Source organism: Capra hircus, chromosome 17 (genome assembly GCF_001704415.2).
Source record: "Capra hircus breed San Clemente chromosome 17, ASM170441v1, whole genome shotgun sequence".
Taxonomy (NCBI): Eukaryota; Metazoa; Chordata; class Mammalia; order Artiodactyla; family Bovidae; genus Capra; species Capra hircus.
This window is the reverse complement of record NC_030824.1, coordinates 7,586,178-7,869,351: the sequence shown is the minus strand read 5'-3', so window position 1 is coordinate 7,869,351 and position 283,174 is coordinate 7,586,178. Positions and strand designations below refer to the sequence as shown.

The 283,174-nt window shown below is 50.8% G+C and overlaps 6 protein-coding genes and 1 long non-coding RNA gene across 19 annotated transcripts; 4 read left to right on the top strand and 3 right to left on the bottom strand.

Annotated features, from left to right (window-relative positions):
• LOC108637847 lies at positions 395-5,879 on the top strand. Its single transcript, XR_001919365.1, has 2 exons — positions 395-728; positions 4,618-5,879. It is a non-coding gene; the product is annotated as an uncharacterized LOC108637847 (long non-coding RNA).
• Positions 9,756-44,546, bottom strand: ANKRD13A (ankyrin repeat domain 13A). Of its 4 annotated transcripts, XM_013970720.2 has the most exons (15): positions 44,178-44,546; positions 31,989-32,121; positions 29,841-29,965; positions 27,552-27,597; positions 26,300-26,443; positions 25,920-26,109; positions 19,946-20,012; positions 18,497-18,578; positions 17,365-17,426; positions 16,338-16,468; positions 15,530-15,687; positions 14,805-14,918; positions 13,612-13,772; positions 12,532-12,599; positions 9,756-11,813 (listed from the first exon to the last, which is right to left on the bottom strand). In XM_013970720.2, the coding sequence occupies exons 1-15, from the start codon at positions 44,271-44,273 to the stop codon at positions 11,618-11,620; spliced, it is 1,773 nt and encodes a 590-aa protein (XP_013826174.1). In that variant the 5' UTR covers positions 44,274-44,546; the 3' UTR covers positions 9,756-11,617. The 4 variants fall into 4 exon arrangements, with proteins under 4 accessions (XP_013826174.1, XP_017916608.1, XP_017916606.1 ...); XM_018061119.1 differs by lacking the exons at positions 31,989-32,121; positions 44,178-44,546 and adding an exon at positions 31,322-31,466; XM_018061117.1 differs by lacking the exons at positions 31,989-32,121; positions 44,178-44,546 and adding an exon at positions 30,217-30,412.
• On the top strand, positions 48,165-89,559 carry GIT2 (GIT ArfGAP 2). Of its 8 annotated transcripts, none has more exons than XM_018061111.1 (20): positions 48,165-48,379; positions 52,864-52,997; positions 54,577-54,689; positions 55,291-55,396; positions 56,912-56,998; positions 57,115-57,245; positions 58,942-59,036; positions 61,811-61,856; positions 62,990-63,041; positions 66,231-66,303; positions 66,554-66,651; positions 67,676-67,787; positions 70,386-70,528; positions 72,515-72,619; positions 76,331-76,579; positions 78,215-78,304; positions 82,708-82,790; positions 83,396-83,584; positions 85,851-85,914; positions 86,420-89,559. In XM_018061111.1, the coding sequence occupies exons 1-20, from the start codon at positions 48,328-48,330 to the stop codon at positions 86,630-86,632; spliced, it is 2,235 nt and encodes a 744-aa protein (XP_017916600.1). In that variant the 5' UTR covers positions 48,165-48,327; the 3' UTR covers positions 86,633-89,559. The 8 variants fall into 8 exon arrangements, with proteins under 8 accessions (XP_017916600.1, XP_017916598.1, XP_017916603.1 ...); XM_018061109.1 differs by having other exon boundaries at positions 72,515-72,664; XM_018061110.1 differs by having other exon boundaries at positions 48,190-48,379; positions 62,993-63,041; positions 72,515-72,664.
• Positions 93,400-108,052, bottom strand: TCHP (trichoplein keratin filament binding). The gene is made up of 13 exons (XM_018061108.1): positions 107,905-108,052; positions 106,264-106,457; positions 105,205-105,415; positions 104,422-104,478; positions 102,809-102,877; positions 101,992-102,165; positions 101,099-101,211; positions 100,844-100,910; positions 99,457-99,629; positions 97,930-98,011; positions 96,435-96,620; positions 95,764-95,907; positions 93,400-94,746 (listed from the first exon to the last, which is right to left on the bottom strand). Exons 2-13 carry the CDS (start codon positions 106,455-106,457, stop codon positions 94,714-94,716), a joined length of 1,503 nt encoding a protein of 500 aa, XP_017916597.1. The 5' UTR covers positions 107,905-108,052; the 3' UTR covers positions 93,400-94,713.
• Positions 121,351-143,090, top strand: GLTP (glycolipid transfer protein). Of its 2 annotated transcripts, none has more exons than XM_013970784.2 (5): positions 121,351-121,608; positions 135,593-135,651; positions 136,616-136,749; positions 139,542-139,692; positions 141,912-143,090. In XM_013970784.2, the coding sequence occupies exons 1-5, from the start codon at positions 121,506-121,508 to the stop codon at positions 142,092-142,094; spliced, it is 630 nt and encodes a 209-aa protein (XP_013826238.2). In that variant the 5' UTR covers positions 121,351-121,505; the 3' UTR covers positions 142,095-143,090. The 2 variants fall into 2 exon arrangements, with proteins under 2 accessions (XP_013826238.2, XP_017916596.1); XM_018061107.1 differs by lacking the exon at positions 121,351-121,608 and adding an exon at positions 133,086-133,161.
• TRPV4 (transient receptor potential cation channel subfamily V member 4) lies at positions 153,946-192,808 on the top strand. 2 transcript variants are annotated; one of them, XM_018061106.1, is made up of 16 exons: positions 153,946-154,273; positions 170,593-171,010; positions 174,077-174,249; positions 178,952-179,104; positions 179,750-179,890; positions 180,542-180,840; positions 181,656-181,835; positions 183,244-183,402; positions 183,615-183,707; positions 183,951-184,024; positions 185,140-185,305; positions 185,544-185,610; positions 187,413-187,729; positions 189,021-189,148; positions 191,306-191,427; positions 192,135-192,808. In XM_018061106.1, exons 2-16 carry the CDS (start codon positions 170,625-170,627, stop codon positions 192,290-192,292), a joined length of 2,616 nt encoding a protein of 871 aa, XP_017916595.1. In that variant the 5' UTR covers positions 153,946-154,273; positions 170,593-170,624; the 3' UTR covers positions 192,293-192,808. The 2 variants fall into 2 exon arrangements, with proteins under 2 accessions (XP_017916595.1, XP_017916594.1); XM_018061105.1 differs by lacking the exon at positions 153,946-154,273 and adding an exon at positions 154,444-154,567.
• On the bottom strand, positions 204,909-265,317 carry FAM222A (family with sequence similarity 222 member A). Its single transcript, XM_018061104.1, has 3 exons — positions 264,816-265,317; positions 234,045-234,172; positions 204,909-207,506 (listed from the first exon to the last, which is right to left on the bottom strand). The coding sequence occupies exons 2-3, from the start codon at positions 234,124-234,126 to the stop codon at positions 206,182-206,184; spliced, it is 1,407 nt and encodes a 468-aa protein (XP_017916593.1). The 5' UTR covers positions 234,127-234,172; positions 264,816-265,317; the 3' UTR covers positions 204,909-206,181.

Sequence of the window (283,174 nt, the reverse complement as noted above, 5' to 3'; positions counted from 1 at the left end):
TGTAACACTGTGCACTTTTTTAGTCAAAATAACAAAATGTAGGGTAAATGTATAGGTAAACAGGAAGGGGTTATGAGGGGATGAGAGAGGTTAGAGCAGGGAGTATACACAGAGAAGGAGTGGGAAGGTTAGCGTTTCAGAAAACCATGTCCAGGTAAAAACTCCCAGAGAAGGTGGCATTTGTAAAATAGGAATAGTGTCTTTTCTTTTTTAGGCCTGTGGTGAAGATTTAATAAGAAAATACACGGATTCGTAAAACACCTTCCAGAGGTCCAAAACGGACCTAAGAAACCTCCATGCAAGGGGGCGCACCTGGAACTCAAAGGAAGGGGGAACGTTGGGCAGGACGGAACTGTGATGGAGGTGGACATTGCCTTGACGGAAGGGTGATCTCCTGAAAATTGGGCCGGGTGGAAACGTTAGTCCTGGAGGAACGTGGATCCCCGAGGAACCTTACTGAGGGCTGAACTCTGGCCGGGGAGTACAGTTACCCTGGCAATGACGCTCTCCCGGTGCGATAGAAGGTGGTAGGCGGGAGGAGACGGGACGGGGCTTCCGGCGGAAGTGACTAGCCTTCCACCGACTGTCAGGGAAGATGCTGCGTTCAGTGTGGCAGTGGCTTTGCCTCGGACTGTACAGCCTCCTGCTGGGACAGGCGGAGGCCCCGACACCCGTGGAGCCGCCAGAGCGGAGCCGACCGTATGCGGTGCTGCGTGGGCAGAACCTGGGTGAGTGGCCGCAGGCCGGCGGTCTGGTCTGTGCTTTCGCCGCTCCGGGCAGCCGGAGCCTGGCACGCGCGGTGTGGACGGTGTGGGCAGTGTGAGGGCAGCGGGTGCTGGTGCAAGCCCTCTCCGAAGGCCTGGGGCTGAGCGGAAGGTTTGGTCCACTGCGGGCTTGATAGGTGCAGGTTGCATGAATGCCCTGGATAACCCAGGTCACACTCTGGCTCCCCTCCTCTATGACTGTGTGCGCCCGAGCTAGGCAACACCGCGCAGAATATGTCACCCCTCGGCTTTCCTAACAGGACTAGTAGTCATAGTCCATAATGATCACTGACATTTGTTGAGCGTTTCCTATGTACGGTGTACTAGGCACGTTATATACATGATTTTATTTGAGCCTCACAGTAACTTAACGAGAAAGGTACGGTTTACAGATAAGGAAAGTGAAACTCAAAGAGGTGAGGTTATTTGCCCAAGTTTACACGGCCAGCCAGGTGGACAGACTTCTCTGGCCGCCCAGTAGTTAAAACTCTGCTTTTCCACTGCAAAGGGCAGGAGTTCCAAAAATAAATAAAGGAAGTGGTGGAGGCCAGTAGGAGAACCTTAGTTTTCTGGGGCTTGAAACATCCTTTTGGGAGGCTGTCATCGAAATGCACACACACATATATACATATAGAAGTACGTGACTTTGGAAGGGGCCCTGGAGCTCAAAGGCTGGCAAACTTTAAAAAGTCTTTTGTGCTGAACTTCATTGGTAGGTCTGTATATCTACCACGCTGCCATGTGGTACTGTTTCTGGATTACCTTGACTCTCCGTGAGTTCATTGTCGTGTATCGACCACTTTGTACCCAAGTACCTTGTACTTGCTCCATAGTTTCCATACATCATCCTGCTTAATACTTTAGAACAGGATTTCTCATCCTGGTGCTGCTGACATGTTGGACCAGATGATTCTGTTCGAGGGGTAAGGGCAGTGGCGGGGTCGGGGGGTGGTGGACATACTATTGTGAGCACACACTATCTGAGCACTCTGAAATATTTAGCAGCATCCCCAGCCTTTACCAACTAGATGCCAGGAGGACACCCCACTCTCAGCTCAGAGAATCAAAATGTATCCTGACACTTGCCAAATGTCCACTGGAGGCAAAATCCCCATGGTTGAGAATCCGCTGCTGTTGTGTAGAACAGTACTATTCAAGGAGTGGTGGCAGAGCCCTGTGACGTCTGCAGACTCTTTGTTATCTGCAAAGAGATGTCTTAGAGCACTTGAGATTATTTAGAAATTTAAGTGTGACATTGTTGCAACATCCAAGCAACTCAAAACCACTTCTAGCTCTCTAAATGGGAATGCTTTCTAGGTAGTGGGAGCTGCTAGTCAGTCATGCCCAGTAGGGCTAGGTAGTGGCACTGGGACAGACAAGTTACAAAAACTAGTCCTTTACCACAGATTGTGAGAAACACTCCCCTGGACAGTTCTATGCAGTGGGAATTTGTATCTCCATTTTTACAGAAGAGGAAACAGACAGAGATTGTGTAACTTCTGTAAAGTCATGTAGCCTGTAAGTGTAGATGGGAACCCAGACAGTGTAAACCCCAAACCATGTGTTCTTGACTGCTGTGCTGTGTTGCCTGTCTTGGTGATAATAACGGCTTTCATTTATCATGTGCTTATTATCTGTCTGGCACTGTGTTAAGCGCTTTTCATGTAAAATATGAAAAAATGTTTGAGATCTAAAATGCAGTTTGTTTGAGTAAGACACAATTGACAGTAAAAAAAAAAAATCATGATGTGGAGGTGCTTTTAAATTTTCTAGTATTTTGGTTGGTTGACAAACAAACACACAGAAGTATTCCAAATAAGAGTCGGAACTGCCAGGAAGATTGTAGAAAAAACATTCACATTCCGTGGAAAGCTGGACCAGATGTCCTTTGAGAGCCTTCCAAGGCTAAGATTTTAGAATTCTTTCAGAATATGTTGGCCACTTTTAATATTATGTTTAAAACAATAGATTCCATGTGACAGTGTTAACTCAAGCTAAAAAACAAACAAAAAAAGAGCAGTATTAGAATAGTTCCAAAACAGTACAAAAACATTTCACTTGAAATTCGCTGTTTAAATGACATTCATCTTTAGCCCTCAGGAAACTCACTCTTGTGAGATGGGTTTCATTTGCCCCATGTTACAGAGTAGAAATGAGGCTTGAAAAGGGGAAGTGACCATAAGGAAGGCCCTAAGTAGCCTTAAGGGCTTCCCAGGTGGCTCAGTGGTAAAGAATCCACCTGCTAATGCAAGAGAGGTGGATTTGATCCCTGGGTCAGGAAGATCCCCTTGGGATGGAAATGCCAACCCACCCCAGTATTCTTCCCTGGGAAATGCCATGGAAAGATGAACCTGGTGGGCTACAGTCCATGGCGTCACAGAAGAGTCAGACACGACTTGGCGACTAAACAATGCCACCACCAAGTGGTCTTTAAGTTCTCCCAGGTCCTGGGAAATGAAGAGTGGCAGGTTTATCCAGGTCCATAAGGTTAGCTATCCCAACAGATTATTGTGTACCTGACAACTTGGGGTTTAAGCTCTTCTTTTTTCTTTTTTAAAGAATACTTACATTCTCCAATTCTAGTCCCCTGCATTCCTGCTGGGAGGTTTGGTTTTGTTGAGCCTTTTCAAAAACAGGTTGGGGGGGGCGGGCGGCGGGGAAACATTGGTTTAAATGGAATAAGACAACTTTAGGTCCAATTAAAAACAGAGCCTTAGAAACTCATGGAATGCAGAACTTTGAAAATGAGGGCAGGTATTTAGGTAATGAGGGCTATTTTGAGATAGGTTTTGTTCAACAGAGACCCTTAAACTTCCCTCTGGCCTCTTGCAGTTTCCGTTTTGGTCACCTTCTTCATCCTTCCTCCCTCCCTCTCCAGTGAAAGGTGATCTCTCTACATGGCCAGTTTTTAAATAATAGCTCAGTTCAGTGAGTGTGTGAGTGGGGTAGATAAGATACGCTCAAATTACTCATTTAAATAAAACTTTGGTCAAATCTTGTTGGTTTTGTTCAGAGGAACAGTAACCAGTCTGGAGACCAAGCATGATTAGGCCCCAGGTAGAGCCCAGGTTACTTACCAACACATACACGTACATTTACTTGTTAAGGTAACTTCAGTTTGAGCTTCCCCCAAGGTTTCTGGGATACACACACAAAGAGGGCTGCACATCACTTTCGGCAGGTTGCTAGTTAGGTTAAATCCCACCTCCTTATATCTAGTCTTGCACTGCGGGGGCGGGGTGGGGGGGTGGGGGGTGGGGTAACAACAATAGGTTCCATTACTCACCTAAGCAACTTAGAAAATTTTGATGTGAAATTCACTCAGAAACATAATAGATTTATGAAGTTGTTTCATTGCTTCTTTGACCAGAAAGCCCTTGTCAAGACGCCCCAAGAGACTGAAGCACATTATTCTTATTGAATCTCCAATCTTTATGAATGGCTTTAAAAACATAGTTGGGCTCCCTGCTTCTGTTCTTGTCCCCCTATAATGGGGTGGTTCTCCACGCAGCAGCCAGAGGGATCTTTTTTCTAACTAAGTCAGCTCATGTCCCTCTTTGCCCATAAGCCTCTCTTTAAGCTTCCTAGTCGACACGGCCCTGCGTGAGCTGGCTCTTCGCTTTCTCCCCGGCTTCATTCCCCGCCTTTCTTGCTTCGCTCCCTCCTCCCAGCCCAATTTTCAGGGGATCACCATTCCGTCCAGGCAGTGTCCACCTCCATCACAGTCTGTCATGGCTGGTTCCCCCACACCCGGCACGGTGCCTGGTACGGAGTGGCATTGCGCACGTCGCTGTCAGCAGACGACTTGGAGAGCTTGAGCTGCCCTTGGGTGGTAACTGTTTTCCTTTTGCAGTGTTGATGGGAACCATCTTCAGCCTCCTGCTGGTGACCGTGATCCTCATGGCATTCTGTGTCTACAAGCCCATTCGGCGCCGGTGACAGCCGAGCAAGCAAGTCCTTCCACGAGCATCTGGGAACGGAATAAGTTGTGTTGCACGCGGGTCAGTGGAGAAGCTGGAATCAGAACGTTACTGTTTGGAAATGGTCTTTGGTCTGGACAGTTGGTAAATTCTGAACAATTTAGAGAAAACATCTAGCCGTTGTCTTATCCTAATGCTGGAAGGCAAGCACTGGGCCCTGAGTCTGCTGCTCGGTGTCTCTTCCTATATCTGGCTGTGCTTGTTGAGAGTAAGACCTGAAGTTCCGGGGCTCAGCGTAAAGATGGAGTGCTCACGAGAAAGAAAGCATAACTTTGTGAGTGGTGAAAAAACCACCCTGGATAGGAAAGTTTGTTTGAAACTGTTAAGGAAGACTTGACCTGTTGACATTCCCTACTTAAGAATCATTTGGTCACAATGGGATAAGAATAACAAATGTTTTTAATTATCCAGAGGTGGCCTCGATGCCCCATTTGCAAAGCAGTGTCCGCCGTGGGGAATGTAGGCGGTACCCCCCCACCCCACTCCTCACGCTGCATAGAGCTCTGTGCTCAGATGCCTCCACTGAAGTCAGGCTCGCCAGGTAGGCCTGTGACCACCGGCACCCTTGGGCTGGGAGGCTCTGGGGACGACCGGAGGTATAGCAGTTGGCCCATCTCAAACACGTTGACTTCCTTGTCCTGCACTTAAAGTCTTCCCAGCCCGTGGCCTGGAAGTCAGGGCAGCTTTCTGATTCTCAGCAGGCGCTCTTTTCCGCCCTGAGTGGGGAGGGCGCAGGACGCAGCAGATGTGCGTATTCACTGTCAAGGCCAAGGGGCAAGTAGGTGTGTGTTTACACAATTTAATTTCAACTTTGAAAATGCTGCTATTCATTTGCACTGTTGGTGAACTGGAACATCCCCCCCTGGAAATACTTTCATTCTTAACAGTATTTATTTTAAGGGTGCTAGGCTTATCTGTGTTACTAAATTAAAACGCTTATCTTATTTTGTGCTCCATTCTAGCACAGCACTGATTTTTTTTTTTTTAAACAACCTGAACTAAATGTGAAATAACTGAAGTGAGATACTATAACTGACCTAACGATTTTGTGTGTAACCCTGGACTGAGCCACTGACACGTCCACTGTTCTGTGCTTCTGAGCAAAATGCCCATTAAAACTAAAGTAAAATCTTAAGTGATGTTTTATCCTAGTCATTATTTCACAAGCATCTAAAATGCAGGTGTGTGTGTGTGTTGGAATCTGATTTAATCTCTTAAGGAGGCACTGTGAAGTAGAGCTCCAAGCTACTCAGAAAACTGAGCCCTAAGTAATCTCTCAAGCTGGGTCAGGGGCCAGAGGGCCTGGATTCCTGTTCCGGCTCCAGTTACAAACAGGCTTGACTTCTCTTAGAGCCTCAGTTTTCTTATCTATAAAACAGAGATATGCACACTTTATCTTTCTTTATTCTACTGAGGATCAGGTGATGTGAAAACTAACAGACGGAATTGGGATCACCACTGCTGGCCTGTGACTGGAGGGCGGAGTGGTGGGGACTCTGAGCGGCAGGGACAGAGTCATCACAGGAGCCCACATCCCCACGTCATCTGGGATGCCATGTTTTGTTATCTGCCTAAACACTTATTGCCATTTTTAGCATTTTAAAAGGAAACAGTAAAAACTTATCAGACTCATAAACCTTGTGCCCTGCCTTTTGCCCAGTAATCACCAGCCAGGTAAACCAATCATATTTGGTTTTCTGAAACAAACTGGCCATAGTCATTCTATGGAAAACCCAGCCTGCATCTTCATCCCAATGTTACCATCTGTTCAGTATGAGAAAGTAGTAAAGGTGAAAGAAAATATCAATTCTGGAAGCAAGAGAGAAATAAACTGAAAACTTTTATGCCCAGCTGCTGTTTTCAAGTGGAATTATTCTCCTGGCCTTCTGCTTCAGGGGTGCAGGGGGCAGGGGTCAAACCCTAGGTTCCCTAAGCTGAACTGTACTCAGGTTATTTGCCACGCCCCCCCCAGCAAACACATTATACTAACATACACAAAAATGGGTTATTTTAGAAAATACTGATCTTAACATCCTCTAAAGTTGAGACTAAGAAGTTTGCAGGTTGTTGCTTGGATTATAGGGGCTTGGAGTCTTATTAGTTGATTACACATTTTTCCCTTGCAGGATCTCAATCGTAAATCCACACTCATTTCTAGACATCGGTCTCAGTTCAGTTCAGTTGCTCAGTCGTGTCCAACTCTGAGACCCCATGGACTGCAGCATGCCAGGCCTCCCTGTCCATCACAAACTCCCAGAGCTTACTCAAACTCATGTCCACCGAGTTGGTGATGCCATCCAACTATCTCATCTTCTGTCATCCCCTTCTCCAGCCTTCAATCTCTCCCAACATCAGGGTCTTTTCCAAGGAGTCAGTTCTTCGCATCAGGTGGCCAAAGTATTGGAGTTTCAGCTTCAGCATCAGTCCTTCCAATGAATATTCAAGACTGATTTCCTTTAGGATGGACTGGTCTGATCTCCTTGCTGTCCAAGGGACTCCCAAGAGTCTTCTCCAGCACCACGATTCAAAAGCATCAGTTCCTTGGCACTCAGCTTTCTTTATAGTCCAACTCTCACATCCATACATGACTACTAGAAAAACCATAGCTTTGACTAGATGGACCTTTGTTGGTAAAGTAATATCACTGCTTTTTAATATGCTGTCTAGATGGGTCATAACTTTTCTTCCAAGGAGCAAGCATCTTTTAATTTCATGGCTGCAGTCACCATCTGCAGTGATTTTGGAGCCCAAGAAAAGAAAGTCTGTCACTGTTTCCATTGTTTTCCCATCTATTTGCCATGAAGTGATGGGACCAGATGCCATGATCTTAGTTTTCTGAATGTTGAGTTTTAAGCCAACTTTTTCACTCTCCTCTTTCACTTTCATCAAGAGGCTCTTTAGTTCTTTGCTTTCTGCCGTAAGTGTGGTGTCATCTGCATATCTAAGGTTATTGAAATTTCTCCCGGCAATCTTGATTCCTGCTTGTGCTTCATCCAGTCCAACATTTCTCATGAGGTACGCTGCATATAAGTTAAATAAGCAGGGTGACAATGTACAGCCTTGATGTACTCCTTTCCCGATTTGGAACCAGTCTGTTGTTCCATGTCCTGTTCTAACTGTTGCTTCTTGACCTGCATACAGATTTCTCAGGAGGCAGGTAGGATGGTCTGGTATTCCCATCTCTTTAAGAATTTTCCAGTTTGTTGTGATCCACAGTCAAAGGCTTTGATGTAGTCAATAAAGCAGAAGTAGATGTTTTTCTGGAACTCTCTTGCTTTTTCAATGATCCAGCGGATGTTGGCAATTTGATCTCTAGTTCCTCTGCTTTTTCTAAATCCAGTTTGAACATCTGGAAGTTCATGGTTCACTTACTGTTGAAGTCTGGCTTGGAGAATTTTGAGCATTACTTTGCTAGCATGTGAGACGAGTGCATTTGTGCAGTAGTTTGAGCATTCTTTGGCATTGCCTTTCTTTGGAATTGGAATGAAAATTGACCTTTTCCAGTCCTGTGGCCACTGCTAAGTTTTCCAAAATTGCTGGCATATTGTGTACAGCACTTTCACAGCATCATCTTTTAGGATTTGAAATAGTTCAACTGGAATTCCATCACCTCCACTAGCATTGTTAGTAGTGATGCTTCCTAAGGCCCACTTGACTTTGAATTCCAGGATATCTGGCTCTAGGTGAGTGATCACATCATTGTGGTTATCTGGGTCATGAAGATCTTTTTTGTATAGTTCTTCTGTGTATTCTTGCCACCTCTTAATATCTTCTGCTTGTGTTAGGTCCATACCATTTCTGTCCTTTATTGTGCCCATCTTTGCATAAATTGTTCCCTTGGTATCTCTAATTTTCTTGAAGAGATCTCTATAGTCTTTCCCATTCTAGCGTTTTCCTCTATTTCTTTGCATTGATCACTGAGGAAGGCTTTCTTTTCTCTCCTTGTTATTCTTTGGAACTCTGCATTCAGATGGGTATATCTTTTCCTTTTCTCCTTTGCCTTTCGCTTCTCTTCTTTTCACAGCTATCTGTAAGGCCTCCTCAAACAACCATTTTGCCTTTTTGCATTTTCCTTGAGGATGGTCTTGATCACTGCCTCCCGAATAATGTCACAAACCTCTGTCCATAGTTCTTCAGGCACTCTATCAGCTCTAATCCCTTGAATCTATTTGTCACTTCCACTACATAATCATAAGGGATTGGATTTAGGTTATACCTGAATGGCCTAATGGTTTTCCCTACCTTCTTCAATTTAAGTCTGAATTTGGCCATAAGGAGTTCCTGATCTGAGCTGGTAGCTCCTGGTCTTGTTTTTGCTGACTGTATAGAGCTTCTCCATCTTTGGCTGCAAAGACTATAATCAACCTGATTTCGGTATTGACCATCTGGTGATGTCCATGTGTAGAGTCTTCTCTTGTGTTGTTGGAATCTGGTGTTTGCTATGACCAGTGAATTCTCTTGGCAAAACTCTATTAGCCTTTGCCCTGCTTCATTCTGTACTCCAAGGCCAAATTTGCCTGTACTCCAGATATTTCTTGACTTCCTACTTTGGCATTCCAGTCCCATATAATGAAAAGGACATCTTTCTTGGGTGTTAGTTCTAGACAGTCTTGTAGGTTTTCATAGAACTGTCAGTTTCAGCTTCTTCAGTGTTACTGGTCGGGGCATAGACTTGGATTACCGTGCTATTGCATGGTTTGCCTTGGAAATGAACAGAGATCTGGACATGGGTCTAGCTTGGACTTTAAACTCCATCGGTCATGGCACTGGCAGACGGTTTCTTTACCACTAGCACCACCTGGGAAGGCCAACTCCATCATTCAGGGCTCCGCAGCCATTTGAAATTGCCATAGTTCAACTCATCTTCTTTGAGGTCATCTGCGTTTGTGAGGAAACCTTAGTCACACACAACTGAGGACTGGGAGGCGTTTTAATGTTCCAATAACACACGCAACAGAAGAGGTCTAGAAAAACGTGGAGAGAGAGAGAAAAAAGACTCGAAAGCATTCAGTGTATCGTACGAGCACCCTCTAAGGAAGCTGTCTTTATTTGTATTTTGAGAGTGAACACATACATGAAGAATGCTGTGATGGTGACACAAGGCTCAGTCCCTTTTTAACTGACTTCCTAGGGAGAAAGTCAAAGACATGGGGAAGCAGAACAATGGAATGCGAACACAGAAATTACCTCTGTTCACCTCGGTGAGTAAACACATGGCCTAAATGCAGCCATTCCCAAGACGCGTCTTTGCTGGAGGTAAAGGCTAAGTAAACAAAACGCCAGGCTGTGTGTCTAAGACAGATGTGATGCTGCATATACTGGCCTCGTGTGCGGAGAAGGAATTTTGGTCAGACCAAGAAGAGAAAGGCAGATGGTCACATGGAATCAAAAGCCCAGTTCTTTGTGACCGGGCACATTTCGCTGGCAACAGTTAACTGTACACACGGCCGTTTACTGGAACGGGGGCTTTGGTTTCCCTTCCCATCCCCAAAGCGCAACAGGTAGGTAACGGACGCGGAACAGAGGAGCATGTTGTTAACTGGGGGACTTCAGTGCAGCCTGTGGGAATGAATCCATGGGCCGGGCTGGAGTGATGGTGCCCTCGGCCGCATTCCCCAGGGTCCTCTTATGTTGTGCGATGGTTATTTACAGGAGGGTTAGACAAAATAGTTAACTACTAAAGGTATCCCAAAAAGGGCCTGAGAAAATCTGGTTAAAATGTATAACCTTGTATTGCTACGGATGGGAGCAGTCGCTTTTATCTCTTTTAAAAATAATAAAAAGATTCTGTTAAAAAATATATTTATCCAGAAAGATGTTGATTTGAACTCTAAAAAGCAACGTGGATTCACCATTTTCCCTTTTGAGTACAGAGCCACTGAGTTCTGTCTGTAGCTCCTTTGCTCATTTCAAGCCCACCCCTTCCTCTCCGGTGTGCCTAGGGCACGTGGTGGGGTCTTCCCAGGCCTCTGGGTGGAGACCTCTAACCAGAGAAGGCATGGAACACACCCCTGCTTTGGTGATCCTTTGGCCAGCCTGCCCACTTCAAGAACAAACCTCGGACTATCCTAGCTGCTCCTTCAGGGTCAGGATTAGCTGCCTTGGGTTTAGCCTGGAGGATCCTGCTCTCAAAGGAACTGCCTTTATAAATTCAAATCAGACCCCTCCTCGACAAGAAGAGGAGTGAGGTGGTTTGAAACTATCAGTAATTTTTAAGGCTAAGGCAACTTCTGTTGTCATCTGTGTATCTTAATTTGATGCAAATAGTTAACCCTAAATCTAAAATAGATCCTGTACTTATCTCCTCTTCAGCTGGGCTGGGAAGGGTGGAATAAGGTGGCGGTGGCTTAGGAACAGTGAGGGTGCCCTGGATACCTTGTACAAAGGTAAACATTGAAGAGCAGATCGGCACAGGTGGTCCATTTCTTTGGTGAACTGTAAAGAAGTGTCTCCTAGGTCCTCATACACCACGCTCTGCAAAGGCTACTGCTCTCCTCTCTGAAAGCACCCGACTCTGCAAAAACTCATCATCACTCCTTGATAAAAATTAATCTACAAACCTTGGGGGAGGGGCAGTGGGAGGAGGGGCTGGATTTGTATCTAAAGCTGGTAAGTAAAAAACGTGACCTGCAAGCCAACAGAGCTAATGGAAAGTGACGATGCTCTCCTCCCCTGATACCTGGAGCGCAGGGGCGGCGGGACCCCAGCCCCTTCACCGGGGAGCGTGGCGGGTAGGCCCAGAGGAGCCCCGGCACTGCACCTCTGCAGAAAGCAGGGGACAGCTGCCATCTGCTGCACCCGGGTGAGGTGCAGTCCCGCGCAGGCGCAGTCCCTCAGCCGGGAGCGCAGACAGGGGGCGGGAGGCAGGCGGGCCTATTTCTCAGTGAGTGACAGCTGGAGGACTTGCTGCAGCTCCGCCTCCTCCTCGCGCAGCCGCAGCTCCCGCTCCTCCAGCTCTTTGGCGGAGAGCTCCATGGCCAGCTGCAGGTCGCTGTCAAAGCGGCTGGTCTCACTGGAGGTGTCGGAGCCCAGGCCTTCGGAGCTGCTGAGGAGGCTCTCCTGGATGGCCCTGCATTAGAACCACAGAGGGGAAGAAACAGTCACCCCCGCGGGCCAGCAACACCCATGTTTCTCAGCCCGGGACCCAGTGCCCGCAGTGCCATGCGCTTCCTGTCCGCTCAGTATGCATGAGGCCATCAATCTCACCTAACTGGGGCTGCAGGTACTGGTACACACCTGCCCGAGATTACCCAGCCTCTAAGGGCAGGGCTAAGAATTGAGCTTGGGTCTATTTTAAAGCAAATCCCAACTTCTTCAACAGGTATTTATATGTGCCCAGACTATAGGAAGATGCTCCATAAAATGAGTCTTTCCAGTTTAACTCCTCCTCAAATGGATAATCTGGCAACTCCCCAGTGGTCCGGTGGTTAGGACTCAGAGCTTTCATTGCCAAGGGCGTGGCTTTGATCCCCAGTCGGGGGAACTGTATAAACTTCCCACTAAGGGCAACTTAGCCCTTCTGTGATCATATTACATTCTTTGCAGAAGATCAGAACAACTTTAAAGGGTGCCTTTCTGCCCATGACACTGGCAGAGGAACTGGTCAGCGATTCTATCACCAGTTCCTGGAAGCTCAGCCACCGCAAGCTTAGAGCTAATTCAATGAGGAACTGCCACAAAGGACGCAGGAGAGCCAACATTTTACCAAGTCTCTCCCACCAGGCCTGCTGCTGCATGCCCTAGGCACCTGAACCAACCTCGGGTTAATCAAGAGTCATGTCAATCACCTCTCATACTGGGCGTCGTAGGCATGTGCCTGGTTGATCCCTCCATTAGAAGCTGGTCCTGAAAGCTCCTAGGAAAGACAAACAGATGCATGTGAATACCCCTTAGAAGGAATAAAGTGTTACACTGACAACAAAATGAAAGCAGCAAGAACAAGATTAACAATATTTCAAGTCCATTATCATCGGTGCTGGGTGAAAAACTAACAGGGACTGGGATTATTTTAAAGTAACACTGTCCCGCTACCCTGACTGACGGCTACCAGTTTCTCTTACTTGATATCAAACCAATCTATTTAAAACTACTCAACCTTAGGCAAAGTTTAAATGAACAGAGCAAGACCAGAATACGTAACTCATTATTGGTCATCTTTGGCTACTCCTCTTTTCAAAATGTATGGTCAAGGTTGATGTAGCTGTTGGGGGAGAAATAAGCTCACTTAGAATGGGGAAGCACACTGGATTGATGGTGAGGGTGAGGGGAGGGAAGCCGCTCGGCAACATGCCAGCACTGGGGTCTGGCCCTTGGCCCAGCAGCCTCAGAAAACAAAATGGCTCTAAGAATGGGTCCATGGGAGAGGGGGGCTCATGTTACCAAGCTCTGAGACTCCAGAAAAAGCAAGAATGTGAAAAACCTCGGCTGGGAGGACACTGGAGTGTGGGCACCGTTCTCAAAGCTTAGTGGCTCCATGAAGGCAGGAGCTGAGGCTGCTTCACCATGGAACCTCCCAGCACCTGGCACAAGCCTGGGACAAAGCAGGCACTGTGCAAACATCTGCTGGATGAATGATGTAAGGAAACCAGTGGATAGCAGGAGCCCAGGACCACACCAAAGGGCAGAAGCACACCCCACTCTTGTAGGGCAGGAAGCCACCAAGTCTGGCAGGGAACATCCTGTAAATGCTGCGGACGGGGGCTACGCACATGGTCTTATATAAGAAGCTTTCATCAAAGACCAGGGACATAAAATATAATCTAGGTAAATACCACAAATATGCCAAACTTGTCATTTAGAACCAAAGACTGAGGCCAAACGGGAGGGTAAAGCCTTCCCAGCCCTGCCATTGGTTCTGATACATGTACCTGGCTTCGGCTGGACTCCAGTAAGCTCTGCTGGATGGCAAACTGCATTATCTCGTAATCTTCATCCTGCAGGTGCACGTTTCTGCCGTTGTCTTGAACGTGGTAAGACTCGGGGATTTCAAACACAGACTGATCAACCTCGAAGTTTGTGAGAGGGGAAACTGAAACACAGACGGTAACAGTCCAGTGCCTGAGTTAGCAGGATAAATTTCCCCTTCAACTTCTATTAAGATTTTTTAAATTGACTAATATCAAGATTTGCTGCTAGGTGAGAGAGATTTCGAAGAAGAATAACCTCGACAGGGAAAAGTACTAGAATAATGTTTTGTTTTTTTTCCTTTTTGCCTTGACTTTTTTTTTCAGTAATATAATGCATAATCACCAAAAAAAAAAAAAATACACAAGACTGCAAAATTAAAAGTGAAGATCTGTCTCCCTACACCCCATCTCCTATTTCTAAATGCCAGAGGTAACTAGTGTTTACTTGTGTGTCCTCTGAGGAATGTGATATGTGTGTGTGTGTGTGTGTAGATATACACACAATCACACCAATGTCTTTATCTTTTCCTTTATTATTATGAAAAATAGTAAACATAAAAAGAGTATATAACACACCTGTAAACTCAAAAGTGATAATAATAAAAACAAAGGCCTGCATATCCTTCAACTAGCCTAAGACACAGAACATTATTGTACCATAATAAAAAAGAAACAGAAAAACACCCAATTAAGTTTCAATATAAGTGAGTAAACTGGAAAATAAAACTAAGAAACAAATCCATTTATAACAGCATCCAACATCTGAATGGGACTGATGGCAAAGGAGCCTGAGGAAATTAGGGGGGGTTAATGGAAATGTTCTGTATCTTGCCTGTGGTGATGGTTACATGGGTTTGTATACATTTGTCAAAATGCAACAAACTGTCACATTTAAAATGTGAGGATGTGATTACATGTCACACCTCAGTAAAGTTGTTTTTTAAAATAGACTGTCTTGTTAATTCAAGAGGGGTCATATTCATACATTCCTACAAATTTTTTGTTTTACTTAATCGAAACTAAATCTAAAATTTTCTTTCATTCAGGACAGAAATCAACTTCATAAAATACTCTTAATTTCAAACTGAATAATCAGTATAATGATTAAATGTATGAATTTTTTTTAAATCACAAAATCCAACTTTTTTTTTTACCTGAATCAGGCTGGGTCCCTTCCACATGTTGAGATACAGTTTCTTCAGCAGTGCTACAGCCATTAACATTTCCAAATGTAATCCGTGCATTTAAGACATGAAACAAGGGAATTTCTAACAAAATAAAAGGTTTTATAAATAAACTTTATCCAGAAGAATAACAGCCACCACTTACTGAGCACTTACTATGCTGGTACCATGCTAAGTGCTTTCTATAAGTATGACTTCATTTAATCATAACAACCCTTTCCCAATATTCAGATAGGAAGACTGAGATTCAGAGAGGTTAAGCGACTTCTTCTAGATCATAGGAAGTGATCGAGCCAGGATTCAAGTGTCATGAATATACAACTATCCAAAATGTAAATTCTTCACAAGCAATTATGTATTATATGTGGTATCATGCGCACTAATTCAAGCCCTAAAACATTAATGTATCAAAGGATCTTAGTGTCAACTGTCTTCTTCAAATAGTAAGTCTAATTTGAAGTTTCACTTCAGTAAGGTTTCATCTTAAAACAAGGCATGTGTTCCCTTTTTCTGCCTTTTTCATCTGTCAGCATCATCTGTAAACAGCACTGATGGCTGGGGGAAATTCCTAATTTTGATGTGCAAAATGAACTAAGAACCAGGACACTTCTGTAAACCACACTGAACTCGAGGACAAGTCTGCCCTCTCCCATTAAGTCCCTTGTCGGGTGCTCCTCTGCTTGACTGAATGGTACCTATTTTGACGGGAAATCCGGGCGGGAATTCCAGTTTGATGAAGTCTCTCAGCCGGGCAAAATGTGCGCTGGTGCGGGCCATCAGGTCAATGATGGGGACTACCTGCTCTACCAGGGACAGCGGGAACTCCTCACACATCCACAGCGTTGCTTTAAACCTGCCGGATTGGGTGAGATGAGACTGACTGAGGCCAGCTCCCTGAGACGGGGAGACTGCGGGATTCCTCTGCAGTAGCCTAGACAGCTCCCGCTTCCCTATGCCCCAGTCTCCCCAGTTATCTCACATCCCCTGCGTCCGAGCTGGGAAGGGATGGGAGCCACAAAGAACTCGCATCAACCCGAAATCGGGGCAATTGGGGGCAAACGACCTGCGCCACAAGCCTTAATCGATAGCAAGCAGAGAGTATTGGTAGCGGAGGGAAACCATTTCATTCGATCAGTTGAGGCTTGTCGGCAGATAAAAACAAAAAAGGAATTCTTATATCCAATCTATATTCTATTTGGAGAAGGGCTAATAATAAGACAGGAAATTTACTGTCACCTTTCATCAGATAAAGTGATTTTAATTTTTGCGGGGGGGCGGGGCGGTCACTCAGAATGCAGGATCTCAATTCCCCAACCAGGGGAACTTGTGCCCCTGAAGTGGCAGGGCAAGAAGTCTTATTAACCAAAAGACTGCCAGGGAAATCCCAGTAATTTGAAATTATTTTGCAAGGGAGGGGCTGGAAGAAGAACCATGACATGGTAAACAGCGCAAGAAAACAAATAAGAATCTGTGAGTTGAAAATGACCGCTGAGTCGCTCTTACTTTTGCGTCCTAATCGTCAGCTCCTTCGGCCTTCCGATGTCCCTGTCTTTCAGATCGAACCCTTCGTTGAAGTACTCGTCAGGCGTGATGGCTGTGGGGTTGTGGGCCGTGGCGCACTCTGTCGTGAGGTCCTGCCGAGCCAGAACTCAGGGGAGTCAGAAATGCCAATGCTGCTGGCAAGTGGAGGTCTATGGCACCCAGCCTCTGAGGTGGCTGTGTTAACCAGCTACAGAGCAGGAAGTTCTGGTCATTAACTCTTTTTCTTTTTTAATTAAGTTACTGCACAGAACACCTACAAACCTATTACCAAACTACATGGCCAAGCCTAATGGATTTCTCCATTTCAAATCATTTCTCCAATCTCCTGCCTTTTTACCTCCTGATTAGAAAAAGGAAAAAGAAAAGAGATATAGACAGAAATATCTGAAAGCGTATCTTCAGACTGAACCCAGGGTTCAATCCCTGGGTCAGGAAGATCCCCTGGAGCAGGAAATGGCAACCCACTCCAGTATTCTTGCCTGGAAAATCCCATGGATGGAGGAGCTTGGTGGGCTACAGTTCATGGGATCTGAAGATCTGAAGATCAGGGTCCAGCTCTGTCCTTCTCTAGCCTGTGACACTGGAAAGGTCACTTCATATTTCAGACCCTCAGTGACATCCGCGGCAGCAAATTTCACACGGTCATTGGGAGGACTGAGTCAGAAAATGTTTGTTAAGGTGCTCTATTAAAATATAAAGTTCCGAATCCTTTTTTTTTTTCCGGTCCCATTTTTATAGGGAGGTCCTAGTTTAAAACAGATACGAGAGAAAGCACCTGATTTCTGTGATCACTATCTACATCTAAAAATCTTTTATTTTCCAAGACTTACTCATCTTATTCTCTTCCAAAAGAACATCTCCGATTTCAGCTGGGGAGTGCTCTTAAGGTTTTTCAAAAAGTGGCCTGCTTAGGATGCAGGAAATGCCACCAGAAGCACAGAAAAGCCATCTCCTGTTAAACCATGCTGGAAATCACACTCTGACTTACCCCTTGAGCACCAAACTGGTGTTCCACAGTCCCGAGCAGCGATTCCAGTGGGTTCCTGTCAGCTACAGAAGGGGTAAAGTTTATTTGACTTTACTTATGATTACAGAAAGATTCCCGTTTTACCTTCACATTTCTCCATCATGCATTAGGAAATCCAACCTCCTGAATAGGCCAATAAAATCATCTCTAATAACCATCAGCTAACATTCTTTCTGGGGGATCCCCAGATCGCTCAGTGGTAAAGAATTCGCCTGCCAATGCAGGAGACCTGGGTTCCATCCCTGGGTCAAAAAGATCCCCTGGAGGAGGAAATGGCAACCCACTCCAGTATTCTTGCCTGGGAAATACCACAGACAGAGGAGCCTGGGGGGGCAACAGTTCATGGGGTTGCAGAGAGTCAGATACGATTGAGTGACTGAGTATTTCTAAGACACTTTTATTAACGTCTCTAAGCTGGATAAACAGAGTTTTAAGAATTCAATCAGAATTACTACAAAGAGTTTACATTTAGGAATGAGCCAGATCTGATACCAACTGTACCTTGTGTGACTGAGGCCTTAGCGTCCTCATCTGTCAAACCGGACTAAAGGGCATAGTGGCGGAGGAGGGAGTTAACAGTGATTGCACGCTTACCACGTGCTGCAGGCCCTGGTCTCCAACGTGCAACAACTCATCTCAGCCTCGCAATGACTCTTAAGGCAGGTCTGGTAGCTCAGTGGGTAGGTAACCTCACAAGGCCCCACTGGCCTCAGCGAGCTGAGATAAGGTGGCCACATGCTGGCCACGTTTCGGTTCAGGGCCCAGGTCCTGGCTGACTCTCCCACCGTGATGCTTTGCACTAACTCACTTCAGTGATAAATACTCTTCAATATCTTTATCTACTTTTTTGACTTGATTCCAACAACTGTTCTTCATAAAACATCAGCAAGGCCTTGTGAATGGCTTTAATTACAGCTGATGCCAACTACAGGGAAGAGCCGCCAGGAGTGAGTCAGGCGAGGGAGAGATTCATAAGGAGGAAATTCGGATGGCATGACCCCACCACACTGACCCCCGAGTTTAACAGAGCTGATGAAGGTGTGCTCTAGGCTAGAAATGGGGTGGGGGGGGCGGGGAGAAGGGAAGAGATTACCTTTATATCTCTTTTTTTCTTCCTCGGTCAGATGTTCTGTCCGTATTTTGGTAATCACACTCACATTGTTCACTGTGTAAACCTTGAGAGGTGTGTGCAAAAGGAAACAGTGACATGGGGAATCAAAATTCAACAGATAAGCAACAGCAAGAGCAAGAACGCTGAAGCCAAAACAAAACAAAGCCAAAAAATAAAAATAAAAAATCCAGCAAAATAAAAATGAGAAATGGTTAAACATTCCTTAGGACTCTTCAGAGAAAATGCAACAGCTACCGCCTTAGAAGCGTCTCAGGAGTTACTCTGTATCCCTGACATCTTTCATGGCCCCTGAGGGGCTGACAGGGACAGGCTGCTCCTGCCTACTCGCCCTTCGTGTTGCCAAACCCTCTCAAAGAGGGGCCTGCAGTGTAGGCCTCCTAGCTGAACTTCTCCTAAGGGAACTGAACCTGTGTCGTGCCCTTGGACTGATTTTTGGTAATCTTATACCAAGACTGACCTGGACAGCCATCTGCTGGGGCAGAAGGAAAACGGAAGGAACACAAAGTTCTCTACACCAGTAAGATTTAGAGAAAACCAGCAAGCCACTGCTTAAAAGGTATTCCGTTTATTGACCCCAAATTATTTTAACTGCCAGGGTCAATGCTCTTGTTTTCAAGGTTGACTAAGGAATACTGGGATCTGGAAAGTCAAGTGTTATGGTTCACAGAGAATTAACTGAGGATGCCTAACACGGGATTCCCAGTGTTCAAAGATTCAGGAACACTCGGGTACTTCTTAGTGCATCTCGCTGAGTGTGACGTAAGCCTTCCTTGCTCACTCAGAGGTCACCAGAGGACCCTGCCGCTCCTGGCAGTGTGGCTGTGAGCCATCAACCCCCACTGCACTGCAGGCCTAGCAAGAGGCCAGGAGACAGCTTCCCAGTTGACAAAATGCCAGATGACTCGAGCGACTGCCGTCTCCACTCTGACAGCTGTGTTCGAGATTCACTGACGTCATGTGGGTGGGCTGGGAGCCTACTGGTTTACAATGAGCTTGACTAAGAATATTGGGAGACTCCTAAAAGCTATTTTGCAATATATATTTTTTAAACCTACTGAGGTGATTAAAAAAGAAGAAAAACAAAAAAAAGAACAAGCATGTTAAGTCTAGTCCTTTCTTTTCCTTTTGTTTTTAAAGAAAAAAATTGTCACTCCCACCAGGACAACTGATACTGGGGCTCATTTCTCTACAGCAGTTTCTCTTTGGCCTAACTAGAGACCTCCTTGGGATGTGCTGGTTCACCTCCTGCAGGTCAAATAAGATACAAATCCAAGGAAGAGACACGCTAGACAGAACTTTTTTCCCAGAGCACCTCCGCAGCACAGATGCATGACAAAGTCTGAACAGACCCCTCATTTGCATAGAAGCTAAAGAGCCGTATGAAATCTTATTTTAAGAGTGTCCTTTTACCTTTGCTTCGTAACCATTAACAACTTCTGCTTTATCTGTCCTCCATCCCCAGAATCCGGATTTAGTTCTGATAAAAAGTGAACACCACAAATTTCCACATGTACAATATACCATTCAGATTCATCCCTGCAGCCTTTACAGGTTTTCTTCCCCCAGCCTAAGTGAGCGAGGGACACTTGGAAATTAGGGTCCCTCTGTCCACGGAAGGATGTTGCTAAGGACAGATGGCTCAAGCAGCCCCCCGCACCCCCTCCCGCAGTTATTCATCAATCTGCCTCGCCCCCTTGGCAGAGGACGCCTCCCCTCTTGGCTTCGTGACAAAAGCTGCCAGCAGAGGCGACAAAGGCTGTGACACTCGTGGGACAGCTGTCTCGGAGGAGTGAGCACAGATGACAGCGCCCAGGGGCTCGCCACGAGGTTGGGGAGCCTTTACCAGGTCATCCCGACCACGGGCACCACAGAGTCGGCAGCTCCAGCCCTCTGAGCAGCCGTATCTCAGTCTAGGAATTCTCAGATCCGTGAGGCACAGGCATCCTGCTCCTCGGGAAGGAGAAAGCAGGTGGGGCGGGAACTCATGGCTGTGGGGAGCTGCGTGCAGAAGCCGTGAGCACCATTAAAAAGCCTTGGGAGGCAAGCCCTGCATCCGGTTTGGTGAAGCAGTGGCAGGAACCACGTCTCGAGTGGTTTTTTAGCCTAGCCTTTGAGTCCAGCTCCATCGGAGCTGCTTTAAAGCAGTCAGCACTTCGGCAGCAGCTGCAGCCTTGGTTAAGTGCCTGAACCCCTCGTTACTCCACTCAATATATGCCTGGAAAAAAACGCATTTAGGAACCAAAAGTAGCCAAGAGGCTGTGGATTGTTTTCAAGGCAGCTCACCCTGGGAAACACTCCCACGCCCCAGGGAGCCCTGCCCAGACGGCCCCTTTGTCTAGGACATCACATCCCAGCTCCTTGTGACTGCTGCACTTGGGCCTGCCTTCCGCCCCGACCCTGAGGTGACGCGGGGCACACACAGGTGGCAGGGAGGGGGTGACCCGCACCCTGTTTTTCCAAACAGTCTGCTTTTCATCTGATGAAATCTGGTCAAAGAAATTAGTCCAGGCTGGGGAGAAGGAGTTTCAGGTGTGTATTACAGTCCATCACAGAAAGGAGGGGCCAGAGCCTTAGTTTTCCTATTCATTATCTGCCATTAGTGCAACATCAGTCTGCAAAAACAAGACCGGGAGCTGACTGTGGCTCAGATTATGAAACTCCTTAATGTAAAATTCAGACTTACACTGAAGAAAGTAGGGAAAACCACTAGACCATTCAGGTATGACCTAAATCAAATCCCTTACAATTATACAGTAGAAGTGACAAACAGATTCAAGGGATTAGATCTGATAGAATGCCTGAAGAACTATGGATGGAGGTTCTTGATATTGTACAGGAGGCAATGATCAAGACCATCCCTAAGAAAAAGAAATGCAAAAAGGCAAAACGGTTGTCTGAGGAGGCCTTACAAATTCCTGAGAAAAGAAGAGAAGCGAAAGGCAAAGAAGAAAAGGAAAAGATAAACCCACCTGAATGCAGAGTTCCAAAGAATAGCAAGGAGAGAAAAGAAAGCCTTCCTCAGTGATCAATGCAAAGAAATAGAGGAAAACAACAAAATGGGAAAGACTAGAGATCCCTTCAAGAAAATTAGAGATACCAAGGGAACATTTCATCCAAAGATGGGCACAATAAAGGACAGAAATGGTATGGACCTAACAGAAGCAGAAGATATTAAGAAGAGGTGGCAAGAATACAAAGAACTATACAAAAGAGATATTCATGACCCAGATAACCACAATGGTGTGATCACTCACCTAGAGCCAGACATCCTGGAATGTAAAGTCAAGTGGGCCTTAGGAAGCATCATTACAAACAAAGCTAGTGGAGGTGATGGAATTCCAGTTGAGCTATTTCAAATCCTAAAAGATGATGCTGTGAAAGTGTTGCACTCAATATGCCAACAAATCTGGAAAACTCAGCAGTGGCCACAGGACTGGAAAAGGTCAGTTTTCTTCCCAATCCCAAAGAAAGGCAATGCCAAAGAATGCTCAAACTACTGCACAATTGTACTCATCTCACACGTTAGCAAAGAAATGCTCAAAATTCTCCAAGTGAGGCTCCAACAGTATGTGAACTGAGAACTTCCAAATGTTCAAGCTGGATTTGGAAAAGGCAGAGGAATCAGAGATCAAATTGCCAACATCCGTTGGATTACAGAAAAAGCAAGAGAGTTCCAGATAAACATCTACTTCTGCTTTATTGACTAAGCCAAAGCCTCTGACAGTGTGGATCATAACAAACTGTGGAAAATTCTTAAAGAGATGGGAATAGCTGACCACCTGACCTGCCTCCTGAGAAATCTGTATGCAGGTCAAGAAGCAACAGTTAGAACTGGACATGGAACAACAGATTGATTCCAAATCGGGAAAGGAGCACGTCAAGGCTGTATACTGTCAACCTGTTTGTTTAACTAAAATGCAGAGTACATCATGCAAAATGTTGGGCTGGATGAAGCACAAGCTGGAATCAAGATTGCCGGGAGAAATATCAACCTCAGATATGCAGATGACACCACCCTTATGGCAGAAAGTGAAGAGGAACTAAAGAGCCTCTTGATGAAAGTAAAAGAGGAGAGTGAAAAAGCTGGTTTAAAACTCAACATTCAAAAACTAAAATCATGGCATCTGGTCCCATCATTTCATAGCAAATAGATGGGGAACAATGGAAACAGTGATAGACTTTCTTTTCTTGGGCTCCAAAATCACTGCAGATGGTGATTGCAGCCATGAAATTAATAGACACTTGCTCCTTGGAAGAGAAGTTATGACAAACCTAGACAGCATATTAAAAAGCAGAGACATTACTTTGCCAACAAAGGTCTGTCTAGTCAAAACTATGGTTTTCCAGTAGTCATGTATGGATGTGAGTTGAACCATAAAGAAAGCTGAGCTGCTGAAGAATTGATGCTTTTGAACTGTGATGTTGGAGAAGACTCTTGAGAGTCCCTTGGACAGCAAGGAGATCAAACCAGTCAATCCTAAAGGAAATCGATCCTGAATATTCATTAGAAGGACTAATGCTAAAGCTGAAACTCCAATACTTTGGCCATCTGATGTGAAGAACTGACTCAATGGAAAAGACCCTGATGCTGGGAAAGACTGAAGGCAGGAGGAGAAGGGCACAACAGAGGATGAGATGGTTGGATGGCATCACCGACTCAATGGATATGAGTTTGAGTAAGCTCCAGGAGTTGCTGATGGACAGGGAAGCCCAGCACGCTACAGCCCATGGGGTCGCAAAGAGTCGAACATGACTGAGCAACTGAACTGAACTGAGCGCAATGCGACCCACTCAAGGAAAGAGAGGTCTCCTAAAGGGATGACCCTGCAGGCTAGCTGTCTCCAATTCACATTCCAGAAACACATTTAGGGACCACACCTGACCGATCAATAAACCCAAGGCCCCTTTTCGTCAGCGATCAGTGAAAATCCAGATCTTCCTTTGGGGGAACCGATCAATCCTCAGTTCCTGTCTCTCAGTAAGAACTCAATATCCTGGCACAAGAAATCACAGGTTTCTGGCACCTGGTCTTCTGAGGGACCAAAGGATGACCCAGTCTGCTCCACGGCATCCTTTGTGGATGCTGAGAAATCAGAACCACGCTTTCTCCCTGGGAACCACCAGGCTCCTCACTCACCCACCTCTGCACCATCCGCCATCCCGCTGCTCCATCACCTTCCCCATGTCTACTCTCTGATAGCTTAGTTCCTGAACTCAACATCTACATTCTGTTTTAAAATCAGGAATCTGGTTTTAACTTCTTGATCCACTGTATGTTCAGAGGCTCTGAAAATGACAGGAGGAAACCCAGCCTCCTCCTCGGCCATTTTCCCTCTGCCTGTCTCCGCTGAGACCAGCACCCCAAAGGCCGCTGAGCTGGTGCTGGGCTCGAAGGCTGCCTCACAGGTTGGTGGCCAGGGCATGTTCTGTTTGAGGTGGGCGGGCAGGAACCTTTCAGACAAGAGAAAAATTCAGACTGCAAACAGAGGGTCTATACCCACAGGCCAAACTTGAATGCGGGACAAGTACATGTTTGCAAACATCAAGCTCCGAGTGACAGATGAGAAGAAAGAAAGGGAAGAAAAAGACTATCCGAATATATCAGACCCTCATCTGCTACATTTAATCAGCTGAACGCTTGCTCACACCTCACTCGGGTAAGAAGCAGGCAAGCACACTTTTTCTATTTCTACCAGCAAACCTCACTCTCGTGAGGGTGAGGGTCCTTGCTCGAAGCACGAGAAACTCACTGAGCACATATTTTATTCTGAGCCCCACCAAAACAGCAGCTGCTTTCCAGAAAATTCTCTTTCAGCAACTCCCTGTCAGCTGCAAAAGGAGGGTTAGCCTGAACTATCTGAAAACCCCGAGGCCATAGGAATACAAAATGCAACTCAGTACAAATGGAAGGCGCGGTCATTGCCCATCTACTTGCTGGGTAACAGCCAGTAACCATCACCTCTCTGTAAACGACACTTGGGACCAAACAATGACCCTGCAACTCTGCTGCTGAACTAGAGGGAACAGTGGCTCTTCTCATGACATCTGAGATTTCAGCTCAAGATTCGCTCTTTTCCTCCTTTCAGCTGAGGAAACAGAAACCCAGAGACGAAGCCGCTGGCTCAAAGCCGCCCAGGGAGCAGCTCCGCCAGTGGCGCCAGGTTCCTCCAGCCCTCGCTCTCCTGTCTTCCAGAGCAGAGCAGAGCCCGAGGCAGGCGGGCCCTCCTGCCCTGCAGAGGCAGGTGCTCAAGCCTGGAGATGTCTTCCCAAGACCCTTCCAGGTATGATCAGTCCCTAAACCTTGCTGTCCCGGGAAGACAGCGCTGTCACCTGGTGAGACCGGTGCCCAGAGGCTGACGAAAGGGCACTGACCTTGCCTCTGGGGTGTCGCTCCCAAGGCAGCAGATACCTGACGTTTTCTCTTCTGCTACCAAACAAACACCTTAATTCCACAGCTTGGTCTAAATTAGGGGGAAGGGGCACTTAAGTCTTACGTCTGACTACACAGAAGACTCTTGGTTTTAGTAATAAATTTTCTACTGGAAAGAAAGATGAAAAGAAAAAGACACAACAGTTCATACACTCATTAAGAGAGAAGACAGCCTGAGTCCAGGAGAACGCTGTCTGTAGTCGGCTCAGATGAGGCGGCTTTGGTCTACAGGGAGCGGGATGTGGCATCCTAGGCAAACACTCAGGGCTCGTGTAGACTCCCTGGGTTCAGTGTGGTCTATGGGACAAACTCTTAGCCTAACTAATAGCTGTGACAGCCTGTGTCTCCCTCACAAAGCCCTCCCCGCCTCGGCACCGCCCCTGGGGAAGACACCCAGAGTCGGTGTTCTGATCTGGCTTAACCGCGGCAGAGACCTCCCCAGAGGTTGCTCCAGATAAAGTCTGGAATCAAACTGAAACCCTCCAGACTCTTGCTCGAAACCGTTAGGCCTCATGGGGAAGCAGAGGGTGGGCAAGGGGGAGAACCACATTGAACTGTATGCCAAGTGTGAATCTGACTAATAACCTCATTCGATACTGGATCGCTTCTGCCTCAGAAACTCAAACGCTCCATGGTCTGGGACAAGGGAGTTTTGTGGACTGCCAAACACAAAAATCAAATTCAAGTAAAATCTGTTAGAAAAGGGCCCATAACAGAATATGAAGATGTTTCTCCAAGACTTCACCAACATGTGATAAAAATGCCATATGGTGGAGGATGTCAGCTGTGGTTTCCATTTGGTTGGAGCAGAGATCAACTTTAAAGCCCACTAGTGAATTTCTTACACCATAAAAAAAAAATTCTAATCCACCCATAGTTTCCAATTAATATATACATGCTATAAAGATGGCAGTAATGGGATTAGGTATGAAAATGCATAACTTAAATCGCTACCTTTCAAAAGCAATGTTTTTAGTATCAAGGCTGGTGTTAATGACGGGGCTTGTGAGCCGCCTCTCAACCTCCCTGCTTTTAGGTTTCATCAGGTCCAGAGTGAGGCGTTCCATTTCCTGGGAAAGGTCAAAGTGTTCCGTGGTGACCACTTTGTCATCGTGGTTGACTTCCATCAACTCTGCCCAGTTGTCTGTTAATAGAAATAAGGGCATAACTAAGCACAGCGCAAGGAAGAGGCTAAACCAAAGAAGCTTCGTATATTGAACTGCATCATCTTTTTCACACACACACACACACACACACACACGAACACATTTCGATGGTGAAAAATCACCCTGAACTTAGCAACAGCAGTGACGACTACAAGGGAAACCACTCACCTTCTCCTTTAAAGATGAAACTCCGCCTCCCTCTTATCCAGCTCATGTTCTCAAAGCCCAGCAGCGTGATATCCACACGCAGTTTGGCACCGCTTTTCCAAATGCGACAGACGTCATTCGGGCATATTCGGGAAACCAGGGGCACTGGAGAAGAGATGTGTACTACTGAGAAAAGCCTGAGGGCCCAGCAGAACAGTCAGGCCCCGCAAATCAGGACCCTGACTTTACCGAAAGGACAGGAGAGGTGAGATGCCGACGGTCATACAGAACTGGGCCTGGCTCCTGTGCTTATGATACAAGAAGTCATTCTTAAGGAATGAAAGTGGACTTTCAGTTCTAGAGCTGTTTATAAAACTGCAGATCTATGCCTTGCCCAGAGAAAATGCTAAATCAATTTCTCAAGTGTGTTCTCAGTCCCAAATGAACCCCTCTTATTGACCACCATTAGGGCTAGTGTGTGTCCATCTGGCCTCAACCCACTATACTGTCATTCCCACGAGTCACGAGATCAGACGTCTAAAATATGCTGCTTTATCGAAACCTGGGGTCAGGGTTATTATCTTCATTAAAAAGAACTCAGATTTATAGAAGACTTTCAAGTTCTCTTCCTTCATATACTTTTCACTTCGTTTAAATGTTTCATGGCAAATATGACTTCGTGCCTGAAAGGGAAGTCTGGAAGTGAAAATTGCTGAGGCTCTGGGAGTTGGAAGCTGTCATTAACTGATCTACAAGACACAGAAGTAGAACATCTAGGAAAATTACTGTCAGTCAATTTGCCTTACATAAGATTTTGGAGCAATGCATCCATTTTGATAAAAAATGAGCTATTCCAATATCATCTCATCTTCTTCCTTAGAAAAACAAGTTTAAAAGAATCACATTGAACTACATAAGGAAACCAGTAACTGAATTATGATAAATCTACTTACTAAAGACTTTAGCCCCTTTAAAGTGACATTTTAAAAAATTGAATAATATGGATAAATGTCAGCCACAGGTAACAAAAGGAGGAGACAAAATTGTCTGTATATTCTATTGACATGCTTGGGAGAAAAAGTCTCATGTGTGTGGGATAAGATTGGAAGGAACACACCTACAACAGTAAGCACTTGTGCTTAAGTAGGACTGTGGGCGACTGTTACTCTCATCTATGTATTTCCTAGATTAAAAAAAATAAATATATAACTTCCATAAAAGAAAAATAAGCCTTTATTCAAGCTGAATAAATTTCAAGCTCACAGCCACTCACCCCAGCTGGTGAATTCCCATTTCATCTGCACGTAAAAATCCGGAGCCTGAAGGACAAAGGTTTAAAAGAAATCACTCCTGCTATCAGAAACTAACACAACATTGTAAATGTGACCATACTCCAATAAAAATTAATTTAAAAAATAAAACAAATTACCCTTGGTACCATTAGCTAAACACAAACACAGTAAGGGTTGATAGGGTTGTTCAAAAGGGAGAGGGAGAAAGAACAAAGACAATAAGAAGAAACATAAATTGCAAACCCATCAGACTAAATGCCTATTTTTATATTCAGGCTGTTATTTTATCTCACTATAAAATACGTCTAGACAGTTAGTAAAGTTAACTGCAGGCGACAAGGTTGGAGGGAGATAAAAGTCAAATCCGATTTAAGGGTTCAATTGGGTTCCTAGCAGTGAGGGTCACAGGCTGGTCCAAGCAAGGAGAAGGAGCGTGGACCCCACCGGTTCTACAGGGAGCTTGACTGCAAAAGGCTCTGTGTGCTGGGAAGGGTGGAGTGTTTATCAGACCACTCTGAAACCAGGAGGGTATGAGACATCACTGTCCCCAGGAAGTTGAGTTTTCCCTCTAGACTTTTGCCCCCCATTTTCTTCTTAAACTTCTAGAATTTGGCTTTTTGAGGTTTCACACCACCACAGAAAGCCTGCTTAGAATCATTTTCTGACCCACCATGAATTCCCATAGAAGATTCTGGGAGAGCTACTTAAGAAACCCAAAAAGACAAGAGCTAGAAATTCCAGATTCCAAAGATGGGTGAAGTCACTCCAAGGAACAATGGAAAAGAAACTCGGGCATGCCGTGAGGAGACGCCATGGAAAGACAGGCCGTTAGGCATGGCCTCCGGTGCCACAGAGCACCAGGTCATTTGTGGGTCTATAACCTTTAACACAGGGTATAATTCAGGGCAGCTCACTGCTATGGATCAACACAGGTGAAAAAAAAGTCTTTTACATGAAATTTTAAAATGGGGGGGTGACTCTAGGTAAAATAAGTCATTTTCTGCTTTGTCAAATGGACAGATGACGTTTCTAGTTCCTCCTACAGTGAGATAGACAAGAAAACAAATCTATGTGATCTTTGTGCACTCAAACACACATCTATTTTAAAATCAATGGATACAACAACTTATAGTTCACGGTCGGTTTCTGTGCAGTATGTGGAAAATCAATGTCTTAGGCAGGATTTAGCTTAAGTGTTAATATTTTTTTAAGAAGAATGCTCAGATTGTCTCACAGCAAAGTTATTCCTTTTCTCAACAGAGCTGTTAATTTTTCTCAAGAAGTGTGGGAAGCTGATTTATCTAGCAAGTATCTTTGGAAGTACTTGGGGGAGCTCACTTCTGTGCTTAAACTGAGAATAAATGACGTGAAAACTGAACTGCTGGCTGCCTCAGGAATACTGCACATGACTGACCAATAAGACAGCTATTACAAGTGACAAAGGCTATCTGAAGAATGGTAACCATCATCCCAAACAATCCAAGAGGGACTTCCCTGATGGCCTAATGACTAAGACTCCACATTCTCAATGTGGGAGGTTGGGGGTTTGATCCCAGGTCAGGGAACTAGATCCCACATGCCACAACTAAGAGCTTCCATGCTGCAACTGAAATACCTGCAGGCTAGGTTGAAGATCCCACGTGCTGCAACTAAGACCCGGAGAGGTCAAATAAATAAATATTAAAACAAGCAAAGAAAATAAACTTGGGAGCCTAGAAGTAAAATCTTTTAAGAAACTTCTCCAAATGTTACAGAGCCCATACCCTTTTACTCACAAGACAGATAAACTGCCCCAAAGCTAGCAACTCTAAGTTCAGACAATGGATTAGAAGTCACAGAATACTAATGGCTAGAAGTGACAGAGGTGTCAAGGAGAGTTGCACACAGACTTCTGAGCCTCAACAGGCCCTGAAAATCCCCAGACAGTAACGAAATTCATCATAATTTCCCCAAGATGACCTGAGCTCAGGACGCTACTGTTAGGAAAACAGGCAGCTAGACAAATTAATTGCCTGATGTCCATTTGTCTTTAGTTCTAACTTTCAAATAGCACTTAAAAGAGTCGGTCTAGTGACCTGGAAACATACTTTGTGAGAGACATGATACATTTAACAGATTGCAAAAGCAAGAAATCACGCTATTTGGTATTCAATACATTGTTTTCACAATCCTTAAAACTGTTTGGGAAGGCGCACAAGGATGTCAAACTGTCTGTGGCTGCTGTGTCAGCATTCAACTCCACTGATGGTGCTGTCCGTTTTTATGGCTACCTCGAGAATTTTCTGGAGCAGCTCCGGAACTCCCTCGAGGGCCATGGACGTGTTGTGGAAGTCTCGATGCTGAAGGACCGTGTACACCATCTCGGGGTCGCCGGTGCTCACAGCCTCGTGCAAAACTGGAAGGCAAAAAGATGTAATCTGATCACCCTGTATTCTCATACTTACTCACAAATTCCAAAGCCAGCTTGAAAAGTATCTCTCTGGATCGAAGGCCAACAATTTCTTTAAAGTGGGACAGAGGCTCCAGCCCCACCCAATCTTCATGACCACGACTACTTACTTTAACCCCTACCTGACTGAGCAGAGAACAGAGTACTCTCACCCTCTTGAGCAAACCTGCCATTATTCTCTTTCCCCGGTTTCTTACTACTGACTCTGAAATCCGACAGTGTCTTCAGAGCTGGCTTTCACTGTGTGATCACACAGCTGTGGAGATGGGCAGCCAGGTTGTGTGTATTCTTGATCAGTCAACCCCAAATTACTCGGGCCAGTAGTACGAGAGCTTGCAAACAAGTGTTGTTTCGTTGCTACGTTGTGTCTGACTCTTCACAATCCCATGGACTGCAGCACTCCAGGCTCCTCTGTCCTTCACTGTCTCCTGGAGTTTGCTCAAATTCATGTCCATTGAGTCAGTGATGCTATCAACTATCTCATCTTCTGCCACCCTCTTCTCCTTCTGCCCTCAATCTTTCCCAGCATCAGAGTTTTCCCAAATGAGTTGGCTTTTCGATCAGGTGGCCAAAGTATTGGAGCTTCAGCATCAGTCCTTCCAATGAACATTCAGGGTTGATTTCCTTTAGGACTGACTGGTTTGATCTCCTCAAAGTCCAAGGGAGTCTCAAGAGTCTCAAAACAAGTGAAGTGCCAGGATTTCACTGGAAAAGGATACTACTTTCAGCTATAATTTTTTTTTTTGGCCGGTGGCAGGGTGGGGTGCTGAGATATGACCTTTATTTAGCTTATCCACCACATTTTTTATTTTGGTATAGAAAAAATGTTTGTGCCAAACCAAATGTTTGTTACTATAATTTCTACATCACAATTAAAATCCAAACAGTTTTTCAAAAACAGTCAACTCAATCAAAACCCACTACTTCAGAATCAATAGCTTCTTTGAAGCCACAGTAACACTTAAACATGGTTAAGACTCGAATGCAGAAATTTGGCTTGTTGGAAGGCTAATTAACCTTCCCTACTTGCTCTAACAGAATTACACAAAAGGCAAAACTGTCTTATTCCCAGAGATACAGTCCACTGGAATCACCAACACTAGATAGCTGTCGGGGTATTTAGAGTCCTGAGATAATAAGGAATCCAGGCTTCCTTTAGACAGTCTTCTGTTATCCTCTCTTCCCAGAGATTTGTAGCTGTGGACTGACATCACCACTAGCAACTGTAGCCTTGATGAGAGAGTCCAATCCTTCATCTCCACGAATAGCAAGCTGCAAGTGATGAGGCGTAATACATTTTACCTTCAAGTCTTCTGATGCATTTCCTGCCAATTCAAGTACCTCTGCGGTGAGGTACTCCAGGATGGCTGTGCTACACACAGCGGCAGTCACATCCACACTCCATGGCTGGCGGGCCTAGATTTTAGGTATGGATGAATACGGTCCCCCAGGAACTGCAGACTGGCTCTCTGTGAATGAGAAAGTGCCTTTGTGTTGGCTTTTCCAGAGTCCTTCCCAGCCTTACCGTCAGCCGTTTCAAACAAGCAAGGCAGAGAAAGGACTAGTCAGACACCCAGCGAGAGCCTGCCACCTACTCCTTCGTCACATGGTGATTCAAACTGCCTATCATTTCTTTCTGACTGTCTATCAGGATGGCTTTGCTGGAGTTACCGCCACGCTCCTCAGGGGAAACCGGGGCTCGCACTCATGTCTGGTGCACTGAGAACTGCTTTCTGGATGAGGAGTCACCCCCTACCCTGGGCGCCTGGCCCAGGACACAATTGGGACCATTGTGCTGCAGACAAGCCAGCAGCCTCGAGGCTCTCAGCTCCTTCCCCGGCCCCAAGTCCCCAGAGAGACAGAGCTCCAGATAAAGATGACTCTGAGGACAATGAGGACTGAGGCTACCCTGTATTCAGAGAGAGAAAACAAAATGGAAGGCTTTATGTTATTTCGCAAGTACACTTGCCTGTCCAACCGTCACGATTTTCCTTTGTCACATCTGCTTTATGTCGGAGCAGGACTCTGGCAGATTCCAAATGTCCCAAAGAAACAGCAAGATGCAACAAGGTGCGACCTCGAGGATCCAGGGCCTCCACATTCTGTAAAGTAAACACTGGCATTTATGTAACTGGATATATATAACTGGACACAAAAATGTGGAAAGGAGTTTCAGAGGTTAATAATACGTATAGAAATTGAAAATAGTATTTGCACACTCAAGACAGCAGTACATGGGAAAAACAAATGCTTACAAGTGGGCACGAACTGAAATGTGACTCTGGGGGCTATAAATAAAGGTGACAGTTACTGAGTTCCTTTTTCTATAAAGTTAAGAGCCTCATAAACAAACACCAGCTACAGGCCTCCGATCATCAAACACAACCCCAAGCACTACAGCACTCAAATTAAGTCTAAATAAGGCTAAGGGCTTGCATGGAAACAGCCACCCCGTGGTGTGGAACGTGGTGGGGGATTTCTCCAGCACATCTCAGCACTCAAGTCCAGAACAGGAAGTGCAAGGACTTTAATCAAAACTGAAAGTACAGAAGATAATTTGGGTCAGAATAAAAGTACATTCTCTAGGTGGATTCCCACCAAAACACCACTCTCGTTATTGTGTGTTGAGCTCCAAGTGCCCCGACGTGGCAGCATCCGTGGGTCCCACGTACAATGAGCGTGATCCGCCAGGCACGTGTGTGGATGCAGATAAACATCCATTTGGCTTCTACTCTTCATTCCTATTCTGGTCCTCCCTCCAGCACCTGCACTGGGGTTCAGGGCTCCGTCTGAACAGGTCAGTGCTGCCTTCCAGAGAAAGCTCTGAATGTTCTTCCAAGGATACAAGAAACTTCCATGGGGCTGTTGGAAAATAAAAACCTTTAAGGGGACTCCCCTGGTGGTCCAGTGGTTGGGAATCTGCTTGCCAATGTATGGGACACGGGTTCGATCCCTAGTCCAGAAGATCCCACGTGCTGCGGGGCAACTAAGCCTGTGAGCCACAACTACTGAACCCACGGACCACAACTCTGAGCCCTTGCTCCCCAATAAGAGAAGCCACGGAAATAAGAAGCCTGCACATCTCAATGAAGAGTAGCCCCCACTACTAGAAAACAGAGCCTGTGCGCAGCAATGAAGACCCACCACAGCCCCAAATCACGAGACTGCTTGCTTAGAAAATGGGTTTGATGTTGATGTGTAAGGCTAGTTGTGGGGCAGCCCCCAGAGAGATCCAGGACAAGCCACTGTCGGCCACAGGAGAGGAAGGTAAGCAGGACCATGGGTAAACAGCCACCATCCAACAGCGACCCGACCTCCCTGTTTCGCTAACTGTATCACGGCCATTGTGAAGTGAAGACAGACTGGTATCGAAGAAAAACAGAAGTGGCTGAAGACATCTCGCTAAGTGAACATGTCTCCTCCTGGACCAACTCCAGGCCTCAGGGTTCTCTCAGGTGCTGAAATGCCATCACGTCACCTAGAACAGGGCCCACACCACCTCCTGGGATTTCCTGACTTTTCCAGTGGGATGGCCTGTTTATCTCACTAGAGAATTCCAAAGGGCAGGATCTGAATCTTATATTTCTTAGCTTCTGTCACCTTAGTCTCTAATTTGCATTAAATCATTATTTTTTCTTTTAAGTAATGTGACTTAAAACTATTAACTTAGCTGAAGTTTAGCAGGAAAGAAAGACTTAGCAAATTCATTCTTATCTTTCACGTCTGTTATAGATGATGCTTTCTTACTCAACAAGTTTTATCTACTACATGAAAGGTGCTAGGGGTAGCATGCTGCCAGACACAGGAGATGCTTAACAATATTTACCAGGCAAAAGGGGAAACTACTTACTTTAATTCACACCCTAGAACAAAGCCAATATCTAGGACTAAGAAGTAAGGTTCAAGTTTCTGGGCCACTAGATATGATGTATACAATCAAATTCAAATATATTAAGTTAACTTTTTTCTACTTTTGACCACAGGGCAGAGGTGGGGCAACTGTATGTCTGAGTCCCATAGCTGCACACTTTGCATAGATAATTATAACTGTGCAGGGCCTCCTCTGCCCCTCCTTCTCATCTGAAAGGAGATAAGGGAGGAAAAATGATATATTATAATGACAGTGTGATTTAAAACAATGGGTGAATAACGATTAGAGTGGAAACTGGTAAAATGTAAAATGTGCTATGATTAGTTGTGACCGACTCTTTGCTACCCCACAGACTGCAGCCCGCCAGGCTCCTCTGTCCATGGAATTCTCCAGGCAAGAATACTGGAGTGGGTTGCCATGCCCTTTAGGGGGGAAAAAAGATAGAAAATCAACAGAGAAATATCAACAAAACCAAAAGCTGGCTCTTGGAAAATATCAACAAAATTGACAAACTTTTGGCTAGACGGACCAAAAGAAAAAAGAGAGAGAAGATTCAAGGTACCAAAATCAATAATGATATAGGGGATATTACTATCAACTCTACAGAAATAAGAAGTATTATAAATGAATACTGTGAACAACTGTATGCCAACAAATGAGAACTTAGATGAAAGGCACATATTCCTAGGCAGCCACAAGCTAGCAAAACTCACTTAGGAAAAAAAACAGAAAATGTGAAACAGTTTATAACAAGTAAGAAGATTGACTCAGTAATTTTAAAACTTCCCAGGGGAAAAAAACCTCAGACCCAGAATGGCTTCACTGGTGAATTCTACCAAACTTTCAACATATAATTCCAATTCTTTACAAACCCAAAAACAGAAAAGAAAGAAAACCTCCCAACTCATTTTATAAGCCCAGTATTATGCTGATGACAAACAAATCACACAAGAAAGACAACCACAGACTAACATCGCTTATGACTATAGATACAAAAATCCTCAACAATATTTTAGCAAAATAAATTCAATAATATATGAAAAGGGTTATTATACACCATGACCAAGTGAGTTTATCCCACAAATGCAAGGGTGGCTTAACACCCAATAATCAATTAATGTAACACATCATATTGATAGAAAAAAATAAAAAACATATGACCATCTCAATAAATGCATGCTGTGGTCTGAATGTGAAGTGTCCACCCAAAATTCATATGTTGACATCCTAACCTCCAAAGATGATGGCATTAGGAAGTGGGGCCTTTGGGAAGTACTTAGATCATGAGAGTGGAGCCCTCATGAATGGAATAAGCGTCTTTAGAAAACAGGCTCCAGAGCTTATGAAGCCTCTCCGACCAAGTTAGGGCACTGTGAGGAGACACGTGCTGTGGACCAGGAGGAAAGCCCTCACCAGACACTACCCAAACACACGGCCCCATGATCGGGGACTGCCAGGCGCCAAGACTACATAGATTCCTATTGCTCATAAACTGCCCAATTCACGATCGTCTGTTACTGCAGCCCAAATGGACTGAGATGAGGCAGAAAAAGCATTTCACAAAATCCTACACCTCTTCATGATTAAAAAAAACCCCAAACATTCAACAAACCAGGAATGAAGGGCATTTCCCCAAACATCATCCATCTATGAAAAACTCACAGCTAACATCATACTTAACAGTGAAAGAATGGATGCTTTCCCCCAAGATAAGAAGTAAGACAGGGATGTTCTCTTCATCATATCTATTAAACATTGTACTAGAGGTTCTAACCAAGGCTCTAAGGCAAGAAAAAGAAAGAAAAGGCATCTAAAGAAAATGTAAAACTATTTCTACTCATAGACAACATGATCTCACATATAGGAAATTCTAGGAAATCCACTTAAAAATATTAGAACTAATGAGTTCAGCAAGTTGTAGGCTACAACAGCAATGTAGAAAAATCAATTGTATATTGATACATTTGTAACAACTCAAAAGTGAAATTAAAAAACTCCATTTATAATGACATTGAAAAGAATAAAACATTTATAAATAAGTAACAAAAGAAGTATAAACCTTATACTCTGAAAACTATAAAGCATTGTTGAAAGAAATAAAGATCTAAATAAATGGGAAAACATCCCACGTTCTTGGTTCAGAAGACTTAATATTCTAACATGTCAAAACTCCCTAAACGGAGCTATAGAGTCAATGCAATCTCCATCAAAATTCCAGCTTATTTCTTGCAGAAATGAACCAGGTGATACTAAAATTCTTAAAGAAATTCAGGGGACCCAGAATAGCCAAAATCATCTTGAAAAAAAAGAGTAAAATTTGAGAAATCACACTTCCCAATTTCAAAACTTAGTACACAAAGCTATAGCAATCAAGACTGCGATACTGGCAAAAGGGGAAACATATAAATCAGTGGAATACAATTTAGAGTCCAGAAATAAACTTATATACATTTATGGTCAATTGATTTTCAACAAGGGTGCCAAAATAATTCAATGGGGAAAGAATAATCTTTTCCACAAATGATGCTTGAACAACTAGATATCAACATGCAGAATAAGAATGAAGTATTGTAAACACTAAAGGCAAAAATTAGCTCAAAGTTGATCATAAACATGAATGTAAGATAGAAAACAACAAAACTCTTAGCGGAAAACATAGAATTATATTTGTGTGACCTTGTGTTAAGCAAAGTTTTCTAAGATACAACATCAAAAGCGTAAGAGACAAAAGAAAATATAGGTAAATTATACTCCATCTAAACTGAAAACTGTTGTACTTCAAACGGTATAAAGAAACTAAAAAGGCAACCCAAAGACAAGGAGAAAATGTTTGTAAGTCATATTCTTATTAAGGGGATTCATGGGGTCGCAAAGAGTCGGACACGACTGAGCGATTGAACTGAACTGAGTATTTAGAATATGGGAGCTTCCCAGGTGGCACTAGTGGTAAAGAACTCGTCTGCCAGTCAGGAGACACAAAAGACATGCGTTTAATCCCTGGGTCGGGAAGATCCCCTGAAGGAGGGCATGGCAACCTACTCCAGTATTCTTGCCTGGAGAATCCCATGAACAGTGGAGCCTGGCGGGCTAGAGTCCATGAGGTCACAAACAGTCGGACACAAGTGAGGCAACTTAGCATGTGCACATCTGGAATATATGAACTCTAGCCATGAATAAAAAGACACACGATCCAGTTTTAAAATGGGCAAGGGATTTAAAGCCACTTCTTCAAAGAAGATATGCCAATGGCCAACAGCACATGGAAGATGCTCAAATAACTAATTGTTGTGCTGTGCCGCGCTTACTTGCTCAGTCACGTCAGACTCTTTGCAACATGATCTGTAAGCCGCTCTGTCCATGGGGATTCTCCAGGTAAGAATACTGGAGTAGGTTGCCATCCCCTCCAAGGGATCTTTCCGACCCAGGAATCAAACCCAAGTCTCCCACATTGCAGGCGGATTCTTTACCATCTGAGTCACCAGGGAAGCCCAAGAATACTGGAGTGGGTAAACTCGATGGATATGAATCTGAGTGAACTCCGGGAGTTGGTGATGGACAGGGAGGCCTGGCATGCTGCGATTCATGGGGTCGCAAAGAGTCGGACACGACTGAGCGACTGAACTGAACTGAACTGAATCTATCCCTCCTCTAGGGGATTTTCCTGACCCAGGAATGGAAATGGGGTCTCCTGTATTGCAGGCAGATTCTTTACCAGCTGAGCTACCCGGGAAGCTTAGGGAAATGCAAATCTAAGCCACAATGAGATAATACTTCACATCCATTAGGATGGCTACAATCAAAAGGACAATAACAAGTGCTGACAAGGATGTGGAAAAACTAGAACCATTATACATTGCTGATGGGAATGTAAAATGGTGCACTCAAACTGAAAAAACATTTGGCAGTTCCTCAAAAAATTAAACACAGAATTACTATTAATATAAGACCCAGCAAGTCCTCTTATAGGTGTTTACCCAAGAAAAATAAAAACATACAGCCACACAAAAACCTGTACACAGATAAGCAGAGCAGCATTTTTCATAATAGCCCAGATGTCCATCAACTGGCTAAGGAATAAACAAAATATAGTGTACACACACACACACATGGGAATACTATTCAGCCATTAAAAGGAATGAAGTATTAACACCTCCCACGACACGGATGAACACTGAAAACATCATGTTAGGTTAAAGAAGCCACACACAAAAGGCCACGTATTGTATGATTCCATTTATAAGAAATGTCCAGAAGAAGCAAATCTATAGATGTGTCAAACTGCTTAACGTTGCCTGGGGCTGAGGGGTTGGGGGAAATAGGGAGTGACAGCTAGTGGGTGTGGGGTCTCTTTTGGGGGTGATGAAAATGTTCTGGAATGTGGCTGTGGTGACAAGTTGCACAACTCAGGGAATCCACTAAAACCAGTGAATAACACAGTTAATGGGTGAATTGCATAAGGGAACTGAATCTCAATAAAGATGCTTCAAAATCAACCTCTGTGTGTGTTTTATGTAACACATAAATCTAATCTACGATCTACATGCTCTTTTGACTAGTTGCCTAACTCCTCCTGAGCTTCAGTATGCGTGCTTGTAAAACGGGAATAAGAACAAAAAACAAAACCCACCTATCTTACAAAAGTCTTACAAGGGTAAACCTCATGGCAAGCTCTGAGAAGAGTCAGCTCTTAGGATTATACACCTACACTACATTGCTTCACATAAGCTGTCGCTTTCTCCCTAAAAGGGATTTATTGAAATCTCCTTACAGCTAATAGGGGAGCTGACGGTCCTAAACTAATGACATGAGTTGAGTTAGCAAGAGCTCAGAATTTCACTGGAATTCACTGTCAAAGCTGATCATTTAAGTTTTTCCTTTAAGTTTCTCCAATGATAAGCTGCACCAAATTAAAACTGCCCACCCTCTTAACGATCATAGTGCCCCCGCAAAGAAGAAAAGGCGTGAGATTTCTCCATGTCTCCTTATGTGCTAATTTTTAAGCCCACTGACTCTTCTCATCCAGGGATGAGAAGGCTATCTTTGGTAGCCTGCTGTTGTGCAGCTGAGTGCGGGCTTCAGTGTCTGACAGCAGGGTCCACTTCCAGGTCCCTCACTAGCCTCGTGGGACCCACTGTGAGTGGCGCACAGTCAGAACTTTGGAAACTATCACAGGCATCTCCTGGGGGGAAGACCTCGGGTAAGAGGCTGCTAACTGGCCCTCCCTTTGCTTGAGAGAGTCAACCACCCTCATTCCTGTGCGCGCTCAGACAGCCCTGGTCCTCTGTGGCCAGCCGGGACCTGAGCTGGTTCTCCCACCCCAAGTCTGGGGGAGGTATAGATGCGTGCCTGGTTTCGAAGATTCGACTGAGCCCGAGGGCTGAGGAGGAGCACCTGAGAGTAGGCTCCAGGCTCTTTCCCTTGGATCCAAGGCTCTGGCTCAGGGCGGGCCTCCAGCCAACAGGCACTGGCTGGAATGAGTGCCTGTGGCCTCACCCAGCCTTGCCCCAGGCTGCGATGAGAACCCCGGGTGGTTCCCAGTCAGACTCTGAGCACTGCCGCTGCCTAGAACGTCCTCTTTTGCCCAGATTTTGTGCTTTCAGTGCTGGCTCCCTAACCGAGGGCTGGCCCTGGAGTCAGGCCTCATCTGCCACCCTCTACCTCACTTGACCCCACAGGGCTGTCCCTCCTCTGCTAAGGTGCACAGACTGTCCTTTGCATCTGTCCCCTTAACTTTTCATTCATTCTCCCAGCATCAGCAGGAAGGCTGAAAGATGTTTAGCAGACCTCTCTGGCTAAGTGACAAATGACATAACCAGAACACAAATCATTTCAACTGCACCGACCAACTTCAAGGCCCCACTGAATATTAAAGACAGTAGAGCTGATGGGTTAAGAGGCACTTAATAAAGTGCCTCGGTTGAGTAAACGTTGAAAGCTTGGAACAATCTCATCTCTGGTGAAGTTATACAAGCAGTGAACTTCGGCTAAATGAACAAGACACGGTGGGACTGGGGCTGACTCACACACATTCAGAAACATGTGCTTATTCTTCTTCATCTGGATAAACTTGATTCTTTCTGTGCTGCTGTTCCTAGAACAAAATAAAAATTCTTACAGCTACCAGTGAGCCCGCTTCATGTCTCACTCGTGGGATGGAAAGAATGAAGAACCGACTGCAGAAAAGTACTGGCAGACAAAGCCTTAAGTGAAACAGCTGGCTCTACTGCTGGGGTGATGGGAATTTTTTGTTTTTAATTATGCAGCCAATACGGGTTCCCTGTAGAAAAACTGGAACATACATAAAAGGAGCTACATTCCCAGGATGATGATGATGACATTAACAGCAGCAGCTATGGTAAATGTACTGCTTCCAGGTAACCCTGGGCCCGCACCTTCTGATCTGTTCCCGTCCTCTTTCGCCAGAATCCTGAAATGGAGGCACTTTTACCAAAAGAAGGAAAGCGGGAGGGTTAAGAATACAGGATTCTTATTCTGTGAGAGTGACTTCCTCAGGGTTGACATCTCGGTTTGACGACTTGGTAAGCAGGTGACTGAACCTCTCCACTGTTTCCTCATCCGTAAAGTGGGAATCACACAAGCGCTAACCCCTGGGGACTGATGTGAGAATTAAATCCAAAACTGCACATAAAACATTTTAAGGGACTTCCCTGGCAGCCCAGTGGTTAAGACTCCATGCCTCCAATGCAGGGTGTGCAGGCAGGTTTGATCCCTGGTGGGGGAACTAAGATTCCACATGCAGTGCAGAGTGGCCAAAAAAAAAAAAAAATATATATATATATATATATATATGTATGTATGTATGTAAGTATATGCATTTTTTACCTACAGTATAACACAGGGAACTCTGCTCAATGTTAAGTGGCAGCTGGGATGGGAGACAAGTCTGGGGGGGAATGGACACATGTATATGTATGGCTGAGTCCCTTTACTGTCCACCTGAAACTATCACCAACATTGTTAATCAGCTATACTCCAATATAAAAGAAAAAGTTAAAACAACCCAAAAACAACAAAAACATTTCAGCACAGTGCCTGGCAAAATAGTAAGCGTTTAGTGTTAACGCTCCGCATTTTGACAGCTCATGAACTGATTTGTTAAGGGTAAATTAAGCACCCAAGCTTACAATTTAACCAGTATTAGTACTGGCCATTAACCTAACTGCCTCCAAGGCAGAGGAGTAGATAGCTATTTCATAATTAACAGAGGATCTCAGTAAATATGAAAGCAACAAAATATTCCCTGCCTTGCGTTCTAATGGTATCAATGACCAACTTTTTGATCCTGAAGCAGCTGCATAATTCACAGGACCCAGATAAAAATCAACATGCAAGGCCCCTTCTTCAAAAGAAAATAGTAAGACTTTCCAGATGATGACAACAGAGCATTGAACCAAGCATAAGCCACTTCTGAGGATAGGGCCCTGTGCAACTGTCGAGCCTGCACACCCGTGAAGCCAGCCCCATCTCCACCCCTTCAGCGGCCAGAGTTTCAGGATTGCAATTGGACTGCGAGGTCATGGCAGTCCAACTTCCACAGTCAAGACGTTTTTTCTGAATACACTTCAACTATCTCTCCCCCAGAGAAAACAGAATCTTGTGACATGATCTGCAGTTATAACAGATAAAAAAGTCAAAATCAAATAATTAGCAAAGATGCGTATTCTTTCTTGACCTCCTTGACACTCAAAGGCACTAAGGATCAATGTATCCCAGGACTACTTTGCTGCAAAATTAGAATTCGCTAATCACCTGTGTCCTTAATGTTTTTCAAGGTAAGAGGCACAGAGAACTTTCGATGAACATTTCTATCACAAGTTGCAGGAAAAAGAAATAATTCAATCATGCCACATTTTAGATTACAAACCAAGACTCTGTTCTTATGGACTGAGTTTTTCTATAAAGAAAGACAGTGCTTCGTTTTAACTCTCTTCCTCACCTCCCATGAACAGAAAGCCTGCTGTTTTCTGAAATTGGTACTGAACATGTGTGTGGTTCAATGACGATGTGGAACCACTCTATCAGATAGGATTTTAGTTTTGTGACTTTCCTTATACTTTATCTCAATATTTCACAAGAAGCTGTGAGGCTCCGATACTGAGGAAGTACAGAGGCAAAACACAGCAGGCCTAAAAACAAAGACTGTCTGGTCATTTTTAAAGTGTCTAAGGTGAGACTTAAAGCCGAGAACAAAACGATGGCGGGTTCCCTCTGAGCTATGTCTAGTAAGAGAAAGGGAATTGAATCATCAGGTATGCTGTGATGCCTAACTGTTGAATCATTTACTCTGGGGGCATGATCTAATTAGGAACAAGGACTCTTACGACAAAAGTTTATTCTGTGTGGACAGAGAATTTAAAAGGAAAAAAGGGCAACTTTTGACTTCCAGTGGGTGCTCAACAGGCTTAAGAGAAAGATGGCAGGGTACAAGAACACACTTAGGGCTTCCCTGGCGGCTCAGCGGTGAAGGATCCGCTTGCCAGCGCAGGAGACATGCGTCAGATCCCTAATCAGGGAATGTCCCACATGCCGCGAAGCAACTAAGCCTGGACTCCACAACTACTTAGCCTGTCTCTACAGCCCAGGAGCTGCAAATACTGAGCCCACCTGAGCCACAACTGCTGAAGCCCACTTGCCTAGAGCCAGTGGTCTGCAACAAGAGGAGCCACCACAATGAGTAGGCCCCACTCATCACAACTAGAAAAAAGCCCAGGCAGCAGTGAAGATCCAACACAGCCAAAAAGAAAAAACACACTTAGCAGTAACTGTTCATCAAGGAGGGGGTGGGGAGGGTGGGGAGGGTGGGGAGGGTGGGGGGTGGGGGGCGGGGATGCTGACCTTGCTCAATTTTTGCAAATCAGAAGAAAACCAATGCCCTCTTTCCTCTAGAATTTCTTGACAATTAGAGCATCAAATTTGAGCCATTCAAAAACTAGAATTTTAATACACTAGATAAAATGAAGTCAACCAGAACAATTACACAAGATAATTACAAGTCTCTATCCTAACTGCTTGGTGCTTCCCTGGTGGCTCAGACTTAAAGAATCTGCTTGCAATGCAGGAGATTCAGGTTCAATCCCTGGGTCGGGAAGATCCCCTGGAGAAAGGAATGGCCACCCACTCCAGTGTTCTTGCCTGGAGAATTCCATGGACAGGAGTCTGGCGGGCTACAGTCCATGAGGTCGCAAAGAACCGGACACTAATGAGCGACTAACACACACATACACATCCTAAGTGCTAAGTCTGTCGGTTTGTAACTTGAGGGTACCAATACCTCCCAGAATCACTGTGCTGCTTTGAAGACAGGGTTTCTCAAGCAAGATGTTACTGACATTTTGGGAAAGACAAATCTTAACTGGGGAGGGGGATGTCTTACACATGTGGAGCAGCCTCTGTGGCCTCTACCCATTAGATTCCAGTAACACCCACTCCCGGCGTGTAACAAACAAAAATGTCTCTATTAATTACCAGATGTGTGAGATGAGGGAGGAAATCACTTCCAACTGAGAACCACTGCTTATAAAGCTGGGAATAAATTAAAAAGGAATCAAAGCACTTTAGAACAGGAAGTGATTTTAAGGATGCTGGGCACCAGAGATTCTCAAACTTTGGTGTATATCAGCCTCCCTGGGGAGCTTTTCCTGGGCATCACCCCAGACCTATTGGTAACAGTCAAGTACAGAATTTGCCCACATGGGTATCAACACCCTCATTCCACAAAGAAGAGGACGTGGGCCAAGAGAGGGAAAATGCCTTGCCCAAGGTCACAGGGCAAGTCAGAACCTGGGCTCCAAACCCAACCAAGCCTTTCCTGACAAAAAGAATGGGTGGGGTGAGAGGTGTGTGTTGCTCACACATTTTGGAGAAAGGCAAGAATAATTGGTTAAGACGGTGCACGCTGGAGCCAGTTGGCCAGAGTTACAATCTCGATTTGGTGTTTATTAGGTAAGCGACCTTGCGTAAGAGACACAATCTCTGAGCGCCTCAGTTTCCTTCTCTGTAAAACGAAAGGATAGTACCTACCTCCTAGGGCTGCTGGAAAGATTAAGAGGGAGTGTATATAAAACCTTCGACACACGGCCTGGCACACATTAAATACTCAGTACACATCCTGCTGTTATTATTATTGTCCCTCGATTGCTGAGCGGAAGGGGACGGCAGTGCCCCGTCCCTTTCCCCAGAGGGCTGGAGATGGGCTCTGGGAGGCGTTACGATCCCCGACTCCCCGGCTCCTCTCGCCGGGGTAAGACCCTCGCCTCGCCCCCTCACCTGGTCCCGCAGCTCCTTCTCCAGCTGCCGGTAGTCGTTGTTCCAGACCAGGAGGTGCAAGGGGAAGTCGCCGCTAGCGTCGCGGGGCGAGGACATGGCGAGGGAGGCCACAGCCGGGCCCTCACCGCCCGCTTGCCAAGCCTCAGCCCCCGGTGGGGGTCTCCGGCGCCCGCCCGCCGGGCGGCCGGCGAGCGAAGAGAAGCAGGCGAGTGAGCGAGGGGGCGCGGCACGCGACCCGCCGGCCTAGCGGGACGGGTGCAGGGCACGCGCGGGAGGTCGGGGGTCGCGGGCCGGGTCGGGGACCGGGGTCGGCCGCGCCCACCCCGCGCCCCGCGGCGCTCCCGCCCGCGCTGACAGCTCGCGAACCGACTTCTGCGGGCCGAACTGCCCCAAACAGGGAAGTGCGGGGAGCGGACCACCGCGCGCCGCGGCGCGGGGGGGAGGCGAGGCAAGCCACACGGGCCGGGGTCCGCCCAACCTCACCCACCTCCAATCCCATACCGGGAATTAGAGCATCATACCGAAAACAGAAATAAAACTCTCCTGCCTAGCCTAGGATCTCGACCTGAAAAACTCGATCTAGCCTTTATCATCCCCTTTACTCCTGCCGCAGGTCCCTCATATGGTTCGGTCCACAACTGGGCCTCTTCCATCGGCTCTGCGGTCGGGGGGCGGGGTGACAACAGGCTCCTGGACCAAACCATTCTAGTTCCTGACTCTCTTGCAGCCTTTTTGGACCTGGGCAGATGCTGCCACGATTGGTCAGGAGCCATTTTGGAAGTGGGCAACACCAACCAATTTTCAAGTAGGCATCACAAACTCTTGGAGAAGTGGCGTTAAATAGTTGCCCCATGAGAGGATGGTGCTAGCTCAGAGCTTCTCAACTTCAGCACATTTTGAACCACAGAAATTTATTTGTTTTTGCTGTTCTGGTAACTCTAATTCTTTTATTTTTTACTTTGGATTTATTTTTAGTTTTTATACAGTTTTAAAAAGTTGCTTTCCATTTACAGTTTTTACCAAATATTGGTTATATTCCTGGTATTGTACAGTACATCCTTGAGTCTATGTTACACCCAGTGGTTTGTGCCTCCCACTCCCCAACACTCCTATTACCCCTCTCTCCACTGGTAAGGACTAGTTTGTTCTCTGTGAATCTGCTTCATTTTTGTTATGTCTACAACTTTGTCATTTTTAGATTCCACATGTAAGTGATATCGTACTGTATTTGTCTTCCTCTATCTTATTTCACTTAGTATAACGCCCTCAAAGTCCATCCTTGTTGCTGCAAATGGCGAATTTTCATTCTTTTTTTATGACTGAATAGAATACCATTGTAGAATGCTACATACTGAGGGGACGTACTGCTATATAATAAAGACTGTATAAGACAAACCCACAGCTAACGTCATACTGAAGGGTGAAAAGCTGAGAGCATTTCCTCTAAGGTCAGAGGCAAGGATGCCCACTTGCATCACTTTTATTCAACATAGTTTTGGAAGTCCTAGGCACAACAATCAGAAGAAAGAAATAAAAGGAATCCAAATTGGAAAGGAAGATAGGAACCACATAATACTTCACGTGGGGATGTCGGGCAGAATCCCCGCCGTTTCTACCCACTAGATGTCAGTAACACTCCCGCCAAAATGTCTCCAAATGTCCCCTGGAGGAGAAAAATTCATACTCCTACCCCCCCACTTTGAGAAGCACTCTTCTGCCTCAACTCCAGACTGGGTTATGATTCAAAGTTACCTAAGTTGCTGGTTTATTCCACATACGAGTGTCCTTTATTTTTGAATTTGGGGTTATGGCCGAAAGGACTAATAGATAATACTTACACTTGACCACAGTCAGCCAAACTTAAGTTCATTCTTTGGGTTTCAACCTAAGACAGTATAGTTCCTTGATTCAATGAAGAACCAAGTCAACTCACGGCTGCTCGCCAGCCTGAGCTTTCTGCACAGCTGTCCACAACTTGATCACATAGCCAGGCAAAGTTATTTGATGAATCCTGAAAGCATATTCTCTGCCTTCTCTGCTTGTGGACATCAGCTTTTCAGACGCCTGCAACAACAGCTGTTCAAGAATCCTGGCCTAATCTTTTCTCCACACATGTTGAGGCCAGAAGATTTGTGAGTCTATGAACCAAAACAGGATGCAGAAGCATCAGGATGGAACCCAGAGGCTCTAATTGTGGAATGTGTGGGATTTATGTGGTTATGCCCACACCACACATTTATAAAAATGGAGAGATGAACCAAAGACCGGTGCTCCTGAGACCCCTTCCAGGACTTATCCTTTCAGAAGACCTGGGCAATTTAATCCTCTGCCTCGACATCTTTCCATATTTATTGAACATTTCGCTTAATTTATTAGTGAAAAAACTCCACAATGGCTGCTCACCAGAGTACCTGGAGGTCAAGACAGTTTCTGGCCCACAATAGCCATGGAATATTTGCCAAATGGCAATCATAGTTGTGCTTACACATATATAATACATACAGTGTTCATTAGCACTAGGACCACATCTCTGCTTGCTTTCAGACTGATTAAATTGTGTTTATGTAGTCCTGTAAATTAGGTTATCTAAGGCAATGGCACTCCACTCCGGTACTCTTGCCTGGAAAAATCCCATGGACGGAGGAGCCTGGTAGGCTGCAGTCCATGGGGTTGCAAAGAGTCAGACAGGACTGAGCAACTTCACTTTCACTTTTCACTTTCTTGCATTGGAGAAGGAAATGGCAACCCACTCCAGTGTTCTTGCCTGGAGAATCCCAGGGACGGGGGAGCCTGGTGGGCTGCCGTCTGTGGGGTCACACAGAGTCAGACATGACTGAAGCGACTTAGCAGCAGCAACAGCAGCAGCAGCATTCTCACCCTCAAAGAACAAAAAAAAAAGTTGTGATTAGGAAATAATAGCAGTATCTAATTCCAATAATAGGAGCAACTATTATTGAGTGCTTACTATGGGGCAGGCACACTATATGCTTCTGTAAGTTATTCCATTTGTCCTTAAGTAAATATTTTGCTTTTGCATGTCATGTAAGAGTCTTGCTGAATATTCTTCATCCTCTCCCTCTTTTTTTCCTCTTCACACCCCTTTAAAAATGTAAAAATCATTTTCAGGTAACAAGCTATACAAACGTGAATCATGGGCTTGAGGTAGACAGACTACCTCCACTTTCCAGATAAGATCAAAACTGCAGCATGGGGAAACATCTAATATATTCCTACTTATTTTATTGTAGATCTACTACAGTTGAATGTAACTCCATAAATATAGAAAATTTCGTCTTCTTGGCTCACCGCTCCTTCTCCGGTGCCCAGAACAGTGTGTGGAACATAGTACATGGTCAATAAATGTGCATTCCTGATAATTTCCATCTGACTCTGTGACTCCAAGGACTGTAGCCCGCCAGCCTCCTCTGTCCATGGAGATTCTCCCGGCAACAATACTGGAGTGGGTTGCCATGCCCTCCTCTAGGGGATCTTCCCAACCCCAGGGATCAAACCCAGGTCTTCAGCATTGCTGGCGGATTCTTCACCTCCTGACCCACCAAGGAAGCCCAAGAATATTGGAGTGGGTAGCCTATCCCTTCTCCAGGGGATCTTCCCGACCTAGGAACTGAAACGGGGTCTCCTGCATTGCAGGCGATTTCTTTACCAGCTGAGCTACCAAGGAAGCCCTGGTCAATAAATATTTGTTGAATAAAGGAATGAATAAATAAGTGAACTTGACCAAAGTTATGCTAAATGACTTGACGAATGATTGCCTCAAGAAGCCTGTGGCTGCATACCTTTGGTCACTCCATTTTGCTGCTTCCCCTGGTACTAATCAGCACTGGGAGGAAGTGAATCTCTTCCAGAGAGGGAGACCCCCAAATCAAGGAGGTTTGGAAACAGGAGAGGAGACACCTGCCCTCACTCAAAATGGCGACAAGGAAGCGTGCCCTTTCCGGTCACATGACCTGCCCGTCGCCGAAGGGCACCACCCCGCGCGTGCGTGCTGCGCCGCGGCTGTGAGGCGCTGAGGGGAGAGGCGGCCGCCGCCAGCGCCGCCGCGGGGACCCGTTAGAGCGGAAGCGCAGCCGCCGCCGCCGCCTTCACTGTCCCGCGGCCCCAGGTTCCCGGCAGGTGGGAGGCGGGAGCCATGTCGAAGCGGCTCCGGAGCAGCGAGGTGTGCGCTGACTGCAGCGGGCCGGGTGAGTCGCACCGGCCGGGCCCGCTCCCCTCAGCTCTCCTGGCCAGGACCCCTGCCCCGGGGCCGCCCCCTCGGGCCGGGAGGGTCCGGGCGGTGGAGCTCTGCACCCCATGCCCCGGGTCACGACGAGGAGGCGCCTGGGCGGCCGTGGGGCGGGACCCGTCCCGGGCCTGTCAGAGCCGGGCGGGCAGGGGGCCGCCGCCCTCCCGTCACTCCCGTCCCTCTCTTCTTTCTCGTCCCCTCTGTCCCAGGCCGGGCGGAGAGGCGGCGGGGTCGTGGCCTCTTTCCCAACAGGAAGGGGCTTGGGCAATCCACTAGGAGGCCAATTAGAGAAATCAACTGCGAGCGTCCTCCCGGCTGCGGCCCCCAGAGGCTGCAGGTGTCATCCCCCCTCCCCACAGCCCCCCAGACCCCCGCCCCGGGGTGGGGGGAGGCCCTGTCCGGAGTGGGCGACGCTCGCCGCTTCCTTCCACTGAGACTCGCCAGAGGACCTGCAAGGATGAGTTTTGCCCCGCTTCTCTTAACATCCCGCCTGCCACTCTGCCGCGGACAGTCTCCCGGATGACGGGGTCTTGCAAACGCCGACCATCACTTGAGGAAGCAATGCTTGTCTCAGGTTCTGAGATCTGAACTAGCCGAGTTCAAACTAGATTTTGCCTCTGGGTGACCTTGGGCTGGTGACTTCATTTGGCCGAGTCTTGATTTCCTCATTTTTCGAGTAAGGATGATTGGGAGTACGGTGCTCAGGGGTAGAACAGTGTCAATGAATATGCTTAGGATCGTCTCATCGAACGTGGTTTTTGGGGTGGTTGTTTTTATTTTTCCTGTTTTTTTTGTGTTGTGTACAGAACCTTCACAGCCCCTTAAAGCTGTAGTTGAATTTCTAAATTATACATTAATTACTGCTTACAAAACAAACACACCAAATCATTGGCAGCTATAACCATTTGGGTATTCAGGCAGTTTAGGCATAGGGCAACACTGAAGGGCGAAAACCATCCCTCCCGTCCCATAGATTTAGAGTTCAGATCTATCTTAGCGGTTGGAGCCCAGTTGACAGGCCTCTGTGCTGTTTTCAGTGCTTGGATTTATCTCTTTTGAATTTGAAGTAATTCAAAAGGTAAGATGGCTTCTTTGGCACAATAGTGTCCAATAAACAATCTTAATGAAGTCATTGAGCACCACTCTGTTTTAAACTTCATCTTGTCATATGGAGGTGCAAACTGATTTTAAAAGGACTGTGATAACTCAAACCTTATGTGGTTATTTCATGGTCTCTATAATGTAAGTGGGGTTACCAGTTTCTTTTGAAGATAGGGAGAACGGGTGGAGGAGTTTCAAAAGAGGTGTTTTAGAAACTAAGTTAGCTTGTCATACGAACTCCATCGGATTCTCTAAAAATGTTATTTGCTCCACTTCCTTCTTTTCTTGCCTGTTTTTGGTTGAACTTTCTGTGATGTTTGATTCACATGAATTTAGATTCAAACTTCCTCTTGAAGCGCATATTCTTTGCTTCTCAGTGGATGGTATACGGGGCACAGGAAAATTGCATCTCTGTTGTCATGCTGAATTCTGTACTAAATACTGTCTTGCACTTCTGTGGCGTTTTGTGCGTTTGAGAACATTTTTCTCTTCCATTGTATCTTTTTAGTTGTTGTCTCATATGCCTAATCTACAGAGACTTGAGTCACTTCCTTCCTGTTTTGAATATAATTAGGCTACCTTGAAACGTTCTGAACTTGAGCAGCTAGGAATTTGTGCTGCCTTTTCTGCAAACTCCTAGTGAGAGAATAACCCTTATGGTTCAGGATCCCTTTGAAATTCTGATGAATGACAAGACCTTCTCCCCCCAAAATACACGCGCACTTCTCCTTTAACGCAGAATTTGTTAAGATTTCTCAGTGGGATAATAGACGTTTCTGAAGCCCATTGGTTGTGTTCCTAGAACCCATATTAAGAAGCCCTAGCATAAAATGATCACATAAATTGGAAGGGGTTCACTGGATTTTACTGTTGTTAACATTCTGATATTCTCTTCGTGTGATTCTGATTCATGATGTTAAAATGACTAGTGGAGAGCCTTCCTTAGTGTGTGTTAAATCCTTGCTGTCTTGTCCGTATTTAATTTCTTCCAAAAGGATTGTGAATTCTCTGGATGATAGGTGAAAACCAAGGCTGATCTTCAAAATAAAAGTCTTTTTGTATGTGTGTCAGTAGTAGTACCATACTGCAAGAGGCAAAGTTGTTATGTGTCTTTGCAGGGATCTTTCATCTTGATGTTTCCAGTCTTTGTGTTTTAGAGTGCTTTAGTAGTACTGACATAGTTGTACTTCACTGAAGAATTTTGTTTGAGCTTTTGTTTCATGGCAGATTTTTGATTGTTGCTGTTCAGTCCCTAAATCATGTCCAACTCTTTGCAGTCCCATTGACTGCAGCATGCCAGACTTCCCTGTCCTTCACTGTCTCCCAAAGCTGGCTCAAATGCGTGTCCATTGAGTCGATGACGCCATCTAACCATCTCGTCCTCTGTCCTCTATCGTCCTCTTCTCCTCTTGCCCTCAATCTTTCCCAGCATCAGGGTCTTTTCCAATGAGTGGGAATTCCAATGCTTTGCAACATGGCAAAAATAAAAATAAAAATAAAAAAAAGATAGGTAAACTAATTACTAAGATTTGATGATAGTTAATCAAATGTTTTGGAGCTTCAGCATTGATCCTCGCTCCTTGCAATGAGTATTCAAGGATTGATTTCCCTAACCAGTCAATCCTAAAGGTAATCAACATTGAATATTCATTGGAAGGACTGATACTAAAGCTGAAACTCCAAAATGTTTGATTAACTATGATCAAATCATAGTAAATAGTTTATCTTTTTTTTTTTTTTAATTTTTTTTGCCGTGCTGCATGGCATGCAGGATCTTAGTTTCCTGACCAAGCACTAAACACGTGCACCCTGCCATGGAAGTGCACAGTCTTAACCACTGGATCGCCAGGGAAGTCCTTTTACCTTTTTTTTTTTTTTTTTAATGAATCTAGTTCATATCCTATTCTGAGTTCACCTACCTGAAAACTCCATGAGGTTTTTCAGTGTAGTAAGATAGTGTTCATGTGGAACATTCAATGTTTCGAATAACAATCAAAGACTTTCTCTAGTGGCCATGAATTGCAGTGAGCTCTTGAAAATACTTGAATGGTACTTACAAAATAATTGGGAAAAGTTATAACAGCTCACATTACTGAATACTTACTATATGCAAAGAGCTTCACTTACTCTTTATATCCTCACCGCACTGAGATGTGTTGTTTTCCTATTTGATCCATGATGAGCACCCTCAAAGCAATAACTTGCCTAAGATCCTTGCGCAAGAAGTGGCAGAGCTGGGGTTCAAACCCTGGACCGCTTGTCTCCAGAGCCAGCCCTCTTAACCACCACACTCTCTGACTCCCAGTTTGTCTTTGATTGAAATCCCATAACTTTTCATTATATGGTTGGAAGGGGTTTGAATAAACTGTTAGAAATGGTAAGGATGGTGTACATGCATTTTAGAGATTTTTGTGGACATTGGAGAATTTTTAAATATAACCCTCAAGCCAAGCAGCTTGAGCGGTACCTATTGTCACCCCTTGTGTGAATCTGATGAAATGTAGAAGGTCTGTCTGTGTTTTGAGTTTCTAAATATTTAGTTTACTTTCCCAGCGTGAGTTCTTCTTACTGCTTACCAAGTGTGCATTTTTCCTTGTTTCAAAGGGTGTCTAATGAGGCTTTGTCGGACTTCACAGGAAAAAAAGTATCATGCGCACATCAAAAATATTGCTCATTTGTATTTTGCATCTTTTTTCTGTGAGGCCGATGTTTTTACAGCTTCTGTTCTTTCAGGTCCATGGTGAGATCAGACCCAACAGTTTATTTAAGACAGCTAATGGATATCCTAGCACATTTCCTACTGCAGGAGGCCAGGTTTCCCAGTCTGTTTTCAGAGCCACCGCGGCTGAGCTGTTTTATAGTTGTGTCGCTTGCAGCTTTCTGCTAAGCCCAGAGGCGTGTCGATAGCTGTCTTTTCACCATTCATTTCACATAATTCTGTGTGGATTGCTCATGGGCAGTTTTGTTGTCCTGCCGTTTGTGGAGATGGAGTCAGAATGATTCAGGTGAACCCTCTCAATTTGCTTCTCTTATGTTTAAGGAAGGAGAACACATCTGAGATAGTAGATCTTACTAGGGCTACAGATTGTGGCCCTGGACCACAAAGCAGGTAAGTGCTCACTCAGGGCTTCAGTCCATGTTTTCCATCTCTGTTAACATTGTACCCCCAGCCAAGATAGGTGGCATCATCAGACAAGCTCCCCAGCTTGACATGTTGACGAGCGTACCAACACAACAGGAATGTCTTGTTTTCCTGAAACACCAAACCTTGGTCATCTTTTGCCACCTGGCAGAATAGCAGCCACCTGGTATCCTTACCACTGATCTCACTCTTCTCTCCAGATCCTTCCTGGGCATCTGTAAATAGGGGAACTTTTATATGCGATGAGTGCTGCAGTGTCCATCGGAGTCTGGGACGCCATATCTCTCAAGTGAGGCATCTTAAACACACACCATGGCCTCCGACATTGCTTCAGGTAAAGAATAAGAATTCTCCTCAAGAAGTTTAAGTTTTTAGGAGTTACTGTTTTAGCAACTGAAATTATACTTCTTAAACCTTACAAAAATGTTTGAATCCTAATTGAGTAGAGGTGCCAAGCTTATCAGTGCTATATATAAGTATTGAATTTGTTATTTAAGATTATTTTCCTCCTAGTGAAAATCTGGAAAAGCTCGACTATAGGTAGACAGATAGTCATTAAAATTCTTCCTAGTGTTTTACTGCCGTCTTTCTAGAATATCACCAGAAATTGTTTTTAAACAGTCTGTCTTTTCCCACTTACCACGGTGAATGTTCCTGAAAGCAACTGCCTTAGAAACTTTTCATTAAGTTTCCTGCTTTGATAGGAGTCCTCCGAAGTTTCTGAGGCATCTGATTTAAGTTCTCTTAAAGTTCTTATAACTTGTTAGAGACAATCAAGTTCTGTTTTGATTGAATGCCTAACACCCTGCCAAGTGTTCAGTGGCTCTTAGTTTTATTTGGGGGTCCATTATCATGTCACCGGGCACTTCTATTTTGGGGTACACATTCTTTGAGTTCTGTTGGAACTCAGACTTTGGCATGTGTTTTGCCTTCATTTGTCTTGAGTACATATTTTACTAAATCTGTGGCAGCTGCACAGCCTGTCCCGAAAGGGTGAATTTAGATCTCTGATATGACAGTATCTGCACTGTTGTAAAAATCAGATGAGGCCTTGTCAGGAGGCATGCTCGGAAATGAAAATGGTTTATTATTATTAATAACTTCTGCTCAGAAGTTTCTAACAGCTCATTCCCATGTGAAAATGGGTGTTTACTGCTGCCAGATTATACAGAGTACAGATATTATGTCATACCCTTTATTATATTGTAGGATATGAATAAAGTCCAGAGATGAGTAGTTTAAAATGCCAGACTTGACCCTAGCACAGTAGTTCCCCGAGTGACACGTGGACCACTAGTGGTACTCGAGGTTGATGTGCACGCTCAATCGTTCAGTCGGGTCCACCTCTTTACAGACCCGCCAGGCTCCTCTGTCCATGGGTTTTTTCCCCGGCAAGAATACTGGAGTGGGTTGCCATTTCCTTTTTCAGGGGATTTTCCTGAACCCACATCTCCTGTGTTGGCAGGTAGATTCTTTACCACTGATCAAAGGTAGATGTAGGTAATACTCAAATATTTATTTCAGTGGTTGCATAAAACTATAAGTAGGGCATCAAATTCTAATTGCTAGTGAAAGTTTTAGAAGGTGAGTGGATTTAAAGAAAAAGATTAAGAATCTTGAAAAATAGTATGTGGATGCTCAGGCTTGGGCAGTGCTGTCCTAAAGTGTCAAAGTGCTCTTTCTTCATCATGTATTAGAAAATGTAATCAAACCCATTGAAGTATTTAGCTGTCCTCCTGGTCAAACTTGAATCCTGCATGTAGGTTCTTCTTGCTCATTCTAAAACAGAAAATAATGAAGTGTGTGATCTCCTAGTCATGCTAGTGTTTGTAGTAGAATCAGTTCAGTCACTGATTTCCATGGAATGTTTGTAGAAAGAAATTAAAATGTGATTTTATACTGCTTGGTTTTAGATGGTTGAAACCTTGTATAATAATGGTGCTAATTCTATATGGGAGCATTCGTTACTGGACCCCACCTCTATTATGAGTGGAAGACGCAAAGCTAATCCACAGGATAAAGTACAGTGAGTGGAATGTTTATAAATACTCTTATTTTTTCTTAACCCCTGGGGCCCACTGAAAGGAGCGCAGCTGTCTTGGACCAGCCTCCACAGGGGCAGCGCAGGAGTTGGTCACCCAGTTGTGTGTTGAACTCTTTGCCGTTAGGAATGCAGAACGAAGCCAGGCATGGGACCGTCTCTTCCGCATGGCTACCCAGCACAAGTCTGGTTTATCCAGTTTAAGACTAAGGCTTGGTGGTTGTCAATGTCACTGGGTTTGCGCTTAGGTGCTCAACCAACAGGCAGTCAGACCAGACATCTGGATTCTTACAAGATGGGACAAAGAGCTGCTTCCCCCCAAGGTTGCTAGGTCACTTCAGAAAATTACACAGAGAAGAAAGATACTATAAAAAGCAGGTATTCTGCAGTCCTGGCCATTATAATGACTAATGTACGTTTTCAGACTTCAGGTCTTAACACACTGCCAAAGCTTACTTCAGTATTGTTCCTTTTATTCTTGAGTGGGGGATGTGGGTCACTTCCTCTTCTCTTTACAGTCTGAAGAATGGGGAATGTTGTATCTGAACTGCCAGCGAACTGTTTTCTTTTTTTGTTCTCAAACCAGTCCTAATAAAGCAGAATTCATCAGAGCCAAGTATCAGATGTTAGCGTTTGTCCACCGCTTGCCCTGCCGGGATGACGACAGTGTGACCACCAAAGATCTCAGTAAGGTGGGTCACACCTTTCAGAATCCTGAAATTACCAGATGAAACAGCACATTGTCCTGTTTGGGAGGAAAAAAAGACACTTAGAAAGAAAAGAAAAACAACTCCTTTCTGAACACGAAATAATTAGTGAGCTTTTTTTGCAGTTGATTTCTTCTCTCATCTTAATTCAAATGGCAACCATTCATATTAGTGGAGGTATACTAGTGGGACAAAGGAAAAAATAAGTATCCAGGAAACTATTTGTGTTTTCTAGGTCTGGTTCTAAAGTCGTATTTCTGTAAGTTTTTGTTTGCAGAGCTTTGAAATAGGAGCCATGTCATAGTTTGTTTGTAGGAGGGACTACACGGTCTGTGGGACTTGTGCAGGTTTCTAGGTTGCATGCCGAGTGAGATCTTCAGGAAGTAGGGCGTCACTCAGAGCCGTAGTCCATGGGATGGTTTATTAAACTCACAAGATGAGTTGATGGCTTTCTTTATGGGCCTTTGCATGTTTTTGAGAGATGCTACAAAAACGCGTATCTTAATTTTCAAAGTGCTGCTTTTGGCAGATGCTCATCCAGAGCAGAGGCAATCACAGTTCATAATTTTAAACTTTGCCTGAAGGTGGATGTGATTGTTACTTCCATTCATTGTGGTTTTAAACCACAATTTTTAAAAATAAAATTAATTAGGAAAACAAGGCCTGGATGCAGATGTTAGAGTAGCTCTCTTCAATCCTGTGGTAAGGATGCTTGCGTTTTGGACAATTCTAGGGTTGAAGGAAGAGTTGCAGGAAGGCAGCTTATCCTCTGACTGTATAAGGGCTTTTCCGCAGTGCTATGAAATCTGATATGCCACAGGCCTGTTTCCACCCCGAAAAACTTCATTAAATCATTCTGCACAAGGTTAAGACTAGTGTTGTGGAGAGGGTGTGATATAAGGCGGAATCTTATGATTTACACAGCCTAGGATCTGAAGCTCTAAAGCCCTATGTTCAATATTAACAGTTATTAACAACAGCAATAATAATAGCAGCTGTTTTCTTTGGGCATTTCCTGTGTACCAGCTCCGTGCTCTGTTGTATCATCGATCCCTTATAGTTGCCCGTGAATAGGTGGCATTTTTATCACCATTTTGGAGATAAGGAAACAGGTTCAGATTGCTTTAAACACTTTCTCAAGTTCACACAGCTTGAGGGGTGTATGGTTTGAAATTCAGGTCTGTCAGACTTCAGAGCCTTGCTTAACCCCTCCTCACACTCCCTCTCACTCAGAGACTGGTTGCACCACTTAGACAGATCATGCCTTTGGGCGCATCAGCCTTCCCAGCCCTAGTTCCCTTATCAGTAATGTAGGCCTGACTCTGCCTTAGAGCCCAGGGGTAGCTGTTACCTGCAGAGACGGCTTCATTCACCTTGCTAAGCGAGATAAAGATGTTGTAGTGCTTCGATAATGTAGATTGCAGTGGTCTGCCAGCTGCTTTGCTCCCTCATTCTTTACACTTTTAACAAACGTTCTTCTCTTGTTTATGTATTTTTCAGCAACTCCATTCAAGCGTGAGAACAGGGAATCTCGAAACCTGTTTGAGGCTGTTATCTTTAGGAGCACAAGCCAACTTTTTTCACCCTGTAAGAAAGCACAAATTGGTTCAGATATTAAGTTGAAACTAAATGGGTTGCATTTGCTTAGCCTTTGGGTTATTTAATTCGTTTCTTTTTGTGTACTTTGTATTAATGATTCTTAGGAGAAAGGAAACACCCCCCTCCATGTGGCCTCCAAAGCAGGGCAGATTCTACAGGCGGAATTGTTGGCAGTATACGGAGCAGACCCGGGCACCCAAGACTCCAGTGGGAAAACTCCTGTTGACTATGCCAGGTGAGAGACTCGACTCTGTTACCTCTCTCTGTTTGGGATTATTTACCTGTGTATGATTCATTGTTAAAAGTGGCTAAATTGTGCATGGGTAGCATTTAGCTCCTTCAAAGATTGGAATTCTGTTATTTTGCAGATGAAGATATTTCAAGTGCATATGATCTTAGAGCCACTCAAAGCTGGGGAAGGTAGAACCATTAACCACTGTGTTTAGCTTTCAGTCTTTCATTTTTTTATCCTTTGTAACGTAGTGGTATTTGAGCCATGGTTGGGATCCACATCAAGTATAAAGAGCTGCAGAACCCCCTCCTCAGTTTTTTTTGAATACTTAAGTCATTGCTTGGACTTAGAGACAAGTCTGTACGGGTGTGCCTGTGTGCTCAGCCGTGTCCGACTCTTTGCGACCCAGTGGGCTACAGCCCACCAGACTCCTCTCTCCATGGAATTTTCCAGGCAAGAATCCTGGAGCAGATTGCCATTTACTACCCCAAGGGATCTTCCTGACCCAGGAATCGAACCTACATCTCCTGCATTGGCAGGCAGATTCTTTACCACTGGCGCCACCTGGGAAGCCCCAGTATGGATAGATATGTGGTTCAACAAGTATCGTAAAATGTTAATTGCAGAATTTAGGTAGTGGACATCTCAGGGCTCCTTATAAAATTCTTTAAATTTTTCTTCGTTTGAAAATTTTGACTGTGAAGTAGTGGAAAATAAAAAAGTAAATCCACAGATTAGTCTTTAATATCATTTAAATGACAGAAGATGGATCATCTTTCCTTCTTTTTCCAAATTAACTTAACTGCAAAGAACGATGCTCTGCACAGGGTAAAATGACAGTTGACAACTTGAAAATGACAAGTGAAATGACAAAACTCTGCCCCCCCAGACTTTACTCTCTCATGGAGGAGAGGATTCATAAATGCATGTAAGAGTTAAATGAGGCAAGATAATGTAGAACTCATTACCATAATGGATACATACATAGTATTTCTTCACTGTGGCCCAGATCATTAAGTAATGTCTTTAGTTGGTCTTTGAAGAAAGGATTGGATTTGGGTGTGTGAAGAGGAGCTAAGGTATTTCAGAGGAGAAGAAGGATGTGGGTCAAGTTCTGAAGGGAGGGGTGGACAGGGCACATATGCACAGCAGGGTCCTGACTGGATAGAGCAGAGTGTGTCTGGGAATAAGAGCTCAGGTGCTGAGGAACGCAGTACTTCATCAGGTCTAACACACCATCGTTTACATGTGTGCGTGCTAAGTCACTTCAGTCGTGTCTGACTCTTTGCGACGCCATGGACGACTATAGGCTGCCAGGATCCTCTGTCCATGGTATTCACCAGGCAAGAATACTGGAGTGGGTTGCCATGCCCTTCTCCAGGGGATCTTTCCGACCCAGGAATGGAACTCGCATCTCTTATGTCTCCTGCATTGGCAGGCGGGTTCTTAACCCTTGGACCACCAGGGGAGTCCCCTGTCTCACAAATTAATCAGAGAAAAGGGGTAGTGGAGATTTTGAAAGCAGTTTTATAAGAGTGGAAATCGGAGTTGACCTTGACAGTTTACCTCACACAAAAAGGTAGATTGTTCTGAAAAGTCACATTTGATAAACTCCTCAGGTATCTCGGGGGTGTCTCTGTACTTTTCTAGCACCCGGGACCAGTGAGTAGTATAAATGGCACTTTGTCTTCTCTTGTAGGCAAGGAGGGCACCACGAGCTGGCAGAGCGCCTTGTAGAAATTCAGTACGAGCTGACTGACAGACTAGCCTTCTATCTCTGTGGCAGGAAACCAGGTGAGTGAAGCAGAGCAGCCTCTCCACAGCTGCAGCCAGGCAGGCCCTGGGAGAGCAAGTCGGGACACTGCTGTTTATGGTCTGTGCTCTAACGTATCCTTGAGAAAACTGCAAATCAGGATTTCTGTGTGAAATGATGACTACGGCATATTTTGCTATATGTGAAATACATAACATCAGTCACAGCTTGACAGTTTAGTTTTTAAAATGATTGCTGTACAGTTTGGCCATTTCAGGAATCAGAGAGCGTCGCTGAACCCAGCCTGAATGCGGCACCACAGTTCTTGTGGTTAATGGGAGTCAGCATGGAAGAGCAAAGCCTTAACCTCTATTGTTGTTTGCAGAATTCTGCTACCTAAGGGGTGGGGGAAAGGGAAAAAGTGAACTTTACCATTAACCTGCTTTGTTCATGAGGTAGAACTGGGGTCAGCAAACCTTGGTCTGTGGGCCAGATACGCCTATTACGTTGATTTTTAAAAATAAAGTTTTATTGCAACATAGCCATGCCCACTCATTTATGTATTATCTGTGACCGCTTTCACACTACAGCAGCAGAACTGAGTAGGTTGAGTAATTACAACAGAGACCATATGGCCACAGAGCCTAAACTATTTAGTCTGACCCTTTGCAGAAAAAGTGTGCCAACCCCTGATACAGCATATCCACATATGTGTATAATCACATAACCAGTGGTTCTCCACCCTGGTTGTACAACAGAGTTAAGAGCCCCTGGTGTGGTTCCAGTTCCCAGTGAGATGGAGTAAGCGCACTTCACCCTGTCTCTCCTTCTGAACACAGTAAAAACCCTGGACCAAAAATGCATGGAGTAGCTATCTAAGGACTCCAGCAGGCAGGCTAGGGAACTCACAGTGACATCAAGCTGGTGGTGAGTGTCCCCTTTATTTTACTTCTGATATGGCCTCCAGAACAGCCCCAAACCTGGAACTGCACAGCAAGAGCAAAGAAGCCTTCTCTGTGTGATCTGAGGAGCAGGAAATGGAACTCTGACAGGACTGAGAATCGGGGAGTTCCCACAGGATTTTTCTCTTTTCCTTTCCCCACTAGTAATCCTGTGGCTTCAGTACTGGCAAGCACAGGTGCCTAAATCTCTGACCAAGAGCCTGAGGGGAACCCTGACGGCTTTTATCTTTAGTCTTTCTCACACTTGGCCCAGGAGGCAGAACCTGCCTGGTCAGGTGCCTGCTAAAACAAAATATTAACATTCACCACAGAATTCAAGGAAGACTTACAAGAGTCTCCACAGTTCCCAGTGAGATGGAGTATGTAAACTACTATTTTACATACTATGTAAAATATCTGGGATACCATCCATAATTACTTGACATGTGAAGAAACAGGAAAATCCCAAAGACTTGCATGGGAAAAGGTAGTTATTAACAGATGCCAACCCTCAGTGACTCTGAGGTTAGAATTATCAGATAAAGATTTTAAAGCAGATAGTAATATCATGCTCTTAAGAAGTAAGTGTGAACATTATTGAAGCAAATTGAATAAAACCTCAGCAGAGAAACAGAAGATATAGAAAAGAACAGAAATGTTAGAACTAAAAAATACAATAACTAAAATTTTAAAACCCACTGGATGGGTTTAGTTAGGATGGAGATGACAAAGAAAAAAGTCAGTGAGTTGAAAACAGATCACTAGAAATAATCCAGTTTGAGCAACAGAGAGAAAGAAGAGTGGGAGGAAAAGGAGGCTTAGCAGAGCTTTAGGGACCTACGGGACAAAACCAGAACATTTGTATCATCAGACTCTCAGAAAGAGAGAAGAAAGAATGTGGTGCAGAAAAAATATTTGAAGAAATATTGGGTAAAAACTCTAAATTTGGCAAAAGATGTAAAATCACAACTTGAAAAGCTCAGAGAACTCCAAACAGGATGAACTCTAATCATCGCTCAGACACATCAAACTCAAACGGCTAAAATACGAAGAAAGAAAATGCCTTGAAAGCAGCCAAGGAAAAAAAAATGATACTATATAAAAGAACAATTATGTGTATGACTGTGGATTTCTCATCAGAAACCAGAAATGAAAAGGAAGTAGAACAATATTTTTTAAATGCTGAAAAGAAAGAACTCTATTTCCATGAAAATAACCTTCAAGAATGAAAAAAAAAGAGACATTTTAACATGAAAGAAAAGAGAATTAGTTGCTCTAACAGAAATACTAAAGGAAGTTCTTTGGGTGGAAGGGAGTTGATGAACCAAAGCGAATCTCGGAACTTCAGGACTGAAAGAACAACAACAGAAATGATAAGTGTTGGATAAATACAATAGCCTGTTTTATTCTTAAGTTTTTTAAAGGTGTGTATGACAGTTTAAAGCAAAAGTTACAGTATTGTATGGTGTGGTTTTCAGCATGTGTCAGTAATATATTTGACAGTTACAACGTGAAAGGGGAGAGGGTAAAATAAATATGAAGGTAAGTTTTTGCACTTTTCTTAAAATGGTAAAATATTATTTCTGGTGGATTTTAACAAGTTTTGCATATTATAATCCCTAGCATTTAAAAAAGACTATGCAATCATATATGGTCAGAAACTCTAGAGATAAACTAAAATGGAATGTTAAAAAATTATCCAAATAATCAAAAGATGTTTTGATTTAAAATATTCAAAAAAAGAGAGCAAAGAGGAGAGGAACAAAAACTGTGTAGTGAGAGGAGCAAAACATAAATTCAGAAAATAATGGTATTCCTTTACAGATCTTACTAGTATTTATACAAATGAGACTCTGGCTTGGTTTCCGTTTCAGATCACAAAAATGGACAGCACTTTATAATACCTCAAATGGCAGACAGGTAAGGCCATTGAAATGCCAATCAATTATATCTGTCATGAGTATTTTCCTTGGTTTTTTAGTGTATAAGTGTATTATATTTTGTGTTTAACAAAGCCCATACATTTTTCTCTTTTATGGCTATGCGCTTTGGAAATAAAGACGGCTGTAAGTAAACCACCATATAAAATTTTAAGTTTGAAAGAGCGCAAGTAACAAATTTGCTAATAAGAAAATCAGAGTCTGTGATACTGTCATAGTTTTAGCCAGCTGTGACAGTATATTGTGTCTCTAGATATATCACAGAATATTTCTGTTATAAGAGAATATATCCTCTGTCTGTAATAGGGATCAACACATTTTGTGGTTGTTGTTGTTAAGGGCTAAATAGTAAATACTTTAGGCTTTTTGGGCCACACACCCTCTGCCACAGCTACTCTGCCAGTCGTAAATGAAAGCATTCGTGGGCCCTGTAAATGAAAGGCATGTCTGTTCCAGTGAAATTTTATTTCTGGATACTAAAATTGGAATTTCATATAATTTCCACATATTACCAAGTATCATTTGTTGTGTTTTTTTTCCCCCAGCCACCTAAAAATGTAAATTCCATACTTAGCTCAAACAAAAAGGGGTATTATAATCTGTTGACCTCTGGTCTATAAGGTCAGATGAGATCATGGCTGTAGAAATGAACTTTAAACCCTTATATAGCTAATAACCTTTGCACAGATCCTATCAAGAGTTTGTGAAAAGATTAATTGCTATTCCATATGTAATCTTGCCATTCTGGTTTCTAACATTCTGCCGCTTTTATATTTTTCTTCTATTGTGCTGTTAAAAAAATACTTTAAAAATTATGATTTCTCACATACACACCCTGGGGACTAGCATGGCAATAGTTTTTGCCTTTTGGTTAGTAGGTGGTTATTTTTCTCTTTACCATGAGAAATGTTAGCATGATTGTGTTATTTCTAGGAGATAGTCTTACCAAGTTCTGTTCAGTTTCCTCACTGACTATTGGGCTAAAGAATGTTGACATCTGACCTTGTCCATGAGCTGTAATGAATATCTTGATCCCTTGGCTACCATAGCCTTTTACAGAGCTCATGAAAATGGTTTTATTTGTTTGCTTATCAGTGTTGTACATTTTCTTAGCAGCCTGGATTTGTCTGAATTGGCAAAAGCTGCTAAGAAGAAACTTCAGTCTGTGAGTATCTCTATTTCCTAGTGAACTCCCCTGTGGAAAACCATGTGTCCGGCTAACACCTGTTCTCAGCCTGTTACCTAGTACATCAGATTACTCTGTTTCATGCTCTCAGATGTTAAATCAGAAGCAGACCATCGAGTCTGCAGTGAAGAAGAACGGAAGTACTAAGTTGAGTACATCCAGTTCACTGGCTCTGCTTCAAATACTGCCATCTTTCTCTGTCATTTTAAAAGTGAGGACTGTGCCTTTGACTTTTAGGAAGTTGTTTCTCCCTGTAAGAGTTCCCTAGTTTCTCTCAATGTAAACTAGTGAGTGGGGCACTCCTTGGGATGACTTCCTATAGCCTCGTGGGATGCTAGAGACTGATAAAAAGCTCACTGCAATTTGGGATCCAGCCCCCACTCACTGTCGGGCAAGTTCTACACCATTCATCAGAGCTTTGTAAAATGTAGGCTTTTAATAGCCAGTTCTGCCCCGGCTGTGTGCTCAGAGTTTACCCAGTTCTTCAGGTCACAAGCTCACGTTAGTGTGCGTGTTTCTTTCCAGCCCGTCCATTTCAGCAATCAGGCCCCTGAGAAATCTGCTCCTCTGGGAACATAGTCTCTATGTTAAGTCCCCGCAAATGAAGCCTCACATGGTGCTTCCCCAGCCATTCTAATCACTTGATTCACCCACCTTAGCTGTTCTCTGTACTCTCAAGATCAGAACCAAGATCCTTCTGGTCATAACCTTGAAGGGCATCATCCCGCTCTCACTCTTCAGTTCTGGCCCCTCTCCCCATCTGGCTCCCACTGTGTGTGCGAGTGGGAGTGTGCATCTAACTATCTCTTTAAGGGCTAGCGCCCTCTCAGGCCACCTTCAGGTCTCCTTTCAGGAGCCCTCTTTTCCCAGCTGTCCTCCCTTTCATCATTCACGTGGCTGAAGTCTGACCACCTTTGCAATGTAGGTAGGAGTATTCTTAAAGCTCAGCTGTGAATTCGCAGCTCTCCTAATTCATGTCTTACTCTTCATCCCCCTTGTAATAGAAGACTCTTTACTAGAACTTCGTATAGTACTAAGGACTACATAATACATAAGATGACTTTCTCATCACTAGCATTTACCTGTAATGTGCAATAAACGTATTTTATGCAGTTTGTTTGGTGTCTCTGTGTTCTGTATCTGCAGTTCTGTGTGTATGTGTTTTTACTGCCTTTCTTAAACTAAGGAGGTCCTATAGTTAAGATGATAAGCTTTGGAGTCAGCACTGAATGTTCTGTGTTTCCTTTTATTACTTACAGTGTGTAAGCCAATTTTTATTTTAAATAATAAAAACATTAAAAAGAAAACCCCAGCTGCCCTTGACTATGCTGTTTTGCATTTGCTTGGCTGAAAGCTGGGGTTAGGTCTGTAATACCTCCAGATGTTAAAGGCACTAGATAAATATCTGGGACAAATTCGAGTGTAGCTCTCCAGACCCTGGGCTCTGGGTCAGACTGTTGAGGTACAGATCTCGGCTCAGACGAGCTCCGCACCGCTCCGTGCCTCGATGTCCCTCCTAGAAAGCGAGACAGTGGTCCAGCAGAGCTGTGAGTCAGAGCTGCTCGGTGTCAGCTGCCCATGCCCTGTGGGCTCCTCGTATCAGTGCCAGTTTAGTGTTCATCCTGCAGTATCTCCCTAGTGAACAGCTGGGAGAAATATAAGACGACTAGTGTATTCCTTGAATTCATACATTTTAACATTTTGAGAGAAACTTGCCTCTCCAGTCCCTCACTTCTTGGCTCTGTGACTTGAGGCACGCTAACTTCTGTGCCTGGGTATCCGCTCTGTAAAGTGGTGTAACTGTAGTTCCTGTCTTCAGAGAGCTGTAGTATTTGCTACCATGATGATATTAGCAAGGCACCTGCAGTATAGGCCCTCAGCAGTATTGCTGTTGTAGTGATTGTTAGTAATAATAACATTAGCTTGTTAGCCCCTTGGAAGAAGCACACTGGGTGTTTATGATGCAAGTTCAGTTTCCCAGTCCTTCATCACCTTATCCAGCAAGTCTTTCAGAGCTGATTTTTAATTATAAACGTAGTGTAACCACACTAGAGAAAATCTGGAAAATAGAGAAAGGGAATCATCCTTATTTACTATATTCTTTTTTTTTTTTCACTTACTGTATTCTTAATAAGTTCAGGCTCAGTATTTTGGTATATTTTTCTGATTCTTGTTCCAGATGCCTTTTTTAACTGAAGCATAATTACAGAATTATTTATTCTGCCTGTGTCACCTAACAATGTACTGTAACCATTTTAACAAGTCCCAGTGAGGTATGCACAGCCAGGTTTAAATTCTGCAGGAAGTACCTTCTGGTCAGTGAATGAATGGATATTTAGAGTCCCATTTCAGTGCTGGGGCCTGTATGGGGATGAAGGGAGTAGTAGAGAATGGAACGAATTCAGCATCTGCCCTCAGAGCAGGGCAGCAGTCACCCCAGAAGTGACACCCACTGGGCAGCAGGGTTTCATGAGGGAGGAAGTGCAGGGAGAGCTGGGGCCAGCCTGGCGAGGGCTTAGTCACCGTTGGTTTGAGGAAGACCTGCCTGCTGCCAAGCAGGCGCCCCAGGCTGTGGGGACCGTTTTGCTGGGACACTGCATGGTGTACTGATTAGAAAGGCTGTCCTTGGTAGGGGATGCTCAGGTGGTTCTTTGGGGGTTTGGAGGACCCCTACCTCCTGAGGAAGACAGCAGAGAGACTTAACCCAGAGGTCTGGGTGATAGTTTCCTGCAGGGCACGTTTTATCCTCTTGAGATGGCATGTTTTGACTTCTTTATCCTACCAAGGGTTTAAGATCCCTTACAATGGGGGCGGGGGGGGGGGTGGGGTGGGGGAATGGCAAACGTTTTCCAGAAAGAGCAAAACAGACTAAGGTGATGTCACACGACGAGTGGAGAATGGACTCTTGTCTTTGAGATTTGCACTTTAGCTGCCTTGTGCACCTCTTATCTGCATGTCTGGAGGGAGGCTGCAGCGGGCGGCAAGTGTTTTTAGAGGATCTGTACCATTTTGGAAATGCTATTCTCTGTTTAACGGTGGGTATTTGCTAAGTAAGCGCTGGCTTTGGATAAGATGTTGGAGGTAGAAGGGTGAATAAGTCACAGTCCTCACTCATTCTCCTAGTGTTAATCCTTGTCCCTTGTGTCCCTGATATGTTTTTGCTTTCAGCTAAGTAATCATTTGTTTGAAGAACTTGCCATGGATGTGTACGATGAAGTTGACAGGCGAGAGACTGATGCAGGTGACTTAACATGTGGCTCTGTTTACTAAGCTTCTGTTACCATAGGCAGCAGCAAGCTGCCAGCCTCAGTGTTTCTCCTTGCCCAACTCCTGCTGTCCTGATAACACGTGTGTCAACACTGACTCTTGTGTTTGTTGGCTTCGGAGTGTGCTACCCCAAGTCTCCATAGTAACGCGGGAGCCGCGGCTCTCAGAGGAGCAGCAGCGCCCGTGGTGATGAGATTCTATCTCTGGCTCTTTCCTCTGGCTAGTCTGGCTTGCCACGCAGAACCACAGCACCCTGGTGACCGAGACAACCGTCGTCCCCTTCCTTCCAGTCAATCCCGAGTACTCATCGACACGGAACCAGGCAAGTGGCCGAGTCCAGAAACACACTAGTAGTGATCTTTGGTGAATGACCGATACTGTGGTATTTTATTTTCCCAGGACAGGTATTTAAAATGTTTTTGACTGATTAAAATGGTAATATCCTTTACGTACCCACACACACATCACAAATTGATAAGAAAAGCAACAGCAGTTAATAAGTGACTGAGAAAGAACATAAGACAGTTCACAGAAGAATTACACATGGCTTTCAAACGCCTTTTAAAGAAATATTTCACCTCACTAGTAATCAAAGAAAGCAACCTGAAGTCATTAATGAGCGTTTCATCCATCAAAGTAATAAGTTACATGATAAAGGAGACTCCACACTGGTAAGGATATGGCATTCTTATGCCACAGAGAAGAGTTTAAATTGCTACAGACTGCAGAGAGGCAGTTTGTTAACTGGTTACAGAGGCCTCAAAATTAACTGCATCCTTTCACCCAGGATACGAAGTACCTTTCATCCAAATACCTTATTTGGGAATATGTCCTAATAAAAGTACAAAGCTTTATGCATACTTTCATCGAAGTATTGTATGTAATGATAGAACGCAGAAACCAAGCCTAAGCATCCATCAAAAGGAGAGAAGTTGAATTAATTATGAAGTTCTTTTCATTTTTATTGATTAATGTTTATATATAGTGAGAGTCCCAGCATCCAGACTCTTATCTTGAAATTTAAAAATCTGTCCCTTCAAATTGATTTTTGACTAGTAGCCCTATTTCAAAACAGAATTGATAGTAGAAAGCATTAAGTAGAACCATTTCGTTTCAGTTCACAAAAAGAAATATGCCTTGTGAGAAATGTTATATCGTTCTATTATGTAAATGGTTTTAAACTATCAAACTTTAACAAAGTTTGATTCAGTTATGGCTGTGATTGATGGTACTTTGAGCATGCTGGAAGGCCTTTGCTGAACTCTAACAATAGTCTGACTAATTTTATGTGAACATGTGTGTATTTTTATATCTGGGAATATTTCCAATTATTTTTTCACCCTCAGGGCAGACAGAAACTAGCTCGGTTTAACGCCCATGAGTTTGCCACTCTGGTTATCGACATTCTCAGTGACGCCAAGAGGAGACAGCAAGGCAGCCCTCTCTCTAGTTCAAAAGGTAACTTTCAGACCTCTAAATGTTTGCTTCTTTGGCCTTCTGAACTTCACACACATGTTAAAGTTATGAAAAGAATTAAAGTAGTCATCGATACCACAGCTTAAAGCCCTGTTAAGTTTTATTGGTGCTGTGTTGTGATGGCAAGTTTCTCTCTTTGAGTCCTGGTGAATTATGAATATCTCAACATTATTAACTGTGATTCACATTTGTCTTACATATGAGTTTTTACCCCTTCAGTCACGTGCCTTCCTTATAAAGTTGCATTCTGAAATTAATTCAGGTATGACTTAGACCTTGTTAAAGGATATCTGCACTGAGAATTTTGGGTGTTTAAGGTTGTGAAGAGAGCACCTAGCACATATTTCCAAGGTGCCCTTCGAGTCTTTTCCAGTAGCTCAGGGTCCTGTCTCGGTGCTTGAGAACACACTTCCTTCCCCAGCCCTGATACTGTATTTTTGTTGTTTTCATTTTAAAATGTAAAAAATTTGAACAGGAAAAATACATTCAATAAGAGTTCAGTTTTCAGTCAGCATCTTATCCTCAAAGACAGTAATCATTAACTGACAGCTGTTTGTCCTTCTTGATTTTACTGACTCAACCAGACATAAACAAGTTCTGAGAAACTCGATTAAATTTTGGTGAAGGTGCAGTGATAAGGGTCCATTCATAAATTTGAAGTCTCAAAATGTACAACTTTCTTTGGCTTGGTGGGTCCATCTCTAGGTGTTAGTTGAGGAGAATTAGAGATGTTGTCTGTGTGATACATATTACACTGGAAACAATAATAGAGCAATTTTTAGTTTCATATTTGAATAGGGCACACTGTTTTTTCAGGGACTACAGAATGATGTAATATAAAATAATTAATTTTTTGAAGAAGCTTTAGTATCGTCCCAATTTTGTAAGGAAAACATTTATGTACATGCATATGTACAAATGAATATCTTTATTTATCCCCATTACTCCCAGATCTCATATTTGCCAGTTCACCTATTCATTAAAATTTATTTATTACCATGAGAATTCCCTGGCATCCCAGTGGTTAGAACTCTGGGCTTTAACTGCCAAGGGAGCAGGTTCAATCCTTGGTTGGGGAACTAAGATTTCTGCAAGTTGCATGAAGATAAATAAATTAAAAATTATTACCTTAAAATCTTATAGCACTTTGATGGTAATTTGTGGATCTGTACAGTGTGGTAAAAAATTTGAGTCACCCAAAACACATGTTCCCATGTGAGACTGAGCAAGGCCATGCTCTTCCTTTTATTTCAGCTCTTATACTGTAAGCAAGTAGCCTTTTTGATATTTATCTAGTGCCACAGTTTTTCACATTTTTTGATAATTTCACTGTTTAAAGTGGTCCCCAAGTACAGTGCGGAAGAGCTGTATAGCATTCCTGAGCACACGAAGGCAGTGACATGCCTTACAGAAAATACATGTGTTAGATTGGCTTTGTTCAGGCCTGAGTTACAGTGCTGTTAACCATGAGTTCAATGTTGATGGATCAATGATACATATTCAAGATGTCTTTAAACAGAAACGCATGTGAAACAAGGTTATGTATTTATCAGTTGACAAAAATGTGACCAGATGTTTGCAGGAACCTAACTGTATTTCCACTCAGAACAGTGGTTCAGTATTTGCTGATTCGTTCTTCACAGCAACTTTATAGACCGTGACTGCTACAAATAGTAAAATTTACTGTCTGTATTTGTATATGCTTGGGAAAAAGACTGGCAGAAAATAGAATGACATGTACCAATAGCTATGAATGACTACTCTTATCATTAGTTTCAATTTTTCTATATTGAGTCCTTACTACTTCTGAAATCTGATGGTATATACATATTACATATTCATTTTGAAAACTAAAATTCCCTTTGAGTAAACATAATTTATCACCCAGATATTATCCTTCAAAATGTCCATAAACAGTGTTGGAAATTCGAGGTTTGCTTGAGTTGCCTGAAAGAGAGATGAAAGACTCGGATAATTTGCGAAATCCTTCATTCATAACGTGTCAGAGCTGATAGAGCCATCGCTGCTTCCCAGCAGCCATATGCTCTTGGTCTGCGTGGTCTGTATCCAGTGGGTCATCTTCTTTCTCTCTCTTTATCCCTGGCGTTCAGTTAAGGAAAGGCCAACATGCCTATTCAGTGGTCTCCTAGTTTCTAGGCTTACTTTAGCAGTTTTCTTTCTGTTTTGACTTGATGTTAAATCCTGTAAAAGAGTTACAATTGTAACTGAATTGCAGTTAATCATACTTTAGTTACAGCTTTATTTTCATGATTTCGAGCTATACTGTTTCCTTGAATGATTACAAATTTGGGAACCTGCCACCTTACATGAGCAGCTCTTCCCTAGCCATCTAATTCGTGCCCATTTTTGGCAGGTATCTCAGATGGTTGCTTCATTCTCTCTATAGTTTTCAGTAGACTCTGTCCAGTTGATAACGTGCTCTATTATCCCTTTTGGGGGTGAATAGAACCTTGCTATTTCTGTCATTTTTCTTCCAGTCTTTTAAATGGCTCGTTTTTCTTTTAGGAAAAAAGAAGTTCTTTTCAAGCCTGAAGTAAAGTTATTTGCTTCTGTTGACAGACAATGTAGAACTGATACTGAAAACAATTAGTAACCAGCACAGTGTTGAGAGTCAGGACAATGACCAGCCAGATTACGACAGTGTGGCGTCAGACGAAGACACGGATCCGGAAGCCACTGCAAGCAAGGCCCATAGGCAAAAGGTAAGGTGGTGCATTGCACACAGAAAGTGAGCTTATGTTCTTTTTCAGATCTTTCCTCCTAAAAATTTGCCTGATTTGTAAAGCTTTCGAGGGCTAGGCCTGGGAAAAGTGCTCTGGAGGTAAAATTGGGTTTTCTACTAGTTTGGCCCAAGCAAAGGTCAAGGTAAATAGTTTTAAAATAGGGGGTCCCTTGCCCCTGAGTCAGTTGCTGACTCACAGCCCGGCTGCAGTATTAACTTTATAAAACCTATGAGGAGGGACGGGTGGGTTTTATTCTTTCAACAAATGTTTACTTTTGTTGGGTATTACCCAAACTTCTCTGGATAATACTCTGCTGAATGAGGCCTGGTCTCTTTCCTCTGTGAGGCCGTCCTCACTAAGAGGAGACGGAACCGCGGTTCGAGGGTCATAAGTGCAGACAGGAGCGGAGGGGTGGGAGCAGGCGGTCCACAGACACAGCCTGTCGCTGACAGGGAGTGTCAGGGGAGGCTGAGAAGGCCTGGGACGTGGGCACGTGGAGAGGCGGGGAGGGGTCAGACTGAGCGGAGGTGAGACAGGCACCTGGGGGACGTCTGGTCACGTGGAGAGGCGGCCTGAAAGGAGAGGGAGTCTGAGCTGCGGCAGAGGGCAGGGGTCACACCGTGCAGGAGCGTGACCCCAGACTGAAGAGCTGAGACCTTGGCTGGCAGCACAGAGCCCAGGAAGCTTTTAGGCAGGGCGGGAACACCATGTCCACCTTGTTGGGTCCTCTGTTTGGGGAGGACTGTTCTGGTGGGTCAGGAGCGGAGGAAAGGAACCCAGGCAGGGAGGTGCCGACAAGGTCCAAACAAGAGCTGACGCAGGCTCACCTCAGGGCCTCTTCAGCTGGGAGGGTCTGGATGGAAAACAAAAGTCACCGTCGCAGAGAGTGAGCCGGAGGCCAGTGCAGCAGGGGCCTGGCTGGCCTGCCTACCGCTGAATATCCCTGACCTGGCCCACAGGGGGCTCAGCAAACACTTGAGAATGGACAAACAGGAAGACAGAAAAGGCAGGGCTTGGGGACAAGTTAGACATTGGAAGTGGGAAGGTAGATTTACCCGAGTTGTGTCCGGAGTTTTCCAGCTTACACAGCTGTGCGGGTCAGTGGTTCCACCAGCAGATGCAGGGAACATGGAGGGGATGGCAAGAGTCAGCTGGCCCATCTGAAACTTCTCCTCCAGTCTCCCCGGAAGTGCTGAGTTCAGTCGAGTGAAGGCGGGTCGTGACTGGACCCTGCACGACAGGGTCCCTGCGCTGGCTGGCCTCCCCCTCCTCTGGGCCTTGCACACCCACGCCCTCTAGCTGAGTCCTACCACAGGCTGGAGCGCTGTCCTCCAGACAGCCACCTGACTAGTGACCTCCCCTCCTGCAGGCTGTTGCTCATGTCCCCCCACCCAGCTGTCTAGTTAAAATGCACCCACCTCCACCTCTCTTACAGCTCCCCAGCCCCTCACTCCTCCTCCGTTCTGTTTATTTTCCATAGCACTTATCACATTCCCCTATACTATGTAGTTATTTATTATTATTTTTTTCCCTCTCTCACTCAGTTGGGATGTAAACACCATGGAAGCAGGAATCTTTTTCTATTTTCTTTTCTTATGTAACCTAAGCCCCTAGAACACTGCCTGATGCTTAGTAAAAATCTGTCAGAATGAGTGAAATAATGAGTCAAAAAAGAAAAATGAATGAACAAGAGAAAGGCAGATGAGACAGGTGTTCAGAGTCACTGTTAGAGTAGATTTGTGGCCCCACTCTCTGATCACCAGAAAATACTGACTTGAAAATTTTTCATCTGTTGTAGGAGCCCTACCTTTCTGTTTTATTTTTGTATTCTTCTCAGAAGCCTTGATTTGGTTTGATTAACTTTGCGATCCAGCTGGCACAGTCAGAATTTGAAATTCTTGAGCTGTTAGTCTTGAATGTTATCATCGTCTCAGATTGTGAACGTTTTCCCCAATTTATTTTTAGAGCCTAGATTCAGATTTATCAGATGGACCAGTCACTGTGCAGGAATTTTTGGAGGTCAAAAACGCTCTAGTGGCTTCTGAGGCCAAGATACAACAGCTAATGAAGGTGAATAACAACTTGAGTGACGAGCTGAGAATTATGCAGAAAAAGGTAACATGTCAATAAATGCCAGGATGGTTGCTCTTTAATCCCATAGTATATAAGGAAGAATCCCAGGCATGATGCTTGTGATCAGAGGGAAGAAAAAAAGACCTGAAAATCTTTGGGCCAAGCTGTCTCTTTGGAAGCAGTATGAATTATGGATATTTTCAACGAAGTAGCTTTGATTAGATATAAATCCAGTTTAAGTTGCCCAGGTAGGAGAACATCATAACCTATTAAGTAAGTATTCATATCAGTTGTAGAGACCCTTGCAAGCGTCCTGTGTTTCCTGGGAAGCTAGACACAGCTCCAAGGGTGTGATTCTTACTGTTTATCGCTCATTCTAATCACCCCATGAGACAGAGCAGACCAAAGCCCGGGACAGGGTGTGTGTCTACCAGCATTTCAGAGCCCCCCCATACCACACATGGCTGCTGTCCCTGCTCACTCTTATGTGTTGTTACCCACCCCGCCCTGGCAGCCCCATCGCACAGTCCCACTCCACTGTTGGCCAGTTCCTACTGCTCATTTATGGTGTCCTCAGAGTCACAGAATAGATACTCAGTATAAGAAAACCTTTCATGCACACAAGCGAGAACTGTATGCTGGTAAGAGACAATCCCATTTGCTCAGCATTTGCTTGTTTGCCACCTTTTGAGAGAGTCAGAAATACGTGAACATATTGATCTCTAAAAAGCGTGTGGCTAATGGTAGCAAAGAATATGTTGAAGAGAGGATTATGTATGTCATTCTTTATAAGAATGCTAAGAAGAGGAGGTAGAAAAACTCTGACTTCTGCCCTAGACTTTGTCGGCACTGCTCCCACCGTTCAGTGCTCTACAAAACGAGATGCACACATGCTTCCCTTAGCCAGAAACAAAACAAAGTATGTGTCTGTGTCTTCCTGCTATCACTTGAAGAATAACGCTTCAGAATCGTTACCACCACCAGAGGACATGGCGCACCTTGTTTGTGGCCGGGCCCTTTTCAGCGGTGCTTCCTGAAGGAAGGCTGAAGAACTAAGGGGCCCACGCGCCTCTGCTTGTCAGGAAAGGACACGGCAGTGCACCCTCACCTGGGGCTTGGTCCGGGATTCTTTTTGAGTCTAGGATCAGTTTTTGGAGACATTTTGAGATAGATGGCTTCAACACCTGTAATAGGGATAAGAATACCTGAAGATCAATCAGATTTTAATCAGACATTTGTTCTCTGCCACCCTGGCCCTGTCTAAGGCTGCTGTGCAGCCACGAATGAGACAGACCAAGTGCCCTTTTGCCATAATGTACAGGGCTTGCACTTCTCTCTTCTCTGAAATTTCTTTTGTTTAATGAATTATAGTTTATCTCATTAGTTGAACTAATAGATGGATTTGGGGTGACTTTTTCTGAAACAAGCTGACTTTGACACTGCAAATCAGTCTGCTAAGCATTACCATTTTTATTCCGTTATGCTCCTTTTAGTATTTGTAGAAATCACCAGAGATAACCTCGAATCTCTGAAAGCAAATGTCTCGAGCTTGTTTAAGAAATGTTGAGTGGAATTACTTGTCATCATTGATGGATTATCTCCTTGATTCTTAGAAAATGTTCTTGATTTCTGAAACTATTATCTGTAACTTTTCATTTCCTGTTGTACTCCTTCCAAACAGAAAAAGTATAGCCTGGTTCTTATTAAGATAAGCATCATTCAGGTTTATCCAAGGACATCTCGCTAAATTCAGAGTACTAAAACTTTTTAAAGTTGAGACCAGCTGAGATCTCGCACATTGAGGTGAGATCCAGACTGGATGTTCTACAGTGAAAAGTGTGAAGATAAAGTTTCAGATTTCAAGACCTTGTCTAAAATCCTCTAGGAGGTTTCCACATAGATAAGCACTTGACGAGATCCCCCCATCCTTCACTGAGGGCCATGTGTCAGTCATGTTCCTCACTTTTTGGCCCTCGACCATTTCACTTTAGAACATGGGTTCCCTAGTAAGTAGTTTTGACAGGCACTTTATGCCTGTCTGTCTCCTGGAATGTAGGACTTTTCAGTAGATGCTTATTACTTTGCAGCTGTTTGCAGATCAAGTTATGGCCTGAAGCATAGGTGTAGAAGCATCCTCTCATTTCTCAGGGGTCATGCTTTGAGAAAATAGAAAACAAGGGTATTTCTGTGGCAAAGACAGTAAGTCAGACTTTCACAGCCATTTGGCACTACTGGTATAAAGTATGTAGAACTTGTTTATTCAGTGAAGAAACGTTGGTTTTATTTCAAAGTCAGGTAAAGTTTTTTAATATAGTAGTCAACAAAGTAGCATGATTTGTGTCTGATCTTTCACATTTAACAGTTGCTTGGAAAAGATGCTAATTAATGAAGAGGAGCAGCCACTATTGGTGTATTTGTCACAGAGCGGTGCTTTCTAAAATAGAAATTGAAAGTAACTCCTAACACTGAATGGGTTGGCTATTGGAAAAAATGATCTTCTGGTGCAGACACAGTTGCTTGTGGACTTAAGCCTTGGCCCTGGTGGGGAATTTGGTCAGATTTTTACTCTCTCTCAAGGAGTAGACAGCTGAACTCACACCACACCCAGCTTATAAAATGCTCTGGAGGATGGAGGAGCACCAGAAGGGAAGGACGTTGTACAGCCTGGACTCAGTTACTTGTGTGTAACATGCCAGATGGCTAAAGAGGAGCCCGATTCCTTGCCGATCCCTGTAACTCTAATTCATCCAGCACCATGAAGCAGCCTGCATGTGAGCAATGGGAAGAGCGTTCAGGGCCTCCAAGTGCCAGCCTCTAACTAAAACAGGGTGGTGCCAGGCAGCTTAGCATGTTTAAAGCTGACACCACCACGGTCACATTTCTGGGCGACAGAGCCAGAGGAGAGCGAGGCCAGGTCTTCCGGCCCTGGCTGAAAGATGACTGATCATCAGAGGGCAGCGCGCGCCAGTGGAGCGTTCAGATGAAGATGTTGATAGTTCAGTAGGCCTCCGGTTCTCTTCGTGATATGTTTATAGAGCAAACTTACCATGATCCGGTTCCCTCTCTTTAAGAAAAAAAAAAAAAAAAAACTCAGTTGTTTGGAATTTCAAAGAATATATTATATAATAAAAACTTGTTGATCTTAATTTTTCCTGTTGGCTTTTTGGGCAGCAATAGCTCATCTGATTTTTTTTTATTTTTCGTAAACTGGATTTCACTGTCTTTCTCGCTTTGCAAAGCAACTCTAAGTTATCTTTGTGCTGCTTCCATGGTGTCTGCTGACATTTTTGGCATTTCTAAATTGCTCAGGGCTCATCTGAAAAGCAGGTTACTTAAGTGATGTCTTAATGATCTCAAGCTCTTGCTTGAAACAGCCCTAGAACCAGCCAGGGCACAGCCTGCCTGCAGACAAATTTCAGGGCCACCGTGACCAGTCTTTAAGCCGTGAGATATTTTGCTTTAAAAAAGTCCAAACTGCAACTTTTCCACAGTCAGAAATATTTCATTTGCTTAACTGATTAAGTGAGTTGACTGCATTTCACTCATTCTAGAAGAAAGAGTTTGTCTTTGTGGTTGCCTTTGACTTTCAGCTCAGCAAGCTGTTACTGTTCTTATTGTTAAAGCTGGTAGTTGTACGCGTTTACTTGGTGTTTGCTTTTTCTGCTTGCTATAGAAAAACACAGTCCCACTGCCAAACATGTCTTTCAGCTTCAAACACTCCAGAGTGAAAATTCGAACCTCAGGAAACAGGCCACAACCAATATATATCAGGTGCAAACTGGTTCTGAATACACAGACACTTCCAACCACTCCTCCTTAAAGCGACGTCCGTCTGCCCGGGGCAGTAGGCCCATGTCCATGTACGAGACGGGATCAGGTCAGAAACCCTATCTCCCAGTGGGAGAAGTGAACCATCCCGAAGAAAGCAGGACAAGACTCCAGCCTTTCCCGGCGCACGTAAGTAACACCACCAGTGCTTCCGCTCTTTACTCTGTCCAGCCTGACCCCTGCCTTCCCTCTTCTCAGCTTGCAGATCCCCAGTCTCCGCTTTGCCAAATGGGGCTATGAGAACCGTCCTTGTGTTTGCTGTATTAACATGTCGACCAGTGCTTGTGGTGTTCCTACAAGCACTCCACAAGCACTCAGGGCCCATGGCCGAAGGTGTCCCAGCAGCTCTGGGGATTCTGGCTCTTGCTCGGCCCCCTCTCCCCCTTTTTCTGCCCCATATCCATAGTATATTTCCCGAGAGGCCACTGTTGGAACTTTTTTGGTCATGAACTTCCTTCCCCATATCCAAAACCAAAACTTTATAAAGGTTACCACTGGAAGAAAGTACCGTCTTCTTCCAGGTAGGCGGGTGTGTGCCCACTTATGCACCAGAGCCCTTAGAATTCAGAGTGCCTTCTCCACTCTTCTGAGTGGAGCAGGTGGCGTCTGTGGCCTGGGGGTGCAGGCCTGGTCGGGAAGCCTGTGGGCCTCAGCAGCCCTGCACCTGTGGTCAGTCTCCTGGCTTAGCTGCTGCCTCCTCTTCCTCCCTTGTTGGGAGAAAGTGTTGCTTTTTCATTTCATGAGAACGAGATGTAAAAACTCCTATATCGACTTTACCTGCTTTATGTTCCAGAGATGGTATTCTGTAACAGGCTGCTAACACTCTTGTTTTTCCCATGGAATAAGTATTGTGTTGCGAGGTTTTCAAATTATATATCTTTTGGATTAATTTATTTTAAAAACCTATGTTTTGACAAAATGTTTTCTGCATTTTGAACCTACGTGATTTTATTTTTTCGGAGAGTAATACTTACCTTTTGGAATGTCAGTTGTTCTTCAGTCCACTTTTATAGGAATTTCCAAAAAAAGTTCTCAGGGTCAATAGTAAAGAATATGGCCTGGGAAATTATACCCTATTCAATTTTGTCAAGGTTTAGTGTGATAAAATTACAGTGTTGTTATTTTGTAATTGGGAATCTGCTGCTTCAGCTTTTAAAGTTGTTTGAGCTAAACATTCTAAAACAATTGATTCAACACATTTGGTGTAATGGGAATGCCATTGAACTAAGTTAAGAATCTTATTTTTGTATAACTGAGAACAAAATTTAGGAAAAGCCACTTTGTTCATTTTCACAGTGTACTTTTTGATTTTAAAAACATTTAAAATGTAAAAATGTCTCATTTTAAAAGTTCTATATCTGTACTGTATCTGATATACATAAACCAACTTTAAATCATTTGTATAGATTTTCATTTCATATCATCTGTCCTGATTAAAAAACGAGTATTTGTTTAAGACTATTAAAAAACAAACAAAAAAGAAACCATTGGCACTGTTGACAGATTATGCTAGGTATTGTCTTTTCCCTCATAGAAAAGTAGCCTTACAGATTCTGAGTAATTTCCGAGAGGCATTTATTTCACTGAGGGATTAAACATCTCTGGGGATCTCATTGGCTAGCGTGGGTGTTTCAGCACTGATCCCATGTAGTGAGTTGCTCCTTAGGTGTCTTTTAACTGGGAACCCAGGCGAAGCCAGGGTGGGTGGCAGGGTTTCATGTTTGTTTTGTGTTTTCCCGAGTGTGTCTCTTTTTCCCCTTCCAGATCGGGAGGAGTGCGTTTGTGACCTCCTCTTCATCTCTGCCTTCCTTCCCCTCCACACTGTCCTGGTCGAGGGACGAGAGCACCCGAAGGGTTAAGTACACTGAATGGTCTGCTCTCTGGAGGAGGGGCCTTGCTCCTGGGCGCTTGGTGCTTCTCCTGGCCCTCCTGGCCCTCCCTCCTCCACTAACCACCCTTCTGTCCTGCATGAGGCCTCGCACGCACACCCGCACGCATGTCTGCAGGAGAGGGCCTCCCTCTCAGCTAACTCCACATTGCTCAGTCTCATGTGACATTTAACACGGTCCGCAATTCGCCCTGTAACATTGATTCTGAGCGTTCTGTCTATTTAAACAATCAGAAAATTAGCTGGCTGCTGGTTAAACATAATATGGCAAATCTGTCCAATTTTGTTCAAAGTGTTATTAGGACTAACAGAAACACTGAGACACCGTGTTTCTTGTTTTGTTTTGTTTTGTTTTTAACGTCTTGACATGTGTTATGTCAGCCCCTGACTTGACAGACCCAGGTTTTGCAGTCCCTGTATTCCACATCCAGATTGGAGGTGTAGGCAGCTGTTAGTACGAAGCTGTTCACTCTTAGTTGGTCAAGTCCAACTTGCCAGTGTATAATTTACATTCCCAGTAACAGCGTGTGATTCAGGTAAGCTCCCTTTAGAGTAGCCAGGCAGCAAGTATTTATCAAGCACCTTGTCCACACCTTGCCTTTCAGAAAGTCAGTTAAAGAGTCCTAGGAAGTTAGGTGACACTCCTACTCTCAAAGGCACTGTCAGTTTAAAAAATGCCTTGATGCATGAAGAGTACATGACAGCAAGCTGGGAAAGAGCACAGGCTTTGAAAACCTGCATTCAGGTCCTGGCTCTCGTGTCTTTTACTGGAAGGGTGGTGTCCCTAAAATGAGAGGAGGGAGGTAGGCTGTGGGTGAGGGACCGCCTTGACAGACCAGGGGAGATTTGCACCAGGCCTTTGTCTATTCCCTCCGCTTTTGGCTGGAACTATGGAGAGTCTTCTTTCCCACTGAGGAGAGATTTCCCAGTGCCTCACAGCTCGTTGTGGCCCTTCAGGGGCTCTTTTCTGCACGTTTGAGGTAATCTATTGAAAAGAAACCTCTTGACATATGTATGCTGCTATCTTCTGAGAGGTTCTGAAGTTGAACTGCACTGTTTTTACTACAGTGTTTCAGTTAAGGACTTTCCTGGTGGCTGAGTGGTAAAGAATCTACCTGCAATGCAGGAGACCCAGGTTCCATCCCGGGGCAGCTAAATAGAAATGATATCTTTCTTGAAATGCTGTTGCTAAGAGTCAGGTAAACCTTTTTGTCCGCTGTGAAAATTTTTTTTTTAATTTTTGGTAGTTTTGAAAATTATTGCCAGGACTGCTTGCTGAGACAATGTTTTATACACATCGTTTACACTGGTGATCCCAGTTGTTCCTGATAGCTTCACATTGAGTTTAGGCTTTTATGGCACATCTGTATTCAGAGAAAGCTACCAATCTCTTAAATAAACTGAACCAGCACCAACTATAAGGTAACTTCTATTAACAGCTTTGAGAGAGCAGCACTTTTGACTAATAGACCTGAGTTCTGCATGTTGACAATAATTTCCTTAAAATTAACACTGACTAATTTTAAAGCCCAAAATATGCTTTTGTTGACAACAATGAAGGATTTAATGTAAGTAACCGATTTCCTGGGTGGTTATTGCTGTACATTGTTATCTGTATTCAAGAAGCATTTCCTGAGTACTTTGATCAGATAGATGAGTCATTACTCTTGTAACATGCTTCAGTGAAACTTGGTACTTTTGATCATGGGTGATGCATTTGATTTGTAATTGTCAAATTTACATCAAGGAAGGCAAAAAGATCCATTGTAAATAGATGGGATTTTTCTGGGTTTAATTCTGTTTTCTAGCTTTTTCACTGGAACTACTCTGGACAAATTTCTCAGAATACTTATTTAAATGCAAGTGTTTCACATTCCATTTTATGCTCTGTATATGTGTACACACACGGAAGCACACACTCGTCTTTGTGTGTATGTATATATAAAAACTAAAGGAAAAGAAATTTAAAGATTATTCAAACATGCACTGTGAAAGGTAAGAATAATTTTTTTTTTTTTTGGTTTGGTTTTGTCATGTCTTGTTTTTGTTTTGCTTTTTTGAGATATCTCTGGAAGAGCCTGGTTTCACTATTCCCTTCCTGGGATATAGTGCCTGCTTTGGTCTTCCATCTAGACAGCCAGTAGCCAGTAACTCACTGATTGGTTCATGAAGCCAGATCAGAGGCACTGCTTGCTGGTAGGAAGTCGAAACAAAGGGATCTTGAATGTTGTAGTTTTTACAGAACTTAGCTCTGCAGACTGTCTGTACAGCTGCCAGCCAACACTTTCAATCACTTGCCAGATGAACTCAAGTGGTTAAAGCACAAACTCTTTAGAAGCCCATCGCAAGTGTCTTACATTAAGTGGCTGGAACCAAATAGAGCATCTGAGGGAGACGTGAAAGACCTCAACACACACAGACAAAGAGCTTTCTACCTGGGAGAGGACTGAGAGAGGCTAGCAGGCGACACATATTCTGGTAGAGAAGGAAAGAAACCATTTCTGGATCCACTGTTTATCAGTTACTAAAAATTTTTTCTTAATAAAACTTTTTTTGGCCTTGCGCATAGTTTGTGAGGTCATAATTCCCCAACCAGGGAACAAACGCAGGCCCTGGGTAGTGAAAGCACCAAGTCCTAATAGTATTGTGCTTCTAGAGAGGCAGAATAGGGGCTGCCTGCCTGCCTGCTCACATAGGGCCTTCAGAAGGCCAAGCAGCATGATCAGTAAGGAGCAAATAATTAAACTTGAGGGAGGCTTTCTTAACTGACTCACTCTAAGGGAACCATTCTTATGAGTGAAGCTACGGGGACTCCATGTGTTTAAAACAGGGCTCTGAATTTACACATGAAGAAATTCTGAATTTGCAGCTATCTCTTATTATAGCTGCAATAAAATTCCTTAGTCACATGTTTTGACTCACTTGGATTAAATTCAGGGTATAGAACTAGAAATAGCTCACGTTTGTCTTTTGCAATTGGTAATCAACCTAGGTTTTAAATCGGCTTCCACTGATTTCTATTCAAATGAGGAAATTCTCAAGCACTATGGGTAAATAATGAGAGGAAATCCTCTGTATTAAATACTCCAGAACTAACACAGTTCCCTTCAAAGGAATGTGGTCCCCTCTAAATGTAGTACTCCCCCACCCCACACTGAAGGCTCTGTACTTACTTAGTGGTGCTGCCATTTGCTCAAAACAGTTCAAGGGTTCCTGCATCCCTTTTATTTAACACTGTATCTTTATGTTTTAAGGGATAGATGTTTGGGGAGATGGATAAAAATGTTTGGAAACCAATTGTCACACCGGCTTGATCCATTTTGGCTGACAAACAACGTGTGGCAATGAATGAGTGATTTCTGGCTTCCTCTTGTGGCTCACAGAAGCCGTCTCTAAGGGTGGTTCTTGGAGAGCCAGATTGAGAGCAGTGGCAGGCCTCAGAACCCCAGGCTGGGGCATCGCGGGCAGCAGGAGACAGGAGGCTCCAGGTTTTGGCCCAGGTTTTCTGTTGACTTTTTGGCCTTGGGGGTGACCCCTGGCTCTTTTGGCCCTTCCTTTTCCCATCTGGTATTAGATCAGCTTCCCTGGTGGCTCAGAGGTTAAAGCGTCTGTCTCCAATGCTGGAGACCTGGGTTCAGTCCCTGGGTTGGAAAGATCCCCTGGAGAAGGAAATGGCAACCCACTCTAGTATTCTTGCCTGGAGAATCCCATGGACAGAGGAGCCTACAGGTGGGCTACAGTCCACGGGGTTGCAGACACGTCTGAGCGACTTCACCTCACCTCACCTTTCCCATCTGGTATTAGACCAGCTAATCTGCAAGCAGCTCCCAGCACTGACAGTCCAATCTATGGGTATATGGAATGTTTGCTTCTTAAATGGGTCTCTTTATATTATGGTTAAACTCCATACTTCTTAGCTAAACGTGAGTGTTGCCTTGCGTGTCTCTGTTAATTTGTATCAGGGATCTGGTTGCAGAGCAGCTAAGGAGTGAAGATGAAGATGGGGTGGAGAAGGAAAGAAAGCATTTCTGGATCCACTGTTCATCAGTTACTAAAAAAAATTTTTTTGTAATTTTTTGTAATTTTTTTAATTAAAAAAAATTTTTTTTTTGGCCCTGAACATAGCTTGTGGGGTCATAATTCCCCGACCAGGGATCAAACCCAGGCCCTGGGCAGTGAAAACACCAAGTCCTAACCACTGAACCACCAGGGAATTCCCTGTTACTGAATTTTTAATAAAGCATTGGCCCCTGTCCCAGATGAGGTCTAGGGCATGAAGGCCACGTGGCCTGACAGGTAAGGGTTCCTGGGAGGGCACCCAGGAAGTACCTGGTGGTCTCAGCTAACGGGACCACCTTTTCTCTTGTAGGCATCCCGGCTGGAGAAGCAGAATAGCACGCCCGAGAGTGACTATGACAACACTCCCAACGACAGGGGCCTGGATGACATGGGGTACTCGCGCAGGAAGAAGGCCTCGGGGCTGGGCTCTCTAACCAGAACCCTAACAGCTTGGTCACGCCCTTCACCACCTCCACCTGCTTCTCTGTTCTCAGACCCTTAAGGTCCTCAGATACTGAGACATGAGTTCATAGTTCACACCTCTTCTCATCTCACCTGATTGCCCCAGGGGCCCTTTTTCCTTTTACCAGCAGGTTAGACTCATCTCTGAGTCTCTGTATTATGCTTAAAGTCAGTCCTGCACTTCAAGTCAACGTTAGGTTATACCCTGCATCACTGTCCCAAGAATTGGCCTTGATTCAAATGACTTGATAACCACACAGCGCTCCCCATTCGTTTGCTCCCTCCCTTTCCCCATCGTTAGCCTTCCTATGAGGGTCATCCCATTCAGCCTCGTGGTAGAATGAAGCAGCCTCCCTGTGAGCAGTAGCTGCTGCTGCTCAGCGAGCCTTACCCCAAGTCTCCTGCCAGACAGGATAAAGGAAACCACAGTAGCAGCCCGCTCGTGCCTCCAGCAGATGCACACGCCGAGGCTTCTAGAAGCAGAGAGGCCACCCATCAGCACCTGTCACGTTTAACCACTTCTTTAACACTCACAGGTCAAGCAGGAAAGGAAGGCAGAGGAGCTCGGTGTGGCAGGGTGACAGCTCAGGCCCAGACACGGCAGAGCCCCATGCAGCCCCCAGCCCCATCCTCCCCAGCACCGAAGACGTCATCCGGAAGACGGAGCAGATCACCAAAAACATACAGGAGCTCCTAAGGGCAGCCCAAGAAAATAAGCATGACAGGTAAGGGGGCTTGAGAATCCTGCCTGGCTCCGGGAGAGACGCTGCCGCTCTAGTTACAGACGGGACTGGGTTTTAACATGCTGACATCAAAAGGTCGGAAATTTCAGGTTTACTTAAGACACTTAAATGTTTGTTTTCTATGGTACTTTTTTTCTTTCTAAAAAATTTATTTTGAATTGAAGGATAATTGCTTTACAATATCGGTTTCCTTTCTGCCATACATCAACATGAATTAGCCTTAGATGTATATGTGTCTCCTCCTCCTTGAACCTTGCTCCCACCTCCCACTCTCTACCACCCCTCTAGGTGGTTACAGAGCCCCCGTTTGAGTCCCCCGAGTCCTACAGCAAGTTTCCGCTGGCTATCTATTTTGCATATGGTAGTGTGTATGCTTCCATGCTGCTTGTCTCCATGCGTCTCACCTGTTTTATATGGTATTTTTAATTTTTGATATCACGAAATGCTCTGAATAAAACTGCATCTAGAGATAGAATTACAGCATCTTTGGGGTGGTGACATTCCTAGTTCTCAAGGTGAAAGAAGCTGCCTCAAAACTGGCAACAGATTCTCCCAGCTGCTCTGCTTAGCTGGGGAGGAGTGTGTGCCATAGGTTTCCTGAAATGAACCTGATTTCTTACCCGACTCCCTCACGTGTGCATGTGCACGTCTAGGAAGCAAGTGGTTTACAAATAAAAGTGGGTCTAATCATCACCCAAATCATTCTCTGCTCCTGAAAGAAAAACCTGCTCAGTCTGGGCAGAACAGCATCCCACAGAGTTCTTTCCAGCTGCAGAGAAGGGCCTGTCCCCTGTTTTAACCCACCCCTTTCCTCTCGGGTAAGTTATTAGCAGTTGTGAGTTGACCCTAGTTTCAGGTGGTGGCCGGCCTGCTCCAGACACATTGTTTAACATCATCCCACTGAATTTGTGGAAAGCAGCAGAATTTGATCAAAATACATGGAAACCTCATTTTTTTGAGTAGGTCAGCTAAATTTGGCCTTCCCAGGTAGCCCGGTGGTAAAGAATCCAGGAGATGTGAGTTCGATCCCTGGGTTGGGAAGATCCCCTAGAGGAGGAAATGGCAGCCCACTCCAGTATTCTTACCTGGTGAATCCCATGGACGGAGGAGCCTGGTGGCCTTGCAGTCCATAGGGTCGCAAGAGAGTCAGACGCAACTCAGCGACTAACCAACAGCAAAGTTTAGTGCTTCCGTGAAGAAGTTCTCTTCATGCCTTTGCACAAACAGGAGTTGTTCCAGGAGCACCACACTGCCCCTCCTTCTTCCTCTGTGCTCCCTTCCACAGAAAGCTGGGCCAGTGTCTCTTGCAGTCTCCGTGTCCCTGGCAGTGTCACGTTCACCTCCCCGTTTTCCACCCTTTTCATTTTGCTGTACAGCTCAGACTTCTCCCAGTGGCGTCATTTCCCCGCACCAGGAGAGGAGTGGGCAGTGTTTATTACCGGAGCAGAATTAGTCTTCATGGGTGGATGGCTGGAGGAGCGTCAGAGAGAAAGAGGAACCTACACGATTTCTCAGCCTCCTTCCGTGAAAATCATATAACTGTTCATCTCCCCTTCCCTGGGGCATCCTGTTTATCACATGCCCCTCCTGCCTCACATGCTATAGCTGTGCAGTACCTCTGCTCAGCACCGCGGCCTGGACAGCAGGCTCCTTCATTGCGTCGTTACATGAAGCAGAACGTTCCCCGCCTTCCCACATACGGTCTGTTAGGGTCCTCGATAACATGGTACACCCCTCCCCTGGCGCTCTCCCACTGACGGGCCCCACGCTCCACTTCCCATCTCACCCCACTCAGAAGTGCCCCGCTCGTATTGCAAATGACCAGAAAAATATGCTTATGTTGTGTTTCTTTCAAGAATATAAGTATGTGTCCTGGGGCTGCTTTCTGGCTTCAAAGATCGCGATATGGTGCTTGCTGCAGTCTGGGAAGTTTGTCATTTTTTTAAGATGTACAAATCCATTCAGCGCATGTTGTGATCTCAGTCTTCTGTGGCTCCCCCAGGCTGTTATGTGTGTCGCCTGCATCCATACCTGGAGGCTGTTTTTACACGATGGAATCAACTTTGAAGGATGGGGGCCCCGGCTTTATCCCCGAGTGCCTTGTGTTGGTGTGGGATCCACAGCAGGCTGGCTGTGGCCTCAGCCCCTTTATTACGGGAGTGTAAATGGGAACGTATTCATGTCTGAGTGTTCTCTGTCTCTGAATTATTTTTGCTGTCTTTGAATAACCTTTTCAATATTCTTGCAGTTATATTCCCTGCTCAGAGAGGATACATGTAGCTGTTACAGAAATGGCAGCATTATTCCCCAAAGTAAGTCACTCCCTGCTTAACTTGGTTTGGATCCTTTTCAATGAGCTCCAAGAAATTTCTTGATGACCTTTACATTACATTCATCTTTTTGTAGCACAGAGAGTTTTAAATATGCAAACAGCCATATAGGGCTATTGGTTTGGGTTTAATAAGATAAGAATGTATAAGCCAAATGCTGCAAGGCAAAGCATTAATAGAAAAAAAATTTTATCTGGAATATTTCACCCATGTAAATACTTTTTCAAATACTGCTTCAGAACAGCACTAGTAAATGCATACTGCTAAATATACTGCGTGCACTCTGAACTTTGAGTCAGAGCCCCCAGAATCTCCTACGCTGTAGGTTGCCAAACTTGTGGTCTTTCACACATCCCCAGTAAAAACATGCAGGACACAACTACCATTCACTGCCGAATAGTTTGAGTTGTCTTCCGAGGAATGCTTGTCCCTGTTCTCGGAGGTGTCCGCCCTGCAGTCCATGGCGAACGGCTGTTTTTCTGTTTAGAAACCCAAGTCCGACATGGTGAGGACCTCCCTCCGCTTACTGACGTCCAGTGCCTACCGACTGCAGTCAGAATGCAAGAAGACCCTCCCGGGGGACCCGGGCCCGCCCACGGACATCCAGCTGGTCACGCAGCAGGTCATCCAGTGTGCCTACGACATCGCCAAGGCCGCCAAGCAGCTGGTCACCATCACCACCAAAGAGAACAGCAACTGAACGGCAGGGCTGGCCCTTTTGTCTTCTTTCCAAGTCCGGTTTCCACTTTAGACATGGGACTCTTGCGATTTTTGCAGACACAAACATTTAATGAAAGTTTAAAACTTTTTAAAAAGAAAACTCAGTATTATTTTTGCATGTTTTCTAACAAATTTTCAACTATTAATTTAACCCACTTGCCTTATTTTGTGCCTGTTTGCCAGTTTACCTTCTGACGTTCTGTTGTGCTGTCCGTGACCGTTGAGTTAACGATCATAGACACCCGAAAGCAGAGCTTCGTTGTTTAAAGTTTGTTAGACCTTCTCCATCCCTTCAGACTCCTTGCCTGTGGCTAAGACTGTAAGTGAGGTTCTTCGTGAAACATTCTCTGGAGAGAGTTGTCTAATCCCTGTCAAGCATTGTGCAATAGGCAAGTTTTCCAAGCTCTACTGCAGAACCTCTTGAAGTTCGGGGTATCTCCAAGCAGGCGTGTAGAGAAAGGACTTTGCCACTTTCTGAAGCTAGCGTAATAGTCTCTCTTGGGGGGAAACAATGAAGCGATCTGTTTACTGTCCTGCCACACTCGGTGTTCTCTCAGCTGATTTTCCTATCTTGTCTTCTGTCCGTTTCTGTTTTACGGTCACCCTGAAGTCTCCATAGCGATAAGCACTCATCCCCATGTCCTGTGTGCCTTGACAACGTTGTCACGCACAGGCGGAGGACCCCCAGTCCCACGAGCCAAAGCTCACCCCATTCAGACAGCACTGCCGTAAACTGTGACGAGAGAAATGGTCTCCTCCCCTCACCCCTTTAGCCACTTAAAGCCGCCTCACACGACCAGCCCCACATGTCTCACCACCTTTAAGGACTTTGGATAAGGTAAGATGCGTACAGTCACCGGGGTTCGCTTCTCCTCTGGCGCCTCGTTGCTGGTACTTCAGCATCAGACATCACATTTCAGGAAGTCCCTGCAGAGCGCTCTAGGTGACTGTGAGCGATCCCAAGGCTACAAAAGCCTGCAGGTGTAAGGTCTGGGATGCCCTGAGGTTGCCTTCTAAGAAGAGCTGGGTCGTTCTGAAAGCTAAAAGTGTATTCCTTCCTGCTCGTGGCTGCTGTTTTGTGTGGGCATGGCTCAGACCCTGACCTCAACCAGCGGGGCCAGGCGGTAGTGACAATGAATGAAGTGAGCCAGGTGCCAGGGACAGCGGGGAGCCCACGGCATGTCAGTGGGGACAGCAGCTGCCCAGCTCCACTCAGGCTGCCGTGTAAACAAAACGGGCCTGGAGTTGCCGAAGCTTTTGACTTGTCGGAAGACATCAGATATTTCTGTGCCATCTCTCCATCTGTAAACGTCGGTGACTTGTCTAAACGTGTTCACAGCACACGTGTGGGCACGCTGCAGCCTTGAGGCTGCTGGCTCCCAGCTCTGCTGTGGATCGCGAAGCCTGGCTTCCCTGGCCTCCCCGGGTTTAGCCTCTGAGCCCTATTACCTTTGGCAGGGCTGCCGTACCCTGTGTTAAAGTTGATGTTGGTCCTTGTTTCACCCATCTGTTCTGTCCCATAGCGCTCGTTCACACACATGGAAAAGTCAAAATCATCACAGTTGCCCCAAAACATGCTCGGTAAGCCTGTATTTTCACAGAACTGATTCACAAACACCTCTGTAGCCTGACTGAATGCTGTTGGAAGGAGGCTGGTGATGGTGTCTGGTTACTCAGTCACTGTGCTGGGTGCATTCCCCGGCTTTTTGCTCTGCTGAGTAGTGTGGGGAAAGGGTCCATGTCTCCAAGGCTTGTCTGCACAAACCTAAGTGCCACGCTCTTGTCAGATCAAAGGAGGTCTTCTACCTCCAGTTCAGGCACCGTCTGAGAACCATCTCTGCACACTGCACGGATGGGCTGTCCCTCCTCTTCCTGGCCAACATGGGCTCCTTGGGCAAGGCCCGGCGCAGTCTTGGGTCGGCGCCCTTGGCCTCCTCCATCGGGAGGACGGCCTTCTGGATGATGAGCTGCCGCAGTGGATGAAGCGGCATCTTCACAGGCACACTCAGAACCTGGAGTCGGGGGTGTCATTTCGTGCCCCTGGAGAAAGTCAAGGAACGTGAGGGCCAGCAAAGCATGCCCAGCCGTGAGCACACCACAGGAGTTCGCCCTGCAGACCCACAGTGCCAGCACTCGGGGAGGGAAGCTCCCAGGTGGAGTGACACCCAGCGACAGGGCTGAGGGGGCCCTTCTCCTCCAGCCCCCTGCGCGTTTCCTCGAGGCTGGGGTCAGAGACCTGCGGGGCCTGTGGACGTTTGCACCTCGTCTGAGCAGCCGTTCACCTTTTGCACATGGGTTCCCAGGCCTTACACTGACGTCTGAGCTCTGTCATGTCATCCTCTTCCCCTTGATTCTCAAATCCCCGCCCCCTCAGATGCCCTGAGGAGCTGGGAGGACACAGGTAGGAGAGTGACCGGGAGGCAGCTCTACCTGAGCGCCTCCCGCTGAAGTCCTCCTCTGCCTCGGAACACAAATAGTTCTTATTTGCCAAAGAACAACGACTCGGACCCAAAGACTAAACACAGCATTTCACTGATGGGAACTGGAAACGCACAACTCAGGAGCTGTCCTCTGACTCCCCCAGCAATTTCAGCTGCAGAACCCGGGCGAGCCCAGCTCGAGTCTGTCCCCTGCAGCCACCCTGAGCTCCCCATGCAGAGGGTCTTCCTTCTTTCCTTGTCCCAGTTGAAGGTCACCTTGATTTTCCAAAAGAAAATGCTGCATAGGAAAAATGAAATGCCTTTTATCCCAGTGTCTTCTATCCATGTCACCCATGATTCTGTACTTATTTTTCCTGTTCATTGTACATTCGTATCCCTGTAATTATTGTTCAACCCTGTAAGTGTTGTAAAATCGTTTTGGAATTTGTGCCTGCTAGTTATGCAATAAACAGGCTCTCTAAGTGTCCTTGGGGTACTGTGTCTGCCATCAATTAGCTGATGTTTCCAGATACTCGGTCAAAGTTCTGAGGAAGTTGTCCCCATGGAAACCCATCTTCCGTGAGAGGCGGTACTGCAGGTGCCTCCACCCTGGGAGCTCTGTCAATGGCCTTGTCCTCCTCTGTGCTCAGCAGATAGCTTTCTTAACAAGAGGTCCTGCATCATGGGGTCACTTCCAGGTATCTGATAGTGAGGCCTTTACTCCTCACGTTAAATTTTTAAAATTCGGCGAAAGCCGGCCAAGCATAAAGTGCCGTCACCTCTGAGTGAGTAACCGGGGCATAGTCTTCTTTTGCCAAGAAGTTGTGTCTTACCCTTGAGCCCCAGGTGCCAGGACCCCCGCAGCGTCTATGAAATAACTGACTGAAAGGACTGTCCACTGGCTGTGGGGCTACACAGAGGCCATTCGCCTCACCACAGGGACAGGTTGGGGGCTATCTGAGGGTGACGTGCCGAGAGGCTGTCCAGGAGCTGTCCCCGTGGCCAGAGCCATCGAGATGGCACGGACTCCACAGCTTTCTGGGGTCACGCGGCAGCTCAGCACACAGCAGCTCCCTGGCGGAGGGGACGCTGCGGACAAGGGGAGGTCTGAGGAAGCTGGGCTTCATCCTCCCGTCCCCACTCCCAGGCCCTTACAAGCACGGTTTCCCTGACCACACTCCCCAGAATTCTCAGCGCATCTCCCACCCCAGTGCAGCTGCTCCCCGAAACTCCTCCCCCCCCCAACCCCTTCCCTTCTTGGGACTCGTCTTCCCCCTTCTGTCTGTCTCCTCTCAGGCCTCTCTCCCTTCCTCCCCGGTCCTTGTAGCATTGCCTACGTCCTGCCGCCCGCCAGCTCTCCACCTCTGCCTTTCAGAACCCCAGGTAATTAACTCCCTCCCACCCGGCCTAGCCTTCTCTCACCTTTATCCTGTAAGGACCAACTGGAAGGACCGTCTCTCTCCCAGACCCTGCTTTCATCAGGAGCCCACAATGCATTACAGACAGGGTAGTTTTGAAATCTAACTTGGTCTTACAATTTGCACACACACACACACACCCCACTATGGCCTAAGAGTAGCTGTTAGCCCCCTCTTGCCCCACACCTTGCTATCTGCTTCCCTCTCCTAGCCCTCCCCTCCCAGGACCTCTTCCGATATTTCCCTACCCCACCCAGCCCCCTTCCTTTCTGAGGGGCTGAACTGCCTATGTAATTACCTATATAGGCGCTTATTGTGGGCAGTCCCTGGCTAAGTGCAATTTCCTACAGTCACAACTGAAACGACCTCCCATTTTGCAGATGAGGAAACAGCCCAGTTGGTGGTGGCGGTGGTGCGGGTCAGCGCATAGGGCCTGTGCTCAGCCACAGGGTTCTCACTGTCCAGGGGAGCTTCCAGGGTGTGGGCTGCAGGAACACAGTGGACGGCAGACCTTCTGGAAGCAGGAGAGGTGAGGGATGGCTCCACCCTGGACAGAGGTGGGGGGCAGACCCAGAGGCACTCCTCTGGTCTCAGAGCATCAGGGCGGGAAGACAGGGATGCTGGTCTCTGCCCACCGTGGGTGCTGGGGGCTTATTTAAAGGAATGTTGAACACCTGGGTGGCCGAGCTTGTGTTTGGTTTCCGATTCCTTGTTTTTTTTGCCATAAGTATTTCTCTTCTCTTCTGTTGGTATCAAATGGAGACATGTGGAAACTGCTGCTCAAGTCAGACTCTGATCTCTTGAGTGGAGGACACTGCCCAACTCAGCTGTCTCAATGTTCAGGGCAGTGTTCTCTACACAGTGTGTACAGAAATGGAGGACTGGGTATTTAGGGGCAAGAAAATGAACCAAAGGGAACTGCAGCCTTTTAAACCAGCTAATAACCAAAATAAAGTGAGGGAGAGAAAGAAACCACTACCACACTGCAAGGAGAGCATCACAGCGTGACTTTCATGTCAGCATCACGGAAGGCTGAGAGAGAGGCCTTCCAGCTGTCCAGCTAGAGATGATCCTAAATGCACACGACTGAAATTATGTGTCAGGATGTTCACAGAAACCCAGTTTTTAAAAGAAAAAACTGGAAGCCAAATTAGAATGAATAAATAATACCATTTACATTAGCATCCCAAAATGAAACACTTAAGGTATAAAGTCTTAATAAAAAATTTTTTTTTAATTACATGCTGATATCGGAGAAGACGATGGCACCCCACTCCGGTACTCTTGCCTGGAAAATCCCATGGACGGAGGAGCCTGGTGGGCTGCAGTCCATGGGGTTGCGAAGAGTTGGACATGACTGAGCGACTTCCCTTTCACTTTTCACTTTCATGCGCTGGAGAAGGAAATGGCAGCCCACTCCAGTGTTCCTGCCTGGAGAATCCCAGGGACGGTGGAGCCTGGTGGGCTGCTGTCTATGGGGTTGCACAGAGTTGGACACGACTGAAGCGACTTAGCAGCAGCATATCCTTTGAGGTAGGTTTTTCCCTACCTTTTAGCACTTTTGAGTAATCATAACATTAAGTCATAAAGTAAATAACCCTCTAAAATGAAGACACGATGGTGTCAGACTCCCTAAAATAAAATTCCACGTGGCTTCATGGCCAAACTTCATCACGGTCAGCAAGCACTGCTGATGCTAATGTGTTTGAAGGTATTATGATGATGCTCTGTATTTTATGAAGACTGAAAACTACCTAAAAACCCAGATTGTAAAAAAAAAAAAAAAAAATTCATTATGGGACTTCCCTGGTGGCCCAGTGGTGAAGAATCGCCTGGCAGTGCAGGGGACACAGGTCCAATCCCTGGTCTGGGAAGATCACACATGGGGGCAGCTGAGACCGCGGGCCACAGCTAGAGAGTAGACCCTGCTGGCGGCAATCAGAAAAAACCTGGACGCCGCAGTAAAGACCCAGTGCAGCCCAAAACAGATTGTCAAAACCGTAAATATTAATTTACCCATAAGGAAATACGGATGCACTGAATATGTTTATTGCACAAATGGTTCCTTCAGCCCCATGAGTTACAGCTGGCTCTGTGCCTGCCAGGGACATCTGCTCATCTGTGCACTTGTTTGATTCCTGTCCCTGTTCTTGTTCAGCTTTGTAACTTCCCCAGGCCTACCAGCACATCCTCCCTAGAGAGGATATATGTGCTGAGTGAGCAAAAAGAGTGAAAATCATTCACATACGGAACATGTGAGCAGTGGCTTCAACACCATCTGTAACAACTTGAACCGTGCAGGAGAATCTGCTGTAGAATGATCCACAAATCATTAATTTTACAGTAAGTAGGAAAAGTGGCTTAAAATAATAAAACCAATATACGCAACCAATAATTACGAGCTAAGAAGGGTACGTGCTACACCAGAAATAGTTAAGACAGTGGATGCTCCAACTCTGGAAACAAAGATTGAGGCCCAGTTCAGAGAGGAAACGTTTAAATATGTCAGGGCAGAGAACTGGTGTAACAGAGACTGCGGAATCCCAACCACTGGACTGTCAGGGAGTTCCCTGTAATAAACCTGAATGCTAATAAGACTGCTGCCAGGCTCCACGAACAAAAACCTCAAGGAAATAAAACATATTCAGTAAATACATGAGTGCCTATTTACCAGACATTCTGTCCGTTTTGAGTTCTATCCTGGAGCTCGGACCACGTATGACTGCTAGTAACTCCCTGTAGTTTTACTTAGAAGAGGTTCCAGTGGAAATGAGGACGGAGACGATACCACTGACACAAGGAAGTGAAAGTATCCAGACCTGTTAGAGATGCGGACTAAATCAGTAAAACTCTTATCATTCTATACAACCCACTTTGCAGCAGTTACTAAAAGCAACAGTGACAACATGTTGGAAGCAGTGCCATCAAGCCAGAACTTTATTTCACAATTAACGAACATCTGAGAGGAGGAAATATGAACATGCATAATGAAAGCAGTGCTCAGGGGTTCATAGTCAAAAGAAATTTAAGACAAGAAAATGAAAACCAGGCTAAGGATGTAGTTCTCAGCTCCATTTGTTTTTATGGCACAATAGAAATGAAAGGCAGTGCCACCCTGAGACTCGGGATTTTTTAATAAACTCTGGTTTTTAATAACCTGGAACAGAGCCCTGTAATTAGTTGTAATTTACTGAGATATGGAATCTTGAGCACAATATAATGAAAACTGAAATCTCAGAGGAAAAATTTGAAAAAAAAATACAAGTCATAAAAATATGATTATTGCTACAAGGGACTTATAGCTATTTATAGAGATTAATCTAGGACTATGTCACATTGATAGGACAGTGAGAAGAGACATTTTTGGCTGATCTGCAGTTGAGTCTGATCTAGTTTCTTCAGGTTCAATGCCCCTTCCTCTGGGGACATAAATCTCAAAAGGCTGCACATGGCTGAGCCCTATCCAAGACACTAGAGGCCCAAGGTGTCCTGCCAAAAGGTTAGCCAGCCAGGTGACCTTTTGAGGCTCAGTTACATACACAACGTGTAGTTGGGGTCACCCATCACCCCCAACAAGGCTCTATGCAAATTCTACCAAAATGCTTCTAAAACGAGGAAAGACTCATTTCTCACCACCTTTTCAGAAAGCATTAATGGACACCACCAAACTGTCTTAGGGTTCATACTTCTTTTCTTCCAGAAAACAAGACATAATTGTTTAGGGACCTAAATTAATAAACCCTGAAAATAATAAACTAGACCAAGACCCACAAGTTTTGTTTTCAATAGAACAAATTTAAATGGCAATTTTAAAAACTGAAAAACCTGTCTCCTATCTGTAATTAAGAGTCCTCACTGGAGGTGGACAATTAGAGGTGAGACAACAGGAAACCCGTAGCCTGTCATGGGATACAACTTATAACTCCTAGCACCGATTTAGAATCCAACATTATTTATCAACATATCACAAGGCTGTGACAGCACTGTCAACGTGTGACTATCAAGTCCCCTGCTGGGATAAAAAAGGCAGGAAAGGGCCTCCTGTATAGCCATCACAGCTTAAAGTCCAGCCAGACCCTCACGCCATTTAATCGTGGACCTGAACATTCACTCAACTATTTTACAGCGACCCGAACACTGGAACAGAGCCTGTACAACGGTCTGGCGGCAGCATACCAGAGACCTCACCATCCTCACGCTTTGTTCTTCCAGTACCAACTAAGTCAGTTCCAAGCGATTCTGGGATGTCCATAAGGCTGAGAAGAAAGAAAACATAAGACTGATTAAGTCAGTAGTCGCTGGAGCATTAGAAATTAATCTCATCTCAAGAAACAGCTAAAAGCGCCGTTTTATAAATGGCTGTTTTCATTTTACAGCTGAAAAGTCTCTGACCCTAAGCCATAAATGAGGCACTCTGATTTGTTAAGTACCAGCCCTAAGTAACACTTCACGTGGCTCTGTGAGTCCCTGATCTGAGACACGCACTGATACACGGTGCAGGAAGTTTAGAAAACGCTGCTCCCTGCACTCGAGAGCCCCGGCTGGCTAGGACACTGGCGTTCTGCAGCAGGTGTGCGACCTGCTCTGCTCCATCAGCTTCCCAGAGTCTCTGACCAGAGGAGCAGGCCTCTGTCTGGCAGCACGTGAGTGCCAGGGTGGCCCTGGTCAAGGAGGGACAGTAGCGACGTGCCTGCTGAGCCCTCCGTCACTTCCCTGGTGCTTTACTCCTCAGCTCCCCCAAAGCACGGGTGATGGCCTTCGCTTCTCTGTGCTCCCCTGAGGTCCTGACCCGGGGTCATTCAAGTACTTGGGGAGACAGAGAAAGAAGGAAGGAGAGGACCAGACGACAGGAAGGGGGTGACCATAGCGCCGAGGGCAGGAGAGGAAGGGACCCAGGTCCCGATCACCCGCTCAGCTGGGCACTGCTGTCCCGACAGCTAGGACCCAGCCCCACTGCACCTTCCCCCCTCACCAGCCGCCCCAAACCTCTTCCCAGATTGCTCTGTCCCAGACAGGGTCGCCAGGCACCAGTAGAGCAGTCGGGACCTCAGTCATCAGGCTGCAGTGGCAGGAGCCAGAGCAAAGTTGCTGCAAGGTCTGTTTGAGGCCTGACGAAGGATCGAACAGACCGCGTCCAGGCTCCCTACCGGTCAGGAAAGGAAGAGACACACGGGAAGAGGAGCAAGGAAGAGCCAAGGTGCTGGGAAGCAGCCCTGTGCCCGGGGCTGTGAGCGGGGGACCAGGAGGGCAGGGCCGGCTGGGCAGCTCCCTACCTTGGGCTGGTAGCCCTGCTTGGCCATCATCTTCGCCTCCTGCTGCAGCAGGGCGGCCGTGAGCTGCTCTTCCCGCCTCGCCTCCTCTTCCTCCTCCTTCTCCTGCTGGTCTGCCTCCCACGCCTGCAGCTGCCGCTCTGCCACCTGGGCACCAAGAGGAAAGTCACCCTGGACGGGCCACGGGCAGGACCCTGCCTCCGATCTCGAGGGACAGCCTGGGTTCCCCTCACTGGAGCATCAGCACTGAGCACCAGTGCCCTTGTGGGAAGGATGCTTGTGGACCCGGAGAGGTTATGTGTGTGGTCATATGTACCTTGTGAAACACTTTGGATGTGGCCACGTGTTTGGAAGATTCTTTTGTGTTAACTATTAGGTACTGAATTGAATAAAAGAGACTTGGGGCCAGAGAGCCAAGTGCTTGCAGAGGCAACCAGGAAAGAGGTGAGGGGCAGGAACAGTAAGCATTGCTTTCCTAGGAGATGGAGGACCCGGAGCGGGGCTGGACCTACAACCAGAAGGGTCAAGGTTCCAGCGGGAAACAAAAATGGATGCCCTGAGCTCCTGATTGTGGGCTTCCTAGACAAAGTCCAGGCCAGGCTGTGGAAGTAAGTCAAGGGCCCCTGAGCCCCGTGCCTTGACAGCACAGCAACCCCAGCAGATCTCAGCCCCACCTGGGCTTCCAGCTCCTGCTTCCTGGCCGATTTCAGTTCCTCACTCTCCTCTTTCTCACGACGAGCTGACTCTCTTGCCGCCTCAAGATCCTGAATAAGTTTCTCTCTGTGTCTCAGGGATTCCTCCTGCGCCCGTCGGTTTTGTTCAATCTTTTCCTGGATCTGTTGTTGTCTTCCGGTCAATACCTATCCTCAGCAGAAAGGAAGAGGGGAGGTTTTAGTTCGACTTTAACAGATGCCTCTTCCACCAGCCGTGGACCACTCTGCAGCTACACAGACACCAGTCTAATCCTCAGCCTCAGGCCCAAATGCACCAGGCAAGCCTACTACAGGGTCAGCCCAGACAACTGGCTGTACTTCCCACATGTCCCCATCACACATACGGTTCACGTGGACGGTGCGTGTGGAGACAGCCAAGCACCAGAGAGACGGAAGCAGGCAGGGGTGGAGCCCCGTCCCCACAGACACACAGCCGCAAGGTGACTCTCACTCCCTATCAGTGAGTGCCAGAAAAAGCAAGAACCATGAGCCACGCAGGCAGCCAGAGGTAGAGTCGGGGTCATCCCGCCAACCTTGTGGCTGTGAATTCACTGCTCAGAGCAGCAGAAACCTGCTGTGCTTGATTCTGGAGGATTCGTCCAGAACACGGTCCAGTCTCGGGAACCACCTGCCATTCCAGACAGCCAGGCTCTCTGGACAGGACAAGTGGCCACGAGGAGGGATGTTTTAAATGAGAGGGAAAAAAGTCAAAAGATGCTGGGGAATATCTGGTATTCCCAAAAGAGCACCAGCTGGGACCCACATTCCCACAGGCTCTAACATGTAGCGTGCTGGCATGCAGAGAATACAAGATCCACTTTAAACTGCTTCAAGCTAACTTTCAATACGTGGATGCTAAAGGGTTTCTTCCCCCAAAAGACTTCCTTTGAACTGGGGTGTGTCTTATAACAGACTCCTTCTAAATGGCAAATGAAACAGTCACGTCCTTTAGTCCGCTTCTGGTGTTGCACCCCAAGAAAAGAATCCTAAATATGGAGAAGGGTTCTGCACCAGGTGTTCATCGCAGTGTTTCTTAAAAGGCTCCAATTAGAAAAAAATGGACCCACAAAAGGAACAGAAAAACAAACTATTGTCTACCCACGTGATATATGTCATCAAAATGATATTTACAAAGAAGATACAATAATATATTAAAGTGATAGAAATCAAATAGCTCAGTATAATAAGTAATACGTAGGAAAAATGTTATGCATAGAAACAGAAGCATAGAAGGAAATAAATGGTGGCTGTGGAGACGATAGGGGTCTAGGTGACTTTTCGGTTTTACTTTTCTGTACTGAAACTTTTTTCTAGTAAATGTATTACTTTTATGGTGATATAAAAGATGACAAAATAGCCTGAGGGGACTCTGTTCCCTGAGCATTTGGCAGACTCAACACGTGGTCACCAACCCCAGACACCTGCCCGGCCGAGCTGCAGCCCCTCCCGGGCTTACCTCGCTCATCAGCCGGTCTCGAGCGCTCCTCTCCCGGGCCCACTCTGCCTCTCTCTTTTCCCACACTTCCTTGGCCTCTTCCCTAGGGAGACACAGAGCGGATGACAGCGGGCTCCTTACCACCGCCAGTGGCAGAAGAGAACCAAAGAACAATCACGGCTCCAGGGCGCCAGGTAACGTACACTTTCTGCGGGGTCAACCTCCAAGTAAACTTTCAATGGATTACAGGTAAGGATATTTCACAGAAAATACTACTGTTGTAAGCACTTTCAAGTTCTCTTTTTTAACACTCCCTCTCCTTACAGAAAGCACTGGTGATGACATGCACCCAGGACATTTAAACACAGAAGTGAATGAAACCACTGGGACTGGAGAGGAGGAGGGGCACGCCAGCGGCTGAGCTCTGCTATCACGTTTCTGCGGCCCCTCTAGCTCACCCTGTGGTCCGGGCAGGTGAGTGGCCTTGACTATCTGTGGCCCAAGTACTCTGCAAGCCTCGCACCAGCCTGGACGTCAGGATTAAAGAGGAGGAGGACCGTAATGCACTCAGCACTGCATCTGGCACACAGTAAGTGCTCAATAAGCGTTACCTGTTATTCCATTACTTCACTCTACCAGATGGAGTTTTAGGATCCAGACTCATTTATATAGGCCTAAAACTCACTGCAGATGGTGACTGCAGCCATGAAATTAAAAGACGCTTACTCCTTGGAAGAAAAGTTATGACCAACCTAGACAGTATATTCAAAAGCAGAGACATTACTTTGCCGACTAAGGTCCGTCTAGTCAAGGCTATGGTTTTTCCTGTGGTCATGTATGGATGTGAGAGTTGGACTGTGAAGAAAGCTGAGCACCGAAGAATTGATGCTTTTGAACTGTGGTGTTGGAGAAGACTCTTGAGAGTCCCTTGGACTGCAAGGAGATCCAACCAGTCCATTCTGAAGGAGATCAGCCCTGGGATTTCTTTGGAAGGAATGATGCTAAAGCTGAAACTCCAGTACTTTGGCCACCTCATGCAAAGAGTTGACTCATTGGAAAAGACTCTGATGCTGGGAGGGACTGGGGGCAGGAGGAGAAGGGGACGACCGAGGATGAGATGGCTGGATGGCATCCACTGACTCGATGGACGTGAGTCTGAGTGAACTCCGGGAGATGGTGATGGACAGGGAGGCCTGGCATGCTGCGATTCATGGGGTCGCAAAGAGTCAGACACGACTGAGCGACTGAACTGAACTGAACTGAACTGAACTGAAGATGCATTCAATGTCTCCATAATTTATAACAATTTCCTTTCAAATTTCTAAGATTTCAGATGAACAGATCCTTACTTTAAACCCCAGTGGTTTCCACCTTACATAACCCAAGGGAAACACCCACAAGCTAGGTCCATTAGCAAAGGTGTGCACCTCACAAACGGTGGACAGAGGAACAAGGACGGGCGTTTCAACAGCAGCAGACAACCCTCATGGTGACCTGCTGACCTGCGGGGGCCGTGGCACGCAGGGACATCAGGATGCCACCTCTCACCTCAGCAGCATCTGCAGCTCCGCCTCCCGCGCCCTCTCGAGCTCCAGCTGCTCCTCAATGACTCGCTTCATCCAGGCCACGTCGGCCAGGGCTTGCTCCCGCCGGGCCTGGTGCACACGCTGGTTCTCCTCCTCCTCCTCTAATAGCGCCTGCAGGATGCGCTTGTCCGCCTCCTAGAGGACAGACGAGGAAGCGCAGTTACCGCAGGTAACAGCCTTCCTCACTGACCGCAGGTCTTCTGGGAAGTCGTGAGCCATTTCCAGAGAAGGCAGGGTGTGATCACTCAGGGCCACTTTAGAGGCCACAAACACCCAGGAGCTTTTCTCTGCCCACCACCGGGAGAGACTCTCTGCACCACACGCACAGCCTGCCCTCGGACACACCTGGCAGCCCAGCGTTCTAGAACACAATTTGCAAGCAGTTCCACTGCAGAGGACATAAGCTACAGAAATGCTCAAAATGCTTCCTGCAGCTGTCCTGTGAGAGGACAGCCAGCCAGGATGAGAGATCTCTCCTGTCCCATCTCAGCGAGGGAGCCCGTCTAAATACTTGCCAGAAACACTGAGCAGCTAGCCAGAAAGGGCAAGCTCAGTTTAAGAACACTGGTCTTGAGGTCTGAGGTGTACTGTTAGGTACTGTGTTGCACAATGCCACATCAAGTACATTCAAAAACGAAACCAAGAAGCCCCAAACCCACCACTCCCCTGAATGTGTATGGCTCACCCCTGAACAATGTGGGTTTGAACTGGGCGAGTCCACTAACCACAGTTTTTTGTCAATAAGGATAGTACTTGTATTTTTATTTTATAGATCTTTAATATTTTTATCTTGGAATATAGTTGATTTACCATATTGTGTTAGTTTCACGTATACGGCCAGGTGATTCAGTTATAATGGAATATATCCATTCCTTTTTAAAATCTTTTCCCATATAGGCAATTACAGAGTACTGGGCGGAGTTCCCTTTACAGATCTTTATATTAACTAAGTGGGGGAGAAGTGTCTGACTAGAGATTACAGTGTGCAGACTCAAAAGAGCTGGGGTTTGAGTCCTGATTCTGTCCAAACTGTCTTAGCTTCCTGCCCTTCAGGGAGTCATTTATCAGTCTCTATCAGTTCCTTTGTTTCTGAGGCAGAAACAACAGTTCACAGGTTTTCAATTCCATGGGGGTCAGTGCCCCTAACCCCCATGTGGTTCAGGGGTCAACTGTATATCCAGAAAGATGTATACCCAGACACCTCTGGGGAGGGGCAGGGATTGCGAGGGCTGCTGGTCAAGAGGGGATGACCCTTGGTTTCTCATGAGAACGCACCCGTTACTAAGCAACGAAAAACATGTTTTTCAAAAGAAAGTACAAGCAATACCAGGCTGTCACTTCAGACTTACCAGTTCCTCTTGGATCTGCTGTGTGCGTCTACTGAGCTTCACATTATACTGATGTCTTAGGAAGCGTCTAGAAATGAGAAGATATGGGTTGCCTTTAATGTTTATGATCATAAAGAATTCTGCAGAGGTTAGACTGTTACTTTCTACAGACTGTATCCCTTCTGCTTTCAGGGTTAACAGGGCAAGCCTGAGAAAGTGAGAGGCATCGCTGGTCTGGGATGGGCAGGTGAAGGGTGGGGGCCTTCCCACGCGTACCCCAGTTCTGCCTTCTGCCGCAAGGCTGCCATCTGCCTCCTCTCCTCCTCCAGCCTCTCCAGCTCCCAGCGCTGCTTCAGCAGATTCTCCTGCTCCTTCTTCAGTTTGGTGGCCTGTGGTTACCGGACAGCAAACCCGGTTAGGCTCGTCACCCCTCATCTCCCTTTCTAGCAGACACGATGCAACAAGGGCAGCCTGGCCACCTGGTACCCGGGATCCCCTCCCACTTTCAAGGCACTAAGCCCTTTGGCCCAGCTCACTCAGTCATCCCGGCTGGGTCTTTCCCAACCCCGCCGACAAGAATGAAACCCTGCCCCACATGACCCTGCACTGCCCACGCTTACTGCAACTGAACCTCTGTCTCCCCAACCTGACACAGCCCCCAGCTGTATTCCCAGCAGCCAGTCTAGTGCTTGGGCACAAAGGACCCAGTTCTCGAATCACTGAGGCCTGGGGGAGGGGGGCTGCTCCCCTCAGAATTGCTGGGCACAGGATTCTTGGAACAGCCTCCTGGACCAAAGATCCTCATGGTTTGTCCCGAGACCCCCAAACAACTAGCTGGGGAGAGCTGTGGGCTGGCTCATCAGACTAAGTCAAGTCTACAAAGCGCCCTTGAATTCCGGGGTCTCAGAGGCCCTCAGACAGCAGGCCTCTACCCACATCTGTGGGGACAGGTGTGATCCCCCGAGGGTTTAGCGTTCAAGAATCCGGCACACAGCGTGAGTGTGGAAGAACCACTGGTGAGACCGCATGTCAGGAGAACCCAGTGTGGCTCCCCTTCTTAGAACCACTTCCCGGATGCCATCTCCATGTGGAGCAGCTTTTTAGATGCCTGTTTCCTCACAATGAGCGCCTGCAAGTGAGGAGGCCTGGCGGCCAGGACACGGCCTCACCTCCATCTCCTTCGCCTTCAGCTCCTCCATCTGCTGGCGCAGTGCCTCCGCCTGCAGCTTACTCTCCAGCTGCCTCCTCTCCTCTTCCACTTTCATCCGTTCCAGCGCTTCCCGGCGGGCCGTTTCATACTCATTTTCAAATCGTTTTTCCTTTTCCTCTTCAGCGGCTTCTTGCTGCATGGAGCCAAAGGAACGTAGGGGTCAGCGTCTGTAACATGGAGCCAGTGAAGACCTCACCGCTGGTCAGCAGGCCGCAGGGCCCGTTCTTCACTCCGACACGTCTACACCTGAGCAGGCTGTGCACTTATCGGCCGTGAGGCCCGGGCTCAGCTCTCACGGTGGGAACGATGGGTGTGGTGCTGCCCTCAGAGACGAGGCTGGGAGCACAGTGCCCGCCACGGGGCAGGGAATCAGGGACACCGGGTTCCTTCCCTTTCACAAGTCGACAAAGCACTTTCTAAAATGAACCCAGAGGCAAAGCGATGGGTCCACGAAGTGTGAACTGCCATCACCAGAAGTGCTGCTGTCAACCCGGGTTGAGAGCTTATGATGTGAATCATATCCAGAGGGTACTGGCAACAGGACACCCTTTAAGGATGCATACTCCATCTACCATCAGCTGGCCCTGGACACCTGGTCTTATTCTGTCCCGAGAGTGATCACGTGGGACTCTTGTCTGTGCGAGAGCAACAGACATTCCATTTTAACAGGTGTTAAGGAAACCGAGCAAAGGTCTATTTCTGGACTGGAGTCACTGAGATGGAAAACAAGAAACAAACTCAAAGACTTGGAGAGAGTCTCCCAGCACATACCACACCTGTTTTTTCTCCTCTTTCTGCGTTTCCCAAGCGTTTATCACATGCCTCTTGTGAAGGTCCGATTCGATCTGAGGATGAGAAGGCAGAAAATATAAACTTCCTCAGTGGCTCACAGGATGGAGGTTCACTGCTGAGCACCGCACCGTGGCCTGGAATGTGACCAGGTATCTTACAAGGAAGTGCATGGTGACCCCACCATACATAGTCTAAATGCAAGTCAGTAAAAAAACCAAAGGACCAGGCGATTCTAAGCCATCTCAAGAACTGGAACAAAGTATCAAAAACTTTTCTCCCGCCCAGTCCCCTTGGAGCTGAGCAGACACTGAAATGGAAATCCAACCTCAAAGGCAACTGTGGTGGATCTAACGCCTGTCAGGCCCCTGGGCAGCAGGACCTGGGTGAGGAGCAGACTCAGCTTTTTGCCTGGCTCCCCAAACCTCCCTCTCCAAAGGAGCAGCTGTGAAAACACACCACCTGTATCAATGGATGCAACAAATTTGGGATTATTAATAAGAGATCTGGGTTTAAAGAATCTTTTGGATCAGAAAATGAATCGTAACAATGTCCAAAGGCTTTTGTTTGGAAAATTGTTTATACAAGTTTCAAATTTTTCTCAACTTCAAACATGAACATTTGCAACTGACTTGAATGTTCTGAATAAACAACTGAGTACCTGACTTCGGAGGAGCCCCTGAAATCTACGAGTGGCCAAGGAGAGGTTTAGTGCTAACCACATGGCATTCCAGAGCAGCCAGATACTCTATTATGACTGGCAACTTCTAAATGTAGTTATGTGCACATAAATTAACACCACCAAATAAGTTGCTCAGACGGTAAAGAATCTGCCGGCCAATGGAGGACACCCAGGTACGATCCTTTGATCAGAAAGACCCTCCTGGAGAAGGGAAGGGCAACCCACTCCAGTATTCTTGCTGGGAAATTCCACAGAGAGAGGAACCTGGTGGGCTACAGTCCACGGGGTCGCAAAGAGTCAGATAACGACTTAGAGACTAAATACAAATGTATACACAAATTGTAAACTGAACTAAATTAATGATTTCTGTCATAGGATTCTCTCCCTGTAGACCAATCTCTGCTGAATGATGTCACCCCAGCCACAGTGCCCCCTTCTCTCCTTGCCCCAAAGTCTTGTGGGTCTGCCCCCTTTCTCCTGCCACTCCAATTCTGACCACCATCACTCACCTGGGCTGCAGCTGCAACCCCTCAATTGACATCACCTCTTCCCGCCCCCTCGACCCTGCTGCTGCTCCCCAAAATGCAGCCAGGGCCCCACTGCCCCTCTGCTGAGAATCTCGCAGGCGCTCCAGGGTGCCTCCAGGGGAAGGCCACCCAAGGCTGTCCCAGGTGGCCCCATCTGCCTACCCAGCCTCCACTGTTCGGTTTCCCCCTTCCTATCAGATGTCCCAACCTCTTGCAGCCTCTTGTAGATGTTAAATAACCAAATGAACCAGATCTTCTGTGTGGAGCCTCTTTCCAAAGCGGCTGGAGTGATCTCTTTCATCCCAGCACAAGATGCAAATTTAGAAACAAGGCGAGCAACGTGATTTCATCTACTTGGGCAAACCAATGGGAGGATCTCTTTGGTTTTCACCTCTCGAAGTTTGGGGTTGTTCTTTTTCCAGTGTTCATACAAAAGTCGTTCAGCAATCTGCCAAGAAAACACAAAGAGGGGAGACTGACATCGCTCTTCCAATCCATCCACGTTTCAGGTAACCCACAGTGAAGTTAGGTGAGCCTAAGAGCTCCTCCACTGGCAGCCAGCACCGCACCTGCCCTTCAGACTTCCCTCGGGCCTCAGGAGGTGTCTGGCTCTCAACAGACACCAATCAGGTGCTGATAAATGACTCATTTCTTTGGCTACGCCAAATGACTTGTGGGCTCTTAGTTCCGTGATCAGGGATTGAACCTGGGCACTCAGCAGTGAGCGTGGAGTCTTAACCACTGGACCACCAGGGAGTTCCCACAAATGACTCTTATAATGGTGATAAAAAGGGGCCAAAATCTGATGCTACAAATGGGTCCTAGATGCTAAAGATCTACTTCAAAATATACAGCAGGCTTAAAAACAGAGCTTAGACACCACCACTACACAAGACTACTTTGGAAGTTAAGTTAAAATACACCAGTCCCAGCCTTTCATGGGACCAGAGAACTAGAATAAAGAAAAGGGACTCAGATATAATGATTTAAGGGGCCCAAGAGAATAAAGATGACTCCTGGAAAATACACACGAAGAACGACTCAGAGTCAGCACTTTTCTCAGCTGGCTCTGTAGTGAACTGCCATCTCAGCCCCTGAGGGAGACGCCTCGTGGCCTCACCGACAGGCCGGGGACTCAGGCTTCGCACCCTGCTAAAGAGCTACGCAGAGTTACCAGCTTCCTTTGCTCCTCTCGGGCCGCCTTCAGGTTCCCGTGCTGCTCCCGGATTCTCCCTTCCCTCAGGTTCATGCTCAGCCTCAGCTCCTCCAGTTGCCTGGCCAGCAAGTCCTGCTCCTCCACCAGAAGCTGCCTGAGTCTCTGCCGTCGGGCCTCCAAACGCTTCCTGCCCTCCTCCTTCATCTTCTCCCGCTGGTAAGCATGCATGCTGGGCGAGAGGGGCCACCATCAGCCTGGGTGCTTCCAGCTGCACAGGGGCTACATGGCTGGCTGTGTGGGTGACAGGCTGAGACACATGGAACATGGTGACCTGGGAAGGCGTCCTCCAGCCAAAGTGAACAGGCCAGGTAATAGAACCACTATGCATAATAGAATCTTGTTCTTGCAAGGAAATGTACAAGAGGCGTATATATGCACATGCTAATATTATCTGAGTAGTTACCGTGTACTACATAACCTGGATGGTTTTTATAGTAGTCATGACATAAATCCTATAAATTAGGTTCTGTTTTAGCCCCACTTCACTGATGAGGAAACTGAGGCTCATTCATACAGCAAGTGACACAGTCAGAATTGCTATCTAGGTCTGTCCGACTCCAAAGCCCATAGTCAGAATTGCTATCTAGGTCTGTGTGACTTCAAAGCCCATGCTTTTAATTTCCGTGTTTTCGTATGTATCTCTCTCTATAAAAATGGGTGTATGCTTGTATCTATATTTACACACAAACACAGATGAAGAAGTGTACGGGAGGTTACGGACCAGACAGTTCACAGTGGTTCTCTCCTGGGGAAATGGGGCTACCAGGGGACTTCCGGATTCTACATACACGTCTTATCATCTTATCTTTTTCAGTCAAATGTGTTACTTCACTGCTGACCTTTTTTTCAGTTTCCAGTTGGAAAGACATCACCATGCGAGTATCCACGGAAATCGTCACATTTCCACGCGAGTATCCACGCCGGCCAGCCACCCTCCCCCAGGTCCTTGAGTCAGTCACATCTCCCGGCAGTAGGTGGCCCTCCAGCCCTAAGGGGAGGTGCTCACCGCACAGTTACCTCCGCTGGTAGGAGGCCCTGGAGCTCCACTCTGCCTGTTTGGAGCTGCGGATGTCGGACATCTGGAAGTAGCGGCTGTTCTGGTCCCACTGCTGCCGAAGATGCACCTCCTGCTCCTGGCGGCGCTGTCGGGCGGCCTGCTGATCTGGGAGCCTCCGGCTGCACCAGGAGGAGGGCAGCGTGGGGAGTGCCATCTGAGGAGAACAGCGGCGCTAAGAACAGGAGCCTGCTGCAGCCCCTCACCCCTTTGAGGCCCGGTCCTCACCCTGGTCTGCACACTGGAATCACCTGGTAGAGCCTGGGCCCCAAGGCAGACCAATTAAGTCAAAAAAAAATCTCAGTGCAGGCTCCCAGGCATCAGCATTTTAAAAATGACTTGCTATCAGGACCCCAAATCATCTAGCTGAAGAAGCCTGGACTGCACCCAGCTGTGAGCCTGACATCAGTGAGGGCAGTGCAGAGACAGGGAGCCAATGCTGACGACACTGGACTGGCACACGGGGGGTTTCTGTGCTCTGCCTAAGGTAACAGAGAGGATAACTGCAGGCATGCGGATGTGGGCCAAGCCCTTGACTTATATGACCTTTTTCATTGTTACCAGCGCCCTGCTTTTTTTGGCAGCTGAGGAAACTGAAGTTCAAAGAGGTAAAATGACTTGCTGAAGATCACAAAGCCAGGAAGCAGAGGAAATTTAAACAGGAGCTGGGAGCCTAATTCATGTTAGCCTGGGATGAGGGCCCAAGCTCTGTAGACTGCAAGATGGTACTTGTTGGGACCAACATGCCCTGGCTGTGAAGTGAAATGAAAGTGGCTTGCTGAAATCAAAGTCCTGTCCCACTCTTTGCAACCCCATGGACTGTAGCCCACGAGGCTCCTCTGTCCATAGTATTCTCCAGGCAAGGATATTGGAGTGGGTTGCTATCTCCAGGTGTCACACCTGGTAATGTTCTGGATGAGCATGGAGGGAGATCCCTCCTTGTTACAGATGGAGAAACTACCACCCAGAGGGAAGAATCAATTTGCACGGGTCAAGGGGGCGATCTGGGGACACGGCCGGAGACTCGAAAGCAGAACCAGTCTCTTCGGACACCTCCCCCCAACCACTCCCGGTCCAAAAGTTGCCCCAGGTGCAGGGTCTACACAGTGCCTGGCTGTGACAGTGCTCAAGGAGCTTCTGGCAAATAAACAAACTCAGAGTCCTCCGAACCGGGAGGAAAATGATCTGCGTCTGAGTCAAGCTTAGCCTGAGACTGCCAGGTCAGATCTGTCTTCAGACTGTGGCAGGCCTGACAGACATTTTTCTTTGCCCCATAGGCCGCCTGCGGATAAATCTTTGCACGAGGATTGAGGAAAGTGAAGATTCCGGCCCCAGATGAACCATCAACAACAAGCTGGGAGGCTCTCTGAACAAGTCGCATCCCTCTCTCAGCCACATACAACAAAAGAGATTATAGAGGAAAGGGTCGGACCCAGGCCGCGCGGGGAGCCGAGTGAGGACTGGAAGCCGAAGCCCCGGGCGCCCCGCGATCGCGTCCCGGGACGGCGGGCGCGCTTCCCGCCAGCGCGGAGCCGACTGCGGCAGAGCTCTGAGGGTCTAGACCCCAACGCCGGCCCCCGACCGAGCCCAAACCCCCGACTCACGTTTCTCTGCGCGCCGGAGTTTCCCAAGACTGCCCCGGCCCAAGGTCCCGCAAGCCCCAAATAATCCCTGCCCGGGCCACGGCGACCCTCTCGGACAGCGCAGCACTTACGCCGGCCGTTTCCCCGCTCGTTGCCGAGGCAACGGGCCGGCGATGGAGCGCCGCGAGGGCCAAGCCTCCTGCAGCGCGATTACTCGGCGCGCAAAGCAAGAAAAGAAGTCTGTGTTTTTCTCCGGTGCCCCCTCGTGGTGGGCGGGAGCTCAATCGCAGACATCGCTTGTCTAAGGAAAAGAATCCATTCACTACACCAAATTCAGGATGATGGCTACCTGAGGGAGGCAGGTGAGCGTCGGGGAAAATCAGAGGGATATAATAGGGAAGGGAATTATAAGCCAGTCACCCTCAAACCTGGCTGCACAAGAGAATCACCTGGAGAGCTCTGAAAAATCCAGATGTCCAAACCGGACTCCAGACAAACCCCATCGAGCACTCTGTGGTTGTCTAAGCCCCTCAGGTGTGTTCAAGGTGCAGCCAGCTCGAAGAACCGCTGATATAAGTAGGTTCGAGCTATTGGCAACTTTCTATTGTTTTAGGATGGTGGTGGGTTCAAGGGTGTTCCTTCTGTTGGTATGTTTTATAACTCACATGCTACGTGTATCATTCTATGTACCAACTATTCTCTTAAGAAATGAAATTAAAAGATTGGAAATTCCCCGGCAGTCCAATGGTTAAGACACCCCACTGTCACTGCCGAGAGCCTGGGTTCAATCCCTGATTGGGGAGCTAAGATCCCACAAGCTCTGCAGTGTGACAAAAATAAATGAAAAGCAAAAGTATTAACTCTTTTATTCAGGCTCTTTTCATTTTCCCATTTTTGTCTTCATTTATTCTTTCCTTCACCCTTTCCTCCTTTTTTTTTTAAAATTTTATTTATTTAGCTGCCTGGGGTCTTAGTCGCGGGCACTCCCATTTTCTAGTTGTAGCTTGTAGGGTTAGGTGCTCTGCCACATGTGGGAACCTAGTTCCCCAACCAGGGATCAAACTTGGGTCCTCTGCATTGCAAGCTGGACTCTTAACCACCAGACCACCAAGGAAGGTCCCCCCCCACCCCCCGCCGGCTTCCGGCTTTTATTCACTTCTGTTTTCCCTGGATGCAGTATAAAGTCTGGTTGAACAGAGTGACCTCTGTTGCAGCCTCCACCACAACAGTCGTATGGTCTGGACAGGTCACTTCGTCACTCTGAGCCTCCGTGTCCTCATCCGTGAAATAAGAATGTTCAAGTAATTGAAAAAGGAGCCCATTAGACTGGGAAGGCTGTGACACCTCCGTAGCCGATGCAGGTCAACCTAAACCTAGGCCAGAGCCAATGCACCCAAATTGGAGAAAATGAAACTTAGCACTCACAAACAGCCAACTGGGCTTTTCCAAACAAGGCAACCTCTTAAGTTACAGCCAATCAAACGACTTCCTTGCTTTCACATCTTCTTTCTAAAAACCTCTCTTCTAGATCCTGCCGGTAGAGTGTTCTGAACACCTTTCCTTTGCCTGATTCCGATCAGCAAGTCTTGAAAGTTTTACTGTGCCTCAGGTTAGCTTTAAATAAGAATACCGACAGGGCTGCTTTCTACAGTTGCCCTTATGAGAGGAAATGAAAGTTTAAATGGAGCGGCCTCGGGAGCAGAGCGCCTGGTGCATCTCAGGAGAGCATGCGCTCGCATACCTCCCCCTTTTTTTTTCCTAGTTTTTTGGCAGCATGCAGGACATGCAGGATCTGAGTTCCCTGACAAGGGATTGCACTGCGCCCCTCTGTAGTGGAAGCACGGAGTCTTTACCGCTGGACCACCAGGGAAGTCCCTCTCACATCTCCCTCAGAACCTGCCCTGCCCTGTGCGTGAGATCCCCTGGAGTTAGCCTGGGATTGGTCCCAACCCCTTGGGCCAAGCTCACGGCCAGTCACCCATCCTGTGTCCACAGCGGAGAAGGGAAGCAGCCACCCACTCTCCTCAGCCCAGCCAGAGCCGCCCACATGGCAAAAGAGCCTGATTAATAAATAGTTGTTGATAGGCCTTCTTGAGTGTGATAGGAACTTCAGAAATGCGTGAATTGTGCTGTGGGAGACGAGCCTTCAGGTCCTGGTTTTGCAGCTCTTGGCAAGGGCCTTCCACTCTCTGGGCCTTAGTTGCCTCATCTGTATAATGGCCTTAAAGGACCAAACAAGCTCAACTGCTGGGATCAAGGGCCTAGGGCTTGACTGACCTTGTCCTGGAAGCCTGAGGCCCCAGGCCATACCCTCTGGCCTATCTTCTGAGACAGGAATGCAGCTTGTAGGTTGTGGAATTTGCCCGAGGAACCACAGCTTATAGGTGGTAAGCCCAGCCTTGAACCCAGCTCTGTCTGATTCCAGGGCCTGAACTTGCTCTGCCGCTCCACAAGGTTAGGAATCATTACTTTCCCTGCTATGGTTCTAGCGTCCAGCACAGCGTAGTCATTTAATAAATATTCATCGAGAATGAATGAGTAGAGTCCCCCCAACTTTGAGCCCCTAATTTTTCTCCAAGAGAAAAAGGGAAAGATGGTGTTGAAGGAAAGCAAAAAGAAAAAAAAAAAAAGGAACTAACATTGTTTGAATACCTACCATGTGCCAGATGCTTTTAGATGTATTTTCTTGTGTAAGCTTCCCTCCAGCAGGTGAGGTTCCTGCCCTCGTTCTGCAGATAAGGAAACTGAGACTCTGAGAGGTCAAGCAAATCTCTTGCCGGCACCATGAGAGCCAGGATTTACATCCACCTTCCAGAGCTTGTGAACCTCTTTTCAGTCTGCTTTTCCAGAAGTGTGTGGTTTACAGATATAGCTCTTAAAAGAGGCCAGTAGATGTGGACCAGTTGGGCCATATAAAGTGCTCAGGAATATTAAGTATTTTGTGACAGGTTGATAACTATGGCCCACAGAGCGGTAGCCCTGGCAGGGAGCCATCGAGAGGGACACTGCATGCACAGGCCCCGGGCCAGCGCACTGTTTCTTGGGGCTGTTCCTGGGCTTGTTTGGAGGTATTCTGGCAAGAGAGGAGAAAACAGGCATGGGAGTGGCATGGTAACACGGGGGCGGCTTCCCTATTAGCTGAACCGGGACCGTGCTGGAGGCCGTGCAATGCCCCTACAAAAGCAGCAGGTGGCGCTGCCGAGGCACATTTATCTAGGCTGGGTTTTCAACCGCCCTGGGTTCTCTCTTCATACCTAAGCTGGCCTCCCCGCCCTCCCTGAAAGCAAGGATGTCTTGTAGATAGGGAAGCTCAAAGACTCTGGGGCTACAAGGCTGCCTCTCGGAAGTCCAGTTTTGTGTTTTAATAACAATAACAACAGGAATAATAATAGAGGTAGGTATTATCCATGAGAAAAAGGGGTAAAAGGCCTTTTTCATCCGAAACAGTGGTTGTCACTAGGGGCCAGGATTAGAGGTGATTTTAATTTTTCTCTGTGGGTTTTTAATTGGTCACTGTTACTTGTGTAATTTTATTAAAAATAAAGCATTGGGTATCTTGCCTGGCAGTCTGGTGGTGAAGACTTCGCCTTCCAGTGCAGAGGGTACTGGTTTGATCCCTGGTAGGGAAGCTAAGATTTCACATGCCTCTCAGCCAAAAATCCAGAACATAAACAATAGAAGCAATATTGTAACACGTTCAATAAAGACTTTAAAAATGGTCCACCTCAGAAAAAAAAAATCTTAAAAAATCAAAACTTTAGTTGGTTGATCACTTCCCCCATGCTTTATACTTAAGAGGTGCTTTCCATGCATGAGTCGTCCAACCCTGGGAGTTCTGAATTGCTAGGAGAGCTTTCTGATAAATCCTGATGCTTGATCCCCGAGACAGAGATTCTGATTGCATTGGTCAGGACCAGGGCCTGGACATCCGATTTTTTTTTTAAATTTTAAATTTCAGAATAGATTTAGATGTACAGAAAGTTTCCAAAGAAAGTACAGAGAGTTTCCTTATATTTCCCACCAATTTCCTCGGTAATTATTAATAACATCTTATGAACATTTCATACACCCATAGGACAGACATATGACATGGGTTTGGGGGTAAAATACACATAAAAGAGACAAAGATGACCACTTTAACCATTTTTAAGTGTCCTATTCAGTGACATTAAGTATATTCACAATGTACAACCATCTCAAAGTAGGATTTTTAATTTACTTTGAGGTTTTTTTTTTTTGATTTTTTTTCTGTTTCAACTATTTAATGTAAAAAATCAGGTCATGGAAATACAAATCATTATTATCATTATCACTCTGCAGCTCAGACATCACACTGTGGGTATGTTTCCATAGTCGGGGTGTTACTGGCAAGAGAAAGCTCGAGAAAACAAAATAACTATTCAAACACTCCTTTCCCCGGGCAGGTTGGCAGTCAGCTGCAGCCCACGTGCACAGAGAGAATTCCGAAAGAATGCCGCTCGGTGGCAGTGAGGCAGGGGCCTGGATTAGTGTGGTTGCTTGAACTCTGCTGTTTCATCGCTCAGGCTGGTTTCCCTTCCCACGGCGGAATTCTGGCGGAATTTCTAAAGACAGGCGTCACCACGTGCACACAGCACACTTTCTGGAAAGCAGGTGATGTGTGCATCTCCCGCTTTTAGAATCAAAGTGTAATTCTTGGACCATGCGAACCACTGGGGAAGGGATGTAAGGGGTTCTCCCCCTGCTCCCTTGGGGGAGGTTAAACCCAAGAAGACTTGTCTCTTGACAAGTCCCCCTGCTGGATCTGACGTCACCGCAGCTGGAGAACCACCTGGCCCTGCGAGGCGGGGCTCACCTATCCAAATCCCTTCCTCTCTAGGGGAACCGAGGCCCAGGGATGGGGAGGTCATGCCCAGATGAGATCAGTGGCAGAGCCAGTGTCTCTAGTGAGAGCCGCTGGTGGCCTTAGTGCATGGAGGCAGCAGGGAAGAGGAGACTCGGCTGGCACCTGCTTAACACTTAGTGCCTCCAGGAATTATGGGTTATCACAGCTCCATTTTTCAGATGGGGAAACTGAGGCTTAGCGTGGCTGGCCGTATGATGTGTGCCAGGCCCCCACCCCAAAGCTTACACTGGTTCCATCCTGCTGGGCCATCATCAGATCTGGGCACAGTCACAGAGATAGGGCATGGAGCCAGCCCTGTGTTTTCCATCCCTTTCCCAGACATGGGCACCCACGAGCCATCCCCAGATGGCAGAGAGCCTCCTGTTCCTAACTACAAGGTGTTGGGGCAGCTCCCTTTTCTGCTTGACTTTGAGCCCTCCCTAGCTCCCCATCTCCCACCACGTGAAGCCACACCGTGAGCAAGCCACTGAGCCTGGCACGGTCTGGGCCCTGGCCGACTTTGCCTGGCACGCTAGCCATCTTTTTGTTTGAGTCTCACGGCACTATTTCTGCCGTGCTGTTCCCCCTGCCTAGAAGGCTGTTTCCCCTTCTGACTCTTTCTCATCCTTCAGGTCTTGGTGTAAACACCTCTTCCTCTGAGAGGCCCTCCCCCCAACCTGTCTAACCCGGTCAGGTCACCTAGCCTCAGAACACACTGGATTTTTCCTCCATACTGTTCACTGCAGTGCTCAATAAAAGATTTTAAAGAGTAACATCCTGCCCGCAGTGGACTGAAAACTTCATGAGAGCCAGGGACCTGGCTGTCTGGATTCTGGTGTGTGTCCCAGCCTCTGCTGTGCTTCTTGGTATACAATGGGTACTTAATAAATACCCTGAGAGTCTGCGAATGAAACTGTGGCCCATGGGTGCTACACCCTCATAGTCAGGAGTGTGGGGACATGGACTGGAGGGCCACACCTCTGCCAGAGAGGTTTGCCACGCAACCTGGGCAGGGTGCAGGACCGGTTTCTAAAAATTCAGTGCGATCTCTGTTGAGCAAGCACCTGGGATGTTCCCAGACTCTTCTGATGAATTTCAGGAGCCTTCTTCCTGTCCCCTGAGCTGCACCTCTACTCCACCCTTTTTGGCACAGTGAAGTACTCACATTACTGGCCTGGGTCCTGCAGCCAGGCTAGCTACCTGGGGCAGCAAGAGTGAGGGGCACACCCCCGGAAGCCGCTAGTGGAACCAGACGGCAGAAGGGCCTTTTTTTTTTTTTTTTTTAATGGCTTCAGCTTAGTTCATTTATTTTATTTTTAAAATTTTATTGGCGTGTTGTTGAGTTATAGTGTCGTGTTAGTTTCAAGTGTAGAGCAGAGCGAGCCAGTTATACGTACACATATACTCACTCTTTTTTTGGGTTCTGTTCCCACATAGGCCGTCACAGAGTACGGAAGAGAGTTCCCTGCCCTATGCAGTAGGTTCTTTGTTTCATGTATCTATTTATGTGGCAGCATCAGATCTTAGTCACATTGTCGTTGCCTCGTGTGGGCCCTTTCATTGCAGCACAGGAACTCTGGGTTGTGGCTCGTGGGCTCTGTAGTTGTGGCGTGTGGGCCTAGTCGTTTCGAGGCACGTGGGATCTTAGCTCCCCGGCCAGGGATTGAACTCACATCCCCTGCATTGCAAGGCAGATTCTCAACCATGGGACCAGGGAAGTCTCAACAGGTTCTTAATAGTTATCTGTTTTCTGCGTGTAGGAGTGTGCACATATCAATCCCAGCCTCCTGACTTATCCCTCTCCCCCTAGAAAGGGCTTTGGAAATACTTGTTCCAGACCCATCTGCTCTGTGGGAGAAACTGAGACACACAGAGGGAAATAGAGTCTAGAAACCGATCAACAACAGGGTCAGGACTGGATCCAGGGGGCCCCTTAGGGGTGGACCTGGCTGCTTTCACTCTGCTCCCACCCAGAAGTACTGAGAGCTGGGCAGGGCATTTCTAGAATCATCAACAGTCTCACCTGCAGCACCCCCAAGTGATTTAGGCCCAGCGCCAACCTATGTCCCAAGTGGTTCCTTAAATCCTTAGGTGCCGTCTCCTTGAATATTCTCACTATGTTGAAGGAGGGGCTATTAGGATACCCATGTTACAGATGTGGAAACTGAGACTCAGAGAGGTTCTTTGCCCAAGGTCACACAGCTAGAAGTGGTAGAGCTACCAATAGCAAAGGTAGTTTGTTGTGACACTGTCTTAGGTCAGTGACCTGATTGGGTTCCCTTATAGCACTTTTTTCCCAAGGCTGCCCCATGGGTAGAAAATGAACCAGAATTTCTCCCTTTACTCTGTGTTGTTTAAATGCCCAAAATACTATTTTCATGCAGCAACTGAAACAAAAAATGTTCAAATATTTAGCTGTCATCTGTGGCACTGTTTTCCTGGGATGGCAGCAAGCAGGCCTGCTGGCGAGCGTCGCCTTCGCGTTAATTAGGGAGAAGCGGCAGACGGGCTCCACGAAACCGCAAGGCGGGTTGGCATGGCGGCTCTTCACACCCAGAGAAGTTGGCTCAACAAAGCCAATTTGGCACGTTTAATCCTGCTGAAAACCTGGCAGCTGGGGAAGTGACATCACTGGAATCAATTACCCCCACAATTGCCAGTCCTGGGTAGAAATAACTCAAGAAATCGATTCATAATAACCACACCATTCATCGAGGGCTGCCTGCCTGCCAATGCCTCCCCACCCCTGGCCAGGTTTCCATTAACCTGTTAAACCCCACATCAGCCCTGAGAGGCCATTACCATGATTGCTATCCTCATTTTACAGGTGGGATAAACTGAGGCTTAGAGAGGGGAAGTGTGGCCAGCTGAGGAACGGCCCTCAGAAAGATCAGGTGCTATCCCCTGAGCCTGTCAGTGTGACCTGATTTGGAAAAGGGTCTTTGCGGATGTGATTAAGGGTTGAGATGGAGAAATCATCTTGGACTGTCTGATGGGCCCCAAATGCCATCACAAGTGCCCTCCTTATAAGAGAGAAACAGGGGACTTCCCTAGGGGTCCAGTGGCTGGACTCTTGTGTTTCCACTGCAAGGGGCACAGGTTCGATCCCTGGTCTGGGAAGATCCCACACACTGCGTGGTGCGGCCAAAAAAAAAAAAAAGAAAAGGAAAAAGAGACGGAGAGAGACTTCACACACACAGAGGAGAAGACAGAGGCAGAGGCCCGAGTTATGCAGTCACAAGTCAGGGACAGCTGGAGCCACCAAAAACCAGAAGAGCTAAGGGACAAGTTCTCCTCTAGGGCCCTCCCGGCATGTGCAGCGCTGCTGACACCTTGACTTTGCCCCCGAGATACAGATTTCAGACTTCTGGCCTCCAGACTGTGGGAGAATAAATTTCAGTTGTTTGAAACTGGCAAGTTTATGGTCATTTGTTACAGCAGCCCCTGGAAACTTATACAGAAGTATGGTCCATGGCCATACAGCTATGAAGTGGCTCAAAACATAGTAAGCGCTCAATAAACGCTGGTGCGGTTGTTTGATCACTACGTCGTGTCCGACTCTTTTGCGACCTCATGGACTGTAAACTGCCAGCTTCCTCTTTCCGTGGGATCTCCCAGTCAAGAACACTGGGGTGGGTTACCACTCCCTTCTCCAGGGGATCTTCCTGACCCAAGGGTCAAAGCCAGGTCTCCTGCATTGACAAGCAGATTCTTTACTGCTGAGCCACCAGGGAAGCCCTCAATAAATGTCATCTGTTACTATTATTATGACCATATTATGACCAAATCAGCCTTGGGAAACTGATTTCCAGGGTGAAATGTCCAAAAGAACATGAACTTGGTCTTCTTTATCCATCCCAGCAAACACTGTTGAGAAGGGACCGTCTGAGTCACCCACATTTGATTTGGAAAGAAGCTATTAACACAGGTGGAGTTGGTTCAGGAAAACGATGAAACTTGGTAGGATAAACACCTCACTCCCACTGAGTCAATGCCTAGCACTAGAATTAACTCCACTGGCCAAGCTGGTCCTGCAAATCAATTTGAGAGCAGGTTCGTAGCTGATGGAGCAAGTGTGATGGCCCAACAATTCAAAAAGATGAGGTGGCTCCTCTGTGTCTGGAAGTATCTCCCACACAAAACCTTATTTATTGTTGACTTCATCCTCTGTCCTCTTTGTTTCAGCTGCTTCTGCAGCTAAGTCGCTTCAGTCGTGTCCGACTCTGTGCGACTCCATAGACGGCAGCCCATCAGGCTCCTCTGTCCCTGGGATTCTCCAGGCAAGAACACTGGAGTGGGTTGCCATTTCCTTCTCCAATGCATGAAAGTGAAAAGTGATGTCCAATGCATGAAAGTGAAAAGTCATGTCCGACTCAGCGACCCCATGGACTGCAGCCCACCAGGCTCCTTTGTCCATGGGATTTGCCAGGCAAGAGTACTGGAGTGGGCATATGTACTGAATGTGTGAGGCTTGCCCCACTACAGTAAGCTCCAGGTGGGGGTTGATGGTCCATAGCTGATGGCCCCAGTTGCTAACATTTATATGGCTCCTCCCCGAGCTTCCCATCCCCTCTTCTCCCTCCCCTTCCCGCCCATTCCCTTCCCTTCCATTATGCTAAGTTGTGTCAGACTCATTGTGACCCCATGGACTGTAGCCTGCCAGGCTCCTCTGTCCATGGCAAGTGGATTCTTTACCACTGAACCCCCTGGGAAGCCCCCTCCTCCCACTTCCATTATATTCAATAACAGTTTGATCCAGGAACTTCCCTGCTGGACCCGTGTTTAAGAATCCATTTTGTAATGCAGGGGAGATTGATCCCTGGTCTGGGAACTGAGAGCCCATGCATGTGCCATAATAAAGAATCCAGGGTAGCCTAAACAAAAGTTTGATCCACTAGGGGGTCCCAGCAACATCAATGTGAGCTGTAGGGGGAGGGGGATAAGACACATGCTGGTCCACAGCGGGGTGTCATAGCCCAATGGGATAAGAAGAGTGTCCATATAGGGTGAGTGTGGCCCCATCATAGGGGCCAGAGCTTGTGTGAGTGAGGAGGGCATCCTAATGGAAAAGCAGCTTGGCATAGGGGGTCAGGTGGCCTCCCAGGTGGCACTAGTGGTAAGGAACCCAGCTGTCAATGCAGGAGATGGAAAAGATGTAGATTTGATCCCTGGGCCAGGAAGATCTCCCGGAGGAGGGCATGGCAACCCACTCCAGTATTCTCGCCTGGAAAATCTCATGGACAGAGGAGTCTGGCAGGCTACGGTCCATAGAGTCACAAGGAATTGGACATGACTGAAGCTACTTAGCATGCACGCATGGGGTGTCAGAGATTGAGTAGGGTGTAGAGGGTATCCTTGTTGGGTAGAGGGCTGCATCAATAATAAGAAATCATGATATATGGTGTGGGGTTGGTCAATTAAGTGAACACACTGAAAATACTAGGTTTCTCACTGTTGGAGAGGAGGTTATCAACATGAAAAGACTAGCATTAACCCTGTGGAGTTAGGTTGGAATTGGATCTATTAGGGTGAACTCATGCTTTTCAACATCAATAGAAGACCATGGAAACAAATATAGATATAAATGTGTGTGTGTGGACATCCCTGATGGTCCAATGGTTAAGAATCCACCTTGCAATGCAGGGGACTTGGGTTCGACCCCTGATTGGGGAACTAAGATCCTACATGCTGCAGGGAGTCTCAGCCCACACATCCCAACTAGTGAGAAACCCGAATGCTGCAACACAGATATCACATGCTGCAATTAAGACTCAACGCAGTCAAAAAGTACAAGAAGAGCCTGGAATATCTTGTGCCAGAAAGTAAGGAAATGTTTAAAGAATGATAGAGAGACAGAAGCCAGCCGAAAAGGACCATCACTGGCTGAGTCTAGGATACACTGGGTGCCCAAATAAATAATAACAGCAATGGATTGTAACCCATGGAATCAGAAGTCTGTACTGATAAAAATAAATAAATGGAAAGTCCGATGAGAGATGGGACAGTAGTCTCAAAGTACCTCCCAATGAACTATGTTTTATTTTCAAAGAGGAAAGAGGAGATTCAGAGGCTCTCTGAGAGTGGTGGGGACTGTGGAGAGCTGGGGATCCCATCCCACAGCAGGCACTTAAAAATTTTGTTGTATGGATGGGTAGGCATCAAGACATCACATTCACTCAGAACAATGACCCATTTCACCACATCAAACCCATATTCCATGGCAAGACAGTTTTCCTAGACTTGAATTTTTGATATCAGCCACAGTCTCCGGTGGTTTGGCTGAGATGGAGCAAGTTGAGAAAGCGGGGTGTCACCTGAGGCTGGCGGTCCCCATTGTAGGCTGTGATCTCTCTGTTTAATTAATGGCAGGGCTGTGTCTGAAATATGGGTGGGGGTTCTGGGTCCAAGTTCTGGGCGGGCTGGTGAGGGAGGCTTCAAGGAGATGGTATCTTAGGATGCCTGAGGGGGGTGAGGTTGGGTGGGGTGGGAACAAGCCAAGGTTGACAGCTTGGGCTTCTATTCGTGGGTGAGCTGACTTGATGGAACATGTCAGGGTTTGGGTCATGAGTAAGACATGATAATAGTCTTTTCCCCCCAGATCCTTTCATTTCCTGACTATACATGGGTTTGGAACAGCCTCTTCTCTCATTTGCCCCTTGCAAGATTACATTGAAAATATTTAATAAAGTTTGGCAATTATTTTTACTGACACCGGGGAGTTATTGCCCTTAGCTTAAAGTCCGAACTTTATACCACACTCTACCTAACCCAGCAAGCCCCTGCTCTCCTCCCTGAGCACAGTTCCTATCAGCATGTCTCTGCCTCATCCTCTCACTCGCTCCACTCCCATCCCCTCCCCTGATTGCTTGCACACACCAAGCTTTTTGTCACCTTAAGGCTTTGGCATGTGTCCCGGCCACTCTGGCTGTCTCCTACTTCTTCAGGTCCTGGGTCAAACGTCACCACTTCATAGGTACTTACTGCCCCTCACTCCCTACATCCTATCACAAGCACGTCCTCAGTCATCCCTGTCACTCCGCCTTATTTTATTTTCTTCATTACACTTAGCATTCGAATTTGTCTTATTTATTTATGTATGGTATTGTAATATAATGTATTATCTTGTCTCCTCAACTAGAATGTGAACCCCACAGGAGCCAGGATTTTGCTGTACTGTTCATCACTTTATCCTCAATGCCTAGCACAGTGCATGGTGCATGGTGCATGGTGGGAGCATAGTGAACTGCTTATTCTGAGAATGAATGAGAAGCTCTCAACAGCTCTGTGCTAGGTTTTAGGATACAAGCATCAAGGTGGGTTGTGACTGAGATGAATTGTGCTCTAGGTTGTGGCAAGCATGTACCCTAGGCTATTGGGGTGAAGTCAGGTTTGAGGAAACATGCATCAGTCAGGTGGTGATTGAGTTGGATTGTACACTGGGCTGAGTCCATCAGGTAATATCAGACTGTACAGGTCAGACTGGACCCCAAATTTCAGGTGACAAGAGTCCTAGTTATGCATGGCTGAGTTAACTTGTGATTGGCCAGTGTCCAACAGGCAGAAGATCACTAAAAAAGAATCAAGGATCCTCACTGTTGTAGCCAAAGAGAACTTTGATCACAGCAGTGTCCAAAAAGTCTCTTGGGACTGTTAAAGATTAGTCCCTGTTTGTGCGGTAGCAAATGTCCTGAAGGATGCTGGCAGGATGGGGCCGTAACCTGGGCTGGTATGTATGTGTAACCAGGCTGGCCCTGTATGCAAGACAGCAAAAAAGACACAGATGTGTATAACAGACTTTTGGACTCAGAGGGAGAGGGAGAGGGTGGGATGATTTGGGAGAATGGCATTGAAACATGTATACTATCATGTAAGAATCGAATCGCTAGTCTAAGTCTGATGCAGGATACAGCATGCTTGGGGCTGGTGCACGGTGATGACCCAGAGAGATGTTATGGGGAGGGAGGTGGGGGGGGGGGTTCATGTTTGGGAACGCATGTACACCTGTGGTGGATTCATGTCAATGTATGGCAAAACCAATACAGTATTGTAAAGTAAAATAAAGTAAAAATAAAAATTAAAAAAAAAAGTATATAAATTAAAAAAAAAAAAGAATCAAGGATCCTCACTGTTGTAGCCAAAGAGAACTTTGATCACAGCAGTGTCCAAAGTCTCTTGGGACTGTTAAAAGATTAGTCCCTGTTTGTGGGGTAGCAAATGTCCTGAAGGATGCTGGCAGGATGGGGCCGTAATCTGGGCTGGTGGATGGGTTGTGAGTTGTGACCTTGCCCATCAGGCGAGGACGCGGCCCGAGCCAGCTCGCCTGGTTGCGGGTGCCACGCCGGGGGTGGCAGGAAACACGTGGGGACGGGTCACCTGGGAGCGGCTCACCTGGGCGTACCTGGATGTTGGAGTAGGCGCGCTTCCGCGCCGGGCGGGCTGGCCCCGCCCCCTGACCAATAGCGGCGTGGAGGTCCACGGCCGTGGGCGAGGATTGGGCTGGCGGGCGCGGCGGCGGACGCGGATTGGGCGCGGGAGGGCGGGGGCGGGGCGGGGCGGCCAGCAGTTTAGGCGCTCGGCCTGCGGGCGGCGCTGAGCGCTCGGCTACGCGGGCGCAGCGCGGGCGGAAGTGGCGACGCTGGCGTCCCCGGAGGCTGCGGAGGGCGGCAGTGACGGCCCCGGCGCTGACGGCGGCGGCCCGGGGGGCGGCGTGGACGCCCGCGGCGCCGGCTGGGGCATCACCGCGGGCCTCGACCCCGAAATGGCGCTGCTGGCGGAGCACCTGCTGAGGCCCCTGCCTGCGGACAAGCAGATCGAGACGGGGCCCTTCCTGGAGGCGGTGTCCCACCTGCCGCCCTTCTTCGGTGAGCCGGGGTGAAAGGGGGAACTGGCCGGGAGCCCTGCCCCAGGGCGCTCCCAGATGCACCCGCTTCCTTCTTCTCTCAAACATCCCCAAACCAGACCTTCCGTGGACATCCCAAATCCTCCTTCTCCAGGCACCAAGGATCCCCTTTTTCTGCAGGCACCCCAGATTTCCCCTATCCCAGATTGCTCCCAGATCCTCTCTCCCCAGAACGTGTCACACCCTCATTTTTTCCCGGACATCGCCAAATCCTCTGTCTCCCCAGACACTTCATCCGTCAGATGCCCGCAGATCTCCACCCGCTTGTGCGCCCCAAACGTCCATCTCCCCACGAACACCCCTACTCTACCAGAGCCCTAGTTCTGCAGTCCTCCGTCTCCCCCAAAGCGTCCCACCGTCCCCCACCAACTAGGTCTTTTATCCTTCACCCATCCTCCCGTTCTTCCCCTTCTGAATGGCTCCCAACTCTCTCCCTTTAAAATGAACCCCTCATTTGATAAACCCCCTCTTTTCTGTAAATTCTCCCATCCTCTCCCTCGTGGGACGGTGTGAACCCTTCTTTTCCTCATAATTCCAAATCCAGGACCCCCACCCCCCACCCCCCACCCCCACTCCAGGGGCAGAAAGCCTGGCAAAGTGAGGAGGGGGTTTTTGGAGATGGAGTCGCAAAACTGTCGAGCCCCCTTCCTGCAGAGAACCACCTAAACTTTCCCCTCCGTTTGGAGCAGGGGTCGGGACCAGGGGACCTGCTTTGTGGGGTGACATCTGGGTGCTTGGGGGGGATCCAAAAGAAGAAGTCCCCTCCCTCATTTGTCATGCCCTGGGAGGTCGCAGGAACACTGGGAGGCGGCCCTAAGCCAGTTGCAGACCCTCATTTCTCCCATCCTCCAACCCAGCCCACACCCTGGATGGAAAATGGGAAACAGAAGACAGTAGGGCCCTGCCCTTTGCCTTGCTGGTCTCCAGTAAAGAATGCAACCTGAGCTCTGTTTTCTCCTCTTCCATGTGGGCTTCCCCGAAACCCTGCCCTGCTGGTTTAGTTGGTGGCCTGGCTGGAAGAGACCAGTCCCCAGGGCAGAGTCCAGCAGAAACCTGCAGACTGACAGAACCTGACACTAACTTGGACTAAAGGGATGGTGGCACCCAGGGCAGTCACTCCCTTTCCCCCGGAGGGTGATCAGGGCTCCCAGTGGGCAATAGTTACTACAGTGCCGTGGGCTCTGGGGTGGTTGTGGCTGCATGAAGTCACGCCCCTGTTCTCTTCCTCCACCCTTTGAGCCTCAGCGTCCCGGTGGGTGAAATGCGCATGCTGATCTCTGAGGCTAGCGGCAAGGACTAAATGGGGTGGAGTGTGTAAGGTTCCAAGGCCTTTACATGCCAAACACATCTTAGCTGTTGGGGGCGTGGTTGTTATACAAGTTCCTGAGTTCAGTTTTGGTTCCTTCACAGCGTAGATGATTGATTAATGAGTGTTTGATTAATGAGTGTACAACCCTTGCCTGGTTTGTACGATTCTCAGACCTGGGTCTTTTCCTGTTGCGTCCCTGATACTCAGAACAACGTCTGGTGCACAGTAGGTGCTCAGTTAGCACTTAAATGTACAGAATATTCTTAATATCGCTATCTCCATGTTGAGATAATGCTAATCTCCAGGCAGGAGCTTGGGAACTGTCTGATTTTAGCACTGAGGAACTGTTGGTTTTTGTGATGGGTTTTTCCCTCCTCTTTAAGTTCTACGAACATTTGCTCTGAATAAGGATTCAGAATCTGTTTAAGCTAGTCCTTCCCAACTCAAACAGTTTTGCATCCTCAGGGGACAACGGGCAGTATCTGGAGACATTTTTGGTTGTCACACCCTGGGGGGTTGGGGGGGTGAGGGGCACAGGGAGATGGTACTGGCAGCTGGAAGTCAGGGATGCTGGTAAACACCCTCCAGGGCACAACACAGTCCTCAACCACAAGGAACTGAGCCAGCCCCAAATGTTAGCTGCCTCTCAAGGTGGAGAAACCCCCAGGGTAAGTTCTGTGGCCTTTTCCTCCTGCATCTTCGGAAGGTTGTCCATCAGTTCTGCGTTCGGGGCCGCCTTCACTTGATGCAAGTATCGAGCCAGTTTTACGGGAAAAGGGGTGGTGGTGGCTGGAGCCGGCGGCGAGCTGGTGCCTGGGTAGGAGAACGTCCCCTCCCCCTTCCCTGATCTCAAAAGACCCTTGTCTTTGCTGCAAACTGGTTGCTGTGGGCCGTCACATCTGTTGACAGAGCCTCCATTTATACAGAAGCCTCAGTGGGTTGGCCCACAGAGGATAATTCTTAGCGCTGTTTGAAAAACGTGATGATCCGTTCTGAAGCATTAAGGCTTTTCTCGGGCGAGGGTTCCTCCCCAGGGTTAAAGTTTGGGGAGGATGCTCCCACCAGTGGCTCTGCCCTGGCACATGGGGGTTGATGGAGATCGGCCCATCTGCCCTGAAACATGGGCTTTGTCCAGGTCTTGGGAATGTCTGGTCCCTTGGGTGATCTGAGATCTGGGTGCTGTGTGTGTCCCTGGCATGGAGCAGGTCTGAAGTTTGAACTCAAGAAGTCTGAATGGCATTGTGGCAGTTCCTTCCAAAGTAGGGTTTCTCCACCATGACACTGCTGACATTCAGGGCTGGGCCATCCTTTGGAGTGGTGGGGGGCGGGGGGGGGGCTGTCCTGTGCTTTGTAAGATGTTCAGTGGCATCCCTGGCCTCTCTGCCAGATGCCAGCAGCATCCCATTTCTCCAAGGTGTAACAACCAAAAATACCTGCAGAGAAACAGAGTTACCCCCAGTTGAGAGCTTCTGCTCTTGATACGAACAGAGCAGAAGGCTAAGAGCAGTGTTTTTAAAAAGTATTTATTTCTTCAAGGAAGATCTGTTTCTCAGAGGAAAAATTGATCAAGAAGAAATGATAAATTAAAAATCTCCCTGCCATTTTTTATTGAGCATTTACTCCGTGCTAAGTAAACTGTGTAGATGAGTTCACTTAATCCTTTCATGGCTTTTTGAGGCAGAGTTTTTTGTTGTTATTTTTTAAAAAACTTAATTTATTTGGCTGCATTGGGCATGTGTGCCTAGTTGCTTCTCGGCCTAGGGGACTTTAGTTCCAGGACCGGGGATTGAATCTGCGTCTTCTGTATTCAGTATATAGTCAGAGTCACTCAGTTGTGTTGGCTCTTCGCAACCCCATGGACTATATGGTCCATGGAATTCTCCAGGCTAGAATACTGGAGTGGGTTGCCATGCCCTCCTCCAGGGGGTCTTCCCAACCCAGGGATCAAACCCAGGTCTCCAGCATTGCAGGCGGATTCTTTATCAGCTGAGCCACAGGATTCTTATCCACTGGACCACCAGGAAACCACCGGACCACCAGGAAAGTCCCGTTGTTGTTTTGTTTTTTAAGAGAAATCAGTGGTGACATTTCAGACTATTTTCCTTTCAGACCCATTTGTCTCTTTAAGGGAAAAAGGATAAACTGCCTTTTTTTTTTTTAACCCAACCATATAGCATAATAACCAGCTTTCCATGTCAACCATCATTTTCCAGACCTACTTAGAATTTTGTTGTTTGAATGTAGCGATAAACTATTTAACCAAGCCCCTGGTGTTGGATATTGACATTGTTTCTTTTTTTTCTCTAGTAAACCATGCTACAGTGAACATTCTTATGTATATTTCTTTGCATACTTCTTTGGTTATTTCTAATTTTTTAAAGGGAAATTGCTGGGTCGAAGCAGGTGAAGGCTTTACATATGTTTAGCACAATCACATTTCTTAATGCTTCATTGGGTGTGGTTTGGGACAGAATTGGTTGGGCTTGATGAATGCCGATTCTTTTGGGCTGCAGGTCCTGTGTGGTTCAGAGCACCTGTATCCTGGGCTCTTTCTTCCGTATCTCTGGTCTGAGTCTCCCAAGCCGGATAGGTTTTGCTGTGTCCACCTAGAGGTCAACAACCCTTTGTCCGTCTTCTTTCTCCACCTTGACCCAGCAATTGGATCTCACCTCTGATCAGTTTGCAGTTGATTTCTGTGAGGCCCTCCTCTCTCAGCTTTTACGGTCGATTACACAACCCTTCCAGAGCATTTGCAATTGAAGGGTGGCAACGGAGGGAGAGAGAGAGGCAAATGGAGAGACCTAGCTATCATTTAGTTTTATCACTCTCTGTCTGGAAGCTGCAGTGGCTCCCTATTACCCCACCTTGAAATCCATGCTGTAGCCTTTCTGAATGGCTTGCAGCCCCAGAGATGGTACCACGACATCACTTGCTTCTGGCTCTATACCTGCATCAGAGTCTCATTGCCTGGGGTACCACTGCTCTCTAGCCCATCACCTTCCTTTCACCTGGATGGGTTCCACTTATGCTAGAGCCACTTAAGGCAATGGGTTTTGCAATTAGAAAAAAAAAAATTTTATTGAGGTATAGTTGCTTCCCAGGTGGTTCAGTGGTAAGGAATCTGCTTGTAATACAGGAGACACAGGTTCCATCCCTGGATCGGGAAGACCCCAGAAAAGGAAATGGCAACCCACTCCACTCCAGTATTTCTTGCCTGAGAAATGCCATGGATGGAGGAGCCTGGCAGGGTCCATCGGGCTGCAAAAGAGTCGGACATAACTGAGCCAGTAAACTATAACATAGTTGCTTTACAATGTTGTGTTAGTTTCTGCTGTATAAGGAAGTGAATCAGCTATGTGTGTAGACATATCCTCTCTTTCTTGGACCTCCCTCTCACTCTCCCACTTCCCCCACTCACCCCAACCCCGATTTTGCAACTTTGAACTGAACCAGCCTGCCGACTCCTCTCATCCATTGGAGGTGTATTTGCAAGTAGGGAGTGAGGTCTTGTTAACCTTGAGAAGCATCTCCTGTGTGTTGGTGAGACCCACTCGTGAGTTCACCTGGCCCAGATTAGAGCCAAGCAACACCTAAACAGAGGGCTGCCTCTGGCCCCGCTGTGTTAACCTGTTCATCTGCTGGCTGCTTGGGAGGCTTAGAGAGAAGTTGCTTTGAACCCGGGTTTATTGTTGGCTGAAGTCCCTGAATTGGAGTCTCCAGATCGCGAAGAGTCGGACACGACCGAGCGACTTCACTTTGACTTTTCTCTTTCATGCATTGGAGAAGGAAATGGCAACCCACTCCAGTATTCTTGCCTAGAGAATCCCAGGGATGGGGGAGCCTGGTGGGCTGCCGTCTATGGGGTCGCACAGAGTCGGACACAACCGAAGCGACTTAGCAGCAGCAGCAGCAGCAGCAGATAGATGGAAACTGATTTCAGCAGACCCAGCCTGAGCTTGAATGCCGGTTCCACGGCGTCCCAGCTGTGTGTCCTCACCCAGGAGCTTCCCCTCTCTGAGCCTGCAGCCCCGACTGTAAAAGGGGGAAGCTAGGCCTCCCAGGGGGGCCGGTGGAGGCTAACTCCCCCAGATGATGTTGGCATCCAATGTGAGAATCTCTCCACCTTTTTGTACAGGTGGGGCAGACAGCCTCCAAAAGCCTGAGAATCTGCACCTCTTGCCACACTGCCCTTGGGCAACAAAGTTCTTGCAAAAAGAAGCTGCCTCAGGCTCTTGGTGACCAGCTGCCAAGGCTAGGGGCCAGCTGAGCATCCTGGCTGCTAAAGCAACTCTCATTTATAACATCCAAAGGCCAGCGCAGAGCACGGACCAGTGGTGTCCACCACCCTTGTTCCTCTAGTGAGAAGATCTTGATCTTCTGGGTTCAGAAAAGTCCGGCCCTGAGGTCAAGGATGGAGGTCTGGCCTCTGCTCCTGGAGGGAAGAAGATGGAGAAGCCGGAGGGAAAAGACCCAGACATCCGCTCTGTCCCTGCGAGCTTGTCCAGCCCCCACCTCGTTCCTCATCTGTGGGGTGTCCGCTGTGTAGGGCTGGTTGCAGGAACAGTGCCCTATTGTGAATCGTGTCCTAGGCCCCAGCAACGTGCCTGGCAGAGCATCGGTGCCCAGCCAATGGGTAACTTGAAAGGGAATGGAAAGAATGCGTGACAGCGGCTTTGTAAGGTATAATGCCTGACCCCATAGCTAGCGTAACCCATGTTTTGAGTGACTTCCATGTGCTTCAGCATTGAACAAGCTGATCTCTCATTTCCAGTCCTCCTCTTCACGACATTATGAGTTAGGAGGAATGGGCACCACTTTACAGAAGAGGAGACTGAGGTTCAGAGTGGTGAAGGCATGTGACCAAGTCACGCAAGGAGGAACGGCTTTGTAGGGGGCCAGCCCTGCAAAGGAGTCTTTCAGAGCAGAAGGGACCTTTTAGAGCTGTTGTGGGGGAGGGGAAATGCTGGAAGTTCCCATCTGGCATTGACAGTGTGCTTATTTCAATGAACTTGTTAGAATAACAATGTTGAGTTCTAGCCTTAGGTTGCATTGTTTCAGTTTTAAAAGGGCCTGGATGGATGTTAACTGCTTGTGTTACATTCTTACCGAGTATCAGGGCTTCCCCCACCAAATTGTTATTGTGTTAACTGTATCTGAGCCTTTACAAGTCCTTACAATGGATCAGCGCTCCCCAGGGTCCTATAAAACCTCTTCTCCCGGCAGTTCCGCGGCCAGCTCACTTCCTCTGGCTCAGAAATGATTCATTTTCTGCACTGCTGTTATGCCACCTTCCTCTCACCACTCCCTGCTGAGATCTCAGACTGTAATGGTCAGGAGTGCGGGGTCCTTAGTTTATAACTGGAGTTCCTGCTGATTTTACCCATATCCACACCTTTCTCTACCTCTCTCTCCTCCCTGTCTTCATCTCTTTCTCTTTTTTTTTTTGTCATGCCTGGGGATCTTAGTTCCCCAGCTAAGGATCAAACCCAGGCCCTCAGTAGTGAAAGCACAGAATCCCAACCACTGGACCACGAGGAAATTCCCTTTTTGACATCTTAGTCATTGGAATCATTCTTTCCTGGATTTCTTTCCTAAAGAATGATGCTATAATGTATGATAGTAATTATTATAATCATAAAGAATAACTTTTAAAAAATTGAGGCAGAAATTATGCTAACCCCTTTATTTCTACAACCTCATTTAAGCCTTGCAACAGCTCTATAAGGTGGGGTCTGTTATTAACCTCATTTTACAAATGTGGAAACGGCGCTCATAGAGGTTAACTGATTTCTCCCAGGCCACACAGCAAGTAAGCGAACTCATTTTCCCATGTGCATTCCCAATTGCTGGCTGGTTTTTGCCAAAGGGGACAATTGTGGATAAAGAGAGTTGGCATGTCACGGGTCTGATTTTATTTATTTTTATTTTTTTAATTTTAAAAATTATTCTTAAATTTCTTTTATTTATTTGGTTGCACTCGGTCTTAGTTGCAGCATGCAGGATCTAGTTCCCTGACCAGGGACTGAACCCTGGGCCCCCTGTATTGGGAGCACAGAGTCTTAGCCATTGGACCACCAGGGAAGTCCCAGGGGTGATTTTTTAAAGTACCATTTGGTAAACATTCTTTCCTCTTAGATAGAATTTAGAGTGGGAACTAGTTTTTGAAAGGTGGTCATTCTCGGGCTCTTATGCTTCAAAATAGGCCTAACTGCAGACTGAGCCGTCACATGCACGCCCCACATACCGTCGGGTTAATAAATGATTCATCTCCATCAGCTGTAATCTGAGTGCCTCCCATTATGATCCTTGTAACCTAGGATCTGTAAAGTTACTCTGTCCCATGTGATTAACAGCGAAACCTTACTATCCAGCTATTGAAAAAAAACAAAATTGAATTTGAAATAGAACCTCCCCAAACCAGGCCCCTAGCATCCTGGCACAGGCACCCCTGTTCTTCCTTTTTCAAATGAATATTTACGGGTTGGGCCTGGATTTCCCGCACTGACCCACACAGGCTGGAAGTGAAGGTGTGTATCTGAAAAGCAGAATGCTTTTTGTTCTTGAGTGAAAATTATTCCCGAGATGAAGTGAGAGGGCGGGGGCAATTCGGTCACCTTGTGGCCCAGCATTGAGAGCATCACCTATTGGAAGAGAGGCTTGCCTGGAGAGTCAGGCGTAGAGGGGGCAGCCTGGATGGAGATTTCCAAATATGTGCTGGGGGCTTGCTCAGAGCACAACAGCAGGTGCTTTCCAATTACATGGAGGCCAGAAAAAACAGGAAACGAATGTGATTCCGGGCGGCACATGGGGACTGCTGGCTTATGGGGAGCTCTGCTCTCTGGACGACCTCAACCGTCTGAACTACGGCAGAGACCTGGGCAGAACTGTCACAGAGGTCACAGAATGTTGCTGGGTGTCTGCTTCCTCTTATTTTGTCAGTGATGCTGACAGAGTTGGCTGTTTGTTCTCCCAGTATCTTGCAGAATCAAAGCACTGCCGAGAAAGCAAGAGGAATTTTTTAAAAACTACACAAAGCTGGGGACTTTCCTGGCAGCCGTATGGCTAGGACTCCCCACTGCCCCTGCAGCAGTCATAGGTTCCATCCCTGGTTAGGGAGCTAAAATCTCACATGCCACAGGGCACAGCCAAAAAAAACAAAACAACCCATAAAACTACATAACGCTGTCCTAAAACCCTGGAAACATACCATGTAGACCCATTTAGGGAACAGTTGAGGGGGCCTCTGATATCACTGGGTCACACCTTTATCATAATTCCTAGTTTTGATGATGGCCCTGTTTAGTACACTGCAAATGGCTTACTGTACAAATGCAGGGACATTTGTCTTACGTTTGGATAAGTTCCACCTAGGATAGCTGAACTAGAGAGAAAGTTGGTGCAGTCATCAAATTTGGTAGATGGAAAATATTTCACTGCTTTTTTTTTTAATTATTGAGATTAAATGTCTTTTAATTGTCCATTTTTCTATAAGGAGGTTATTTCTTATTAATTTGTTAGAGCTCTTTACATATTAGGGATAATAGTCTTTGGTCTATGATATTTGTTACATGGGTCACCCCCTCTCCCAATCAGTTTGCTGTTTGGCTTTGATTGGTGATGGGATTTCCTCCCATGCCCACCCCATCCCATATAGAAGGTTTTGGGGTTTGTAATCAGACTTATTGGCCTTTTCGTTATGCCTTTTGGGTTGAGTGGCATGCTTGCTGCTGCTGCTGCTGCTAAGTCACTTCAGTCGTGTCTGACTCTGTGTGACCCCATGGACTGCAGCCCACCGGGCTCCCCTGTCCCTGGGATTCTCCAGGCAAGAACACTGGAGTGGGGTGCCATGGCCTTCTCCGAGTGGCATGCTTAGGAAAAGTCTAAAAGAGAAGGGGCTATTTGCCACGTGTTTGACTGTGTTTAGAATCCGTGATCCTTTATGAAGTAAGATGGTGGGATTGTACTTGATTTTTTCTCGTTTTTGAGATGACTTCTTTTTACTCTGGATGTGCGACGATAAACTAGAAAGCCACCCAAGCCCCCTCCCTCCCTTCTGGCAGGTTCCGGGTGCTGTTCTAAAGAGCCCATTGGCTGACAATAATGAAAAACAAGTTTGGAATAGCTGCAAAACAGGTATAACCAGAAAGGTAATTTTGAGGCACGACTGTATTCTGAATGAAAGGTAAAACTGGGTAACCTGACCAGAAATGCATCGTGTCCAGAGCAGGGGCCGGCGTGAGTTTCAGCTCTTAGGCCACTGAGTGCTCAGGGGTCAAAATCATTTTCGGTTTTCCGGTCAGAGTCCTCTCACTTTTGCCGAGCTCACACACACACAGATGGAAACGTTCTAGAAAGAAAGGCTAGAGGGGATGGTGATACCAGCCTTGGGTCTGGAATTGTGTGTGAGTGCCTGACTCTCACCGGGTGACCCCGCACCAGTCATGAGGCTTTTCAGAGCCTGGTGGCGTTAGGCTAAGCCAAAGCAAACAGAAGCCCAGAGCCTTCCACAAGGCGTGTGGAGGCCGGCTTCAGGTCACCTGGAGTGCCTCCTGTTTGCCCAGCACCTTGGGGCTCTGGAAAGGGAGGGGCCTGAGCCCAGAGCGGTTAAGTCACTTGTCCAGAGTGACGCCAGAGCTGAGATCTGAACTCGGGACCAAGGCTGCGTAGCTCTACCCTGCTCCTCCTCTGGTCACAGGTGGTCCAGATGCTGCCAACCCGACTCCTGTGTGTGCTTCTATGTGTACACACCACCCCCTCTCCTGGGGGCCATCTCCCAGCCCTGCTTTGCCCTTCTCTCCTTCTGCTCCCTTCCTGGCTCCAGAAGTCCATCCAGGCCCCACATCCCACCCCTCGTTGAGCAGAAGCCTGGTCTCTGCACGGTCCACGACCTGCAAGAACAGCTGCCTTGGGGCCGGCTCTTGCCAACCACGATGACCTCGGGCCCCACATGGCACGGTGTCAGAAGATGAGACAGAAACCTTTCTCCCCACCATCCGGGGATAGGGGGGACACTCAGAACCACACAGAAGCCATTTCCAGAGCCAGGGAAGCCAAATGTTACTCTCTGCGTCTCTAAAATGCCTGTCGACTGACCTGAGTCACTGTGAGAAGCTGGTAAGCCACCCACACGTGGCTGATGATCGCTAAGCCCTGGTTCCGCATCTCCACGCAGGATGGCCCACAGTGGCAATCAAATCATGGCCAGGCTCTGAGCCCTGATTTGGCATGCACCCTGCCTCCCCCACCCCCACCCCCCGTTACAGCAGCCACACAGGGACGTCCCCGTACAGACGGGGAAACCAAGGCCAAACCCCTTCCCGTAGCCTCTGCCATCTTAGCCGGGTGGGTCCTTAGACTCGTGCGTTGGGTCAGTCTGCCCTACAAGAATGTGGCTAGAAAAAGAACGGTGGGGTGCCTCTCGATCGTGTTTCCCACTCTCTGCCCCCTTGTTCATGCCACTTGCTGGGGTCCGGCTTCATGCCAGCCGTGGGGGTGGGGAGCAGAGCAGGGGACAGAGACCACCTGGTCTCTGCACTCTCAGAGCTCAGGGGGAGGTGGACGGAAAACAGACTTACGCGTGGAACCACAGTGATGGTAGCAGTGCAGTGAGCTTGGAGGAAAAGGGGAAGGAAGAAGCCTGGCTTTTATGAGCAGAAAAAAAAAAGCCTGGCATTCTCTTCCAGTATTTTATATGAAAAATTTCGAACTTGTAACAAAATTGAAAGAATTTCACAGCAGCTATTCATGTACCTACCATCTAGATTCTACCACTTATATCTGACTGTCCACCTCTCTGTCCATCTGTCAACCTGCTTCATGTCTTTGGACAGCATATATTTTTGAAAGACAAGGAGGTGAAGCCATGGTCATGCCTTTAGAGGAGTCTTGCCAGTCCCCAGAAAGCCCATCCATGGCACCTGCCTGGCCCCTGTGAGACTCGGAATTGGCGACCCTTGGCTACACAGTCAAGAGGGAAAGAGTCACTAGTGGTGGAGAGTCTTGACTGTCTTGCCTTTTTTTTTTTTTTTTTCCTTAAGGAGGTTTCTTTTTATTTTTTGGCCACTCCGCTTGGCATGTGGGATCTTTGTTTCCTGACCAGGGATTGAACCCGCGCCCTGGGCAGTGAAAGCACTGAACCCTAACCACTGGACCATAGGAAGTTCTCTGCATTATTACGGCGCATCGTCATGCTTCGGGGGAGTCGCGGTAAGCGTCCTGGCGGAGAAACACGGTGCAGGACTAGCAAATTGCACAGGCTTCCCAGGTTGGCCTCGCAGGATGAGGCCAGCGATACATCAGGGAGGATGAAACTGTGGGTGGAGTCATTACCTCATTAACACCCTTGGCAGGATCTGGTGGGACGGGATGTCTGCACCCCCACCTGGCACCTCAGAGCAGCTCCTGCAGCCATCTGGGAAGGGAGATGTGAGCCCACAAGAGTGGGAGAGAGGCTGGCAAGCTGAGAGGAAGGTTTTTCCATTCAGCCTGAGGATCTTGTACCCGGGAGCCTGTAGTTGAGCCTTCTCGGGCCCCAAGGGGGCCTCAGTTGGGAGTCAGGAGAGTAGAGGTGGTCAGGGGCGCAGGCCGTGTGTTTCCACTCAGCGGAGGCCCTGGAGGACCTGATTGGGTGACGTTTGCTAGAGCGTGGAGCCTAGTCATGTCACAAAGTCATAAAGACGGTCAGAGTTCATTGACTGAGGGCTGCTGCGCCGGGCACTCTGCTGAATGTGTTCAGTGTGTGGGTTTCAATCCCCACCACAACCCTGTGAAATAAGTACAGGTGGCACGGTGGTAAAGAGCCCGCCTGCCAGTGCAGGAGATGTAAGAGACACAGGTTCAATCCCTGGGCCAGGAAGATCCCCTGGAGGAGGGCATGGCAACCCACTCCAGGAGAATTCTTGCCTGGAGAACCCCAGGGACAGAGGCGCCTGGCGGGCTACAGCCCATAGGGTGGCAAAGAGTCAGACACGACTGAAGCGACTTAGTACGTACGCACACTGCCCCATTTGCCATGTGAGGAAACTAAGTTACACAGCGCCCAGGCAGGATACTTGCTCACCTGGATTCAAACCCAATCTGTCTGGGTTCCTACCTGACCTCCTTTCTATGGGGTTTCGGGCTTTTTCATATAAAACATCCAGTGCTGTTTCCTCAATGCACCTCTCAACAGATGCAGTTAGAATGTTCCAGATGGCTGGCCAGGTGTGCCGGGTCACCTTGGGTGGAATTCAGCCCTCCTCCAGTCCTCTGGCCCTGTGCAGCGCCCAAAGCCCCTGCCTGGCCTGCGGACAAGGGGAAGCTGGCGGGGGTGGGGTGTTTCCCTGCCATGGGTTTTGGTACCCACTTGTGGCCTGCCCAGGTGTCTTTGCCCCCTGGGCTCTGTATTGAGGCTGCTCAGAAGTGGCAGGGAATTCGGGCTGAATTCAGGCTCTGAGGCTGAAGTCCTTGTTGAGTCTGCTCAGGAGAGACCCAGCCCTTCCCTGTCTGTTCCCTCCGAGCCCAGCCCTCAGCAGGGAGCTCTGACCCGTGGGCTGTCTCTGGTCCCCCTGACGGGCTGCTGGGGCGGGGTGGATCACAGAGGCAGGAAAGGAGGAGAAACAAGCCATAGGCTGCTTATATTTCCCCGGGAGCCCTGAGTTCCAGGCACGGCCAGTTTCTTGGTCCACATTTCGTTACCTCCAAGGCGCCACCTATTTTAAGGTGCTCTGTTGTATTGGGAACCACCAAGGAAGGAACACTGCCTCCAAGGGAGAGCATTCGGATGTCAGAGACGAACAAAGTATGTGTCTCGGAAGTGGGTAGTTTCAAGTCATCCTCGTAGGAGCTCCCACCACTTCTGTTGGCCCACTTGCTAGATGGGAAAACTGAGGCTCGGGGAGCAGAAGGGACACTCCCAAGTCCCGACTGCCAGTGTCTGCAGAGCAGGTGTGCAGCCCCAGTTCACTTAGCTCTGTTAAGTGACGGGGGTCCCCCTGCAGGTGGGTTCTCCCAGGCTCCTACGCAGTCTCAGGACCAGGGGGCCTCTGGGTCACCAGCTCACTTCAGCCTTAGAAGCTGGTGAATGAGAAGGTTATCTTTCATAAGTCTGGCCCCTCTTCTCCCACGGACTAAGATTTCTCAAGCTGTTTCCTGGACAGCTGGTTTGTTAGCGGCCATCCGCCTTGTCAGCCGAGATGGTTTCTCAGAGTGTTAGTTTTGCGAGATGCTCTCCACTGTACTGTCCAGTATGGTAGCCACTGGCCGCATGTGGCTATTACATTTAAATGAATGAAAGTTAATAAAATTACAAATTGAGTGCCTCGATCACACCACATTTGAAGTGCTCAGTAGTCACATGGGCCCATATTAGATGGTGCAGATATAGAACTTTTTATCCTAGGATGAGAGGGTGCTGTGGAAAAAATACTTGCCCCTTAGAGAATCTGGTTGTATTTTAAAGGCTCTGACAAGTCCTGGAGTAAGAAACCGGTCTCACTTGGAGCCCAGAACTCCAAATTTACTTGCCCACGAACTGTTTTAACACCTACAAATAGTTCTTTCCTTAAACACATCAAATGACCTTTCCTCCTGTCCCATGGCAGTCCTGAATATCACCCTTGTTGGGATTCTAACATCTCTCTTCTTGTTTTGTCCCCAGATTGCCTCGGCTCCCCAGTGTTTACTCCCATCAAGGCGGACATAAGTGGCAACATCACTGTATGTACTTGGCCTGGCAGCCCCAGTACCCAGATCGGGACTCTAATCCCACCCTGGTTACCACTGCCCTGCTACCCACTGCAAGTTCCCCAGGCTAAGGAACAGAAGGAGACATGGAAAACAGGCCTGGCTCCCAGTTCCTCTGACTCAAGGCTCCAGGTTCTTGGTTCTCCTTGCAGTCATGCCATCCAGTCACAGCCAAACTATGATTCACAGTCTGGAGGGTTGACCTGAGAAGGAACTGGCTGGTACTTGGATTCACTCCACCAAACAAAAAATAAACTCCAAGGTCCACAGTTGCACTGACCCAGCCCTTTCCTTCCTCAATCCTTAGAGCTCCTGATGGCATCCCCCAACCACTGACCCTCCCCCAGCAAGGACCCACCATGAGGCCAGTGCTGTGTCATTATCCCCATTTTACAGACAGGGAAACCGAGGCCCAGAGCTGTTGAGGGACTCACAGCAAGGAAGTGGCAGAGGTGGGATTCACATCCAAACTTCCTGCCTCTGACTCGGGAGCCTTCTTCCTGTTGGACATCTCTGAATCCTAAGGACCTACTTGTGTTTGTCCACAGAAACGAAACTTCAGATACTTGGGGTTCAAGGTGCTGTCAGTAGTGGTTGGAGAACGTGGACTCTGGGGTCTGGTCAGGGCTGGAACCCGTTCTCACCTGCACCAGCTGTGTGACCCCAAGCACATCACTTCGCCTCTCTGAGCCCGCTTCCTCATCTGTAAATTGGCACGACGGCAGGCATGTCAGGGTCGCTGTGGGGGTTAGAGAAGGCTGTGACTGTAAAGCGCTGTGGGCATCCAGTGAATGCAGACGGCCCTGGGGATTATTACTGTCACGACCAGCCCCCACTGCTGGTTCTGGCACCTGTGGGCGGGACAGTGAGGCTCTGGTGGGGTGGCATCTGTGGAGGCAGCCTTCCCCAGGGGAAAACCCTGTGTGCTCTGTTCCAGAAAATCAAAGCTGTCTATGATACCAACCCGACCAAGTTCCGGACCCTGCAGAACATCCTGGAGGTGGAGAAGGAGATGTACGGGGCCGAGTGGCCCAAAGTGGGGGCCACGCTGGCACTGATGTGGCTGAAGAGGTGAAGGGCTTGGGTGGCGGGGTGTTTGTGTGACCGGGGGGCCAGGGGACCTGCCCTGCAGAGGACGGATAGCCAATCCTGCCACTGCCCCAGGGCGTCTGTCTGACGGGGCGGACGGGCACTTCGTCTTCCACATAGGTGCTCCCCTTGTGCAGCGCTACTTAAGAGACAGAGAGAAAGCACCCTGGGGGCCAAGTTCTGCCTGATGGTGATACTTCCTTGCTGGTTCCAGTCTCACCAGAGGCGTAACAAACCCACGGATACTCCGGCCGCTGTGCTAAGCTCTTTATAGACACCTGATCATATTTTATGGGCTGTGAGTTAGGTATGATCATCCCCATATATCCCCATGTCCTAGAGGAGGATGCTGGTGGCTTCTGGGGGCCAATTCATGGGCTCAGGGCACAGGGCCAGGGCTGGGACAGAGTGGCTGAGCTCTGCAGTTATACAGGTTGCGCACTGCACAAAGACGTCCTGTCTACAGCCAGCCAGTCACATCACGTACATGGCAGATTTGTATATTATGACAGCTTATTGACAGAACCACAGCATCTAGAGGAAAAAGAACTCTAATTCACATAAATTCAACCTGTGGGCTGGGGGCAGGGCACCCCGATATGGGATTTGAACTCAGATAGTCTCACCCTAGAGTTAGTTGCCAGTGCTTGTGACCATGTTACCTACTGTCCTCGTGGCACATACTTGGAACCGCATATAGTCATTCCATCTTACAGATGAAGCCACTGAGGCTCCGAGAGGCCAGGCAGCTCGCTTGCTGAGCTCATGCTGCTCTCTGCCAGCTCCCGGATTCCGTCAGCTATGCAGACTCCTGAATCCCTGGCAGCAGCTACGAAGCCAGGGACCCATTTTCTGCCCCACTGATGTTCCCAACATTGCCCCTTCTCTGGGGCCTGGAGGCAGGAGCCAGGGAAGTCGCACTTTCCCTGGATCCCCATCCCCAAAAGCTAGTCCTCACCCACACTCTGTGCACTTCTTTGGTGAAATGGAACAGGAAGAGTCTGCTCCCTGGAGGATGTGGCCAGTGTGGGCATCAGCGGGTAGGCAGGCTGTAACTAACACCCTTATGGCCTATTTTATGACTTGTCCACACTAAGCTGCCCTACTCTTGTTTGTCAGCCCGAGAGTCACACACCTGGAATGAGGAATGCCCCTGGGTCCATCCACTGGCAGGTTCTGTAGGTTTCTCAGGAAGAGCCAGGCAGAGAGTGACGTTCAGGTCAGGAAGTAGGTTGTTTGTGTCCAGAGGAGACATGGGCAGAGCCCGGTGACTAGGAGAGCAGATCCTGGTGGATGTCAACAAGTCAAGCACATAATGAGAACCTGCTGTGTGCTGTGCCTGGTGCTGGATGCGTGGGATGCTGCTTGAAGAGGCAGGGTCCCTCTTAGGGTATGACAGTCCAGCCGAGGCAGGGGGTCAGGCTGTGGGGCAGGTCACGACAGCAGGATATCAGAACCTGGAGCAGAGAGAAATCAGGAGGCGCTTCCTGGAGGCGGGTTACCTATTAGCATCTCTAAGTCTGAGCAGCAGGGTCCAGGAGGAAGAGGCCTTGCAGGGGTGGGAGGGCAGGAGAGGTACAGAGTATCCACCCCTCCAGGAGGATCTGATCCAGCCAGGGCCCTGGATGCAAGGTGGGAGCAGGGAAAGATGAGGTGGAATTGGGCAAGGATGAATTCCAGCCCCCTTGCGGGTCCTGGGAAGCCATGGAGGGGCATTAGCAACGGGGTAAAATGGGGCTTGACAAAGACTCCAGCTCTGGGCAGCAGGGGGATCATAAAGGCTGGGAGAAGCAGGGGCTCAGGAGAGGTGGCCAGTCAGGGCAGGGCTGGGACTAGACCCTGAGCGTGGTTCACACGCCAGGCTGATCCCCAATGATTGAGAGTTGTGATCCAAGCATGGAGGAGTTCCTTCACTTCACAGGTGATAAAGCTGAACTTTATCCTTTCAGTCCTTGGGCCAAGCATTTCTGCCCCAGAAAGCCCCCAAACGAATCCCCACCCCCTCGCAGGGAGGGAGCAGAGGAGCCCAGTTAGGGAGTGAGACAGGCTCTTGCTGTCTAAGATATGAGACTGAGGCTTTTGGAGTACCTCTGTATTCCCCTCCATGAAGTGGGCAGATTGTGCTGAGCTCAGTCTCATCGGATGGACCAAGGAGAGCAGATGAGGTGATGTGGAATAAAGGGCTGGCACTGATCTGATTCTAAACTTGGTGGCCTTTCCATGAGCCACACCCTGCTCCTGGCTCTTGGAGCATCATCCTACCTCAGAGGAAGGGCTCAAGTGGCCGCTGGAGGATGTGGACCACGGCACAGGCAGGGATGGGAGCGGGGAGCCCACAGGATCAGACTAGCTCGTGTTCTCAGCGTGGCCCTGGTCTGTGGTCCCTGAGCCCTTTGAGGACCAGAGCTGGGCCTTCAGCCCTATATTGACTGGCTTCGTCCCTCAAGCACACGTGGCCATAGAAATGGGCAGAGCGCATCCAGACCCTGCCCTTTGTAGACTTCACAGCCCAGCAGAGGCCATGGCTGGGGTCAGTGCCAGGCCTGGTGTAGACGAGGTGATCTTGGGACACGTGAGGTGATCCCCTGGCGGGGCTGAGGGTCACGTTACACAGAAGCTCGTGTAGACACGACAGCTCAGTATTCCGGGGTCAGGGGAAGTACTTTATTCCGGGTACATCCGGGTCAGGATACATCCGGGTTTCTGTGCGGTGGGTGGGCGGGGCCGGCAGGAGCGAGCTGGGCCCTGACGCACCCTTTCCTTTCCGGCTGCAGAGGCCTGCGCTTCATCCAGGTCTTCCTCCAGAGCATCTGCGACGGCGAGCGGGACGAGAACCACCCCAACCTCATCCGCGTCAACGCCACCAAGGCCTATGAGATGGCCCTCAAGAAGTACCACGGCTGGATTGTGCAGAAGATCTTCCAGGTGAGCCACCCCGCGGGCGCAGAGACCCCTGGCTTGTGGGGTTCGCCCTCCGCCCCGCGCTCTCGCTGTGGCCCCCCTGCCCCGTGTCCGTGCTGCCCACCCCGGGCTCAGGAAGGGCTCTCCTCTGTCTGTCTGGGTGAGGCTGGTGCGGTGAGAGGCCTTTGCTGCACGGCGGTTGTGATGAGGGCCCGATTGGGAGACCATGAGAATAGCCAGGGCAGAGACGAGGCCCTTAGGTTGACAGTGGGCCGACCTCACTGGCCCCTTGGATTCAGCTGGGACCCTGGCACTGGAGGGGGGTGGGGCGGGGAGGAAGGGCCCCTGTGCCCGCCCACCCACGGGGTTGTCTGCTGAAGGGACATCTGCTCACGAGGCTCTTGGTGACTTGTGTTGGGGTGATGGTGACCACAGGCCTTCAGCACCAGCCCGGCTATGGGAGAAGCCCACCGGAGAGGCGTCGAGAGCCCACGGGTGCACTGCACACTGTCCTGGCCCCCCTTTCTCCTACAGTAGCGCCCCCTGCCCGCCCATCTTCTCTGCGGAAAGAATGGGGCTCTGAGGGCGGGTCTCTCTCCCGCGTGGCTCAGGTCATGGGCAGGCAGGGTCAGGCGTCAACTGAATCCAGGCAGGAAATATGGCACCTGTGGGCCATCCGCCCTGGCAAGGCTGGGGACAGCACCCATCCCGGGCAGGGACTGCAAGAGCCCTGCCCGCCTGCCGCCCACAGAGCCTTGCCCCCTGTGAAGGCCCCACGACCACCACTATAACTGGGTGCCCTGAATGCCTAGCTCAAGGCGGGCTGCCCGTGGAGGGTCACTTTCACGAGAGGCCCTGTCCTGGTCTCCATTTCACAGATGAGGAAACTGATGCCCCAGATGTTAAGTATCTTGCTAGAGGTCATGCAGTAAGAAATTCCTGAGCCAGGATTCCTGAGCTTCAGTATCCTCATCTTGCAAATAGACATAAAATAGGCCCTGCCTCACAGGCTCATTGTGAAGAGTCTATGTATTATTCTGTATACAGTGCGTGGCATTTTGAAGCTATTTCTATTTTGATTCTTTTTTTTTTTTTAATTGGAGGATAATTGCTTTACAATGGTGTGTTGGTTTCTGCTGTACAAGGTGAATCAGACATGAACGTGAAAATTGCTCAGTTGTGTCCGACTCTTTGCTACCCCATGAACTATACAGTCCGTGGAATTCTCCAGGCCAGAATACTGGAGTAGGTAGCCTTTCCCTTCTCCAGGGGACCTTCCCAACCCAGGGACTGAACCCAGGTCTCTTGCATTGCAGGCGTATTCTTTACCAGCTGAGCCACAAGGGAAGCCCAAGAATACTTTAGTGGGTAGCCTATCCCTTTGCCAGGGGATCTTCCTAACCCAGAAATTGAACTGGGGTTTCCTGCATTGCGGGCGGATTCTTTACCAACTGAGCTATCAGGGAAGCCAAATCAGATATAAGTATACATATATATCCTCTCTCTTGATCCTCCCTCCCTCCCACCCACCCCCCCATTTTGATTTTTAATGATAATGTTATTATTTGTAATTTCCTCACCTTTTCAAACTTGTAGCCTAAGCCTTTTTATCCGGTTGCATTATTTTCCTTCTGGTTCGGAAATTCTATGAATTTCTGGTTCTCTGGGCTTTTCAAATTTCTCTGAAATTTAGGGAAGTGTCGCCCCCTGAAGGTCAGAAGAGGAACAGCACAGATTCGCCATCCTCTCCCCGCCCCGCCCCTCAGTTAGTGGGTCTCAGGAGGAAGCCGTTCACCTTCTCCAGAGCAGGGAACCCACCGGAGGGAAGAGGTCCTTCCTCGCAGAGCACCTACTGTGTGCCTGGTGCTGTGCTCAGCACTTGACACGACCTCAATCCTGACAAGAGCAACCCAGTTGGGTGGGTGCCATTTTACAAATGAGGAAACTGAGGCTCAGAGAGGCTAAGTAACTTGCTCAAGGCTCACCACTAGTCGGCAGTAAAAGCTGGAATTTGAAGCCAGGTCTGTCTGTCCCCAGAGCTTCCTGCTGTCCCTCACCTGGTAGAAAGGGACACACACACAACCCCCCCCCCACACACACACTTGGCCTTTCCTGTTCAGTGCCATGAATAACACAGACCTCCTGCCCAGCGCGGACCTTGGGGGCATTCCCTCCCAGAACCTGACCAGGGGCTGGGCTCCCCCTCCTCTAACGCTGTGCCACCCCCTGTCACCCGTCTCAAGGCAGCGCTGTATGCGGCCCCCTATAAGTCCGACTTCCTCAAAGCGCTCTCCAAGGGCCAGAACGTGACAGAGGAGGAATGCCTGGAGAAGGTCCGCCTCTTCCTGGTCAATTACACGGCCACCATCGACGTCATCTACGAGATGTACACCAGGATGAACGCCGAGCTCAACTACAAGGTGTAGGCCAGCTCCACAGCGGGTGCTCCGGACGGCACACCCCCCGACCGCAGACCCCTTGCAGGAACAGGCAAACCCGAATCACTGCGAATCTGGCTGGCCAGCTGCCCCTGCCGGTGGCACGCCCCCAGAGCAGCCTTGAGCCGGGCCAGGGCCCACACGGGGCCGGCCCTGGTCTTTTAAAAGTCACGTTTGGGATCTGCCCTCCTGGAGCAATAAATAACCGTCACACTTCCGAATCTCCTTTGAATTTCATGACAGCACAGACTGACTTTATGCCTTCATTTCAGTGTGGTAAAAATCAATTAATATTTCTAATAAATCAAGTCCTAGGGTTTTTTGGTCCCCTCCAGCCCCCATTCGGAGCATGACTTTGGGGGAAGTGGTGTTAGATCCGTCGCTTTGAAAATAGGCACGTGTCTTTCTGAGGAGCTGGCTGAATGACGTTTTGAGTGTTTTAAGGACCATGAGGGGGTTTGATCTGAAATTATACAGGGCCCCTCTTGTGGGATTGTTTTTCTTTTTAAAGCAAACTGGTGTGTGTGCTCATGTGGTTTGCACAGCCGAACCTCCAGCACTGTCATTAAGGCCCTCTCTTACTGTCTTGCCAGACAGTGTTTTTTATAGCTGAAACCAACCAGCAAGCCTTTGATGACCAAGGGAAGGCTTATTTTAAAGCTATCAGACACACATAACCGACTGTAGATGACTGCATTTGCATTCTTCTGCATAATTACCTTCTTCAGGGACAGCCTTTCCAACCTAAGCAACTACCTACCATGTGTATTCTTTTGAGGGGGAGAGGATGAACCCACGAACACGCCTTACTGCCTTAACTGTCCTTCCTGGCTCTAAAAAGAATTGTCTTTTTAATGTGTCGGGATGACCAAAGCAACCCACAAAGAATTGATGTATGTTTAAAAACCCAATGAGGAACAATTGGTGATTTTTATGCAGAAACTAAATAATCCTTAATAAATAAATCTCTATTTTGGAATCACATTGGTGTGCTGTTTTGATTCTTGATTTTTTTTTTCTTGTTCTTTCTGGATCAAAGGATACAACTGGGGACCAGCCAAGGACTTGCTTTTTAGTCTCTGGGTCCTATTTTCTGGTTTTGAAAAATAGAACTGGCTGCCACGTTGAGAAACTGACATGTCCCAGAAAAATCGTTATTTCTAGCTTCTTAGAGAAATCAAACTGCCTGGCTGGAAATGAGAGATGACTGCCCCCTTGGCTGGATGGGGCGATTGGGTAGATATACTTTCACTTTGCCTCAGTCTCCACCAATCCCTATTGCCTCCCCAACCCTGTAACCATTGGTTATTTGCACTTTATCATGGGCAGGTGCTTTTTCTGGTGCTAGGGTTAAATGTGGAGGAAAATATTTTACTTCATTCCTGCTCCTGCATAACACAGTCTAGTGGGCAAGATGGACCAGTAAATCAGCAGAGGTAATATAGAGTGGTCAGCGCCCAGAGGGAGCCTGAGTCCACAGATTGGGGCACACACTGAACCTTGATGGAAAAGTTGGGGTTGTGAGGATCCCAGTAGAGGAGGAAGAGGGGACACTCCAGTTCATAGGCAATGTCCTTTTGGCTTGACCCAGAGCAGGCTGTGTGTATGTGAGACATCATGCCAGTGAGGAATTTGAGCTTGACTCTGAAAACTGTGGAACATCTTAAGAGCTCTTCTGCACAATCAGCCGGATATCCAGTTTGGAAGGTTCCCTCTGATGTGGCCAAGGGGTAGAAGTCTGAACTAAGTTTTTTGCTGTCTCTGATTTCATGATGTTTCCTAACATTGCTGATAGGAAGAATGCCACTGATCTTTCTAAGCTCAATGTGCTTTTTAGGACTTTTCCCTTTGAATATAAAATTCTGCCAACAAATTTTTTAAATTGTGTGTGTGTGTGTATATATATATATATATATTTTCTTTTTTTTTAGAAAGAGCTTTTTGGGACCTCCCTCGCAGTCCAGTGGTTAAGATCTCACTTTCTAATGCAGGGAGTGCAGGTTCGATCCCTGGTTGGGGAGCTAAGATCCAGCATACCTCATGGCCAAAAAACCAAAACATAAAACAGAAGCAATATTGTAACAGATTTTCAATAAAGGCTTTAAGAACGGTCCACATTAAAAAAAAAAAAGGTTTTCTACATGTTTCCAACATAATATAGTGACACCAGGAAGGCAGTTTCTCTGTGGAAGGTCAGAATTTTCCCAGGACAGCCTTCTTTATTCCTGGTACCTGCCTGGCCCCAGGAGCACTTTGGGATTGTGACCCCAGAGATGAAGTCAGCAGTGCATCTATGCCTTCTCATGTCATCCTTGTCAGAGTGAGATTCACTTCTGCCTGGGGCAGGGAGGAAGGAACACACATTGAGCACCAGCTGTATACCAGGCCCTGCACATCATTTCACAAGTGCCCTGACGTGGGCATCAGAAGCTGCATTTATCAGATTAAGAGACTGAACACCGCAGGGATGGGGCAAGAGAACTCAGCCAGGGTGATCCTGCCAGGTCTGGGGGCACCTCGGGCGCTCATCTGACTCCATATCTCCTCCAAGTCGTGCCCGTTTGGATGCCAGTGGACGGAGTGAGCCCAAAAGTTTGATAGAGACTGACTCTTGGGACTTCCCTGGTGGTCCAGTGGTTAAGACTCCGAGCTTCCACTGCAGGGGGCACCGTTTGCATCCCTGGTTGGGTAAGGTCTGCATGCCATGTGGTGTGGCCAAATAAGGCTCTAAAAATAAAGTATATTAAAAAAAAAAAAGGACTCTCTACTCGTTGCTGCATTTAGTTAAACCTCCCTGAACTGTGATTCAAATTCTCTTATTATAGACAAGAAACTGAAGCTCACTTCCCCATAAAAAGCCTCCGTTTCCTTTTCGGTACCAGGGGGGTCCTGCCAGTAGCCACTCTCACAGGTTGTGAGGCTTACATTCAGTGCTTGTCGGGAATTCCCAGGTGGTCCAGTGCTTAGGACTCCCAGCACTCGCTGTCCAGGGCCTCTGTTCAGTTTCTGATCAGGGAACTGAGATTCCACAAGCTGCACAGTGGGGCCACACAAAAATAAACGAATGAACGAAAAAAATACTATTTGTAAAGCAATTATAAACATGAAATAAGCTGTCTTAGTGTTAAATTGCACGAATATTTTGGTGTGTGATGTGTATGGTAACGTGATCAAGTGTTGGAGTCTGGCTCTGTTAGTTATCAGCTGAGTGACCTTGGGCAAATCGCTGCACCTCTCTGAGCCTCAGTTTCCTTGTCTGTACAATGGGGATACTAATAGTTCTTAGTTCACTGAGAATCAATGAAACCGCCCAGGCAAGCGCTTGGCTGCTAATTGTTCAGTGTTGACCCACTGATCATCCTTTACAGAAGCTTACAGGAAAACAGAGGACGATTCCATTTCCTGGGTTTAGTTGATCAATGGGTTCCTTTGGTTCAGCGTCGCGGCCTTGGGCGTCCCACCGCCGCTGCGCCTGCGCGCCGACCTCCTGCAGGTCCTGCGGGTCCCGGTAGGTGGCGCTGTGAGCAGAGAGCCGCTTCCCCGGGAGCGGCGAGTCCCCGACGCCTGTCCGCACCTTCTGGAACTCCAGCCGGCACCCAAGGCGTGCCCCACTGACGTGTTCGGGGTGGCTTCCAAGGGCTACGTGAGGGGCCCTATTTGAACACTGTTGGAATAGCCCAAAGCCTGCCTTGCTTTGGGATTCTGACTGAATGTCAGCCGCTGGGTAAGGGTTCATCCTAATACTTGTACTCCTCGGATGAGGGCGACTGCTCTGCGACTGGCGTATGTCTTATTACCTCCGCCGCTGCTGCTGCTAATACAGCACCGCCGCTGCTGCGCCTACCGCCGCCGCCGCCGCCGCCTACCGCTACCCCCGCTTCACTGCCGCCGCTACGGCGCTCACTCCGATTAGTGCTGCGGCTAGTAGTACCAGCACCATCATCACCTCACAGTTTAGGCTTCGAGTTCAGCTTCCATAACTGTAGCCCATGTAATCCTGGGAAGCCCAGTTCACCACTCGGAGCCTCAGTTTCTGCATCTGTAAAACGGGACGGGAACACCTCTCCCTTGCGCGATTATATAAGGTGATGTGTGTGAAGTGCCTGCCACGGAAAGATGTTCAGTAAATAGCATTTATTGATATTTTTATTTATTATGGCGTTGTCGCCTGCCAGGGGTTCCTGAGGGGCAGCGGGCCTCCTAATGCAGTTAGACCGTGCGTGTTCACTTACTCCTTGTTTTGAAAGATAACGGCAGGGCCCAGAGCGACGCATCAACAGGAACACCCCAGAAAAAGGCAATATTCCTTGGATTCGTTGCAGCAATGATTCATTCATTCCAGCAATGATTCTGGCTGTGATTCCTTGCTCTGGCCTAATCAGCTGTGTGATCTGGACGAGTGCCTTCTCCCCTCTGGGCCTGTTTCCCCCTATATAAAGTCAGGAGATTGGACAGTTCCAAGTGCCCTCCTAGCTCTGTTGGTCTACAGTGGACTGTCGCTGCAACAGTCCCTGGTTTGTATTCATAATTCCAGGGAAATCTTTCCATCCACAAGTGGGCACGTGGGTTTCTCCTTGTGACATCTAACGGGACCGCATGTGCAGAGTACTTGGCACAGCGCCTGGCACCTAGAAGGTGCTTGATAAAGGGCAGCTATGATGATGCACTCTTAATCAGCTCTCCACCTAGCCCCGAGAGGTGTCTGGAAGGCTAGTCATTCAGCTCCTGTTTGCTGAGCACTTACTGTATGCGAGCCCCGAGTTAGATAAGCCTGCACCCTCCAAGGGGCTCATGGTCCAAGGCAAGAGATTTAGATGGGGAGGGGGGACAGGGAAAGCCTTCCTGAGGAGGTGACGTTTGAGCTGAGATCTGAAGGGGGAGAAAGAGCAGACCGTGCAAAGAAGCTGGCGACAGCTGGGCTTTTCACTGGAAAAGCCCCTGACGCTGGGGAGGACTGAGGGCAGGAGGAGAAGGGGCTGACGGAGGCTGAGACGGCTGGATGGCATCACCGGCTCAATGGACGTGGCTTCTGAGTAAACCCCGGGAGATGGTGAGAGACAGGGAAGCCTGGCGTGCTGCCGTCCACGGGGTTGAAGAGACTTAGACGCGACTTAGCGGCTGAACAACAGCAGCTGGTGCCAAGGCCCTGTGGCAGAAGAGAGGGCACTGTTCTTAGAGCAGAGAGAGACCAAAGTGTCTGGAGCCTGATAACCAAGGGCAGCGAGGGAGGAAATAGCAATGCTGAGGTCCATGTGACTTTGGTTTTCGTTTCAGAACAAAGGAAATCATAAGCCTCTGTGAGTAGAGGGTGACGAAGCCAGTTCTCAGCTTAAAAAGCTGTTAGCTGGGATCCTTCCCTCGTCCCACCCTCTGCCTCTTCCTGGGTGGGAAGGTTGAGCCTTCATCACCTATGTGCCGGGGGTCTGGGTCCCAGACCTCTGCGAAAGTCCTGGGCATCGCAGGAAAGTGTTCAGGCCCCTTCACAATTTCAGTCAGCCCTCCCAGGGCCTCCCAGGATCCCCCATGGTCCACCCAAGGACCCCATTTGGGAAGGCTGGAATTATTCAGATCCACTGGCACCAAGGTCCCCCACCCTGCCCCCTCTAGGCCCCAGCTCCAGATGAAGCTAACTTTGAAATGCCCATGGCCAGCTGTGGCCAGGCAACCGTACCCACAGGCCACCAGGCCTGCTGCCCAGCAGACTGGAATCACAGCCAGGGGCTGAGGGCGGAGAGTGGTGTGTCCATGGCAACGGGCATCTGAGGGGAAGGGCTTCCTCGCCACCTGGCCTCAGGTTTCTGCCCCAGGGAGAATTCCAGAAGAGCCCCATTGATGGTCCCTGGCAGGGTGAGGCCTCTGGTCCTTGGGACAAGGCCAGCTCTTTGTAGGCCCTAGATAGACAGGCCAGCTGATTGTCCCCAGTCTCTGGGTATCCTGTCTCCGCGGCTTCTGGGTGGGGGATGTGATCTCACAGGGGGCCAGCTCCTCCCTGGGGCCAGCTCCCAGAGGAAGACCATCAGACCCCACACCCTCCCGGCTGTGTGACCTGGGCCAGGTTCCCGCACCTCTCTGAGTGCCTTCCTCTCTTATAGCTGGAGGGGGATCAGTGAGGATCAAGCCTTATGAAACGGCTGGCACACAGCAGCTGCTGCATAAATGCACCCTCCCTCTGCCCCCCAACGCCCCGCTGTTTCTCCTCATCACTTGAGCCCGTCCCTGGCACTCAGAGGAAGAGCTAAAAGGCCAATCAGAATTGCTCATCCCCACAACCCCATGCTCCACAGTCTCACCTCAGTGGATGCGAGCAGGGCTTCCCACGTCAGAGGTGAGGGGACTGAGGTCCAGGGGGCAATGTGGCTGCTAGAGGGGCTGGAGAGTGGGTGTTTGAATTCACAGTCCTGTTTCAAATCCTGACTGCATTACCAACAGGTGCCTCTGGCAGAGGGCTTTTCACTGTGTGGAGCCTCAGTTTGTCCATCTGCAAAAAGGGCTGGAAAAGACCCACCCTTCCGAGGGTTGTAGGGAGGAGGGGATGAGATTGCCCAGGTCTGCAGGTGGTGGTTTTTGGCTGCACCCCTGAGTCTGAGAACCACTTCAAGCCCCCAGGAACCTAAACACCAACTCTTGGCCTAAACTGAGCTCTGGAGCCGTGAGACCACCAGCTGAGCTAAAGAGGTGCCTAAGGGGAGAGAAGGAGGGAAGAGGCAGAGACAGAGCCACGTGGGGTGTGGGGAGGGAGAGGAAAAATGTTTCTGCCTGGGGGTGTCAGAGGGAGCCACTCTCTGCCAGGGAAGCCTGTTGTCTGCTGGACTCAGTAGTTCTCATCTGTAAAATGGAGACGCTGATGCCAACTCACCAGATTACTGGGAAGGAAGATGCATAAGGGGGAGTTCTGGGTAAATGTGGGAGCGCTCTGAGGGGGACACTAGTCTTGGTGAGGACCCCATGGTGCCTGCCCCCACAGGACTATTTACTGAACGTTGCTGTGTCCTGGCGTTGCCCGGCCCTCACGAGCATCATCACGTTTAACCTTCCCAACAGTGTGAGGTAGGTTTCAGTCCCCACGTAGATGACAGAGTGAAGCTCAGAGAAGCAGGGGTACCTGCCCGAGGTTACACAGCTTCGAAATTCAGTATAGCCCCACCCAGATCCTCCAGATCCTTTTGACTTCAGAGAGCACGTTCTTTTTTTTTTTAATCTCTTGCAACAGATGTATTGAAATACAGTTTGCAAACCATGCAGTGCACTCATTTGATGTGTATTATTTAGTGGTTTTTATATATTCACAGATAAATGCAATTCTTACCACAGCAATTTTAGTACATTCTCATCATCCTAAAGAAAAAAAAACCCCATACCCTTTAACCGTCACCCCTCCAAGCCTCTCCAGCCCCTTGAAAACACTAGTCTAAGTTCTGTCTCAGTGGATTTGCTTCTCCTGGACATTTCGTGCAGAGGGAATCTTATGGCCTTTGATGTCTGGCTTTTTTAACTCAGCGTAATGTTTTCAAGGTGTTTTTTCTACTCAGCATAATGTCCATCCACATTGCAGCATGTATCAATTCTTTGTTCTTTTCTCTTTTTTTGCCTAGCTGTATGGCATGTGTGTATGCATGCTCAATCGCTTTGTGTCCAACTCTTTGCAACCCTATGGACTGTAGCCTACCAGGGACTCTCCAGGCAAGGATACTGGAGTGGATTGCCAAGGCCTCCTCCGGGAGATCTCCTTGACCCAGGGATCGAGCCTGCGACTCCTGCATCTCCTGCGCTGCAGGCAGGTTCTTTACCCACTGAGCCACCTGGGAAGCCCTCTGTGTGGCATGCAGAGTGCTAATTCCCTGACCAGGGATTGAACCCAGACTCCCTGCCGTGGAAGCTCAGAGTCCTAACCACTGGACCACCAGGGAATTACTTCATTCTTTTTATTGCATAATCTTCAACAGTATAGATATACCACATTTCATTTATCTGCTCATCATTTGACTGTTTCAGTTTGGGCTAGTATAAGTGATGTTGTGTGAACATTTGTATACAAGTTTTTCGTGTTCATCTGTTTTCATTTCTTTTGGCTGTCTCCCACAGAGTGGAATTGCTGGGTCATACAGTAACTCTATATTTAACTTTTTGAGGAACTGCCAGATTTTTCCACAGTGATTGCACCATTTCGTATTCCCACCAGCCATGTATGAGGTCCCAGCTTCCATACTTCTTTGCTAAAACATGTTATGATCTGCTTTTCTGAGACTGTATTCTCCTTGACTCTGCTGTTCTACAGAGTCTGCCGGGTTTGGGTTCAAATGCTGCCAGCTGTAGTCTCTCGGGCACATGGGCTCTCTGTGTCCTTTCATGGGAAATGACTTAAGAATCTCAATTTTACAACCAACGAGAACCTACTGCAGAGCACAGGGAGCTCTGCTCAGTGTTACATGGCAGCCTGGATGCGAGCGGAGTTTGGGGGAGAATGGATACACGTATGGATATGCCTGAGTCCCTTCATTGTCCACCTGAAACTATCACAACGTTGTCAATCAGCTATACCTCAATACAAAATCAAAAGTTAAAGAAAAAAGAATCCCTCCTTCCCGGCTGTCAGGAGGTGACCCGCAGAGTCAGGGCTATGCTAACTGTGCAATGAGGTACACACGGCTTGTTTTTATAATCCAGGGCAGGTGCAGTCCGTATAAAGTTCCTGAGATGCAACCCACCTGGTTCACGGTCTCTCCCCAACACTGGCACTGATTCTGGCATACAGCAGATGCTTGCTAAGTGTGGACCCTTGGTGCTGCACAGGAACCTCCCTTAGTGGAAGTGGCCGAGCCCCCCACCCACCCGGGGACTCTGAGACCTGTGTGGGACAAGGCGCTGGGCCGCCCTGCAGCCTCTACTGGACTCTCCGTCTGCTTTAATGGCTTTGAAATCTTTTCCTTCCCTAAGAGGAAAAGTTCTTTCTGTCGAGAATCTCTCGTCCTCTCAAAGCAGAGGCTGGACAGTTTTGCCAGCAACGAAAACAGTGACCGCCACTGCCATCACATCCTAGCAGTGACTCTGGCTCATATTTAGTCAAACCAGTGAGCATTTGCTGGGTGCCCTGAGCACCCTGCTTTCTCTTCCTACTCCCCTTTTCCTTGCAAGGCAGGCCCGCAGGCTTTCAATCAGCCAGTACTTTCCCCCCAATTTTTCTTTTATTGTAAAACACACGTAATGGAATTTGCTTTCGTAAGCCATTTGTGTGTGCAGTTCGGTGGCATGAAGATCATTTTTACTGTTGTACCAGCATCACTGTTGCAGGAAGGGCGGGCCCCTTCCGGGGCCTGAGGGTGGGCTCTCGTCTAGCACTCAGAAAGGAATTGTCCGAGGAGACACCCGTGCTCACGGAGCAAGAGACTACTGGGGAGGGGCGCCAGGCGGAGAGCAGCGGGGTAAGGGAACCCAGGAGGACTGCTCTGCCCCACGGCTCCCAGTCTCAGGTTTTATGCTGATGGGGTTAGCTTCCAGGTTGTCTTGGCCAATCATTCTGACTCAGGTGGTCACCTCCCTGGTGGTGCACGCAGAGCTTAGCTAGGATGGATTCCAGTGGGAAGGATTCTGGGAGGTGGGCAGGATAGATGGACTGGAGTCTCCGCTTTCCTTTTGACATTTCCTGAATTCTTGGTGGCTTGTCAGTTCCATGTTCCTTACCAGGACCTCCTGTCGTAAGAAAACTCACGCAGGTGGTTATTGCAGTGCCTGGCAGTTTCAGTCAGTGGTTCCCTTAACATCACCACCATCCATCTCCAGAACTCTTGTCATCTTACAAAACTGAAAGTCTATACCCATTAAACTCCCACCCCTTCCAGCTCAACCAACCAGTATCTTAAAAGAACCTACTAAGTACCAGAGGCTGGTCCAGCAAACAAGACAGACACGGTCCTTGCCTCGGGGGAACTGATACCCATTGTTCAGATGAGAACACTGGGGCACTGAGAGGGAGAGGCTCTTACGGCCCCTACCTCATTACTCACGGCCCCTACATCATCAGCGGCAAAGCAGAGTTTAAACTCACAGTGGGCACAGGGGCCCAAGATCCAGTCTCCTGGCCCACGATGAGTCACTTCCTTGTATGGGGCCTCAGTGGGCCAGTCTGTGAAATGGAGGTCAGGAGGGAGCAGGGTTAGCCATACTGACGCTGAGGGCTCCTGCCTCTTCCCCCTCACTCCGGAGAAAAGCAAACGTCATCCCTGACCCTGTCTCCTCCAGTCCCCTCCAGTACCCTCCTAAGCCCGCCAGGCTCCTCTGTCCATGGGATTCTCCAAGCAAGAACACTGATGTGGGTAGCCATGCCCTTCTCCAGGGGACCTTCCTGACCCAGGCATTGAACGCAGGTCTCCTGCATTGCAGGCAGATTCTTTACCATCTGAGCCTCCAGGGAAGCCCCCAGCATCCTCCTACTGAATTATCCTTTTTTTTTTTTTTTTTTTAATATTTGCTTATTTATCTGGCTGTGGCATGTGGGATCTAGTTCCCCGACCAAGGACTGAGCCCGGCTCCCCTGCATTGGGAACGCAGAGGCTTAGCTCCTGGACTGCTAGGGAAGCCCCTCTTTTTCTTTCTTTTAAGAAGAGGCTTTCTCCAGAAACGGGCTCCAGACTAGATATGCCCAGAACTCCTCTGCGTCCTGCCCTGACCCACGCCCAGCCGGAAGGCCCCAAACAGAAGGGCTTTTCCTCCTCAAGGAGGTATAAGGGGCCGTCTGTTTACATTCCTCACTGCCAGATAACTGCCTGTCTGCTCTGTTTAAGATTCTGGAAGCCCAGAGGAGAGAGTCCTCTCTCTCAAATCCTCGTGGACAGGGCTTTGGAGAGGCCACAGTTCCTTCCAAGCCCCCGTCTCCCATCTGTAAAACGGACACACCAATCCCCGCCGCACAGCCTGGGGGAGGAAGGCTTACTTGACACCCTCCACCCCCATCCCCACCTCTTGCTCAGTGAGTTCTTTATTAAGGTTTCTCTTTTGGTAATTGTTTCAGACTGGCAGTTTGCATTTTGTTTTATTTTTTGTTTGTTTTGGCTGCGAGGCATCAGGATTTTAGTCCCCTGACCAGGGGCTTCCCACGTAGCACTAGTGGTAAAGAACCCGCCTGCCAATGCAGGAGACGTAAGAGACTCGGGTTCAATCCTGGGTTGGGAGGCTCCCTTGGAGAAGTAAATGGCTACCCACTCCAGTATTCTTGTCTGGAGAATTCCATGGACAGAGGAGCTGGTCAGGCTACAGTCCACAGGGTCTCAAAGAGTCGTGTGACTGAAGCACGTATGCCCGACCAGGGACTGAACCCGTGTCCCTGCAGTGGAAGCGCAGGGTCTTAACCACTGGACCACCAGGGACGTCCTCAGCCGCTGGTTTGAACACAGCACTTCCATTAAGGTTCTCCAACAGTTCTCAAATTCCACTTTCTGGCTGCTGAACCAGCGCACCCTGGCAGCTATTTCTGCTTGCAAGCTGTTGAGGAAGGAGCCACCCCACCGTCTTCCCAATGTGGGAGTCAGCTCAGTTTAGAGAAAAGAATAACAATAAAAAGGGTTAAGGCTGTTCTTTGGCCACTGCATGGACCTGGTGCCCTCAGCCTCTTCACTGTGATGTGAGGGGAAACTGAGGCAGAGTAGGGACTGGCTGCTCAGCTGGTGAGTCACAGAGCCAGGGTTTGGGCTCCGGGAGTCTGGCTGGAGGAGTCGAGCCAGTCCTGGCAGTAGTGAGCTGCCTGTCCATGAAGGTATTCAAGTGTCTGGGGTAGAAGTGAGACTGCGCGGTGGGGCTCACCTTCTCCGTAAAAGAACACTGGTTGGTGGCCTACTCAGTGACAGGGTCTGTGCTAGGCGCTGGGTAAAGAGGTGAAGTTCAAAGGCGCTCGCGCTGGCTTAGTCCTGGATGGCACTGTCTGTAACACAGGTGCCTCCGCCGCTGGACGTCTGGAGCTACCCGAAGGCCGGGACCTAGCGCACACTGTCTCTAAACTGACTGCCGAATGGGCGGAAGCGTGGAGGAATCGGCGACAAGCCCATTACCGGATGGCGAAGCAGTCCCGGGCTGACGAATTCAGGAGCCGGTGGTCTCAGGATTCCAGCCAGAGGCTCCCCCACGCCCCCCACGAAGCGCCTGCCCCTGTACCTGGGGTGATGACGCCCGTTTTCCAGGTGAGGAAACTGAGGACCTGCCTCCGCCTCCACCCCACCCCCCCAACCCCCCGCCCACCCGCCTGCCGCCGCCGCCCTTCCCACAGGGGCGCGGGTCCCGGGCGCTGGGTAGGCTCGGTGCCTCGCCTCCGGGGCGGGCGACGTGGGCGGGGTGCAGCCCGGGGGCGGCGCGCGCGGTGGAACCTGAGCCCGGGGAGGAGGGACGCGGCGGCTCCGGGCGGGCGCGGGGCTGGCTGTGGGGATTCAGGAAGCGCCGAGCTCCCGGCTGCCGGCGCCCGCCGAGCCCTCTCGGAGGTGAGTGGGGTCTGGGCCTTCGGGGCGGGGACCCCCGGGAGGGTCGGCACAGCCAAGGACCTCGCGCGCCCCTGGGTACGTTTTGGAGGCTGCGGAGTGCCAGTCTGGGGCGCGGGATCCGTGGGGGTCCCTTGGGCCGGGCACCACCTCTCTGGGCTTCCCTTTCGCTACCTGGAGAAGTGGGCGCTAACCTCGGCTCCCGGCTCCCGGGAATGCAGGCCTGAGGGAGGGAGGTATCGGCTCCCCCGGAGATCCAAGCCCAGGAACCAAACACAGGAGGCCCTGCAGACCACCTCGCGGTCACCTCCTTTTTGGTGGGCTTGGAAGAGGGAGTTAGGTGCCTAGGGGTTTGCCTTCAATCTCCGGGAAGGGTTGGGAGTCTGCAGCTGCCAAAGATCACTTCTTCCTTACTGAGCCCCAGAGAGACAGCTCTTCTCCAGGAGGCAGGAAGATCTCTAATCTCCCCTCCAGCTCTGTTGGGACACCCTGGGAGGTCTCTGAGAACTGGGAGAGACCGCCTACCCTCCCACATGCCTGGCGGTTTCCAACCGTGGAGTCCCCTGCCTGGCCCAGCACCAGCCGGTTTCCTCCATCCGCTCTCCCCATTTTGCAGAAGAGGAAACTGAGGCCCAGGTCAGGGATATAGCCAAGTGGAACTTAAAGCCAGGGCTGTCCAGCTCCAACATCCTCCCTACATGGAGCCCAGGGGCTGTCGTGGAAGTTGCCAAGGAGGGGGTGGACTTATGGCCGCCGAGTGTCTAGAACCAAGGACTTCTGCTGGGGGGTGGAGGTAGGGCGTGATCTCGGACACTGAGACCCCTCTGGAGGGTTTGAGCTTTGCCCCTTTATCATAGGGGCAAGGATGGGGTCACTAGGTGAGGAGGTGGCCTCTTAAGAGAGGTCAGGTATGAGGGTCAAGCCCGGATGGTCTGTGAGGTTAAAAGTGGGGCCTATGTGGGTGTGAACCCTCCCTTGGCCACCTGCTACTGTGTGATCTCGGGCTACTTTAGCTGTCTAAGGGACAGACAGCTCATCTATAAAGTGGGGGTGGGCTGAGGGCGCCCCTGGGCTGAAGCGAGGACAGCCGACCTGTGAGGGGCCCCACACTGCCTGGAGCCCAGCCTAAGGGTATGATGTTTGCGCTGGTGGCTGTTGCCCCCAACATCTTCTTAACGGAGGGGGTGAAATGTGAAGTGTGAAAGTCATTCAATTGTGCCTGACTCTTTGGGACCCTATAGACTGTAGCTCGCCAGTCTCCTCTGTCCATGGAATTCTCCAGGGTGGAATACTGGAGTGGGTAGCCATTCCCTTCTCCAGGGGGTCTTCCCAACCCAGGGATCAAACCCAGGTCTCCCGCATCACAGGCAGATTCTTTACCAGTTGAGCCGCCAAGGAAGCCCAATGGAGAGGGTGAAAAAAGGTAATTGGCCATTTCCACATTTATCTAGATCATTCTGTTTGAACAGTGGTAGGAGCCAGAAAGGCGGGGGACCCCTTTCCCCACTTTTATTGGTAAACCGTAGCGGGGAGGGGCTCCTAAGACAACAAATGACAGTCCTGGGCCAGTCAGGTTCACACTTGTATTAATAGAAGCAGGGTGGGGTCATTTCCAAGTGGAGTTTCCCCAGGTTTAGAGAATGGGCGCCTGAGGAAGAAGTGTGTGAGAGACTAGTGAAGACGCCTCAAATCCCCCAAGCGAAATCCAGACCAGACGCCTTCTATCCAGGCCGGGGCTGTGGAGTCCCCTCCCACCTCATCAGCTGTGCCGGTGTGAGCTGGGCCTCAGCCATTTCCTCCTCCGTCCATCAAAACCCTCTTGCAAAGCTGCCCGGGGCAGCCCTCGACTGGGCATTGAGGCATCGGACCCCCACCTAGCCCCAGCCCGGGTCGGGGGGGCGCGGTGAACTGGGTGGTCCAAGAGAGCCGGTGGGATGGGAGGGAGGGCTGCCCCCTCCCCCGCAGCTGTCTCCCTGACCCTGGCGTTGCCCTCAGGCAACACCCACACCAGCCCCAAGAGCACCCAGCCAGGCAGCGTGTGTGCCCCGGATGGCTGGGGCTCAGGGGAGCGTGCTGTGGGTGGGATTGTGACGATCGGGTACCTGGAAGGGCTTGATCACGGTGGCCTTGGAGGCTCACCTGAAGGAGTAAATGCAGATGTGGGGGAAAGGGTATTCAGGTAAAGATCTGACTTCTACTTGTCACCAGGTGGTGAAACTAGCAGAGCTGAGACGTCCCGTTTGTCTGGAGTGTGACGCGAACAGGAAGGACAAGGGATCAGACAGGCAGTGGGCTGGGTCAGACCCAGAAGCCCTGCAAGTCCAGCCTGGAAGGGCCACGCCGGATGTGTGGTCTAGAAAGGCCCGAGGAGTCGGGGCTGGGTGGGGAGGCCGGTCCCCAGGCGGAGAAGTCATCCAGCCAGAGGTGTGAGGCCCCAGGTAGGGGCTGGCACCCCTGGTAGGTGGCTGGAAGATGTGGGAGGGAAAGCACTATGCAAGACTTGATCTCAGGGCACCCGGCACGTGGTGCGCAATTAACCCCACTTCCACGGTTGAGTGCCCGAACACAGCATTTTGAGAGGGCCAGAGTCCTTTGAGGTCCTTCGTGTGTCCCTGGGAGGGAGGGGGCCACATGGAGAGCGGCGGCTCTATACCTCCCAGGCCCCTCAACCTGCTGTGTGCCTCAGTTTCCCCCATTCGACTCTAGGAAAAACATTCCAGGCCCCTCCCCAGTTCACGGGGGAACCCAAGGACCAGCTCCTCCTGATTCATGAAGGATCTGGGGAGCCAAGGGAACATTTCCTGCCAGCAGGCCCTCTGGAATGCCCCGTGTTGCCAGGTCGGGGTGGAATTCACCTGTTAAAGATTAATTCAGAGCTCTCAAGATGCCTGTGGTCCTGGGACCCGCAGCTGCCGCTCTGAACTCTGGGTGCAAGGTTCTGTCTGGCTTCAGCCAAGCATAGGCTGCGTTAGCGGTCATTATGATGATTGTGAGCATTTACTGAGCACTTACTAAGTGAGCCAGACAGTGAGCCCAAGACTAAGTACATTTGGATGTGAAGCTAGGATGGTGCCCATTTTTGAGAGGGAGAAATTGAGGTCAGGATGGTAAAGTTGCTGGCCCACCTGGGAAGGGCCAGAACTAAGATCTGAACTCCATTTATCTGACTCTAAATCAGTGCCTAGGAATTTCCGTGGTGGTCTAGTGGCTGAGACTCCACATTCCCAATGCAGGGAGCCCAGGTTCGATTGCTGGTCAGGGAACTAGATCACGCCCCAGGTTCGATTGCTGGTCAGGGAACTAGATCACGCATGCCGCCACTAAGACACAGTTCAGCCAAATCAATAAAAGTAGATACATATAAAATCCATGTCCCTTAACTTCCAAGGTGGCCTGTCCCCATTTGTCTAGATCTGGGGTCACAGGAAGACAGTCTGCAGTTTAGAGGTAAGAACCTGAATTGTTTAGACAGGCCCGGACTTAACTCCTATGCCTGCTGCCTTCTCCCCAGGGGAGCTCAGGCATGTCACCGCATCTTTGAGTCTCAGTTTTCTTATCTGTCAAATGGGGCTGTCAGTCCCCTCTCTGCAAGGACAGTCCAGAGCACACGGAAGGGGTTCCGAGCACTGTCTGCTTCCTCATCCTGTCCCCCAGACTGTTCCAGGGCACATTTTCCTCCAGCTCATCCCTCCGAGAGCCCCTCTGTGCCACGAAGGCGGGAGGAAGGAAGCAGGGGCAAAGCTGGACTTGCACTTGGACAAGAGACGCTGCCTTTGCGGCTCGGAAATACTTCCAGGCCTGACTGAGCGCCAGGGGCCGTCAAAGTTTCCTACTTTCCTAACTTAGTGCTTACGCAAGGGCTGGTTCACATCCCAAGTCTCAGGCAGTTCCCTCACTCCTGGGACCTCAGTTTCCTCACCTGTAAAAGGGGTGATGACTGTGCAGGCTTTGTGGGGGTGCTTGTGGACGGTCTCCAGAGCAGCACAGACTGTTCAGCGTGTAACCAGTGTCTATTGCCTGACGATCTATTGCCTTGATGGGGTTGCAGCATCACCCCCACTGGAGTTGGGCAGGGCAGGAATGCTGAGTCCCATTTTACAGTAGAGGAAACCGAGGCTCAGAGAGAGGAGCAATTTGCCTAGGGATGCCCCGCCGGCTTATGGAAGAGCTGGACCTGAAAGCTAGGTCCCAGTGACCCCTAGGGTCCCTGAAAAGCCCAGTGGCTGGCCCAACTTCCTTCCCAGAAAGCCACTGGGACTGTCCGCTCTTGGAGTCTGACCCACTTCCGTTCACATCCCAGCTTGGCCACTTGCTGCTGTGTGACTTCAGGAAGTGGCTTAACCTCTCTGTTCCTGGGGCTGCCACCCCCAGGGTTTGCAGGAGGTCACAGCAAACCAGTTGAGGGGATTTGGATCCTTCTGGCTGCCCACTCCTGCCTCGGCCTGGGCTCCCCCTGCCTCAGGTGCCCTGGAGTTCCCTTGACCTGTCACCCTGGCCGAGCAGGAATGAGGAAGGGAGGCCAGGCCTTTGCTTTCACTGTGACTCCGATGTCCTTCCCACGTCTGAGCCCCGTCCTGGTCATCGGCTTCCCCCTTCTGCCCTTCTAGCTGTGTGACCTCAGGCCGGTCACGCCATCTCTCTGAGCTTGTTTCCTCATCAGTGACAGTCACAGACGGCACACCAGGGGCATCGGAGGCCCTCACAGGTCTGCTCCAGATGAGATCAGAGGGCGGGAAGGGCTCGGGAAGGAGGTGGTGGTGTGGGGGCAGACAGGAGAGCCATTGACCAAATGGGAGTGAGCTTATTTTTCTTTGGGTGGTGAGTAACGGCCATCCCTCCTGCCCCCTCTCTGCCCACCCGCGGCACAAAGAGCTCCTCAGTCTCACCGGACGCCAGTTTTTCCCCGAGGGTGGAGTGGCCTGGCTTCCACCCGACTGACCAGGAAAGCTGACCACCTTCTGGGATGGCTCGTCAAGGGTGTGTATGGAGCAGGCACTTCCAGTGCGTGTCACCGATGGGCCCCCCCAGGTTCAGGGGAGACCCCGGTGGCCAAAAGGCCCACAGATCTCGGACGGGGACCAGCTGGCCTGGTTCACTCCTGTCCCTGTGCCCCCTGGCAGAGAGGAGGGACTCAGGAATACCTGTGGACAGAGCAGACAGATGAAGCAAGGAAGGACCGAGTGACTCAACAGACAGCCAGCCAGGTGGGGGCATCAGGAAGACCCGCCTGCAAAGATTCAGACAGGGACTCGGGCAAGAGTCCTGGCCCGCCCAAGCCTCAGTCTCCTCATCTGCAAAATGGACACATAGTAGCTGTTTCCGTCACAGGAGGATGTTGAACATTGTAGGTCAGAGAGCCCAGCACGCAGCAGGTGCTCATTATGTTATCTGTTCAAGGATGGGAAGGAGGGGTTGTCCAGCTGGTTAGTTAGGCAGAGGTGCAGCTGTGAAGGGCTGTCTGTCCTGTGGAGAGGGACTTAGCTGCGATTCCTTTCATTTATATCTTTGCGTTCATCTATTTGGTCATTCATTCGGCAAGTATGTCTTGGGCAGCTGCAATGTGCCAGGCCCTGTTCTAGGCCCTGGGAACTCTTGTGACTGTAACAGAAGAGGCCCCCGCCCTCCTGGAGCTGGCGTCCAAGTTCCCAATATCTAGGACAGCGTTTTATGAGCCTCCCTCTTGACACCCACAGTCCCAGGCAACCCAGCGGTGGGTGCTGTGATTAGCTCCCTCTTAGAAGTGAGGGGACTTCCCTGCTGGTCCAGAGGCTAAGACTGTGCCCTTCCAATGCAGGGGGTCATGGGTTCTATCCCTGGTTGGGGAACTAAGATTCCCACATGCTGTGCCGTGCAGCCAAAAAAAAAAAAAAAAAAATTAGAAATAAGGAAACTGAGGCTCAGAAAGGTGACATAATCTGCCTGGGGTCACACAGCTACTAGGCGGCAAAGGCACAGTGGAAACTACAAGTCTGTTCTGGCCCACCCCAAGACTTCCAAGGGGCATGGCATTTAGAAAGGTGACCCCAAGGAGAGGGCTTCAAAGACACCCTAAAGTCATGAACTCAAATGGGCTTAAAACCAGGTGGTTGGACTCCCAACCACATTCCCCTCCTGTTGAGTTGTGACCTCAGCTGGGTCTCCTGGTCTGTCCAAGCCTCAGTTTGCTCATCTGTGAAATGGGGCTGAGAGGTCAGTGCAAGCGTGCTCAGCACACGATAGGTGTTAGATAAGTGTCAGCCCCTCCCCTCCACTCTCCCCAGTCATAGTTTATTCCTTTGAGAATGGAAATGATAATAACTTCTAGAGTTATTTTTTGGATTAAAACAGAAGGTGTATATGACATGTACCAGAGGGGTGTGGGCACTGCTAACGTGGGCATTCAAGCAATTAGCCAGAGACACAGCCTCCTGTTGGCGTAGGCTGCAGGTGAGGCAGGCCGGGGCAGAAAGAGGATCTTGAACTGGTTTTCTGCTGCCTGGGGCACCCTTCCCTGGCTCCTGCCTTACCCACTCATTCCATGGTGTCTGCTCTCTTCTCTGACTTTTGCCCATGGGTGTGAGATGGAGGGGTGGGTGTTGGTCTGCATGGGTGGGTGTCCTGCCTCCTCGGGCCTCAGTCTCCCAGCTGGGTAATGGGGGAGTGATGCAGGAGAGATGGAGACGAGGAGGGGAGAAACGGCTTTCCGAAGGCGAGGTCTCCGAGCAGAATCACGAGTTTTGGCTTTGGACCTCGGATGTCTGGGTCCCAGCGCTGCCTTGGCCCTGCCCTCTCTGGGCTCTGTCTCCCTAGCTATTAATTGAAGGAATATTAACAATGAAAAGGCAGCTGCCGTTGTTAACACTTGCCACGCACCAGGCACTGGCTTAAACTCGTAAATTATCAATTCAATACATTATCTTCCATGATCATTCAGTCCTCATAGCACCCTTTTGGTGTAAGAGCTATCATTTTATTTTTTCATTCAAAGCATGAACGTAGAGTCCAACCAGTAACTATAAAGCAAATATGTGAGTTTATCCTTCCCACGTGGCAGTGATCATTTCCCCCATTTTACAGATGAGGAAGCTGAGGCCCAGAGAGAAGTGACTTGCTCCCGGCCACCCTGTCAGGAAGTGGCAGGTGGGGAAGAGAACACGGGTGGGATGGTTTCTAAGGCTGCAGAATGCTCCCTGTGGCTGTGACTGTCCTCCGGTAGAGGGGCTGGGCTAGAGAGAAGGGGCTTCCATCTTCCTGGGCTGGGTAGCATCGCGCTCTGAGCAGGGCTGAGTTAGAGGGATGGGAGGGGGTGAGGCCTTGGGAGAAGGCGCCAGAGCCTCCTGGGACAGGACCTTCATGTCCTCGAGCACCGCCCCCCGCTGTGCACCAGTCCCTGTTCTGCCCCCTCTATGAGCATCTAAGCTCACGACATCTCCTCGTCACAGCAAGGAAACTGAGGCTGGGGAGGGGATGTGACTTTCCCGAGGTCATCAAGCTGCAAAGGGTTTCTGAGATGCAACTCACACGCAACTCACCCTTTCAGTGTGTGCAGTTTGGTGGTTTTGTAGAATGTTCAGGGTTATAGAGACATCACCACTGTCTAACCCCAGTACATTTTCATCATCCCCAAAATGAACCCCATCCCCACTAGCAGTCACTGTCCCCCCGACTCCCCCCAGCTCCTGGCAGCCATCCCTCTGCTTCTTTTCTATGGACGTGCCTGTTCTGGACATTTCATGTACATGGAATCCTATCATACGTCACCTTCTGTCTTGCTCGGAGTGTGCTCTTAACCCATTCAGCCGCACCGCCTCCCGGTGCTTCCCACCCTGGGGCCGGGGACCTTGGAAGCGAATGGGCAGCCCTGAGAGCTCGGAGGGATCCTTGTGTGTCCTGTCGGAATCCCTCCTGCCAAGGACTTGCAGAATGACCGAGTGAGGTCATGGTCACATCAGCCTTGCCCTCTGTGGGGCCTGGTGAGTCACCCTGGCCCTGCCCCTTCTGGGTGGGGGGGACCCGACGGGACACTGGGGCTCTGTCCGCCCTGGACAAGCAGCCACTGTGAAGCAGACAGGAAGCAGGCAGGGCCGGGACCCGCTGGGTAAATACAGGCCGGCTGCGGAAGGTGCCCTGCGTGGCGTGATGCCCCCTGCTGCTCCCACCCGCTGGGCCGGGGGAGCCTCGGCAGCCTGGCCAGGGAGCCAGGCTCCCGGTGGCGGCTGCTTTGAGGCGGCTGCCAGCGTCCCAGGCTCTGGGCCCAACTGCTTGGCCCTCCCTGGCTGTCATGCCTTCCTTGATCCTCAGTTTGTCTGCTCATCCATCTTCTGATAGAGAGACTACAGTGACACTGATGATGCCGACAGCAACCGTCTTCTGCTGGGTGTGTACTCCTTGCCTTCCCTGGTAGCTCAGTGGGTAAAGAATCCACCTGTCCTGGGTCCGGAAGATCCTCTAGAGAAGGGATAGGCTACCCACTTCTGTATTCTTGGGCTTCCCTGGTGCCTCAGACGGTTCAAGAATCTGCCTGCAATGCAGGAGACCTGGGTTCGATCCCTCAGTGGCGAAGATTCCCTGGAGGAGGACACGGCAACCCACTCCGATATTCTTGCCTGGAGAATCCCCATGGACAGGGGAGCCTGGCGGGCTGCAGTCCGTGGGGTCGCCAAGAGTCGGACGCAGCTGAGCGCAGCACGGCGCTTCCTGCCTGGTGCTAGGCTCAGTGCTTTACACACTTTCTTATTTGACCCTCTCAACCATCCCAGGGCAGGCGCTGCAGTCATCACCATTTACAGGTGAGGAAACAGAGGTACAGGAAGGCAGGTGACGTACCCTGGGTCACACAGCTGGTGAGTGGGCAGTTTGCCTCTGGGGCCCGTGGTCCCCACCACCCACCCTGAACCACTCCCCCTCCACCCCCATCATCCATCCTTTTCTTCTCAAGTCCCCTGGTCCTGGTAAAGTATTCACTGAGGGGACTTCCCTGGCAGTCCAGTGGCCAGGACTCCACGCTTGCAGTGTGCAGGGGGTGGGTTTGATCCCTGGTCAGGGAACTAAGATCCCACATACCCCACCGTGTGGCCCAAATAAAAAAATAATAAAGTACCCACTAGAGGCGCAGGTCCTGGGGCCATACTGGACCTGGTTCCACATCTAAGGAGCTGGGCAGCCCTGTAAGAGTGACTCTACCTCTCTGAGCCTCCATTTCCTTACCTGGCAGGTGGGGGGTGGATAGAGCTGGCGTTTTCCCTCTCAGCGCCAGCAAGCCTTGGGATCCGTCCTCCTAGGCCCTTCCCCACCCACGCCACCCCTCCAGGACTGATCTAGAAAGATAGGCTAGCCAGGTTACTGCAGGAAGTGGGGGCCCCCACAGATGGGGCAGAGAGCCACAGGATGGAGGACAGTCTGTCTGGGAGCCCAGAACCTGCCCTGATCTGCCTGCCTCCCCCCACCTCCCGGTCCGCCCACCCGCTCACTCATCTTTTCTCTCTTCATTCCTGTCTTCTCCCGAAGCCTCAGGCCGCCCCTAGTGCCCCCTGCTGTTTCCCAGCCCCACAGCTGGGACCTTGCTGTCTCCTCTGCTCTTTTATCTGTCCCACGTGTCAAGCCCTCCTCCTCGCTGCCTCTTCCTGGGCCCATCAGGATCAATCAGTGCTGCTTCCTCCTGCCTGTCTCCTTCCAGAACTTCAGCGGACCTTGCCTGACTGTTTAAGCAAGCAGATATTTACTGATGCCTTGGCATAACGCTGAATGCCGGGGAGACAGCCAACACAGATAGTCCCTCCTTCATGGAGCTCACACTCTAGAGAAGAGAGAAAATGAATGAAAGGGATGATATAAGTAAAGGTCAAAGTTTAATCATGAGAAGTGCCATAAAGGGAGGCCCAGTTTGCTGTAAGAGTGAGCACAGGAGCTGGTTTAGAATGGGGTGGGGTGGGGTGGGGTGGGGTAGGGTGAGGTGGGGAGGAAGGCCTCTCAGAGGAAGTGCTGGTTAAGATGACACCCAGAGAAAGGGAGGCAGTGGAGGAAGGCCAGCCCAGGCGAAGGGTCCCAGGCGAATGGTCAGCCATCTGGTCCCCTCCTAGACTGAGTTCCCCGAGTTTCCACTCTTCTCTGCTTCCCCGGTGCCCTGCACACAGTTGGCACTCAGCAGATGCCTGTTGGCGTGCATCGGTCCCAGCTCCCTGGAATTCCTCCCCCTGGGGTGGAGCAGTCCCTGCACGCCTGAACTTGCCCCCAGATCTAAGCAGCTTTCCTCGCTCACGTAATCAGGAGGATGGGATTTGACAAGGACGTGCCAGGGTTTCCATGAGATCAGGCAAAGCCGCGGGGTAACGGCGAGGGTGGGCCCCTTCTTCTGCCAGAAGAAGGATGCGGGGTATGGAGCCAGAGACCTCCAGCCCGCTCCTGCTGAACCCGGGATTGCCAGGGAGAAGGCAGTTGCCATTCATGCCGTCTTGTGGCTTGCTGTTCGTTGAGGGTTTACTCTGTGCCAGGTGCTTGACTCAATCCCTGTAATCCTCAGGGTGACCCAGTTAAGTCCCCCAGGGGCAGGTGAGGCCTGCGAGGCTCAGAGAGGCCAAGTGACTTGCTTAGGCTCACCTGGTTAATGAGCAGTAGGGTCTGGGCACCAACCTCGATCGGTCTGACGTCAACATGCATGTTCTTTCCCAGACCCACCAGCTCCCACCAGGTGCCCTCTCCTTGGTCGGGCCAGGGAGTGTGGGTTTAGCTGCCCTGACTGAGTCCCCAGGGCCATCCGAGCCAAATGCGTGAACTTCCGCCACGTTTCTGGAGAGCGTGGGGTCTGACCCGGGCAGAGAGGAAGACCTGGGGGGCCCTGGTCTCCTGATCTCCTCGCCCTGCACCCGTGAATTCACCGCTCCCAGGCCCTTCCTGTCTAACCAGCTCTTGTCCCCAGACATGCCTCAGCTTCTTGCTCTGTCTGGCTGTTTGCTCTGTTTTCTCACCAGGTCAGCCCCAGGAGGGCAGGAGTTCTTTGTCTTGCTCACATCTGTGTCCCCAAGACCTGGCACACAATAGATGCTCAGGAAACATTTTTTGAGTAAATACACGGGTGAATGGCTTCCACTCCTGTTCTTTGGGCCCTGGGATTCAGACCCGTCCATCCGGCCACAATTACTATCTGTGTGTGGACTACCGCCTAGTATATATTATGATGTGCGTGTGTGTTAGTGACTCAGTTGTGTTCAACTCTTTGTGACCCCATGGACGGTAGCCCATCAAGCTCCTCTGTCCATGGGATTTCCCAGGCAAGAATGCTGGAGTGGGTTGCCATTCTCTTCTCCGGAGATCTTCCCAACCCAGGGATTGAACCCAGGTCTCTTGCCTTGCAGGTGGATTCTTTACCATCTGGGACACCTGGGAAGCCTATGTGTGTGTGTGTGTGTGTGTGTGTGTGTGTGTGTGTATGTGTGTGTGTGTGTATAGGGTTTGGATGCTTAAAAACATTTGAAATCTGCCACGTTAGATGAATGCATTGGTCACACAGCCTGTGGGGATGTCCACACTTGGCGTAAATGTCCTTCGCTGAGCCCCCGATATACTCCTGGTGCCAGCTGGGCACTGCCCCCTGCAGAGGCATTCCCAGGGGCTCACAGTGGGCACCCACATGTGTATGAGCACAGGGGGAAGAGAGGAGGAAACATAGACGATATTTACACGCAGAGGAGAGGCAGGAGGACTCTCAGCCTCCCTTCCCAGCCGGCACTCCTCCTTCCCCTTAGTCTGGCACGGATTTGGAATGTGTAATAACAGCCTACAGGGCAAATGAGAACAGGGAGTGATCGCGATCCCCAACCACAGAGAACGGCAGTGTTTGGGGAGGGGATTGCCACAGAGCGGGCTGTGTGTGTCCGCTTGTGAACAGGCACGTACATGTACACGGGTGTCTGTACACACTTGGGTTGTGCACTGTGGAGGGAGTCCAAGATTGGGAGCCCAGAGTCCAGTTCTTCAAGGTCACTCACTGTGTGGCGTCATCTCAGAGGCCCCAGTTTTCTCAGCTGTGAAATGGGAGCATTGCAACTTTGCTCACCAGGCCCCGGCGGATTAACTGAGGGAGAGGCTGGGAGGACTTGGTGAATGTTAATAAGGACTGTGAATGCACGGCTGTGGGACCACCCCGTGCGTGTACCTGGGGAGGGTGGGTATGCTGGGATTGTATCATAATGGCAGTGATGATTCAAGTATTTGTCAAGGGGCCTCCCTGGTTAAGATGCTTGACCGGGTGCTCCCACTGCAGTGGGCAGAGGTTCGATCCCTGGTCAGGGAACTAAGATCCTGCATGCTGCCCAGTGTGGCCAGAAAATAGACAAAAAAGACAAAAACCATTTGTCAGGTGCTTATTAGGGGCCCAAGAGACACCTGACCTGCCCATTAACAGCCCTATAGGATAGAAGCTGTTTTGCAACCCTCATTTTGTATGCAGGGAAACTGAGGCTCAGAGAGGTTAGCGTGGGCTGATGGTAATAATCCTCTCAAGGGGCCGTTGTGCACCTTGAACAAGCTACTCTAAGGGTTTGGTGTGGCACCCGGCCCCCAGGCCATGCTGTCAACTGAGGGGTTAGGGTAGCCCAGCCTCCACAGCCAACTGCCTGGGTTTGAGTCCTGGTTTTTTCACTAAGGGCTTCCCTGGTGGCTCAGACGGTAAAGAAGTTGCCTGCAATGCAGGAGTGCTATGCTGTGCTTAGCTGGTCAGTCATGTCCAACTCTTTGCAACCCCATGGTTTGTAGCCCTCCAGGCTCCTCTATCCATGGAGATTCTCCAGGCAAGAATACTGGAGAATACTGCAGTGGGTTGCCATGCCCTCCTGTAGGGGATCTTCCCAACCCAGGGATCGAACCCAGGTCTCCCACATTGCAGGCAGATTCTTTACCATCTGAGCCACTACTATTAAGTCGCTTCAGTCGTGTCCGACTCTGTGTGACCCCATAGACGGCAGCCCACCAGGCTCCCCCGTCCCTGGGATTCTCCAGGCAAGAACACTGGAGTGGGTAGCCTATCCCTTCTCCAGGGGAACTTCCCGACCCAGGAATCGCACCGGGGTCGCCTGCATTGCAGGCAGATTCTTTACCAGCTGAGCTGCCAGGGAAGCCCTGCAATGCGGGAGATCCAGGTTCAGTCCTTGAGTTGGGAGGACTCCCTTAGAGAAGTAGATGGCTACCCACTGCAGTGTTCTTGCCTGGAGAGTTCCATGGACAGGGGAGCCTGGCGGGCTACAGTCCATGGGGTCACAAAGAGTCAGACACGACTGAGTGACTGACATTTTTAGTTTTCACTTTCACTTTTTCTGTCACTCACCTGCGATGTGCCCTCAGGCAAGTCACTTAACCTCTCAGAGCCTCAGTTTTCCTCATCTGTGAAAGGAGAATTACAGCAGTACCTACCTACCTCCGGAGGTAGGTCTCTCAACCTCAGCACTGTTTTCCGGCTGGGTAGTTCCTTGTGGCGGGCATGGTCCTATGCCTTGTAGGGTGTCTGGCGCTACCCCTGGCCTTGACTCACTAGATGCCATTAGCCCTCTCTCCTCTGCACAGTGTGACAGGCAAGCATGTTTCTGGATATTGCCCAGTGTCCCTGGGGAGCCGAGGCGCCCCCGGCTGAGAACCACTGGTCTAGGGTTCCAGGGAGGACCCCCAAGGGCCCCATGATCACGGTGATGATGGGGGTTTAGTTCATAATTATCACGTCACCATAATTAATACGCTGACATTGATCCCTGTTTGCCTTGTCAAGGTTGCTGGCAGTGAGTGAGTGAGTAACTGAGCGGGGATTTGAACCTGGGACTGGCTGACTCCAGACCCCCTGTTGTGGAGCCCCAGAAACACTGGATGCTGTCTGAGCTGAGATTTCTTAGAGGAGGGGGTACAGGCATGGTGGGGGCTAGAGGGGCTGCCTCATCTGGCCCCCACCTTGGGTGGAGGGTGTCTGGAACCCCGTGGGGACCTGGGAGGGGGTGCGGTAATTAAGAAGTTTGTGCCTAAACTCCTTCTCTTCCCCTGACCCTGCGGTCCCCACTGAAGTGAGCAGGACTGTGCCCGGGGAAGTCTAATCTCCCCCTCAGTGCCTGCACCCCGGTGGACAGCCCTCCCTGCCTCAACATACCCCCATTCCTGTGTCACAGAGCCGGGACTCGGGGCAGCCCCTAGGGGGTCTCCCTTACCCGCTTGGCAGGTGGGTTGGAACTAATGTCTCCTGACTCATACTGGGTGTTGGCACCCAGTGGGTGCTTCAAATTCTTGAAGGCACTTGGCATCTCCCAAGCTTTAGGAGGTGTTGTGGTTACCCTGGTTTTACAGGTGGAGAGCTGAGGGCCAGAGAGAGGAAGCGATTTGCCCGAGATCTCACAGCTGCTGATTAACCAGGGCCCAGAGGGGAACCGGGTAAAACCGATTTCAGCACCTGTGCACCAAGCCCTTCCTTCCTTCTCTGATTGTGCTCATCGACAGCCCGCAGGTTAATCCCAGAGTCAACACTGGACATGCCCAATCTCATTTAATTCTTCCTGCAAATGTATGAGGAAGCTACTATTGTACCCATTTTATAGATAAGGAGACTGAGGCTTGGGACACTCTCTCAAGGTCATGCTACATAGAAATAGCTTAGCTGGGATTAGAACCCAGGCCTGGAAGAGTCTAAAGTCCAGGCTCTGCATCCCCATTTGTGCCCAGAGTGGGACCCATCCGAGGCAGGAGCTCTGACCCTCTGTGTGCCCTGCTGTGCCAGCCAAGAGAGGCCTCTTGCAAGGGCCCTTGCCTTCTCTCCTGGCAACCCAAAACAAACAAGGTGGGACCAATCTTTATTTGTTCTTCTGCTAATGTGCATGGAGGGAGAGATGTAGAAAAGAGCTTTTCAGACATTTCTCTGCAGCCCGGGTGGGATGTGAGGAGTTCCTGGGAACTCGCCCTTGGTGTCCAGCCCGCCCTGTGCATGCTGCAGAGGGCAGGTGGCTGACAGCCAGCAGGCCCTCGTCCCTCCCTTGCCCTTCTCCTGGCTAAACATTGGGCCTGGGAGCCAGAGAGACCTAGGTTCAAGTCCAGCGCTTCTCCTTACAAGCCATGTGACTGGCCCTCTTCAAGCTCCATTTTCCTCACCTGACAAATAAGACTAAATAACACCATTGTCGTCAGGTCGTGTGTCCATGTGGCACCCCTCAAGGTGCGGGGGTGCATGTGTGGACAAGGCAGAGGCCTTCCCTGCCCTCTGGTACTCACAACCCCAGGATTAACTAATCCCATGAACAAATGGTCGGGGGTGCTTCCCAGAGGAAGCGGCACGAGCTGGGAACACAGGTGGGCAGGAGCTAACCGGGCAAAGAGGGAGGGAAGGAGTCAGCGCTTGGCACTGGGGAGCAGAGTTTGGGCACGGCTAACTAAACCCTCAGAACCTCAGTTTCCCGTTCTGTGAAATGGGGTCATAATGATGGCTCTGGGAAGTTGAGGGTGACTGACTCCCACAATGAGAGATGAGTTCACACTCACTCCCACAATGAGTTCATGTGTATTTGCTGAGCACCTAGTGTGCCTGCAGCATGCATTCGATGGTTATGTTTTAGTAGGTGCTTTCTGTGTGGCAGGCACAGCACAGGCCACTGGATCGCATGCGCTCTGCTTCGTCCCCATTTCACAGATGAGGAAACCGAGGCTGTGAACCATCGGTTTTCCTGTCATATGGTGGCTAAATGTGGAACTTGGATTCAAACCCTGCTCTGGGTGCTCCAAAGCTGGTTTGGTTGGCCAGGAGTAAGCCCCAGGCTCTATGTTTGGGGACCTGGTGTGATTCTGAGGCCCTTCCGTCTCCAGCTGATGTCCAGGGTAGCCGGACGCGAGGCGGACTTGTGTTTCCAGATCCCTGAATGGGGCTCCTGTTGCAGCTCCTGCCGGGGGCTGGCGGCCAACCACATCTGGGAGTGGCCACCCTGCACCCCTGTCATTACAAGGGTGGCTTTGAAGCAGCTGGCAGCGGTGCTGTTTGCCCACGTGGGAGGGGGGCTTCCTGGAGCCGGCCTGACGCCCCTCCCATTCCCTTGCAGGCCAAGCCGTGTGGACGGGTCCCCAGGGCAGCATGGCGGATCCGGGCGAAGGCCCCCGCGGGGCTCCAGGGGAGGCGGCCGAGTCCCCTGGGGATGAGAGTGGGCCCCCCGGCGGGGAGGCCTTCCCCCTGTCGTCGCTGGCCAACCTGTTCGAGGGGGAAGACGGCTCCCCGTCGCCCTCCCCGGCTGATGGTGGTCGCTCCGCCGGCCCAGGCGACGGGCGACCAAACCTGCGCATGAAGTTCCAGGGCGCCTTCCGCAAGGGGGTGCCCAACCCCATCGACCTGCTGGAGTCCACCCTGTACGAGTCCTCGGTGGTGCCCGGGCCCAAGAAGGCACCCATGGACTCGCTCTTTGACTACGGCACCTATCGTCACCACCCCAGTGACAACAAGCGGTGGAGGAGGAAGGTCATAGAGTGAGTATTGCTGGCTGCCTGACCAGGGGTCTCCCCTGTATTGAATTCGCCCGTCCACCCACCCACCCATCATCTACTCACCCATTCATCCAGCTACCTGTCTTTCCACCTAGCCGTCCAGTCCATCCATCTACCCGTCCACCTGTCCGTCATCTACTCCCTCAAGTATCTGTCTGCCCGTCTATCCATCATCTAGGCATCCTCTCATACGACCAGCTTTCCATTTGTCCACCATTTACTCCCCAAACAGCCATCCCTTCTTCTGTCTACTCACCGTTTCTATTCATCCAGCCAGTCAGCCATTAAACTACCCATCATTCATTCACTTATTCCATTTCCATATCTCTCTTTCGTTATTTCTCTTTCCTTCTCTCTTTCTCTCTTATCAGCTACCCGCCTTTCCACCTGTCCATCCGCTTGTCCAGTTTATCCTCCATCATCACTCATTCGGATACCTATCGACCCATCTATTCCTCTGCCATCTCTGTCTAGCCATCTCTGCATGAAAACCCGTTAGACCCCTCTCAGGCCTCTGTGTGTGTCTAGAGGAGTCCTGAAGTCTGCGTATGTCCTCCTGTCCCCCGATGCTGATCACAGACTCATTTACGCCCTTGGATGAAGCTCAGCCACCTTCTCAGCCCCTGCTTGGTCAGGAGCTGCCTGTCTCCTTTGTTTATTTACCGAGTCACCGGTTTGTTCAGTGAAGGTTTGTGGACCACCCACCACATGCCAGGTTAGGGGAGGGGTTGGCCCTGGGGCTCCAGGAATGAGCCAGGCCAGATGCTGCCCCTGCTTAGCTTAGATACTGAGTAGCTGTCACTGGCACTTTCAGTTTGGAGGGCGGAACACTTAATAAGCAGGTGAGTAGACAGTTCACTTTGGACTCATCTGATGATCCAGTGGTTAAGACTCCATGCTCCCAATGAAGGGAGTATGGGTTCAGTCCCTGCTCAGGGGAGATCACGCATGCTGCTTGGTCAAAAAAGAAAGAAAGAAAGAAATAGTTCACTCTGGGAGAAGGAAATGGCAACCCACTCCAGTATTCTTGCCTGGAAAAGTCCATGGACGGAGGAGCCTGGCGGGCTGCAGTCCATGGGGTCACATGACTGAGGCTGCATGCATGAGGAGGGTGGAGGGAGATGGGCTGGAAGCAAGAAACTGGTAGAACTGAAAAAAAAAAAAAAAAAGAAATAGTTCACTCTGGGGGAGGTGCTGAGGTGAGAGAGGGAGCTGATACAGGAAACATAATCCAGGTGGACTTCCTGGAGGAGCTGGCTAAGGAGTGAGAAAGGGCAGCCACATAGGAGATTCACTGGAAAAGCTCCTGATTTTGGGAAAGATTGAGGGCGGGAGGAGAAGGGGATTACAGAGAATGAGATGGTTGGATCTCACAGACTCGATGGACATGAGTTTGAGCAAACCCCGGGAGATGGCAAAGGACAGGGAAGCCTGGCGTGCTGCAGTCCATGGGGTCGCAGAGTCGGTCATGACTGAGTGACTGAATGACATTCCAGGTGGAGGCTGGAGAAGCTTGAGGTCTGCACGGAACGCAGTCTGCAAGCTGCAGGAGGAACTTTGTAAGCTCCACTCAGAAGTGGAGACAAGCCCAGGAGAGTCAGGTGTCCCGGTGCCCGATCTCTTTGGAAGGTTGCCTTGCACGCTGGTGGGCTCTTCGTCTCCCTTTCCCCCTCCTTCAGGCCCTCATCCCCACCACTACCTCAGACAGCTAGGGCTGATGGCTTTGGAGGGGCTGCAGAGGAGTTGGAGGGGGATGCGGTTGAGCACTTGAGGTCTTCAGAGACCCCGAAGGCTGCCTCAATGAGGATGGGGGCGGGGTGAGGGTCTCAGGAGCAGATGAAATGCGGGCTGCCCTAGCCTATGTGCCCCCCACCCCAATGTCCAGAAGCACCTCTTTTCCCTTCCCTGGCGCCCCGTCGCTCGAGGCCCCTTCCTGGGGGGCAAGGTCTGGGCCCAGGAACAGCTCGGTGACTGCTTGGCCCTGGGCCCCGCCTCCTGTCTGGCTCCCTCTCTGCCCCCCTCCACTCTCCCGTTCGCACGCTTTTCCTCTCCTGTCCGTCCTGTCTTCATTCACAGCCTCCTCCTGCCCGTGTGTGCTGGGCGCTGGGTGGGCGAGGACGCGACAGAGTGTCCCTGCCCTCGGTGCCCCTGGCCTAGCTCTGCGCCAGCTCTTTGTCTCTCAAAACCTAGCGCACAGTAGGTGCCCAGTGAATGCTTATAGAATGGCTGATTGACTGACTGTTTCTTCCCGTCTTCTCCATCACTTCTCCTCCCCCAGCCCTTCCCACCTTATTCTTTCTCCACCCACCTCTGCAGCTCAGCGTTTCTTCCACACATACAGGCTCCGGACACCCAGGAGCACTAAATAATAACAGGAACAGCAGCTAACGTTTACCAGTGTTGACTGTGGTGGGGCCTTGAACTAAGCATCTACGTGCATGGCCTCATTTGTCTCAAATGTTTGTTGAATGAATAAATCAAGCAGTGAATGATTTGAATAAATGATATAGTTGCTTTATCTTTTAGTCTGGTGTTCCTCCTTTCTGTCCTTAGTATCTTTGTCTCTTCCAGTCTCTGGCTAATTATGCACTCAATAAATGACAAATAGATGGATGGATGGGTGGATGGGTGGGTGGGTGGAGGGATGGAAGATTGGATGGGTGGGTGGGTGGGTGGGTGGATGGATGGGTGAACGGATGGGTAGAGGGGTGGAGTGTGGGTAGTGGATGAATAGGTAGATGGGTGGGTGAGTGAATGGGTGGATGGTTGGATATATGAATGGGTGGGTGGATGGATGGATAGGTAGATGGATAGATGGATGGGGACCTTGTAAGCTTCTGTCTGTCTCCACCCAGCACACAGTAGGTGCTAGGTAGAGTGTTGGGGTAAAACATTCCTCTGTGTCTCCAGATGTCTCTCCCCTCTCAGCCTGGCCCCTTCCTAGGGCTCCAGCTGCCCTCCCCTACAATCCTCCGCCCTCTAAGGCTAGAGACCATGAGGGTGGGCAGGGGATGAGCCCTCCTATCACCCCGCTTCCTCCCCCTTCAGGAAGCAGCCACAGAGCCCCAAAGCTCCCGCACCCCAGCCGCCTCCTATCCTCAAAGTCTTCAACCGGCCTATCCTCTTTGACATCGTGTCCCGGGGCTCCACCGCTGACCTGGATGGGCTGCTCCCCTTCTTGCTGACCCACAAGAAGCGCCTCACGGATGAGGAGTTCCGGGGTGAGCCACCCAAGAATAGCAGGCGGGCCAGCTGGGGTTTGGGGGATGGCATCGGGGGCCCCCTTTCCCGTCAGTGTCTTCTCTTGGGTCAGTGGGCTGCACTAGCCAGGAGGAGCACTGGACAGGGAGTCTAGTCCTGTGTGTCCTTTCCCATATTACTTAACCTCTCTGGGCCTTGGCTGCCTTTCTTCATTCAGCCTTTGTTTATGGAAAGTGTCACAGGTAAGCAAGGTCACATTATATGCTGTTTCTTTACCATCCGAGCCACCAGGGAAGCCCAGAGTCCACACACCTGGGCTCAGATCCCACCTCTACCACTTAAGGGATCCTTGGCCTCTCTGAGCCTGTTTCCTCATCTGTACCCTGGGGAATAATCACAGCGTAGCCCTGGCCTCTGCGGCCAGAGAATCCCATAGTGCTGAGCACAAGGCAGCCAGGGTCCCAGAAGCCCCTGTCATGTCTGGGGAGCTCTGGAGGGGGTCGCAGGTCATTCCTCTTCTGCTCTCCAGGTCCGAGCCCTGCCCCTGCCCAGTTTTCCGGCTCCCCACTGTAGACTGGAGCCCAGTCACCACTGCCCTGGGACGTAGCCCAGACAGCTCCCTCCAGCCTCGTCCAGGCTCAAACATCCGCCCTAGGGCACTGGCTCTCTCCGCTGCCCCGGCCTCTCTGCACATCAGGGAGGGGAGCCTGTAATCCCTCCACCCAAGTCAGCTACATACTGTGTGCCAGGTACCAGGTGAGCTGTCATTAACTGGCCAAGTGACCCCACAAATCAATATAAAATGTCGAGAATTGTGGCACCTGCCAGGAAGGAGGGCCTGTCTCAGGTGGGCCGGCCACAGTAACAGGGCTGACGAAGCTCCAGGGAGATCAGGTATTTGGAGACTTAAGGTATTTCAAGCAAATTAAGTGCCTAAATAGGCTGACCAGGTCTGCAGTGTATTTTTCACGTATACCTTTACCAGCCAGACTCTCTGAACACCAAAATGATACTCTGCTGTACTGTGTCCATCAGAAGAGAATTACCGGACTTACCAAAAGTGTTCATTCATGGTGCCCGGCCAGGGTGCAGAGAGTATGGCCTTGTTTGGGGCATGAGCTTAGAGTTGTGGGGGGATGGGGTCCCCCTCTCCCCTCAGAAGGTCTCCGTGATGCTGCCGATCTCATTTGGAGATAAACCCCATATAAGCCCTGGCCAAACAGCCCCACCTAGCCCCCCAAGTTCACCAGGCAAAAGTGGGGAGCTTTGGAGTGGAGGGAGCCCCTGTGAAACAGAAATCGTGGTGCTTTGCCTTTGGTGGGCTGAGAAGCACCAGGCTGGACTTGCCAAGACTTCTGGATTTTCCTGAGTTCAGGACTGGGTCTCTGAGTGCAGGCTGAGTTCAGGCAAGTGGGTCTGCGTGAGCCTGGGTGGGGGGCTCTAAGGCCGGCTTGGGGGAGGTTCCTGACATTGTACCGAATAAGGCAGGTGTAGAGGGGGATTTACTGTGAGGCCCACTACTTAGGCTTAGGATCCTCTCTTGCTCTGGCCCCCAATACATCCGTGGACCTAACTTGGAATTTGTAGTTGTGTGTTCATGTTCAGAAACAGGATCCCCAAATTGCATGTCTCAATCTCCTCAAACACTGGCTCCACCCCTGCATGTTTTTCTAGCCAGAGGTTGTGAGCTCATTAGGGGAGTCAGTGACCACCCCTTCAAAAGTTTGACAACCTCCAACAGAACAGTTTATTTAGGGCCCCTGGGTCCAGCCTCCCCAGTGGGCAAAGCCACTTCGCCACCTGGTGGTGGAGTCCTGTGACTGCAACCATGCCCGATTTCTGCCTGAGCCCTGTTCTTGGCTTCGTATCCCAGGACCCAGGTTGGCAGCCCCGTACCCTGCTACAGTCCAAATCAACGGTGTGGTCCCACATCCTACATAAACCACTTGAGCCCTTGTGGTTTGGAATTCCTTGCAGTGCACAGCATGCCCCTTCACGGAATGTGTATTTACTCAACAAGTGGTTATTGGGCCCCTACCAAGTGTCAGGTCCGGTACTGGCCTGGGGCAAAAGATGATGAACAAAGCAGACTTGACCTCAAGTTTCTCTCAGTCTCAGGAGTGAGACTGACATTGATTAAGCAATCACAGAAACAAATAAACAATTACAACCTGTAACTGTGTGTCCACAAAGAAGCTGTGTTGGAGGATTTGACTTGATCAGGAAAATCTGGGAGAGCTTCTGGGAGGAGGTGACACTTGAGCTGAGTCTGAACAAACTAGAGTTAACCAAGTAAAAACAGGCGGGGGGAAGGATTAGAGAGAAGGTTAAAAAAGCGGCATGTGCAAAGGCCCTGTGGCTGACCATAACCAAAGTTGAACTCAGTTGCTATGTGGAAAGTGGATTCAAGGATGTCCAGAGAGGCTGTCCAGGATTCCAGGATGTCCAGAGGAGACCAGGCAGGTGTCCTGGGCATGTGAGAGAGATGCTGGCTGGGCCGGATTGGTGGCAATGGAGGTGGAGAGTGGTGGAGGGCTTGGAGAAACAGGTAAAACTGGTGGGGACTCGCTGGGGGAGAGGGTGTGCACAAGAGGTAGGATGGAGACGAGTAACAGAGGTTTTGGCTGGCTAGGGACATCAGTGTCTAAGAAGGGGACACGTGCAGACCGGGTTGGGGTCTGGGGAACGAAAGATGATGAGGTCAGCATGGAGAGTTGCGACAGTTCTAATTTTCTAATTCCCTGTCAGTTCGGAAACAGGACTGATCCACCTCCAGGCTCGTGAGTCTGAGCAGACTCCCCAGGGGCCTCGGCCAGCATTTGCCGCCCCGCGCCCCGCACCTTATGCAGATGGAAAGGTGAAGGCTGTTATTATTCAGTACATAGTTACCTGCCATCGACACTGGGCTGGGCGCCAGGGATGTAGCAAGAAATAGCCAGAATGAGGTTTGTCTGAGCAACTTCACTCCTGGGGCAGTGGGACTGGAATTCAGGTCTCTCTGCGTCCACGGGTTTTTCCCATTCTCTCCACTGATTCCAGGTATCTAAGGAGAGTCTTGAAAGCATTTCTGGTAGAATAATAACTGCAACAGTATGACTTACTGAGAATCCCTGTCTACCTGGTGCTGGGCTCATCAACAGCTATCTGTTAGCCTATGATTTCCCTTTATAGGCTCAATGTAGTTAGACAGGAAATGGAAGTGGAGAAAAGGTCACACACAAATCAGAAATGGGGAGCAAAGCCTGATGTGAGCTCCAGGGATCCTGGCTCCAGAGCGAGCCCCTCAGCCCACCCCTGCCTCTCCCGCTCCCTGTCCCATTCCTGGGCCCCTTCCTGCATCGGGCTGTGTTGCCCCGTGCCTGGTTAAAAGCCAGTTCTCTTGTCATTGACTCTCTCTTTTAAAGGTATAAATCCACTCACATCACCATAAAAATTAATACGAGGGAAAGAAAATTGCAAAGGGACATTAGTAAGCGTTAGGGGGAGGTGTTAAAGATCCCTCAGTACCAAACAGAGACTGACTTCACGGGAGAGATTTGACAAGGGGCTGACACCTTGCACACTTAGGCTTTTGCTGTTTTTATTGCTGCCTCTGCTGCTGCTGCTAAGTCGCTTCAGTCGTGTCCGACTCTGTGCGACCCCATAGATGGCAGCACACCAGGCTCTCCCGTCCCTGGGATTCTCCAGGCAAAAACACTGGAGTGAGTTGCCATTTCCTTCTCCAATGCATGAAAGTGAAAGTGAAGTGGGTCAGTCGTGTCCGACTGGTAGCGACCCCATGGACTGCAGCCTACCAGGCTCCTCTGTCCATGGGATTTTCCAGGCAAAAGTACTGGAGCGGGTTGCCATTGCTGCCTCTGCAGGAGCCCCCAAATCCTCTAAGATAGTTTCCTGTCTATTATGGCTCACAGCCCCCACCTCGGGAAACGCTGCACTCCCTCTGCTCCCCTCTAGGGGCGCTACTGCACCCGCTTCATGGGTAAAGGATCTGTGTTCAAGCAAAGGCTGCCTCGTGGGTCTGTGACTGAGCGACCTCACTTTCACTTTTCATTTTCATGCATTGGAGAAGGAAATGGCAACCCACTCCAGTGTTCTTGCCTGGAGAATCCCAGGGACGGGGGAGCCTGGTGGGCCGCCATCTATGGGGTCACACAGAGTCGGACATGACTGAAGCAACTTAGCAGCAGCAGCAGCAGCAGCAGCAGTCCTCATGAGCAGATTAAAGGCTCTGAGAAGTCCTGTAGTGAAGACATGGTGGCGATTGGCTTTGATTAACTCAGCATTCCCCCTTTTTATCTGATTTTTTAAAAGTCCCTCCAGGAACTTCCTGGTGGTCCAGTGGTTAAGACTTTGCCTTCCAAAGAAGGGGGCCTGGGTTTAATCCTTGGTCAGGAAACTAGATCCTGCTTGCTGCAGATAAACCAATGCAGACAAATAAATATATTAATATATATTTTTTAAAAAGTCCTTCCAAATATGCTTTGGTAAGTACCATCTCTCTATAGGCTGCAGCGTTCCATGTTTTAAAGAACTTCTGCTCCTCTGAGTTTTCTTTGGCCTTCTCAGTACCCTGGGGTGGGGTCAGGGAGCAGATAGGGGCCAGGCTCAGAAAGGAGAACACGGCCAGGACCTCTGGCTCCCTGCCCAGTGCCCTATCCCCTGCTGCCCAGCAGTTTGGGCCTCGGGCCGAGCACTCCTCTTGTTGCACGTGTCTCCCCGCAGAGCCGTCCACCGGGAAGACCTGCCTGCCCAAGGCCCTGCTGAATCTGAGCAATGGCCGCAACGACACCATCCCCGTGCTCCTGGACATCGCCGAGCGCACGGGCAACATGCGGGAATTCATCAACTCGCCCTTCCGAGACATCTACTACCGAGGTGGGGCCCCGGGCTGGGTGGGAGGGGGGCTCCCTCTTCACTTGTCCAACCGCTCCCCACCCCCAGCAACACCTCATTTCAGCCTGGGCCGCGAGGACCAGCATGTCCTGGAACCAACTGTGGAATGAATGAGGAACGGACTGAAGAACAACAATAACTACCCCTTCCGACTTTTAAATTCTGGGTTTCAGAATTGAAGGTTCCGAGGTTCTCACGTGCAATGAGCCAAAGGTGCTGTGAACCTGGAAACCCGGACCCAAGATGCTCTGGTTTTGGAGACTCTGAGGCTTTGTGACAATGGTCCTGTGAACCAACAGCTCGAAAAGGCAGAGGTGTCACCAGGCCCAGCTCCCTGGGTCTAAATTCTGAGATCCATGAATCCACCTCGACGTTTCGGATTCCTGAATGTCAGATTCAGAGGCTGTGAATTTTGCGTCCCAAACCCTGTGAGACCACGATGCCCTTGTTTCCTCTGGCGTGAAAGGCTCTTAGGAGTCTGCAGAGTCCCCGCATCTGGGGTCCTCCAAGTCGGATATCCCGTGAGCCTAAACTTGTGGGTGTGACGCAGCACTGGGGTGGATCTCCACCTGGTCAGGGCTGTGCGCTCCCCCTGCCCCCTGGTGACTGTCCCCCACTCCCTCCCAGGCCAGACTGCCCTGCACATCGCCATCGAACGCCGCTGCAAACACTACGTGGAGCTGCTGGTGGCCCAAGGAGCCGACGTCCACGCCCAGGCACGAGGCCGCTTCTTCCAGCCCAAGGACGAGGGTGGCTACTTCTACTTCGGTGAGGAGGGGCCTGGTGGGGGCTGGGGCACATGGGGCCGACGCTGGGGGCCACAGGGGGTACCTGGTGGTGCTGGCAGTCCTGACACCTCCCGAGACACCAGGGCTGCGCTGACCACAGGCCCAGACGGAGCCCAGGGCACAGGCCGCCTCGTTGGTCTTGGTCACTGAGGTCTCACCTTTGAGGAAGGGAGCATCACCTCGCTTGCCTGAGCCTCAGCTGTCCTGTCTGTGCAGCGGGCATTGTGATGGGATCAGAGGGCTGTGGTGGGCTGTCCTCTCCCCCCACACAGACCTTATCACTCTCATCCTCTGGTCTGACTTAAGCTGGCACTGATGGTCAGATGCAGGGTCCAAATGGCATCACTACCATGGCCCAGTTGGACCCATGAAAGATTTTAAATTTCACCCCCGCTTAGACACGTTATTAGGGGTTCAGAGACAAAGTTCCTCAAAGAGTCCCTCACAGCCTCCAAGTCGCGTGGCCATACCTCAAATAGCCACGTCCGTCTCCCTGGGGACATCGCCCCCAGACAGTTGCAGTCGGCCAGGGCTTGTTCACACTGGCCATGGGCGCTGTGTCCAGCGTCACGGCATCTCCCTGGGGTGGGGCCCCGTCACTGAGCCGGCCCCCCGACCGCCTGCCCCGCAGGGGAGCTGCCCCTGTCGCTGGCTGCCTGCACCAACCAGCCCCACATCGTCAACTACCTGACGGAGAACCCGCACAAGAAGGCGGACATGCGGCGCCAGGACTCCCGCGGCAACACGGTGCTGCACGCGCTGGTGGCCATCGCCGACAACACCCGCGAGAACACCAAGTTCGTCACCAAGATGTACGACCTGCTGCTGCTCAAGTGTGCCCGCCTCTTCCCCGACAGCAACCTGGAGGCCGTGCTCAACAACGACGGCCTCTCGCCCCTCATGATGGCCGCCAAGACGGGCAAGATTGGGGTGCGTGTGGGGCCGGGGCCACTGTACACACACACGCATGCGCGCGGGGGAGGCTGCTGCTGGCTCGTGTTATTAATGCGCACATTCACCTCCCATCCTGCCCACCCCAGAGTACAGATGTGCTAGCTCAAGAACTTGCTGTGGCTCCCTACTGTCCAGCAAGGCTGTTCAACTTCATCTAAGAGCCTCTCTGCTCATCCCACCCCGCTGGATGCTCACCGCCCCACTCCCACCAGCCAGGGCACGCCACTGACAGAGAGCTGCGCCCCAGAGCTGTAGCCCTGCAGTACTCCTCTGCCCTCCATGGCCGGGGTTCTGGCCCAGCCCCTAACCTGCTGTGTGGCCTCAGGGAACATCCTCTTTGTCTCTGAACCTCTGTTTCCTCATGGGGGCTTCCCCGATCACTCGGTGGTAAAGAATCACCTGTGGTGCAGGAGACACGAGTTCAATCCCTGGGTCAGGAAGATCTCCTGGAGCAGGAAATGGTAACCCACTCCAGTATTCTTGTCTGGAGAATCCCATGGACAGTGGAGCCTGGCGGGCTACAGCCCATGGGGTCACAAAGAGTTGGAAACCACTGAAGCAACTTAGCATGCATGCTATTAGCTCATCTGTCAAACAGGATGGTAAGGGCAAGAATTAAATTAGGTGATGTGAGGAAAGCGTCCAGCAGGTGCTCAGTAAATGTTCTCCCTAGCCCATCCTGCTCTCTGGGGAGGTGCTATTTGCTGGAGTCCCTCCCATGTGAGTGGCCCAGCGGCAGTACCCCTGCCCACACCCCCGCAAAACCCCCTGATCCTCCTCCTCCCACACAGATCTTCCAACACATCATCCGTCGGGAGGTGACAGATGAGGACACCAGGCACCTGTCGCGCAAGTTCAAGGACTGGGCCTATGGGCCGGTGTACTCCTCGCTCTATGACCTCTCCTCCCTGGACACGTGTGGGGAGGAGACCTCCGTGCTGGAGATCCTGGTGTACAACAGCAAGATCGAGGTGGGTGCAAGGCAGGAGGGGCCCTGTGGACTGGGTGCAATAGAAGACGCCAACTGAGTGCCCAGAATGGCATCTGGCACTGGGGGGAATGGCAGGATTGTAAGGGTCAGACTTCAGGGGCACGCAGGACTGGTTTAGGAGCCTGGCACTGTAACTGACATGCTGTGTGACTCAGGACAAACTCCCCAGTCTCTCTGAGTCCCAGCTTCCTCTTTGGTACCATGCGGATAAAAATAGAGCATTTCCCATTGGGTTGCTGGGAGGACCAGATGAATAGCCAGGCGCAGGGTAAACATTATGTGTCAGCTATTATCATTAGCATTTGTTATATGAAGTTTTTAAAAGCTCTCTTTTTAACTTAGCAGTATTTTATGAACATTGTTCTGCACCATTAAGTATTCTTCTGCAGTATCATTGCTGCGTGGAAATGTACCACATTCTAATTAACCATTCCTCTATTCTTGGTCATTTGAGTTTGTTTCTACACTTAACTATCAGGAATAACATTGCAGTGGCATCTTTGTGGCTACATCATTGCACATATCCTTGATGATAAAGAAACTCAAGTCCTTAAAGAGTCAGGATGCTGCACAAATGGGGCCGAAAGCCCTGGGGCCTGCATACAGAAGGTCTTCCTTCTAGCCCTGGCTCTGTGAGTTTGGACAGATGCCTTCTCATACCGGAGCTCACTTTTCTCATCTTTCAAATCAGTGATCAACCTGATTTAAACTGGGGGTGGTGGTAAGTTTTAGCATCTCTGCAGCAAACTCTGATTGATTGGTAGTGTCTGCCCAGGAAACTGTATAGAGAACTATTGTGTGGGACTCAATTATTGCTGTCTGTCCTGGGTTCAGACTTGGAAAATTGTGGTGAGTCAAGTATTTATCATCCTGGGGCTAAATTTCCCAGTTTCCACTTCCTGAATCAGAATGTCTGAGGTTGAAACCCAGGGGTTTATTTATTTATTTGCACTAAAAATTTTTTGGCTGCAGCATGCAGGAACTTCGTTCCCTGACCAGGGCATCTAATTCATGCCCCCTGCCTTGGGAGTTAGGAGTCTAAACTACTGGACTGCCAGGAAACTCCCCAGGGATTTATGTTTTTTAATAAGCTCCATAGGTGATTTTGGTGCCAGCAACTTGGCAACCTCCACTGATTAGAGTCTGGGGACCACTCAAACATCCTGAAAGATGTTCTTTCAGGAGCTTTCTAGCTCTGGGTTCCATGTGTCTAGAACAGGCTGGAAGGGTAAGTTGGGACAGAACTGGGCAGGGCCTCAAATGCTGAGCCCAGAAGTCGGGGTGTCGGAAGAATGGATCAGGAGGAGAAAGAGCTCTCGGGGCAGAGGCTGGGGGAAGGCGTACTGGAGTCAGCCTGCCCACCCCCTGCCCACCCTGCTCCCCCACAGAACCGCCATGAGATGCTGGCCGTGGAGCCCATCAACGAACTCCTGCGGGACAAGTGGCGGAAGTTCGGGGCCGTCTCCTTCTACATCAACGTGGTCTCCTATCTGTGTGCCATGGTCATCTTTACCCTCACTGCCTACTACCAGCCTCTCGAGGGCACTGTGAGTGGCTGCGGGTGCGGCAGGAGCTGGGGCGCAGCTGGGCCCCCTGTGGGAGGGGCTGGAGAAGGCTTGGAACAGGGTGGGAAGGCGCCCCCACGCCCAGGGGAGGAGGGGTAAGGGAGGAGGCTCCACGGACCCAGAGGCTGGGCTGTTGGGGAACATCTGGATTTGGAGGGGCTGGGTGAGGACTTGCATGCCCCTTGCCCCCCCAGCCGCCATACCCTTACCGCACCACGGTGGACTACCTGAGGCTGGCCGGCGAGATCATCACGCTCTTCACTGGGATCCTGTTCTTCTTCACCAACGTGAGCACTTGGCCCCAGCCTTACCCTGCCTGGACCCTCCTCTCTCTCCGCCTCTTTAATCTGTTTAATGTTTGGCCTCACCCCATAGCATGGGGAGCTTCCCCCACCAGGGCTCAGACCCATGCCCCCGGCATTGGGAGCGCCAAGTTAGTCTTAACCACTGGACCTTCAGGGAAGTCCCCCTCCACCTCTCCACGCTTCTTCTGACTCCACTTCTCTCACCCGCCTCCTCCCCTCCTCCAGATCAAAGACTTGTTCATGAAGAAATGCCCTGGAGTGAACTCTCTCTTCATTGACGGCTCCTTCCAGCTACTCTAGTGAGTAGAGGTCCCTGGGGTGGTAGCTTCTGGGTGAGGAAGGTGGAGTTGGGAGGGACATCCTTGAGGTTTGGTGGTAGGGGGTGTGTGTGACTCTTATTAGGAGTGAACTCACCCAGCCTGATCAGCTACTGTAGCCCAAAGTCAGGCCATTGTCAAGTAAAAGAGTCCTCTGGTTAAAGCAAGATCCTGGTTGCTAGAGAGTTATCACTATATGCACCGTGGGTAAAAATAAATTTAACCTCTTACGCTTGTGAGTGATTGCTAATGCCTGCCAGGAGTGCCCTTGTTAAGAATCTTAAGGCTGTGTCTGTGTTCAGTGGGAAAGAGTGCTGGGATTGATTAATGATGTCTGCCTGGGGCACAGGATGGATTGCGGCCTGTGTGTTACGTATTTTCCCTTTTGCCCAGAGTTAGAGAACAGTGAAAATTCTGGGGTAGGACTCCATGCTTCCACTGCAGGGGGCACAGGTTTGATCCCTGGCCGGGGAACTAGGATCTCACATGTCACATGGTAGGGCAAAAAAAAAGAAAATTTCACTTAGCCACAAAATCTCCACTGAGAACTACTGAATCTTCCTCTAGCAACTCCAAAGGGCATCTCTTTGGGATCTGGTAGGGCCCCAGGACAACTACACACACGTCGGTTGCCAATTAGTTTTTTTAAGTAATTGTTTACTTATTTGTTTGGCTGCACTGGGTCTTCGTTGCTGCACGCAGGCTCTCTCTGGCTGCAGCGAGCAGGGACTACCCTCTACTGTGGTGTGCGGGCTTCTCCTTGCGGTGGCTTCTCTTGTTGTGGCGCACGGGCCCAGAAGTGGTGGCACACAGGCTTAATTGCCCCGTGGCATCTTCCCGGACCAGGGACTGAACCCCTGCATTGGCAGGCGCCTTCTTAACCACTGGGCCACCAGGGAAGCCCGGTTGCCAGTTAACTGAGGATTCTGGTTATCAGGATGCTGGGGAACCCCGTGAAGCCACGTGGTCTCATGGTCTCTCTTCTGGGTGTCATCGGGATGTCCTAGTCCCTAGAGGGCTTGGGGGCCTGCCTCCCCGTCCAGGTCTCATTTCCCCCCTCCCCTCTGGCTCCTCTCGTGGTTTCTGCCGCCCCGTAGCTTCATCTACTCCGTGCTGGTGATTGTCTCAGCGGCCCTCTACCTGGCGGGGATCGAGGCGTACCTGGCTGTCATGGTCTTTGCCTTGGTCCTGGGCTGGATGAATGCCCTTTACTTCACCCGCGGGCTGAAGCTGACAGGGACCTATAGCATCATGATCCAGAAGGTACGGGGCAGGCGGTTCCCCCTGGACTTTTGTGTGTCCTTGGAGGGAGCTACACACACCACATTCGTGCAGACAGTGCCGCTGGCCCTGAGGTTGTGGGGCGGTGAGGGGGCAGCGGGCAGGGCCTGGACATGGGGTGGGGCAGGGTGGAGCTGCAGAGAAGGTGTGGGATGAGGAGCTGGGAAAGCGAGAAGCCACGTATCTCATCTCTGCCTCCTGTTCCCACCGGGGGGTCTAGATCCTCTTCAAAGACCTTTTCCGCTTCCTGCTGGTCTACTTGCTGTTCATGATCGGCTATGCGTCAGGTGAGCCCTGGGTGCCCAGGCGGGCCTGGCAGGGGTGGCACCAGGGCTGGAGCAGCCGCCATGGTGTATGGAGGAGAATATCCAGCGTTTGTAGGGTTCTCATTGTGTGGCTGGCACTGAGCCAAGTCCTCTTCCATCCCTGCCTCGTTTAATCCCCCCAACAAGTCTATAAGGGAAGTGCGTTTCTTGTGACCTTTACAATTAAGGAAACTGAGGCTTAGATTAAGTAAGGTTAAATAACGTGCCCAAGATCAAAAGCTAGGAAACAGTGAAACTGTCATCTTAGCTACTGTGGCAAAAGAAGCCGCCCAAAAACTTAGTGACTTTAAACGACCCTTTTTATTTTTGGCCATGTCCTGCAGCATGTGGGATCTTAGTTCCCCAACCAGGGATTGAACCTGTGCCCCCTAAAGTGGAAACATGGAGTCTTAACCACCAGGGAAGACCCCCAAACAGCCACCATTTATTATTATGCTCAAGTCCATGGGTCTGCTGGGTGCTTGTGCTGACCTGGGCCAGATTTGGGCTCCCGCGTCTGTGTTTGCTGGCGGATTGGCTGCAGATGACTAGTGTAGCTAGGGCTGGCCTCCATTGGGGGTGACTTTGCTGTCTTCCTCGGGGTCACTCATCTCTAGCCAGCTAGTTTGGACTTGGTCACATGGTGGTCTGAGGGTTCCCAGATGTGAGCAGAAGTGTTTGAGGTCACTGACTAGCACAGCGTCACTCTCTCTCTCACTTTATTGGCCAAAGCAAGGCTCAGCCTGATTCAAAGAGTGGGGAAACAGGGGAATTCCCTGGTGGTCCAGTTGTTAAGACTCAGCGCTTCCACTACAGGGGACCTGGCTTCGATCCCTGGTCTGGGAACTAAGATCCCATATATCGTGCGAACAGCCAAAAAATATAAAGAGTAAAAATCAAAGTGTGGAAATAGACTCTACCCTCTTGGTGGCAGGAGCTATAAAGCCTCTACTAGGCTGTATCCTTGATGTCACGATGCCTTGGGACCTCAGTGGCATAGGCCATGGGGGTGGGACCAGAGTTGGGGAAGGTAATCAAGCTGTTGGGCTGGTCCCCAAGGGGCGGGTAACTGGCCATCCGATGCCCAGGATCCAAAAGGGAGCAGGACTCAGAGGCTTCATCTGGGCTTCATGGGAAGGGATGAGCACCACAGTTAGCTGATGTCTGGAGGGGGTGATGGCCTTAGTGAGCACAGCTCTGGGGGCAGTCAAGGCTGGTACCTGGTTTCACCTTCCTCCCTTCCTTTCTGTGCTGCTGTGAGCTGGGAAACAGGAACACGAGAGTGAGTCTGCCCCTGGAATGCTGGCATCCCAGACTCCCAAGACCTCTAAGAACAGTCAGCTCAGTGAGGTTCTCCTAGCCTTGGCACTGTTGACATTTGGGGTCAGACAGTTCTCTGTGGTGGGGACTGTCCGGTACATGGTGGCATGTTCGGCAGCATCCCTGTTGTTGACTCAATAGGTGCCTGTAGTGTCCCTTCTCCACTTGTGACACCAAAAATGTCTCTAAACCTGCCAAAGGTGCCCTGGGGGACAAATAATCCTCGGTTGAGAACCACTAGACTGAGTCCTGGGACCCTCTTCCTTGTTAATAAGAGTTTGTGGAAAGAGCAAAGGTTTTGCATGCAGGAGGACCCAGATTCAACCACTGGCTTGGCTTCCACTCTGGGTGACCTTGGGCCAGCCTCCCTGCCCTCCCCAGGCCTCAGTGTTCCCCTCCATTAAATGGGAAGGGGCCTCCCCACCTCTCACCCTCTGTGACCGTCACTGCCGTCCCTCCCGCAGCCCTGGTCTCGCTCCTGAACCCGTGTGCCAACTTGAAGGTGTGCGACGAGGACCACGCCAACTGCACGGTGCCCACCTACCCCTCGTGCCGCGACAGCGAGACCTTCAGCACCTTCCTCCTGGACCTCTTCAAGCTCACCATCGGCATGGGCGACCTGGAGATGCTGAGCAGCACCAAGTACCCCGTGGTCTTCATCATCCTGCTGGTCACGTACATCATCCTCACGTTCGTGCTGCTCCTTAACATGCTCATCGCCCTCATGGGGGAGACGGTGGGCCAGGTGTCCAAGGAGAGCAAGCACATCTGGAAGCTGCAGGTGAGCCCGGCCTGCTGGCCGCTCTGCCCCGGGGCCACCTGGTCTGCTGCACCTCCTCGGCCTGGCGCCCTGGGCGAGCCGCACCACCCCGTTCCGCCTCCACTTCCCTGTCTGTTTAATGGGCACGGATGAAGCCTGCAGGTCTGTTTCCTGGAGCCACCTAGCGCATTTCCGGTGGCTTCTTGCCTGACCAACAGCTCAGCTTCCCTTGCAGTCCCATTCATGGGATGCAATCCCCCTGGCTCCAGGGGGGAAGCGCTCTGGGCACCGGAAATGCTCAGAGAGCCTCACATTTCAGTGGGGGTTTGGCATGGAGCCTGGGGGCAGCTTCCGTGCCCTAGCCGGGCCCAAGACGCCAGGCTGGCATGGGAGCAGGCCACCCCAGAGCCGGGAAGCACCAGCATCCTCATCAGAGGGGCTCCCCACGCCCCCTGCCCACCTCCCACCCCAAGCAGATGTGTTGGGTGTGGATGCACTGGGGAGCTGCTGTCTTTGTTTCCCACAGGTTTCTGTGCAAGGCTAGGGAGCAGAGGGCCTGGGGGGAGGGTGTCACGGCCTGCCTGGCTGCAGGCAGTTCAAGAACCGGGGTTCCCGATAAACAGCCTTACCACAAGGCCCGGGAAGGCAGCACCCACACTTACCATGACTTGGCACATTTTCAGGAAATGGCACAGTGAGGAAAAACAACTCCACAAGGTCCTCCCCCCAGGTCTGGGTCTCAGGGGCCCATCGGACCTGCTCTTACCCTTTATCCCTACCGCTTCCTCCCCCGGGGCCTCAGTTTCCCCGCTGGATGTAACTCGTAACATGCCAACTCGCAGCCTGTGGACTAGATTTGACCAGCAAAGATTTATTTGTTTTCTGCATCACTATATATTTTTTAAAAACTTAATGCAAAAAAATTTTAATTGAGAGATTTCATAGAAAAATCCAGATTTCTGGCCTTTCTTGAAAAGTTGGAAGCCTGGCAAGGCGGGCCCACATTCCTGGATGGATGAGAGGTGGCTGCCCCCTTCACACGGGGTGGGGGTCTCCTGCACCCCCTGGTCTGCCCCGGTCCCCACCCCTCCCTGGGGATGCCCAGCACTGAGGGGACGCCTGGTGTTCTGGGGCACGGGCTGCTGACCCTTCCTTCATTTTCTCCGGCCAGGTGCCTATGGGTATTTGAGTCTTTAATGCAGGGGTAATGGGAGCGAGAAAGCCTGGTTTTCTGTGTCATTCCTGGCTTAGGAACAGTTAGGCAAGGCCGGGCGCGGCTCACCCGCCACCTGGCCACCCTCTCTCCCCACAGTGGGCCACCACCATCCTGGACATCGAGCGCTCCTTCCCCGTGTTCCTGAGGAAGGCCTTCCGCTCCGGCGAGATGGTGACCGTGGGCAAGAGCTCGGACGGCACTCCAGACCGCAGGTGGTGCTTCAGGTGAGGCTGGGTTGGGCGAGACCACCGGGCCTCCTTATGTTTTCTACCCATTGCCACTTCTGAGCCATTGAGGCCCCCAGGGGCCTGACTGGAGCTCCGTTCCACTGGCTGATCCTGTGGGTTCAGTTCTCAGCCTTGGTTTTTTCATCTGTGAAATGGGGACAATGATAGCATCACTCTCTTGGCCAGCTGTATGTATTAGATGGGTTGGCACGTGAGATGTGCCCGGCCAGCCCCCAATGCACATTGGGGCAGACAACCCGAAGCAGCCGGTGTTACTGCTCTCTCCTTTGCTGGAAGAAGCAGACTCAGAGGCAATGCTTACCCCATGGCACCACCCTCTATTGGTGATACAATAGAATGGGTTTCAGGGCTTCGGTTTTAAAAAAATATTTATTAAAAAAATTAAATAAATAGATAGATAAAATTTTATTTGACTGCCCTGGGTCTTAGTTGTGGCCTGCAGGATCTTCGATCCCTCAGTTGTAGCTTGCAGGATCTTTAGTTGTGGCATGCAAACTCTTAGTTGCTACATGTGGGATCTAGTTTCCTGACCAGGGATTGAACCCAGGCCCCCTGGGGTGCAGACTTAGCCACTGGACCCCCAGGGAAGTCCCCTCAGGGCTTTGATTGAAATGGAGAAACTGAGTTATCAGCAGCTTCCGGGACTTGGGATGTTACCCAGATGCATGGGGAATACCAGCTTCTTAGGAGGAACCCCTGGGAGGGCTCATTCTTTGTAACGTGGTTGCCAGCATGGAGCATCAGCATCATGCTTGGAATCAGGCAAGTCTGTTTCCACTATGACAGCCCCCACTGCACAGACCTGTTTTGGATCCAAAGTTCAAGTCTTGACTGTGATTTAACACCTTTGTGACCTTGGACAAATAGTTCAAGAAGCTTCCGTTTCCTCATCTGTAAAATGGGAGCAAAGGATGTATCTTCCTTGCTGGGTCCTGACCCATAGCAGTTGCCCCCCACCCCAGAACAGAAATTGAATAAAATTAGCTTAAAGATAATTTTAGAAAGTAAAAATTGGGACTTCCCTGGTGGTCCAGTGGCTAAGACTCCTCATTCCCAATGCAGGGGGCCCGGGTTGGATCCCTGGTCCAGGAACAAGATCCTGCATGCCACAACTAAAGATCCCACATGCCACAATGAAGATCACATATCCCACGTGCCACAACTAAGACCCAAGGCAGCCAAATAAATATTTTAAAACAGTAAAAATTATCTCGAGCCCATTTGGGCCCTATAACCTGACTTTATGAGAGTGTCTCAATAATAAGAGTGAGAATATCAAGAAAGAGGATGTCCATCCACAGATGAAGGATATGTAGCCATACAAATGTTTTTGCAGGGAATGCGATACTATTTAGCCATGAAAAGGAATGTAGTGCTGATGCTGGCTACGTTGCGGATGGATCGTGAAAACCTGACGCTAAGTGAAAGCAGCCAGACACAGAGGCCACGTACTGAATAATTCTACTTAACACAGAATGTCTGGCATAGATAAATCCATAGAGACAGAAAGTAGAGCAGAGGTTGCGGGGGCTGGTGGGGAGGGGAATGGGGGGTAACTGCTTAATGCACACAGAGTTTCTGTTTGGGGTGATGAAAAGGTTTTGGAACTAGGTAGTGGTGATGGCTGCACAATCTTAGGCATGTATTTAATGCCACTGAATTGTACACTCTAAAGTGGGTGAGGGACTTCCCTGGTGGTCCAGTGGTTAGGACTCTGAGCTTTCGGGTCCAGGGTTCCATCCCTGGGTAGGGAACTAAGATTCTGCAATTCAAGTAGAGAGGCCAAAAAAAAAGAAGAGAAAGTGAAATAGCAAATTTTATGTTTTATCTATCTGTCTATATATATTATCAGAAATTTAAACAAAAAAAACAAGGACTTTCCTGGTGGTCTAGTGGCAAAGACTCTACGCTCCCAGTGCAGGGACCTGGGTTCAATCCCTGGTTGGGGAACTAGATCCCAAGTGCTGTAACTAAGACCTGGTGAAGCCAAATAAATAAATAAATAATAACCTTAAAAAGAAATTTTTTTAAAGAATAAAAACATGTAGGAGGGTGTGCTGGAAGGCTGGAGCTTGGAGGCTGCCTGGGGGTGGGGGGCTCTCCTTGACCCTCTGTCTGCGGTGGCCCCACCAGGGTGGACGAGGTGAACTGGTCTCACTGGAACCAGAACTTGGGCATCATTAACGAGGACCCCGGCAAGAACGAGAACTACCAGTACTACGGCTTCTCGCACACCGTGGGCCGCCTCCGGAGGGGTGAGTTGGGCCGGGGCAGGGGGGCGGTGGTCAGGAGAGGTGTGGGGGAGACTGAGGGGCACAGACGGGGAGCCCTGGTCATCCTCAGCACCGTTTTGTTTGGAGCAGTCCGGTCCCTTCCCTGGGACTCAGTATTCACGTCTGTAGAATGGGAGGGTGTGCTGGGCTGGCCGCCGAGCTTCCTCTGCTGCCAGTGAAAGCCTGGGCTCTCGCTTCCACTCAGCCAAGCACAGTCGGGAGGCCCTCGGCTCGCAGGCCTCCTGACCCGGGCTTGAATCCTGATTCTTTCATTTTACTCCTGTGTGTTCCGAGGCGGGCTCCATGACCTCTCTGAGCCCCAGTTGCCGCCTCTGTAAAACGGGGATAATATACCTCCCCCTTTAGAGCACTGACTTCTCTGGTGGCTCAGACAGTAAAGTGTCTACCTACAATGCGGGAGACCCGGGTTCTGTCTCTGCGTCGGGAAGACTCCCCTGGAGAAGGAAATAGCAACCCACTCCAGTACTCTTGCCTGGAAAATCCCGAGGACGGAGGAACCTGTTAGGCTGCAGTCCGTGGGGTCTCAAGCAGTTGGACACAACTGAGCGACTTCACTTTCCATTTCCTTTCGACCCCTGCTGAGTGCGCGGGACCCCAAAAGCACGCGATACACGGGCGCATGCGCTCTCTGGCCACCCTCACCCCGCCCTCCGCCGCTCTCACTACAGATCGCTGGTCCTCGGTGGTGCCCCGCGTGGTGGAGCTCAACAAGACCTCCAACCCGGACGAGGTGGTGGTTCCTCTGGACCACGTGGGGAACCCCAGCTGCGACGGCCACCAGCAGAGTTACCCCCCCAAGTGGAGGACTGACGACGCCCCGCTCTAGGGCCTGCGGGCAGGAGCAGGGTCCCCTCCGCCGCCCATTTCCAGTCCAGCTGCATTTCAGAGGTGCCGCCCACCGGGGTGTGCCCCGCCTCGTACCCTCCTTCGACCCCCAGAGGTGAGGGCCGGGCAGATGCCGGGGAGGCCCCAGGACCCTCTGGTCTCCAGGCTCCTGCCCCCCTACCCCACCTTCGTGGCCCCGGCACGGGACGCCTGGTCGCCTGTCTCACTCCCATGGAGTCACAGTAAGGGACACCAGGGTCTCCGCCCACCAGGACTCAGCCCCCTGCCTCTTCATTTATTTATTTGCTCTGCTCTCAGGAAAGTGGCCCAACCCCCAGCCCCGAGCCGGAGCCTGGCCTGGGCCCCAGGACCCCTTCCCAGGTGCAGGGCCGGCTGCACAGGCCACCCTGGGCTGAAGTGCAGGGGCTCTGATGAGGGGCCGGGCCCTGGGTGGGTCTGGGATTGTCGGTGCTCAATAAATGTTCATTGATGGTGGAGACAGTTGGGAATATGGTGGAGACAGTGGTAGCAGGCATGCGGGGGGGAAGACAGCACAGAGACCAGTGAGCAAAGAGATACCTCTGTGGTTGGGGGTAGGGTGGGGATAAGAAGGCAGGGCAGGAGTTAGAACCAAGGCCGTGTTCAGGGTGATGGTTGGAGGGGCTGGACTCGGAGGGTGGTGGTGACTGAGAGATGGGGGTGAGCTTGGGGTGTGATGGGGAGGTGGAGATGAAGGGAAACAGTTAAGTCTCCAGAGGTGCTGGGAGAGGTGATGACGTAGGTGGGGGAAAATGATGCCAGTGGGGAGATGGTAAAGCTCGTCATGGCCGAGTGACGCAGGTTCTGGGGGAGTAGGCAAGCAGCTGGGAGGGGCAGAGCAGAGGCGGAGAGGATAGCCATGGAGGTGGGTGAGCCATCCGGTGTCCAGTGGGGTGATGGTGAGGGGGAGAGAAGCCCCAATAAGGACAGCGGGGCCCAGTGGAGTCGGGAGAGAACCTTTGGTTGAGACCACGCACCAGCAGAGCCATGCACATGAGCCGGAGCTTCCCTTCCGAGGGCCGCCATTCTCCCCAGGTCACACCCCACTGCTGATCCAGCCCCAGGGCAGCTCCAAGCCTCCGGGCATGAGAAGGGGCCCTCCAAATACCCAGTCCTGCTGCTCCACCCTGGATGAATCTGCAGCCAGCCGGTTTCCCTCTGACCTCCCAGGTCCCCCGGTCCTGGCTTGGACCCCGTCTTAGGTCCCATCTGAAGCTTCAGTTGAGAAGAGCTTTGGACTCTGGAGGACCTGGCCAAGGACAGCTGCAGTGGGAGACACACAGGGCGTGGGGTCTGAAGACCCGGCTTTGCACCCTCTGCCCAAACAGTGGGAATAGGTCACTTCTCTGTTCCCTGTCTGTTAGAAGGATGTCAATCACTTGAAGGATGGGAGTCTCTTCAGCTATCGCAATGAAGTGGAGAATGAAGGGGAGACTCGTATTACCACTGAGGGTGGCTGGGTGGGGGGCGCCAACCTTCCCACAGACCGGTTCTTTCCGTCTCCCTTTGCATTGGCTTCCAAGGGCTGATGGGCTGCCCTTGCAGTCCACGGATGACCCAGCTTCTCCCAAGGCTACCTGCTTCCTCTTTCCAGCATTCTTTTTTCTTTTTTTTAATAATTTTATTTGTTTATCTTCGGCTCTGCTGGGTCTTTGTTGCCGCACAGGCTTTTCTCAGGTTGTGGTTAGTGGGGGCTACTCTGGTTGCGGAGCACGGGCTTTAGCCCTTGGGCTTTAGTGGTTGCGGCACGTGGGCCCTAGAGCGCAGTAGCTGTGGCGCACGGGCTTAGTTGCTCTGCGGCATGTGGGATCTTCCCAGACAGGAATGAAACCCGTGTCTCTGGCATTGGCAGGCGGATTCTTTACCACTGAGCCACCAGAGAAGCCCCCCGGCATTCTTAATGGAGGTCCCAAGAGCCATTCTGTTTGGATGGACGTGGGTCACATTGTCATGCCTGGGGTGATGGGATACCCATCCCTGGCTGAGCCAAGGCTTCTGGGAAATGGTAGGTAGTTCCTAAACTCTTGAGACTCAGTGTCCTCATCTGTAAAATGGGCGCTGACTTTGTGACGGTCAAGTGATTCCCTGGGCTTTTCAAAGAAGAGAGAATTGTGGCTGTGGTGTTCATACATTAACATGTTTGGGGCAGCAAGTCACAGAAGACTTATGTTGGCTTGACGAAAAGAATATTATCTCAGCAAGATGTCCCAAGTTAGGGAGGGCAGTAAGGCTTGTTAATTCAGTCTCTGTGATTCATTAAGGGTTCTGCCAGCTCATTATTCCTTCAAGTATTTATCAGGCACTGTGCTAGTCACCACCCACCAAGTGTGCTGGCTTTTTCCCCACATGTGCTGTGCTTAATAGCTCAGGCATGTCTGACTCTTTATGGCCCCATGGACTGTAGCCCACCAGGCTCCTCTGTCCATGGGGATTCTCCAGGCAAGAATACTGGCATGGGTTGCCATGCCCTCCTCCAGGGGATCTTCCCAACCCAGGGATTGAACCCAGGTCTCCCACGTTGGAGGCATATTCTTTACTATCTGAGCCACCAGGGAAGCCGTGGGGCTCCATCAGAGACACAGGGTGGAGCCACTATTTCAGGCATTTCTCCCAGATTCAGAGGCACCCAGGGCTTTCCTGGTGGCTAAGATGGTAAAGAATCCACCTGCAATACAGGAGACCCGAGTTCGATTTGTAGGCTGGGAAGATCCTCTGGAGACGGAAATGACAACCCATTCCCATATTTTTGCCTGGAGAATTCTATTGACAGAGGAGCCTGGCAGGCTACAATCCATAGGGTTGCAAAGAGTTGGACACGACTGAGCAACTCACATTTTTGTTCAGGGACATCCAGATGAAGGAGAAATGGTACTTCCTGTGTCTCTCTCTATGAGAGATGTTTTCCCTGAAGTCCCCTAGCCAACATTCTCTCTTGTATTATTGGCCAGAATTGTGTCATGTGGCCCGTGCTTCAGCCAATCAGCAAGCTGGAAGCAGCAGTTGTCCTAAAGCAGCAGAAAGCAATATAGAGAAAGGAAGTTTCCCCAGCCAGGTCTTGGTTCTGTGGAAAAGGAGGATGTGGAAACCACTATTGCCTCTGCAGCCAGATGCCCTCCCCACCACCCCATCTTTCCACTGGAAGGCAGGCAACGTTGTCACGGAACATGCTGTGACTTATCCTGGGGCCATAGGAGGTCATTTCTCTAGGAGTTTTGTGATGGGTTGGCCAACAAAATCAAAACACCCTCTTAACTCAAAAAGATTCCATAAATTATTGAGGTGAATGCAGAATGCATTCTTTTAAAATAATGAAATCGTTGTAGGGTATGACTTTTCCTCTGGGAACATTTTTAGCTAAATAGATAACAACTCTTTCAATTGTGATTTTCTAAATAATTTGATGGTGTGTGTGTTGATTTTCTGTAAGGTTTTCAAAAGCTGTTTTAGGGGAATTTCAAATATTCCCCAGCCGTTGAGATTTTGTTTGTTCCTGTAAGATCCTAATGATGACCTTTGCCAATCAAAGGAGAGGGCGTGAACTGGTGATAGGTCAAAATATTTTCAGGAGACACTTTGCCCATAGAATTGCTTGAGGAAAATATCCCTCCTAATTATGACGTGGTCTCTGTTTGATGCTTCTGAGCTGTTAAGGCCTTCCTAACACTAATCTCTCTTTATGGATAAAAACCTGAGGCTCAGAATCTCTGAAAGGAAGAGCTAGAACCAGGGATGATGTTAACTTCTCCAGGACCACAGGGACTGAGGATGAGGGGAGAGAGATCCCAAGGAAAGTTGGGATGCTGATACTTGTGCTAGACTGCAGCAATGGTCCTGACTCTCCCCTTTAGCCATTCCTTTCCAGTACCACCTTTTTCTTTCCACTGTGGGCAGAGCAGGACTTGTTCTAACCAATGGGGTGTTAGCAGACCTGCCAAGGCCAGCAACTAGGAAGATGAGAGGTACATGGAACAGAGCTGCGTCATCCCAGGCAAGCCTCACAGAAATCAGAGGGCCCCCAACCAACATGGGACCAAAAACTTTTTTTTTTTTTTTTTTGGGTATGCCATTGAGTTTTCGTCATTTTGTTCAAGTGCAAGTCATCAATTTTGTGGCAATAGCTAACGAATACAGACAATAGAAAAAAGAGTAACCGGAACCTGGTCAGGCTACAAAAACCTGAATGCCCATTGCACTCCCTGTTATAGATGGGGAAACAGGCTCAGAGAGGGGAAGACTTGTGTCCAGGGCACCCGGCTGGTAAGTGGCAGAGGCGGGATTTGAACCCAGGTATTCGCAGATGACACCACCTTTATGGCAGAAAGTGAAGAGGAACTAAAAAGCCTCTTGATGAAAGTGAAAGAGGAGAGTGAAAAAGTTGGCTTAAAGCTCAACATTCAGAAAACAAAGATCATGGCATCTGGTCCCATCACTTCATGGGAAATAGATGGGGGAACAGTGGAAACAGTGGCAGACTTTATTTTGGGGGGCTCCAAAATCACTGCAGATGGCGACTGCAGCCATGAAATTAAAAGACACTTACTCCTTGGAAGAAAAGTTATGACCAACCTAGATAGTATATTCAAAAGCAGAGACATTACTTTGCTGACTAAGGTCCGTCTAGTCAAGGCTATGGTTTTTCCTGTGGTCATGTATGGATGTGAGAGTTGGACTGTGAAGAAGGCAGAGCGCTGAAGAATTGATGCTTTTGAACTGTGGTGCTGGAGAAGACTCTTGAGAGTCCCTTGGACTGCAAGGAGATCCAACCAGTCCATTCTGAAGGAGATCAGATTTCTGGGATTTCTTTGGAAGGAATGATGCTAAAGCTGAAGCTCCAGTACTTTGGCCACCTCATGCAAAGAGTTGACTCATTGGAAAAGACTCTGATGTTGGGAGGGATTAGGGGCAGGAGGAGAAGGGGATGACAGAGGATGAGATGGCTGGATGGCATCACTGACTCGATGGACCTGAGTCTGAGTGAACTCTGGGAGTTGGTGATGGATAGGGAGGCCTGGCGTGCTGCGATTCATGGGGTCGCAAAGAGTCGGACACGACTGAGCGACTGAACTGAACTGATTCTCCTCATGCTGGAGAAGGCAATGGCACCCCACTCCAGTACTCTTGCCTGGTAAATCCCATGGACAGAAGAGCCTGGTGGGCTGCAGTCCATGGGGTCGCTAGGAGTCAGACACGACTGAGCGACTTCACTTTCACTTTTCACTTTCATGCACTGGAGAAGGAAATGGCAACCCACTCCAGTGTTCTTGCCTGGAGGATCCCAGGGATGGGGGAGCCTGGTGGGCTGCCGTCTATGGGGTTGTACAGAGTCGGACACAACTGAAGCGACTTAGCGGCATTCTCCTCATGCCAGAGAGAAAAACACTCTGACGCCTGGAGGGGTGAGAGTTAGTGAGGCCAGATCACTTCTGCTGTGGGTGAAGACCCTGGCTGTCTCCTATCGCTAATGCTGAACCCCGGAGACTGTCAGTTTAAACATACCCCTAACTTTATCCCAACAAGGATTTCTTATTATGTGCATGCGTGTGTATTTAATAATGATAAAGCACTTGTATGTCATATTTGACAGCAGGGCTTTTTTCATCCCAAGTTTAAAGCACTACCGGGAAATAATTAGTGCTACCAGAGTCAAAAACAAAGGGACCCCATCAGAGAAGACAGTCGCAGAAACTCTCGGATCTTAATTGAACAATTACCTCTTATGCCTATGAATAGTTCATTATTACATGCCCTGTTATTATTAGCTGTTATTATTGTTTTAGATGAATGCTGGGAATTTTTTAAAAAATCAAAAGCCGTTTTCAACCACACTGTTCATCTCCCCCTGGCTTTCACACACTCCTGACATTTCCTATGTAATAATGTCATAGTCGGCAGTCAATTTTCTACACCTCACCTGGATAACGGTGTATTTGGATCATTTTGGTTGTTTGGATGGAGTGGTTAAATACTCCAGGCCTCTGTTCATACTGTTATTAATTTTTGACTCCTTGGTGAAAGCATTTGCATGAGAATCAAGCACCTCCCGCTTTTTATTTTTTAGGAATCTGAAGTCCTGGGGAACAATGAGGAGATCTTTGTTCATCCCAACCTTTTGGGACAGAAACAAAAGGAGGTGGTGGTGATGGAGCCAGAGGACAGAGTAGAAGCCGCCTTGGGCAGTAGAGACCCAGGCCCCAGGGAGGGAGGGCAGGAGGCTGGGTCAGGAGAGGCCAGGCTGGGCGTCTTGTGACTTTGGAGGGAAACACAAAAAGGAGGCGACAAATGAGCTCACGTAAGGCATCTTCCCTGCGCTGGGTGCTGTGCTCAGTGTTTGGAACTGTGTGTGAGCGCTTATGAATTGGTGTGGATGCCTCTCTGGAAGTCAGACTCTCTCCCTGATTCACAGCACCTCATTTCGTTCAGAGTCCTCCACTCTACAATCATGGGCTTTCCCCAGGCGCACCCGCCACTGTGGTTCTATTTTCCTTACTAGGTACTGGTATAGGAATAGCCACGTGAATGAGTTCTGGACCCTGAGACAAAAGAGACAGTCTGCTGAAGGAGGAGGAATTTGGGGGAAATAAGAGAATTATAAGAAACACTGTCTTCTCTTTTGCTAGGCACCATCAGGACTGGGTGTGATGCCTGGAACTGTAGCAGCCATTTGGTGATCATGAAGGGGCTTAGTGGAGCAGAAAGAAGAAAAGGACTTGGGTACCTGATCTCACCATTGTGCTAGTGAATTAACCAACTCTGGAGCCATCCTACCTTAGGGTTTCTTATGATTGTTTGAGATAGCAATTTTTTTTCTCATTTATACCAATGCGTCAGGGTTTCCTATTACTCTGCCAAAATCATGAAGACACAAGAACAAACTTTTCTGCTTATTTTATAGATGAAGAAAGTGAGACTCAATGAAGTAAATGTGTTTGCTTAAGTACACACAGCCTGGATGTGGTGGACTCGGCATTTGAACCCTCTGTCTTAGAAGGAGACCCCTGCTGGGAGGTGGCAGGATTTTTTTTTTTTCTTCAGTCTTAGCTATGTGGCCTTTCCACAGCACAAGGACTTTCGGTTTCTCCCACAGGCTGTTGATGGCTTCTAACAGATGATCGCAGGGCAGGTTAAGTGGAGCTGGGACTCAAACCCAGGTCCCCATATCTGAGCTCAGGCCCATCTCTGCATCTCAAGGTTCTCGGCGATGTCAGAGAGCCTCCTGCTTTATCTGAGACCCCCACAGTCTAGGATATACTCAATGGATCCCACAGATCTGCCTTTGGCTGCCACAGGGTGGGGCAGCTGATTGTAGAGACTGGCCACCAGAGGCTGCTGTAGTCACGCCCAGGGGCCTCCTTAGAGGAGGCCATAGGGAAACTTGGAACCTGGTGCCATGGTCCAGGAGGAGCCCCTAGCGTGAGCTCCCCAGGAGGTGAGGCTGAAGCTACAGACCGAGGAAACCCCGCCATTACCACTCCCACCATGTGGAAAGGAGTCTCTGCCTCCGGGAAGTCTAGGACCTAGTTGCTGTGTGCCCTCAGGCAAGTTGCCTCCCTCCTCTGAACCTCACTTTTCTCATTTTCAAAATAAGGACATCATCCCAACTTCTCAAGGGCTTCCTTTCTCTTTCTGGTGGTCTTTCCCCTCTTTGGAGCCCAGCTCAACACAGTGGACAAAGACCAATTAGGACGTGAGGCCCAATGACTCCAGGGCAGGTCTGGAGCCCAGTTCTGATTCTGCTGCAAACCCATGAGGAGTCTTTGTGTTGCAGATGGGGAAACAGGCCCAGTGGGGAGAGGAGACTTAGTTCTCGCACTTGCAACACAAATTAAGACTCAATATTTCCTGAAGTCCCTTTTGTTCCTTGGGATGCTAATAGAAACAAATAAAAACTTAGCTGATAGGAAAAAGTTAGGGAAACGCTGGGCTAAATCTGGAAGGCTATCTTCCCTGCGGGCTTCCCAGGTGGCGCTAGTTGTAAAGAGCCTGCCTGCTAATGCAGGAGACTGAAGAGATGTGGGCTTGATCCCTGGGTTGGAAAGTTCTGGAGAAGGGATAGGCTACGCATTCCAATATTCTTGGGCTTCTCTGGTGGCTCAGACGGTAAAGAATTCGCCTGCAGTGGAGGAGACCTGCGTTCGATCCCTGGCTTGGGAAGATCCCCTGGAGGAGGGCATGGCAACCCACTCCAGTATGCTTGCCTGGAGAATCCCCATGGTCAGAGGAGCCTGGCGGGCTACAGTCCACAGGGTCGCAAAGAGTGGGACACAACTGAAGTCACTGAGCACGCATGCATGTGCATCTCCCCTGCAGGACTTTTCAGAACCTTTAATATCTAATGTGATTTAGCATATTAAATCCATGTGCAAATCATATGCTAATATACATCTCCAAGGTGCTGGAGGGAGGGTGAACCAGGCCTCGGTTTCTCAAACTCTTTTAACCTAGAAACCCACTTTGCAATGTGAAAATCAGCCTCTGGTGATGACAGGAATAATGCACCTTCAGAAGAGGCTCCATGCCGCCTAGAGGACTTGACTGCTGCTGCTGAGTCGCTCAGTCGTGTCCGAGTCTCTGCCACCCCATGGACTTCAGCCCGCCAGGCTCCTCTGTCCATGGGATTCTCCACGCAAGAATACTGGAGTGGGTTGCCGTGCCCTCTTCCAGGGGATCTTCCCGACCCAGAGATCAAACCCAGGTCTCCTGCACTGCAAGCAGATTCTTCACCACTGAGCCACCAGGGAAGCCCCTCGGACTTGACTACCCTTTTCCTATGTTCAGCCGCATGTGGTACGTGCTTTGTAATAGCAGACTCACTTTACACTTGAGAACAGGTGGCTCAAAGAGAGGCAGTCACTTGCCAAAGGCCACATGCCGGTGGGAGGCAGCCTCAGGACTGGAACCCCTGGGCCCCACTGCTCTGGAGCGGGGGGGAGGGGGGGAGGCAGGTCCCACTTACAGCACTAATTTGCCCTGTCATCCTGGTCACACATCACGTGATGCTGTCCCAGCCCTTCAAATGCCACCACCACTCCTGACCGAGGCCCAGGGCCACACATGGAGTCTATGGGAGCGGGCCAGTTTTCCTGCCTCCTGCCTCCTCCTCTCCCCTTGTCACTCCCTGGTGAGCAAGTGGTGAGTTAAACAAAAAAGACTTTTGTTCCCCCTGGCTTGCCCACCCACTGTGGCTGGGCCCCACCTTCCAAAGGCCAGCGAAGGGGGCCCCGTAGTGACTTCGTGGGCCCTTTAAAGACTCCCAGGATGCGCATGTGCGCTACAGCGCAGGTAAGGGAAACCCAGGCAGGGGAAACCCAGGCGCAGGGCACGCAGGGCACGCAGGGCACGCAGGGCACGCAGGGCACGCAGGGCACGCAGGGCACGCAGGGCACGCAGGGCACGCAGGGCACGCAGGGCACGCAGGGCACGCAGGGCACGCAGGGCACGCAGGGCACGTGGAGTCCCAGGTGCAGCTCAGCGCTGCGGAGCGAGGTCGAAGTCGCTGCTCGGAGGCCAGGCGGGGATGGAAATGGGAGCGAGATCTAAAGGCTGGGATGAGACAAGAAGACATAGAGCCACCCCGCAAAGGTGAGTGTCCCCGCCATGGACGACCCCGCACTTAAGGTTTCCCGAAGCCCTCCCGCGCATCTGAGGCCTCTGGAACATGGAGTGATCTAACTGTTGTTATGATGGGAAGTGGCAGTAATATACGTGGTTCCAGCTCATGGCTACCAGACTAGACAGCTCAGCTCTAACTAGGGATGAACCCCAGATACTCAGAGAGGGAGAAGCTTCTAGTGTCTTTATAAAGGGAAGGCAGGCAGCTTTGGAGGGGGAGCAGGCGGCTCCTCTCTGCCTCCATCACCACAGGAGGTCCCAGCAGCGCAGGGTGTGGGAACCAATGCTGGATCTGCGTTCTGGAGCCAGACATGCCGTGTGCAGGGATCGGTGGTGGTTTTAGTCTCTGGATAGCAGTTAAGAGCTTCGATTCTGAATCAGAAGGCCGGTGTTCTGCCCCCACCCACCCCTTCTCTGAGCCCCATCCTGAACTGTGTGAACTTAGGCAAAGTGATCGCCCTTCTCTGGTCTTGCTGGCCTTCAGGTACACCTGCACTGTGGCGAGACCTACCTACTACTTAGTGCTGAGCCTTGGGGCCTGTGTGCCTGCACTAACCGGGCTGTAATTGTAGTGATGATAATATCATAAACACCTGCACTGCTCCTCTATCTGGTTTTAAAGAGGCTGGAGAGCCCTTTGAGCTCAGCTCCCTCAGCTCCCAGGGAGAAGAAACCTGGCCAAGGTACCCAGGGAGCTGGTGCTAGGACGGAGCTGGGTCCTGGGGTCAGGCCCCGATTGGCTGTGCTCCGTGGCCCCACCTGCTTGCCTCTTCACTTGCCCTGCAGAGGGGTCAGGAGGTTTTCCACTGATAGGGGACAGGTCCTCACCCTGCATGTGAGGGACCTGGCCTGGAGGGTGGCTGCAGTCTCTGTCCCCTTGCCTGGCGGGCCCAGGACCTGGGGACCTGGGCTACCTAGCATTGGTGTGGAGGTGGCCGCAGCGGTAGCTCTGGGGACAGCCAGACCACGGGTTGCCACCCCCAGTGCTGAGCCTGCTCTGCCCCGCCCCTCTCCCAAGTGCCCACACTGTGGTCTCCTTGAATTCCATCCCTGGTTCTGGCGTTGCCCTCTTTGGGGATGGACTGGTTCTGGGTCACTTAAAGTACCTATGGTAGGATTTGTACCCAGGGCCTGCTCCCTCCAGAGGCTGGAGAGCCCTGGGCGCTGCAATGCCCCCTGGTGAGCTCCAGAGATGTGTGAAGGTAGAATGTCTGGGGGCAGCCTGGCCCCAAGTGTGGGGCTGGATGCCAGAACCCGCCTCCCTCTTCCTCTCCTTGTGGCTGTTTTTCAGATCCTCTGTGTCCTCATCTGTAAAATGGGGATGATCTTATTACTACCTGAAAGGGCCGTTGTGAGACTCAGTTACATGAGGTCAGAAAAGCACTGTGTCAGCGCTCCTCTGCATCCTGTCTGTGGTCACACCCAGTGGCCTTCAGGCTTCTCTGGTGGCTCAGGGGTAAAGACTCCACGTGCTAGTGCAGGAGACATGGGTTGGATCCCTGGTTCAGAAAGATCCCCTGGAAAAGGAAATGGCAACCCGCTCCAGTATTCTTGCCTGGGAAATCCCATGGACAGAGGAGCCTGGTGGGCCTTGGTCCACAGTGTTGCAAAGAGTCAGACACAACTTAGTGACTAAACCACCACCACCAGGGGCCTTTCATGCAGCGATGGATTCCCTGGCCTGTCACCCAGCCGGACCCCTGCTCCTGCTCTTCAGGCCCTGGTGACATGTCTGACTCACTGACCCAGCTCAGAAGGGCCTGGGTCTGGACACAGCCTCTTCTTGAAACCTCCGTGTGCTGCCAGGCTCTGGGGCCTGGCCTTAGGAGGTGGATGTCCCCACTGCAAGGTCACATCCAGGGTGTCCCCTCTCTCCCTCTTCTTCCCTGAACCTTGCCATGCCAGGCACCCAGATGGGGCTCCATGCATGAGAGGGCAGGCCTGAATCAGACTGGTGACACCCCCCATTCCCCTCTGTTCAGACACTGGGCCAGCAGGTCAGGGAAGAAGAAGGGGACAGGATGTGAACAAGAGTCTATGCTGTGGCGTTTGAACCCCAGCTTTCCGCAGACTTGCTGTGTGACCTCAGGCAGGTCACTTCCCATCTCTGAGCCTCAGCTTCTTCCTCTAGAACACCCCTACCTTACAAGTTTCCTTCCCAGGTGGCGCTAGTGGTTAAGAACACACCTGCCAATGCAGTCGACTTAAGACGTCCCTGGGTGGGGAAGATCCCCTGGAGGAGGGCATGGCCACCCACTCCAGTATTCTTGCCTGGAGAATCCTCATGGACAGAGGAGCCTGGCGGGCTACAGACCAGGGGGTCACAACAGAGAGACACCACTGAAGCGACTTAGCACAGCACACCTTACAAGCAGTGGCGAGGCTCCCAAGAGATGCTGTGTATAGGAAAACGCCCAGTAAGTGCCTGATACACGCTGAGCACCCTGGGGCAAGGGAGGTCTCCTGGACAGCCTCAGGACCCCGGGGCATGGGGTGTGTATGTGCTGGGGCTGGCCAGGGAGATGGCCACTGCTCAACCACTTTGGCCTGTCCCCAAGCCACACTGCTTAAGAGGATGCACAAGGGTGCCAGGCACTGAGGGGGGGTGGTTTAGTGACGTAAGGGGGACACCAACCCTAGACCCCCTCCATACCCCTCAGGGAATGAGCCAGAGGGGCTGGGCTAGTCTCTGTCTTGGCTGCCCTATGGGCCAGTCCCTGGCCCTGCCGAGTGGCTGACACGTTAACAGGGTCAGAAGACCTAGGGGAGCAAATGAAACATCGCCTACAAAGTGGCCCAGCAGAGGGGGTGCCGGAAGGCTCCCCGCCTGCTCCCCAGGACTCCGAGCCCCGTCAGGGGAGAAGACAGCCCGATTTACTCCTGGCGGGGGAAGGGTTGGGGGCGGTGGAGGAAGGAAGAAGAACAAACACAAGAGCTTAACGAAACAATCCCACAGCTGAGACACCATCTGTGTTTTCCTTTTTTTTTCTTTCTCTTCGTTTTTAAAACAATATAGTGCAGACCGTACTTCTCACAGTAGAATATAATGGTCAATTTTAGTATATAAAAAAAAACATTCTCAGAGATTCGTAAATGCACTTAGTGCTTGAACAGGCCTTGGAGAGAGATACAGTACCGCTTCCAGAGTGCCAGAGGGGCCAGGACTTGGGGAAATTGGGCCTTAGGGACTTAATGGGGGTCCCCCCCAAGAATGCCTGATCCCCCCTCCCAAGTGGTGTGGGGCAGGCCTTGGAGGGTGGCTTGCAGGAAAAGGGAGTGGATTGGATCTCCCAGTTAAAACCAGCAGGTTGCCCTGGCACTGGCTCCTGGGAGGACCCCTGAAGGAAGCAGGGTCTGAGCCCTCTGACACTGTTAGCCCCTATGGCGCCTTTGTGCGAATAGGTCAATGCCGCCCCTTCCTCGAGGTTCAGAAAATTTGCTGTCATAAACACACACGTCTAGGATGCAAATGACGTCTCCTCGGATGCGTTTGCCCTTGTGCAGTACACAACCTGCACAACTGTGCCCGGCAGCCCCCCCCCCCCATAATAGGTCCTGGTGGGAAGGGAGAAGGTGGTGGTCCAGGATTTGGAGAATGGAGATGGGATTCTGTGTGGGGAAGGCATGATGGGAAGGGGAAGAGGGTCTAGAAGGGGAGGACCAGGGGGACCAGCATTCCCCGGAGCCTCTTGTAGTCTTGGTCTTCACTGGGAATGGGCAGTGCGAGGGAGGCGCTGTGGGCCCCCGCTGCTCTTTCTCCTGGAGACTGGGACCTCAAGAGGGAGGAGCTAAGCCCAGGGGAGGGGCCTGCTCCGATCCCACCCCCGCTCCCAGACCATCACATTTCCTCCTGCGCCCCACTGCGGCCTGAGCGCCTCTCCTGGACAGCCGGGAAGAACCGCTTCTGTTCTCTCCCGGCCTCCGCCAGCTTGGATGGAGGGAGGCATGGACCTGGGATGGAGGGTGGCTGCCCCTAGGCCTCCCCGGGCCCGGGCTGGGGCAGTCGATGGTGGGGAGGGGCGTCGTGAGCGAGAGGTCACCTGGCCAACTCCCCATCGGCGGCAGCTGGCGGGTCGCCAACCTGGCTTTCCTGTGGGCATCAGGGGGGCACTCGGGGCCGGGCTGTCCCCCATCCCCACCGCCCGGCATGCCGCCCACCCTGTTCTGCAGCCTGCCTCTCCCTGCCCACCCCCCGCCTCCTCGGCGCCCTGCCCGTCGGTCCGTGCGTGTGCCGGGCCGGCCTTATCTGTAGACGGGCAGGCGGATGTGGGCGTGCTGGTGGTCTAGCAGCCGGGGCACAGCCACCGTCTCGTAGCCCTTGCCCAGCATACGCTCCTTGATGCAGGGCGGCCGGATGTCGTTGATGAGATACTCCAGCGACTGCAGGCTGCTGCTGAGCACAGCGGTGTTGCACACGCTCTTGCTGGGCAGGCCCGAGAGGGTCTCGGCCGGGGGCCCCGCCAGCTCCCGGGCGGCCCCCGGCCCCAGCTCGGTCCCAGCGGCCGCCGCCGCTGCCGCCGCCGCCGCCGCCGCCGCTGCCGCTGCCGCGGGGTTGTAGCAGTCGCTGGTGGGGGTCACCAGCACGCTGTTCCAGGGGGCAGCGAAGTACTGGCCCACGGCGAAGCTGGCGGGCAGCCCCACGCCGCAGTTGAGGGGCGACCCGCTGGCCCGCTCGTACGCCCGCCCCCCGCAGGCCTCGGGGGACTTGCTGGCCAGCGCGCCGCCGCCGTAGGCCCGCAGGGGCTGGGGGGGCGGCGGCGGGGGCGGCTTCTGGGGCCACAGCAGGTAATCCAGGCCGCCGTCCGCGTAGCCCGCGGGCTTGGCGGCCCCGGCCAACGTCAAGGCCGCGGGCGTGCTCCCCTGGCCCAACTCGGCGCCCTTCCGGCACTCGGGCGGGCCGGCCGTGGCCGAGTAGGCCGTGCGGGGGAAGCCGGGCACCGGGCCGTGCTTGGCCGGGCTGGGCGGGGGCCCGGGCACGGCCTGGCAGGCGGCGGGCGCGGCGCCGGGGGCCTGGCACTGCTGGTGGAGCTGGTAGAGGAGGCTGTGGATGGAGGGCAGGTTGGAGGGCGGCAGGGGCAGGCCGCGGCCGGGCAGGGGGATGACGGCGGTGGCGGGGGCCGCGGCCGCGGGCAGGCCGGGCGGCGGGGCGGGCGCCTCGGGCGGCTTGGGGTAGGCCAGGGGCCCCAGCGTGCTGGGCGCCGGGTAGGGCGCGACGCCCACCTGCACGGCGGCCGGCGACAGCTTGGTCCGCTTGCCCTCGGCGCTCTTGAGCACGCTCTTGGCGGGCCCGGCGGGCGCGGCCGCGCTGGAGGAGGAGGAGACGGCGGCCTTGACGATGGCCAGCAGGCCCTGGTAGCCGGCCGTGTGCGCCGGGTAGGGGCTGTAGCGCTGGCCGCTGGTGTCATAGCCGTTGACTGTGCGGCTGAGGTGCTTGTGCTGGGGCACACGGATGTTGGTGGGGAAGATCTTGATGGAGAGCGGGCTGTTGGCCACTTTCTCGGCATAGGCGTCCAGCTCGGCCGGGCTCGGGTAGCGGGAGGAATGCATGGAGCTGGCCACCGTCTCGCCTGCAGGGGGACACGGGGAGGGGAGGACGCACAGGTGAAGGCTAGCCCACAGGCCGCGCCCCCTACAGCTCCCTGGAAGGGCTCCCAGCCGCTCCTCCCTTGCTTTTCCCAGCCCCTCACTTGCTCCTTCATTCATTCAAATTTTTTAAATTAAAAAGAAAAAAAAAATTGGGCCGTGCCTGTGTGGCATGTGGAATCTTAGTTCCCCGACCAGGGATCGAACCCAGGGCCCCTGCAGTTGGAATCATGGAGTCTTAAAGCACTGGACCTCCAGGCAAGTCCCCCCTTCTAAACTTTTAAGCTTTGCATCACAGCGTAAAGTATGTCAAGGAAACTGCATGCATCACAGACTTACTGCACTTTCACACACAGAACACACTCGTGTGACACTCAGGTTGGGGGAGGGGGGGCAGGTGGTCAGTCCCCAGAGCAACCCCTGCGCCTGCCCTCAGACAGGAACCACAGCAAGGGGACCAAGGGGAAGGCCCTCCAGACTCCTGACCGCTCCTGGTGTCGGCACAGGTGGGCAGGGATCACACACTCTCGGGTCTCTCCCACTCGGGGTCACTTTTCCAGGTTCATCTGGGGAGCTGTGGGGGCAGGGCCTGTCCCTTCTCAAGGCCTCGAGGTATCGGAGTGTGGCTGCGGGACGCGCTCGTCCTGCTCGCCCTCCCTACTGCTAGCGGCGTCCGCGTCATTTCTGGTGTGCGTGCGTGTGTGCTAAGTTGCTCTGCTGCTGCTGCTAAGTCGCTTCAGTCGTGTCCGACTCTGTGCGACCCCATAGAAAGTGAAGAGTGAAAGTGAAGGCCCTCAGTCGTGTCCAGCCCTTAGCGACCCCATGGACTGCAGCCCGCCAGGCTCCTCCACCCATGGGATTTGCCAGGCAAGAGTCCTGGAGTGGGCTGCCATTGCCTTTTCCACTAAGTCGCTCAGTTGTGTCCAGCTCTTTGCGACCCCATGGACTATACAGTCCATGGAATTCTCCAGGCCAGAGTACTAGAGTGGGTAGCCCTTCCCTTCTCCAGGAGATCTTCCCAACCCAGGGATCGAACCCAGGTCTCCTGCATTGCAGGCACATTCTTTACCAGCTGAGCCACCAGGGAAGCCCAAGAATACTGGAGAGGGTAGCCTATTTCTTCTCCAGCAGATCTTCCCAACCCAGGAATCAAATCGGGGTCTCCTGTATTGCAGGCGGATTCTTTACCAGCTGAGCTATTTTATTTTTAAATTTTTTATTTTTTTGACCATGCTGTGCTGCACGTGGGGTCTTAGTTCCGTGATCAGGGATTGAACCCTGGGCCCTCGGCAGTGAAAGCACTAACCACTGGACCACTAGGGGATTCCTTGAAGGGCATACTCTGTGACAGGCCAGCTGTCCCCACTGTCGGTGGGCACAGCTGGTCCCTGCAGCGGGGGAAGCAGGTGGCCGGCAGGCAGACCCCCTTCTCCCCTCCAGAGACCCTCCCGTTCCTGAGACCTCCCTAAGGGCTATCTGTGACACTCTCTGCAGTGGGGAGGGGAGCGAGGGGCCTGCAGGAGGTGGGTGGAGAGACCCAGGGCTTTGGAGCTGGCAGCCTGGGTGGAGTCCTGCCTGCTTGTTGGGGCTGTGTGGTCCTGGACAAGTGGCTGGTCTGGTTGAGCCTCAGTTTCCCCACCTGTGGAATGGGGATGACTGTGACAGGTCTACAGGGCGGCCTCGGGGAACGTCCGTGCCAAGCGGCCCACCAGGGGGTGCAGCACAGAGCAGGCGCTGGGAGACCAAGACTTGGCTGAGCCCTTGGGCGAGGAGGACCCCACAAGTTCTCATGGCGCACTGCCTTCCTCCCCCGCCAAGGGCATCCCCCGGAGCCCAGCAGTGAGTCTTGGGGAAGGGCAGGGAGGGGTTTACCACCCTGAGCCTCAGTTTCCTCACCTGCAAAATGGGTTTATGCTGCTGCTAACACTGCTTCTCCTGGCTGCTGTGAGGTTTAATAAGTTGAGTGGCAGAGCCTCAGCAGAAGTGGGTCTCTCCACGTGTGTTATGACCCTCCATCTGCCTGGCACAAGGGTCTTCCCGGGAGAGGAAGGGGCAGGGCATGTGCATGGGTGGGCCTGGCATCGTGGCTGGGACAGAGTGCAAGCCCCACCGCCTCCCCACCCACGGGAAGGTGACCCGCCACATCCTACCTTCCCTGAGCCTCCCCCCAACCCTCGAGATGTGAGCCTAAGTGCTCAGTCGTTAAATCGTGTCTGACTCTGTGTGACTCCGTGGACTGTAGCCCGCCAGGCTCCTCTGTCCAGGGGATCCTCCAGGCAAGAGTACTGGAGTGGGCTGCCATTTCCTTCTCCCAGGGGATCTTCCCCACCCAGGGATCGAACCCACGTCTCCCACATTGGCAGGCAGACCCCCTTGAGGACTCACAGCCAATCTGAGCGACCCGAGTGCTATGATGGGGACACACAGGGAGCGTGGGGACACAGGGGAGCCTCAGCCCCGGGTTCTCCAGAGGCAGCTTTCTGGAGGAGAAGAGTGTCTCTGCTAGGGCAGGGCTGAAGGGGTGAGGGAGGAGGGGAATGCATTCCAGGCAGAAGCCACGCGCAAAGGCGCGGGGGCGGGGCGGGGCCCCCGTGGGAATGATGAGCCAGAGGAGGAGCAGAAGCGCAGGGCAGGCGTGCGGGAGGAAAGCCCAGCCCGGGCAGCCCAGGAGGGCGTCAGGCCCGAGCAGGGCCTCTTCACCACGGGGCAGGAATTCCCGATGGTTCTGTCCCCAGGGTACACTGGCCAGGTCGTCCGCAGACGAGTCCTGTCGTCCTAACTTGGGGAGAGGGTCTCATGGCCTCTCGTGGGTACCAGTCAGGGATGCGGTGCCCAGGACAGAAACCCGGCCACAAGGAACTGCCTGGATGCGGGGTCAGCTGTGCTGCCTCAGGAGCCCTGGGCCAAGGCCCTGGTGGCCACGGAAGGTTCTTGGCCAGGGAGGGGCGGGGCAGGAAGACCGTGTATCAGGAGGACGTTGCTCCTCTGCCCCGAGGTGGGCAGGGCAGCGGGGAAGGAGGAGGCTGGTGACAGTACCCACCCATCCCTGTGGCCCCGATGAATGCTGGGTGGGTGGAACTGACCCAGGTCCCCCATCCTGACCCTGCCTGAGGCAACCGCCCCCCTCCCCCCACCACAAGTGGCCTAAAATAAACTCGGTGTGGAGAATGGAAATGTCACTTTGGCCAACGGGGGAATCTTTCTCTGAGATTGGATTTAAACTACATTATACAAGCAATTTCATGGGCACTTAGCGCCGCTCGGAGAGTCCCACAAAAAAGGGCCCAGTTCTTCATTTACCAGCCATAAATCAGCAGTTGCTATAATGAGCACAAAAATGTCACTTTTATGCAATTTTACAGATGAACAAAACTGGTGAAATTAACTGTGGTAACCTACTATAGTCAGCAAAAGCGGCTGCCGGGGGAAAAAAATGATATCTGTATGTATTTTTGTTCCCCTTAAACTCTCTTCCCAAGCAAGTTTCTGCCATTGTGGTGTGAAAACTCATTTGTCCTCACCATTATACTTTCATTTGGAGTTTATCTTGAGTATCCAATGAGCCACCAACTGTGAAAATGATTAAATCTACAAAATCTATCTAATGGATGGAATAAATTAGGTGTTTAAAACCTTAAGAAGAAGGAGGCGAAAAAAAATCCAGCAATGCCTGTTTCTCGTTCCCATTCGTGGACAGAAGGGGCCTGCCTGGCCCCCGCTGGTCAGCAGGACCCTCAGCCAGTTGGGGTCCCTCCAGCGTTTGTGGGAGCCGATGGCGGTGGCACCCTAGAGGCTGTCTCCTATGAGCGCTTAGTATGTGCGAGGCTCCGGGCCTACAGCTTTGCCCCACACCTCTTGTTCACAGCACCTGGGGTTCCTAACCCACCTCCCGGTGGTTGGGAGGCAGTCCCATTTCACAGATAAGGCAGCAGACAAGTTGTGGCATTTGGCAGGCAGCTACCAAGACCTGTCGCGAGACCCAGGTGGTCCTCGCCTCACGGTATGCATGCTCTTCCACTTCCGATGGGGCTGACCCATGTGGCCTGCGAGATACCGGTGAAGGAAAGGGGCGAGGCGTCCAGGGCAGGATCACTTGCTCCACCCGTGCGGACACGGGAGCAGCCTGCGGGGAGGCCCGGCAGCGATGTGAGCCATCCTGGGGAGGCAAGTCCTCCAGCCCAGGGCAGGCCTTCAGGTGACTGAGCCCCTGCCGACAATTGCCCGCAGGCTCACGAGAGACACTGAGCAGAGCTACCAGCTAGGGGGCTCCTGATCCACGGAAACCAGGAGAGACAGTATATAACGACTGACCCCTTTAAGCCAGCGGTCCTCAGCCTTTCTGGCACCATGGACCAGTTTTGTGAAAGAAAAGTTTTCCCTGGACTGGGACAGGGCTGGGGGAGGGCGGGGATGGTTTTGGGATGATTCGAGCTCATTACATGTATTGTGCACTGTATTTCTAGTATTATCATCAGTTCCACCTCCGATCATCAGGCATTAAATCCCGGAGGGTAGGGACCCCTGCTTTAAGCCACTACATTCTGGAGCGACTTGCCACACAGCAGTAGATAACTGATCCGGGCCCCCATCTTACAGAGGAAGGAAACGGGACCTCTCCGAAACAGCTGGTGAGGGCAGAGCTGGGGCTTGGCTTCCACGTCGGCACCTCCCCCTGAACCCCAAGGCGGGCCACAGCTGAGGCTGGGAGACCCAGGAGGCTCCCCCTGTGCCCCCCACCCCACCATCTTCTTCCATAGACTTGGGAGGCAGACAGTATTGAGGAGGGACCATCAAGTCAGCGTGGAGGCTCAGAGAGGCGGGAGGCGTTCCGTCCAAGGACACGCGACCGGGCAGGCGGCCCCGGGCAGAGCTCCCCAGACACGTGCTCGCCTTCGGGAGACCATGGACCAGAGTCACCCTGTGCAAACCTGGCGTGATCACCACGCCCTGTGAGCCTTGGCATCCGCAGCCGCTACTGCTTCACACCTTGTTCCTGAAGGGCTTTCTCCTGAGCCACCCGGGGCCTCAAATGCAGCCTTGTCCAGCAGAGCACAGTGGCTGTGGCTTGGGGGCGGGGGGCTCCTGGTCACTCGGGCCAGGCCAGGCCTCCCAGCCCCTGTAGGAAGAGGCTCCAGACCCTTGCCTGGAGGTGAGCCCAGCCGCTAGCGTTCAGGGGCATCGCACAGCCCTGTTCTGACAGATATCATGGCACAAAAAGGCCTCTCAGAGCAACCAGCCAAGCCAGCTGTCTGCAGTGGGCTTCTACATGGTGAAAGGCCACCCAAAGGCGAGCACGTGTCCAGGGGAGCTCTGGCCGGGGCTGCGTGCCCGGGGGGAGGGGGCAGAGAAAGAGACCTGTGGCCCTGCAGGCCTTACCTTCCTGGGTTCCCTGAGCTGGGTGTTGGGGACCCCAGCGAAGGTTTGGTGGTTGCCTGGTGTGGCTGTAGGCAGATGCCGCCTACCCTTGGCTCATCCTGCTCCCCCAGCAGACAGGGCTCCTGGAGCTGGCCTGTCCACTCTTCAGGGAAGCCTTGCTGAACGCACGACAAGGCTGTGGTCAGCCAGAAGGAACCTGTCCAGCTTGGGAGCCCCTGTTACCCACTAGTCTCCGCCCTTGGGAGAGTTGGGTCTTGGGAGGAATGAAGCCAGAGACAGCCCTGTGGAGACGAGCCCCCGCCCAGGCCGGCGTGCCTCGGATATTTCCCAAGCCCCTCCTGCATGCAGGCACCGTCCTGGGCCTGGAGATGAGCAGCAGGCAAAGCGACTTGAAGTGCTTTCCCTTTTGGAGCTAGTTGGGGGTAGTGGCGGTGGTTTCGTCACTTAGTCGTGTCCCACTCTTTGCGACCCTGTGGAATGTAGCCCGCCAGGCTCCTCCGCCCATGGGATTTCCCACGCAAGAACACTGGAGTGGGTTGCCATTTCCTTCTCCAGGGGATCTTCCTGACCCAGGGATTGAACCCAGGTCTCCTGCATTGACAGGTGGATTCTTTATTGCTGAGCCACGAGGGAAGCCCACGTTCAGGGAGACAGACAGTAATGTATGTGTCAGGCAGCAACACCCCCATGAAGGAGACAGCAGACGTGGTTGTGTGTTTTTTTTTTTAAAGGTAGTTTAACCTGAAGTTCTACAGGACTCTAAGTCAGGCAATTTCTCAACAACACTATTTTTTCTTCTTCTTATTATTTTATTTTGGCCATACTGAGCGGCAAGTAGTATCTTAGTAGCCTCTGACCAGGGATCGAACCGGTGCCCCCTTGCATTGGAAGCGCAGAGCCTTAACCAGGGACCGCCAGGGAAGTCCCCTGGTGCGGTAGTTTTAAAACACGCCCACAGTTCTTTGGCACTTCTCCCCATGGGCACTGGAGCCTAACTTTCCTCCACTTAAACACGAACTAAGCAACTTGATTTTAATGAATGAAGGTGGCAGAAATGTGCTGGTGAGTGTCTCGGCTCAGTCCTAACGGTCTATCTGGCTTCCACCCGGAGATCCAGTGGATCTCTGCCTCTCAGGACGTCCATTCCTGGTCTGGGAAGCTCGGGCCACGTGGAGAAGCCACGTTTGGTGCCTCAGTGCCCCAAAGCCGGCATCCACCGCCCGATTTATGAAGGAGCAGGCCTTCTGACGTTGGGAAAGATTGCAGGCAGAAGAAGAGAGAGGCAGAGGATGAGATGGTTGGATGGTATCACCGACTCAATGGACATGAACTTAGGCAAACTCTGGGAGATGGTGAGGGCCAGGGAGACCCGGTGTGCTGCAGTCCATGGGGTTGCAGATACTCAGACATGACTAAGCTACTGAACAACAGGCCTTCCGAAGAGTCCAGCCCAGGCCTGGGTCTTCAGCAGGGCTGCCTCCCCTCAACCCTGTCTCCAGTGACATCACGGCACAGACACCCCACCCCACCGTGCCCTGTCTGTAGTCTGAGCATATGACACGGCGTGTGAGGCCTCTGGGCTTTGGGGTGACCTGCTACGCAGAGTAGCCGGGACAGCTGGGTGTGGGGGATGCAGAGAGACAGGATCGGGGAGCCTAGTCTGGACACAGCGGTCAGCAGTGAGGTTTCCCTGATTTAAGTGGCCCCTCAGGAGAGTGGAAGGAGGTGAGGGGGTGAGCCGCATGGCCTCGGATTGGGGAGCAGACGGGCTCGCGTAGGGCAGCGGAGCTGGAGGCGTGGTCATAGGAGATGGGCCAGAGAGGCAGGGGGTGCGTGGAGGGCCTTGGCGTGGGGGGCACTCAGGGGGTCCGGGCTTTGCTTCACGTGGGAAGGCTGGGAACAGAGAAGGGCCGTGAGCTGAGGAGGGTTTTAACGTGACCCCTCAGAGGCTCCGGGGTGGGAAACAAGACGAGGTCACCCTGGGAGACAGAGCGCCCAGGAGACGCCCGCCGTGCGCCGAGCTCGGGTGTCAGGGGGCTCTGACAAGGCAGGGAAGCGGGGACATGGAAAGAGGCCACAGAGGGGGGCCGTCTGCCTCCCCCGTCCCTCTCGAAGGGGGTCGGACCAAGACACCAAGGGAAAGAGCCCCGGATGCCAGCAGCGCCTGGCCTGGGAAGGAGGCGTTTTACTTCTCGTCTGTGCTTTTCTGTAATTGCCACGGCGGCAGGGTCGGGTGGGGTGGGGTGGGGGTTGAGCAGCCTGGGGCTCCCTGGCGTCCCTGTGTCGGTGGCCAGCATCTGCTCCTGGGCGGAGCACAGAGGGCAGTCAGCCGCTTTCTGGGAAGGCCTCACGGTCAAATCCAGGCCTGCCATGCTCACTTGGCTGTGTGATCCTAGGCAGGCCGCTGCCCCTCTCTGAGCCTCAGTTTGCTCTTGTGTAGAATGGGGATGAGACTGCTGTCACTGACCTTGGAGAGCTGTGGTCAGCACTGTCAAGGGCGCCTGCCCTCAGGGGGCGCCCTGGTTGTTGGTGAGCAGTTCACTAAAGCCTGCCTGCCTCTCCATGTAAGACCCTCCCATGAGCCCCCGTTGGCATGAAGCCTGAGCTGCTCAGGGTGGCATTTAGGCCATAGCCCTGTGCTCCCTCTGCAGGACCCCACCCCTGGTCCACTGCACGGTGTCCCCCGATCTCTACATGCTGACCACCTGCCCCCACTGTGGAGGGTCGCCTCTGGGCCAGGCATTGCCCCAAACACCCATGGCTTCACTCTTCTGCCAGCCCCGTGGAGGCCCTGGGAGGCAGGTCCTGTGTTTCTGAAGAGTGGGATGCTCACGGAATAGGGCTTCAGGCGGGGGTTGCAGACGCAGATTTCTACACGTTTCTGCTGACCGCTGGCGGACAGATGGACTGCAAATGAGCTGGAGGCCCCAGAGGAGCAGGGACCGAGGTGGGGTGGGGGAGGTGTGCCATGCCCAGAGGGGAACACTCTTGATAGTGTTTAGACACCAGCAGGACACACCACACACCAGTGGGTGGGTTGTGGCTTGCGCCGCCACCAGTCTGAGACTTCTGGTGGACCAGGGTCTGTGAGCCAGGACTCAAGCCCCGGGCACCCATGTCCCAGACCCCTGCAGTCAATCACTGGGCACTGTGGACGCCACTGTTGGATAGGTTCTCTCAGGTTAATGCTGGTGGCCCGGACAGCCTGCTCATCTTGCGTCCATCTCCCTGCCCCACACCCTGGGAAGAAGTGCCCCATGTCCAGGTCTCCCCAGGATCTGATCTGGAAGGGGAATCTGGGGTGGGGTGGAATGTTCCATGTGGTGCCTGGCGCATAGTAGATGCCGGAATTACGCACGAGGAAGAGGAAGAGGTTTGGTCTTCACCTACCCCCTGGTCTGCTGACTCTGCCCCTCTTGGGCTCAGCTGGGATGCCTCCTCCTCCAGGCAGCCTTCCCTGCCTGCCCCCTGCACTGCCTGCTGTAGCTGTTGGCTTGTCTCTTGGGCTGGATTTGGGGGCCTTTGAGGGCAGGCCCTGCTCTTTTTCAGCATCCTCATGCCTGAAAGAAAGCCTGGAACCACAGCAGGTGCCCTGGGAACATCGCACGAATGATGGTGTGGGCTCCAGCGAGTATCTGAGAGCCTGCAGGAGCAGCCGCCAGCCAGAGCCCGGATCCCGGGTACAGAGACACAGGTGGCCCCTCTGTGACCTAGGCCGCTCCCGCCGCTGCCCCTCCCCCCGCCCCCTGTGGCCCCTCCTTATCGGGAAATTTGAAAGGCTGCCTGGCTGGCTGGCAGTGCGGGCAGGCCGTTGCTGCCATTAACTTAATGTTATGGGCCTTTTACAGGTGTGTTAAATAGACGCAGTTATTAACGAGTATATTAAGCCAATTAAAAGCAGCCCTTTGAGTGGGGTTTAATGTGGCTACAGGGAGACCTCAGCGGCAGCCTGCCTTCCAGAAGTTGGAGGTGGGGGGAACCTGGGTGGAGGCGGGGGGGGCTGTGCTGCTGAGACTGGGGAGAGGTGGGCAGTGGGACCCTGGCTGGAGGCAGGCCCATGGCTGTCTGACGCCCCGCTCGGCCTCTCGTGGGGTGTGACCTTGGGCAGCGGCTGGGCGTGAGAGCCTCAGTTTCTCATCTGTACAGGGCCGAAGGGGTGGGTGCACCCGGGGTACTTGGCCCTGGCAGGCATGCGGTACCTGCCCATCAAGGTGGGGGAGGTGGGTGGCCAGGCCAGGCCCCAGCCCCGGATTCCTGCTCCCACGAGCCAGGCTTTGCAGCGGGAGCCTGGGCACCTACTGGACAGACACAGGTCCCTGGGCAGTCGAGTGCAGCTTCCTGTTGAGCCACTGGACACCCCCAGCCCTCTCCCAGCAAACCTGTCCCCTTGGTGGACCTCACGCTTGGTGACTGTGACGGGGGCTGATGGCAGCTTTCCTGGAGGAGGGGTGGTGTGCTGGGCGCCTGAGCATGCGTGGGCCTTGAGTGCATGCTGTTTCTTTCTCATGCCCTCCCAGTTTTTACCTGTTGCCTCTTCCCGAAAGCTCGGGAAGTGGACAGTTATCTGTGTTGAGGTGGGGGTTGGGGGGTCCCCAGGCAGAGGGCCTGGCCCCAGCCCACCAGGAGCGGCCGGCCCACATCTGCATTCCCCTCTGCTGCTGACACTCTTGCCCTTGGAGGTGGCAGCCTTCTGAATGCTCAATTAACGCGACACTAATTAGCTGGTGGCACCGGCAGAATCCCTAATGAGGCCGCCCGGGAGGGGGGTGGGGAGCAGCTGTTCTCTGGCCTCTCTGCTGGGAGGAGGTGGGGAGACGCCGGGCGGTTGCCAGCCACTCCGACCTGCCCCAGCCCGGCCCACTGCCCCGGTGGGCCTTGCAGGTCAGACCTGGGTGCTACCACTGTCTGCTTCCCATGGTGTGGGTTTTTTTGTCTGCTCAGAGTTTCTGTTGGTGTAGTGCTGGGTAAGGCTCCAGTGTCATTCACTCCATTCAGATAACCAGCGGTCCTGGCGATGCCTACCCACCCCCCGTGATCCGCAAGGCCTGCGTGTCCACTTCCAGACGCTCTGCCCCGTCCTCCAGTCCCCTCTTTCCCTTTGCTAGTCGCACGGCTTCAGCCCTAAGCCACGGCAGAACTGGCCCCTACATTTCTTCATCAGGAGCACCTGGGTTGTTCTTGACCCTCTGTTCTTTATCAGCTTCCACGTGAGGTCTTCAGGTTACGCACTGGATGGCTAGGACAGAGGGACTGGATCAAATCTTCTCCATATTGAATATCTGTCCATGCACAGGACGTAAGTCTGTTTTGGTCTTTACAAACTATCATTATATAAACAATTTTTTTCCCCATAGAGGTCATTTATTTACCTTTCTGTGAATATATTTATATTCCTTAATATTTAATCAATTTAGGTTCCTTAGTAAATGTAACAGTATCATAACTTAGATAAAATGAACAATTCCTAGATACACACAAACTACCAAAACTGACTTAATACAAAGTCCTTATAGACCCATAATAAAGAAAGAGAGTGAACTAGTAACCAAAATACCCACAAAAAAAAGCCCAGGCCTAGATCAGGCTTCACTGGTGTATTCTACAGAACATTTAAAGAATTAATGCCAGTTTTCCCACAAACTCTTCTAAAAAGAGACTCGGAGGGAACATTTGTAAACTAATTCTGTGAGGCTAGTATTTGTTGCTGTTTAGTTGCTCAGTTGTGTCTGACTCTCTGTGACCCCAAGGACTGTAGCCCGCCAGGCTCCTCTGTCCATGAGGTTTCCCAGGTAAGAACGCTGGAGTGGGTTGCCATTTCCTCCTTCAGGGGATCTTGCTGCTGCTGCTAAGTCGCTTCAGTCATGTCCGACTCTGTGCGACCCCAGAGACGGCAGCCCACCAGGCTCCCCCCATCCCTGGGATGCTCCAGGCAAGAACACTGGAGTGGGTTGCCATTTCCTTCTCCAATGCATAAAAGTGAAAAGTGAAAGGGAAGTCACTCAGTTGTGTCCGACCCTCAGCGACCCCATGGACTGCAGCCCACCAGGCTCCTCCATCCATGGGATTTTCCAGGCAAGAATACCGGAGTGGGTTGCCATTTCTTACTGACCGGATAACTATAGACTAATAGCCCTTATAAATATGCACTCAGCCCTCCGTATCCACAGGTTCTGTATCCAATGATTCAACGGAGGACTGGAAATTCCAAAAGGCAAAAGGTGAATTTGCTGCGCACTAGCAACTGCTTTCATAGCACTGACATCATACTCACAACGATCCACATATCATTTACATTATATTTACAACTATTTACGCCTCAGGTTGGTAGGTGCCCAATATGCTACTGGAGATCAGTGGAGAAATAATTCCAGAAAGAATGAAGAGACGGAGCCAAGGCAAAAACACCACCCAGTTGTGGATGTGACTGGTGATGGAAGTAAAGTCTAATGCTGAAAAGAGCAATATTGCATAGGAACCTGGAATGTTAGGTCCATCAATGAAGGCAAATTGGAAGCGGTCAAACAGGAGACGGCAAGAGTGAACATCAACATTTTAGGAATCAGCGAACTAAAATGGACTGGAATGGGTGAATTCAACTCAGATGACCATTATATCTACTACTGTGGGCAGGAATCCCTTAGAAGAAATGGAGTAGCCATTATAGTCAACAAGAGTCTGAAATCCAGTACTTGGATGCAATATCAAAAACGACAAAATGATCTGTTTGTTTCCAAGGCAAACCATTCAATATCATGATAATCCAAGTCTATGCCCCGACCAGTAATGCTGAAGAAGGTGAAGCTGAATGGTTCTATGAAGACCTACAAGACCTTCTAGAACTAATACCCAAAAAAGATGTCCTTTTCATTATGGGGACTCGAATCCAAAAGTAGGAAGTCAAGAAGCATCTGGAGTAACAGGCAAATTTGGCCTTGGAATAAAGAATGAAGCAGGGCAAAGGCTGATAGAGTTTTGTCAAGAGAATGCACTGGTCATAGCAAACACCCTCTTCCAACAACACAGAAGACTCTACACATGGACATCACCAGATGGTCAACACCGAAATCAGACTGATTATATTCTTTGCAGCCAAAGATGGAGAAGCTCTATACTGTCAGCAGAAACAAGACCAGGAGCTGACTGTGGCTCAGATCATGAACTCCTTATTGCCAAATTCAGACTTAAATTGAAGAAAGTAGGGAAAACCACTGGACCATTCAGGTATGACCTCAATCAAATCCCTTATGATTATACAGTGGAAGTGAGAAACATTTAAGGGCCTAGATCTGACAGATAGAGTGCCTGATGAACTATGGAATGAGGTTGGTGACACTGTACAGGAAACAGGGATCAAGACCATCCCCAAGAAAAAGAAATGCAAAAAAGCAAAATGGCTGTCTGAGGATGCCTTACAAATAACTGTGAAAAGAAGAGAAGCGAAAAGCAAAGGAGAAAAGGAAAGATATAAGCATCTGAATGCAGAGTTCCAAAGAATAGCAAGGAGAGATAAGAAAGCCTTCCTCAGCGATCAATGAAAAGAAATAGAGGAAAACAATAGGATGGGAAAAACTAGAGAGCTCTTCAAGAAAATTAGAATACCAAGGGAACATTTCATGCAAAGATGGGCTCAATAAAGGACAGAAATGGTATGGACCTAACAGAGCAGAAGATATTAAGAAGAGGTGGCAAGAATACACAGAAGAACTGCACAAAAAAGATCTTCACGACCCAGATAATCACGATGGTGTGATCACTCACCTAGAGCCAGACATCTTGGAATGTGAAGTCAAGTGGGCCTTAGGAAGCATCACTATGAACAAAGCTAGTGGAGGTGACAGAATTCCAGTTGAGCTATTTCCAATCCTAAAAGATGATGCTGTGAAAGTGCTGCACTCAATATGCCAGCAAATTTGGAAAACTCAGCAGTGGCCACAGGACTGGAAAAGGTCAGTTTTCATTCCAATCCCAAAGAATGTTCAAATTACTGTACAATTGCACTCATCTCACACGCTAGCAAAGTAATGCTCAAAATTCTCCAAGCCAGGTTTCAACAGTACGTGAACTGTGAACTTACAGATGTTCAAGCTGGTTTTAGAAAAGGCAGGGGAACTAGAGATCAAATTGCCAACATCCCCTGAATCATGGAAAAAGTAAGAGTTCCAGAAAAACATCTACTTCTGCTTTATTGACTACATCCAAGCCTTTGCTTGTGTGGATCACAACAAACTGTGGAAAATTCTAAAAGAGATGGGAATGCCAGAGCACCTGGCCTGCCTCTTGAGAAATCTGTATGCAGGCCAGGAAGCAATAGTTAGAACTGGACATGGAACAGACTGGTTCTGAATAGGAAAAGGAGTACATCAAGACTGTATATTGTCACCCTGCCTATTTAACAGAGTACGTCATGAGAAACACTGGGCTGGATGAAGCACAAGCTGGAATCAAGATTGCTGGGAGAAATATCAATAACCTCAGATATGCAGATGACACCACACTTATGGCAAAAAGCAAAGAAGAACTAAAGAGCCTCTTGGTGAAAGTGAAAGAGAAGAGTGAAAAAGTTGGCTTAAAGCTCAACATTCAGAAAACTAAGATCATGGCTTCTGGCCCCATCACTTCATGGGAAATAGATGGGGAAACAGTGGAAACAGTGGCAGACTAACAAAGGTCTAGTCAAGGCTATGGTTTTTCCATGGTCACGTATGGATGTGAGAGTTGGACTATAAAGAAAGCTGAGCACCGAAGAATTGATGCTTTTGAACTGTGGTGTTGGAGAAGACTCTTGAGAGTCCCTTGGGCTGCAAGGAGATCCAACCAGTCCATCCTAAAGGAGATCAGTCCTGGGTGTTCACTGGAAGGACTGATGCTGAAGCTGAAACTCCAATATTTTGACCACCTGATGTGAAGAACCAGCTCATTGGAAAAGCCCCTGATGCTGGGAAAGATTGAAGGCAGGAGAAGAAGGGGACGACAGAGGATGAGATGGTTGGATGGCATCATCGACTCAGTGGACATGAATTTGAGTAAACTCTGGGAGTTGGTGATAGACAGGGAGGTCTGGCGTCCTGCAGTCCATGGGGTTGCAAAGAGTCAGACACGACTGAGTGATGGAATTCAACTGAACCTAGTATTTACATTGTACTAGGTATAAGTAATCTAGAGATGATTTAAAACATATGCAAGGGACTACCCTGGTGGTCCAGGGTTAGGACTCCATACTTTCACTGCCGAAGGCTGGGTTCAGTCCCTGGTTGGGGAACTAAGATTACACAAGCCATGTGGAGCAGCCAGAAAAAGTATACACAAGGATGTGCACTATATATATATGTTTTTAGGTTCTTTTCTATTATGGGCTATTATAAGATGCTGAGTACAGTTCCCTGTGCTAGACAGTAAGTTCTTTGTTACATGTTGATGTTCTGAGAATCTTGCTGAATTCTTCTCTTGGAACTTCTATGCAGTTTAACTTCTAATCCTTAGTTGCTCAGTTGTGTCCAACTCTGCCATCCCATGGACTGTAGCCCATTGGGCGCCTCTGTCCATGGGTTTCCCAGGCAAGAATACTGGAATGGGTTGCCATTCCCTTCTCCAGGGGATATTCCCAACCTAGCGACTGAACCTGGGTCTCCCATACCTCAGGCAGATTCTCTAATCCTTAAAACTTACTTTCTCTGTCTTGCTGCGCTGGCCAGCACCTCCGCACAGTGTGGGAAGGCAGTGACTTGAGTCTTTGTTCTCCTGGCTTTATCAGCCCTCGGGTTGGTTTGTGGTGGACTGCAGCTGAAACCTCTGTAATAGACGCAGCTGCCTATTGTCCCAGTTTGCTGAGAGCTTATTTTTATTCAGTTGTAAAAGGGGGCTGCCTCACACGGCCCTGTCCCAGCTGTCACCTCTGAGCCTCCGTCCCCTCCTGGCTTGGTTATGGGTGGGGGTAGCCCTGGACTGTCCCTCCATCTCCCAGGCTGCACTTGGCAACAGCTACCTAATTGAATCTGCTGCGTGGCCAGCGGTGGGTTTTCATTTTATTGGAATTTTAAATCGCTTTGTTTCTTCCGTATTTTATTAGTGTCAGTGGAAGCAGCTGTACCTGCAGGAATACTCGTGGGGCTGGCGGCTCCCGCCTTTGGGGTCCGGGGTGATGGGTGGGAGTCGGGTGAGGAGGGGTGGGCACCAGGGAGAAGAGCTGCTCCAGGACCTTCTTGGGTTCACCACCCCTTGGATGCTTTCCCTTTTAAGACGCAAGAGACAGGCTGGGGAACCTGTGGTCCCTCTGCGGGCTGAGTGTGGGGAAAGGGCTCCCAGCCTCTGGGGGAGATAGGGCAGGTAGAGGGTTTGAGTCTGCTGCCAGGCTCTGGGGGTTCTCGCCTTTTCTTCTCATTCCCACATCACAGTGGAGGAAACTGCGACCCCCAAGAGGGCCACGTGCTTGCCTAAGACCACACGCACATCCCCTTCAGGGCTAGCCAGGATTTGACCCCCAGACCATCAGGTCTCAGAGCCTATGCCCTGGGGGATCAGGGGGACAAGGGTGGGGCGGTCACTATACCTGTATCCTCAGAGGAAAGGCCACACCCCTCCCCCAAGATCCTGCAGAGTGTGCGCCCTCTCCCAGGGCAGCTGCCTGGGGCGGTGGGGTGGGGGTGGACCTCCCCACCTTGGACCACAGATCCCTGAGTAAGGCCCCCATCCCCATCCCCTGTACCAGCCAAGCCCCCGTGCTGCCACCAGGGGCCCTCTGCCTGGCCCATGCTCTCAGGGGAGCATGACTCAAAAGTTTCTGTTATCAAAACCGTGATGAGAAAGTCAAATATTCATAAGGGGGATGGTCCCCAGGTAGGCGGGTCCTGTTTGGGCCCCTGCCCAGCTGGGAGCAGCTCCGGGTCTCAGGACTGAGGTAGGAAAGGGGAATGGACTTTCCCTCCCCGCCTCACTCCCCGCCACCCCTTTCTTTTCTCCAGGTCACTTTGTCTGGTCAGCTGGATCAGGCTACAGCAGCCAGCCGCCCGGGCTCCTGGACACGTGGCTGCCCATGGCCCCCAGGTCCTCCACCTGCCAGATCTCAGGTCCCAGGGGTGAACTGCAGCCATTTCTGGTTCACTGGCACGTTCGGGGAGCTTGTGGAGGTCAATTCTGGGCAGCCCTGTGCAGACAGGCTGCTCTGATGCCATCACCCAGGAAGAAGCGGGAGGGGGGCTCAGACCTGGCTATGTCTTCTCCCCACTGGGTTTCTGACATCATCGTCATCAAAGGAGATGGCTTCTTAGGTGCTCTGGCCCCTCGCTTCACAGAAGGGAGCATTCCAGCCCCGAGACCAACGGGCTCACCCAGGGTCACGCTGCATGTGGCCCAGTCAAGACCTCTGTCCCTTAGTGAGAAACAGCACAGCCCGAGGTCTGGCCATGAGGCTCAGGGCCAGCACTTCCTGTCTGGGTTCTGCCTGGGGGAAGGGGGGGGCACCACGGGGGCAAGTCGGTCAGCCTAGGCCTGGGTGCTCGGGAGCCTTGTCCAGGCCTTGACTGGGCAGCAGGGCACCAATTCAATTTGCTTATCTCCTGTCCTGCTGCTCTCTTTCCCGTGCTCTTCAATTACAGGCAGAGTCAGCGACTCTTCCAGTAAGTGCAAAGGTGTCAAAGGGTCTGAGCAGGCAGGGCAAGTGGGACATCTTTGATGGCCCCTCCACATTCTCGTGGGGCTTCCCAGGTGGCGCTAGTGGTAAAGAACCCGCTTGCCAATGCAAGAGACATAAGAGATGTGGGTTCGATCCCTGGGTCGGGAAGATCCCCTGGAGGAGGGATAGGCTACCCACTCCAGTATTCTTGGGCTTCCCTGGTGGCTCAGATGGTAAAGGAATCCGCCTGCAATGCTGGAGACCTGGGTTCCGTCCCTGGGTTGGGAAGATCCCCTGCAGGAGGGCATGGTTGCAGCTGTTGCTGCTAAGTCAGTTCAGTCGTGTCTGACTCTGTGCGACCCCACAGACGGCAGCCCACCAGGCTCCCCCAGCCCCCTCCAGTATTCTTGCCTGGAGAATCCCATGGACAGAGGAGCCTGGCAGGTTATGGTCTATAGGGTCACAAAGAATCGGACAGGACTGAAGCGACTGAGCATGCACCACCACATTCTCTGATTCCGGCCTTACAGCAGGGAGGACCAGCGTGGGTCACCACGCCCAGCACTTGCCTCCAGCCTGCTGGCAGCAGAGGGCAAGCAGGAAACCCTGGCACCTGGACAGAGGTTAAAACGCACAGACCGTCTGAGCCAGCAAGCCTGTCCTGGAATATTACTTTTCCCCAGATATACATACATGGCCGAAGGTGGTGCTCACTGCAGCCCTGTATGGAAGAGCAAGAGGCTAGAAGCAGCCTAAGTGTCCATCCGTGGAGAGACGGGGAAAGGCGTTACGTTCACCTGCACGACAGCATACAGCGAGCGCACGCTTCCCGTCAGGTGGGGAGTGATCTCCAAGCTACATCAGGAAGGAGAAAAAGCAAGGCGCTGAGAAGCATCGGGCCGTGCATGTTGACATAAAAGGTATCTGCTGTCCCTCCTACATGCCTGCATTTTTCAGGAAGGTATTTAAGAAACTGCTAATGCTGGTTTCCTCTGGGAAGGGGAGTTATTTTTCACTGTAAATTCTTATGCTTTCTGAATTATATGCCACGGACAATCTATTCAGTGAAGTATCTAATTTTATAAAAGAGAATGTGTTCTCCCTGGAGGCTGTGTAAAGGAGGGAAGAGGGGCTGTGCATGAAAAACATTTTTCCTTGAAACCGAAAGCCCTTCCAGATTATCTGTCATTGTTCTGTTTTTGATGAGGCAGACAAATATTTCCCTAAACCCCTATCTCGGAAAGAACACCATCCGAGGACCTTCAGTTCTGAGGATGTTGATATAACATCTTAGGTTCCCCCCCCACCCTCCCCCCACTCACCTTGTCTTTCTGGAAATACCCTCCGGAGGCAAGTAATCAAAACTGAACCAGCATAGGACCTAATCAAAATATATAAGAAAAGGGAAGGAAAAGGCCATAATGGTTGACAAAAAAAAAAAAAACCAACACTTTGCATCAGAAAAAAATGTGGCCACAGAAGAGAGGGAGGTTATGGCTCAAAATTTCATTGTGAAGCAAACAATGTAGTGAGCAAGTGTTTCTCTAAGGCAAAAATGCAGAGAGTAGGCTAAAAAGAAACTTACAAAAGGAGAAATGGAATGAGCACAGGGAGAAAGGCGGCACAGAAAACAGGAGGAAGAGTGGGCAAAAGGCAAGGGAGACGGTTCGGAAGGCATTAATTAGAAGAGGGCACATAGGCAAGACGCACAAAAGGAGGAGGCTGAAGTAAAGGAACACACGCCTGGGAGCTGCCTGTCGAAGGGCACAGACTCCAGGAAAAGAGACTCTGAAGGGTCAACCCAAGACACAGGCTGGGAGAGGCACGGCATGAAAGAAGTGGAAAGATCAAGATGAAACCTAAAGGAGGAAGAAGCAGGCTTCAGCTTCTCCATGGTAACACCCAACAGTCGAAAAGAACACAACAAGGTTTACGAAAAAATCCTCAAGGAAACAGAGTGACCCAGGAATGATTTCTTTGCTCATTCAAGTAGAAAGCTCCAGACTGTGCTGAACGTGTGGGGATTCCAGGAGTGTGGTTCACAGGAGGCCTTAAGCTGTGGACTAGAGGGCAACTTCAGATGATGAGAACGTAAGGCAAGAGAACTGCTGGCGAGCACAGCCCCTGGTTACCTAGGAGCCTGTGATGGAAAGGCCTGTGGTGATGCAACCAGACGCTAACATCACAAGCCCTTGGGAGGAAGGTAATGGTATCAATAAGAAGGGAGAGAGGGGATCAGAAGTATAAATACATACACAGGTGTCCTCATTTTTAATAGCTGGGATCAAAAGATATTTAAAGCTGAAGTCAGTTAATAGAGGTTTAAAAGGATGACGTGAGCACTGAGAAAACGCTAGAGAGAGAAGAAGGATATACATCAATTTCATCATTTTGTTCATTTTAGAGTAGATGGAATAGACGCCGTGTCAAAGAAATAGAAAATTAGGGAATTGTTTAACACTGCACCACTGGAAAAAGGATACCAGCCTTTCCTATGATTAGTAGGTACACACAGAACTTAGATCACACAGGGAAAGACTTTTCAAAGCAATTAAAACAAAACACAGCATGACTGAACTGATACCAGGCATCTGTTGCGTCAATAAATGTAAATGGGCTAAACTCTCCTATTAAATATTTTTTAAAAGGCATTCAGATTGGATCACAAAGCTTAATTCAACTCTATATGATATGAGTCACAGCTAAACAAAGTAATTCAGAAAGGCTGAAATAAAAGGACTGGCAAAGGCTTCAAGAAAAACTGTGAATTAAAAAAGCATCTTAATATAAGGTTACCAACTTAATAGATAAAATTGAATCCAGGCCAAAAAGTATTAAATACAGCCAAGAAGGATGCAATTCACTATGAAGATTAAGGTACTAATATCTGTGCACTAAATAGCATTGCATCACCATTTGTAAGGCCAAAGCTTTAGGAGCCACAAGAGGTAGACGGGCACACATTAGCAGTAGGCATCTAATCCATTTCTCTATCATGACAGGCAAGTACACAAGACCTAATTAACAGGGCCATCCCCAAGAAAAAGAAATGCAAAAAAGGCGAAACGGCTGTCTGAGGAGGCCTCACAAATAGCTGAGAAAAGAAGAGAAGCAAAAGGCAAAGGAGAAGAGGAAAGATATACCCATTTGAATGCAGAGTTCCAAAGAATAGCAAGGAGAGATAAGAAAGCCTACCTCAGGGATCAGTGCAAAGAAATAGAGGAAATCAATAGAATGGGAAAGACTACAGATCTCTTCAAGAAAATCAGAGATACCAAGGTAACATTTCATGCAAAGATGGGCATAATAAAGGACAGAAATGGTATGGACCTAACAGAAGCAGAAGATACTAACAAGAGGTGGCAAGAATACACAGAGGAACTCTACATAAAAGATCTCAATGACCCAGATAGCCACGAAGGTGTGATCACTCACCTAGATCACTCACCTAGACATCCTGGAATGCGAAGTCAAGTGGGCCTTAAGAATCTCTACGAACAAAGCTAGTGGAGGTGATGGAATTCCAGCTGAGCTATTTCCAGTCCTAAAAGATGATGCTGTGAAAGTGCTGCACTCAATACACCAGCAAATTTGGAAAACTCGGCAGTGGCCAGAGAACTGGAAAAGGTCAGTTTTCATTCCAATCCCAAGGAAAGGCAATGCCAAATGTTCAAACTACTGCACAATTGTACTCATCTCACATGCTAGCAAAGTAATGCTCAAAATTCTCCAAGAAGGCTCCAAAAGTATGTGAACCGAGAACTTCAGATGTTCAAGCTGGATTTAGAAAAGGCAGAGGAACCAGAGATCACATTGCCAATATCTGCTGCATCATCGAAAAAGCAAGGGAGTGCCAGGAAAACATCTACTTCTGCTTTATTGAGTATGCTAAAGCCTTTGTGTGGATCACAACAAACTGTGGAAATTTCTTCAAGAGATGGGAATACCAGACCACCTTATCTGCCTCCTGAGAAATCTGTATGCAGGTCAAGAAGCAATAGAACCGGACATGGAACAACAGACTGGTTCCAAATTGGGAAAGAAGTACGTCAAGGCTGTATATTGTCACCCTGCTTATTTAATGTCTATGCACAGTATATCATCTGAAATGGCGGGCTGGATGAAGCACAAGCTGGAATCAAGATTGCCAGGAGAAATATCAATAACCTCAGATATGCAGATGACACCACCCTTATGGCAGAAAGTGAAGAGGAACTAAAAAGCCTCTTGATGAAAGTAGAAGAGGAGAGTAAAAAAGTTGGCTTAAAGCTCAACATTCAGAAAACGAAGATCATGGCATCCAGTCCCATCACTTCATGGCAAATAGATGGGGAAACAATGAAAACAGTGATAGACTTTCTTTTCTTGGGCTCCAAAATCACTGCAGATGGTGACTGCAGCCATGAAATTAAAAGACTCCTGCTCCTTGGAAGAGAAGCTATGACAAACCTAGGTAATATATTAAAAAGAGACATTACTTTGCCAATTAATGTCCCTCTAGTCAAGGCTATGGTTTTTCCAGTAGTCATGTATGCATGTGAGAGTTGGACTATAAAGAAAGCTGAGCGCTGAGGAATTGATGCTTTTGAACTGTGGTGTTGGAGAAGACTCTTGAGAGTCCCTTTGACTGCAAGGAGATCAAACCAGTCAACTGTAAAGGAAATCAGTCCTGAATATTCATTGGAAGGACGGATGCTGAAAGTCCAATACTCTGGCCACCTGATGTGAAGAACCAACTCATTGGAAAAGACCCTGATGCTGGGAAAGATTGAAGGTGGGAGGAGAAGGGGACACCAGAGGATGAGATGGTTGGATGGCATCACCGACTCGATGAGTTTGAGCAGGCTCTGGGAGTTGGTGATGGACAGGGAAGCCTGGCATGCTGCAGTCCATGGGGTTGCAAAGAATCGGACACAACTGAGTGACTGAACTGAAGTGAATTAATGGGGTAGATATAATTGGTAAATACTAAACTCTGAGCCCTGAAAAAAAGCCACATCTTTTCAAATTCCCATAAAAATTCATAAAACTCACCAAAAAAACCAGAGATCATATGGCAAAGAAAACTTCACTGAAATCCAAAAAAGTAGAAATCTTAGTATTATCTGATTATAATGCAATAGAACTAGAAATAACAAAACACAAAAGCACCTACTACCTAGGCTCATAGATGGAACTCAGATGAGCTTGAAGCCAAAGAAGAAATCAAAGCCAAAATTCTGTGGCCCCATGGACTGTAGCCCGCCAGGCTCCTCTGTCCATGGGATTATCCAGGCAAGAATACTGGAGTGGGTAGCCATTCCCTCCTCCAGGGATCTTCCCAACCCAGGGATCAAACCCGAGTCTGGTGCCTCTTGCACTGGCAGGTGAATTCTTTATGCACTAGGGCCATCTGGGAAGCCCACAGTGTATTTAGAAAGTACTGATAAAAATACATGTTAGAACCTATAGGATACATCTAAAGCAGTGCTCAGAGAATTCATAGGCTTAATTTTCCTTTTTTTCTTGTTTAGCAGTATAAAGATCTAAGCCTCTCAAAAATTGTTTTTAAAAAGCAAAGCAAGAGCATTTTAATAAAGACAAATGCATAAATTAATGAATTAGAAACCAGAAAAGGGTAATTACTAATAAATGGATCCTAAAGATGTTTCATTTTGGAAAGGAAGGGGGGTAGATAACCTCGTTAGCTAACTAACCTAATCAAAAAGGGGGAGCACAAAATACGCAGTATCAGAAACAAGGGTAACATAATCATTCAATAGAATTTATTTTCTGAAGCCTCAGGCAAATAAATTTTAAAACCTGGATAAAATGGGTACTTTTCTAGAGAAACATAATTTACCAAATTCATTCAAGAACATTGAAATCAATCATTACAGAAGGAATGGTGAACATCTCAGTGCTACCCAGACCTCCACCGACCACCCCTCCCCCACTCCCCCACCAAATAAATGCACTGGCCTAGACTGCTTCATGGAGGATCAACCAATCTTTAAAGAACAGATAATCCATTTCTACTTATGATGTTATAAAGGAGAGGAAGGAGGAAAGCCTCCACTGTCTTTGTGAAGCAAGTGTAACACTGATGGTAAAACCCAACAAAAACTGTTCCCAAAAAAGAAAACTAAAGACTAATGTCACTGATGAAACTGAAGTACAACTATTAAATAGAAAGCCCAACCCCATGGAATATTACAAAGAAATATTTCTCATGACCAAGTGGGAACCAACCAGGAAGGCAAGGTTGGTTCATTACTAAGAAATCTGTATTATTATTCATATTAAGAGAACAAGGGAGGAAAAAACCAACATATGATCAGTTTCATAGACATTGAGAAGTTCAAATTCCATTCTTGATTTTTAAAATTCTTAATACAATAGGAATAGGTAGACACTTAAGTATCTGCCCCTAGACCGGTATTTTGTGTTATGAGGAAATCCTAGAAGCGTCTGTTAGAGACAAAGCAAGAATGTCTATTGTCATCACTATTATTTTTTATTGTTCCAGGGATAGTAGGCAACATTAATAAGACAAAGAAATCAAGGTATAAAACTTGCAAAGTAGGAGGTCAAATTATTGCTTACGAATGATTTGATAGTATAACTGGAAAACTTAAGAGACTAAACTGAAAAAGCTTTATAAGCAACAAAATTTAGTAAGGTGGCAGGAGTTAATAGCCTTTATTTAAACACTTATGGAAGAAAAGATTAGCCAAGAAAGGTTAATGTTCCAGAGGCAGGAAACTTTAAAAACGTGCAAAGGTCTAAATGAAGAAAGTACTAACACGTTCCTGAGGGACATGGAAGAAAGTCTGAACAAACAGAAAGGTACAGATCATGTTATTGGAGGGAAAGCCATCATAAAAATGTCATTTCTTCCTAAATTAATTTACAAATTGCATGCAATCCCAGTGAAAACCCAAACAGGATTTTGTTCTTACCTAGATAAGTTGATTCTGTGGTCCAGACAGAAAACTAATAGAACTAAGGAATTTTTGCATAAGAGAATGATGAATAATAAGCAGGAAGCACCACCAAATATTAAAATGTGTTATACACAAGCTGTGACGTGAATGAACCCTGAACACGCTGTGCAGAGGGCAAGAAGCCAGTCACAAGGGGCCGCATACTGTATGAGTCCCTTCCCAATAAAGGCCGAGAGAGAGGAATCTGTAGAGAACGGAAGATGGAGGAGTGGGTAAAGGGATTGCTTCTGAGCTCGCAGGAATGCTCTCAAATGGACTGGGGTGACGGATGCACACTTCTAAGTATAGTAAGCCACTGAGTGGCACACTCAGATGGGTGGATCGTATGGTACGTGAATATCTCAACAAAGCCATTACAACTTTTAAGATGTATTATACTGCTACAATAATTAAACCAGCATTGCACTGATATCTGAATATACTTGTATCCATACCCCAACTTTGCACCAGATGAATTACCAAACATATCCGAGATGATATATTTTAAAAATTAAACCAGAGAACTAGAAGAAACCCTGGGGAAGCTCCCTCTCATTTTTTTTTCAACAGCCTCAGCATGAGAAAGGACATTAAGCATGACACAAAATCCAAAGTCCATAAAAGGAAATACTGACAAATTTCACTTCACCAAAAAAAAAAAAAAGTCCTCCATGACAGAATCGAAGACAAGATGACAATCTGGGGGAAGCATCTGCAGTTCATAGAAGAGACAGAAGTCTAATTCCATCATATACAAAGAGCTCCTATAAATCAATAAGGACAAAACCCAGGGGGGAAGAAACAGATCAAGAGGATGAACAGATAAATCAAACCACACCCAGCAAAGTTACAAATGCACACACCTTTGACTCCGTGTTTCCTGTCGTAGAAATTTACGGTGTGATTTTATTCACATCTTTGTGGCACATACCCAGGGACAAAGTTTGTGGCTGTGCTGCTTGTAATGGCAGGTGGGGCATGGTTCTCCTTAGGTGACTGGCCAAGTAAACAAGGGATCATCCGCACTATGAGAAACTATGTGCAAGAATGAGGGAGCTCTTCGGATGCTGACATGCAGAATGTGTTGCTAAGTGAAAAAAGTGAGGCGTCGGACAGCGGATTACAACACGTGTAGACACGCGTATTTGCTGGCATGTGCGTAACACATCTGGGGGAACAGGCAGGAGTAGGGAGGAAGGCTTTGTCTCTCTACCCCTTTATTCCTTTGGAATCCTGGACGACATGAGTATATTACCATGTCTAAAGATGGTTGTTGTTCAGCGGCTCTCTTTGAGACCCCATGGACTGTAGCGCCCCCCCCAGGCTTCTCTTCTCTGTCCATGGGATTCTCCAGGCAGGCACACTGGACTGGGTTGTCATTTCCTTCTCCAGAGGGATATTCCCAGACCCAGAAGTGAACCCATGTCTCCTGCATTGGCGGGTGGATTCTTTACCTCTGAGCCACCAGGGAAGCCCCTGTCTACAGATAAATACATATCTAAAAAAGAATAAAGCAACAAGATAAACAGTGATAAATGGTGACGGATCCTGTGCTATAGAGAACAGAAGGCAATAGGGGAGGGTGGGGACTGGGGACTGTGGTGAACTGGAGAGGAACATCCCTTTAAAGATGCAGGCTATGTTCTAACTAATAGCTGTGGCACAGGAGGAACACAGGCCTATGTTACCAGATTCTCTGATTCAAGACACACTGGATCCAGATTTTTATGCATATCTCCCTACTTTTTAAAATGTTTCTAAATACTTAAAAAATAATAAAAACAACAACAAATCTATGGTGGTTAAGAATAAGAGTTCAGAGGGCTTGGGACCCCTCTCCTGGATGGTAAAGGAGGACAGACCCTTGGAGGTTACCAAGTCTGCTCCCTAACTTGACCCATTAAGAAAAACCAAGGTCCAGAGAGGGGAAAGGACATGTCCAAGACCACACGGCAATTCAAGCCCCAAGCTGGGATCCCATTCGGGACAACAGTTGACTTTTGAACGAGATGGGGGTTATCTTGAGCGTAATTTACAGTTGGCCCTCCACATCCTCGGTGCCTCCACCAACCGCAGACCCTGGGGTACCGTAGTGTTCGCTACTGAAAAATACCCGTGTATAAGTGGACCCACACGGTTCAAACCTGCGTTGTTTCAGGGTTAAGTGTGTTTGCTTTCCCGTGACGCTACTCTCTGCTGACACAGACAGACACGGCATGTGGCGGGCCACGGAGGAAGTGCTGGGGTTGGGGTCCTGGTGCTGGTAAGCGGCCAGAGGAGGCTGCTGGGGAGGAAGGTTGTGCCTGGTGGGGTCAGCCAGGCAAAGGGAGTGGGTGCCACCATCAGGGAGGGACCCCAGCCTCCCAAAGGCCTGGGAGGGCACAGAGCGTCCAAAGCAGGCTGGCGGCGGGGGACACGCTGGAAAGGGGACGGCTTTCCCTGCCTGAGAGCTGCCCTGCCACGGCCTGAGGTGGGGTGAGCTCAGTATGGCCCGGAGGACACCAGCCCCGGGGGCCTGGAGCGGGCAGAGGAAGGGGTGGGAGCCAGGGCTGAGGGGAGGGCGCGTCACTCACACTTGCGCAGCTCCAGGCTCTTGGTCGGGCAGGCCAGGTGTTGGCCGGGGGCGTTCTGGGTCCTCTGCAGACAGGCCAGCATGGCTGAGCTGGGGGCCCGCAGCGGGGCGCACTCTGTGGCGGGGTCCCTGTGAGGAGGGGAGAGGAGGGGAGAGGATGTGCTGGTCACAAGGGCTGCTCCAGGCCTGCCTCCCAGCTCCCCGCCCGGCCCGACTCATTGTGTGGGTCACCCCTGCTCTGAGGGGCTTTCCAGACGCCCCCAGGCGTGCTCTGACCCTCGCCCACTCCATGCTCTCTCAGCAGTTCCCCTCCACGTTCCTTCGGGTGGCGGTGGGCTCCATTCTCTCGTAGCCACCTGCCAGCAAATCTGTACCAACCCCCCTCCCTCCTCCTCCCCCCTCCCCACCTTCAGCCTTGAGCTCATCCAGGGCACAGAACCCCCATCTGTAGGGCTATCTTGGGAAGCTACACAGAGGGGAGGGGTGTCTGGGAACTGCCCATGATACACGGGGTTCCCACTCATTGAAGTGTTGGTCTCCCCCTGGCCACCCCAGTCTGGCGACTTCTCACAGTACCCCTGGAAGGGTGAGATGTCCAGGGTGGGGTCCCTGCGAGAACCGGGGGTGACCTGTGCTGAGCCTGAGACCAGGCCCGAAAGGCCACCAGGCCCCCTGACCAAGTCCCCGAGCCCAAACAGAAAAAGCAAGGCCCACCCAGGGCAGCTCAGATGTGGCTCCAGACAGGTCCACGTGGGCTCACTCACCCAGATTCACAGAGAAGTGAGCATTTTTAGCTACACAAAACCTCCCTTTCCCTGAGAACCCGGAGCCTCTGAGGGGCAAGATGACATGGGTAGGGCCTGCCCTGGATGGATGGAGAGACGGCGGGACATTTCCTGCCAGGGAAAGGTGGGCCCAGGTGTGGGCTCAACCCCGGACACTGCTGAGGGCCACCCAGCCTGGGTGCCCCATCCCCATCCCCACCCCCACCGCCAAGGCCAGAGCTGCCAAGCGGGCGGCTGGTTTTAAAAAAGAAGAAAGTGGAGGGGAGGGTGTGTTGAAGGGGAAGAAAGGGAAGTTATTTAATACTAAACAGGTGTCTGGAGCCCTAAATTCTGCCGCTTTCTTCTAATAATGAAGTATTCATGAGGAAAAGCCTTTTTTCACTACTTTCTTAAGATACTAATTTCACAACAAGCTCCTTGTTACCGAGCAATTATTCCAATCTTGTATTTCCCCGAGACGGCTGCAGCCCCCTGTCTGTCCTGGACTCTCGGTAAATGAAAGACAATCACGTTCCCACCTTTCATTATGCTCTATTTTACTTTCAGCAAAGGTACCCTGAAAGAAATGATTTACTCTGAAAGGGACTTTTATTCAGTTTCAAAACCAATTTTCTCCTATTACTGTCTCAGGAAAAAAAAAAGAGGGAGAGAGAGATGGGGGGGTGGGGTGGGGGAGGGTCGGTGGGTCTAATGCCTCCCCTCCCCAGCTCCCCAATCGCCAGCCTTAACGCAGCGACGCGATAAAAGCTTCAGTATCCGCTTCCTGGCTTTGATTTCTGGTAATTTTAAAATATGCCATTACAATCAGGCAGAAATTACACAGTTGAAGAAGGGAATGAAGTGGGGCTTACTGCAGGGACGAAAGCCCTTGACTGCGGAAGGAGGCGCCGCTCCCCGGGGACTCGGGACGTGAGCAAGCCGGCAGCGGGGCGCGCCGGGGGCCCCTGGGGACACACCACACTCCTGGGGGCAGCCAGGCCCCCTCGGACACGCCACCCACCGTGCTGGGCGTCCGCACACACCCGGAGGCACGCGCCACATCCATTTTCCTGCAGGTGGGCACACCCCGACGCACCCTCGCCCACCCCAAGTGACACGCCCCTCTGGCACCTCTCAGCACACACGGGCCATCCACGGAAACACACACACTATCGTGAGCCTGCCTGGAAGGTGAGAGGCCTGGGGGCACCCTGGCAGCCCGGCCTCGGGTCCCCACTCTAGTCCAGAGCACCAGCCACCTCTCACTGCTCTGACAGACTTAGGGGGACAGAGGGGAGAGGCCAGCCAGCTTCAGGGCCCCAGCAAGCCCTCTCTGTTCAAAGACAAAACCCAGAGGGAGACGGTGCCCTCCCCGGGGCCCTCAGCAGCCAAGTGGGTGAGCCTGGCCCCCTGCACTGGGCTGCACGGCTGCCCGCAGGCTGGCATGGCTGCCCTCAGGCTGGCGCAGCACGGGACCGCGAAGGAGAGAGGCCAACACCCAGAGGAAACCTGGGACCCCCGGGGAGTCCCTGCCCCTCGCTGTTCTTGTAAAAGCACCTCCGTGATCCCTCCCAGGTCATTCTTCTCCAGGGTCCTGGCCCAGCCCAGCCCCACCTTGGGCGGTCCTCCCCACCTCTGGCCAATCGCCAGGCGCCCAGAAGCCCAGCCCCTCTCCAGCGCCCCGCCTTCCTCAGGGGTCAAGCACCCTAGCCTGCTTTTCAGTGGAAAAGGGCAAGCTGGGGGCTGCAGTGCTTACTGGGTGAGGGGTAGGCCGCCTATTCTGGTGCCTCCCCAGCCTCTCTCAGGCTCCCCTGGCGGCACAGACAGTCAAGAACCTGCCTACAATGTGGGAGACCCAGGTTCGATCCCTGGGTCGGGAAGATCCTCTGGAGAAGGGAACGGCTACCCACTCCAGGATTCTCACCTGGAGAATCCAGTGGACAAAGAAGCCTGGTGGGATACATACAGTTCATGGGGTCACAAAGATCGGACACGACTGAGCAACTAACGCCAGACCCCAGCAAATGCCCTCCCCGTGGGGCTCTGGTTTCAGCGTGCTCAGATGTGGACACCCAGGCAGTTCTGGGGGCTGTGAGAGACCACGAGGCCCAGCTCAGGGATCACAGAGGATTCCCCAGGGGAGACGGAGTCCCCGGGAAGGCCTCAGCTCAGCTTTCTTGGTGCAGCCGCCTGGCTAAGTCTGTCCCGTGCCCGTGGAGGACCAGCCGTCTGAGCAGCCAGCTGCACGTAGAGAAGAGGGATTTCTTCCTGGGCCCCCAGTACCCCAACCTCCTGCCCCTTCTCCCAGGAACCCTGTGCCCTGATGCCGGGGCGGCGGGGCGGGGGGTGAAGTCCGGTGAGGGAGTGCAGAGGACAGTCTGGTATCACCCACGTTATCTACTGCTTCCCAGGTGGCTCAGCGGTAAAGAACCAGCCTGCCAATGAAGGAGACATAGGAGACGCAGGTTCGATCTCTGGGCCGGGAAGATCCCCTGGAGAAGGAAACGGCAACCCACTCCAGTATTCTCGCCTGGAGAATCCCACGCACAGAGAAGCCTGGCGGGGCTCTGGTCCATGGGGTAAAGAGTCGCACGGGACTGAAGCGTCTGAGCGCACGCACACATATTATCTGCAAACAAGACAACCTCTTACTGGCCCTAAAGCTTCTCTCTGGTCCCAGAAGAGAGCCGAACCCTCTTTACCTGGCCCTCAAGGCCACTACGACCGGCCCCACCACCCTCCGCCATCTCTCCTTGCCCCCTGCAGCCCACTGGCCCCCAAACCTTTGCCAGCGCTGGTCTGTCCACTCACAGGACTGCCACCTGATCCCCTGTAACTCAGACGCAGGCTCCCCTCCTCTGGGGACCCCGCTCATGACCCTCATCACACAGAGTTGTAATTGCCGATTTTCGTGTCTGTCTCTCTCCACTGGACTGTTGAGTTTCTCAGGGGCAAGGACCATGTCTTATTTGTCTCTTTCTTCCCAATGCCTGGCAGAGAGCAATCGCTTAATAAACAGGTGTTGAATGACTGGCCAAATCCATGAATTTAGTTACTGTCAGATGAAGTGAGGGGGCGCCCAGAGAAGCCAAGTGTCCTGCAAACGGTCACACAGCAACTTGGAGACAGGGCTGGAGCAGGTGCTTAAGACAGTCATGATTTTTCCGTGACCTCCCCCACCCGCTTTCTGCTTGGCATCACCTCCGTCTACAGGAAAGCCAGCTGCCCAGAGCCCCCACCCTGACTCACGACTACTCCCTCAGCCAGGGACCATCCTGGGAGAGCTGCTCATTTTGAAACCCTATCTGCAAATCGGGCTGTTTAGAAGCCCAAGGTCTTTTGTGACTTTAATAATATAAAAGTCGGGGCGTGGGGGGAGAGGGGGAAACGTCGCAAGCCTCAATGATTAGACTGATTTGGCTACTGTCCCTGACTCGGGGGCTGATAAGACGCCTTATCTCGGAGGCACCCCTAGAAAAAGGTCCCCTCCACCAGATAATGCCCCCAGCTGTCAATATGCCCTTTCATAGCTGAGGATTTAGATAAAGGAAACGTGACAGGGGAGGGGGAAGAAAGGAAGGAACTTCCCGAGTCCGAGGAGGAATTGAGTCTGCAGCTCGCCTTGGCAGAACAATGCACAGCAGACGGATGTCTAAAGGCTGCCTTTATATTTATTAGAAGAACAGGGAACTGGGGCTTTTGGCCCTGCCTGCCTTTTGTCATCCCTTCCAGCCCGTCTGGCTGCAGGGGGTGTTGGGGGGCCACCCCTCCCCACGCTGCCAGGGGGAATAGGGAGCTTGAAACTGACAACACAAGCTGGTGCTAACAGCAGCGTGTGTCTGCGGAAAGCTCCCTCCGGGCCACGCCCCACACGCATCCAGTCTGTTACACCTCACCGCGTCCTCCTCCGAGCAGCCTCCCTGGTGGCTTCTATCTCTAGGCCCCTTTCACAGATAAGGAACCGGTCACAGAGAGGGGATGTCATCTGCCCAAGGTCACACAGCTTTCAGGTGGCAGAGCCTGAAGGCGTCAACCCCAGCCAGGGCCTGCCCCCTTGGGCCTCCAGCCTTGGCTCCATGCTGGGGGCTGGGGCCGCCCCCCATCTCACACACAGCTGGGCAGGAAGGAGCAGAAGCAAGGTCGTGCTTCTCCCCAGCCTCTGGCTCCTCTCCAGGAGGCTCTAGGATCACAGGAAGAGAGAGGAAAGGCAGGGAAGGAGGAAGAGAGGGCCCCCAGGAGGCCACTGATTCATCCCATGAACATTCACAGAGGACGATCTGAGAGGCCCACGTGGGCAGAGCAATCCTGAGATGGCTAGAGCAAGGCCCTGCCTCCAGGAGGGAACCCTTCTGAGGTGGCCGTCGTTTACCCAGCCATTCATTCACTCGTCCAGGCAGCAAACACTCCTGGAGCATCTTTTGGGGTCCAGCCCCGTGCCATGTGCTGGGAGGATGGAAATCTGTGAGGATATCCCACCAAGACAGAACATCCAACCAGACTGTATGCTCCCAAGGCCGGCCTGCTTGAAGTGGAATTCCCTGGCCTCTCCCCTCAGCCTCCAATATTTCCCTGAAGAGGCAGGTGGAAGGAACTCTCCTCCAGGAATCCTGTAGGTCAGAGTCTGCCTTTGCCATGCCAGCTGGGGTGGCCCTGAGCAGGTGGGAGGCAGGGACACACTTCCACAGCAGGAGGCGGCTGTGACCCTGTGAAGGCCCCCTCCCAGCCTTCCCTCCTCCCGGGAGCTGCCCCTTCTGGCCTCTGTGGCTCCACTCAAGGCCAAAGAAGGGTTGTGGCTGAGAGGAGGTCATGCCAGGCCGTCTTGGCGTCCAGTGAGACTAGGAGTTCAGAGTAGAGGGCCAGCCCCGGAGGCCTTAGGATGGCACCTGCCAGGCAGGGGCCAAGTCCCAGGATTCTGACTGGCTGCGTGACCCTGAAGACACAGCCCTTCTCTGAGTCTGTTTCCCTTGTGGAATCCTGATGGGGAGTGGCCCAGCCGATCGGGGGAGGCCCTTCGAACCTGGAAACAAGGCGATATTACTGTGTGGTTTTCCAACACAATCCAGTACATTAGCTGTGTGCAAGACACAGGGCTGAGTCCACACCCAGCGGGGTTTAGATGCAGTCAAGAGGGGCCGAGACAGGAGGCTGATAAAACCCACACTGTTAAGTGCTGAGTGGACAGTTGGGACTCCAAGTTCCCTAATAACAGGTGAAGGAGGTGCCTGCTATTCCCCAGACCTCATGACCTGCACTCAGTGTGGGCTGGAGCGCCCTCGCCCAACACCCCACATCCCGTAATTCTCACCTCCAACCCCTCACTGCACTTGAAGCCTTGCTCTCCTTCACCCTTTCTCTGCCCCTGGCCCAGCCCCACCTGCCGGGAAGAATCTGAAGTCGAGGCAGGAGGACCAGGATCTGGGAGGGGTGATGAGCACTGGACTGTGAGCCATGGAGAGCTGGGCTGGAGCCTGACTGTGTGGCCTGAGTGGCTCCCTTCTCTGGACGGGTTCCTACCACCACAAGCCGAGCCGGGCCAGCATGAAGCCTCAGAAAGCTCAAGGCCCCTCTATACCGGAAGGGGCAGGACCTGCCTGTCCTTGACCAGGACAGAAGGGTGGAGGGACCCTCACCCAGGAGTGCCACAAGGGCGCATGGCCCCTCCCCTACGACAGGCGGACCCATTGTCTGTCTGTCTTTTGCTCCTCTGTTCTCTGTTGCTTGCTCTCTCTGCCCCTCTATCCTGGTGCTTCTCTTCTTCCTTGCTGTCTCCTTTCTCACTCCTTTCCTGACCCCACTCTCCCCTGCCCCTTCCCCATCCAATCCCCCCAACTCTCTCTGCAAGGCAGCTGGAGTACTAGCCCACCCCACCCCCTCCTACCGCTCCCTCCCCCACTCCCGTTCCAAGCCCCAAGCCCGAGGCCTTCCAGGGGACCCTGTTAATAATTAAATGTTAATCTAAAAAGCAATTTGAGCTGTGGCTAGGCAGATCTGGTTAGAGATTACATTAGCATGGAGGAGGCGAGGGTAATTTTCTTTAACCCCTCTCCTGATCTCTCAAGCCCAGGAATCTTCAAGTCACACTGGCACTGCTGATTAAACGGGAGCAGGGCTTGGCTGTGGATAAGAGACCTGTGAAAAGTGATTATTTCCCACTGCTGTTTGGGCTGTAGCAGAACCAGAAAGGGGATTTTCACTCTTTTTAAGGTTGGGGGAGGGGGAAGGCTCTGGCCCGTTCAAGAGGAGGACTCAACCACGGCCAGGATTACCGCTACATCCATCCCCGCCCCCACACAGGCCAGAGGTCTCTCTAAAATGCTAATCTGGCCACAGAACACGACCTGGCTCCCTCTGTTCCCAGGACAGAGATGCTAGCCTCCTGCTTAGGGGTTGGCACCCCTCCATTTCGTCCTCACAGTTCCTAGCACCTTGTCTGGGCCCCACCCTGGGTGGCAGGGCACTGGAGCCTCTGATGTTGGTGGCTCAGGGCTGCAGGGGATGCCAAAGAGAGAATCGCCAATCAAAAATTCGGGTTGGTGGACAGCAGAGTCCAGAGGTGGGCATCCTTCAAGATGGGCCTCTCACCTCAACACCTGCAGGCCTTAGCCCTTGCCGTCCCTTCTGCTTGAAGCCCTTGAAGTTCTACTTGCATTCAACTGAAGCCCAGGTTGCTCAAAGGCTTTTCGGAGACATAAAGATGCCCCATAAATGTTTGATGAATAATTGGGAGTGTCTTAAGTGGCTGTCCCTGATCCCTCTTCCATGGGTTCACAGAGCCTGCATACAGCAGGCCCTCGGGAAACTGTCTCATGTAGGAAAGATGGGCTGGCCCAGGGAGCAGAGGGTAGGCAGGGCTCAGGAAGTAGCCAAATGGGACGCAGAGCTGAGAACTGGGGTGGGCTGCTGGCCCTTCAGCACCACGGCCAGCTCCCAGGGCAGACACCTGGGAGAAAGGGCCCAGGCGGAGCCTGGGAGCTTAACCTCAGTTGCCGTGGGAACTACCATGCCTTAACTGGCCCGAGGAACACTCCAATCTTTATAGATGATGACTTGACAAATTCAGCACCTACTATGTGCCACGTCTTGGGCTGGATGCTGAGGCAGATGCCAGGAGAGGGGTGTGTGCGTCAGAAGGGCAATTACGAGGCAGGGAAACAAGCGTACCCTTGATGGGGCCAACCAACCTGGCCTGGGGGGTAGGTCAGGGACAAGGGACAGCACCACTCCCTCATAAGGAGGGAGGGTGACCGTATTGTGTCCCAGGTTTCAGAGCCAGATGCCTGAGCTTTGTTCCTTAACTAAATCCCAGCTTTATCTATTGTAAGCCTTCGGTCACTCAGTTGTGTCCAACTCTTTGTGACCCCACGGACTGCAGCATGCCAGGCCTCCCTGTCCATCACCAACTCCTGGAGTTTACTCAAACCATGTCCATCGAATCGGTGATGCCATCCAACCATCTCATCCTCTGTCGTCCCCTTCTCCTCCTGCCTTCAATCTTTCCCAGCATCAGGGTCTTTTCCAAGGAGTCAGTTCTTCACATCCAGTAAGTCTAGCCTTGGGCAAATGCCTCCATCTCTCTGAGCCTCAGTTCAGTTCAGTTACAGTCGCTCAGTTGTGTCCAACTCTTTGCGACCCCATGGACTGCAGCACACCAGGCCTCCCTGTCCATCACCAACTCCCGGAGTTTACTCAAACTCATGTCCATTGAGTCAGTGATGTCATCCAACCATCGCATCCTCTGTCATCCCCTTCTCCTCCTGCCTTTAATCTTTCCCAGCATCAGGGTCTTTTCAAATGAGTCAGTTCTTTGCATCAGGTGGCCGAAGTACTGGAGCCTCAGTTACCTTGTCTGAAAAAGGGGTTAACCCCTTACCATGGCTTAGTACAAATAAAGTGCTAAGGTCACAGTAGTAACTCCCTAAGTGGTAGCTGTTGCTAGTATCATTTGTGATTATTATTAACAGGTAGTCGTGTCTGACTCTTTGCGACCCCATTGGACTGTAGTCCACGGAATTCTCCAGGCCAGAATACTGGAGTGGGTAGCCTTTACCTTCTCCAGCGCATCTTCCCAACCCAGGGATTGAACCCAGGTCTCCCACACTGCAGACGGATTCTTTACCAGCTGAGCCACAAGGGAAGTCCAAGTAAGAAAGGGCCAAGTGAAGGCAAGGAGAGGAGGCCCCAAGCAGAGAATCACACAGGCAAACGTATGAAGACTTGAGAGAACCAGCGAGCACAGAAAACCTGAAGCAGCTCTGGATTGCTGGGAAGACCAAGAGCATCCCACCTGTGCCCAGCCAGGCAGGTCACCAGGACAGAGGGGATGGGGCAGGTCCCCCAGACCTCAAGGTGGGAGAGCCGTTTTCTGCCATGGGCGGAGTTCCTCACGCTGGCCCCCGGTGGCCAGCGTGAGGAACTCCGCCCATGGCAGTTTTCTGTGGACAAGTGCTGGGTCAGGGTAAGGAGAAGCTGAGAGTGGGTGCTAGGTGCATGGGTAGTGGCAGTTTCACAAAAGCTTGAGAGTCACACCTCCCCCCCCAACTCAATGATGGGATGGGATGGGCTCTCACTGCCACCAGCCACAAGCCTAGCTGGTCTTCTCCCAGAGCCCCCCACCACAGTAAGTGAAGGGCGGTCCTCATTCTCACTCAAATGAACCTCCAGGAAGCCTGAGCAGGGAGAACAAAGACCCCAAACCTCAGAAGTCCCTACCCAACTTTTCTGAGACACTCTTCTCTGACAGCCAGATCCCAAGCAGGGGAAGTTAGGGGCAGGGTCCGAACCTCCAAGTCATTTGTTCCTCTCCTAGCTCTGGCTTTGGCTCTTTAAAGGCAAATGGCAGTAGCCTTCCAACAAAGGGGTGGGGCAGGAGGGCTCTGCAGCCAGGAATCAATACCCAGTGTCATCAGCACTATGATGCTATCACGGGGGCTGGGGGAACCCAGCAGAAAGGCCCCAAACCAGTATTTTGGGGAGTGGAGCTCATGGAACCTTCCGGGAGGAGCAACAGGTTACCAGATGACTCTAGGGATAACGAGTCTGGAAGGAGGAAGACCCAGTGCAGAGCCAAGATGGGCTGGGTGCGCCCGGCCATCCTCCCCTTGCTCCAGGGCCCTGCATCCACTCAGGGTACATCCATGCTGGGTTCAGGGTTAACCCAGCAACAGGGAAGGAGAAAATCTAATACTCCGAGCAGTAATAGGAGCTTGTTTTTATTTTTAGTGTTCCCAATGGGCTCAGCACTTTACAGACATCACCTCATTTAGCCCATCCCAGGCCCAGGGGCAGGAGAGAGCCGACTGTGTTGGTGCGTTGCTGCGTGGTCTGGGTACCCATGACGGTAAGCGGCCCGAGGAGGGGGAGGGGCTGGAAGGGGGGGTGCATTTGGATTAGACCCTGGGGGGAAAGGAAGAATGGAGGAAGGTGGTCCCCCCACCCCCCCACCCCCCCCCGCAGGAAGGGCCAGGAGTGCTTAGGGGAGAAGAGCCTAGATGGGGCGGGGTTAGTCTTTAAGCCAAGGATCAACAGATGCTTCTGGGCGTCAGGCTGGGGCAGAAATGAGTACAGCCATCCAGACAGGGGTGGGGAAACAGGACAGGGGACCCGGGCACGGATATAAATGTACTACCCCCTGAGTGGCAAATCCCACCCCTACATGGGCCAGGTGTCCCCTTGCGGCCTTGCTGTGAGGGAGGCTGGGTATGCGGTGTCCCCTGGCCCCGCCTGGGTCGGGGATCTCCCTCCATGTCCTCTGGCCACAGGGCGCCTGGATTTTCGTGCTGGGGCGCAGGGGCCAGACCCCCTGGGTTTCAGCCCCAGCTGTGCCACAGTGCCCCCCCACCCACCCCTTGGGGACTCTGATCATTTCTGGTTTTTTTTTTAAATAACTTTTCAGGGACTTCCCTGGTGGTCCAGTGGCTAAGACCCTGTGCTCCCAATGCAGGAGGCCCGGGTCCAATCCCTGGTCAGGGAACTAGATCCCACATGCCACAACTAAGACCTGGCACAGCCAAATAAATTTTTGAAAAAAAAAAGGAAAATTTTCTAAAGGGATTTCAACCACTGACCACCTGGAGACAAAGCTGGGGTGCTCTGTAAACTCACAGACTCGACAGGGAGCAGCTGCTCAGGGAGGCAGTGGGCATGGAGGGTAGAGGTGGCGGGGGGGGGGGCAGGAGGAGAGAACAGCCTGGAAGCTTTGAAATCCAGGAGTGGAGGGACAGACAGACGGACAGAGTAAACTTGAGCCTAGGGAAGCAGGGGAGCATACGTGGTCCAGCCAACCTCCCAGCAGGTCCTGCCAACGACTCTTCTGTAAGAAGCCACTCCGGTGGCTCCGTGGTAAAAGAATCGGCCTGGCAACGGAGGAGACCGGGGTTCGATCCCTGATCCAGGAAGATCCCACATGCCGCGGAGCGGCTAAGCCAGGGAGCCTCAGCCCCTGAAGCCCACGCACCCTAGAGCCCGTCCTCTGCCACAAGAGATGCCACCACGATGAGAAGCCTGCGCACGGCGGAGACAAGCCCGCGCAGTGATGAAGACCCAACGCAGACGAAAGTAAATAAATAAAATTACGAACAAAAACAAATGGAAAGAAGCTCCTCTCCCACCATGTGGCCCATGACCTCCAGGCCTGCCCTCAGGCCCCTCAGGCCATGCTACGCCCTGCAGGGGCCAGGCTGAGCCTTCCCGTGGACATCACCACCTTTCCCACTCAGAACCCCCACTGGCCTCAAGGCATCTTTGACAGTATCCTCTGAGGCCCTGCGTGAACCCCTTCCCCACTCCTCAGCCACTGTCCCTCTCTGCTGGCTCACCTCTTCCTCTAAGAGGCCAACCTGGGTCTCGCCCCAGGACCTTTGCAATCACCGTTTTGTTTCTTTGTAAATACTCTAGAGCAGCGGTCCCCAACTCTTTTGGGACCAGGGTCCGGTTTCATGGGAGAATTTTTCCAAGGACCGTGGAGGTGGGGGATGGTTTGGGGGGGTGATTCAAGCACATTACATTTACTGCGCACTTTATTTCTAATCTAATGCTGCCGCTGATCTGACAGGGGGTACCGATCCATGGCCTGGAGGTTGGGGACCCCTGTTCCAGATCCAAGGCTCTCCAATAGAAATATAATGTCATTATAAACTTTCTAGTACCCATAGGGGGAATTAGGTTCAACAATACATTGTCTTTAATCCAATATATCCAAAATGGTATCACTTCAACATATAATCAATATTCAAAACTGACTAATGAGATATTTTGGGTTTTTTTGGTAACATGTCTTTGAAATCTGGGGGAAGATTTCACATGTAGAATACAGCTGGGGTGGCACTCGCTGGACCAGCTCCAACCCCTCATTCACACCTCAACTCAAATGCCACCTCCTCCAAGAGGCCCTCCTTGACCACTCCGCCTAAGCTAGCAACCCTCTGGCCCCAACACTATCCTGTCGCTGCTGTAGGTCTTTCACTGCTGTGGACACTTGGAAATGATCTTATTGATGAACACTTTAATATTCCGTCTCCCTACTGGTGCACAGGCTCTGCTGGGTTTGCACACGGGGGCACACAGTAGGTGCTCAGGGTAAGCAGGTGGCGGGGGAGGGGGGTCAGCCTGGGGCCCTCATCCCCCTACCTCATTTCAAATCCGACCCTCAGTGATGAGAGGCAGAGGCTTGTGTGTGTATGCACACGTTGTGTGTATTTGGGGACATGAACACACACACACACACACACACACACACACACACACACACAGATATAGACCCTCCCTGCCTCCCCCAGCTTCTGAAAAGCAGGCCCAGAAGATGGGCCTCCTTTCAAAATCAGCCCGGCGCAGAAAAACGGCTGTGACAGCACAAAGCCGAGATTGAATCAGCGACGGGGCCGATTGCCTGGTGACGGTTACAAATGATCTGATGTGGAAAAGACGGGATCAGATGTGTGCAGAACAACGGCTGCTCCGAGCCCCCCAGCACCAGACAGTGGGCTGCTGGGCGGGTGGGCGGCTCCAGAAGCCGGGGGCCGGAATGTGCCGATCGGTGCGGGGCCCAGGACCGCCGAGGCCGAGGCCGTGCACGCTCCCGTGGGCCCAGCTGGACTGGGACGGCCATTCACGCCATGCAAAGTCAGGCCCTCCCTGTGGGCCTTACACCCCAGTGTGAGACCAAGTCCCCAGCTCTGGGCAGCTGGGTGACAGTCAAGTTTCTCTTCATCAGACTCATTTCCAAATGACAGAATGACAAAAAGAAGGATGTTACTTCCATTGTGGGGGAGGAAAAGTCTCCCCACTTCTTGAACCCCACTGGCTCCGGGCTTCTGCTCTCAGGGTCAAGGGCTACACCCCCTGCCACATACAGCCACAGAACTAGCTTCCACCATCCCCCACGGGGTGGGGCAGAGGTCTGAATCTCCCAATGTGCGATTCCCTGGCTCTCACCCACCTTGTACTGAATGTCCCCTACCTTAACCATCTCCACAGCCCCCCGCAAGGAAGCTGGGTCCAGAGAGACTGCCTGGCTTGCCCAGAGGTGCACAGCAGGGAGGTGGCCAAGCCTGGGGACTCATACACCCATTTCTATTCCACTCTGAGGCCAGGCACATAGCACGCGGTCAACAAGTCCACACTGAGCGGACAGATCATACTCTGCAGCCCTTCTTTCCTGGCCACTCCTTGCAGACCCAGAACTCACAGCTCCCCCAGCTCCTCTCCAGTCGTGTGCTCTGGCCCCGGGAGTCTCCACCCCCCACCATCATTTCACTGCAGAGTTGACCACATCCATCCAACAGACCCCTCCACACATCTGGAATACCCAGGCCCCCACAGAACCAAGCCAGTGTTCGTCAGTGCAGGTGGGTGAGCAGAGAATCGGCTGGGGGCCACGCCGGGTTGTCCCAAGGATGAGATGCAAGGGCTGGGAAGGCTCTGGATGGAGGGGAGGGCTGCTTCCTCCAGCAGCGACGATGCGCCAGAGCCACGTCTCATCCTGAGAGGTGTGGGTGCAGCCATGCCTCCCATTCTCCCTGGGTGACAAAGGACGAGGGTTCCTCCGAGGCCACATAGCAGGGTTGGGGCGTGAAGCCTGGTGATGGGGCCGTGCCAAGGGAGGCCTGGGATTCCAAGTGGCACCAGCCATCCCCGAGTGGGCACAAAGCTGATGCCAGAGGGGCCATCCTGAGACCAACCGAGTTAACTCTCTACCGCCAGCACCACCAGGACAGTGCCCTGCTGGTCCCCACTGTCCAGACCTGCGAGGCATGTCCCCCTTCAGCTCCAGACCAGCAGCATCCAGGAGGGACCAAACAGCATGCGTCTAAAGCACGATCCAGACTGTTCCGCTTGAACCCCAGCTCTGCCACTAACCAGGAGGGTTCTCTTGAGTCTCACGGAGTCCCTTGGGGTCTCAGTTTCTCCATCTCTAAAATGGGGCTAGAAACCTCCCCTTCCTCGTCCTGTCGTGGTGAGGACCAAGTTGCGTGATACATGCATCATCAGTGTGGTCACTCACTCAGGGGCAGTGGTGAATCTGCTGCTCAGCAACTTCAGATCTCCCACCCACGGGGAGTCCACCATGTGGCAGTGTCCACCCCTAGCTCTCAGAGTCATGGGCCAGAGATGACTGCAAGGAGCTTGGCGAGGGAAGGGGTCTGTCTGGGGTCTTGCAGGGCAGGGGGAGGGGGCTGGGAGACTTCCGCAGCCCTGGTCTGGGGACCCCTGGGCTCCAAGATCTTAAACCCCAAGCCCTTCCAGCACTGTTTCTCCATCAGCTCCCACGGACAGGGGCTCGGTGAGCACAGTTCAGGGGTGAGGGGACTAAATCTCCCACTGACTGAAACTGCCCGAGCACTGGCGGTGCGCCAGGCTGTAGGGACCTGGAGAAGAATCAGAAACAGCAGCAGCAATCGGGCACATGCCCAGCAACCCCATCCCCGGATCAGCTGGAGCCTCGAGGGAACCCAGACAAGAGGGGTCGTTTCCCGGGATGAGCAGCTTCCTGGAAGAGAGAGGCCTCTGAGCACCCTTGATTATGGGCTCCCGGGGGTGCAGCGCCTGGCTCAGAGCCCAGAGGCACCCAACTGGGGCTCCTCTCAAGAGCTAGCTGAATGGTAGGACTCTGCAGGCATTCACACACTGAATCTCCTCACCGCCCTGCTGCTAAGTCACTTCAGTCATGTCCAACTCTGTGAGACCCCATAGACAGCAGCCCACCAGGCTCCCCTGTCCCTGGGATTCTCCAGGCAGAACACTGGAGTGGGTTGCCATTTCCTTCTCCAATGCATGAAGGTGAAAAGAGAAAGTGAAGTCACTCAGTCGTGTCCGGCTCTTAGCAACCCCATGGACTGCAGCCTACCAGGCTCCTCCATCCATGGGATTTTCCAGGCAAGAGTACTGGAGTGGGGTGCCACTGCCTTCTGCCACCTCCCTAAGGGACTATTATCATCCCAATCTTCCAGGAGGGGAAACTGAGGCACAGAGCAGAAAAGCCCCTTGGCCAAAGCCATCCAGCAAGAGACTAATGGATCAGAGAATTTCAACTCACATCCATCTGGCTCTGCCATCCGGACCACCACACCCACAGCCCTTGGCATGAGAGTGCACACAGGGGAAAATCCACACAGGTTGGAGGGGCGGGAGGGGGGGGCCTTGAAGGCCAGCAGGCTGAGGCGTCTGACACGTGACCCGCAGACCAGAGGAAGCCACAGAGAAGGCGTGGTGGTTAAAGCAAGGGTGCCACAGCTGATCGATCTAGGTCCAAACCCCAGCTCTTCCACTTGCCAGCTGTGCAGCCTTGGGCAGGTCAGCTAACCTCTCTGTGCTTCAGTTTCCCCATCTGAAGAACGAGCCTCAAGTTCCATGAGGCTGAATTTTGGCACACACTGAATTTCACATGTTTATTAAATTGGGGAAAAAAATAGTAAAGACAGCGAAAGCTGGTGGACTTAGTGCCCAGCCAGGTTTGGGGACAATCAAGTTGCCGGGCCAAGGGCACACGTTGGCTGCGGACAGTGGGCCCAGCCTGGCCCAGTTCAGCCCGGCCAGGTGGGTGCCAGGCCCGGGGAGGGGCGGCGTCTCCCAGGCTCGCTGGGGCACGCGCCAGCATGTGTGTGCACGGCTGTGTGTGTTGCTGCAGCAGCTTCTATGCAAACATGTTAATTTGTTTTCATTTTGTGTTTTTTTTCTCTCGCAGGATAATTGGGTGAGTTTGAAGTCTTGGCGAGGCTGCTGATTATAGCTATTTGGGTGGTGCCCTCGTGGGGCTGGGGCCCTGCCTCCGGTGGTGAAGGCGGCGGCTGGGGGTGCCTTCGGGGGCGTGTGGAGCTGCCGCTGGGTTCTGGGGGCTCTTGCTGGGCAGGGATGTGGATAGGGAGGGCGGGACACCCCAGGACCCCCATCGTCCCCCCAACCCAGACAACATCATATCTCTGAAGGGTGTAAATGCCGCCCACAAACATCTTTTTCTTTGTCCTGTTGGCTGCAGTAAAAAGAAACTGTGATGTGGTTGCCAATATTGAAAAGAACTAAAATTTCACCCAAAATTCCCATCGTCTGGTTTCTCTTGAAAACTAACTAGAACTGGCAGCTCTGGAGCCCACATTCCCAGAAGACCCAGTGGCAGCTGCTTTGCTCACTGTGTCACCTGGTTGGCCCCTGCGGGCACCGGAGTTTTCCACCCGGTGGGGGGAGGGGTGGGGAGGGCACCGGGTTTGGGGTCGGATGGTCCAAGGCTGCAACAGAGGCTCCGCCCACAGAAGGTGTGTGACCTCAGCCCGCACCTGCCTTCTGGAGCCTGGAGCCTCCTGTCTAATCCGTAAACTCCCCGCCTCCCCCTGGGAGGATTAAACTGAGGTGGCCGAGCTTTGGGAGGAAGCATCGTAAGGGCTCAGGAGTGTTCGCTCCCCTGAGTGGAGGAGAGAGACCTGGGGTGAGCCCTGCCTGATCCGCGGGTGTCCTGCACTTGACCTCAGAAACATAGCCTCATCACCCATCTGTTTGTATCTGTTTCTGCCACGAGGCCAGGCAGGGGCCCAGAGTCTGATGGCCAGGGCTGAGTACTTGTTTAGACTTCACTGAAGACCAACTATATACCACACTGTGGATCAAGAGTGGGAGAAAGAGGTTCGGGGCTCTGGCATTGGTGAGTCGGGTATGGGGCCCAGGGGAGGGACTCGAAGCCCCTCTAGGGCAGAGGAGAGCTGGAGTCACTCGTGCAGAGAAGGCACGTGATTGCCCACATGAAGGTGGGGTGGGGAAGGTGCTCTACGTGGGCGCCCCGGCCTGAGCGAAGGCACAGAGCGGGGTGTGGCCTGGCGGGTGCGAGCGGGTCCCAGGTTCCTGGAATGTGCCATGGGAAGCCACGTGGCCTTTGGGGGCTTCCTGTGGGCGGTTCTGGGCCTCCCACAGGCTGGGCTGACAAATGGGACTTGGTCAGTGGCTGTAGTGGGCACCTGTCCAGCAGGCCGGGGGGAGGCCAGGAAGACAACAAAGAGCTGGGCTTTCTGGGCAGCCATCTTCCCTGTGTTGTGGGCCCCTTAGGGCCCTGGGCCCCTTGCCTGGCCACTTCAGAGTGATCTGAGCCACAGTCTGCTCACCTGCAAAATGGGGCTCTGTCAGGGACCCAGCAAGCCAGCCCCTGTCACGCGCTTGTGCTCCTAAGAATCACCCTCACATCCCTGCCACCCACCCGCTGCCTGCCCTCTCCCCTCTCCCAGAGGCCCCAGCCCACCTCTGTGCAGCCTGGTGTGTGCAGGTAACTGAGCTCAGCACGTTAGCTGCCCTCGCCCCGGCCCAGACCCCTGATGCTCCCGGGGGTAGATTCTATTTCATTCTCATTTTTAAGCTAAGGGAAGGGAAGCTCAGAGAAGGTTTAATGGGTAGGGCAACTCTCAACAGGTTCCTGGGCTTGGTCTCCACTTAAAGCTGCAGCCACTAGCCCAGACCCTGGCCAGGATGGAGGGATGGATGGACGCCTGGTACCCTGTTGCCCAGGCAACAGAGACAGCCGGCAGCCTTTCTCAGGCCACCCCGGCAACTGAGGCAGCATCTCAAATTGCAGCCCTGGACCCAGGACACACAGGGCAACTCCATGGGAAGAAAAGGCTTTGCAGTCGGCCCAATATTGGCCCCCAGACCAGCTGTGTGACAGGCGAGTCGCCTGTCCTGAGCCCCAGTGTCTTCACCTGTAACCTGGGACTACTGCCCTTGACCTGCAGGGCTGGTGGACTGTCTGGCCCATCGCTGCACATACTGGGCCGCGGCAAACCAGGCTACTGGCTGACCTTGGCTTCTCGAGCAGCCAGGGGCTCCCAGGAAACAAGAGGAAGGCAAATAATGGCAGAAGGAGGTGGCAGGCTCCCCAGCCAGTCCGCTGGGGGTGGCTGCAAGGCCTCTGTGGAGGGCTCAGGCCTCCCCGGTCACACAGGGTGGCAGCTGGCAGCACCTCTTCCCCCACTGAGCTCCACACAAAGGGGCCTCTATTCCTGCTCTGAACGTTTGTCCCTGGCCGGCTGGGCTGCACCGCCCTCGCCCCACTCCCCTGGCTGCTCTGCCTGGCCTGAGCCGGACACAAAGGCTGGCGTGTCCCTGCCAAGCCAGCCTGGCCTCAGAAGACCCCATCCACAGAGAACTCAAAAGGGTGGATTTGTAGAGCTGGCCAGGCCTCCATCCAGGCCACAATGAGGAGGGGGCTAGACAGGAGGAAAATGGCTTTGGAGCAACCGAACCTGAATCTGCCTCCAGCTTCCCCACCTTCTCGCTCTGCAGCCCTAGATCAGTTTGGTCCTCGGTTTTCTCATCTGTACAATGGGGTCAATGACGACAACCCACCCACATTCCTAGGGATGGAGGGTTTGGTTAGGTATGCGAGCCTGGCGTGCACCCAGCACCTCAGAGGCAGATTAGAGCAATTACGGGTGGGGGGAGCAGGCAGCTTCCCGCCACACAGACCATTCCCCTCCTTTACTCTCCTCCCAGCAAGGTCCACACATGTCGGTGCTGACCTGCAGGCCCCAGCCAGAGCCGCGGACTGCCTCTGGCCCATCTGCAGGCAGCAGGATAACAGCAGCCACTGCTTATGAAAACACCTACTGTGTGCTGGGACTTTTAGTTCCCTCATCTCTTTTCGACCCTCCAGCTATTCTGGAAGGGCATACCAGGCTGGGCTCCAGAGGCCACCAACCCAGGTCCAGCAATCCTGGCTTCGAGACTCTGGAGCCTCATGCTTCCTGTTGCTAAGAGCTGCCTGCCCTCAAGAGGTTCCTGTGATGATGTCATCAACTCAATGGACATGAGTTTGAGTAAACTGTGAAACAGAGTGAAAGACAGCGAAGCCTGGCGTGCTGCGGTCCCTGGGGTCACAAAGAGCTGGACACGACTAAACGACTGAACAACTACCACTAAATGAGAAAAAGCCTGCTTTGGGACTTCCCTGGTGGGCCAGTGGCTAAAACTCTGTGCTCCCAAAGCAGGGGGCTCGGGTTCAATCCCTGGTCAGGGAACAAGATGCCACAATGCCGCAACTGAGACTCAGAGTGGCCCATCCCAACCCCCTCAAAAGATCCTGCTTCATGCCTACAGCCCAGAGCCCGGCCCCAGCACGCCGGAAATCCTGACCTACTGGGCTATGACTCCCAAATCAGGTAGGGAAACTGAAGCCCAGTTGGCAAGTGGCTCAGGGCCTGGCATGCTGCGGGTGGGCAATGAACCTTATACCTGACGCATCATCCTAGGAGGTGGAACTGGGGCTCCCAGCTAAAGTTGGGTGAGCACTGAGCCCCTCGTGTCTCCTTGAGGACCTTGCACATCTATTTTAGCAGGCTTTTTTCTTCTTCTTCTTCTTGCTTCGCAGTCATTCTCCGCCTGTGGAGGGCAGGGCCGGAGACCGGGCCTGGAGCCCGACCCATCTCCCTGGCTGACCCCCAGGAGCCCTCACCCTACCGCACGAAGTTCCCCCTCCTCCCCCACCAGCGTGGGGCAGCCAAGTGAACAGCAGAGTCCTGAGTAATTAAGCCGGCGCGCACCATCCGGGCGCCGGGAACACTGTGGAGTTTCCCTTTTATGTTTATAGCAATTGTATGAAAATGTGCAACACGGAGCGGCACCAGCTGACAAATGAGACGAAACAGACAGGATTCCGGGCCGGCTTTTTTCCGGGCCTGATTGGCATTAATTGTGAGCGTTTACAAAGCACAACTCGGCGCCTGACATTTGCTTCAAGCGAACGTTTCCTTCTAATAGTTTTAATGATTACAGCGGGAGCTGGTGATCACTGCTGGGCGGGGACTGGGCTGCCTGGTGTCTGGCCTGGGCTCCTGCCAGGGGCCTGGCTGGTCCATGCTTGCCCAGGAGGTCCCACTTTCCCCACCACCTGTTGCAGGAGGGCTGCACCAAGCATGGGGCCTTGGGCATCAGCGCCCTAGCATGAGGCCTGGAGCTGCCAGTTTATGAAGGTGATGGGGAAACCCACACGCACAGGGACCCTGGGGCAGACCCGGGTGATGGGGGCGGGCAGGGGAGGAGGGAGGAGCACGAGAGCTCCCCTAGCTCTGAGGCTGAGTTGCCTCAGCTTACAAGGGACTAGGAAGGACCCCACAAACACTGCCTGCTGTTTGCTGTGGGACCTTGGCTGAACTCCTTGCCCACCCTGGGCTTAACTGTCCTCACCCACAATGTGAGAGTCAGAGCCATGGCCAGATGAGGTTCTGGTACCCCCTCAGGCCTCTTTTCAGCTGCATGACCTTGGGAGAGTCCCTGGCTCTCTCTGAGCCTCAGTTTTCCCCATCAGTAGAATGGAGCTCATCACCCCCACAGTTTGCAGAGCGGTTTCTAGACGCCAATAAAAAGGGTGTAAAAACCCTAAGTTTCTGGCAGGCCGGGAGCCTGTGTTTCATTCCCTCCCCCGGAGAGTCTTCCAAATATCTTGCTCACACATGCGTTCATTTATTCACTGACTCATTCACTCACTGGCTAAATGTCGAGTGTCCTGCTTAGGAACTTGGGAATACATCAGTGAACAAAGACCCTCCCTGAGTCAAGAGATATGACAGATATAGAGGCTTTTCATACGCAGTATCGCATCCATTTCTTACCCCCATTTTACAGACGGAAAAACTGAGGCACAGAGAGGAAGAAACAATCTGATGTCCCCCAGTTGGGATGAGGTGGTGCAGCGATAGGACACTGGCAGGCTGCGCCAGAGGTGAATGCCCTCAGATGACCAAGCCCACTCAGCCCTTCCTGAGGTCTGCTGATCCCCTGGAGAGGCCTCATCTGCCCAGCCAGGCTGGGTACCAGGGCAAGAGGCCAGGAAACCAGGACCACTGGGAAGAGGGGAAGTCTTTGAGGCCTGGGCGACCTGGGGGAAATGAATTCCTGCGGCTGTATCTCCTGGGCAAGAAAAGGAAGACGAGGTGCCTCATCCGTGAACCCCACTCAGGTCCACATTTATATCGACACTACGCCTGGCCCACTCTGTACTAAGTCCTGCTTGGCAAGTAGCATCCTCGGGGTGGCTGGAAAAAGAACAGTAGATACTTGGACAGCTCCATGGCACATGCAAAAGCCCAGCGCCCAGAGAAAACCCGACGGGTTCAGGAACTTCTGGCAGTTTACTGAGGACCCCCCACACTGCAGCCTCCTCTTAGCAGTCAGGCCCCAGGGCTCAGCTCACCCCTGCCCCACCCCACCCCCTGACTTTGCCATGCCCACAGTGAAGGAAGCCCCCACGGTGGGTCCCAGCTCCATGCCTGCCTCCAGCCAGAAAAACCCTGGCGACTGTTTCTTTGGGAGTCTGTTTGGGGGATGGGACAGGGAGAAACACTTTTTTTTTTTTTTACGGGGAATTTTTTTTTCTCTCCTTTTGCATATGGTGGCACAGATGGGCCCATGATCCATAAAAACTGTTTGCAATTAAACTCCCACTTTGCATGGCTGGATTTGTCAGTTGTGTGAGCCACGAGCGCGGGGCTCCACACGACAGGGAGATGGGACTTGGGGCAGGGGTGGGGCCGCATCCTGCAAGACAGCGTGGAGGCCCAGGAACCTGCTCTGGGCTTGGGGCCCGAGCTGATGGGCTGTTGAGACAGCCATGCCAGCTCCCTCTCTGGGCATCCCCCAGCCCTCGCCAGGAGCCGGAGTGTGGCCAGGAAGCCAGGGTGGGGCTTGGCAGGGCCTCCCTGCCCAGCAGAGACTTGGCCAGTGTTGGGTGCCCCGGCTGCGGGGGTAATGAGGATGGAGACAGTGCAGGTAATTATCCCTCAAGACCCTGCCAGACACTGGGGCTGGAACCCAGGACAGGTGGGAGGGTGGTCGGGCAGTGCAAGCCATAATGGAGGTCTAGCGGGAGGAGTGCAATGCCAGGTTCAAGGCTGAGGAGCCAGGACCTCTGGCCCAGTTGGCAGAGAGGGTCTCGAGTGGTGCCAGGAAGAGCTGCCAAGGGCCAGACCCGGCTCCATCCTCACCCCCAGGGGACGTGGTGCCGCCTCCTTGCGCCTCTTTGAAGCAGGCAGGAAAATCAAGGCAGCCACTCAGAACACCTCCAGGGCCTGGGCTCCCCCTTGACACACCTAGGGGCTCACTGCATGTGAAGCCTCTGCCAAGGGGGGTGAGGGGCCTGCACCCCTCCCACCAGTCCCGGCCTGCAAATGCCAGCCTGCTGTCCCAGCTGCCGCACCAGCATGCCTGCTTATTTGGGTTAACAAATGCATCATTTGGCTTAGGGAAATCCTGCATTCACTCATAATTGTTCCCTGATCAAAAGAAGTAAGGCCCCAATACCCTCTTTCCACACCCTCCCCACCCCCTCCAAGCTGGAAAAGAAAAGTCATAAAAATAGCTTGTTATCTCACCTATTGAGGCTCCGACTGGATGTTACTGCTAATTGGGTATAACATCCTTGTCTTGTTCTCTTAGAAGCTAAATCAAGAAAGCGCCACTGCTGCGAACTAATTATATCTCCGGCCTGCAGCCTGCAGCTTGTCTCTCCCTTTATTGAGTTAAAAAATGGTCACGAACCTTCATCTTTTATCCCCCCATAAGCGCTGGGTCCAGGCTGCCTGCCATGCCTGGCGGTGAAGAGAGCGGACCGCCTGGCGGTGAAGAGAGTGGACAGCCAGGCGGGAAGGTCTAAGAGGGCTCTGGGGACAGGGATCAGGGTCGGGGAGGGCGGGAAGCCCCTACCCCAGGTACCTGCCCGGCTCACTCCCCCGGTTCCTGCCCCCAGGCCTGATGTTCAGCTTTTCCTGGAGAGGGGGACTCGGCCTCTCTCCCCCTAGCAGCTGGGAAGTTAGCTAGGAGTGTTTCCATCCGGCAAGCATTTTCATTCATTGATTCATTCAGCACACATTTCTTGGATGCCTCCCTACTATGTGCCAGGCAAGGTTCTCGGCTAAAGTTTTCAGCTGACCAGAGGTAGCCCCAAGCACTAGCTGACCTCACCCAGGAGGTGAGGTGCTAAATAAATACACTTAGGACTGGGTCATTTCCTCTGCAGAGTTGCCATCATTCTTGACTATGGGAGGGCCAAGTCTCAATGCCAAGGTGACCATGGCCCCCTCCCCACTGACATTCCAGCCACCTCCAGCCATACCCTAGTCCCGCAACCTAAACACTCCTGCCTGTAGCCTCTGAGCTGCTTCTCATGCTATTCTCTCCACCCGAAAAGACCCCTTCCCTTGCCCAGAAGGCCCACCTCTGCCGGTCAGAAGTCCACTGACCTTTAAGGCTCTGACCTTTCATGACACCTCCTCCAGGAAGGCTGCCTGGTCTGTACCGGGCTGTGGACTTCCACAGGATCAGGATGATGCCAGCTCAGCCATTCAGCAGGTGCGTAACCCTACTCTGCTTATTGGCTCCTCGTCTCGGTTTCCGCATGTCTAAAATGGGTTAAGATTTCTTCCTAAGAGTGCTGAGAGGCACGCTGCGGGTGCTTCTGAGGAATGATGAATGAGAGGATGCCCAGGAAGGACCTGACTCTCGGGAAGAGCTCAATAAATGCCATTATTATTATCCAGACTGAAAGCATCCTGAATCTGCTCGAACACTCCACGCTGAGCGTGTGATGGGATGTGCAGACAGGGACGCGGGTCCCTCTGGGAGCTGGAGAGACAGACTCACACCTGCACGGTCCTCATGGCTGCAGAGCCACCCACATCCTCGGGACTCCCCAGAAATCCCTCGTTCTGATACCCTGGTCCTCTAAACCCTGCAGAGACGGGTGGAAGGGATCCCTCAGGCTCACGGAGGCCAGGCAGGCAAGCGGGCTTCATTCAGCTCATAGGCCCCTGCTGATTGACTGGTGCAGCCTGCCCTGAGCCTTGGCAAGAACCCAAGGTCAGGCGAAGAACTCAGTGGGGGGAAAGAGGGCAGCAATTGATTGGCGATGTCTGCCAAGGGCACAGCAGTCCAAGGCAAGCCAGACCTGCCACGGATCTGCCATCCTTGACATTTTACAGAGGACACAGCTGAGGCCGGGCTGGAAGGTCACTTGCTCAAGGTCGTGAGCTCATAAAAGCAACAGCTGGCCCGGAACTGGGTTTCCTCAGTTTCTGCCCAAGGATCCTTCTCGTGACAGTCCCACTCAGCCCAAGACCCTCACAGGCAGAGGACAAGTAAAAGCTTGTGCCAACCTGACTTCCTTGTGGTCCAGTGGATAAGAATCCACCTGTCTATGCAGGGGACACAGGTTCGATCCCTGGTCCGGGAAGATTTCACATGCCACAAGGCAACTCAGCCCAGAAGCCACAACTGCTTAAACCCACACACTGCAGAGCCCATGCTCCACAAGAGAAACTACCGCAGCGAAAAGCCTGCACACCACAACGAAGAGCGGTCCCTGCTTGCCGCAACTAGAGAAAGCCCGCACACAGCAAGGAAGATCCAGAGCAGTCCCCCTCAAGAACAGACTCAATACAAATAACGAAGCTTGTGTGGATAACGAAGGGGAGTCTGTTGACCTGCCACGTGGCCCTAGGCTGTTGCTTCACCTTGCTGAGCCTCAGCGCATTCACCTACACACCTGGGACCAAAACGCCCTTCCCTGAACCACGAGAGGATTGAAATGCCAAAGCGGAAAGCTCTGTCTGGCAAACAGATGGCTAGCAGGGTCCTATGATCCCCGTAAACAGTGAAATGTTTAGACAGAAGTCCCTGAAGCTAGCAACAGAGAGTGCCTCCTCCTCCAGGGAGCCTCCCTGGCTACTCCAGCTGGAAGTAGTCATTTCCAGCTCTCATTTCCTAGTGGGCTTTGGAAGGCTGAGGGCCCCAGAGGCCAGGGGCTCTAGCTGCCTTGTTCTCTGTTGTCACTCCTGGCACGGTGCCTGCACCCTGTATGTGAATTCCTGTATTATGGCCATCCACCCACCGTACTGGGATGGTGTGTGTCTGAGACCTCACCACCTTTCAAGGCAACTAAGCTTGTTCATCTGTGCATCCCCAGCTCCTGGCAGGGAGCCTAGCACAGAGCAGTGAATCTCCCTGAATGAACGGATGAATAAAAAGCCAAAATAGCAGTTCCTGTTTACTGCCTACTTGCTGTCGGTTCCTGCCAAGCCGCACAGCTGCCCTCCAAAGTGGACCTCTGGCCCACCTGCCAGATGAGGAGACTGAGGTCATGTGGGAGCTGACGCGGAAAGCCGAGCCGCCAGTTCAGGCCTGGGGACTGCAGGCCAGGAGGCCCTGCCACCTTGGCTTCTCCCCGTGCCAAGCTCAGGACTGGACTCTGCGGGGCAGCTGCCCCTGCCTTGGCAGCGAATCCTGGAGCCGACAGCTGGTGGCTGGACCTCCCTCCTCCTCCTCCAAGGGAGGCCCCGCCCCACAGACTCTAGGTCATTAAATCCTGAGTCATTAAGTCCCCATCCGCAGGAGCCTGTTCACAGTCAGCCCCGGCCTCATCCCCGACCCCTGGGGCCTTTGTCCCCAGTGCCCTCGGCACAATGACGGGGGCTCCCAGGGCCCCAAACAGCTGCTGTGGCCGGGATGCTGGTTTGTTGTGGGGCCAGGAGGACTGCCTGGGGCCTGGGCCTGAGCCCACCTAGCTCTGAAAGGCTCAGTCTGAGCTTCCCCTAAGCTTTCCACACACTCAACCTCATCCCACCCACAAGCCGGTGAAAAAATTGCTATTACGCCCTTGATGAGGCAAGTGAGGCCCAGAGAAGTAAGGTGACTTGTCTGAGGACACAGAGCCAATGAAAATGGAGCCAGGGTTCATCTTGGCCTGCGAAGCCCAACGAGTCTGGCAGACTGGCCTAAGGGCGCCCAGATCACACTGCACCCCTCCCCACCAGGCACCTTCACTGGCTTCTGGCTGCTCCTCTGGACAAACCAGGTACTTAGCTCAGCACTCAAGGCCCTGCACACTCCTGTAGCCAACTCCTTTTAACCTCCACCCTCCTATAAGCTCTCCCTGCCCTTCTGGTCATGCCCCTGCATTCTCCAACTCCCTCCCAGTGACATCCCCATTCGCTCCCCAATGGGGAGATCCGGCCAGTCCTCCGGGCCCAGAGCAAAGGCCCCCTCTATCAGAAAGCCCTCCACGACCAGCTTCAGTTTCCCACCTGCTCAGTGTCCCTCCTCCAGCCCTACTCTGGCTCTGTGCAGAATTCAAGTCAGTTGCAGACTCATCTTATGCCCCGTGGAGGCTGTGGGCCATCTGATTCCTTAGAGCTTTGCCACTCAGACAGTGACAGGCAGGGTACCCTCAACCCAGGCTGATGCCCATTGTTTACTGAATGGAACCACAGAGGGGTAGGGGAGAGGGGAGCAGGAACCCGCGCTTGCCCATTCTCCCCACGCTGCACCCCTGCTTCTGGCCGTCATGCTAACTGACTTCCTGCTTCTGCCCCTCCCTGGCTGTGTGACCTTGGGCAGTAATGTAACCTCTCTGTGCCCCTGTTTTCTCCTGGGTAAAATGCGGGTAGTAACAGCACTTGCATGTCTTAGGGTTATGACATAAACCCTGGGAGGTACCAGACAGGAATGATTACTATTATTATGTCTGTCTACACCCCACTTCAGTGGCCAGCACATGAATTTAAGGGTCAGACAGACTTAGGTCCTGACCACTTACTGGATGTATAATTCTGGGCAGGTGGTTAGTCCCCAGGGCCTCTATTTTTTCCATCTCTGAAATGGTACTAACTCCATCCCCAGGAATGCGTCCCCCAACTCCTCAATATCCACAACCCGCCTTTTGTTCCAGGCACGCAGTAGACACTCAGATATTTCTCAACTAAAGAACCAAACGGTCCAGGTGGGAGGAATCCATCGGACTTCCAGCCTCCTCTCACCCACCCCACTCCCTCCGCCCTCCAGAAACCCCCTCCCAACCCCCAAGCCCGTGCAAGACTAAAATAGTCATTAGGCAGATTTCAAAAGATGTCAGTAGCTTATAATTATAGTCGACATCCTTCTGAGATAAAAGTGATTACCTTGGATGCAAATCACTTAGCAACCAATCAGGGCGGTGGGCGGCGCCCACGGAGGTGACCGGCCGGCGCACAGCCCGCCCCGCACCGGGAGAGAAAGCGCACAATAGCTCTTGACACGCAAATGGGTTAACACAATAAAGGCGGCTCCGGCCGCTGCTGGGGGAGAGCAGCAATTCCGGGCCCGCGGGAGGTAATAAAGCGGCCCTTTTGTGCGCGCCTCCCGGTTCTCACCCCCGCCCCGAGCCCAGAGGAATCTCCGCCTGATTGAATTACGGTTCATGAATATGAGCTGCTCTGCTCGCTTCCTCCCGGTTGGCGAGGGGCTGGAGGAAGGAGGGAGCAGAAGGGAGATTGGGGAAGGGCACCCCCTGGTCAGGCCCCAGGCCCCCCTGGGACTCAGATGCGAGCCACGTGTGCTCACCACGTGGGGTGCCCTGGGAAGGCGAGTGGGAGACCCAGCACAGGCTAGAACGATGAGGGTCCCTGACCTGCCCTCGGGTCTTTGATCTTTGGCTCCAAGAGGGACCAGAAGAGCCATTCAAGGCCCAGGTTCTGCGGATAAGGCTACTACTGGCCAAGAGCATGTGTATTTATGGAAGGCTTGTGATACACCATCCCATCCGCAGCCCTCAGTGAATCCTTTAACACAGATGCTATCCTCCTTACCGACGAGGAGACTGGGGCTCAGAGAGGCAAAGCTACTCACCAAGGTCACACAGCCAACAAGAGGGCTCTTAATCATGAGCCCCTGGGTGTTAAGAAACCCAGACTAGTCCAGCCCTGGTCCACAACTGTGAAGCTCAGAAGGGATAGGAGGTGGGTGAGCTTATATGGAATTAAGGCCCGTGATAAGGATTACTGCGGGGCTGGGGGGGTTGGTGGTGGGAGAAGGTAGGACACTAACCTTGAGAGAGGAGACTGCTCAGAGGTTTCTGCCCTCCCTGCACGGGACTGGAAGGGATGTCCAGGGTCACTGTCCGAGTCAGAGGAGCCCACACTGGATTCTCTGCTCTGCTTAAATCTCTCCTATCACTTAAGTCTCCGGGACAACCCCCCACCCCTACCCCTAGGGCCACCTCGTCCCCTCATCCAGCACACCCCAGCACTCAGGCCTGCTACGTGGCCCACTCCCCTGCCTGGCCGGTCTCCGCCCTGAGAGCCCCATGGCGCCCCTGTGTAGGGCCTTCCTGACTCGAAGGCTGAGCGGGGGGCCAAAGCTGTTACTGCTGCACCAGGATCACGCCTTCACCACCAGCTTCGGGCCAGCCAAGGGGGCCCCCGGGGCTCAGTGCGGAAGACACATAGGCGAGGCCAGACTCCCTCCACAGCGATGGCCCCTGACTCATAGGGGGACCTTGGCTAACAAGTGGCGGTGCTTCCCTCTACCTAGGGAAGGGGGGGGGGCAGGGGGGGTGGCGGCAGTGGGGTGGGGTGGGAAGACCTGGGGACTCAGGAGTCAAGGCAGTTCACAGCCAAAGCTCTGTGGCTGCCTGGCTGAGCACCTCTGTTTGAGCCTCAGTTTCCTCATCTGTAAAATGGCACGGCACATGAGCTACTGTAAGGAGTCACTGAGATCCCGTAAGATGACTGGCACAGGGAGAGACGCCGGGTAAGCTGGCATTCCCTCCTGCTTGTCGCCTGGTGTTGTTGCCAAGCCCAGGGAAGGGAACAGAAGGAATTGCCCAATTCTGACAGCCGCTCCCTCCGCCTTGGCTGTGGAAGTGTAAATACTCCACGGAAGACCTCCAACTGCTGGTGTTTGTGGGTCTCTGGCGCACACGCCGAGTTTGTTTCTAAACTGGGAAGCTTCGAGAGGCGGCACAAACAGCCCTTCTGCCCACCTCTCCCACTTCTACCCCCATCTGCCGTTGCTCTGTCCTTGGAAGCCTGTGTGTTTAACGACACCGTTTCAGCTGAAAATATCTCCCTGCCAAGCGGCCCCCTGCCCCCCCCCCCCGCCCCCGCCCCGGCCAAGCAGATCCACGGATATTTATCGACTTGTTAATCTAGCTAGAGAGCCTGGTAGGAGAACACGGTTGGGGGTGGGGGGGCGCTCGCTGAGTAGAGACGGGGGCCTGGCTTCTCATAATGACCTCACACACTCCCCCTCTGCTGTCACCCCACTCAACGCCCCTGAAACAATGACACAGTTCTCTAACCTTTTCCTAGAAATGTGATCACAGCAGTTTCACCCACATCTGACACCAGCAGCAATTGCTGGAAGGCAACTTAGAAGGGGAATCAGAGTCGGCAGCAAAATGCTGCTCTGGGCCTTCACAAGGAACAGGGCCAGGGCTGGGGTGTGGCAGGGAAGAGAAGGCTGCTGCCTGACCCCCCGTCCAAGCTGGCCCCTGGCAGGGGCACGCTTATCCAGACCTTGGCACCGATGGGCCTTACTTACCCTCCATTCAACTTAATGAGCACCACACTGTGCTTGTCAAATCATCTTAAACTCCAACAGGAGAGTGGGGCAGTCAGGAGTTCAGGCTCAACCAAGGTCCTGTCATCTTGGGGTTGAGCAGCAGGGGTAACCTCTGGGCTGGAGGGGCAGCAAGCAGCAACTCCTCTGTTCCTTCCCTGGCTGGGGGGTTGGGGGGCCACCCGTTTCTCTAGGCAGAAGCAGTCTGATTTTAGGCTGGGAGCCCACATCTCTCTGGGGACCCTGGGAACTTCAGCCTGGTGTCAGAAAGCTTTCCTCTTTTGAAGCATCCCTTTTGAAAGCAGAAAGTTGCTCAGCTTGGGAGTCCTGTGCCCCGGGGCACTGCCAGGGTATACCGGCAAAGCTAAACACCTGTCTTTGGCGGAAGGGGGGGGCATTAATAGGGACAGACAGCTGGCACTGTCTCCCTCCCCCACCCCATCAGGGTGCTGGGGATTTAGGTCAGAGGACTGCAGTTGCGGTTGGGGGAAGTCTGTTTTCATCCCCTCCAGGACCCAAAGGCATCCAGCCTCGCCCCAAGTTACCACAACCCCGCCCCCTCCGGCCTTGGGTCAAGACAAGTCGCGTTGCCACGGCAACCCAGTGATGTCAGAGGTATGGCAGTGACGTCACAGGCGACCCCATTGGGGAACGGATCGTCCCCGCGAGTTCTTTGTAGGAATTCAGGCGGCCAGGTGAACCCTGCTACAGTCTAGCCTCAGAGGGCACAATCGCCAACACGTCCACAGGCATGGTTGGGACTCCATGTCCCCTTCTGGACTGATGGCCCTTGAAGAAAGATTCCAGAGGCTACTTGGGAGAAGCCCAAGATGTCCAGTGCCGGCCCTAACCCCTCCAAGACGCGGGAGTTCCTGGGGAATTTTCAGACGACTGAGCTGCTACCTTTGTTGGCTTTAGGGATGGGGTGACCTTTCCTCTCCGGCAAGAGCCCCACCCAGGGCCCTGCTGGAGTCCTCACAATCGGCCCCCGATGTCCACTCTGGCAGGCAGGCCGGTCTAGACAAGTTGTGTGCGGAGGGGGCGGGGGGAGGGGAAGGGGCAGACAAGGATGCTTCAGGATCCCCCACAGCCCAGGGGCTCTTTATTTCCAATCCGGCTGCCCCGACACCCGAGAGTGTCCCCAGCTTCACCCTAGAAGCCTGCCCCGCGGAACTCACCGAATCAGCCAGGCCGTCGAAGGGCACCAGGTCTCAGCGGGGACGACTCTCCGCTCGCTGGGTTGCAGCCATGCAGAGGTGGCAGAGGCTGCCTGAGGAAGCCCCCCTTGGGGGCCGATGCCTCTCTCCAGGTGGGAAGGGACGCTGTCGGTGAGGTCGATCCAGGCTCCGGCCAGCGCCGTCCGAAGTCCGGGGTGGGGGTTCTTTCGGCTCAGCGGGGGTCGTGCCCGCCCGGCAACCGGGCCGCTCCGGCGCTCAGGCGGCTCATCCTCGCCGGGGCCTGTGCTCACCGCGTCCGGCGGGCGGCGCTGCGCCTCCCCTCGGGGTCCTGCTCAGGGCTGCAGCTCCCCGGGGCGCCCTCTCCGCCCGCGCCAGGAGCCCGGCGGCCGCGGCCCCTCTAGCCGGCCCCAGCTGCAGCTTGTCTTTGTTGCTTCCTCTCGCTCGACCGCCTGCCCGTGGCTTGCAGCTCTCTGGTTTGCCCGAGGGTGGGGGGACCGTCTCCTCCGAGGCTGCACGCACCTGCAGCGGCCCGGCTTCTCGCCGGGCATGCACCGGCCCCCGCAGGTTGCAAAGAGCGGTGGCGAGAACGCACGGCCCCTCCTCCTCCTGCTCGGAGCCCCGGGTGTTGGGGGAGGGGAAGCCGGAGAGCAGCAGCAGCCGCGGCGGCTGCAGCGGGCGGTGGAGGCTCGGGTGCAGCCCCGGGGGCCTCGGCGCCGAGAAATAACCAGTCCAGGTGGCGCTGGGCGGATGTGGGCACGGCCCGGAGAATGGTGCACTGGGCGTTCGAGCTCTGGAGCTGCAGCAGAACCGGCGCGCGCCGGGCTCTCACGCGCCCATGGCCCCCGGCGGCGCGCGGGAGCTCCCGGGGCCTCAGCCTTAAGCCGCCTGGCGCGCGCCGGCGCCTCGCCTCGCCTCGGGCCCGGGTGCCGCGCGCCGCGCCCCACAAGCGGCGTGCCCTGCTCTTCGCCTCCCCCGGGTGCCGCGCGCAGCCTCTCAGCAGAGCCACCGGCTCGGCTATCCTGCTCGCTGCTCCGCTCCGGCCCGACTGACAGGCGCTAGCGCCGGCAGCCGCCGCCGCGTCTCGCCCCCCTCCCGCCCCCTGGAGCCTGGTCCAATCAGTGGCAGCCGAGAGGCGGTTACCAGGGTGACGCGGCGCCGCGTCCTGCGGGGGGCGGGGCCGGGGGCCGCCACGCGCGCTTTTCGCGGCAAAATTCAAAGGCCGGCAGGGCGGCTCTCCAACCTCCTCCCCCAAGCAGGGGCGAGGCGGGGCCTGACTCGTGAGGACTGCAACTCCCGGCCTGCAGCGCGCCGGCGCCAGTCGTAGGGGCCCCGACTGGGGGGGTAGGGCATGCTGGTACTTGTAGTCCCTTTGTCGGGAAACAGGAAGGGTGGAAAAATCAGCATCATTTTATTGAGCACCTATTCGGTAGCACCTGGGCTTCCCTGGTGGCTCAGAGGTTGAAGCGTCTGCAATTCGGGAGACCTGGGTTCGATCCCTGGGTCGGGAATATCCCCTGGAGAAGGAAATGGCAACCCACTCCAGTATTCTTGCCTGGAGAATCCCATAGATGGAGGAGCCTAGTGGGCTACAGTCCACGGGGTCACAAAGAGTTGGACACGACTGAGCGACTTCACCGTTCGGTAGCACAAGCTAGGTGCGTTGTGTCCATTGTTTCACTTATCTGGGGAGACACTCCAGTGAAGAACTTGTTAAAAAAAAAAAAAAACATAAAAGAAGCTAACATGTATGTAACCAAGTACTTTACGGAATCCTCACCCACAAACCTATTAGATAGGTATTATCACCCCCATTTTACAAATGAAGAAACTGATATAGCAGGCACTATCACTATACTCCCAACTTACAGAGGAAATTGAGGCCAAGAGACGTGAAGTAACACTCCAGAGTGTTTTCGCCCCAGCTCTTGCTGTTGGCAGTGGCAGACTTTTGGCATTCCAGTTGAGAGGCGTGGAGCACTAACTCCATAACCAGGCCCGAAGCTGAGCTTATTGTAAGTTTCACCGCAGGAGATCCTCACCACGCACGCCGGAAGTAGGCACTGGCACCCCCTCCCTGCCACTTAATGGAGGGATGGGGAAACAGGCACAGTATCACCTGAGGTCCAAATTTTTATTCCATCGAACTATACACCTTGCCTTTTACTTTCGAAGCAGTTTAAGAAGCTCTCATTGCTTCTGCCTGATAGCCTGCCTGCAGGTTGGCCCATTCAGCAGTCCCATTTTACAGCTGGAGAAATTGAGCCCTGGGAGGGACATTTCCCTCAGTTGTCATATGTCCATCACACAGCAAGTTGAGGAGCCTGCTTTCCAGGAAACTTCTCAGGATCGCTAAAAAAATGCAAAGCAGCAGCCAGAACTCCTCCCACCACACTCAGGCTGTGTCTGTGTGACCTTCCCACCCCACACACCCCCAGTCCCACAACACCTGGATGGGATTCTAGCTTTGGCCTATGGACTTGGGAATTTATCTTCCTCGTTCTGTGCCTCAGTTTCTTGTCTGTGCATCACAAGGACCTTACAGGCTGGTGTGAGAGCAGAGTGAGTTATTGCCTGGAAGGGGCTCGAAACACATTCATTAAGTGCTCAAAAATGCCAGCTCTGGTCATTCAGGTGCAGAGGGCTCAGATACCTTGGCAAATGTACCTGATGGGATGAGCTGATTATAGCCGGGCCCTAGCCTACTTCTAGGAGCCAATCCACACCTGCCCAGAGCCTGGGAGAGGTGCCCACCGGGGAGCTCCAGCACTGGCTCAAGTAGGCCACCCACCGCCTTATCTAGGACAGATGCTGGCCCTGTTTCAGGCCTCCCGCCATGCATGCCAGCAGCTCCTAGACTCCGAGCCCTGCTCTATTTCTCCCCCGCTGTCCCACCCACACCCCCCGGGGTGGGGGGTGGGGAGCTGGAGTGGGGGAGGGGGTTCACCTGGAAACATGATCTGGCCACCAGCTGCTTCAGCTCCTGGGCCAGCTGCCAGAGCTGCCAGTGACGTCAGGGTGGGTTGCCCAGGAGACCTGCTGGGTGGACTGGGTGTGGAAAGGTGGGGAGAATGCTTGGTGGACCCAGGTCAGGTGCAGGGCAAGGGACAGCGACAATCAAAACTCAGGGAAGAGAGGGCTAGAAAGGGAGAAGAGGGTGGGGGACCACACCACTGCCTTTGCAAAGTTCGGGATTTTTTTCTATGGGAGGTTACCATGACTTAATACCTACTATGTGCCAAAGCGCATGCTCAGGGCTATTTATATCACATATTTCTATGTCCTTTTATACTCACTGCAACCCTGTAAGATCTGTTCTGTTAGTATCCACATCTTATGGCCAAGGACGGCCACGTGGCTTGCACAAGGTCAGGAGATGACAGATCAGGGTCCCAAGCAGCAGAGCCCCTGACCTTGATTTATTATGCTCTGTCCCAGCCACTGACTGACTGGGTGTGACCTTGAGGGCAAGTTTCTTCTCCTCTCTGGAGCAGTTTCCTCTGCTGTAAAATGGAAGGTGGGGCTCAGTCCTGCCAGTCAGACTCTGGAGCTGGCACCCACTTCCACAGTAGTTTCCAAAGACCCCCACGTGACTCCAATGTGCAGCCAGGAGACTGGATGATCTCAAAAGGCCCCTGCACCTCTGAAGGTCTATGAGTCCATGATGTGCTAAATGGTGTGACTTCAGGCCTCGGGAGCTATATAGGGATCTCATCTTTCAGGCATCCCTCTATCCCTCCAGGCAGCTGGATGTCCCCAGAGATGCTCACTTATACCCCATATACAGGCTGAGTGGCACCGTCCCACACCACTCCCCACAGCCCACCTCCCTGAGGTCAGACCCTCGTACCACTGCCCCCTAGCCTCCCAACTCTCAGTCCTGACCCAGCCATTCCTTCCTCTTGGTTGTGTCCAATAACTCCACATTATGTGAATGGAGCCAGCGTCAAGATGGATTTGCCACGGTCCATAGAATCACCAGGCGAGTCAGCCCCTGAACATTGCGCTGGCTCCAGCCAGGGGTCCAAGAGGCCTCAAAGGGGAAAGGAGACAAGAGAGCACCTCGTTCCTCACTGTACTGTCTGCCCCCTACACCGCAGCCTTGCTAAAATACCTGCACATCCACCCAGCTGTGTCTCTGGCCTCCAGGCCTTTGCCCAGGCTGTCCCCTCCATCTAAAACATCCTCCTGCCTAGGTGGCTGACCACCTCCTCCAGGAAGCCTTCCCTGACTACTGCCATCCAGGCTGGAGCATTTCCCCTTTCATAGATGCACTCAGTCCATGTCATAAAGACCCACTTATGTGTCAGTCTTCCCCACCAACCTGAGGCTCTGTGACAGCCAGGGCTGCATTCAAACTGCTTTATCTCCAGCATGGACCTGGCATACAGTTGGCAGTCCATATAGGTTAAACTCATCTCTGAATCAATGGATGGATATAGATGTAGCCTAGGTTTGTGTTTTGCTTTCTTGTAGAGGAGGAACAGGGAGAGGAAGAAGAAGGGTGGTCAGATGGTCTGGGTTTGAATTCTAACTGTTCAGGTTACCAGCCTTGTGACTCACCTGCTCTGTGCCTTTACTTTCCCATCTCTGAAGTGGGGTTAATTGCCACCTTGGTACTGCTCAAGGGACCTGGAGCCTGGAACCCTTGCGCCCACCCTCCCATACAGATAAGGTTCATCATGCCATGCTCACTGAGTCCTGATTATCCCCCCCACCACCCTGCTTTAACTCTGCTCATCCATTCATTCATTATTGCCTAAGGACCTGCCATGAGCGAGGCCCTGGGAATGCAGCAGTAACCCAGACGCAGCCCCTGGCCTTGAGAAACTCAGGTTCCCTGAGGGGGCAGACAAGGTGACTAGCAGTTATCACCCAGGGTCACACAGAAGGAAAAACACAGAGCAGGCCCCTGACCCAGCTGATGGGCTAGTGATGGTGAAAAGGTTGATCAGGTGTCCTGGGAAAACTGAGCAGGGGTCATCAAGGGCACAGGTGAGGGACAGGTTCTCTTGGCCAAGGGAACGGCCACTGCGAAGTCCAGGGTCCCAAGTGAATGTCCTCAGAGTGGAGGTGGCTCGCAGAGGCTGAGCTGGGGCAGGGGAGGGAGGCGAGGAGGCCGAGATTGAGCCTTTATCCTGGTAGGGGGAGCAGCTCGGCTCAGCCTGCCTCCCCAGCCCCCAGTGGCCTCACCTGCCCTCATTGCCGTAATCTAGGCCAGAGCCTGGAGGGAGTCGAGCCCCCATTGGTGCACGCCACGTAGGTTTTTCAGAGATAATTTAATCAGAGCTATTAATAAGCAGAAAAGAAAGAGCTCTTTATGCTCCTTCTGGAGAAAAGGAGAAAGAAGCAGCACGTGTAACCTTGTTACTCACTCAGCCCTGCCCCCAGTACCTGAACCTGTCTCTGGGCCAGGCCTCAAGGGGGATGGGGCAAAGGGGGCCAGCAGAGGGGGACTGAGGAGGCCCAGGAAACCTCCAGGACTGGCTCGCCAAGATCCCTGACCACACCCCACCCTCACACCCCACTAGCCACTTTTGACTCCTCTTGGTTGCTTGAAGGTGCCAAACTGTTTGCCTTTGTACAAGCTGTTCACTCTCTGATCTGTTCCCAGACCACTCTTCCTTCTGCTTTTTACCCGGCTGGCTCATTATCGTACTTTAGGTCTCAGCTTAAATGTCACCTCCTCAGAGAAGCCCTCCCTGACTACCCCATCTGAAGTTCTCCCCAGAGCACCTCCCTTTTGCTTTTTCCCTTCCCCATTCTTACCACTATTGGTCCATAGCAAGGCCTCACTAGATGGATGGACCCCATACTTACCACAGCACTCTCTGAGCTCTGTGGGTTGACTTGTTTATTTCCTGTCTCCCTGGCTAGACTGTCAGCTTTGGGAGGGGTGGGACTCTGTCATCATCTTCATTGCTGTGTCCCCAGCATCTTGAGTAATCACCGACACATACCAGATCCTCTGTCAATATTTGTAGATAGAGCTGGAGAGGGTTCTAGGGGCCTGGATGGTTGGGATAGGAAATAGGAGGTGGTGGGGGTCCCTTCCACTCAGGAAACCCCCTAGGAGAATCCGGGAACCATAAAATGCCCCCCATCCTTTGTTTCACTACTGGGGATCAGGGGGCCCCAGGGAAGGCCCTCACCCAAAGTCGTACAGTAAATTTGGGCCATAGGGGGGACTTGAACTCGTTTGGGGAGAATAGAGTTCCAAATGAGTCTCATCTTTGTGTTGAGGAGGATTCTGAGGCCTCACTCCGGATGAGAAGGGCAAGGCTACTGTGATACCATTGATTAGTGACGTCTACCAGAGTCGGGGTTGGCTGTTCCCCTGCATGGAGTTTGAAAGAGCCCTGGACTGGCAGTCAGGAGGCTTCGTTCCTTCAACCAGCACTGCCACCTTATCATGTGAACCCCTAGATAAGGCAGCCAACTTCCCAAGGCTTCAGTTTCCTCATTTGAAAACTGGGACTCTCTACCTTGCTGCGTGCTCAGTCGTGTCCCACTCTTTGCAACCCCATGGCCTATAGCCCGCCAGGCTCCTCTGTCCATGGGATTCTCCAGGCCAGAATACTGGCGTGGGTTGCCATTCCTTTCTCCAGGGGATCTTCCTTACCCTGGGATCAAACCCGTGTCTCCTACGTCTCCTGCACTGGCAGATGGATTCCTTACTACAGAGTCACTTGGGATGCCCCTATCTACTTTAGTCTCGCCTATCTCAAGGATTATAATGAGAAAATTGGTACAGTATAATATTTCCAAAAGCCTAATGTGCTCTTTATAGGCATAATCAACTACTGTTACTGTAAAATACAGCAATAACAATAAGGGTTACATCCATCTAGTGAGGCCTTGCTATGGACCAGGCAGTACCCCACGTGCTTCTCACACAGGATCTATAAACCTTGCAACAGGCCGCAGAGAGGACCCACTGGACTGTGTCAACTGGCCTTGCTCAAGGTGGCACAGAGCTCTTTAGTGAATGGAACTAGACTTTGATCCCTGGTAGGTCTCTTTGCCAGAGAAGGCAATGGCACCCCACTCCAGTACTCTTGCCTGGAAATCCCATGGATGGAGGAGCCTGGTAGGCTGCAGTCCATGGGGTCACTAAGAGTCAGATACGACTGAGCATCTTCACTTTCACTTTTCAGTTTCATGCACTGGAGAAGGAAATGGCAACCCACTCCAGTGTCCTTGCCTGGAGAATCCCAGGCACGGCGGAGCCTGGTGGGCTGCCGTCTATGGGGTTGCACAGAGTCGGACACGACTGAAGCAACTTAGCAGCAGCAGCAGCAGCAGGTCTCTTTGCATAGAGGATTTCTGACTTAGCTTAAAAAAAATTTTTTTTTTGGCTGCACCAAGTCTTAGCCGCAGCACTCAGGATCTTCTGTTGAGACCTGAAGGATTCTTTCTAGTTGTGACTCACAGACTCAGTTGCCCTACCGCCTGTGGGATCTTAGTCCCCCCACCAAGGATCAAACCCACTTCCCCTGCATTGGAAGGCGGATTCTTAGCCCCTGGACCACCAGTGAAGTCACATAACTTAGCTTTAGGCCCTAACAAACCGGAAACAGTAAATGGAACTGGGGGTGGTCCCAGTGACACCCCCCTCCACGAGCAACTCCCCCCACCCCACAAAGCATCTCTCCTCTCTGGCCAACTGGGCCTGGTTCTCTGAGTAGCAGGGTGATTCCAGGGGATTAAACCCAGTCTGCCTCACCTCCCCTCTGGCCTGGAAAGGCCAGCAGGCCCTCCCCAGCCTGCCTGGCAGATTTCCTTTTGTACAAAAAGTTATTGACTTATCAAGGTTAAAATACATTCAGCGCAGGCCAATAAAACAGGGATACCGCCGCATCCCGGCTGTCATGTGCAGCCTGGTTTTCATGGCAACAGGCCCTCTTCTGCACATGAAACGGTTCAGTTGTGCAAAGTTCAGGCGTTACATAAACAGGGAGTTAACAGCAGCAGCAGAAATCAATGTCTGGCCAGGCATGGCCTGGGGAGATAGCATTGATTGGGCCCTGGTCGTCGATAGGCTGGGTCCCTGCTTCCTGCCCCTGTCGCCCTGGGCTCCCTCCCACAGCTCCAGCCCCTGGCTTAGACCCAGAAGGCTCCAGGAAGGTGCCCCCGCCCTCGCCCCGAGGCTCCTTCTGGCTGGGATCCAGCGGGGAGGGGATCTGCTCTCTGCAGCCAGTTTATAAACCATTATTGCTCAGTGACGCCATTCCGCTCTTTAAAATATGTTCACGCCATCTTTAAAGGAGAAGGTATTCCTTGGCCTTTTAAGCTGTCCTTGTGACAAGGAACAATCCCACTGCCTCTACGTTTAGCCATCAAAAGCACCCATACATCAAGACGTGACCTAATGGGGTCAAAGAGACCAGGATATGAGATTAAACTGGCTGTGCAGCCTTGGGTAAGTCACTTGGCCTCTCTGAACCTCGGTTTTCTGCTTTCTAAAATGACAAGGATGACAGCACCAACTTCACGGGTGTAGAGAAGAAATCAGGGGACACGTGTGGAGCCCCTGACTCAGGGCCTGCGTCAGGAAGCTAATGCTCTGTGTTCTTCTTCTATCACAGATTCCATGGACGTCCCTGGTGGTCCAGTGGTTAACACTCTGCTTTCCAATGCAGTAGGTGTGGATTCAGTCCCTGGTCTGGGAACTAAGATCCCATATGCTTCAGGGTATCACAAAAAAATAAATTTTTTTAAAAGGGTCATCTACACAGATTTCAGGATATACCTTGATGGAGCAGGAAAGGGCAGGGAACTAGAATGGTGATCAGTTCAGTTCAGTCGCTCAGTCGTGTCTGAGTCTTTGTGACCCCGTGAACCACAGCACGCCAGGCCTCCCTGTCCATCACTAACTCCAGGAGTCTACCCAAACCCATGTCCATCGAGTCAGTGATGCCATCCAACCATCTCATCCTCTGTCATCCCCTTCTCCTCCTGTCCTCAATCTTTCCCAGCATCAGGGTCTTTTCAAATTAGTCAGCTCTTCTCATCAGATGGCCAAAGTATTGGAGTTTCAGCTTCAACATCAGTCCCTCCAATGAACACCCAGGACAGATCTCCTTTAGGATGGACTGGTTGGATCTCCTTGCAGTCCAAGGGACTCTCAAGAGTCTTCTCCAACACCACAGTTCAAAAGCATCAATTCTTCGGTGCTCAGCCTTCTTTATAGTCCAACTCTCACATCCATACATGACTTCTGGAAAAACCATAGCCTTGACTAGACAGACCTTAGTCGGCAAAGTAATGTCTCTACTTTTTAATATGCTCTCTAGGTTGGTCATAACTTTCCTTCCAAGGAGTAAGCGTCTTTTAATTTCATGACTGCAATCACCAACTGCAGTGATTTTGGAGCCCAGAAAAATAGTCAGCCACTGTTTCCACTGTTTCTCCATGTATTTGCCATGAAGTGATGGGACCAGATGCCATGATTTTCGTTTTCTGAATGTTGAGCTTTAAGCCAACTTTTTCACTTTCATCAAGAGGCTTTTTAGCTCCTCTTCACTTTCTGCCCTAAGGGTGGTGTCATCTGCATTATCTGAGGTTATTGATATTTCTCCTGGCAATCTTGATTCCAGCTTTTGTTTCTTCCAGTCCAGCGTTTCTCATGATGTACTCTGCATATAAGTTCAATAAGCAGGGTGACAATATACAGCCTTGACGTACTCCTTTTCCTATTTGGAACCAGTCTGTTGTTCCATGTCCAGTTCTAACTGTTGCCTCCTGACCTGCATACAGATTTCTCAAGAGGCAGGTCAGGTGGTCTGGTATTCCCCTCTCTCTCAGAATTTTCCACAGTTTATTGTGATCCATCCACACAGTCAAAGGCTTTGGCATAGTCAATAAAGCAGAAATAGATGTTTTTCTGGAGCTCTCTTGCTTTTTCCATGATCCAGGGGATGTTGGCAATTTGATCTGGTTCCTCTGCCTTTTCTAAAACCAACTTGATATTTGGGTTCAAATCCCAGTTCTACCACTAGCTGTGTGACCTTAGGCAAGTCACTTTACTAGAGCGCAGTATACAATAGGAACTCAATACATATTTGCTGAGCACGGTTAAACTCCCCTGGAGAGCTGGCCTCACATGGGGTAGCTGGAGACGGGATGGCTAGGATGATTTAGGATGGCTGAGGGGACAGTGAGGAGCACTTCCAGCCACCCAGTATATGGTGAAGATAGCTACCCCATTGCTGAAATTCACAACCCTTTCCCTGGGTGAAATGACGCTGGGAAACAGAGCCCAGTGAGCACATGTAGCTGGGATGACTCTTCCAGGCATGACTGAATCAGTAGCTTCTGCCAATGAAATGTGAGCACGCATGACATGAGATGTGAATGTGCCTTTTCCTCTAAGCTTTCTCTTCTGCCCTAAGGCAGACAATCAACCCTTCTGGGTCAGGGCAGGGCCAAAGGCACCTGGATCCCTAAATCACTTGTGAAGGAAAGCTGCCCACCTGTTGACCAACAACACAGGCTCTGAACTGTTAGGCGAGAAATGAAGCTCTGTTGAGGTATGCCACTAAGATGCTGGGGTCTATTTGTTACAGCAGCCATTGGGAGCTTGTGAGGTCTGGGAAAGACTCAGAACCACCCCTTCAGCCAGCACAGTCCTCTCTGAGTCATGGCATCTTGCTGAGCTGTGAGGTTGCCCTTATTTGATAAGGGAACTACCGTAAAACATGAATGGTAAAATCTACATGGTGGATATTTGAGTGTCTACTGTAAATGTCCTTCGACTTTGCTGTAGGTTTGAAATGTTTCATAATAGAATGATTGAAAAAATATCTATTCCTATGTTTTCAAAATCTTTCTAGGAACCTTAGGGTTTTAGAAAGTGGTCCTGAGGGACCATTAGTAAGTGGTGGGGGTAGGCAGAGGGAGCTGAAAAAGTTAGAGCTCTGGGGTCACCAATTTCAACCAGAGAACATTCAATTCCATCTCTTTTTCCTCTTGGAGCTCAGTGTATGATTTAATTTGGAAACAAAAAAACAAAACCAAACCCACAACGCTCTTCACTGTTCCAATGATGAAAGGTTTGAAAGCCGCCGAGTTCAGCCCTCCCATGTTGCAGATGGAAAGAGTGAGGTCCAGAGAAGAGGCGGCACTGGCTCCAGGTCACACAGCGAGCCAGGGGGTGAGCAGGAACTCAAACCTAGGTCTGACCCCCAGGGAAGAGTTTTGCACCATGGCTTTCTTGAGGGTCTCTGGGGGTCTCCACCCTGGGGCTGCTGGGAGGCAAAGAGGGAGGGCTGGGTATTAGGCAGGTGTCTTCACACCCTGCAGCCTTCAGCCAGAATCCACTGCTTTGCCGTCATAGGTTGGGTTCCAAGGTATTTGGCCAAATGGTTTTGTGGGTGGGGAGAGCCTGCTGGGAGGTGATGAGGGAAACACTGGGGAGGGCTTCAGCGGGGCCAAGCATTTCCTGGAGTGGGATCCTCCCCCCTCCGTCCTAGTACTACCCTATTCCCTCTAGCTGTGGTGAGGAGATGGATGGGGGGAGCCAGGGCTGGGACAGACCACTCGGGAATGATGGATTTGGTCCCCAGTCAGAAGCCTTTAGGGTCATCTGGGGTCATGAGCAGAGGTGAGAGGTCACCCAGCCAGGGCAGGTGGGTCAGCAAGGGACAGGGACAAGGAGTCGGCAGAGAGGTGCAAGGGCTGGTGTGTACCCCAAGCCTGGAGCTCCTCTAGTACTAGCTCGCTCATTCATTCATTCCTTGACCCCAGGATGCCAGGTCCTGGGCTGGGCACTGGAGGTTCCAGGATAAATGGGCATTGTTCCTGTAGGTGAGGGCAAGTGGAAAAGAGGGAACACTGCCATTCACCCCAGCCCTTGCAAACAACCACCCATGACCTTGGGAAGGTCTGAGCTTCTATTTCCCCAACTGGAATATAAGGATAGTTGATAAACCTGTGTGACATTTTTGGCACAGAGCTTGGTGGGAAGAAATGGTGGTTCTCTTCCCTAGGTTTTCTTTTTTATTTTATTTATTTATTTTTTCCCTAGGCTTTCAATTAAAAGAGAAGGGCTTCCTCACCCCATCTGGGCTGTTTCTGGGAAGACAGGGGCATGGATTTGAATCTTGATTCCCTTACTAGCTGTGTGACTGCGGGCTAATCACTTTCCCTTTCTGAACCTTGGTCTTAAAATAAGCATAATGATAATTAGTAACAGCTTAACCTAATGGTTATGAGGTTTCCCTGAGGTTTCAATGAGTTAATATATGAAAGCATTTCAGTTCAGTTCAGTCGCTCAGTCTTGTCCGACTCTTTCCGACCCCATGAATCGCAGCACGCCAGGCCTCCCTGTTCATCACCAACTCCCGGAGTTCACTCAGACTCACGTCCATCAAGTCCGTGATACCATCCAGCCATCTCATCCTTGGTCGTCCCCTTCTCCTCCTGTCCCCAATCCCTCCCAGCATCAGAGTCTTTTCCAATGAATCAACTCTTCGCATGAGGTGGCCAAAGTACTGGAGTTTCAGCTTTAGCATCATTCCTTCCAAAGAAATCCCAGGGTCGATCTCCTTCAGAATGGACTGGTTGGATCTCCTTGCAGTCCAAGGGACTCTCAAGAGTCTTCTCCAGCACCACAGTTCAAAAGCATCAATTCTTCGGCACTCAGCCTTCTTCACAGTCCAACTCTCACATCCATATGTGACCACTGGGAAAACCATAGCCTTGACTAGGCGGACCTTAGTCAGCAAAGTAATGTCTCTGCTTTTGAATATGCTATCTAGGTTGGTCATAACTTTTCTTCCAAGGAGTAAGCGTCTTTTAATTTCATGGCTGCAATCACAATCTGCAGTGATTTTGGAGCCCCAGAAAATAAAGTCTGACACAGTTTCCACTGTTTCCCCATCTATTTGCCATGAAGTGGTGGGACCAGATGCCATGATTTTCGTTTTCTGAATGTTGAGCTTTAAGCCAACGTTTTCACTCTCCTCTTTCACTTTCATCAAGAGGCTTTTTAGTTCCTCTTCACTTTCTGCCATAAGGGTGGTGTCATCTGCATATCTGAGGTTATTGATATTTCTCCCAGCAATCTTGATTTCAGCTTTTGTTTCTTCCAGTCCAGCGTTTCTCATGATGTACTCTGCATAGAAGTTAAATAAGCAGGGTGACAATATACAGCCTTGACATACTCCTTTTCCTATTTGGAACCAGTCTGTTGTTCCATGTCCAGTTCTAACTGTTGCCTCCTGACCTGCATACAGATTTCTCAAGAGGCAGGTCAGGTGGTCTGGTATTCCCCTCTCTCTCAGAATTTTCCACAGTTTATTGTGATCCATCCACACAGTCAAAGGCTTTGGCATAGTCAATAAAGCAGACATAGATGTTTTTCTGGAGCTCTCTTGCTTTTTCCATGATCCAGGGGATGTTGGCAATTTGATCTCTGGTTCCTCTGCCTTTTCTAAAAGTAGCTTGAACATCAGGAAGTTCACAGTTTACGTATTGCTGAAGCCTGGCTTGGAGAATTTTGAGCATTACTCTGCTAGCATGTGAGATGACTGCAATTGTGCGGTAGTTTGAGCATTCTTTGGCATTGCCTTTCTGTGGGATTGGAATGAAAACTGACCTTTTCCAGTCCTGTGGCCACTGCTGAGTTTTCCAAATTTGCTGGCATATTGAGTGCAGCACTTTCACAGCATCATCTTTCAGGATTTGAAATAGCTCAACTGGAATTCCATCACCTCCACTAGCTTTGTTCGTAGTGATGCTTTCTAAGGCCCGCTTGACTTCACATTCCAGCATGTCTGGCTCTAGGTGAGTGATCACACCATCGTGAAAGCATTTAGACCAATGCTAATGCTGATGCTAATCTACAGCTAACACTCGGTGAGTGCTAACCTTTGCTATTGGTGCTCTGATGGATTCTGAGTCTATCAAGACAGTGAGAGTGTAATTGGTGAATACTGGCCTAGCGCTAGTGGAGGGCTTCTGGAAGCTCTAAACCTAGTCTGTGCCTGTGTGCCAACTCTGGCCTCCCCAGGGGAAATACCTGGAGCACAGGCTTGGGTTAATTTTGCTACCCCATCCAGGTTCAGTGAAAACCATGCTGAGATTGATTAGCAATGCCTGCCATGGGCATAGGCAGGAAGAGCTGTAGGAGGCATGCCATCTATTAACCACTCCCGATGCTGGCCCAAGCCCTCCCCTTGCACACATGGGAAAATGAAGGCTCAGAGAGGGAAACAAGATGAACTCAGGGTCACACAGGCAGTCACAGTCAGGGCTCTTGCTCCTGCCTCCCCGATGCCTCACTGAGCCCTGGTCTATGTCATTTCATCCCGTGGAGAAAAGTCATTATTTCTCCATTACATTTCCCAGCCTGTTTTCTGGAAGGGAGTTAATTGATTTAAACTTTTCCAGGATGATTCGCCCTCCTCCTCTGCTCCCTGGGGCCCCCGATTCTATTATCGCTCTGCCTCTCGGAAATGAGTAGGTGGCATCTGCTAGGACAGACACAGGAGTCTTTAGGAGGGGGCTGTTTGAGCAGGTGTGGAGAGTGCAGTCCATGCCTAGGGCTGGCTCTTCTAGACCTCCACGTTTCATGACCGCAGTGTCTCGAGACTCAAGTGTATTGTGTCTCTTATCCTCACGGGGGCTGGGCTTCCCTGGTGGCTCAGGTGGTAACGCATCCATCTCCCGTGCAGGAGACCCGGGTTTGATCCCTGGGTTGGGAAGATCCCCAGGAGAAGGAAATGGCAACCCACTTCAGCATTCTTGCTTGGAGAATTCCATGGACAGAGGAGACTGGTGGGCTACTGTTCATGGAGTCGCAAAGAGTTGATATGACTGAGCGACTAACACAGACATGTATCCTCCCAGGGGCTACACTTGTGCTGTGTGCCGGGTGCGGCACCCAGAGAATCCACCGGCTCTTCAGGTTCACCCAACGTACAGGGAAGGGGAAACTGAGGCAAAGGGCTGGTCCCAGAGCTGAGATTCCAACTCAAGACCGCCAAGCCCTGAATTATTTTCTCTTTCCTGTTAATGTCACTCCTCCTTGGCTCTGTGACACCCAGTCACCCCAAATGCCCTTTCAGATTCTCCCTCCAGACCTTTGAAATTGGCTGATGGGTGATCGCTGATACTTATTTGATGGATGAGGAAACTGAGGCCAAGACTGGGGAGAGTGATTGACCCTGAGTCCCACAGCAAGGGAGGCCACAGCTCTGTCCTTTGTCTCCTCCTACGGGGATGAGAGAGGCTCAGAGTGGGCCTGGCCACGGCGGTCCTCTTGGCCGATTCATCTTCCAAGCTGAAATATTTATTTACGCACCCCATTTAATCAGGATATGCCGTAATTAGCGGTAGATTTGTGCCTCCTGCCTGTGGCGTTATTTATTTCAGGTTCTGGGCGGCCACTTCCCTGGGCTGTGTGCGCACTGGGCTTGGATTTCAATCAGACGGGCCTGGCGGAGCTGTCCCCAGGGACCTCACAGCAGCAATGCCCCCCTTGGAATGATAAACGAGCCCACAGACAGCAGAAATGCTGCCCAGCTGCTCTGGGGGGCTGGCGTGCATGGGGTGGCAAAAGGGGTGTTCTCACCAATCCCAGGATCCAGTCACTGAGGAACTCCCCTTCCCCCGCTGTGCCAGACAATAGCCTGGCATTATTATCCCCAGGAAGAAGCATACATGGGAGATGGCACTGTGCAGGCCCGCTGCAGTCCTGCTTCCAGGATCCTAAGGCAGAAGGAACTTGGAAGGGCTATCTGCCCTTCTTGCTGTCTTGGGAAAGGTTTTTTATCTCAGCACCTCTCAGCCTCGAATATGGGCAACACATATTTTTCTGCTCACAGCCCCCGCGGCTGGGAAGTTCCTTCTGCTGTCTATAACTTTACTGTTTTATTTTTTAATATTTATTTCTTTGGCTGCACCAGGTCTTAGTGGTGGCATGCGAGCTCTAGTTCCCTGACCAGGAACCCATGCACCCTGCACTGAGAGTGTGGGGCCTTAGCCACTGGACCACCAGGGGAAGTCCCCTTTGCTGTCTCACTCTAGTCGAGGTAAAAAACATTTGCAACTCTGCCCGTTAGATGATCCCACAAAAGACACCCTCTGTCACTGTCTAGAAGGAGGCGGAAGATACGGGAAGTCCAGGGAGTGTGGGCAGGTTCTATCCCTGGGTCAGGAAGATCCCCTGGGGAAGATAATGACCACCCATTCCAGTATACCTGCCTGGAGAATTCCATGGACAGAGGAGCCTGGTGGGCTATGGTTCATGGGGTCACAAAGACGGACACAACTGAGCAATGACCACTTTCACTTCTCACTACTATTGTTTGGTGGTTACTCCTCAAGTGAACCTGGGAAGTCAGATCCCCAGATGAAGACATGGAGGCCATTCCTTGCCCACAAGAGGGGCCTCATCACTCCAGGCTTCCCCTTGCATGGCGAAGGCTCTGCGGGTGGTGCTCCCAACCCCAAACCTCCCTCTGGAAAGTGGGAATGCAGGTACAGACCTCACTGGGTTCTTCGGGAATTGAGTGATGGCATCTGTGGGAGGTGCCCAGCATGGGCCTGGCAAGAGGGAGGGGCCCGGTCAGGTGTTTGAAGCCTGTCCTCCGGCCACAGAGGAGCTGGGTCCTGGGGTCGGGTCGGCTCAGAGGCACTCGAGACCAGTGTTTCACAAGTCATGAAATGATCACAGTGAAGCAGGCACAGCTCCCGGGGGTCTCCTGCCAACTGGGCCAGATGCTGCAGGGGGTTCCCGTTGTCCCTGGCTGAGCTGGGACAGGGTTTGTAGCTGAGCCTCCCCTAGGGACCACAGCTTCCAGGCCAGCTGCCCTAACGAGTGAGAGACGTGGCTCTAACAGGCGTGTGGGTGGCACCTCACCTGAGTCTTATTTTACAGACAAGGAAACGGAGATTCAGCAGCGAGAGGTGACTTGCTGAGGGTGTAGACTAAACCCTGGAGGTTCTGGGAGAGCGCCATCTCCCTGGCCTACCAAGCTGGTCCAGATCCAAAGTGTCTGCTGTGTGACCTTCATTGAATCACTCAACCTCTCTGAGCCTCCCTTGACTCGGATGCCGTAATGGGAATATCTAACTGGGGCTAAGGGTGAGGCGCACAGTGGACATGCGGATCACGTGGTGCTGGACACACCCGCCCCTCCAAAGATTCTGATCTTGAAACAAAAGAGCATTGTGGGAGGGCCCCCTCTGTGTCTACACTCTGCCTTCTCATCTTTCCCAGGCTGTCCCCTCTGCCTGAAAGGTCCTTCCTGACCCCCTTTCCCAGGCTGACGTCTACTCATACTTGCATCCCAGCTCAACTGTCCACCTCCACCCCAAATCTCTCACTGACCCTCCTCCACATATGGGTTCCACTTCTGTGCTCCCAGCCCTGCCCTGATCACTTAGGACTGTATCTTCCTCCTCAGCTAGGCAGGGCAGGGCCCCTGAGATTAGCTGGTGTGTGCTGTAACCCTGGCATCCAGCCTGGGCCCTGGCACATGGCAGGGGCCAGTTCACGTCTGTTCCATGACTGAGTCATTCACTGAGTGATGGAACCAGTGAGTGAAATTCCCAGGCACGCTGCTATGGCCTGAATGCATCTCTCCCCCCAAATTCATATTAGTTGAAAACTAAATTCCAACATTAGTACAAAACTGATGCCCAAGATGATGATATTCGGAGGTGGGTCTTTGGGAGGTGATTAGGTCATGAGGATGGAGCCCTCATGTATGGGATTAGTGCCCTTATTTATTTTAAAAACTATTTATTTATTTGGCTGTGCCAAGCCCTAGTTGCAGCACGCAGGATCTTTGATCTTGTGACATGTGGAACCTTTAGTTGCTGCATGCAAACTCTTAGTTTTGGCATGTGGGATTTAGTTCCCTAAGCAGGGATCAAACCCTGGCTCCCTGCAATGGGAGTGCAGAGTCTTAGCCACTGGACCACCAGGGAAGTCCCAGGATTAGTGCCCTTATAAAAGAGCCCTCAGGAGATCCCTTGCCCCATCAGCCACTTGAGAACGCAGTGAGAGATCTGTAGCCAGAAGAGGACCCTCACCTGACCTTGTGGGCACCCTGATCTCAGACCTGCAGCTTCCAGAACTGTGAGGAATAAATTTCTGTTGTTATAAGCCGCTTGGTCTCTAGTATCTTGTTAGAGCAGCCCAAACAGACTAAGACACATGCCCGCCTCCCTTGGCTCCCCAGCCTTCCTCTCAGAGAATCCGGAAGCTGGCAGCTTGGGTGGCAGCAGCTGAATTTGAATCCCATGTAATAGGAGCTGCACAGATGTAAAACCAGGTTCTCAGTTCTGGGAGCTCATTTGCTTTGTCTGGACGAGGAGCTGGTCAGGTGGATGCTGCTGGGGTGGAACCA

Excerpts from the sequence above, each read along its gene's own strand:
- ANKRD13A (XM_013970720.2), bottom strand. The coding sequence starts at position 44,273 with ATGTCCTCGCCCCGCGACGCTAGCGGCGACTTCCCCTTGCACCTCCTG. Across the intron at positions 26,110-26,299 it reads TTTCATCTTTAAAGGAGAAG|ACAACTGGGCAGAGTTGATG; the intron begins GTGAGTGGTTTC and ends TTCTATTAACAG. Across the intron at positions 16,469-17,364 it reads ACCAGTTTGGTGCTCAAGGG|GACCTCACGACAGAGTGCGC; the intron begins GTAAGTCAGAGT and ends CTGGCTCGGCAG.
- GIT2 (XM_018061109.1), top strand. The coding sequence starts at position 48,328 with ATGTCGAAGCGGCTCCGGAGCAGCGAGGTGTGCGCTGACTGCAGCGGG. Across the intron at positions 48,380-52,863 it reads CGCTGACTGCAGCGGGCCGG|ATCCTTCCTGGGCATCTGTA; the intron begins GTGAGTCGCACC and ends TCTTCTCTCCAG. Across the intron at positions 66,652-67,675 it reads ACTCATCGACACGGAACCAG|GGCAGACAGAAACTAGCTCG; the intron begins GCAAGTGGCCGA and ends TTTCACCCTCAG.
- TCHP (XM_018061108.1), bottom strand. The coding sequence starts at position 106,457 with ATGGCACTCCCCACGCTGCCCTCCTCCTGGTGCAGCCGGAGGCTCCCA. Across the intron at positions 104,479-105,204 it reads GAGAGGAGCAAAGGAAGCTG|ATTGCTGAACGACTTTTGTA; the intron begins GTAACTCTGCGT and ends TTTTCTTGGCAG. Across the intron at positions 94,747-95,763 it reads AGCAGGGCTACCAGCCCAAG|CCTTATGGACATCCCAGAAT; the intron begins GTAGGGAGCTGC and ends CTTTCTTCTCAG.
- GLTP (XM_013970784.2), top strand. The coding sequence starts at position 121,506 with ATGGCGCTGCTGGCGGAGCACCTGCTGAGGCCCCTGCCTGCGGACAAG. Across the intron at positions 121,609-135,592 it reads CCACCTGCCGCCCTTCTTCG|ATTGCCTCGGCTCCCCAGTG; the intron begins GTGAGCCGGGGT and ends TTTTGTCCCCAG. Across the intron at positions 139,693-141,911 it reads TTGTGCAGAAGATCTTCCAG|GCAGCGCTGTATGCGGCCCC; the intron begins GTGAGCCACCCC and ends ACCCGTCTCAAG.
- TRPV4 (XM_018061106.1), top strand. The coding sequence starts at position 170,625 with ATGGCGGATCCGGGCGAAGGCCCCCGCGGGGCTCCAGGGGAGGCGGCC. Across the intron at positions 174,250-178,951 it reads CACGGATGAGGAGTTCCGGG|AGCCGTCCACCGGGAAGACC; the intron begins GTGAGCCACCCA and ends GTCTCCCCGCAG. Across the intron at positions 179,891-180,541 it reads GGGTGGCTACTTCTACTTCG|GGGAGCTGCCCCTGTCGCTG; the intron begins GTGAGGAGGGGC and ends CCTGCCCCGCAG.
- FAM222A (XM_018061104.1), bottom strand. The coding sequence starts at position 234,126 with ATGCTGGCCTGTCTGCAGAGGACCCAGAACGCCCCCGGCCAACACCTG. Across the intron at positions 207,507-234,044 it reads GAGCCTGGAGCTGCGCAAGT|GCGAGACGGTGGCCAGCTCC; the intron begins GTGAGTGACGCG and ends GTCCCCCTGCAG.